This window comes from Capra hircus, chromosome 24 (genome assembly GCF_001704415.2).
Source record: "Capra hircus breed San Clemente chromosome 24, ASM170441v1, whole genome shotgun sequence".
Taxonomy (NCBI): Eukaryota; Metazoa; Chordata; class Mammalia; order Artiodactyla; family Bovidae; genus Capra; species Capra hircus.
Window position 1 is genome coordinate 54,404,939 of NC_030831.1, and position 288,358 is coordinate 54,693,296.

General features: G+C 41.2%; 2 protein-coding genes across 4 annotated transcripts; one reads left to right on the forward strand and one right to left on the reverse strand.

Annotated features, from left to right (window-relative positions):
• RAB27B (RAB27B, member RAS oncogene family) lies at positions 11,285–81,355 on the forward strand. 2 transcript variants are annotated; one of them, XM_018039704.1, is made up of 7 exons: positions 11,285–11,847; positions 60,268–60,343; positions 62,621–62,795; positions 64,513–64,598; positions 69,923–70,026; positions 73,376–73,499; positions 75,036–81,355. In XM_018039704.1, exons 3-7 carry the CDS (start codon positions 62,643–62,645, stop codon positions 75,223–75,225), a joined length of 657 nt encoding a protein of 218 aa, XP_017895193.1. In that variant the 5' UTR covers positions 11,285–11,847; positions 60,268–60,343; positions 62,621–62,642; the 3' UTR covers positions 75,226–81,355. The 2 variants fall into 2 exon arrangements, with proteins under 2 accessions (XP_017895193.1, XP_005697315.1); XM_005697258.3 differs by lacking the exon at positions 60,268–60,343.
• On the reverse strand, positions 91,272–151,774 carry CCDC68 (coiled-coil domain containing 68). Of its 2 annotated transcripts, XM_018039766.1 has the most exons (12): positions 151,681–151,774; positions 131,243–131,338; positions 127,518–127,646; positions 125,670–125,756; positions 123,697–123,837; positions 122,314–122,439; positions 120,415–120,543; positions 113,719–113,801; positions 103,082–103,187; positions 101,708–101,791; positions 94,291–94,367; positions 91,272–91,438 (listed from the first exon to the last, which is right to left on the reverse strand). In XM_018039766.1, exons 3-12 carry the CDS (start codon positions 127,635–127,637, stop codon positions 91,381–91,383), a joined length of 1,011 nt encoding a protein of 336 aa, XP_017895255.1. In that variant the 5' UTR covers positions 127,638–127,646; positions 131,243–131,338; positions 151,681–151,774; the 3' UTR covers positions 91,272–91,380. The 2 variants fall into 2 exon arrangements, with proteins under 2 accessions (XP_017895255.1, XP_017895256.1); XM_018039767.1 differs by lacking the exon at positions 131,243–131,338 and having other exon boundaries at positions 151,681–151,769.

Here is a 288,358-nt window from a genome sequence, read left to right on the forward strand (position 1 = left end):
AATAAATAGATGAGATAATTATTCTAGCTAGTGAAATCCAAAAGTATGAATTTTAATTTTCAAGGTTAAAACACATAAATGCTTGAGAGAATTTGATATTCTGCTTAGTATTTTTAATTTATCAGCTAAATAAATCTCATCCCTTTAAAAAATTAATTTATGTATTTTAATTGGAGGCTAATTACTTTATACTGTTATAGTGGGTTTTGCCATACATTGAGTGTTTGTATTTATTAAATTTGAATATATAATCCCTTGCTTTCTTCAACTGGTTTATTGACTATAATTAATTGTTTTTGTAAAAACAGAAACTCAGCAGTAGAAGTGAAACTATTCATAGTCTCTGTTAACAGTGTAAAATAAAGCATTATAATAACAGGCAGAGGTGTAAGCAGCAAGCCCTTTTGGAGTTACTGTGGAGAAGCAGATTTAGTAGTTACGTGTCTTAGCTAAAACCCATCAATTGTACCAGTAAGAGTACTGGGAGGTCATTGCTGCTGCTGCCGCTGCTGTTAAGTTGCATCAGTGTCCGACTTCAAATGCTTTATGGCTCCATAGGGGCATATTGAACGCAAGAAGCCAATCTCAAATCAAAATTAACTTGCATACAATAATAGTTGCAACTCCATAAATCGCGGGGTCATTGAGTTATGGGGTCAGGGACTATATTCAACTTTGAGATATTTTACAAATTTCCAGTGTTATCAAAAGCCTGTATCTTTGTTCTTTTTCTATCTGTAAATATATTTATCCCCAAATAACTGAGGAATGGCCATGTGTGGTTTTACATATTAAATTTTCCCTCTAACTTATTGGGTGGTTATTAACAATTAAATGAATTATTTAAGCAAATATTTCATTTTAATTCCTAACTGTAAAACAGAAGTATAAATGATAATAGTTTTGTCTTTACAGTGAAAGTCTCAAGGAGGAAGAAGAGATAGAAAACTTGTAACCACTTGCTCTGAGTTGGAGAGAGTAGATTGCAAAGGGTGATGACCAGTGTTAAAAGATCTTAGATAATGAAGTGCAAGTCGGGCGGTGCGTTTCTGATTGTTACAGATTAGTCACTAATGAGATGCGGCAAGGCTGAGGGTGCCCAGGAATAGCCAACGCATTTCTGTGACTTATTTATCTTGTGTTATATAGTAGGAGAGTTGCCAATATGTTTACTTTTACTTGTAGCATAGGTTGATGATAAGTAAAATGAGAGAATCAAAGTTTCTCTTTCTAATTTTCATTGAAAAAAAAATACACACATTTGTATCATGCTGCCTCGAGGAGTTTCCTTAATTTGCTGTGGTTGCTTTTATCTCAGATCACATTCATTTTGAGAGTCTGATATACAGCTCTTTGAATCATTTTTACAAATCTATTTTTTGAACTTTTAATTTTTCAGTTATGAAAAATAAGATTTGATGAAATTAAAATCAGAATGGAAAAGAGACTCTTCTCCATCCTACCACCCTCACTTTTTGAGAAAATTTCCTCGCTAAGGATGTCAAGGTAGTGAACAAATTCATTTATTTATTGATTCACTAAACTAAACATTCATTCTTTGGATACATATACTATTGTCAGACATATGAAATTTTTATAAGCAGAATGAATTATCTTAAATCCCTCTGTTTCTGACATGTTAAAATCAAAGAAGAATCACCACTAATGTCTTTTGGCCAACTACGGAGGGAAAGCCAAGCCTTTTGATTTAGAATGCTTGTTCACCTTACTGTATCCTGAACCTGGGAAGACTTTCCATTCTATGATTTTACACATAGAAGCTTCCAAAATGATTTCCCTTCTAGGAGATGCCAAAGGTTCATATAGCACACTACTACAGATAATCCTTTTATTATAAACCTCTTAGATTTAAAGTACAAGAAACAGAAATGCCTAAATCTGGATCAGTTGGAGAGACTTTCAGGTAATTCAGTAAATAAATGATTTAGAGTCATCTATCCAAGGATATTGGCTGCCCTGATGGCTCTAAAGAATCTGCCTGCAGTGCAGAAGACATGAGTTCAATCCCTGGGTTGGGAAGATTTCCTGGAAAAGAAAATGGCAATCCACTCTGGTATTCTTGCCTGAAGAATCTCAAGGACAGAGAAGTCTGGCGAGCTACAGTCCATGGGATCACAAAGAGTTGGACTTGACTGAGCAACTAATGCTTTCACATTTTCATCCAAGTATATCATGTAAGAAGCTATCTTAGAAACTGTGTCTATGTAATTGAATTACTTGCAGTTGAAATCATCTGATTAAGTGTAGAGATGTTTATTGACATTCTCGGAGACCCATTCACCTTCAACACAGGTCATTGTAGAGAATCAAGTGGAGATGTGATAGGAATCACCTTTTTTGCATCTTTCCTAGCAATGACATGAATATCTATAATTCTTTCAGAGAAAAACTATCCAATTGGAAGTATTCTCCATGGTTGCATTGCATAGTTTCAATATCTTCAAATTAGCTTTCTTCACATTTAACCCATTGGTTAGAGAAAAATGAGATGGATTTGAGTTCCTATTGAGCCCACTGTGAAGCTGAATTTGATTAAGGCATCAGCCCTGACTCCTGTCTTTGAATTGCAGTGACTTTCTTATTACTCAGACATTAGTGATATCTCAGGGCTGACTTTCTGCTGATCGGGAAAAGATCATGTTTCCCCAATATCACCTTGGGAAACTGTAATAGCAACATGATCTTTTGGGAAAATGTACAGAGAAGACATTCTGCGTGGCATTTGCAGAGTTGTTCAGTGTCCTTCCGAAAGATCAAGGGTGGGCCTTTGAATTAACACGACTGAAGCGACTTAGCAGCAGCAGCAGCAACAGGGCTTACTCTAGGCTTGAATTTCATCAAACTGAAAACAATTGCAAGCATTCTGAGCTAATCAAATTAGTATATTTTATCCTGAACATCCATATTAACCAGCCATCCTGTTCTAAAACTGTGTTCCTTCCTCCCTGGTATAAGCACCTTTCGAATCCATTCCCGTATGTATTTTTCACTTCTTTGCTTGTGTAAATTAACAAGTTTCATAATTCTTCTAGTTGTAAGATTCCTTTTTCCAGGTTTGATATTTTGCGGTCTCCACTCCAGGGCATGCTGGCATAGGGCTAGAGTTATAAGTCTAAAAGCGCTCGATCATGTAATTAGAGCAGCATCATTGGAACCACTCCACGGTACTGCCTTCTACCCACATTCACATTCTGCCATCACTGTCATGAGTGTCTCAGCCCTTTGGTTTTTATAGGGGGCTCTCACCAAGACATGAATCAAGACCCCACAAAAAAATGGGGTTTGAATGCTTTATAAGATGACTAATGCTTACCACATTTTACAGACAGTGGCTTCCCAGGCAGCTCAAACAGTAAAGAATCTGCCTGCAAGGCGGGAGACCTGTGTTCGATCCCTGGATCAGGAAGAGCTGCTGGAGAAGGGCATGGCACCCCACTCCAGTATTCTTGCCTGGAGAATCCCATGGACAGAGGAACCTGGTGGGCTACAGTCCATGAGTCGCAGAGTTGAACATGGCTGAACAACTAACACTTTACTTTCACAGGCAGTGTAATGCAAGAAAAGGAGAAGTTCTTATTAGCTGTGGGCTCTTCATTCTGATCATGTGTTCTTTCACCAGTTCTTTAAAAACATTGTCTCTCCTAAGACTTGCACTAAACATGACTATAAAAATAAATGACTTACCATTTCTTTAAAATAAGTTGAATAGTTCTAACAAAACACGTAGTTTATATGATACAGAGAATTTCTTCCATTCTCCCAATCTTCAGGAGTAATAAAATATGTATAGGAGTTACACAGAATCGGGACCTATTTAGTGGTTATGGCAGCAATGCATATTTCAGGAGGTATTATATGGGCTAAGGTACCTACAGTTTTCATGCTATTTTGGAAGCAAGAAATTTAAATATATCTTACAAATATGATAGAATTATTATAGGTATATAAACTGTTGCCATATTGATTATAAAATGGATTAAATGATATTTCATATAATTATAATTTAAAATCATTTAATGAAACAGCCTATTTCTTAAAAATGTAGTTTTAAAAAGTAATCATTTATGGATAGGAGGGAAGTTAGAGGGAGGGGATATATTCATTTATAGGCTTTTAGCTAAATGACATTGTTGTACAGCAGAAACCAGTGCAGCATTGTAAAACAATTACACTCCAATTAAACATAAATTTTTTAAAAGTAATTATTTAACATGAGATTCTTGGATATCACCAAATCTTCATTTGCTAATTGTTATTTTTGCAAATTATCTTCTAATATCATATATGATCAGACATAAGGCACATCATTTCCCAGATTATGCCTTTAAAAAGATGTTTATTTTATACTGGTGTCACCCTAGATCTTTTATAATGGAATATTAGTGAAAGAACTTTAATTTGATCAAAAAAGTATTTGGAGAAAAAGACATGTTTACCTGAAATTACATCAATCAATGTCAGTTTGGATGCTTGAACAGATTACCTGATAATTTACTAAAAGGCCAGCAAAGGAATCTAAAACAGATTAAATTATTCCTGGGTATGTGGCATCTCAGTTGAAATGTTTGCAGTTAAAAAGCAGCAAAAATTGTGAACAAGAACACTGTTTTTTGATATTTTGGGAAAATGACAGAATCACCCTATGGCTGTTTACATTTACATGGCAGGCTCATACGACATTTTATTTTTTATCTCACTGTAAAGCTAGCTTTAAGCATATATACCTACACACGTCACATGTGCTTTTAAATGACCGTACCAGCGTTCATATGTGCAATTACGTATGTTGATATTTGACTATTTATCTGTATGTATATGTGTCGTCACTGTATTCTTTCCTGTCTCCTTAGTTTTTATCAATATGAATCTATTTCTCCTTAATCAATTTGATAAATTGATAAAAGAGTTTTATCATTGTAATTTTGCCCATAATTATAGCATTTTTTTGTTTTTTGTCTATATGCAAACATTATTCATTGAAACCATTTGGTCCTTTCCCATAGAATGTTTCTTTAACATAGAGAGAATTAGGCTAAGTTACATAATTTGCATGTAAAGTTCCAGTGTATGTCCATTTCACATTTTAAGAAACTGAATCAAAGTGAAATTAGAAGTGGGGAAATTAAGACATCACCATAGAATAGATGCTATACATATAATGATGTGAACAGGTCCACTTTAATGCCTAAAATAGGTCTTGATGTGTTACACATTTAAAATAATTGGCAGTAAAAATTCATTCAGGTATATATATTCCTTGACATCATGTCTTTAAAAGTAGTTAGGAAAACTAGCATGACCTGGGAGTCCAGTCTTGTGAGTTTTAATCATACTGTGGGGCCTCCTCACCCTAGGGCGGGGTTGATTTTTATTTGTGATTAGAGAGACCTCATGGGGACTGCAGGTCAGCAGAGGGTGGAGGCAAGCCTGAGCATGACTACCTGGCAGAGGCTTCACTTCAGACCCAGAAGAGGCTGAGTTAGGAAACCTCTGACCTCATCAGTGTGGACCTTTTATAAGAGGATTTTGACGTACGAAAGGCAAGCTAAGTCAGTGGCTCATGTCACCTAGGACAAGAGAGAAGAAACCAAATACATGTTTTGTTTAAAACTGAAATGCTCCTTTTCTCAGTGTAAGTGGAAAGTGAAGTTGCTCAGTTGTGTCTGACTCTTTGTGACCCCATGGACCGTAACCTACCACGCTCCTCCGTCCATGGGATTTCCGAGGCAAGAGCACTGGAGTGGGTTGCCATTTCCTTCTCCAGGGGATCTTCCCGACCCAGCGATCAAACCCTTGTCTCCGGCATTGCAGGCAGACGCTTTGCCGTCTGACCACCAGGAAAGCCATATTTCAGTATACCTTTTCTCAGCGTACCTTATGTTTTTCCTTCAAGTTCGCCACTTCATCTCTAGTGCCTGATAGCCCTAAGGATCAGGCGCATGTTACTTAATAAATGTTTGCTGAGTCAATAAACGTCTGTGCAAACCTCTCAAATCTATCTTCAGTCTGCACCCCAAATTCACTTTCTCCACTGCTCTTAGGCTACTATGCAAAAATATATGAAAGTAATAATGAATTATAATGTTCTCTTTATTGAACAAGTATCTTTTGTTTTCCTCTGTATATTTTAAAACTACTTTAATATTATTTTTACTAAGGTAAAAACATCTCACAGTTTTTAAAAAAGGTGTTCAAATTCAGATTTCCTCTTAAGTCTTAGTCTCAATCCCTAGAGAAAAACTCTTGGCTTTGACTCTTTCAGTGGATTTTTATTATATTTACTTGCGTATTTCTAAAAGGTTTTCTTATCCTGTCTTTCTTTATTTAGCAATTTAACACACTGTTTATTGACTCTATGTATAATACTTGAGTATTTAGTTCTCTTGCATGTATGTATCTTTCCCTATACTCACGCTTCATATGCAGTTATATCATAGCTTATGTTTACTCTCTTCTTAGAGTTCCCATTATTCTGATTATATTCACAGCTGAATGAAATTCTATATTATTATTACTTTTCTTTAGTCATAACCTTTTGTTTCTCCTGGAGTTATTAATATCCTTTTTCAATTTGTTTAGTATACTTTGTACCTAGTATAAATTATTCATGCATGCATGCTAAGTTGCTTTAGTCAGGTCTAACTCTTTGCGACCCTGTGGACGGTAGCCTGCCAGGCTCCTCTCTCCATGGGATTCTCCAGGGAAGGATGCTGGGTGCCATGCCTTCCTCCAGGGCATCTTCCTGACCCAGGGATCAAACCTGTGTCTCCTGCATTGGCAGGCAGGTTCTTTACCACTAGCACCATCGGGAAGCCTGTAAACGACTCATAAATGCCTCCCAAATGGTCTTTCAAACTGTAACAGAACAGTCTAACTACTTTGACACACAACTCCAAAAGCTCTCAGTGGCTTATTTCAGTGTGAGTTTGCTTCTTGCTCAGGCCATGGCCCAGAGGGTGATGGTTAGGGTTTCTATGCCGCATGATCATTCAGAGCCTCAATTTCTTTCATCTCGGGGATTTAATGTCGTCTAGGGCTTCAGAGCTCTTCACTGAGTCTTTATGTCTGGATACCAATAAGGAAAGAGAGAAAGCATGGAGGATCTCACAGGTCATTTTATGGGAATGACCCAGAAGTGGTGTAGGTCACTACTGCCCACATGCCGTTGGCTGGAACTCAGTTACACGCCTCCCTACCGGCAAAGGGCTAAGAATTGAAATCCACGGGGACGCTCAGAAGAGAAAACCTGGAACTGGATGAACTCTTCAGTCTCTGCTACATGGACATTATCAAAAATGTTTTAAGTGTACATGTCCATGAAATAATTATTTCCAGGAGACTTCACCTCTGCCGTCCACTCTTCCGCTTCTATCTAGGCCTGTTGTTCTGGAGAATTCATTTCACTCTCTCCTGTGTTGGGCCTTCATTTCCTGGGTTCCATCTCCTCTTTCTTGATTTATAAGCCTATTTTGGGGATCCTTCCTTAAACACAATAAAGGCATTATGTTTTCGGTTCCTTACACGTATAAACACATTTTAATCATACTTAGCTAATATTTTGTATGGGTACACAATTCTCATTTCAAAATAGTTTCACTCATAAATTGTGAAGGCACTCAAAGAGTCTTCTGGATCCAAAACAATTTTTATTATTTTCCTTTGTATGTTATCTGCTTTATGTTTCTGGAAGATGTTTTTGTTCTTTTTATTCCTGGGCTGCTAATATCTCAGAATGACATATCTTGATGTGTTTAATTGCTTAACAAAAAATTATATTCCTGAACTGTCCATTTTATAATCCACCTATCCTTCAAATTTGTAAAATTTTGAGTGTATTTTGAATTTTGAATTTTTTTTTCACTATGGTGAAGTCCACTTGTTTTTAATTCATTTTCTACAGGAGCAGAGTAAAAATGCATGTGTTCAGTTCATCTTGTTAAACCACAAAATACTCTAGTTTACTTTCACCAGAAAATAAACCTCCAGTCTCCTGGAAGCTGAGTTGAGCAGATGGAGAAACTTATGTACAATTGGTTGATTGAATGGCTGTGGGGAAGTGAACTTTGGGTCCAGACATCCTGAATACAGACGTCTAACCGAATCCCCGTGTTCACCCCACCAGCTGGCCTCCTTCTCTGATGGTATTTCCGCCTCCCAGGCTTGAGCCTCTTAGGTTACACAAGGAGTTACTACACCCCTCCTACAGGCAAGCAGTATACGACTCCTCCTCTTCCTGATCAGTTACCAGCTTCCATCTGACTTAGATTTTTCCAAACTGTCTATTGCAGTTTATTTATCTCTTGATTTCTCTTCTCCTCTTTGTCTTTATGATTTCATAGCGTATCAAAATGTATTTTGGATGCAGGTCACTTTTAAAGTCTTTATTGAACTTGTTAAATATTGTTTCTGTTTTATGTTTTTTGGCTGCGAGGCATGTGGGATCTTAACTTCCCAACCAGGGATCGAATCCACACCTCCTGCATTGGAAGCCTTAACCCCTGGGCCTACAGGGAAGTCCTCCAAATGTGTTCATTCTTGTGTCAGAGGAGACTGGGGAGGGAGAGGTGTTTAACCATTTTTAACACCCAGGTACATTTATTTATCTCTTTACCTTCACGCTGTATTTATTCGATGATGAGCTTATTGAGAGAAACTATGTCTATTGAATTTGTGCTATGCAAGCACCAGGTGCAGAAAGGCTTTTTTGTTTTTACATCACAGGATGCTGTCGCCTTGTGTTCATGGTTTTCCAGCATTTTCTATTCTGCTCTGTCTTTGGTCAAAGTGGCCTTCATGAAGTGGCTGGGAACCATTTTGCTCATATTCTCCCACTGCCATCTCCTCCTTGGAACCCTCTCCCCACAGGGAAGGAAAGGTCCACCCTCTGGAGTAGCTGAAGAGCATGCCCGTGTAACACTAGCGCCTCTGAGCCTCGGAACTAGAAACACAGGACTTGTGCAGCAGGTGACTCCTAGAGAGTTGTCCCTGTAGGAGTTAGCCCTATGAGGCAGCTGACACACTTACCTTTTAGAGATGGTGGCAAAGAGAGCAGATGATAAATGAGAGGCACTTTCCCCTAAAACGGAAGGCAGGCAGCATGGTGTCCGACTACTGTGAGCTTTGCCTTCCGGATCAGCAGATCTGAATCCTACAATCCTGGACCTTTGGGATTCTGGGCACGTTGTTGGCACTTTCTCAACCTCAGTTTCTTCATTCTTAAAAATGGGGACAATAAAAAATAATAGATGCCTTGCCTCTTTCAAAGCAACATTGTGAAAGTCCAATGAGATGATATATGGATAAGGGCACCATCAATGCTGTTGAATATGGGAAATAACAGCTGGTTAGACTTCCCTGGTGGCTCAGATGGTAAAACATTTGTCTACAATGTGGGAGACCTGGGTTTGATCCCTGAGTCGGGAAGATTCCTTGGAGAGGGAAATGGCACCCCACTCCAGTACTCTTGCCTGGAAAACCCCATGGATGGAGGAGCTTGGGGCAGGCTACTGTCCGTGGGGTTGCAAAGAGTAGGGCACGACTGAGCAACTTCGCTCAGGATTAAGTAAGTAAGTGAACACATAAACTAAGTGAAGAATACGAATCGCCATTTTATATCATGTACAGAGAATCATTTTAAATTAACGTGCTATGAAAAGAAGAATAAAGTCAAGGCTGTTTATGTATTTCTTTTTTCTCTCTCAGGCCCCATAGACACACACAGCAGTACAGATATTGCTGATGCAAAATAGATTATACTATAAATATATATTCCCAGCATATATATTTGAAAACCTATAACCTGAACCTCCAATAATAGTTCCCAGTAGATCAGAATAGTATTTATAAATCAGAGCTTACTTTGGGAGAAAGAGTAGATAATTGCTACCAGAATAATGTGCAGGCAACAGAAGATGCTTACTCCTTAGAAGGAAACTTATGACCAACCTAGATAGCATATTCAAAAGCAGAGACATTACTTTGCCAACAAAGGTCCGTCTAGTCAAGGCTATGGTTTTTCCAGTAGTCATGTATGGATGTGAGAGTTGGACTGTGAAGAAAGCTGAGCGCCGAAGAATTGATGCTTTTGAACTGTGGTGTTGGAGAAGACTCTTGAGAGTCCCTTGGACTGCAAGGAGATCCAACCAGTCCATTCTAAAGGAGATCAGCCCTGGGATTTCTTTGGAAGGAATGATGCTAAAGCTGAAACTCCAGTACTTTGGCCACCTCATGCGAAGAGTTAACTCATTGGAAAAGACTGATGCTGGGAGGGATTGGAGGCAGGAGGAGAAGGGGATGATAGAGGATGAGACGGCTGGATGGCATCACGGACTCGATGGACGTGAGTTTGAGTGAACTCCGGAAGTTGGTGATGCACAGGGAGGCCTGGCGTGCTGCAATTCATGGTTGCAAAGAGTCGGACACAGCTGAGTGACCGAACTGAACTGAACTGAACTGAACACCCATAGAGACTTTACTATACCACTGGTTTATGTGCTTTGCTGATCTGAACTCATTTACTGACAATAACCCTACAAAGGCATTTTATTCTCCCCACTTTCAAGATAAGAACATTGAGGCACAGAAAATATACCTTCTCCCGAATTTTCTTAGTAGAATAGACAGATTCCTGTGAAACCACCTGTCTTCTCCAACACTCCTCTCCTCCACAGCTTTGCTATTGTTCGCTTGCATTTGGTTTGGGTTTTAGGTTCTTTTGTTTTAAACTCCTGCTGCAGCGCTTCTCCCACAGATGATTCATTGCTGATAATGTCAGTGCCTCTCCGGTTATCTCTAAGGTACTGTCAGAACTGGTCAAACAACGAACACTTAAGCAATCACCTCACTGTTCACCAACATGCACGCAAGCAACGCATTCGGGACCTTTTCATTTTCTTCACAGTGGAAAAAAAAAATCAATTGCTATTGTATGTCTTCAACCATGGGCTCTTATCATCAGTCTAAACACCAAAGATGTCTTAGTCTGTCCGAGATGTGATCTCAAGAGAGACAGCCAGGATCGTGGGTGTGGCCAGATAGTAGGTGCTTAATAAAGATGTGTTCAGTGATCTCACAGACACGACCCCTGTTGACTGAGCTGCAGATCTCCAAAACGACTGTAGGAGGCAAAGGTGACGGCGGCGCATGGATGGGTTGGATTGGATTGGTGAATCCAACTGGACTGGTGAATGGATTCCTATGAACAGACCCTAACTTTTAAAACACGGATTTCCTTCCGAGCCCTTTTATTTCGGGAGACTCCTCGCCTCTCTCCACTGGCAACTCCTTGGTCTCTAGTTAAAGAAGACCTCCCCTCCCGGAAGTGCCTTGGAAGCCGTTGTCACAGTGCCCAGGGGCTCTTTGGAAAAGAGAAATCCAAGAAAACAGCGAAAAATCAAGGACTCAAAATGAGCTGGCTGCTGGGGCTTGGAGACCCACAGAGCCGAGAACTCGGAGCAGAAACCGAGCGCCTTTGAGTCACCAGCAAGATTAGCCGGAGGTGCGCCCCGCACGTCCGCCTTAGGACTGGGAGACACGCCTTCGTCACACACGAGCCCTTGCAGATCCCGGGGCTCGGCGGACTTGGGGGTGGTGCTTCCAGTCCTGCCGCTTGCAGTCCCGACGGGCAGGGGCTGGGGACCCGCCGGCTGCTGGAGCGATCCAGAGCCACAGGTTGGGGGAAAAAAAAAATCGGAGCTGTGCCCGGGACCGTCGCCCTGGAAGGCAGACCCCGGGCCGCAGCTGGTGTCCAGGAGTTCCAGGGCTTGGGGAAGGGGAAGGAAACCTCTGAAACCCGACACCTCTCGCCAAGGAAAACTTCGCAGGCTGGTGAGTTGGGGCGGCCAGCCAGGCTGTTATTGCTGGAATGTGTTCCCACCCACTCGGGGGGTTTCCTGAGCGGCTCGCCTGCGAAAAGGAAGTGAGACGTGGATGGGGAGATGTAGGCCCGCGGCGAGGGACCCCGGGTCTGGAGCGGGGTTCGGGGTGTGAGCGCCCTGGATCGGCGGCTTCCACCCGGGATTCGTGCAGGCGTGGTGGGGGCGCGGATGTCGTCAGAAAACTGGCTGGTGTCTGTCTTTGTTTTGGTCCTCGCCGATCAAACAGCTGGTTGGGATTTTGAAAAAAAAGAACCTGCCTTAGCAATGTCAGTTTCCTTCCATCTGTATCTCAAAGACAACCGAAATAGCAGTTCTTCATCATCATCGTGTTTCGAGGTTCATTTAAGGAGAAGTCATTTCGTGAGGTGAGACAAGGGATTGTCCGTCCTCAGGTGAAATAGCCCCAGAGAAATCAAGTCTGTCTGATAGTTTTTTTTTTCTTCTTTTTTTCAAACCTGTTCTTTCAGAATTGTGATCCGGGTATTGCAGTCCTAGAAGGGTGTGTACACGTGTGTTTGTTCAACTGGTCACAATAAATGAGCTTCCAAGAGTTCCCAACTCCGTGCAACATTGTCTCATTATCTGAAAGCTATTGAATCCGGTGGAATGTCCCTAAGCAGAAGCTGGAGCCTCTATTTCTAGGAAAAGGCTGAGTTTGGTCAGTCATCACACTTGCTGCTAGCTGTTACACACTGGTTACCATTTTACTGCTTTTTATTTCGAGACCTAAAATTGTATGATTCCAGTTGTGTATCAGCACCTTATTAAGACAAAGTCAACAACATGCAGTTTCAGAGTTCTTAGCAACAAAATTATTATTGAACATAATAATAGTTATGGATTTTTAGTCTGTTTCAAAGATGTACTGTTCTCAATATTCAGTTACATGCATACATCTTCAGTAATATTATAGATAAATAAACATATATCTATATATATGTTTTACGTGCACAGTTATAGAGTTCTAAATTTGAAGTTAACAGAAAAGTTAACTTCAGCAGTATAGCCTCAGGCATTTCAGTTTATTGAATTTTCAAGCTACTGTAAAGTCCAAATTGTAGTAAGTGAGAGCCATACCTGCCTTGTGCTGTTCCCCCATATACTTATTTTTCACAGTTTCCCATCATTGATCCTCTACCTGGAGGGAATCAGTCCTTCTTGAAGGCAAGAGGGGATTTTAGGAATGACCGAAACAAGATGATCTTGGCAGATAGTTTAATGTTAAGGAGGCTTTTCTGCTTCAGAACTGACAGTGGCCTCCCATAAATGTTGCCATCTTTGCTTTCGAAAGAACAAAACCTTGCCAATGAAACTGGACAAGCCTGTTCTCAAAGATGCCAAGAAGGAATCAAAGGGTATCTGTCAAATGTAAGCAAACCACAACTCTCTCATAGGCCATTTCTGGAATAGGAATCTGACTACCTGATAGGGAAGGTAACTCTAATATAATTGATCTGCTCAGCTCCTTGGCACACCAGCTTATATTAAAATTATCTACTGGTTTCTGAACTGCTTTTCATTATATTTAACTGTACTTCTGGAAAGATAGAAGCCATCAAAAACCCCAGGTGGTTCAAAACAGAAATCTGCTATTTTCCCACCTTCAGCCTGGGAGATTTTTGGTTAGATTTTTGGTCTTCCAGATCAGGACAGCATGAAACATGGACCAACTATTCACATAAAGCTCAGCTCACAATTAACTCAGTTTCTTGAGTTGATTCATCAAGGTAGGTTAACCAACCTTGGTTCTGCTCTTAAGCAAGTAATTGCAGTTTTGAGAGACAGGAAGACAATTACTGTAAAAACAGGCTGGACAAACTAGGTGTTTCCCATGAAGGGTAAGTCACTTTTTGGAGTTGGTGGCTAAAGGGGCATAATTTTTCACTCATTATTAAGCGTATAATGGAGCTGACATTTATTCTCTAGTAGTAGGAAGTAGCTACACCATGAAGCATAATGAAAACCAATTGTAAACCCCATAAATGGAGTTGAGAGTATTACTAAACTTGTTTCACTCCCTTTGCAATCATTATTCATATTCTTTAAATATTAACCTTCTCTCATAAGCCCTCGTTAAATGAAGGAAACATGTCTGGATTATCAGTAATGAAAATAAAATGCTGTTTAACACATAGCCAAAAAATTTTAAATAACTTGTCTTTTCTAAGTAAACAACTGGTGAGTGTAGTTGAAAAAAAGAACGTACATTTCTTGTTTCACTTCTTAAACAAATATTTATTAATAGTGTCAATCCTTATTCTGGGCTCTGTGTGAACAGAAGTGGGCCAAATGCACAAAAGCGCCTGGACTCCAGAGAACTTGCCTTTTACTTTAGAGAATAAATGGATGTGCAAGTTAGATCTGTGATACATTGGAGATAAGTGCTAGACGAGAATGTAAAGTGGAGAAGGGACGAACAGTGCCAGTGACACGCCCAGTCAGTGTTGAAACTTTAGATCAGGTGCCCAGGGAAAGTCTAACTGAGAAGGTGACATTTGAATGTTGGTCTAATGGAAGCTCGGGAGTGAGCCATGTGGTTACAAGGAGGAAGAGCTGTCTAGACTGAAGGATCAACATGCAAGAGTTTGCCTGGCAACTTCCAGGAGTGGCAAGGAAGGCTGTCTGTGTCCCTGGGGGCAGGGTCGTACTGGGGCAGGTCACAGAAGGTTTTGAAAGCAAGCATGTTGGCTTTTGATTTTTATTCTGAGTGAAAGAAGGCAACACTATCGTTTAGATATTGTCTGTTGAAAAGAAGCTGAATTTCCAGTACTTTGGCCACCTGATGCGAAGAGCCAACTCATTGGAAAAGACCCTGATGCTGGGAAAGACAGAAGGCAGGAGAAGGGGGGCAACAGAGGATGAGATGGTTGGATGGCATCACCGACTTGATGGACATGAGTTTGAGCAAACTCTGGGAGATGGTGAAGGACAGGGAAGCCTGGCGTGCTGCAGCCCATGGGGTCGCAAAGAATCCGACACAGCCTAGGGACTGAAGAGACAGGAAAGCAGGCTGGAGAGGGGCACAGAGTGAGGCTGGAGAGACCACCTGGGTGAAGTGAGTATAAGTCACTCAGTTGTGGCCGACTCTGTGCAATCCCATGGACTATACAGTCCATGGAACTCTCCAGACCAGAATACTGGAGTGGGTAGCCTTTCCTTTCTCCAGGGGATCTTCCCAACCCAGGGATTGAACTCAGGTCTCCCGTGTTGCGGGTGGATTCTTTACCAGCTGAGCCACAAGGGAAGCCCACCTGGGAAGTCATTGCAAAGACGGGATAAGGTCTACCTGAGAAAACCAAGACGTCCACTCCATGACTTATTTGTTATAGAGAATTGTCTGTACTGAGAAGCTGAACTAAGTGACCTTCAACCTCTCTTTCAAAACTGTAATCCTACAAACCCAAGAAAGAACACAATTTGTTTGTTATTTGATAGATTTTATAGGTCACATATTAAGAGATAACAGTGAAAATTTAGTTTATACAGTTGTAGAACATAGCATCAAAGTAAAGTAAATAACATCATAGTATATGGCAGTTGCCTGGAGGAGGAAATGGCAACCCACTCCAGTATTCTTGCCTGGGAAATCCCATGGACAGAGGAGCCTGGCGGGCTGCAGTCCATGCGGTTGCAGAGGGTCAGACACGACTAAGCAGTTGAGCTTGCACACACGCATATATAGCAATTGTAGCTGCCATAGAAACCAAATGTCTAATATTCAGAAATGCAAGAGCAACCTTTTTTAGTAGGTAAAACTATATTCAAAGATATCAAGATTCACATAATTTGGGGGACAATTTTAGAAAAGGCAGATATAGGTATAAATTGGTGGGATTTAAATCAAACCTTTAAGAAGCCCATCATTAATCAAATTATACTGGTGCTGAGCTGTAAAGCTCTGAGTATGGCATTTTGTTTCCTTAAGGCACAGTTTTCTCTTGTACAACGAAAGGAATAGACTGATTAGTTTAATATCCCTATTGTCTAGCTCTAGACCTGGGTAACCTGCAACTCTTGCTTCCTGTTTAGTTCCTTACCTTCCTTTTTCCCTTGTTTCTTTCCTCTCTTTTATTTATGTACCTATGTATCCAGATAGATAGATATTCATAATTATAGATGTATTTATGTGTATGAGTTTAGATATTCATAGATATAGATGTGTATATATATATATATAAGTATATATGCACAATGTACACAGAGAGAAAAAGAAAAAGACATAAATTCTATAAAAGAGGGCAGATTTCTTTTTAAGAGGCTTAAGAAAATATTCAAGATTTTATTTTAGCTTTCTTTCTGTAACCCATAAATTTATTGTCAATTATAGTGAACTTGGGGTCAACCCGATTTGTTTTCTTGTTGCTCTCTTCTTAACTTGCTCAGAAAAGTGAAACTGTGTGTTAAATCTGACCTGAGGGATATACCAGAACAAAAATAATTAGAAGAGGCAAAATGGGTCTGTGTGACATTTGTCCGATCAAACGTAGGCAAGGTCCTCAGAGTCTGAGAAGCTTGTTAAAAGAGTTGCTCAGCTCTCATGGGCTGTGATTCAAAATATACCATTTTCATAAACAATGCCTTGTTGATATATGTTTCTGGATATGTGAAAATATTTTTTAAAAAAGTATAGAATGAAACTAGATTTTTCAAAGAAGGAACAGAAAACCTGGCCTCTCTTATTGCCTAAAATAGTAGAAGCCTTTTCCACGATTGGGAGCTTTCTTATATTCACCCAAGGTGCCTCCTTGAGCTGATGCCTCCTTGGATTTTCTGAAATCTTTTTTCCAAATGCTGGGAAGCATTGGAGCAATGCATCTAATTTGCTAATTTCTTAATTTTTTTTTTTTTTTGAGTGAACAAGACAACTAAACAGGCAGAAACTATCACACCCAGTCTTGGCCCCGTCCCTCCCTCATTCAAACTTTGATCTTAATCATTTCAAGGTTGGCAATGCCAGTTATCAAAGGCTGCCTCTCGGAGCTTGGAGGTGAATGATTCTATGAGAAACAATACAAAAAACACTGTAAAATGTATCCTAGGAAAAAATCACTTTAGTGAAAATATCCTGGTATTTACAACTAAGCGTTAAAAACATGTAGAAACAAATTCAAATAAATGCATGATATGACAAAGCCCTACTCTTCAATTTTATGTTAGAAATGAGATGCTAAGAAGATGTGGTACACACACACACACACACACACACACACACACTGGAATACTGTGCTCAGTCACTGCAGGTGTGTCCAGCTGTTTGTGACCCTATGGACTATAGCCCACCAGGATCCTCTGTCCATGAAATTCTCAAGGCAAGAATAGTGGAGTGGGTTGCCATGCCCTCCTCCAGGGATCTTCCCGACCCAGGGATAGAATTTGAGTCTCCTGATCTTCCTGTATTGCAGGCAGATTCTGTACTGCTGAACCACTGGGGAAGCCCACACTGAATACTACTCAGCCATAAAAAAGAACAAAATTTTGCCATCTGCACCAACATGGATGGACTTGAAGGCATTATACTAAGTAAAATAAGTCAAAGAAAGATAAATACTGTATCATATCACTTATATGTGAAATCTAAAATGCTGTTTCCCTAGTGGTAAAAACTTCCTGCAATGCAGGAGACCCAGGTTTGACCCCTGGTTTAGGAAGATGCCCTGGAGAAGGGAATGGCAACCCACTCCACTATTCTTGCCTGGGAAATTCCATGGACAGAGGTGCCTGGCGGGCTATAGTCCATGGGATTGCAAAGAGTCAGACACAACTGAACAACTAACTAATTAACCTGTCATGTCAAAGAAAACTAGTGAATAAAACAAAAAGAAGCAGACGCACAGTTATAGAGAACAAACCAGTGGTTATGCATTGGGGGAAGGGCAGTACAAGGATTGCAGAGTGGGAGGTACAAACTGCTGGCTGTAAGATGGTTTCAAGGATGTATCGTACAACATGGGGAATAGAGCCAATATTTTGCAATAACTCTAACTGGAAAATGACTTTAAAAAATCATATAAAAATTTAAAAATTTAAAAATATATTTAGGATGCTAGTTGACAAAGACTGCATAGTAGCAATAAAATGGAAGGAGCAACTTTGGGTTTGCTGTTTTCTCAGGACTGCGCTAAGCCATCTTCAGGTGCTAGTCATTTTGAAACTGACCTAAACACTGCAATTTCCCCACCCCCCCCTTGTTAGATTATAATTTTTTCACTTAGCTACTAGAAAAACCAAGGAGACAAAGGTAGAATATAGAACTCATTATTAGTACTGCTCCTGAATAGTCTCCTAATGGAGGTGCCCTCTTCCCACCCCAGAAGTTTACACATTTGGTGAGAACTCATCCCGTTTAAGATAGCAAAGAGTATGCTTAGACAAAAGTAAGAGCGAGATGAGAAATGGAAGGTGAGGCCCATGTCCTGCGTGTGTTTTGCCCTCTAACGGGGATGGTTTCACCCACTGCAGGCTTGCCCTACTCTGCAGACTTGGTAAGCCTGGCGAGCATCTGTTTCCGGTGCGAGGTAGGGGAGGTCTTTGAGTTTCATGGTGTGGTTTTCTCTGTGAAACGGCTCTGTGATAATAGCTGAGTTGTGATGAAGATGAATTTCCTTTGAGCTGTAATGCTCTTCTCTCTGGTCCCCAACATGCTTTGCAAATCAAGTGTGGTTTTCATGGCTCCGACTCCTTCTGGAATTTCACGCTCGCCAAGCACACTTTAACTTTTAAAGTCAGCTCATAAGTGAGGCCCATGGGACCTGAAACTCTTTTCCTATCCTTTACATTCTGGAAGGAGTTGGATTAGGATGATTTTAGTGGAATAAAGACTGAGATATGCTGCAATTCATCCAGAGTAGCAGATTCTTAAAATTAGTATAGTGAATATGCAGACACCTAAGGGGACGGAAATGGCAACCCACTCCAGTGTTCTTGCCTGGAGAATCCCAGGATCGGGGGAGCCTGGTGGGCTGCCATCTATGGGGTCGCACAGAGTCGGACATGACTGAAGCGACTTAGCAGCAGCAGCAGCAGCAAGGAAATAGGCTTGGCACCTTGAGAACACGAAGCTAATTTAAAAGAGTAAATTTCAAGGTTTCATAAATGTTAACTATATACTTAAAGAAAGACATGTATTCTGTTTCATCATGTTTTATTACCAGTAGAAACATTTTTGTCTTATTTTTCAGGAATTATGTTCTTTAAGTGTGTAGAAATTGAAATAAGAGGGTTAAAAAATAGTTCACTGCTTTTTAGTCTTTCCTTCCATAAACAGGTTATAGCGTACTGTCACTTGATCCAAAACATGAAAATAAAGATCCAAGAATTCTTGACATCCTTTGGAGAACACAAACTCTACCTGCAGAGTATAAACTTTAGAGAAAATGCCAAGTTGCTGGGAGGTGATTCATGGGGTCGCAAAGAGTCGGACACGACTGAGAGACTGAACTGAACTGAGTCATGTTAAAGTTGAAATTTAAAATTATTTATTATAATAAAGAGAGCTGCCTACCATGTTAAAACGAATAATTGCAACTTAGTTTCTGGTATAATTTTGACATATCTGAATTGTTTATTAGAAATACCATTATGTGCTGTTTTTGTGTCAGCAGCATATTTAGTCATTAGATCGAAAGGATGTGTAAGACATAGTTCCTGCTCTTGAAGAGCTTAGAATCTGTTGAGAAAGATCCATGAGCAGATAATTTGAGTATAACCTGGTTAAGTTTGTTAGTGGTTTGAACACAGTATTGTGGTAATAAAGAGGAAGATAAAACCTTAAGGGGGCTAAAGCTGTAGAGAGAGCAGTTAGAAGTGGGACAGACACTTTTGGACTCAGAGGGAGAGGGAGAGGGTGGGATGATTTGGGAGAATGGCATTGTAACATGTATACTATCATGTAAGAATCGAATCGCCAGTCCATGTCCGACGCAGGATACAGCATGCTTGGGGGCTGGTGCACGGTGATGACCCAGAGAGATGTTATGGGGAGGGAGGTGGGAGGGGGGTTCATGTTTGGGAACGCATGTACACCCGTGGTGGATTCATGTCAGTGTATGGCAAAACCAATACAGTATTGTAAAGTAAAATAAAGTAAAAAAAAAAAAAAAAAAAAAAAAAAGAAGTGGGACATACAAATGGTCTGAAATTAGCTCAAAAGATGGTTAAGGTTGGAGAAGAGAAGTCAGATCAGAGAAATAAGTAATGAATGGCATTGACCAGCTGTAGGAGAAAAGAGAAAGTTTTATGGTCTCAACCATTAGGAGGCATTAGATGAATGAACAGTTCCCAGAATTGAGATTAGGTGTAAAAAAAGTAAAGCACGTTGGAGAAGACGACCAGGTGCTTTCAGGCACCTATAGTGACTCAACTGGATTTATCAGGAAAACGCCTTCAGGAATCTAAACCTTCTAGGAGAGGTCAGGCTGATAATAGTAACTGGGAAGTGCTGGTCTGCAACTGATCACCAAAATGCCACCTCTGAAGGAGGCTCTGGGAAGAGGGAGGTTTAGTGGCCATAAGATAGGAGTCACAATTTTCTTCCTATTTCTGTCAGCACCAATCGGCTTTGGCTGATAAGGCTATTTACATTCTGGAAGGACTTAGGGGAAATGTAAGGTTATATATAATCATGTTAATTGCTATTATTATTAAATTGGGAGCATATATTAAATATGCCTTTAGCTCTTACTTATGAATCGGGCATCATTTATCCCTGTCTGTGGGACAACCACTTTAAATATTTCTGTGCCCTAGGATTCTGTTCACCCATATTCTCTCCCAGCCCCATTTGTGAAAACTGACATGTCATAGCTCGGATAGGAATGTGTTCTGGTACCATCAAACAAAAGACCGAGCAGAGTGCTCAAGTGATTGAATCTATTGATTTTGGCTCATTAATATCATGCTTCAATAACTGATGCCCAGCGCATGTTACTCGAAGAACAAATTAACTGCTGTTCCCTTTATTGCACTCAATAGCTTTGTTCCAGCTCCGCTGTGTCTGAATTTATGACACTTCTACTCTCAGGATCTGCTTACCAAAGCGTAACACAACGTATCTCGATGTTCTAAAAGAATTAAAGGATAATTATCTAGTAAGGATTACTTTTGAAATTTCCAACCCATGTAAGATACTGTTACCTAATTGACTTGTAAATGTGTGTCCACTGACCAAGTTTAAGGCGAGTTAGTCTGTCTCCCACTTCCTCTTCCCCAGGCCTTGTCCATCCCCATGTTAATACTCTTTCCATTTCATTGTTCAAAACAGTTTGGGAAATATGTTGCTACATTTAAGAACATTCCTTATACAACCATCTGACTGCCTGTCACTCTGCATCGCGACTATTTCTGATTATTAGATAATCAGCCTGAGAAGCTTCTGCATGACTACTTGTCCTATTGAGACATTCTCTCTGTTCTTTCTCTGCAGGTGTTGAAGGTTGTCTTTGTTACGGATGCATCATTTCAGGCATCTAGTTCAGAACAAATGTGTTTTTTTATAAAGCCTTCTCATAATATGCCAATAGCTCAGTTATCTGTGTTCTGATTATTATAGATAGAGAAAGAAGACTTCTAAACAACGTTTTCATGACTCATCTATGAGTTAGACACATAATCCATGTCTACACATACCCCAGTCAAGATTTCTAATTAAAACCATGTTGACTTTAGTCCTTTTTGTTCTCTAGCATTTGGTTACTTACATTATTTACAAGCTGTTACCCAACTGTGAATCTTCTAGATTATCCCCTTCTGTAAATTCATCAATATTTCATATATTCTCTTGGGAAATATCAGTGTCTTTCTTGTTTGAGCTTTCAGTTTAGGTAAGCTAGCATTAGGAACACAGATGTCTTGGTTTGGGCACTCCCACTTGCCTTCTCCACTTGTGTGGTAGTATAGCAATAAACATGAAGAAAAGACAAATATCACTGCAAAGAATGCTTTGTATAACTTATGATGAACATTTATAGATCATAAATTTTGACTTTTTGGCAGGATTGTCAAGGGTGAAAACTTGCATTGGTGTTTAATCTTGGATTAGAGACGGATAACAGGCATCCTTATTTTCAGCTTTGAAGCAGCAGCAGCTGCAGAATGTATCCACTGAAAGAACCAATTTTCAAGTTCAGGCCATTGTGGAAAAAAATGAGAAGCTTGATAATTTTGATTTTAATGGGTGCAGTTTTACAAATTCTGCATTCTCTTACAACTGCTTCCTATTTGGAATAATTTTTACATGTTACTTGTTGAGATTTCAGCCTGTATTAGTGAATATAGGCTATATGTCAGAGTATGAAGGGGATGAAAGAAGTTAAACAAACATTTTCCCATTCTAGCCATAATCTTTATAAACCTAGTTTCTTTTAACATGATTGCCAAAATTGGCCCCAGGCACAATTTAAAGACAAGCCTGAACTGAGTGACCCAAGCAATAGGAAAGTCAACTCTAAATCACAGAGTCCCAATGAAAGGGGTGTATATAGGCAAAAATAAAAGTTTTTTTTATCTATTTAGGGCCTTTCTCTTGGCCTGATGAATTTTTTAGCACTCCTAGATACTGAGAATATATTTTAAATACTGTACTAATTAAGAAAAGTCTGAATATACTAAATCTTAAATAATATATTCGTGTTTGTTTATTGCACTTAATAAACTTTTTTATATCACTTAACTCTGATTACTCAGAAAATATTCCTGTTTAACTGGATCTTAAATGAACTGGTGTTAGAATTAACGAGAGTGAATATTTTTATGATATCCATTCCAGGAGTGAGTTTTCAGAACTATGTTCATATGATAGCAATGGGGTCTATAAGTAAATCCATAACAATAGTAGGTTTTATCATGAACCTTTATTAAGGAAGAAACAGAGGTGCTTTCCTGTAAACTTTTGTAGACATGATATATCCTCAGCTTCTCTTGTGTAATTGGAAATAATGAAGTTTTTATAAGGCCAAATATTCCCTAAGGTGAGGTGAAGTCGCCCAGTTGTGGGCGACTCTTTGTGACCCCGTGGACTGTAACCTACTAGGCTTCTCTGTCCATGGGAGTCTCCAGGCAAGAACACTGGAGTGGATTGCCATTTCCTTCTCCAGGGGATCTTCCTGACCCAGGGATCAAACGCGGGTCTCCCGCATTGGAGGCAGATGCTTTAACCTCTGAGCCACATTCCCTACGGCCCCTAAAATTCTGTCTAGGCAAATAATTTTGTGTCTGTTTTATCAGGAAGGGAAGATTGTTTCCTTGTATCTTTTTTCCTTGTCATTTATTGAAGGTGGAACAAAGAATTTTCTTTTTAGTACAGGTCATGAGTAAAATGGATCTCTCTCAGAACTTTATCTCAGAGCCTGATTTTCTCTCAGAGCCCACTTTGATCTCTTTTGATACTTTTCTACAGGGCTAGTACCAGCGTGTTGCTTTCAAGCTGGGAAATCAATGGCTTACTAACCAATCATTTCGGGGAATTAATTTATGCTAAAGTAGCTATGACTGAAAACAGATAATGAATCACTCTTCCAAGTAACCATGGTTGCTTTTTCACATGTAGCAAAAATCCAAAGGCATGCCTACTGTTAGACATTCCAGACTTAAGAACAAAGTTATAGGGCAACAATTTGGAGCGAAGATAACTTTATCAGTAAAAGCTAATGTAGCCTATGTGGATGGTGACACCCTGGCCCAGAATTCCTGGAGCAGCCGCCATTTAAAACCTTCCATTACTAGGGCAGACTCTGGGTTAAACAGATATTCAAATCCCTAGTTTTGAAAATATGGTCCTTTTGAAGAAAGGATGCCTTTCTGTAGAGCCTCTTGGAAAGGAAGAGGCTCCACCCTTGGAAAGGAAATTAGCCCTTTCATAGAGTTTGAGGCTTGATCACCAAACTGTTTGAAACACTTCCCTGTGTATCCTTAACAGTAAGTTCTTAGTTTCCTGTCTTCTGGGTGAACCTGACAAGTAAATGTAAATAAACTCAATTGATAAACCGTCAGACACTGGTTAGTCTGCAGGTTAACAGTAACTGCCTTGAGTATTTTTCCAACAGGAACGGTGGCATTTTTTTCTTAGCTAATCTCAGCCAACTGCTAATATAAGAGGTGGGTTCATAAACCTGTAGTTTCTCTAAAGAGCTTCAGATCCACAAAGGCAAAATAAATAGCCAACCTTAAAGACAGCAAAAGATTTCTTGGTTGTTTGCATCTTGGTAATTTTAGAGTAATCCTTAATACCACTACTATCCTCTGATTTGCTGCCTTCAGAAATAAATACCCATCTACTATTCAGTTCACTTTCCAGCCTGCCAGCCTAAAAATATAGAGTGGTTCAAAACTGAGGATTTCGACAATTCACAGGTACCACAAGGAGATACCACAATGATAACACAACAGGACTTTCCAGGTGGCGCAGTGGTAAAGAATCCACCAGCCAATGTAGGAGACGCCAGTTTGATCCCTGGAAGATCCTACCCCAGGAAGATCCCCTGGAGTAGGAAATGGCAAACCATTCCAGCACTCTTGCCTGGAGAAGTTCGTGGATAGAGGAGCTTGGCAGGTGACGGTTCATGGGATCAAAAAGAGTCAAGTACGACTGGGCGCACACACACACACACACACACACACACACACACACAAAGAGATAACTGTTTGATTTTCTAAGAGACAGAAACACACCTTATGGATCATAGTAAGCAAAACTGCATCCAGTGTTTGCCACATAAAAATATTTGAAAGCACTGTCAAGTAACAAGAAAGATTAAATATCAGATTACAGAAGATTTTTATGGCAGAAATAGCCTTAAAGTAAAATTAATAAGTTCATCATGGGAAATTTTAGTCCTGGTTTTCTGTCTGTACTTGGCTTATTTCCCAAATAATTAAGTCAGTTTTAGAAAATTTAGAAAACTGCAATGAGACTGGTTTACTCTCTTATTTGTAAGCAGTAATACGTAAGCAGTTTCTTATTTATTCTACTATATGGAAAACCTGTGTCAGATAACTACTGACGTTTTTAGAAATATTCTATGGATTTTTCTTTGCAGAACTTTTAGAACATGTAAACAAATACATTGAAATAATTTCTAGTCTCTTCAATGAAGACTTGAGGTTTTTGAGTTTTGTTTTTTTTTCCCAGAAAAAGAATTCTATAAAGCTTTATGTTTCAAAGGAAATTTATATAGATATTTTCACATAATTTTTAGCATGACAGTATATCAGGGCACTATCAAGTCCATCAAAGCTTACACGATAATGTAAAAAAAAAAAAAAGTCCACTGAGAACATATCAATAGGCTAGGTTCAGTTCAGTTCTGTTGCTCAGTTGTGTCCGACTCTTTGTGACCCCATGGACCACAGTATGCCAGGCTTCCCTGTCCATCACCAATTCTCGGAGCTTGCTCAGACTCCGGCTAGGCTCAAACTCAAAATAGGCTAGGTAGAATTCCTTTTTCCTATGGGCTAAAGCAGAATTCAAAATATTGACTGTCATATATGTTAAAACACCCACTGCCATTAATTAAGTTTTATCTGTCTCTACTTGTAAGAGCAAAATGCTTATTTATTCTTAAGTTTGGAGGGCTGCTGCAACTAAAAATTTCACCTTAGATTTGCTAGTTTCAGGCAAAAATATCTTAAATCCATGCATTTGTATTGTTTTTTTCATGAGCAGAAACTGTAAACATCTATGGAGTCAGTCACTGTCCCTCAAATTTGCGTGTACCCTGTCACTGGACTTTCTGTCAGCAAGTAATCTAACCTGATGAGAGTTTGTGGTTAAACTTTTTCTGGTGATTGAGGTTCAGGAAGACATTTTCAAAAATTAGCACCATGTACCGTCGATATTTATTAAAGCTTTGTGGTAATAGTGAGGCTATAATTTTAGATTTTCAGTAAAATTCATGATTTTGTTTTAGCAGTGCCAAACTGCCTTATATTGAGAAGATGATTCTGAAGGGAGACCTTGGACTTGGGGTTAGAAAGAGCATCAGGGATGTATTTGCACTCATGTTTCCTGTTTCTGCTCCTGATTTCTCAAGGGACTGGGGGTTTGTATTAAACACATTAAACAACTGCCATGGCACCTGAGGACCAGTAAGAATAACAGGAACATTTGAGCCACACTGGTGTGTACCTGATGCATATCACTGGGCCAGGGGATAACGTCAAATCGTTACAAAAGAAAGCAAAGCCAACTGACTTATTTGGAAATTAGACGCATTTGAACTTTTAGCTCAGTCTACTTGATTCTATTCCTTGGAAGGAAAGTTATGACCAACCTAGACAGCATATTGTAAAGCAGAGACATTACTTTGTCAACAAAGGTCTGTTTAGTCAAGGCTATGGTTTTTCCAGTGGTCATGTTAGGATGTGAGAGTTGGACTATAAAGAAAGTTGAGCGCTAAAGAATTAATGCTTTTGAACTGTGGTGTTGGAGAAGACTCTTGAGAGTCCCTTGGACTGCAAGGAGATCCAACCAGTCCAACCTAAAGGAGATCAGTCCTGAATATTCATTGGAAGGACTAATGCTGAAGCTGAAACTCCAATACTTCGGCCACCTGATGAGTTAGCGAAGAACTAACTCATTTGAAAAGACCCCGATGCTGGGAAAAATTGAGGGCAGGAGGAGAAGGGGATGACAGAGGATGAGATGGTTGAATGGTGTCACTGACTCAATGGACATGGATTTGGGTGGACTCTGGGAGTTGGTGATGGACAGGGAGGGCTGGCATGCTGTGGTTCATGGGGTCACAAAGAGTCGAACATGACTGAATGACTGAACTGAACTGAACTTGATTCTAATGCTTTAAGTATCATATGAGAAAAAGATTATTTCCGTTCTGAAATATTAAAGGTGAGTGATGAAATCTTCTTTGAAAGATTACTTTGAATTCTATAAAGTTAGGCCAAAATCAAGCTATACATTTTCTCCCCTTTCAGATAATCAAGAATAAGCTAATTTTTAAAAACATGAATATTAAAGCAACGTCCTCCTCTGCTGGAATCTGTTTGCCAGTTGCTCATTCAAATAGCAGAAAAGGCAATGGCACCCCACTCCAGTACTCTGGCCTGGAAAATCCCATGAATGGAGGAGCCTGGTAGGCTACAGTCCAAGGGGTCGCGAAGAGTCGAACACAACTGAGCGACTTCACTTTCACTTTTCACTTCGAACACGACTGAGCAACTTCACTTTCACTTTTCACTTTCATGCATTGGAGAAGGAAATGGCAACCCACTCCAGTGTTCTTGCCTGGAGAATCCTAGGGACGGGGGAACCTAGTGGGCTGCCGTCTATGGGGTCGCACAGAGTTGGACATGACTGAAGCGACTTAGCAGCAGCAGCAGCATTAAAATAGATTTAAGACCATAGTCTGAATGAAGCCCAGGAAGTATAAGTGCTTCCAGAATCAGAAAGGCCCTTCCAGAGACTTCCCTGGTGGTCCAGGGTTAAGACTCTGCACTCCCAATATATGGGTCCTGGGTTTGACTCCTGATCAGGGAACTAGATCCCACATGGTGCAACTAAGACCCGACAAGGCCAAATAAATATATTTCTTAAAAATATTTCTTAAAAAAGAAAAGAAGCCATGTCTGTTACCCTGAGATGGCTTCAGTGAGCAGAGAAGTATCACAGTAATCAGGGTTGGGGGGCAGGGGGCAGGGCAGGGGGCGGTCCTGAAATAACAAGAGTATGATTTCAAGAACCAAGCCAAGTGCGTGAATAAAGCACAGTGCACAATTACAGGTTATCTCTATATCAATATCATCTACAGAAGATAATTTTGTGAAAAAAACATTGAATCAGCCATCAGCTATGACAAATAACCATGAGTTGAAATATCTGGGGAGCCCTGTGGTACTAGTAATCCCAATAATTTTCACTGAATGAAAGAGCCAAGAGGGTTAATTAGTGTTGGCCCCAAGTCAAGTTATAGGCAGAAAACCAGGCTGGATTTTCATTTCATGAGCTAATAAGTTTTCATTCAGAGCTACTTCTTACATAGTTGATCCCTGGAGGACTTAACTATGAAACATCCTACTTGAATGGACTGATCTGTTTTACTACTAGTCCTACAAAATTCACATGGATCTTTCCCAATCTGCCTTTCTGCCAGTTTTTGTGTTTACATTGGTGGCATTGTGAAAATAGAGGGGTTGGTGAGGGGAGTGTGCTATTCCTGGTTTAATTCTGTTTTTCATCATCAAAGCCAGAAACAGGAGTCCCCATTCTGAAGCTGGTACTACAACTTTCACTAATGATTTGGACAAAATTAACGAAGTATGTACCAAGCTACTTTTCCTTCAGACATATTAGCATGGCAATACCTGGTCATATAGCCTGATATGCATTTCTACCTTTAGGGTAGGAATCTACTGGGACAGGCAATATAATATAATATTATGTAATATATATTATGGATATAACAAAAGGGTCACTGCTATAGAAAAAAAGTAAACTTGTGAAGGCAATATAATATAATATTATATAACTATGAATATAATAAAAGGGTCACTGCTATAGGAAAGGAGAAGGCAATGGCACCCCACTCCAGTACTCTTGCCTAGAAAATCCCATGGATGGAGGAGCCTGGTGGGCTGCAGTCCATGGGGTCGCTAAGAGTTAGAACGACTGAAGCGCCTTAGCAGCAGCAGCAGCAGCAGCAGCAGCAGCAGCAGCAGTCATAGGGAAAAAGCCAACTTGTGAAATAGGTTAATGCGGGCTCCTTTGTAGGCTCATCTTGTTTCTTCTCTACTTTTCCCAGGGACATGAGTCTCCTGTGGGACTCTAGCTGCCCCCTCTGCCTCTGCTCTTCTTGACTTTACCTTTCTCACATTTCCACGAGGTCACCAAAAAGTACCTGCTCCTGTTTCCACACCTGGGGCTCTCCTCTCTTCTCAATCATTTGATATTCTGATTGTTGCTAATGTGCTGCTGCTGCTAAGTCACTTCAGTCGTGTCCGACTCTGTGCGACCCCATAGACGGCAGCCCACCAGGCTCCTCCGTCCATGGGATTCTCCAGGCAAGAACACTGGAATGGGTTGCCATTTCCTTCTCCAGTGCATCTAAGTGAAAAGTGAAAGTGAAGTTGCTCAGTCGTATCCGACTTAGCAACCCCGTGGACTGCAACCTACCAGGCTCCTCCGTCCATGGGATTTTCCAGGCAAGAGTACTGGAGTGGGGTGCCATTGCCTTCTCTGGCTAATGTGCTAATTGACCAAAATTTAATAAAACGTTCACCTTGGGAAAGCATACACTCCATCATCTCGATGTACGGATCAAGTATGTGTGACCTTGCCTACCAGCTAAGATGCCTTTGTAACTAACTCTGCAGTCAATATTCAGGGTGGTTTTTGCAGTCGTTGACTGCCATGCTTGGAGTGGGGAACATTCTGTGCAAGTTCCTGGATGAGGTCAAAGAAGTCGGCGCTATCCCTTCTTGTCTCAACTCCCGCACAGTAAACAAATATCCTTTGCATGGTTTATTTATGGCCACATTTTTTGCATTTTTGTGCATTTAGGTGGTACTTTTTCTGTTTAAAATAGCTCCCAAGCATATTGCTGAAGGGCCGTATGTCTCGTGTTCCTAAGCTCAAGAAAGCTGTGATGTGTCTTATGAAAAGAATATATGTGTGTTAAATGTCATTCAGGCATGAGTTAGGGCACTGTTAGCTGTGAGTTCAGGGTTGTTGAACTGACAATCTATATTAAATAAGGTCTCTTTAAACGGTTGCTTTTGTTAAGTTGCTTAGTCATGGCCGAATCTTTTGTGACCCCATGGACTGTAGCTTGCCAGGCTCCTCTGTCCCTGGGATTTTCCAGGCAAGAATCCTGGAGTGGGTTGCCATTTCCTACTCCAGGGGATCTGCCTGACCCGGGGATTGAACCCACATCTCCTGCTTGGCAAATGGGTTTTTTTAATCACTGAGCCACCTGGGAAGCCCCTCTTTAAACAGAAACACACATAAAACAAGATGATGTATTGATCACTTGGTGAAAATATTGTAACCAGAGGCTCACAGGAACCTCACTCTGTATTCTCCCTAAAAGTAGGAATAGTTCTTCACTGTTTGCTAATTCAGTGTTGGCAGTGACTTTATAGAATAAAACTACCATGAATGATAAGAATCGACTGTTTACTTCCTTCCATAAAAGGATTTGCAGCAGTTGAGGGCTAGTGATAAAAATGCAGTCAAGTAGATAAAAGAAGAATTAAAAACCAGCAAAAAGTGAGTCATATAGTTCAGAATTAAAGAGAAGTAAATAGTTTAAATAAGAGAAACTTGATGATTATTGTATTTAAGCAAAAAAATTGAACTCGGATCTTCCAGGCGAAAAGATAATGAGCACCATAGCTTTTCTTGTCAAATTTTAAAAAGTATACAATTTATTGAGAGAGACATCTTTTTCTATTCTGAGTTCTAAGAGTACCTTTATGGCACAAGCACAGAGGAGATAATGTTTCTAATGGTCGTTTTATAAGTGATGTAGAAAAGGACCTTATGTAATTGCTAGTGTATTGACAAGAAAGCCCAAGGCATAAATACCATTTTGTTGTTCTAGGAAGGATTTCTTAAGGGATCTGAATGTTCTGTATATTTCTGGGATGCTGAAATGAAATGCAGTACTATCACATGTATTATGCTGACATTTATGTTCTAAAGAACTTCAGATGAAATGATAGTGATGGTGGAGTTACTCAGCTCTCTGGTAAATTATAGGAGGAGATATATTTGAGGAGGTTACTGTTTTGGTGTCTTTGAAATCACTGTGGGGGAAGGAGAGGGTGGGCTGGACTGGGAGAGTAGCATTGACATATATCTGCAGAACAGATCGCTAGAGGGAAGCTGCTCCGTGGCCCAGGAAGCTTAGCTCGGCGCTCTGAGATGACCTGGGGTGAGATGGGAGTTGGGGCTGGGGTGGGAGTGGGCTCCCCAGGGAAGGGATGTATGTTTACACAGAGCTGATTCACTGTGATGTACAGCAAAAACTAGCAAGCACAACACTGTAAAACAACTACACTCCAATTACAAAAATAAAAATGTAATAAAATTTTTTATTTTTTATTAAATAAAATAAAATGTAGAGAGAGGCCATCTGTACTAGCCTGTGGATTAGAGAGTCAGCATGAGGTGGCCAGGGAATGAGGAAGGCCATGGCCTCCAACTGACGCCAGACAACTCCACTTAAGAACATGATGTTAATTAGAAATATCATGCTGCTTGTGAGGCTAAATATACCTCCAAGCTTTGACTCTTTTAAATAGCCATGCTCATTTTATTTATTAATTAATCCTACCACTGGCACTAAGAATTTTCTGGTAAGATATGGGGGAAGATATAGAGTATAGGCTCAAATAGTGAGTAAAGAAATGTTAAAAAAAAAAAAATCAACAGAAGCTTATAAACTCATTTAAAGCTTCCCACATATATTTCATGAGGTGACTTTAAAAAAAGTATATATTTATTCATTTATTTGGCGTAGGGTCTTAGTTGCAGAACGCAGGCTCTATCATTGAGCTGCTCAGACTTAGTTGCCCTATGGGATCCCATCATGTGGGATCTTAGTTCCCGGATCAGTGATTAAACCCTTGTCCCCTTCATTGGAAGGCAGATTCTTAACCACTGGACCACCTGGGAAGTCCCATGAATTGATTTTTGGTGCCCAAATTCTTGAGCTTAATTTGTCCTGATTTAAATATTAACCCAATTCTTGTCAGAATTTATGAAAATAAGTGTTTACAGCTGTTTCATAACTCTATATTATCAGCAGTTTTATATAGAGATTTTTATACTGAGTGTTGGGTCTTCATATTATTGAAATATTAAATGGGAAAAACTCATAGAACTTATTCAGAAATAACTGCACAAATTTTTCCCTGGACTCTATGTAAGGAGATGTTTATGTAGTAACAGGCTACCGACCTACAGAGAAAAATAAATAAATAAGGGCTTCAGAAAACTGAGGAAAAAACATTTTTTAACCATTATGATTTATGAAAGATATAAACAATTCAGTTTTTCTATCTTTAAAATAAGAGTAAACAAAAAACTTGATTCAATTAGATGTAACAAATACAATTGAATGGAGATGCAATTTGATTTGTTGAAAACTATTTGAGTTTTATGCAGATTAATTCCTGGTAATGCTTTACCAGAATGTGATAGATTCTGGAAAATATCTACTAAATCAAATATGTGTAAATATGTTTAAAAGTAAATAAATTTCATGGTGTGGGGAGGGGTGGAAAAAGTAGGGAGATGGAAGGGTATCTGTTTTGATGGAGTAAGAGTGATGTAAAATCCTCAGTGACATGGCCTTTTAGACACAGTGTTGATGTAGCTGTAGCCTTTTCTACAGATCCTTTAATTTTGTTCTTTCCAAGAGAATGCTCACTTTTTAAGGAATAAAGAAGAAAATAAATAAATATTTAGATAATGGCGCAAACATTGCTCTACAAAGATGGAGACCAACACTGACAAGTGGAGATGGCGACATAACCCAGCCAATAGCACCACTGGGGCATTGTTCTTTTTTTTTTTAAACGTGGACCTCTTTTGAAGTCTTTAATAAATTTGTTACGATTTTTTGTTTTTAATGTTTTGGTTATTTGGCTGCAAGGCCTGTAGGATCTTAGCTCCCCTGGTAGGGATCAAGCACACACCTGTTGCCTTGGAAGGCAAAGTCTTAACTGCTGGACCACCAGGGAGTTGACTTTTTAAAAGCCTGGATTGGGAGTTGTAGTACTGGCTGCTCGGAAGAGTCAATCAATGTGTGATGAGAGAAAGTACAAACGAAAAGTCAGACGTGGGGAACCATGGGGAAGGCAGTCTTGCCTTAACTTCAGCTGCCCTACTCTGGTTGCACTGGGTCTGCAGAGGGTGCTTCCGTGCCTCACCAGCACTCCCAACCCAGTATCTGCTAGAAATCCCAACAGCTGTTTAAGGAGTCTGTGGCTCGCCTCTCAATGGAATGATAGTTTCTGATCCACTGTTTTTAAAGCTATTAATTTTCGAAGACCAAACATGAGCTTTCACTTGTCATATCTAACAGATAAGCCCTTTAATCCTGCTCACCACAGCCTGCAGTGTCAAGTGGGCAGATCCTTGGTGATGCACAGAATGTGTAGACCAGAACAGATTTTGGAGAAATCTTTTAAAAACCATTCACATGAGAAAACGAAATATTCCTGTCTCTGATAAGCTGTGAAAATAGTACAGGTTTGAGAAGTGAAGTGGCATTCTGCTTCTCCCTGGCAAATATTTACTCCTACATTTTAAACACTAGATTAGCTAAAGGGAGACTCGATTAGAAACTTAAGTTAGCTAGTTAAACCATTTGTCGTTTAGCGAAGTAGCCCCTCTACACAGAGGCCATCAGTCATGTTTTGTATTAAAACCCCTAACTCCGAAGGGCGATCAGCAAACTCCTAGACTGTCTCATTTTGTTCCTCATCCAAAACCAACAGAATCTGGGTCAGCCATATTACAAAAATAGCTTCCCTTCTAAAATAGAATTTCACAGAGTTTATCTAAGAAGTGGAGTCCCAATTTTATTCTAAATACAATTATATTTGCATAAATGTCATAAACAACTGTCCTGGAACAGAAGGGCTGCATTATACTTTACCAAGTGAAGTATATACCTGCATTTTTACTTAGAAGGAAGCACAATACCAACCACAGTGTCCTGTTTCACAGCTCAGGGGCTGATGTTATTATATGAAAGTGCTCGTGTATTGTTCTTCCTTTTTGCGTCAATTTTCATGCCCAAATACAAATGCCCTGACTTTAGGCATTTATATTCTTGAAGACAGTACAGTGATGCCTTGTACTTAAAAACTATAGCCTATGGATATGGACAGACCTGAATTCAAATACCAGGCCTGCCAATCATTAAATGTGTGGTTCTGGGCAAGTTCACTAATGTTTCTTTGTTTCAGCATTTTCATTTGGGAAACTCCCGGAGCTTATTGTGAGGATTAAATTAAATTTCCATTAATGTGACTCAACAGGAGTTTGCTAATATTAATTCCAATTATATAGTCTGACAACTCAACAAATGGTTGTTAATTTTCTACTTATATCTAACTGCCAGAGTATAATAGAATAAAATATTGGGACAAATTTCAGTTAGTTTTGTTTTCCAAGTATATCATTTGTATTAGTTTTATCTCCTTATATAGCCTTCATTTCTATTAGAAATTATTTATTTTATAATTTTGTTTTAAAAATATGAAATTCATTCATATGGTTCAAAATTCCAAAGAGGCAAAAAGTTAACAATGGAAAGTATCTTTCCCTTCCTTGTCTCCTGGCTACTTTTTCTGCCCAGAAGCAAATCTTCCAAATCCATTTTATGAATATGTAATTAAACAATTGGATTCACGTATTCTATTGTCTCTTGTTTTATGTATGAAATTAGCATACTATTAGCTTTGCCGAAGCAATGCATGACATCCAGTTAAATGTCTAATATTTGGGACACACTTACACTAAAAGATTAACTGTTGTATCTGAAATTCAAATTTAACAGAGTCCTGAATTTTATTTGCTAGCTCTGGCATCCCGAAGTCACTGTTCACATTGCTCAGCATCTTGTTTGTCTGCTTTTGGTTTTTTATTTTTTTCATGTTTGAAAAAAATCTAACTGGGATAGTTTTAAAACTGCCCATACTCGAGTCACAGAATACAGACCAATTTCACTGAAATCCTTAATGGCTGTACTTGGGCAACAGAGTCTTCTTTCCGCAATTGTCTTTAATTGAGGAATACTTTACACACAAAAAATACACTCATTTTAAATGTACAGTTCAATGATCATTGATAAATACTCCTGTTTTTACTTAATAATATGTTTTGGCAATCACCCAAACATGATTTCTTAAGTGTGTAGGTGCTTTAGAGCAAGCATTGTATTTTATACTACTTTCTTACTAGCACTTGAGCCCTTCATATGTTGTATTTCAGATGAATGCAAGTTGATTAACCACAAAATCCTTTAATGCAGTCATTATTTAGGTTTAATGCACAAAATGAGCAATGTTATTAATGAGTGTTTGCAACACTGATTACAAAGACATGCAGAAATTGCAAAGAATAGTTGCCAGCACTGCTTTACACCAAGGGACCACCTCCACCTACTTGCTGTCTCCTCCTCGGCCAAGTGATGAGACCGGAGCTTTACCCACACTGTAGACCCCCCTCCCCTCTTACACAGGCAGGATCTGAGACCCAGGTTAAATAAAATAGAAGCCAGGGAGCTAGTAAGTAGAGGAGCTGGGTTTTGTTTTTTAACTAATTCATTTATTTTTAATTGGAGGATGCTCGCTTTATAATATTGTGCTGGTTTCTGCCGTACATCAACATGAGTCAGCCAGACGCACACATATGTCCCCTCCCTCCTGAACCTCCCTCCCACCTCGCATGTCTGACCTCAAAGTCTCCCTCAGGTCACCTCCCAATCTGGCTTAATTTTGAGACTCCAGTTGTCTTAACAGTATTCAAAACCTCCTATTTTTAACTTGGAGAAAGATCCAGAACAGCAGTTTCTGTTTCTCAGTGGGTGACTACCTCAGCTAAAATGCCTTCTTGAGAGAACCAGCCAAGATAAACCAAACAGGAAAAATTCCTCTGGGCTCAAGTTTCTTTCATGGCTGTTAAATCCTGTAAGGTCATTCTGGATTTTGTGCTTTTTTTTTTTTTGGTTCACCTGCTTTGTATCACCTGAGTGTGACGAGCTTATAAAATTAAAAGTTGAACAAACATAACGACCAGTTATGACTTAGCAGGAAAGGAAGCAGCGTCTCTTGCTAATGAACCGTATCTTCCTGCTCAAACTGGATGTATATCATATGCATGTCTTGATGTATGACTAAATGAAGTAATTGAATTAAAACACTAGAGGGTGGATAACTTGTCCTGCACATAACGAGCATGTTCTCTCTCTTTCTTTCTTTATGAAATGCATGGTGTCGAGGCAGACCAAAAACGATTTCTAGTTTCTGCAGCAGAGAACACAATGTGAATATCTGTTTCACGGTCATTTCCAGATAATGATGTCTTCCAGTTAAGACACAGATTCAGGGAGGAGAGAAGAAACTGAATTTTGTTTCTGGCTTAACTGCTTTCATCTGTCTCCCTATTTATGGCACTTTTGAAAGTCTTGCATGTAGCTGATGTTCAGTAAATGTTTATTGAACTGTCTTGACATTCTGGTTTACAACTGAGGGTATACAGTTTTCTGGGTATTTTGGCAAGGCGGAGACATCCATGGGGCTGAATCTGAAAGCATAGTTATCATGGAATCAGAGACCGTGGAGCTGCAGTGGGATCTTAAATTCTTTTAACTTTGACAACTTCAGTTCACGTAGAAGCGTCTTTAGAAGAGCAACTAAACTTGAAATCTTTTAACATTCAACAAAAAGTACATGAGAAAGAACTCTTTAAAACCCAGTGAATTTCAGGGAGAGCTTGATGCCTGGCAGTCTATGGCAATGCGGATTTACTTAAAAAAGAAAAAAGACATCCATGAAACCACAGTTTCAGTTATTCCAGCAGTTTGGAATTGGGTCTCAGCTGAGATTCCAAAGGATAATGCTGTGACAGCATCAGAGAAATTGTAAGTGGCTTTCTCTAAAGGCTATGAAAGAAGAAAAAAGTGGAAACCGATCACCTTCTTAATTTTCATTCATTTTCTTAGTGTTTTGTTTATTTTATGAACTGGCCTGAAGTCTCCTCATTCTTTTTCAGAAGTACCACGATGGGTGTTTTGCTATCAGTGGGCTGCTATCTCTTCATGTGTATTACTGCTAGTGTACCCTCTTTTCACTGAGAGATCAGTCTTTAGAAGCTCAGAATGATGTATTTCTCTTGCTGGGAGTTTATAAAGTCTCTTTGGTCCTGTCATTATCTCACACTATTTTCCACCTCATTTCATCCTGTGTCTTCGGGCCACCTGCATTTGAGTTTTCGGTAGCCTTTTGCCTATGGCTCCTTTCATTTGTAGAATCAGGTTATTCAAGTATGTCTTCGTAAATTCTAGCAGTGAGCAATTTGGTGTCTCCTCTTGACATCTCACCGTTTTACTGCATCTTGTTTCAACACACAGCTTGAGATTTAGTATATTAGTAAAAGTGCAAATTATTATAGATTTAATTAAATGCCACCAGTAAAGAGCAGAGCAGTTTCCCCAAGTTAATTATTTACAGTAGTTTTTAGAATCTTAAGTGAAAGTGAAGTCGCTCAGTCGTGTCCTACTCTTTGCAACCTTGTGGACTGTAACCTACCAGGCTCCTCCGTCCATGGGATTCTCCAGGCAAGAATACTGAAGTGGGTTGCCATTTCCTTCTCCAGGGGATCCTCCCAACCCAGGGATTGAACCCGGGTCTCCCGCATTGTAGACAGACACTTTAACCTCTGAGCCACCAGGGAAGCCTGCCACCAGGGAAGCCCCAGAATCTTAAAGAACTCAACAAATGTGGGCTGAGCCCATTTACAATACAAATATTTAGAACGTGTTATGACATCCTTATGGCTAACGAGGAACAAAATGCTAAGGGGAGGGGAATGATAAGGTTTGACTTTGTATCCTCCCCCCACCATCGTCTTCAGTGTCCCTCCATCTGCCCATGGACATTACTCTACTGTTTCTTCTCTACTTCCTTTGGTACAAGTATGTCCTCTTCTAATCTTGTCCCCTTTCTCATTATCCAGTCAACAAAATATCTTGCATTTCTTTTCACTAGGTGCACCACTAATGAAAATTCGCTTTGGTGACAGTGGGAGTCATGAGTTAACTTAAGCCTGGGAAAGATTGAGGGCAGGAGGAGAAGGGGTCAACAGAGGATGAGATGGGTGAATGACATCACTGACAAAATGGACATGAGTCTCAGCAAATTCTGGGAGATAGTGAAGGACAGGGAAGCCTCGTGTTCTGCAGTCCATGGGGTTGCAAAGAGTTGGACACAACTTAGTGACTAAACAACAACAATAATGAGGAAACTAATTAGTATATTATTAATACCTCCTTGGCTAATTCTTGCCCTAAGCCAGTTAAAATAATTTCTTTTACTAGACTCTTTATGAATGTCTATTTCATCACGACTTCATGAGAATTTAAGGCACTGTGACTTGGGCAGATGCTGGGGTCCAGGAAAGTCTCAATTAACCTCAAAATAACTGTCCACTGAGGCCACTTACTGAACAACTATGGGGAAAAAAGATATGAGAACACACAAGATACAGTTTGCATTGTATCACACAGGGAAGATCAACCATAACCCTTATTTTAAAAATATGTGGAGGTTGAAACATAAAATGGATAAATTAAGTAAAAAGTTTCCTAATCCCCTGTAAGAAGCCTATAATACAAGTTCTGAGAGTTTAGGATAGCTAAAATTTGTCCTCAAGCTGACCTGCCTCCAGAGTCTAATCCCTTACTAAGCAATTAAATTTATTCTCTTTCCAAGAATCAAGTCCAGAGTGAAAACAGTGGCTCAGTAGCAAACTTCATTCTTCAGTTTACATATAATGTGAATTCTTCATATGCTCTGGTGATAATGCTTTCTTGAATTTTCCTGAAATACTAGCCTTTTTTATACATTGAAAACATGATCTTGCTCTTATTTGAAGTACAGGTTACTTTTATCATGTATCCTCAATAGTGAATAGCCAATATAATGCATTGCTCCATTAAGAGCTTGCATTCTAGAGGAAACAGTGAGTGACAATAAACAGGAAGACAGATACCAGTGGGGCAGAAGAGCTAGTCAACAAATCAAAGTAGCGTGATGCCAAGGGCTTCCCTGGTGGCTCAGACAGTAAAGAATCTGCCTGTGACACAGGAGACCTGGGTTCAGCCCCTGGGTTAGGAAGATCCCCGGGAGAAGGGAATGGCCACCCAGTCCAGTACTCTTGCCTGGAGAATCCCATGGACAGAGGAGCCTGGCAGGCTACGGTCCTTGGGGTTGCAAAGAGTCAGACACGACTGAGTGACTAACATTTTCACCTTTCATGGAGAGTGAATGGGAGCCTTCTTTACATGTGGGTGCCCCCCAAGATCTCTCTGATGAAGAAATATTTAAACTGAGAACTGAATGATAATAAGGAGACAGCTTGTGAAAACTGGCAGGACAGGGAACTTCCCTGGCAGTCCAGTGGTTAAGACTCCACGCTTCTGTTGCAAGGAGTGGGGGTTTGATCCCCAATCAGGGAACTAAGATCACACGTGCCTCAGTGCAATCAAAAAAAGAAAAAAAAAAAAAAGAAGGCAGCAGTGGAGACCGTCAGTGCAAAAGTCCTGAGACGGAATGAAACTTGGCTCCTTCAGGAAAAGAGAGTTGGTAGAGGAGGGTCAGAGGAAGGTCATACGGCAATTTGTAAGGTAAAAGAAGAACTTTGGGTTTTATATTCAGTTTGATGGGATGGCATTGGAAAATATTAAGCAGAAGAGTGGCATGGTCTGACGTACATGTTTAAAAGATAGGTCTGCCTGTTCTGTGGAGGATGGATGGGGCAGAGGCAAAATTGGAGACCTGAAGACAAATTAGGAAACTCTAATTAATTTCAGTGAGCATACAGTTTGTGCAGATTAATGTCCTTCTGCGAGTGAAAGGGGAGGCTATTAATAGAATTGGAGGGGAAAACTGGGACTGGCTGAGCCTCCAGGATCTGTGGTTGCTTGCAGCTTTTACAGTTGTTTTGGAAGGAAGAGAGTAGCAGAACCTGTTAGGTCACTTCATTTAATCCCCACTAACAAACACCCAAAGTGCCCAGCACATAGTAGGTGTCCAATACATGCTTGCTGAATGAGTGAATGGGTAAATGAGGGAATGTGGGAGAAATCAGCCTCCTATCCTAATGAATGTTGCTGGGTCACAAGTACATCGCACAGTCTCATTTTGATTCTATTAATAAAACCCACACTCCTTCTTTCAATTTTTTTTACACAGTCTTTCATTGTTGCTGCTCTTTCCCTGTTTCTAAACCATCTCACACATACTTCCATTTTCTTCCTTCATCTCTTCCTCTCTCCTGGGGTGAGTGTCCTACATACAGACTTTCTGTAAATGTGTTTGCTGCACTAGTTTTTATCAAAGGCAGGAATCCGAGAGGCCACAGAGAGTCTAAGCATCCCCAGGCAACTTTTTGATCTTCTCTTTGAAGCATCCTGTGCCATTTTTAATGCCCAACCTTGGAAGGCTTCCACCTGGGCAATCTGTCAGGGTTCATTTAACAAGGCTGATGGTAAGCAGTGCCCTAACATTCCACTTGCTCCTTTGACAGGGGACTCTGTCCTTGGTCCTCTTCTGTCCCTCCAGGAAATTAGTACCACCTTTCTCCCAGGTAAAGAAAACTAGGAGTCATGTCCATAAGACCGCATCCCACTTTTTACAGGTAGAGATGTTTTTGCATGTTGTATGCGTGCATGCGTGCTAAGTCATTTCAGTTGTGTCCGACTCTGTGCAACCCTATGGACTGTAGCCCGCCAGGCTCCTCTGTCCATGGGATTCTCCAGGCAAGAGTTTCCTTGCCCTCCTCCAGGGGATCTTCCTGACCTAGGGACTGGATCTGTGTTTCTTACGTCTCCTACATTGGTTGTATAGATTTTGTCAAATTCTCAGCATAAATGACTATCTCAGTCTCCTACTTTGCATTATGGGCACAGAAAAAAATTCAAATTTGGTTATTTTTATCAAATTTGTATTAAAAAAGAATTGGCTGCTCTGGGTCTTCATTGTGCCATGCAGACTTCAGTAGTTGTGACACACGGACTCCAGAGCACACACAGGCTCTGTGGTTGTGGCATGTGGGCTCTTAGTTCCCCAACCAGGGATCAAATCTGCGTCCCCTGCACTAGAAGGGGGATTCTTAACCACTGGACCACCAGGAAAGTCCCAGATTTGTATCTTAGATCGTAGATATTTCCGGCTTATTTCATAGTTCAAAGCAGACATATCTTCCGACTAGATCAAGTTGAATATTAATAGAAGACTGGCTTTTAGGGAGTGTATACACAGGCCTAATGATCTTCCTTCCACGCCTGGTGAAACTGCATACATATGTTCTTGTGTGTGTGTATGTGCGTTGTCTATGCATGAGTGTCTGTGTGCATATATTCCAGCTTGCATTCTTATACTCATTCCCCATATTTTACCCTACACATTTATGTTGCTTAAGAGAAGGTAATTCTACCTGCCATGAGAGAGTGGAACATTTGCTGGCTTTTGTAGTCATTCAGTGATGACACATTTCCTGTACTTGGATTTGTGAAACTATTTCTGTTTAAGATTCTAGGGAAATTCAACTCTTTGAGATGATGTTGAAAGATTTCAAGGTATATGCTATCATTTGCTTCATTAGGGGAAAGGTAATGAACTTGTCATTATGTAAATATGAACTAGAAGATTAGCTGCTGAGTAACATTATCAGCGAAGAGCAGAACAAACTTTTTACTAAAATATAAACCTCCAAATAGACACTTCCCTGTGACTAGGGGCTTCCCTGGTGACTCAAGCAGTAAAGAATCTGCCTGTGGTGCAGGAGACCCCGGTTTGATCCCTGGGTCAGGAAGATCCCCTGGAGAAGAGAATGGTAACCCACTCCAGTATTCTTGCCTGGAGAATCCCATGGACAGAGGAGCCTGGAGGGCTGCAGTCCATGGGGTCACATACAGTCAGACATGACTAACACTTTCACAAAAAGTCACACACGATGGTGTGTATATTCAACAGACATGTGTAGAAAGAGCAAATGTCAGACTTCTGTCTTTGGTTATTCTGTGTAGCTAAAAGTTATACTCCTGGAATTTAATATGCAAGCTTTTCACTTTCATAATTTTGCCTCTTATTGTAATAATAAAATCTACCAAAATGGGCTTGAATTTCAGCCGGAAAACTTTTAGTTTGTCTATATGGTCAAAGTTACTGGAACCGTAAGAAGCAAGAGACTGAAAGAAATATATTTGAATTTTCCTTTTGAAAAACTTGGTGGAAACGATATAGGGAGAACATTCTTTGATGTTGCAGAAATTGATTTCCAAGAATTTCTTCAAGGCACAGACCTTCTATAAACTAGACAGTGTCAGATACAGCAAATATACTCTGCACGTCAGGGAGCTTATTGTGATTGTTCGCCTTAAAATGCTAGCATTTATCTTTCAGTGTTTTGACTTACCATAGTGAATTATGATATTTGTCCTTTTGTCCAAAAATGTGTGTGTGCTAAGTCACTTCAGTCATGTCTGATTCTGTGCAACCCTATGGACTGTAGCCTGCCAGGCTTCTCTGTCCATGGGATTCTTCAAGCTAGATTATTGGAGTGGGTTGCCGTGCCCTCCTCCAGGGGATATTCCGACTCAGAGATCAAACCCGCATCTCTTAAGTTTACCTGCATTGGCAGGTGAGTTTACCACTAGTACCACCCGGGAAGCCCTTTGTCCAAAATTACCAGAAAGTAAAATGTAAATCTTTAATGGAAAATACAATTATGTTTTCCCTCAGGCAGGAATGGGCACCAGGAAAGTGATTTTGCAGAGAAGAGACAAAATGGAAGCTGGTCTATGTTCCCACAGCGAACCATGAACTTTCCTATCATTTTAGGTCAAATCTGGAAAATACAGGCAAAGATAATTTCAGAAGAGCTGTCTTATCACAAGTGTTAGGTTATTAAAAATCCAACTCTCCACCTTCATTTCTTTGCTAAAACCGTGATTCTTACAGTGAGAACAGTTATTATGGATAGGAGCTGTCAAGAGAGTCAGTTTCCACATTGAAGTCTATTTTTCAGTTTAAGGAAAAATTGACCAAAGCATAATGCAAACTTTTGAGTAGCAACTTTTTCATAAGTGTCATTTCAGTAAACCGCTCATGCTTTTGCATGCTTCTTACCTTTTCTCAGCCCCGAATTGTTAACAACCAAAATATGCTCACTGCCTCTAAAGTTGAAGAATATGGTAGAAAGCAAGAAGCATGCTGCCCTCTTAGGACCCCCTCTGTTGTCAGAACCTTAATGGGCTCTGAGTGAGATACTAAATAGGCTGCCTTCTGCTCTGTTCTGCTTAGTCTATAAAAGCAGAAATGTGGTATGTATATACCAGGTTGTGGTTCATACATACAGTGGAATATTACTCAGCCATAAAAAGGAATGCAGTTGTGCCATTTGCAGAAATGTGGATGGACCTAAAGATTGTCAGTACAAAGTGAAGCAAGTAAGAAAGAGAGAAACAAATATCATATAAGATGGCTTATATGTAGAATAGAGAAAAATGGTACAGATGAACTTATTGGCTAAGCAGAAAACAAGTAACAGAAATGGAGAACAGACGTATGGTTATCAAGCAGGGGATGTGGGGAGTGGGATGAGTTAAAAGATTGGACTTGACACACGTACACTACTGTGCACATGTGTGTGCTCAGTCACTTCAGTTGTGTCCAACTCCTTGCAACTCTATGGACGGTGGCCCGCCAGGCTCCTCTGTCCATGGGATTCTTCCCAACCTAGGGATCGAACCCGTGGCTCCTTCATCATCTGTGCTGCAGGCAGATTCCTTACCCGCTGAGCCACCTAGGGAGTTCATACACCACTACGTATTAATATAAAATAGATAACAGACGAGACCCTACTGTAGAGCGCAGGAAACCCTACTTCGTGACCTGTGGTGACCTAAATGAGAAGAGAATCTTAAAAAGAGGGGATATAGGTATTTGCGTAGCTGATTCACTTTGCTGTATAGCAGAAACTAACAAAACCTTATAAAGCAACTATACTTCAATATAATTTTTTTAAAATATCTGATTAAAAAAAATCAAACACATCCAGCAGCAGGAAAAGGCAGAATAGGTATAAATGTCCTTGTGCTAATGATGACTTTTCTCTTCACGTCAGTAGCAGCTGGAGGTGAAAGTTGTCTAAGACAAATTATAAATGTTTGATATTGGAAAATGCTAGGTGAGGTTAAGATGTGGTTGGTTGGTTGATTAGGTTACTGCCAGGAAGTAAACAATAGGCTCATTAATGTTGTAATTAGTCACTGTGACATATTGTATTTTTTATCAGAGCTCCAGCAGGGATAAAGTGGCTGAATCAATCTAGTGCTTTGTTAAGAAGCAGTAAGACTTGGCTTTTAAAAGTGTAGCCTTGCCTTCTCCTTGGGACTTCTATACCACCTTTGTTCTGAGAAATTTGGTGACTTCATGTTAGACTATAAAGTGATCCGTGTCAGTTGATGATTCATTGTGTGTTTTTGTTACCTTGTGCCATTGATGAAAACATTTTTTATTGTTCTCTGTTTCTTGGCAAGTCTAGAGTAAAGGGGAATTCCTCTTGACTAAATGCTTTAAGTCAGGTATTTTTACCTATTTATAGCTTCAGATAAAGGTCCTGGAATAAAGAGTTAAATAATTTGCCTGTGGCCACATCATTTTATTTGTTGGTGGTGGTTAGTTGCTAAGTGGTGTCTGACTCTTTTGTGACCCCATGAACTGTAGCCCGCCAAGTTCCTCTGTCCATGGGATTTCTAGGTAAGAATACTAGAGTGGGTTGCCATTCCTTCTCCAGGGGATATTCCTGACCCAGGGATCGAACTCAGGTCTCCTGCATTGCATTGGCAGGCAGATTCTTTACCACTGAGCCACTGGTAAATAGCTATCACTGAACTTGCAAACAAGGGCTGTGGACTCCATCTTGTACTATTACACCGTTTACAGTCAACACTGGATCCTTCAGATCCAACCACATCAGCCAAGGGTCCCCAGAAAGCTGCTTCTGCTTCCATGCTTAGTTGCTCAGTCATGTCCGACTCTTTGCGACCCCATGGACAGTAGCCCATCAGGGTCCTCTGTCCATGGGGATCCTCCAGGCAAGAACACTGTAGTGGATTGCCATGTCCTCCTCCAGGGGATCTTCCCAACCCAGGGATCGAACCCAGGTCTCCTGCATTGCAGGCGGATTCTTTACCATCTGAGCCACCAGGGAAGGCCAAAGCCAAGTTTCCTGCAGCCAGTGCCCTGGGGTGCACGTGCTGCCTCCAAGACCAGTGAATGCCCTCATCCCAGTCCTTCTCTCTCTCCTTTCTCCATCAAACTCCAGCTCTCATCCCACCTCTTCTAGGAAGCCCTCCAATTATGTCTGCTTCCACTTGCATATCCCTCTTCACGAGTTTTTCTCTCTCCTCTCAACACCTGTCAGAGTTAGAGCCCTAGATTTTCCGATGTAGACCTCATTTCATTTAAGTTATCAGAGAAAGGGACTGGATATTTGTTGATTTTTCTCCCCAACCACATGAAGAACCACATGGAATAGCCTTTTAAAAATTTTCTGTTTGGCCTCAGATCATATCTATTGCAGAAATAAAATTCCAATTTAGACATTTCAGTTAACATAAGCATCTACATAATGTGGAAAGCGCCCTTGAGAGACAAATGAGCACTTTCTGCGGACCACGGGCTTCCCAGGTGGCTCTGTGGGTAAAGAATCTTCCTGCAATGTAGCAGATGCAGGAGACACAGGTTTGATCCCTGAGTCAGGAAGATCCCCTGTGGGAGGTCATGGCAACCCACTCCAGTATTCTTGCCTGGAGAATCCCACAGACAGAGGAGCTTGGCGGGCTACAGTCCATGGTGTTGCAAAGAGTTGGACATGACTGAAGCATCTGAGCACGCACATGGACCACTTCATTCTTTGTAGATATAATCTCTCTTTTTCCACATTTACCAAGGTAATAAAACCCATCTTGTTAAATATTGGCTTAAATAATGACCAGGCAACATTTTTTCCCATAATGAAGCATTGGACTTTTTAATCTTTCTTATTCTTGGAATTGTATGGCTCTGGGAGTTATCTAGAATTATGCTTAAGGGAAAAAAATTGTAATAATATGGCCCTCATTTTATTTCCATAGATATCTGCCTGTGAACGCCTAGATGCAATCTAATTTGGCTTCCTCACATGTCAGAGAGGAAGCCTTTGTGGGCAGATATTTTGAATAGTGTGTCCTTTCTCAGATAATGAAGCAAAGCAGTAGCGATTTGGCATGACTTTCTTAAAGCAGCAACCAGCTGGAAAATGAACCCAATTTGTAAGACTATGAGGCCAAATTCTGGAAACTTTGTGTGTGTGTGTTAGTTGCTCAGTCGTGTCCAACTCGCTGCAACCCCATAGACCGTAGCCCACCAGGCCCCTCCATCCATGGGACTCTCCAGGCAAGAACACTGGAGTGGGTTGCCATTTCCCTCTCCAAAGGAACTAAAGAAAGAAAGAAAGTGAAGTTGCTCAGTTGTGTCTGACTCTTTGTGACCCCATGGACTGTAGTGTACCAGGCTCCTCCATCCATGGAATTTTCCAGGCAAGAGTACAGGAGTGGGTTGCCATTTCCTTCTCCACTGGAAAGTTAGTAAAACATCTTATTCAACAAACTTCTCTTTAATTGGAAATCATATCTTTTTAAAATATGAAGACATGGTTTAAGAGTAGAAACTTTAATTTACATGTATATACTTAATGTACTTTCGTGCATCACATAACTCTGCAGAGAAAACAGATATATTGACTTCAGACATAGAGGATGACACGTCCTTGTCATGATAACGGAAAGAATCAGTTCTGTGACAGGTGCTGGCTGGCCTATTGAAGCAGAGACCTATAGTAGGAAAGGACCATCTTTCTACCCAGTCACTGTCTTAGGAAAAGAGATGTCTTTATGAAGGCGGTCCACTCTTCTGCTCACTATAGGATGAGGCTGAGGTTACTTCCAGATAGGAGTCATTCACTGGCTGTGGGGAGTCCCTGGGCTAGGAAGTAAAGCAGTGGGTCTCAAAGGAGGCTGCACATTGGAACCATTTGAGGAGCATCAAAAAATACTAACACGTTTGTCTCACCATCAGGATTCAGATTTATGTGGTTTGGGCTGTGGCCCAGGCAAAAGGGAATTTTAAAAGCAGCCAAGTTTGAGAACCATCAAGTTGGAAAACCCGATTTTCTGATCTTGCTGATAGATCTCAGGGAAAGCATTGGCCTCTTTATGTTTACTTCCTAAACTGATTTATTGCCTCACAAGATTTTCCTGCCTGGAAGAGATGTAATATGTCAAAGATTCTTTCCATGTAAGGCTTTGCAGAATTTCAGGGATTTATTTTTCTTTTTCTTGCTTCCTGGCTGAAGTCCTGTCTAAAAGCATCTGCTGCTGCTGCTAAGTCACTTCAGTCGTGTCCGACTCTGTGTGTAGGAGAGCATTAAAAAAAAAAAAGTATGACTTCTTTAAAGAAGTAAGTCATGTAGTCCGTTTATGGTGATAAATAGAAAAGGTTTTTAGGTCAAATATTAAATATTACAAAAAAGTCTTGAAGCTTAATTTATTTGATCCAAATATTTATGCAACATCTCAGTGATGTAGTGTTTAGAGTGAGTAAAGTAATGATTTGGGGCTGAAAATTTTCAGGGAAGCAAAATTTAGAATATGTAAGGGAATAAAAGTACACACAGCTCAGAAACCATATTAAGGGCATCGTGACAATGGGTTTCAGCCAGAGAAGGAATCTACTAGCTGCGTGCTAAGCTTTGCTGATAACGATCACCAAGAGGAAATTGCTGTCAACTGTAACAGGATCAGATTAGATAAACTGACTGCTTTCCTGACCATTAGGTTTTTCTATACTAGACTGGGTTGCTGAAAAGGATCGCAGGGTCTCAGGAATATAATTCCTGGAGTATATTGTACAGGCCCTTTTCCTAGGCTTTAGGAGGGTGTTACTGTCCAAAGAATGCTCAAACAACTGCACAAGTGCACTCATCTCACATGCTAGTGAAGTAATGCTCAAAATTCTCCAAGCCAGGCTTCAGCAATACATGAACCGTGAACTTCCAGATGTTCAAGCTGGTTTTAGAAAAGGCAGAGGAACTAGAGATCAAATTGCCAACATCCGCTGGATCATCGAAAAAGCAAGAGAGTTCCAGAAAAACATCCATTTTTGCTTTATTGACTATGCCAAAGCCTTTGATGGTGTGGATCACAATAAACTGTGGAAAATTCTGAAAGAGATGGGAATACCAACTACTTGACCTGCCTCTTGAGAAACCTATATGCAGGTCAGGTAGCAACAGTTAGAACTGGACGTGGAACAACAGACTAGTTTCAAATAGGAAAAGGAGTACATCAAGGCTGTATATTGTCACCCTGCTTATTTAACTTCTATGCAGAGTCCATCATGAGAAATGCTGGACTGGAAGAAGCACAAGCTGGAATCAAGATTGCCAGGAGAAATATCAATCACTTCAGATATGCAGATGACACCACCCTTATGGCAGAAAGTGAAGAGGAACTCAAAAGCCTCTTGATGAAAGTGAAAGAGGAGAGTGAAAAAGCTGGCTTAAAGCTCAACATTCAGAAAACGAAGATCATGGCATCTGGTCCCATCACTTCATGGGAAACAGATGGGGAAACAGTGGAAATAATGTCAGACTTTATTTTTGGGGGCTCCAAAATCACTTCAGATGGTGATTGCAGCCATGAAATTAAAAGACGCTTACTCCTTGGAAGAAAAGTTATGACCAACATAGATAGCATATTGAAAAGCAGAGACATTACTTTGCCAACAAAGGTCCCTCTAGTCAAGGCTATGGTTTTTCGCTGATCGCCAAAGAATTGATGCTTTTGAACTGTGGTGTTGGAGGAGACTCTTGAGAGTCCCTTGGACTACAAAGAGATCCAACCAGTCCATTCTAAAGGAGATCAGCCCTGGGATTTCTTTGGAAGGAATGATGCTAAAGCTGAAACTCCAGTACTTTGGCCACCTCATGCAAAGAGTTGACTCATTGGAAAAGACTCTGATGCTGGGAGGGATTGGGGGCAGGAGGAGAAGGGGATGACAGAGGATGAGATGGCTGGATGGCATCATGGACTCGATGGACGTGAGTCTGAGTGAACTCCGGGAGTTGGTGATGGACAGGGAGGCCTGGCGTGCTGCGATTCATGGGGTCGCAAACAGTCGGACATGACTGAGCAACTGAACTGAACTGAACTGTCTGAATACACAGGACATTTGCTAGGAAGTGGCTTCATTGTAAACAAATATCAATTATTACCTAGATGGTGGTACTGAAACTAGGCCCAACCAATAGTTTTTAATATAAAACATAGTTGTCTTACACTGTTGGGTTTTTAAAATAATAGCTTTATTGAGATATAATTCACATACCTGAAAGTCTCCCCTTTTAAAGTAATTCAGTGGATTTTTATATATTCAGGAAGAGGTGTCACCATTAATATCTAAATCCAGAGTTTTCATCATTTGTCCTCCAAGTCCTTATACCCATCAGCAGTAACTTCCCCATCCTTCTTCTCTGCATCCCCGGGCACGTGCAGATTTGCATTCTGTCTCTATGAGTTTGCCTATTATGGACACTTCATACAAATGAAACCATAAAATAGGTAGCATTTTGTTCCTGGCTCCTCTCACTTAGAAGACTGTTTCCGAGGTCCATCGGCGTTGTCACAGGCCTTTGTACTTCTTTTCTTTCTGTGGCTGAGTAATAACCCATTGTGTGGATAGGCCACATTGTGTATATGCATTCATCCTTAGGTGGACATTTGGCTTATTTTCCATTTTTTTGTGTGGATGTGCGTTTTCATTTCTTTGAATACAGACCTAGGAGTGGATTGATGGGTCTTAGGATCATTGTATGGAGAAGGAAATGGCAACTCACTCCAGTGCTCTTGCCTGGGAAATCCCACGGACGGAGGGGCCTGGTGGGCTGCAGTTCATGGGGTCTCGAAGAGTCGGACACGACTGAGCGACTTCACTTTCACTTTTCACTTTCACGCATTGGAGAAGGAAACGGCAACCCACTCCAGTGTTCTTGCCTGGAGAATCCCAGGGACGGGGAAGCCTGGTGGGCTGCCGTCTATGGGGCTGCACAGAGTCGAACACGACTGGAGCGACTTAGCAGCAGCAGCAGCAGCAGCAGCAGCAGCAGCAAGATCACTGTATGTTTAACTGTTTGAGAACGTGCCAAACTGCTTTCCAGTGTGGCTGTGGCGTCTCACATGCCCACCAGTGATATGGGAGCCCCATTTCTCCACATCTCCACCAGCACCTGATGCCGTCCCTAAATTTATGATAGCCATCCTAGTGGGTGGGAAGTGGCATTTGACTGTGGTTTTGACTTGTGCTTTTCTGGTAACTAATGCTGGTATTATTTGGTCAGTCACGTCTGACTCATTGTCACCCCATGGACTGTAGCCCTCTAGGGTCCTCTGTGCATGAAATTGTCCGGGCAAGAATACTGGAGTGAGTTGCCATTCCCTTCTCCAGGGAAACAAATGTTATCTTAGTATCTTTTCATGTGCTCATTGGCCATGTGAAAATAATATTTGGAGAAATATCTCTATTCAAATCCTTTGTCCATTTTTAAATTGGGTTGTCTTTTTATTATAGTTTGGATTAAAATTCCTTTTCAGAAATATGATTTGCAACTATTCTTGCCCAGTCTGGGAGTTGCATTTTAATTCATCTCATGGTGTCTCTTGAAGAAAAAAGTTTGCAATTGTGCTGAGATTCATTTATCTATTTTTTGTTACTGGTGCTTTTGGTATTATATCCAAGAAACCACTATCCAATTTAAGGTTATGAATAAGTACTCCTATGTTTTCTTTTAAGCATTTCACAATGTTAGGTCTTACATATAAGTCTATGATCCATTTTCTGTTAATTTTTGAGTATGGTATAAGGCAGCAGTCCAAATTCATTATTTTGAATGTGATTGACCAGTTGCCATGGCACCATTTGTTGAAATAAAACTATTCTTTCCCCATTGAATTGTCTTGGCCTTCTTACCACAAATGACCATAAATGTAAAAGTTTATTTCTAGACTCTCAATTCTATTCCATTGATCTATATGACTACTTTGAGGCCAGTGCCACATTATATTATTTACTATAATTTTGTAGTAAGTTTTGAAATTGGGAAGTATGAATCTTCCAACGTTTTCTCCTTTGGTTTAGATTATTTTGGCTGTTCTATGACTTTTGCATTTATGTATAAATTTTAGGGTAGTTTGTATTTTCTTCCAAAAGGCAGCTAGATTTTGGTAGAGATTGAGTTGAATCTGTAGTGTTAAATTGAGTTATGTTAAAAACTAAATGTGTTAAACCTTAGTACTTAGTTCTTAGTAAAATACCTGATATGTAAGGAGGTAATATAACTCTTGTTAGACATTATCATTTGAATTGTCTCAAATATTCCTTTTTTATTTGATATTTTTGTTATTTTTGCTGCAGTTGTCCTGTGTGTGGCATTTTTCTATTCATAGTCGCAAATCGTGTTCTTTGGTAAAAATTATATTTATGTGAAAATTCTGTTAATTGGTAAAATCCATTAGAAGTGCCCTAGTGTCATTCTTATCTATCTGAAGAAGCAATCATAAAATCCTACATTGTAATATTGTAGAAAACTATCTGTGAAGTTTCTCATTGCTATTTCTGAATTTCATGAAGTCTTAAACTCAAGACTAATATCTACAGAAGCTCTTATTCCAAGCCATAAAAGAATTATTCTCCCATTGGCTTAATATATTGAAAACTGGGCTAGAAGCCAACTTCTTCCTTTAAATCATCAATGTTGAGGTGAAGGCTAATGTGTACACTAGCTCACGTGTGTAAATTTTGGGGGGGAAATGGCCATAACCATAAGACTTGAAACTAACTTGCAGGAGATATAGAAATACTGCAATGAAATAAACAACAAACACTTTAGCTACTGGATGGTTCACTGAGAGACCCTCTCAGCTGCTTAGCAGGACATCCAAGCAGTCCTTAATGTGGGAATTACGTGGCTGTCTTTCAAAATTACAATTTATGAGTTTGTAGTAAGTTATATAGTGCTTCCCTGGAGGCTTAGATGGTAAAGAATCTGCCTGCAATGCAGGAGACCTGGGTTCGATCCCTGGGTTGGGAAGATCCCCTGGAGGAGGGCATTGCAACCCACTCCAGTGTTCTTGCCTGCAGAATCCCTGTGGACAGAGCAGCCTGGCAGGCTAGAGTGCATGGGGTCACAAAGATTCAGACACAACTGAGTGACTAAGCACAGCATATATAGGAGACCCAAGATGAAATAGGTTTACTTATCATGATACTATCTTAACTATAAGTGTGTCAATTATTCAATTTCCTAAACCTCAAAAAAAGGCATATACCTGAAGTGAGATTCTCAACATTCAAGCATTTGAATTGTTGTCGTTGTTCCGTCGCTCAGTCATGTCCGACTCTTTGTGACTCCATGGGCTGCAGCACGCCAGGCTTCCCTGTCCTTCACTATCTCCCGGAGTTTGCTCAAACTCAAGTACATTGAGTCGGTGATGCCATCCAACCATCTCATCCTGTCACTCCCTTCTCTTCTCGCCCCCAATTTTTCTCAGCATCAGGGTCTTTCCCAGTGAGTCAGCTCTTTGCCTCAGGTGGCCAAAGTATTGGAGTTTCAGCTTCAGCATCAGTCCTTCCAAAATATTCAGGACTGATTTCCTTTGGGATTGACTGGTTTGATCTCCTTGCAGTCCAAGCGACTCTCAAGATTCTTCTCTAGCATGATGGCATTTGAATGTTTTCATTCAAAAAAGTAGAATCACTGTAAGTGATACAGAACATGAGCTTTATTAATCAGATTGGATTTTACACAGTTGTGGGAGTTGGTTAGGCAGTCTGTGTAAGCCTATTGCTTTTCTTTGTTGCGTTGTACCCGAAGTCATCAGAACCAGGGTCAGGAAAGAGAGATGGACATGAGGTCAGAGCAAGATCAAACGGGGAAATCCACAAGGAATCCAGAAGGACGCCTGGAACGTGCCTGTGTCTTTCGCCACCTCTAAACTCAGAGATGCAGATGACCTGCTAAAGGGGCTACGCCTTCTCTGTGAAGCTGCACACACACTCAGTCTAGGATTTCAAGAAGCTAAATAAGGTGATTGTATGAGAGCTAGAGAAACTGTAGCCCAGTTCTTTCCTGTGCCAACAAGGTGAGGTGACAGGTCAATGACAACTTCCGTGAGCTTCAAAGCCTGTGCCCTAAGCGTGACCCTGCACACACTTTGGGACTGCAAACATTCAAGTTTCCAAGAAGGCTGTGAAGTTCCCTTTTTTAAGGGGGATTTCAGTTTATCAGCATTAAAAAATATAAGTACAAGCTTTCAGAGGTTTCTCGGAATCTGAAACAGCAGCTTTGTAAAGTACTATTTTATTCCTGTTGACCATTTAAAGCCAAAAGCCTGAATTGCTTTAATGACCCTGAGATTTGAGTCATGTTTTCTAAACAGTGTTTTTAACCACATATCAGTAAGGGGTTTGATTTCTACTCAGGGGTACATGTGAGCCCCAGGGATAATGCTAGGCCATTGTTCTCATCTCCTTTTCAGAAATATTCCATTTAGAACATATGTCAATATGATGCTACAACTGGGGACAAAATAGCTTTGTATTTGGGAGGCTCCAGCTGATCTGTAATGATCCAGTGTTAGGGAAACACACAAAAAGCATTGATCTAAATGGATCAATATTAGTAAACAGAATGATTTAAAAGCTCTTTCAATTCAGGTAAAAATGTTTTAGACCAGGAAGCAGCCGTATCCTGACCCTGATTGTGAGAATTATTGGCAAGCTGCAGGGTTTTAAGAATAGTCATTGAGAAAATTTGGGGTTTAGCAGTTTCAAGCCCAGAATTTCAAGCTCTGCTGGATCTTGACCCCAGAGTTCTATGCCCCTTATGGGCGCAGAGAAACCAGAACAAAGTTGGAGAAGTGTAGTAACTCAAGAGCAAGGAAAGTGTGGATATGATATGAGTTGAAAAGAAAGAGTAGGATTAGAGCTGGGCATTCTAAGAGAAATTTAATGACAGTAGAAAACAAGATTATGGCACAATGGGCTATAATATGAAAATTAAAATAAGCTCGAGGTAATAAGACTGGTACTTTCTTTCACTGATTTTCTAAAGCCTTACACAAATAAGTGCAATTATATAGAATTAGACATGTCAGGTGGAAAAATGACTATCAAAACAGAATATTTTAAAAATCATTATGAGAGTAGTTTGTACAACTCCATAAAGTACATTTGAATTTTTAGATGAAACGATTAATGTTCTACAAAATTATAACTTTGCAAAATGGATCCTACTGGAGAAGGATTAAATGGACCAATTATCAGAGAAGAAATAGAGACTAATTTAATCCTCTCCCCCTCCCCAAAAAAAACACCCAGATAAGATGGTTTCACATGGAAATTCTTTCAAACATTTAAAGATCAAATAACCTCCATAATATGTAACCTACTCTAGTGTACAGAAGAAGAAGGAAAACTTTCATATCCTGTCAATGAAATGATTACAATGTAAAGCTCAAAAGCAAAAATTATTACAAAAACAGGATAAATCTTACTTACTAAAACTGATAAAAAGTTAAAGTGTAAGTGATATAACCTAACAGCCCATTAAAAAATATTACACCCTGAATAAGTGAAATTTATTTCAGAAAGGTAAAGTATTGCTCTGTAGGGAAATTTATCAATAAAATTAAGCTAAGGAGAAAAAAACAGAAGATCATCTCAATAGAAAAAGAAAGAATAATTGACAAATTCAATATCCACTCATGTTAAAAACAGCCAGCATATTCCTTAATGGGAAAACACAAGAGACTTTCTAACTAAAATCAGAAATAAGGATGTCTACTATCTTTACTATTCTTTACCTTTATAGTAGAGGCATCAGCCAATGAAAAAAGATAAGAGAAAACATATAGACGCATAAAAATTTGAAAGGAAGGTATATCTGTTAATCAATGATATAATTGTACATCTGGAAAATTCAAAATGATGAATTGAAAAAACACTAAAATAATAAGGAGTTTTGGCAAGGCATTGGGTAATAAAACCAACATGAAGAAGTCAAGAATCTTCATAAAACAGGAAAACAATAATAGGCAGAAAGTAACAGATGAATCCCTTACAAAAGCAAATGAAAAAATAAAATACTTCATAGAAAACCCATGAAGTCATCCTGAAAGTCACAGTAGATGTCTTGACCACATGGAAGACATATGTTTGGGGATAAGAAAATTTAATATTGTAAAGATGTTGAGAAAAGAGGAACAATGAGAAAGGGATAACTTTTTCAGATATTAAACATTTTATGAATAATCATATTTAAACTGGTGCTGCATGAAGAGACAGTCAGACTATGGGAACAGAGAAGAATAATCTAGGAATACACTCAACTGGGTATGAAATTTTACTTCGTATCAAAAGTAGTACCTTAAATCAGTGATGAGAAGATGAATTTGTATGTAAGTTATATTTGGATAACAATAAAAATATGTTTGAATCACTTTTTATAACACATTTTTCGTAAATTCCAGGTGAGTTAGATATTTAAACATAAAATTAAAACCATGTAAGTAGCCAAAGAACACACGAGTGAATTGCTGTCGTTCAGAATTTGATTTCTCCTCCCCCAAACACCAACAGCAAAAATAAAAATCTTTTGGGTGGCATAAATATCACAAGCAAAGTAAAGAGACAAATGAGGGAAAGTATTTGCAACGTAAATAGCAAAGTTTTAATATCCCAAAGACATGAAGAACTTCTAAAAATAGGAGGAATAACCCATTTTAAAAATTGAACAAGATGTGAACTTTCCATTCACACACAAAAAGGAATACAAATAACCTTTAGCCATATGAAAAGACACTTGACCTTGATCATTGTAAAAGAAACACAGGCTAAAACAGTATAGGATATGGCTTCTGACTATCAAATGTGCACAAAGCCAAATGTTTGACAGTCTTCTCTATAGGTAAGCACAATCTCAATGTTTAGTTGAGACGTCTTCAGATTTATATTGAATTATTCATGAAAAAAATGTTATGATGCTCTGGAATTTGCTTCAAAGTAATCTGATAAAGGGAGAGTTTTGTAAACATGAAACAAAATTGGCCATGTACTGGTAATTTAGAAGCTGGGCAGTCAGTATATGGCGGTACACTACTCTTCTCTCAAACTTTGTATATGTTTGGAAATTCTCATACGAAAAAGTAAAAGGGAAATTCATACAGTTTTGAAAGATACCACAAAATTAAGCTAAAGGGGAAAATGTTACCTTACAGAAAAAAAGAATTTTAGACAAATAAAAGTATTCATTGGTTAGCAGTGTGCTTAGTTTGTGAGAATAATGATATATCAATGGAGGAAAAAAACAATTTAAGGCTGACCTGTGTTAGAATTTTTGCCCTTTATTTTTAGTGTGCATGAGCTCAATGAATTCTTGGTTTCTCTCTGTTATATTATATCCCTTGACCATAGAATGAAACAAAATGAACACACTTTTTAAAAATAGATTTGATTGCTCCAGGAGACACAGTGACCCCTGTCAACTTAAGTAAAAGTTGTTCAGTTAAGTTGATGTTGATTTATGATTGCAATTTGGTTTGAATCTTCCATATAGGTTCACATCCATTAATTCTAAATAGCCCTTAGAAATATGGAAGTAAAAATTATCTTTAATAAACCTTGCTAAAAGAACAAAATGTTATAGGATACACTACAGAGAATGTTTGTTTCTTTTTAATTTACACCCCTTCTCCTTCAGCTTCCTTCCTTCCAGAAAATGCCTTCTGTTGTACTGATGCAAGGCTGAGGGTCCCTAGAGTATCCCAGCCATCCATAATTTAACTCTACCGTCCTGGACATGCATGTGGTTATAGGAAGCTGTATTTCAAGGTCAGTTAATGAGAACCACCTTCAGGCTATCATTCAGATAATGAAGAGCTTGCTCGGAGAGTCCCAGACCTCAAATGCTCTTACTGCAGCCCAACACAAACCCATCAAATAAAGATAAATGAGAAAATATTCAACAGCTGTCCGTTTTATGCTTGCTAGTTTTATTTTATTGAAACCATCTACACTGAATGCAAGTCAATATCAGTGATATTTTGTCTACCATTTTAAGCTTTCCGAAGTACCTTAAGAATATTAAGTTGGTTTTTATGAATTTAATAAGTTCAGATCACAAGGTCGTAGCTTGTCAGGATGTTCTTAAAGTGGTTATTTATGGAACCAGCTAAGTTTGCATGGGTCCGTCTGTCTGTGTCGTAGTCATCCACACATATCTGTAGCATTGGTTAAGCTCCTTGATAGAGAAGTCAGAGTTTTATCCGCAGAACCATGCAAGCATCATGCAAAACAGAATGTGCCAGTGGGTGTTAGATGGACAAATGGGTGCTCTCCTGGAGCAGCCCCGTGCTCTGAGCTCTCAACTCTTCAGCAGACAAGTTTATGTATTCTCTGCCAACGCAAATCTCACTTTCAAAAATTATAGTTCCTTTGTCCTTTCCCTCTTCCCAGGTTATTTGAAACCGTTCCTCTAAAGATATTCTGTTTTGAGGAAGTTTTTATACTCTTGTGCAACTTAAAATAGAAAAATAAGCGCAGGAAACCAGACATGGAAATTAACAAGGTCATTATTTCATCTAAATATTCACTTTATAGGTGAGGAAGGAAGGAGAATCCATGTTCTGAACTTGGAGACACACCATTTCCACCAACTATTCAAAGATAAATATTGTTAATCATCACACTGGTGTGGCTCTGAGAAGCTTAAATAGATTTACACACCAGCACATATGTATTGGCCGTCTCCCAGGTGGCAGTAGTGGTGAAGAACCCACCTGCCAGTACAAGAGACTTAAAAGGACCCAGGTTTGATCCCTGGGTCGGGAAGATCCCCTGGAGAAGGAAATGGCAACCCATTCCAGTATTCCTGTCTGGGAAATTCCCTGGACAGAGGGGCCTGGCAGGCTACAGTCCATGGGGCCGTGAAGACAGACAGGACTGAAGTGACTTAGCGTGCACACACATGTGTATTGAGTTCCTCCTACATACCAACCACCGTACTGGACTCTGTGGTTCTAGCAGTGGTCAAGGAAGGTGAATTCCTGAGCTAATAGAATTGATGTTGAGCAAGAATGAAACATCAGAGGGTCAAAAGAGAGAGAGAAAGAACAAACGGGCAACCTCATTTGAGATAGTCTGACCACGAAAATCATGTTCCCAGAGAAAGCTCCTCTCCCCCATAAACTGAAAATATTTCTACTTTCTACCTTTGTAACTCACTTTCCATTCCAAATCATGAACAGCAGTCTTGGGGTTTCCTCTATTAGAAACTGTCACCCCATAAATTATGTAACTTCCCTACACATTATTTCTCATCTGTAAATTAAAGGCTGTGCACGTGTGCTCAGGCGCTTCACTTGTGTCCAACTCTACAACCCCGTGGGCTGTAGCCCACCAGGCTCCTCTGTCCATGGGCTTCTCCAGGCAAGAGCACTGGAGTGGGTTGCCATGCCCTTCTCCGGGGGATCTTCCCAACCCAGGGACTGAACCTTCGTCTCCTATGTCTCCTGCATTGCACTGCATTGCACTTTACTGGGGAAGCCCCAACTAAAGGCTAGACCACGTAATTACTTAGATTTCCTTCTACCTTTAAGATGCTTCATTGAACAGAACCTCATGGGTGTTTTGAACTCTTTGCCCTACTCCTCCCAGCCTCTCACTGTCCCACGAAAGGCTCTGAGGAAGACGCTGCTATTTCTGTGTCCAAAAGACCTTGTGGCTCTTGTGGTGTAGTCTGTGACACAGAGATAATGTAGGGAGGAGTCAGACCCATTTCCTGAAGCACGACAATCTTCTGGCTTTGTCTTCCCTTTTAGATTCATAGAAATACAAATACTTTCAGTCATCGTGCAGAAATAAACAATACTGCTAAACTTGTCAGCTTTTTGATCCTTCCCAGATCTTTTTATTTTTTTAGCCCAGTTTTTGGAAAAAGAAAGCTTATCAAGGCTTTTATTTTCCTTTGCAGTGTTATATTTGCTGCGCCAAGGATAGATTATTGAAATAAAATCATATATTTTAGGACTCAGGAAATCACATAATTGTAAAAGAGGAACCAAACTAAATACAAAAGAACTAAAAAAAAAAAAAATACAAGCTGAATGCAAAACAATTATATGTATATATGTATGAAGTGAGGGCTTCCCTGGTGGTTCAGATGGTAAAGAATCTGCCTGCAATGCGGCAGAGCTGGTTTCGATCCCTAGGTTGGAAAGATCCCCCGGAGAAGCAAACGGCTACCCACTGCAGTAAAAACTGACTCATAAAATTTATTTTTAAAAGAAACGTGGAGGCAAGCTATCTTATACCCAGCTCACTATGTCCGTTTCTTTAATAGTCTATTGAAGACACTGGATAAATTGTTTCCACGGTGCCAAGTTTCCCATTCATTTCAGGTGGAATTTATGCTCAGTGCCACAAAATCTCCACCTTCTTTCGCTTAAAGAAAAGATTCTGTGTGGGCTGCAATAGAACTGATCCACGTTAGCTAGGGGCATTGACTCTGAATAAGCATGTGATTGGGAGGCAACCCCAGGCCGTCTATGCACTACAGATTGGCGTCAGGGCAGAAGTACATGGTAGGTCAGGTAGCTGGCAAGGAGCGATAGTCCCATTCTGTAAGTGGCAATTAATATGGTCCTGAATCTCCTCTCATACCTCATTCCTCCCTATGCTGTAAGGTTAAATGCAAGTCCCTCTTCTTCCACAAAAGCTTCTCTGACATTTGTAGTCCATGAAAGCTATCGTTTTGTTGGAACTAAAAAGCACAACTGTTTGACTCATTTATCAACTAATCATGTTCCACCACGTAAAATTATATTGTATTGTCTTGCATCTTTGTTCAACTTCTAAGTGTGTGCATGCCATGTCAAAAGTTAGATTACAGAGTAATTTGTAATTAATTTTTGTAATTTTATACGGTATAGTTTGTGACACAGAGATAATGTAGGGAGGAGTCAGACCCATTTCCTGAAGCATGACAGTCTTCTGGCTTTTTCTTCCCTTTTAGATTCATAGAACTACAAATACTGTCAGTCATCGTGCAGGAATAAACAATACTGCTAAACTTGTCAGCTTTTTTATCCTTCCCAGATCTTTGTTTTTAGCCCAGTTCTTGGAAAAAGAAGGCTTTTCAAGGCTTTTATTTTTCTTTGCAGTGTTATATTTGCTGTGCCAAGGATAGATTATTGAAATAAAAGCATGTATTTTAGAACTCAGAAAATCACATAAATTGTAAAAGAATTTTATAACTTTTGTCTTTGGACCTGATACTATATGTTGAAGACATTTAACTAGATTTGCTCAAGGTGTAACCTTTTGTGACACTGTCACCAATAATATTGTGAAAAACATAAAAAAAATTAAAAATAAAAAATAAAAAAATATTGTGAAAAACATAGTAGACTTTAAGCAAAATTTTAAAATGTGCTGATGTATCTTCTTGACTCTGTTTTCATTTTTCCAGGAAACCACAGTATCCCTCAACTTTATCTTGTATTTAGGTAACCAGTAGCTTCAATTTCTTCCCTCTGATTATCAAGGTTTGTGTCTGGGGGAAAATTTTGCTTTAATTACTTAACTATCTAAGAATATTTTAATTTAATCTGTTTTTTTCCCCAAGAGAATTAACAGTTTTATCCCATTCTACTAGTCAGGCAGACTTGATCACCCTTGGAGGAGCTTCGCATGAGCAAGTTTGGAAGGGAAAGAGAGAATAAGATAGAGTGATGGTGGTGGTGAGAACCTTAAATGGGGCGGGGGGGGGGAACTATACAACTTTGGCATCAATCTCCTCTAGCAACACATTTTTCTGAAAGACTAGGAGCAGCAATATCTTCAACCAAAAAGTACTGATAAGACATTTAGTACCATCCAATGCAGAACTAGTCACTGCTACACAGTCCATCAGGGCAGACATTTTCTAAGAATTTCACATCAATGGTGGAGATACCTGTATCAGGGAAGGCTGGTTGTGGATGGTTGCTAGGCACCTCTTCCTGAGCAGTGATTATACTTTCTATAGATATTACAAAAGGAAAAGAGTACATTCGTAGTCAGCAAGCATCCACCCTGAGAGTCTCACTCAGTGTAGAAAGGATGATGTTATAAGAGGAAAGCTTTAGTGCAGAAATATAAGGCAGCTCTCAAAGTATCTGCACTCAAAAACCATTCACTAATTAAAGAATAGATATTCACCACCCATAATACATTTATTAGGATTTAGCATCAGTAGAGTTCAAATTTTAGAAAATTCTGGTGTAAAAACATTGTAAATCTTCCAAATGATGTAATAATTCTGGCTGGCTAACTACATGATAATGTTTTTTTCATCGTTATTTATCCAAAGGCTTGAAACCTTTTAGTTTTACCGTGTGCTAAAATGACAATATAAAATTTTAAAAGTTTTGTTTAAATTGCATCATTTTCTTACTTATAGAAAAGTGATTAGAAGTATGTAGCAATTTTTATGGAATAGCCTGTTGTTGACATTTGATGTGGATCACCTCAGAACTCCTGAAGAGTACAGTGTTTTCTGAACTGTAGAAGTGGAGGAATATTCCTCCCTATCACCTAATAGAAGAGAATGTTTCTAATCCAGGGACATCTTCATAAGCCTTTCTCTACATAGAATATGACAAATCCATTTCTATAACCCAGATCAGTTGTACCAAATGGCAAATCATTTTGCTACCCTGGAGAGCAGACACTGCACCAAGTGTTTGGTGGATGGTGGTGTAATTCAGAAGCATGTAGCAGGAGTTTCCATGTCACCACTGTATTTAACATTAACCCTTGGCATCTAGCGCCTGTGATTATTGTAACAACGGAAGAAATGAAGACTGAGACAGTTGTTTAGGGCAATGAGAGAAATGGCAAGAGATATTCCTTCAGGGGAAATGTTAGCAGAATTACCATAGCTATGCCTCTGAATAGCTCTTCCTCTTTTTCCAAGGCCTAGAAAATATTCAGCAGATTTGCCATTGAAGAACAGAGGGTTCAGTATTTCAAAACAGAAGATTTTAAAACATGGCTATTGAAATGATTTCAAATCAATGTTTTTAAAAGTTGTCATTCCGTTGTTAAATTTTTTAATTAAAGAGAGAATATTTTGTATTCACATAACAGAAAGTTCATCCTGCAGGATTAGATGCACAATATTCCCCTAGGTTTTTGTCTTCTATTACTCATATATAATTTCAGCCTCCCTCTACACACATGCATCGTCTTGGACATACTTCTCTGCTCCCTGTGACTCATCTTCCTAGCACCATACTCCTGATCCGAAGGGACACTGGTTTAAAAAAAAAAAAAAAAAAAAGCTGTAACTCTTTAAGTTCTACTATTGCCTTGACAATGGCCATCCATGGTGGGTATCGCATAGCTTTTTGCTCCATATTACCTGACATGAGAGCTTCCCTGGTGGTTCAAATGGTAAAGAATCTGCTTGCAATGCAGGAGACCCAGGTTCGGTCCCTGGGTTGGGAAGATCCCTTGGAGAAGGGAGTGGCAACCCACCCCAGCATTCTTGCCTAGAGAATTCCATGGACAGAGGAGCCTGGTACAGTCTATGGGGTCGCAAAAAGCCGGACACGACTGAGCAGCTAACCCTTTCACCTGACGTGACGTAAAAAGATAGGCACTAAGTGAAATCATGGGAGAGTTCTTAGTTCTGAGGCTGCTCTGAACTAGTTAACTCAGAATTTCACAGAATAGAGGCATTTCAATCTTATAACTTTGAAAGTTAAATTTACATTGTTTTGAAGGAAGCCAAAAGAAAACAGTGTTCATCATAAATGCTTATTTTTCCTTCAACACAGGCCCACCATCACGACCATCACTATGACCGATGGGGACTATGATTATCTGATCAAACTCCTGGCCCTTGGAGATTCAGGGGTAGGGAAGACAACATTTCTTTATCGATACACAGACAACAAATTCAATCCCAAGTTCATCACGACAGTAGGGATAGACTTTCGGGAAAAACGTGTGGTAAGTTTTTAACCATACTGTTAACCGGTTGCTGATCCTCCTATATATAAAATAAGAATTAAGAAAATATGTTTATTGCATTGCAAGGTGTCTTTTATCACATGAAATTCATAACCTGTCACTTTGATCCAATTTGAATATTATATTTCACTGTCTCAACTCTAAATAACGTTTTGCTTAGAAAAAATCCAGTGGCACTTGTCTCCAGAAGCACAGAGTGCAACTAAAATAAATTATTTATGGGTTTATATAGTGTGTTTTCTATGAATTCTTAAGGAATCTTTCAAAACAGGAATTCGTTATCTAAAACCATCAACTCTTGATCTAAGTTTCTCAATAAAAACAAAGTGTTCATTTCCCTGTGCTTAAGAAAGAGGCTAAAAGGATGATTGGCAAATAGCTGGAACATGAGCTTTGTGAGTTCCTGCTGCCTTTTTATTTATGTGTAGACTCAGCCATCAATCACTAGCTTCTTATGAACAGAATGTGAGACCAACCCATGCTATTTTTCAAGATAAGAGAGTTAAAGTGAGAATCACAACCACTTCCTTCCCCTGTGCTAGACGCTAATGACAGGAGTAAGGATATTGTGACATGTGAGACGTGGAGCATAGGCACAGAAGCGGAGCCAGAGTCGCTGCCGCCCAAGGTGATCTTGAGGCCAAGATGGCGGCAGCCCCGGTTCATGGCTGCAAATCCCCTCTTACCTCTACCGCCGATTCGCTTTGCTCTATTTGTTGTATTAGAAACTAATACAACGTTTTAAAGCAACTATACACCAATAAAATCTTTCTTAAAAAATAAATTCACTCATCCCTCAAGAATTGGGGAGAAAAAAAAAAAAAACAAAGAAAATGAGGATTGAGAAGTTAAATCATGATTTCTTAGAATGTCCTGTCCCTTATCTGAAACTTATCAATACTGTAGTCTTAGCAAATTTGCTCCCAATCCCTCCAGGGTATTTCTGGGCCTTCTCCCCTCCCATATGTCTCCACAGATCTAGGTATAAGTCCGTGCAAAGTTTTCCCTTTAAAATATTTTATTTTCACTAAACCGTAAGTAAGGGAGCTAGATAATATTACAATTGTTATACTTGGTTTAAATTAAGAACTCAAAAGGCCATCACCTATAAAATTTAAACTTTTCTAAAAAGAGCCTTTGAAGAAATGGGTAAAAAGGGAAGACTTGGAATAGCCTGTGTAAACTTATTGAGCAATCCTGTGTGCATTTCATGGCTAAGTCTTTTTGAAAGTCCCAATCCACAGTAGAAGATACTCAAATACTTGTAAAATATTTTACTGTTTTAAAAATTCCTTCAAATGTGTTATTTCACTTAAGTTTGCAGTAACTCTGTAAAATAGGAGATTATGGGTCTCAATTTGCCAGTAAGAAAGTAAAAATCTATGAAGTTAAATGAAGAGTTGATATTCGAACCTAGAACTTGGGTCCTTAGTTGACTGTTTGCTGCTTCCTTGAGGAAATGACAGAAGGTGTCTAATTTAAGTTTGCAGGATGCATAAATTGTGTTGAAAACCATACTTGACATTTAAAAGTGAGAGTATATGTGATAACTCCTAGGAGAAAAAAAGCAAATATTTATTCTCCACTGTGAACTTTGACTATAATAATTGAGAAAAAATACGCAGAGTGAACCCAGGGAATTTGAATGCTGACGAAATCAAAGCAGCATAAACTAATGACATTTGTATTCTTTCAGGTTTACAACACACAGGGACAAAATGGGTCAACAGGGAAAGCATTTAAGGTGCATCTTCAGCTTTGGGACACTGCAGGACAAGAGCGGTAATAGTGAATTATTTTGTTTCTAGCTACAAATAGCTTAGAAAAATTTACTTTAATGTCAATGTGTGTTTGTACAGTGTGTGTGTGTGTGTGTTAAGTTGCTTTAGTCACGTCCGACTCTTTGTGACCCTGTGGACTGTAGCAGGCCAGACTCCTCTGACTATGGGATTCTCCAGCCAGGAATACTAGAGTGGGTTGCTGTTTCCTCGGGTAGGGGCTCTTCCCAACCCAGGGATCGAACCCATGTCTCTTATGTCTCCCGCACTGGCAGATGAATTCTTTACCACTAGTGCCACCTGGGAAGTGGTATTGTATGTGCCACTTTAGTGCGACTACTGTATGTGAACTTGAAAAATGTAAGGAAATGTAGCTCTCCTCCTGGTTTCAGAATAGACATCTGTATCAACAAATAAAAATAAATTATCTGTAGTGAATTAACCATAACTAGCAATTGTGTATTTGGTGCAGATTGCAAAAATCAAATTTTCAGAAATCTCTGTGAAGATTCTTATGCACTGTCTTTGTACTTTGTGATCATTAAAAAAAAAAATCCAGAATTTAATTGAACTGGGGTGGGAAATTAACATTGTTACAAGTGCTACTTGAAGAGTGAGTTGAAGGAAAGGGTATTAATATATTGTTCATCTCTTTCTGTGTTCACACAGCCACGCATCCTGTACCATTTGACTGACTTTACTATGATTTCGGTCACATCATCACCCTCCAGTTGGATTTTCAATAGGCCTGGCTCACATTACACGTGCCTGGTGGGGCTTTTCCAAACTCCCCAGCTGAAGCAAACTCCCTGTTTCTTAAACTCTTACAATGTCTATTCTTCCATGCCTTGGGAGGCTGCATGCATGCTAAGTCGCTTCAGTCATGTCCAACTCTTAGCGACCCTATGGACTGTAGCCCACCAGGCTCCTCTGTTCATGGGATTTTCCAGGCAAGAGTCCTGGAATGGACTGCCATCCACTGCAATCCAGAGGATTTTCCCTGCCCAGGGATGGAACCCAGTCTCCTGTGTCTCTTGCATTGGCAGGTGGGTTCTTTTCCACTAGTGCCACCCGGGAAGCCCATCCATGCTTTAAGTTACTTTAACTAAATAAGTTAATTAATTATATACCACCCTGTAATAAGACTTCCCTGGTGGCTCAGTGATAAAAATTTGCCTGCCAATGCAGGAGACATGGGTTCAATACCTGGGTCAGAAAGATTCCCCTGGAAAAGGAAGTAGCAAACCACTCCAGTATTCTTGCCTGGGAAAACCCGTGGGCAAAGGAGCCTGGCAGACAACAGTCCATGGGATCGCAAGAGAGTTGGACACGACTTAGTGATTGAACAACAACATCTTGTGATAAGGCGCGTCTTTTATTTTTGTCTCTAACGGCTGTTCTTCAATCCACTTGTGGCCTTCTCACCCCAACACAATTGTGAGCTTCATAAGAACAGAGACCATGATTGTTTTCTCAGCCTTGTCTCTGGTGCAGCAACCCAGACAAGAGACACACGGTAGACGGTAGTGTTGATTGTTTACAGCTGGTGCTGCTATGCCATGATTTGAAGAAAATACATTTCTTTGAGATCCAAGCTTTCAAAGCACAGAAGACCCCAAGCTAGTGCAGCTTTTCAATATTAGATGAAACAAAAATTGGCAATAGGTTGTCAGAGAAGATACATAGAAGGCACATACCTCCAAATTCTGCATCACATGTCTCGCAATGTTTATGCTTGTAAACACTTCAGTCTTTGAAATGAGTCCAAAACATTCTCACTTTCAGTGAGTGTAAACGCCAGGAGAGGTGCCGGGCCCTCTCTGTGAGCTCTTTTGACTGTGAATTCCATTTACACGCATCCTTCAACGCGGCTGGTTCCTCTGAAGTCGTTCCTCACAGGAATCTCTGTTCATATGTCAGTTTTGTTGTCACAAAGATGTATGTTTTATAGACCAATTTAATTCATTTTTGAAGAAGTAATATGAGAAAATGTGGTTCCCATATGTCTTCGCACACGATATGCCAGCCTAGCGTGATGGCAGGCTTCTCTCATCTGTCCCCTTAAGACAGCTGCTCTAGGAGAGAAATGGAAATACTAGGGATTGTCTTAGTAACACCAAGGTTATTCATCCCTTGAGAATTTTGCGTTCTGTATATTAAAGTGTAGCTAAGCAACAAGATAAACAATGCCTCACACCTCAAGCCTGTGCCCGAGGACGTCTGGCACTGTAACCCATGTAAGATAGTGGTTATTGATAAAAGTCACATTATGGGAAGGAGGAGAAAGATTATACCCCTTATGTAAACTAAAAGGATGCAGGGCACAGACTTCGTTCTCAGTGAGGAAACAAGAGCTATCACGTGCCCCTGGGATCTGTTTATTCATGGGGTCCTGGCATTCCACATTCTGGGGACAGAATGAGGTTGGCGGGTGGAGCTAGAAATAAATAAGATTACTCATGGAGTAAACCCTGGAAAGGCTTCCCTGGTGGCGCAGTGGTGAAGAATCTGCCTGCCACTGTGGGAGACACAGGAGACATGGTTTCGATCCCTGGGTCGGGAATATCCCCTGGAGGAGGAAATGGCAGCCCACCCGTGTTCTTGTCTGGGAAATCCCATGGACAGAGGTGCTTGGTGGGCTACAGTCCATGGGGTCACAAAAAATTGGACAGGACTGAGCGACTAAGCACGGGCACAAAGCCCTGGAAACTCCGGGGGCTCACAAGGGTCCTGGGGTTGAGTGGTCCAGGGTATGAGCCTGGCTTAGAGCAGAAGTGTCCTGTCCCTGTTGCTATGGATGCAAAAGTGTTTGCTCCAATGTGATCTATCCAACAAGCATGTTTTAAAGTAACTGTCATGGGCTGTGGTAATGAGAGGGGAGTAAGGCACAGTAGGTTGTCCTCAGAAGAGAAACACACACACACACACACACACACACACACACACTTAAAGAGAGGCCAGAGAACAGACTATTGTGGCTGACTTGGCCACACTCTTCTGGTTTGAGCAGGAGACAGTTTTGTGAGTACAGATAGTCCCCAAAGAGAGAGAAACAACCATTCAATAAAAGGACTATAATCTCGGAGCTTCTAGTGACTGGTAGGGACAAATCCACAAGGATAAAATTGAGTAAGATTTTTGGTATTTCATAATCATCATGATTATATCCTACTCAAGAATCTAATTTTGGAAATAGTCTTAACTAAAATATCTCTTTTCTGTGTCTCCATATTAATAGTATTGTTTCTATTGAAGTAATTTAACTCCTTAATAATTTCATATCCTTTGCTATTTTCTGTCTTTGTTTCTTTCCCTAAATCTGGCAAACACTTAATCATCAAAAAAATATTTCAGAGTCATGAAAACGCAATGAATAGCGAGTTACGAACACAGCTTCTTTTCTCTTGGAGGTGCCTATCTAGGGTGGAATCTGGACAAATCAACAATTGCAATAAAGCTTCAGGCTAGTAACAGGAAAACAAAGAGTGGCTGGGGGCTGTCCGGTACACCAGGAGGAGTCCATAACCCGGATGGCGGTATTGGGAAGTCTAAAGAAGTGATACTTATATATATAAATATATATACTCATACACAATGTATGAGTGAATCTTTTCCTGGCTAAGGGGGTAGGAGGTAAAGGAAGCCTGAAGGCAAGGTCACCCACAGGAATAACAGCATGAGTGCAAGCCCAGGGGAGAGAGTGAACTTTCTAAGAACTTAAAGAAGCTCAGCATGCCTGTGGGTAGTCAGGAGATAAAGCTGGATAGAGGAGCAAGGGTCAGTTCATGCAGAGCCTTGGCGGATTATTGAAAAGTTCAGTCATTATCTTTAGAGCCAGGTATCATCATCTAACATTTTTTAGCAGAGGATTTATAGAATCAATAGGAAGAAATCGGGGAACAAGAGGACCCAAACAACACTGGAGACAGGAAGCCTGTTGAGAACACTGCCGAAATTATCCTGGTGGAAGATAATGGCCTCGAAACTGGAGTAGTGGCAGGGTACGTGGAGAGAAATGAGAGGGTCAGGAGATATTTGTTGACTGCTTGTATATAATAGGTGGAGGAGAAGGAGGCTGTGGCACCCAAGGAGGATGGTGATGCCATAGATAGAAAAATCATAGAGAGGGTGAGTTTGCTTTCAAACATGTGAAGTTGCCGGTACCTTAGTTTCCTCCAAGTGGAAATACCCAACAAGTAATTGGGCATACAAGTAGCAAGGCAGAAAAGATCTAGACCTATAAACTTGGGGTTCAACATATACACCAGGATAACTGAACCAGCAAAGTAGACGAAATAACCCAGTGAATGTACGTAGAGGATGAAGGGATCAAGAATAGAACCCAGAGGAAACCCAAGAATCTACCAATAGGCCAAAATAGGTGACCAAAAAATTAGGAGGACATTTAGGATAGGATCTGCTTCTCTCTTTAGTTATGTGTCTTTCTTAAAACCAGTTGCCAACTTCACTTCTTTATCAGTATAACCCAGAGCTTCTCTGGACCCTGTGTGTCATCTCTGGTTTTGCCCATTGCATGCATTGAAGTGGATCTCAGAGCATCTTCATGTTCCCTGAGGATGTTGGGGTGAGGAAGGTTGGAGCAAGAGAGAGCAAGTACTTACACTGCCCATGATGAAGTGTATGCTTCAAAGTCCTCCCTTAGAAATGAGTGTTCTGACTTTCCCTCCTCAACTAGTAAGTCTCTCTGCCCTTGCCTCCGCATCCCTAATCATAAAGTTTCCTTCTTCCTTTCTTCTCTGTCTTTCTTCCTTCTCCTTAAGAGACATGCATGTTTTATCCCCAAAGAGTGTGAATAAAAGCGTTCTTTCGCTAACGTTGTTTTTCCCTACAAAAGAACCCTACTTCCAACTGCTGACAAGTTGCGGTTCTCTGCACATAATCACAGGCACTTATTTTCGGCCTGCCATGTGCTAAGCTTCCTTCTGGCCACAGACAGGAAAATTGAAAAGTAGAAGTTAAAGTCTCAGTCCTGAAGTGCCTTATATTTTAACCGTGGGCCACAAGATGCCTGTGAGCCAAAGAGAGAAGGATTCCAAGAGGCTGTGTAAGCAAGCGTGTGATTGAAGGTTACAGACTTGCATGCGTGCCTGCTGTGGAACTTAAAGCCTCAACGGGATCTTAAACCTACAACCAGATTGTCTCCTCTGACCCCTCAGCAGTCTTTCCACCCACCCGCCCGCTCGGGAGGATGATCCAGAGGGATGCCATGGAGAGTTCATATCTGAAAGGGACATAGTGTCGTTTGTATTGTCATCAGAGTATCCGGCCGACTGACTTTCCGAACTGTCCACTGTGTTTTCTTGGCAGATTCCGGAGCCTCACTACAGCATTCTTCAGAGACGCCATGGGTTTCTTATTAATGTTTGACCTCACCAGTCAACAGAGCTTCTTAAATGTCAGAAACTGGATGAGTAAGTGGGACTGAATAACTTCTGTTGGCCGCTTTGGGACCCAGCGGCTCTATGTGCTTCTGGGCCTCACAAGATGAAACCAGAAAAAGTCACAGGTTTCGAGTTGCCTGTGTCACCTTCAAAGTGGTGGCTCATGTGTGGTTCACCCAGAGTGGCTTGGAATTGGTTTTTCCTTTGAGACCTTAGATGAACCGCCATCTATGCGTAAGGCCTTTATGATTGCAATGGACGGGCTCTTCATTCCACTTGGGCAGTAAGTCTCAAAGGACTTCTTGCAACTCAGCCAGCAGTCACTTCTACTTTGTCTAGCCTGGAGTGGACACAGAGAAAGCACGGCATTTTCCGAGTAGGCACACTGGCACCTACAGTGTGTGCCCTTGCACATGGGTTAACTAAATAGTTAATTAACTCAGGGGTCGGTCAGTTAACTGAGAAATTGTTTCAGAGCAGAGCAGCCTCATGAAGATACCATACAGTGTGTCTGTCAATAAGCTCACGTTGAAATTTTACAATAAGCTCACATTGAAATTTTACTTTTTTTGGACAAGCGTTCGGATGTTAGAAAGACTGGTATAGAAAAATCTCCAGCTTTCATGGCAATTTAAACACAATAAAGCTTCAAATTAACCTAATCAGTTATTAAAGCCAGATTGATGTATGTCAGGGCAGAAAGTGGTATTTCATTTTTCCTTTCTTTACAATGGATGTAGCACTAAAGACCATATTTAAGATTACAAATGCCAGTTTTGAACGCACTGGGACACACTAGCAATCCCATGGGGCTGGTGCTACTTATTTCTAGAGTTGTCGGGGCTGTCTGTGGCCAGAGGGCTATTTTTAGAAAGATCTGATCATGTTATCCCCCTGCTCCAAGTCCTTCTGGGGTTTCCCACTTCACTTGGAATAAAATCCAGAGTCCTTTGCTGACCTCTAAGGCCATCATGGAGGCCTGGTGTGCTGCAGGCCGTGGGGTCCCAAAAGGTCAGACGCGACCTAGCAGCTAAACAACAGCAAAGACCATCATCGTCGCTTCCTCTGTAGTTGACTCTCACTCCGCCCCCATCACTGGCCTCCAGCCGAAGGTCTCTCCTGAAAAGCGCAGTCCTGCCTTGGGGCCTTTGGTCTCTATTTCCTCCTGCCTTGATTTCTGTTTTCCCATTTACACCGCTGTTAGTTCTTTCACCTCCTTCAAGTTCTTGTTCGGACCTCATTTATCTCTTGGGAGAAGCTTTCCTGACCACTCCATCTAAAACCGTTCTTCATCACTCTGTGTGCTCTGAGGACACTTTCTGCTTCATTTGGTCACTGCCCCCACCTGACATCATATATATTATATTATATTATATCATATCATATCATATATTTTTTTGTTTTGTGGTTGTTGTCCAGTCACTAAGTTGTATACAACTCTTTGTGATCTCATGGACTGCAGCATGCCAGGCTTCCCTGTCCTTCATTATGTCCAGGAGCTAGTGCTCAGTTTCACGTCCACTGAGTCGGTGGTGCCATCCAACCATCTCATCCTCTGCTGCCCCCTTCTTCTTTCTTTGCTTACTTGTGGTTTTGATTCTTTCCTCCTCTAGAATGTGAGCTCTAAAAAGGTTCAAACTTGTTCTGCTTGTTCTATTGAGATACCCCAGAGCACCTGGCTGAGTATCTGTCTGTCTAGATTCTCAAATATATGCATATCTTATTATTTCATATTACATGTAATTAATACTTTTATATATATACACACCTATATATATATAATGGCTTTAAATGTAAGCTCGCTAACACAGTTGTGCTACTGGAGAAAAATACCAACAAATTCTGACTTTCTTATTTGCTTCTCCAAATGAGTGTTCATCCTAGGATCTGTCTCCATTTTCTTTCATTATTACATTTCTTTATCTAAAGTGTTATTATTAGATAACAGATAATGTTTTGTTTTTATTTTTAGATAATATTATTAGATAACACACCAAATGTTATTATTAGATTCTGGGAGATAAGGCGATAATAAGGTTATTCAGTTCTTTCAGAGTGATTTATTCATCATTTTTCAAGGTAGATGAGATGCGATGCTCCCTTGATTGTAAAATTTTCCAGGATACTGTTGGAATTTAAGATAATTAATTGCCATTTCTAATAAGGCTTTAATTTCTAATATCCAAATAACCGGTGTTACAGAGTCAGTTCCTCCTCTGGCCTCAACAAGGTTGCACTCAGCATGCCTTGAGGTGGACAGTGAAATAGTCCCATAACCTTGAAAATATCGGTTGGCAAGGTTTTTCTTTTTTAATCATTTCTTTCCTTCCTCCCTCCCTTCCTTCTCCTCCCCACCACCTTCTTTTGGAAAATAGAGAAAAACAAATAACCTGTCCTAATATTGTTTCTACATGAATTTGTGGTGGTTCAAACACGCTCTGCCCTTATGAATCATTACCTTGGCTTTCAGGAAGGAAAAATGTAGCAGCCTCCTGAAGGAAAGAGCAGACAGCCCCTCTACTTGAAGGGGCTCCCCAGGTGCCATTAGTGGCGAAGAAACCGCCTGCTAATACAGGAGACACAGGAGACACGGGTGTCTGACCCCTGGGAGGGGGGCAAGATCCCCTAAAGAAGAGGTGGCAGCCCACTCCAGTCTTCTTGCCTGGAGAATCCCATGGACAGAGGAGCCTGGCAGGCTGCAGTCCAGAGGGTCGCAGAGAGTCAGACACAACTGAAGTGCCTTAGCACACACGCACATATACTTTAAGACCATGTTCTCTTATATTTGAAGAATAAATGACTGAAAAGCAGTATATTCAACTCAGGTGAACATTCCCGGGTGTTCATTTCCACGGGGTGTGGTAAGAATCCGCCTGCCAATGCAGGAGACATAGGAGACACAGGTTCAATCCCTGGGATGAGACGATCCCCTGGAGAAGGAAGTGGCACCCCACTCCAGTATGCTTGCCTGGAGAATCCCATGGACAGAGGAGCCTGGCAGGCTATAGTCTGTGGGGTCTTGAAGGGTTGGACATGGCTGAGCACACATCACCTCATCTGTGATGGCTGATCACACTGCACCTCATCTGTGCTCATCTCAGAGGACATCTCCCCAGATGCAGAAGATCACGGACAGGTATTCACACAGGTGCTTCATATACACTCTTGCTAGTCTTCACAGCCTGCTGCCTGCGAGGCAGTATCTCCACTTTCTAGATGAGGAAACTGTGGCTGGGAAGAGTTAAGCACCTGGGCTAATTTAACTCGTAAATAGTCAAGCTGGAGATGAACAATTCAATTAGGACCCTGAAGTATGAGCAGTCTTTTGACATCACTTGTTTATAACTAACTTGCTGGTTCCATCTGTTTTCTTTCCAAGGCCAACTGCAAGCAAATGCTTATTGTGAAAACCCAGATATAGTATTAATTGGCAACAAGGCGGACCTGCCAGACCAGAGGGAAGTCAATGAACGGCAAGCCCGGGACCTGGCTGAAAAATACAGGTAAGTCAGCTATGTGGAAATATCCTCTGACCTCACACACTGCTGCTTAGTTAGGGGGCAAGGTCATGAGACTGATATTCGGAGGGATCCCCTTGATTAAGGAGTGACAGATGAATGAAAAAGGTCTCCCAGAGGAATATATGTGATGCTTTTAATGAAACTATTCAACGTTAATAACCACTCACATTTACTGAATGCTTATTGTGTGTTAGCAACTATTCCTAGACTTTAATTTATCTAACCCCTGTAATTATATATATGAGATTTAGAGTTATTCCGTTTGATATATGAGGAATTGAGACACAGAGAAGCTGAGTAACTTATGGAAGGCCACATAGCTGGTGAGTAGTAGAGCTTGAATTCAATCCAGGCTGTCTGAAATCAGAGCCCATTCTTTTGAATATTGTATTCTACAGCCTCTCAATCGCTACAAAACTCTAAGGAATAATACCTGACCTGGATGTAATACTGCAATTTTTATCCTGAAAGTGAAAGTGTGAATCACTCAGTCTTATCTGACTCTTTGGGACCCCATGAACTGTGGCCCGCCAGGCTCCTTTGTCCATGGAATTCTCCAGGCAAGAATACTGGAGTGGGTTGCCATTCCCTTCTCCAGGAGGTCTTTCTGACCCAGGGATTGAACCTAGGTCTCATGCATTGCAGGCAGATTCTTTACCATTTGAGCCACCAGGGAAGCCCAATTATTATTATCCTAGCTAGCTTAAATGTCAGAGTAAAAAACGTTTTTAAACACCCCAAGTAGTTAAAAACTGACTCCCAAGGCAGAAATTGTCATTCTTTTTCAAATTTAAGTACTTTGCCAAATGTGACAGTTCTGTACCTCGTTGAGAGTTTTACAAATAAATGTACATGTCTTCTTGAAACTTTGGATTCTAAATAAATGTAGATTGTATTCACATGAATATCCTATGCAATGCCTGCCTAATTTCTAAATCAGACTTCTAGATAATTGATTGGAGGGAAGTAATTGTTTAATAGGCTTCCCTGGTGGCTCAGATGGTAAAGAACCTGCCCTGCAATGCGGGAGACCTGGGTTCGATCTCTGGGTCAGGAAATCCCCTGGAGAAGGGCATGGCAACCCACTCCAGTATTCTTGCCTGGAGAATCCCAGACAGAGGAGGCTGGTGGGTTATAGTTCATGGGGTTGCAAAGAGTCAGACACGACTGAGGGACTAACACATTAATAGTTTAATGGCAACATTGAGCACTAGTCTGGCATATTTGCCCTCTTCATTTTTAAAAAGTCAGTGATGAGGCTTGGCTTCAAGTACCTGAGCACCTCTTGTAGCAGTTTCCTTGCCCATAATGCTGGTTACACCCACATGAAAAAGCAACTCACCAGTTTTCACTCACTGAGGAAAACCAAGGATGTTTCCCAACTCAGCCAGCAAAATCGTGATTATTTCACAATCTCTCAGCCAGCCATGTTTTCGCACGTGTGACTCACTGGCACATCTTGTTGTATCTTTTCTGGTTCCTTCCTTGCAAAAATATTTGTCATCTCTTCCATGCTAGCATACCATATTTTGAAACAAGTGCAGCGACTGGCCAGGATGTAGAAAAAGCTGTGGAAACCCTTCTGGACTTAATAATGAAACGGATGGAGCAGTGTGTAGAGAAGACCCACATCCCCGACACGGTCAATGGGAGCAGCTCTGGAAAGCTGGATGGGGAGAAGTCAGCAGAGAAGAAATGTGCCTGTTAGACTTTACCCCAGCCTCTGATCATCCAGAACCCCAGGCAAACGTCACTTCCAAAAAGAGCGACAAACCCCACCATTGTTGTTGAGTAAACCGTGTATAACAGCGTGTCTTTCTTTTCCTGCCAGAAATTTTAAAAAACCTGACTAGTCAGCAGTGTTCAGAAGAGCTGACCAGTAATCCCTGAAGCCCCTCCAAACAAGATCAAAGATTTCCCAGGGTCATCATACCGTCATGGGTACTCAATTTGTTTTTTCATAAAGAAGATGAACATATAAAAGAGTGTAGAAGAACAGATATCAGTGGGTTTTCCATCAGAACCAAAATTACCTTGTCACACTGGGGACAAGAATAGGTTTCTGAAGGGAGAACACAGAAGGATGACTTTTTTTTAAAGGTTGAATTTACTTGTTATATAGAATCTGATTTGGACTTTTAGGTTTGCATTGAGGGGGACATATTAGCTAAAAGTGCATACACAAAAAGAATTCTAAGTGGTTCATTTAGAGTGACATCACTATGTATATCCTATAAGCTGTGCTAGAATGACAACATTGCTGATAAGGTTACGAGAGGATGAATGTCAGACATCTGAGAATATGTAGGAAACTGTGTAATCATGCCATTTGTATATTCTTAATAAATGGAAGATAGACAAGAATAGGACTGAATGACAGAGGACAAGAAAAAGGCCCAGAGAGAGAGATGAAGGTATGGGAAAAGGCATTTGGGCAGCTGAAATTAAACGTGTCTCTTACAGATGTCTGGGAAAGTTACTTAGCCAAATTTCAGTCAAGCCAATTGGAAGCTGACGTTATCGGTTGGCATTAAGAGAGTGCCCAGAGGTTTCCATTTCCAGCACAGTTTTAGAAATTGGTCTAATGTTCAGCTTCTGGTGTAGCGTTCAGCTTCACATTTCACATTTCTTAGCAAATCATGATAAATAGTCACAAGGAGAAATTAAAAGATTGCTGTTTATTAAATATCTCTCTATGAACTCAAGAAAAACTATTTAGCCTTAATTTTTTAGATAAAATATGCTGGTGATATGAAATAAAAAGTGACTACTAATTCTAAGTTTCTAATTTACGAAGTACTAGAAACTCTATATCACATTGCTCCCCTCCAGCCTACACCCACCCCTGGCTTTGATTCAACTGTAAAAACACAGGTGTGTCACTTTGTAGATCAACAACTTCAGAATAATGATGGATCAATTTTATGGTCACTGAATTTTCATGTCATTCATCACAAAAAAGTTGATGATACCTCATGCCATATTGCAGTGTATTTAGCATCTGTTTTTATTTTGCCAGAGGCAAAATGCCTATGGGTGAACTATATTTGGGGGTTGGCAGAGATGAATCTCTGTATCCTGTCTCACCAAAATTTGGTTAATGGCTTTATTTTTCCCATAATGCTGTCTTTTCTTTCTAAAAATGATCACAAAAGCATTTTCCATTGCCTATTCATATGACCGTGTCTAATATTACATTGGTGTTTTATTTTAGCTTCTGATAAACATAAGCCATTCCTTTTAAATTTAAGTGTTTCGATCAAGTTTATCAATAACAAAGTCATCATACTCTGTTTTCTCTGTTTATTATGAGTATATGATTTTTCTAAAGGGTAGTTCCTCTTTGTAGAGAATTTTGCCAATTAAACTGCACTTATCTAGACTCTGTATATTTTCTGTTAAGTTACAAATGTAGGAAACTCCAAATCCCAGTCCCCCACCTTTAACCTCCTCTATCAACCTCCATCTGGTACGAATCAGTTTTTGGAACACAGATCAAAGGGAGTATCCAGCTGTGAGACCTAGAAATGTGCCATGAATCAGGTAATTTGGAAGCTTTCAAGTCAGTCCCTTAACAGACTAAAGAATCTCAGTGTTGACTGCCCAGGTCTTATGATTTCTGCATGATGCCAACTTCTAAAATTGGTCATGGATGGGGTATTCCCTCCCATGATGCATTTCTCTTTGATGCTCTTCGTGACCTCAGTGCCTGTGCTGAAAGGATATTAGATATTAGCTAACATCAAAGATGTTTCCTCTGGAAGGAATATGAGCAAAACCAATGTAACCATTGATGTGGCAAATTTTGGTGAATTCTTGTGGTCATTAGATCAATTCTCCTTTGGATTCAAATTGTGATGTCCCCTGCATTTCCATAATAGGAAATATTTAGACTTTCTAAAATCCAAGAAGCATTCTATTTTGGATATTTATTTTTTCTATTTATTTTCCAGTTATATGATTGATTTGCTTATGCCAAGATTCTGTCACTGTCAGTTACTTAACAAGCTTTTTATTTAGGAACTATTTTAAGATTATTATTTGATAGCCATAGCATGAAGTAGAGGGTGATGATGCCTATAATTATAGAACTATTCCTATAAAAATAACAATTATTGGGTAATAATATCAAGAGGAACAAAATTAAAAACAGTCAAGAAAATTATTTTAAAATAGTATTCTACTTATAAATACTTGACCTAAAATATTTTATTCTCTGTTGAGTTTGACTTAAGACCCCAAAGTCTATGTAACCATTACTCTTTCATTATTTCAGAATTATTTATTCCATATAATTCATTTTATAATTTTAAATTGATCTGGAGCCATGAAGTATAAGACTGCTTTTGAAGAATTGCATTGTTAACACACAGCAACATGTGTTACTTATTATCTCCCAAATGCTTTAGTAAGCCATATTTTATTTTGGAGAATTATTTAAAATGTACATGAAGTTCTTTCTGATATAGAAACCATTTCTGAAGTGTTTACACTGGTTTGATGTTTACATTGTCCTAATACAGTGCCTCGGATACCTCCATGACCAAATTTGTCTATAGCCACATAGCTCATTTCCTATAATCCCATGGTATAGGAAGGGCTCACAGAGACATTAGTGCAGCTAAAGTTATTTTGATGTCTTCAGCAAAGGGTATAAAGATATTATTCAAATCTGAAGATTATTACCACCATCTCTTGGTCACTTTTTGGGAAATGGACATTTCTTGAGACTAACTGTGATTAGGTACAAGATTAGCTTTTAATTTAAAAAAATAATCCTTTGGAAAATGTATCAGAGGTTAGTTGAGAGAACATGTCTGTCTTGTTGTGATGAGGATAAGAAGTCACAGATTGGCAGAAAAAAATGGTGAATACTGGAAATTTAACGTGTGGGTCTTGACATAAGACTTTTAAAACTCTGCCCAGTGACCACTCTAGCCAAGTTGCCATCATTTCCATATTAGCAGCTATCATGCTACAGATAATTCAAAACCAGCATTTTACTAAAGTAAATATTTTCCCTGTTGTTTTTAACCAGATAGGACCTTCTGTGTATCAGTGAGTGCTTTTGTTATGTTGCTAGTACAAGATATTCTCTGCCAACCCATTCTGATAAGAATTGGGCAAGGGTTTTTACCAGCCCTTTCTTGTCTCCTTTATAAGAGAGAGAAGCTTTGACCATAGAGAACAACTGACTCCATTAAAAAACATTTTAATAACAGCTGAAGTATTCTTTAAAGTGTAAATTTTGTGCACTGCAAATCAACAAATTTGATGAAGCTCATACAATTCTCACCAATGGAGCACTGGCTAGAAGGAGAAGCAATATGTGTAAAGAGATATAACTAGGTGAGGTATATAACCTGGAACTACAAATATGAGGGAGAATCCTCACCCATAAAGAATTTTAGAGCTTAAAACTCAAATTGTAAAGAGATCATATTGAAGTTTCTAGTTTCCTAAGGTACCTAATAATTTTTTTAAAGGAATATCTGTGAGCTATGTTAGCCAAAGCAATAGAAAAGTTATCCTTTACCTTCTACTCCTAAGCTTTAAAGCATTAAAAGATATCTAATGTTTTTTAATATTTTAGGGAAAGCTTTATCATTTTTAAAGATACCAAGATGCTGTCTATATTTAAAACTATTGCCTAGGAATTCGCCAAAAGCTATATTTTCTTCTTCATCTTTGACCAGAATGGTATAAGCTTATTTCTGGGAAGAGTGCTGAGCTCTTAAACATGGAAAGTAGAAAATATGCTCGGAGTTGAGTGTTGTCTCAATGTTGTATAAATCTATAGAGAAACTTGCCTCATAAAGTAGAACTGTTAGATGAATAGGGAATTTTATGAACTTATTGCCTTGGAGTTCTTGGGTAGAGACTCAACCATGACAACACTGTTGAGTAAGAACTATAAAGAAAGATTAGAAATTCAAGTTGTCTAAATAGAGTTTCTAACTATGGGGGAACATGAAGAAGACCATACTTAAAAGGCTGATTTTTATGTAGGGAAAAAAAAAAAAAACAGAGAAAGAGTTATATATTTGGGGCTTCCCTTTTAGCTCAGTCGGTAAAGAATCTGCCTGCAAGGCAGGAGACCTGGGTTTGAATCCTGGGTTGGGAAGATCCCCTCTAGAAGGAAATGGCAACTCACTCCAGTATTCTTGCCTGGAGAATCCCATGGACAGAGGAGCCTGGCTGGCTACAGTCTATGGGGTTGCCAAGAGTCAGACACGACTTAGTGACTAAACCAGCACTATGGCAAATATTTACCTATTATTTTTATGTTCCAAGTAGAAGTTCAGGCCCTTGGAACTAAGCTAATAAAAATATTTAAATACCAAATATTTCATGATTGGCATCAAAATTTGAGATGCTTAGAACCATTTTATTTATCCTATCTGAATCTAATTTCCTCATAAATTCACTTTAATTTTTTAAGAAGTGGCATCACAAAGTCCTTTCTGTAGAGCTGCTTTTACCAACAGTCTATGTTTAAGATACTTTCTAATCCATATTTAGTGAGAATAACAGGCAAACAAACAAAAAGATGAGTACCAAAATAACATGGTTATTTAAAAGCATGTCATCTTTCGAAGAAAAAAAAATACGAAGAACTCATCTTTGAATTGAGTTATTTAAATTTGTTCCCCAGTTCCTTTTCTTTCCAACAGGTCTTGGAAGTCATGGCTTTTATCCCTCAGTAGACCCAGTCATTGGCAAATACTGTCGGAGCTGCACGTCTGTTCTTATCCTAATGGATCCCTTATTTAACCAATGGCTATTATTGACACATCAAAATATTTGCTCCTAGCAAAGCAATAACATATGCTTATCCTTACTCTTCTTTTCTCCAGGTTATTTTTTCAAACACTCTTTAAGAGGAAGGCTAGTATTATAGAAAGGAAAGTAGCCAGATAGAACAATTTGGGAGCTGTGGGTATGTCATTAAATATGGCTTCTCCTCGTATGAGGCTTATAAATCCTGTGTAACTCACAAGGTTCATTTCAGGCTCCAAAGAGAACATATGTAGAAACTGGTTTATAAATTATGTTCCATTTCACAAACTGACACTATTATCCCAAGCTAAGAATAATAAAAATATCACAGCCATACTTTCACAGCCGTATGTTCACAAGTGTTATAGCAGGCACAAAACACTAAATTCTAGTAGAGATATCGGAAACCTGAAATGGGTAGTCAGCTCTGGTCATTGTCTTTGATTGAAAATGTTTAATATATTTCAAGTTATTGAAAAAACAAACATGAGTTCTATTTCATTCTGTAGGTCATCTTGTATTTCTTTCAAGGAATCCAGTTACATTCTACATAGGATATTAGAATTTGGTCTAAATCCTCCTTGTATAAACAGGGCTTTGTGTCCACAACCTTGTAAGAGATACTGACTGTATCTGAAATTATTTGGGGAAAGTAAGTTATCCTGCTTAATGTGTTAAAAGTAGACAACATTTTGGCCTAACACTGAAGTGCTTCACTGTATCTCAACAGTCTACATTTAAGTGATATTATCCTCATTTTTAAGCTAAGCACGTTCGATTGTTTTGTCTGTCATCTACTCAGATCTCTGTTTTGTCTAGTGCTATGAATGTAAATTAAAACCTTAAACATGGAGTTTTTATTCTCTGTGCCCTTGAATAGACTGTGGTGCCTGACAGACACTGTCCAGTCATGATTTTGTTGTACCAAAGTTCTAGTAGCTTCAGAAATCAGAGCATCCAATGATTTTGTGGTGTGTGGGTTTAAATATTACAGTCGAGAACTGTGTTCGGTGATTGTTTCCGCACACTTTTCAAATAAAAATGCATTTTTATCCTTATTTTGTATACTCAAGGCAATCTTATTTCTGTGCTGTAGTCAAATGTATGGAGGATGGGGAACATTAAGTGAATACCAGTATGGAAACCATATCACGTTTGTCCATTAGGAATTAGGAAAGAAATGATTTAGATTTCGCCAAGTGATTTTTATCCATCTCTCTAAACTTTCTAAAATGTGAAAGTGAAAGTGTTAGTCACTCAATCGTGTTCAACTTTGCAACCCCATGAACTGTAGCTGTCCAGGCTCCTCTGTCCAGGGGATTCTCCAGGCAAGAATACTAGAGTGGGTTGCCATTCACTTCTCCAGGGGATCTTCCTGACCCAGGGATCGAACCCAGGGCTCCCACATTGCAGGCAGATTCTTTACCCTTTGAGCCACCAGGGAAGGCCACATATTATTTGTTTGAAGACTGAGATTTTCAAGGGAACTTTTCTAATAATTTTGAAGTATGCAGTTATAAAATTGGCAGTTAACATGTTGAAGTTATGTCAAGGTTCATCAATACTTCAATGTGTGATAACCTATTTCTTTCCCATAAGAAAATGCTGAAGATGGTCATATCTCCTTTAGTCACAGACTGGGAACAGGACTGATGTTCAAGGCCAGTTCAGGACCACAACCATACATCTTACTTTTTAATGTTCATTTGCAAAGTTGTTCCCAGAGTTGTTCTTCCTCCATATGTTACATAGATAAGCTTTGCCAAGATAATGATGAGTTTTTAACTTGAAGATAAACAGCTCTCACACAGTAAGCAAATAAATCCTTGGCACCATTCTCTCAACTTTACTCCCTGGTAGCAGTAATGCCTGGAGAAGGAAATGGCAATCCACTGTAGTATGCCTGCCTGGAGAAGCCCATGGACAGAGGAGCCTGGAAGGCTATGGTTCATGGGGTCACAAAGAGTCAAACACAGCTGAGTGACTCACCGCAGCAGTAATGCCACGTCACACAGGCAGAGCTTTTTTTCCTGGGTTCACCTTAAATAATTCAAGGTAAGTCATTAGAGATTTGCTTTTCCTAATGGGCTTATGGGGTGTAAAAATAGTCATAGCGTCCCCCATACTGATGAAAAAGTAAGACCACCGAGACATTCAACTGCCGTGGTAGGACTTCTCTTTAAAACTGTATGCAAGGTATTTGTATGATCACAGTTCATGATACCAAGGAAAATTTTGTTTCTAATATGGATTGTTAGCTGTGGTGAAAGAATCACTATAATAAGAGTGTGAGCATTACTCTTCTGTTAGAAACTCATGTAGGGGGCTTGCATTATGATACAGGAAGCCAACATACTAATTATAATTTGACTAAGGCTTTATTGTAAGTACTAGAAAGATTTTCTGATACATGTCAGATTTCTGAAATCATCATCGCTTTGGACCATTTTTGGAGGTTTCTGAGAGAAAGATTTTTTTTTTAGCCAAAAGTTTCAAAAAAAGCAGCAAACTTCAATCTCTTCAATTTCCTAGAGATATTTACATCATAAGCGCATTCACTCTCGTGAAAAGTGAACCCAAAGGAGCGATTTGGCATCATGTTAGTTAAGACACTGGATTATGAACCCATATTACCCAGCTTCATGGGCCCCCTTCTTGTCCCTTGAATTCCAAGAACAGTTCTGCCTGAGTTCTCTAGGCCAACAGGGTAGGTCAAAACAAGACCTCAGCTGAGCCTTTTAAGGGCAGTTTTCTCATCACTGACCTTTCCACAGAACCTGGGCTTGCTTCATAGTCAGGGAAATGTAGGCATAGGAGGGAATTGAGACACAGATTCCTGAAAATCATTAGCTTACCACTGCTAGGAAGTCAAAACTGAACTTGAAGGCTAACCTACTAAACAAATAAAAGGGATGACTTCTACAACATAAATGTGAAGGAATACATTACACGAAAAGCAATTCAGATACTATTGGGGCTTATTCTTCACCTTCCCGTCCAGCTGATGTCCTGCCTATTTCAGAATACACCTGGCCTGCGGGACTCACGCATCTGTGCCCCGCTCTGTCTGGACCCCTCTTCCACCCAAGAATATCTCCTTCCACTCACTTCCCTAGCTTTCCTCCTATCTTTGCTTAAATATTACCATCAAAGAGAGAGGTCTTATTTAAAATCAGCATCCTATGTGACTGACATCTATTCACAGTAATAGTTGCAAAGATCAGTCAATTAAAAATTGGAACTACAGCTCTTCACCCCTGGTTACTCCCCATGCCTATCTTCTGCTTCACTTTTCTTCACAGTCCATGGGACTTCCCTGAGTGTATTATCTATGTTCCTCATCATTAGAAGATATTTCCATGAAGACTGAGATTTTCCCCTTTTCTTTCTTCCCTACCCCGCGCACCCTCTCCCCTCTCCCCACTGCCATTGCCTTGGCATCCAGAAGGGGCCTGGCAAATAAGGAGCCTCAATAAATATTTAGTGGAATAAGAAATGAATGACTCTTAAAGACATGGTGCTCTACTGAAATAGAGCCACAGATACAGATCACAAACCTGGTCACAAGGGGATAAGGAAGGGAGGGATAAAATGGGGGATTGGGATTTAAACAGACCCTGCGATATATAAAATAAAACTAGCAGAAACCTACTGTATAGCACAGGGAACTCTTCTCAATATTCTGTAATGGCCAATACAGGAAGATAATCTAAAAAGAGTAGATATATGTATACGTATAACTGATTCACTTTGCTGTACACCTGAAATTAATACAACACTATAAATCAACTATATTCCAATAAAAAATTTAAAATATTGGCTAGAACAAAATTTAAGATACAAACACTACTATTTCCCAATGTTTCTCTGTACTTCTTCACACTCTCTCCCTCTATGCCTATCCTCAAATACTGATTTACACCTTGTCCCCAAAAATCATATGGTATTGAATATGTCCTCTTTTCTGGATTTTTTTTTCAGGTATCATAGTTTTATATTTATCCATAGTTGCCATATTTGTGGTTTATTTTTATTGTTGAGTTATATTCCAATATGAAGGAAGGCAGAAAGGAAGGAAAGGAATTATAATGATTTTATTTGTTTAAAGAATTTACTTACTGAAAGATTGGGTCCCTACTTTGATATTGATAAAGATCCTATAATTATTTTCAGATCAAGTCAAGTAAGAATTTTCAAAGCAAAACAATATGAAAGAATCTGATAAGTGTCTGTCCATTCTTAATTTTATAATGCTACCATTTTCTCAAATTTAGAATAAAAATTTAATAAATTAGTTTTGCTATTAATTTGGATTCAGAGAAAATTAGGAGAAAAATTCAAGGTGCTATCTAAATATCTGGTCACTGACAAAAATTATGGATTATATTGTTATGAACAGTCAGGTAATAACTGCTTGATTAATTTATGCATAATAATTTTAACATAAAAAGAAACAAAACCCACAAAATGATATCAGCTTTCTTTATTTTAAGGCATATCATAAGCAATTATTCAAATGGTATACATTATACCAATTTTTTAAACACTTCTTAATGATAATTTATAACAATATATGTAATCAAAGTAAAATGAAACTTCGTTTCTCATCTTCATGTATTTATTTAAAAGCCCACCTCAGACCTTCTTATCCAATACATTGATTAGTATAATTATGAGTACAAATATTTTGACTACCATTCAGTTAATGGTTTGGCTTTTTGTGTTTTTTGTGTGGCACTACTTTTAGACTATTAAATTTCATTCTCCATTGTAATGACTTGTTTTGTCACTCAGAAATGTTTAAAGAAATAATTCAAATGATAAAGCTGAAATGATGAGGATATAGGAAATAATCCACACATGACAAATAAATAATCTACTTATGTTAGTAAAAACAATACTTTTGTACTTGAAGAGCAGATCTTTTTAGGCTTCTGAAGCTGAATGCAGAATGAAGCAGGGCAAAGACCAATAGAGTTTTGCCAAGAAAATGCACTGGTCATAGCAAACACCCTCTCCAACAACACAAGAGAAGACTCTACACATGGACATCACCAGGTGGTCAACACCGAAGTCAGATTGATTCTATTCTTTGCAGCAAAAGATGGAGAAGCTCTATACAGTCAGCGAAAACAAGACCGGGAGCTGACTGTGGCTCAGATCACGAACTCCTTATTGCCAAATTCAGACTTCAATTGAAGAAAGTAGGGAAAACCGCTAGACCATTTAGGTATGACCTAAATCAAATCCCTTATGATTATACAGTGGAAGTGAGGAATAGATTTAAGGGACTAGATCTGATAGATAAAATGCCTGATGAACTATGGAATGAGGTTCGTGACTTTGTACAGGAGACCGGGATCAAGACCATCCCCATGGAAAAGAAATGCAAAAAAGCAAAATGGCTGTCTGGGGAGGCCTTACAAATAGCTATGAAAAGAAGAGAGGCGAAAAGCAAAGGAGAAAGGGAAAGATATAAGCATCTGAATGCAGAGTTCCAAAGAATAGCAAGAAGAGATAAGAAGCCTTCTTCAGCGATCAATGCAAAGAACCAGCAATCCCACTGCTGGGCATATACACCGAGGAAACTAGAATTGAAAGAGACACATGTACCCCAATGTTCATCACAGCACTGTTTATAATAGCCAGGACATGGAAACAACCTAGATGTCCATCAGCAAATGAATGGATAAGAAAGCTGTGGTACATATACACAATGGAGTATTACTCAGCCATTAAAAAGAATACATTTGAATCAGTTCTAATGAGATGGATGAAACTGGAGCTGATTATACAGAGTGAAGTAAGCCAGAAAGAAAAACACCAATACAGTATATTAACACATATATATGGAATTTAGAAAGATGGCAATGATGACCCTGTATGCAAGACAGCAAAAGAGACACAGATGTGTAGAGCGGACTTTTGGGAGGGAGGGAGAGGGAGAGGGTGGGATGATTTGGGAGAATGGCATTGAAACATGTATACTATCATGTAAGAAATGAATCGCCAGTCTATGTCCGATGCAGGATACAGGATACTTGGGGCTGGTGCATGGGGATGACCCAGAGAGATGTTATGGGGAGGGAGGTGGGAGGGGGGTTCATGTTTGGGAATGCATGTACACCCGTGGTGGATTCATGTCAATGTATGGCAAAACCAATACAGTATTGTAGAGAAAAATAAAGTAAAAATTAAAATTAAAAAAAAAATAGAGGAAAACAACAGAATGGGAAAGACTAGAGATCTCTTCAAGAAAATTAGAGATACCAAGGGAACATTTCATGCAAAGATGGGCTCGATAAAGGACAGAAATGGTCTGGACCTAACAGAAGCAGAAGATATTAAGAAGAGGTGGCAAGAATACATGGAAGAACTGTACAAAAAAGATCTTCATGACCCAGATAATCATGATGATGTGATCACTAATCTAGAGCCAGACACCTGGAATGTGAAGTCAAGTGGGCCTTAGAAAGCATCACTATGAACAAAGCTAGTGGAGGTGATGGAATTCCAGTTGAGCTGTTTCAAATCCTGGAAGACGATGCTGTGAAAGTGCTGCACTCAATATGCCAACAAGTTTGGAAAACTCAGCAGTGGCCACAGGACTGCAAAAGATCAGTTTTCATTCCGATTCCAAAGAAAGGCAATGCCAAAGAATGCTCAAACTACCGCACAATTGCACTCATCTCACATGCTAGTAAAGTAATGCTCAAAATTCTCCAAGCCAGACTTCAGCAGTATGTGAACCCTGAACTCCCTGATGTTCAAGCTGGTTTTAGAAAAGGCAGAGGAACCAGAGATCAAATTGCCAACATCCGCTGGATCATGGAAAAAGCGAGAGTTCCAGAAAAACATCTATTTCTGCTTTATTGACTATGCCAAAGCCTTTGACTGTGTGGATCACAATCAACTGTGGAAAATTCTGAAAGAGATGGGAATACCAGACCACCTGACCTGCCTCTTGAGAAATCTGTATGCAGGCCAGGAAGCAACAGTTAGAACTGGACATGGAACAACAGACTGGTTCCAAATAGGAAAAGGAGTGTGTCAAGGTTGTATATTGTCACCCTGCTTATTTAACTTCTACGCAGAGTACATCATGAGAAATGCTGGACTGGAAGAAACACAAGCTGGAATCAAGATTGCCAGGAGAAATATCAATCACCTCATATATGCAGATGACACCACCCTTATGGCAGAAAGTGAAGAGGAGCTAAAAAGCCTCTTGATGAAAGTGAAAGAGGAGAGTGAAAAAGTTGGCTTAAAGCTCAACATTCAGAAAATGAAGATCATGGCATCTGGTCCCATCACTTCATGGGAAATAGATGGGGAAACAGTAGAAACAGTGTCAGACTTTATTTTTTGGGGCTCCAAAATCACTGCAGATGGCGACTGCAGCCATGAAATTAAAAGACGCTTACTCCTTGGAAGAAAAGTTATGACCAACCTAGATAGTATATTCAAAAGCAGAGACATTACTTTGTCGACTAAGGTCCGTCTAGTCAAGACTATGGTTTTTCCTGTGGTCATGTATGCATGTGAGAGTTGGACTGTGAAGAAGGCTGAGCGCCAAAGAATTGATGCTTTTGAACTGTGGTGTTGGAGAAGACTCTTGAGGGTCCCTTGGACTGCAAGGAGATCCAACCAGTCCATTCTGAAGGAGATCAGCCCTGGGATTTCTTTGGAAGGAATGATGCTAAAGCTGAAACTCCAGTACTTTGGCCACCTCATGCAAAGAGTTGACTCATTGGAAAAGACTCTGATTCTGGGAGAGATTGGTGGCAGGAGGAGAAGGGGATGACCGAGGATGAGATGGCTGGATGGCATCACGGACTCGATGGACGTGGGTCTGAGTGAACTCCGGGAGTTGGTGGTGGACAGGGAGGCCTGGCGTGCTGCGATTCATGGGGTCACAAAGAGTCGGACACGACTGAGCGACTGAACTGAACTGAACTGAAGCTGTTTATTCTTATTCTCAAGAGATCCAAATACCATTCCAAAGTGGAGATGAAGATCGTGTGAGCAGATCCTACCTTTATTTTATTGAACTATACTTCCATGTTCAAAAATGAGTATGGTGGAACTCAAATAAAACTCAACAATATCTTTTCATTTTTGAGTTTAGCATACATTAATTTCATGTAAATCATCAAGGTTGTTAGGTCAGTTAAATGGATCCATTTTAAAAACACATTTATTACAACCCAGATTTATTGCAACCCAGCATAATGGTTGGGGTCTAAGAGGAACCTAAGTGATGTCCAAGTGAAAAGTGAAATTTCCTACCACTCTGCAGATGCTTAAAGCAGAATTCATGATCCCAATATCCCTACACATGTGCCAGGAAATATATGACCAAAAATCCTCAATGTGGCATAAAGGCGGGAATAATAAAGTTAAAATAGGCAGTTTTAGCAGGGAAGTTTTTCAGAACTAAGTCCTCGCAAGGTAGACCAACAGGTAAAAGACCAATTCTTCTCAGCAAAATATTTACTCGATGTACTGTTTCTCAGTGTCATCCACAGGGTGGCGAAGAAAGCCAACAGAAGATGTGTGTTGGTTTAAATAGCAAGAAGAGAGACATTTCTATGGTGGCAAGTATCAGATGTATCAGAAGCCAAATCAAAAGGTTCAAATGCTTACTCCATTGTCAGCCGTTAGAAAAATTATTTGCTCACTCACAGTATCCTCCTCTGAATTGTGGGGATAATAATATGACCTATTTCAGAGGCTTGTTGGGAGGATTAAAGCAATTAATATAGGTGAAATACTTAGAATTGTTCCTGGCATAAGGTGACTGGGCTTCCGCGGTGGCTCAGATGGCAAAGAATCTGCTTGCAATGCAGGAGACCCGGGTTTGATCCCAAGTTGGGACGATCCCCTGGAAGAGGTCTTGGCAACTCACTCCAGTATTCTTGCCTGGAGAATCCCATGGACAGAGGAGCCTGACAGGCTACAGTCCACGGGGTCGCCAAGAGTCGGACACAACTGGAGCGAATAACAGAGGGTGACTGTGTCCCAAATGTTATGGATAACTACACCTTAAAAACTAGAAAGCAGTCAAAACAAGAAGTTATGAAACTCACACATAGAGTGTGAGAAATATCAATAACCTCAGATATGCAGACGACACCACCCTTATGGCAGAAAGTGAAGAGGAGCTAAAAAGCCTCTTGATGAAAGTAACACATAGAGTTAGGCAGCACTGCAAGGATTACAGTACTTTGCTGAACTTACAAAGACATTAGATGTTTCACATTCTACTTTGAAAGGCATGAAGCATCTTTTCTGAGAAAATGCTCAGAGTTATACACCAAAGAGAGGGATCAAAAAGCCTGCAGGTGATTCACCTTTGAGGATTATGAAGTTCTCCCATTATGCCTTTAGCTGAAGTGTTTTCTGCTTTCCTGAGTGTCAGTGTGTTTGCATTAAGTTAGACTTTTGTTTTACTTATATAACCACAAATTCCACCTGTAATGAATGCATGTATTGAAATACACTTTCACTAAAGCAGTAGACACATCATTCCAAGTTCATGAATTCAGATTCTTCCTCACTGCAGACAACAACCACTGTTCCTTTGAATCCATAGTATTAATAAATACCTTTTTATGGAGGTTTGAACTCAGAGCATTATGTTCTATTCATCCCCCTAAACATTTACTTAGATAATATTAATGAAGATCGAAAAGAAAATTAGTCACAAAGGCAGAACCACAAAGTGCATTTCTTTGTGCTGATATGTGAGTTGCCTCTAGTAACCAAAGATCAATCCCAAGTGAAGAACAATAACCTAAACTGTGGTGAAGCAGCCAGGATTCTCAGCTTTGGAGGGTTGCATGGGTGGGGGAATTAGTTAAAAAAACTTACTCCTTCTCCTACCCTTAATCCAGTAGAAAATAACTCTCCCAACTAACCATGGGTTAGGAGATGAATTTACATCATGGTAAGATATTACTTATTATCCAAAAGTCAACTTTAAAGTATATCATTTATTCACACACACACACACACATACACACACACACACCCCCAGAGACATTGCAGCTGTGATTCCAGAGCACCAAAACAATAAGAATATCACAATAAAGTGAGTCACATGAAATTTCTGCTTTCCCAGTGCATGTGAAAGTTATATATTACATTATACCATAGCCTGTTAAGTGTGCAATAGTATTATGTCTAAAAAATATATACATACCTTAACTTAAAAACACTGTATTGTCAAAAAATGCTAACCATCATCTGACAATGCAGAGTTGCCATGAACCTTCAATTTGTCAGGAAGAAAAAAATGCAGAGTGTCTGTGGAGCACAATAAAAGGAAGCATGCCTGTACACTCCTCCTTACGTTTACACACAGTCAGCCCTCTATACCTGCAGGACCCACACCAATGACTGATTGAGTCCACAGGCGTGGAAACTGTGGCACAGAGGGCACACTGTGCTTAAGCATCTTACATACAGGACTTGACCAGCCACATCCACATGGGTTTTGGTACCTCGTGGGGCTCCTGGAACCAACCCCCATGGATACCAAGGGATGCTGCTGCTGCTAAGTCGCTTCAGTCGTGTCCAACTCTGTGCCACCCCATAAACGGCAGCCCACCAGGCTTCCCCATCCCTGGGATTCTCCAGGCAAGAACATTGGAGTGGGTTGCCATTTCCTTCTCCGATCAAGGGATGATGACTGTACATAGAAACCACTATCAAAGGGTCAAAGTAGGCAACCTTAACCGGTCCCTTTAGCAAATATTTGCAAAAAATAAAAAAAAAAAAAAGATTCAGTTTTTTTTTTTTAAGTGTAAGCAAAATTCATCTTCCATCATGGGAGGGCATCCAGTCTCTTCATCCATTTAATAAGTTTTGAAGAAAGAGTTCCTTTCCTTGAATATACATTTCCTTTGTTTGATTTTATGAAACATCTTCCTGCAAAGCTATTGATGTATACATTGAATACAATACAACAAATTCCATTAAATACTGGCATTGAACCATTTTAATATGTGTTTAGACTGTTTCAAGGAACAAATAAGACCCAAGTAGTAGTCTTTCCCATTCAGATCTCCAGCCAGCCAGTTCATTTCCGTAGTTTCACCAACATCAAATATGGGGTTGTGCCTTCAGTCTTCAGTTCACTGTAGAAAAGACCACACAATTACCAAAACCGGGCACATAAAACTGTATTGTTATAGTTGGAGTATCACCACCATTACCATCAGCACTGCTGCTGTACTGCCAAGGCTCTGTTAATTGCTTCAGCCTGAGAAATGATGGTTAATTGATTGATTCTAGTTCCCCATGAGACACAGCAGAGAGCATGTTATGGAAGCCTTTGTTGTTGTTTAGTTGCTGACTTGTGTCTGTCTCTTTGTGACTCCACAGACTGCAGCCCGCCAGGCTCCTCTGTCCATGGGATTTCCCAGGCAAGAGTATTGGAGTGGGGTGCCATGCCCTCCTCCAGGGAATCTCCCAACCCAGGGACCAACCCACATCTCCTGCATTGCAGGCGGATTTTTCACGACTGATCCACTAGGGAAGCCCTGCGGAGGCATTACCTTATGTAAATGCATCCAGCTGTAAGAGGACAGGGCGAGGAAGAGGGAGAGTGTATTTGTGCTTCTACTCAGTGAAGACGCGCACAGAGTGACTCGAGCTGGCACGCATAAATCAACTGTTCCCTCAGAATGTTTTAGTTCTGTGGGTTTATCATAGCTTAAACTTCTCAGTGTGTGAATCTAGTTTAATATATATATATACAAATATATGTACCTATTTATATGCACACACATTGATATCTGTGTGCACACATATACATATATATACATATTCATGCATATTTTATTGTTGCTCTTTTGCTATTTTCAAACAACCTGATCGTTAATATCCAGAAGACCATTCCTCTGGTGTTCAGTCCGAGAAACATCTATATGTTTTAATGCTTGAAAAAAAATTCCTTGTTTTTTGTGCTTATTGAAAAATAACACAGAACTCTATTTCATAAGTGATTTAAAAGATTTGCCAAGATACATTTTAAATGTATGTGATTCTTTTTTTCCTTGCAAGAATGGCCACTTTTATATTCCAGTTCCTCCCTAAAGTTATGATTCCATTTTATTTTGGTGACTCTAGATTTACCAAACCATACTACCACTTACATTCTCAAATAACCAATTGGTCAGATTTCATTTTGCAAATATGAGAGCTACTATTATAGATATATCATTACTATTGGAACTTTATAAAAAATCATAAACCAAAGGACATATTCAGTCCAATTTCCCTGCTTCAATTTGGAGATTTTCCCATTTCGCCTTTCCAAAGTCATAAGAGGAAAAAAGTCTTTAAAACTACCTTTATTAATTAACTGAAGCTAAAGAATTGGCCATAAGAAGTCATTGTCTCAAATTCATCCTCCTTGTACCAGCCCGAGTCTCAACACTCAATACAGTCAATACAGAGACCACCTGTTGCTCCCTCCTCTGTTCCACTCTTGGTTCCATTCTCTGCAGGGTCAGAACAGCTGAGACTGGCATGATGCTTCACGACTCCAAGGTGCCCAGTAAGGGAGCTAAAGTTGACCAACCTCCCTTCCCTTGCAAAGCCTGGCTTGCTGTTTTCTTTAAGATTTTTTTTATATGGACCATTTAAAAAGTCTTTATTGAATTTGTTCCAATATTGCTTCTCTCCTTTTTTGTTTTGGTTTTTTGGCCATGATGTATACAGTATCTTAGCTCCTCAAGCAGGGATAGAACCTGCATCCCCTCTGTTGGAAGGTGAAGTCTTAACCACAAAACCAGCAGGGAAGTCACCACGTTTGCCTTTCTAGTCTAAACTCTTCATCTCTTCCCCTCATGAAGTGACTCTATTTTTTTTTTCCGTTGCTTCTAAAATGTAGGCATTTCACCTAATATTACACTTCTTAGGCTTAATTTTTCTTTATTAGATGTTGCAGGGCTACTGGCCAAAAAAGTTAATAACTTAGCATCTAGGGGCCCAGAGATTTTAGAAAGCTTGATCCCTAACGGCTCCATCTCTAGTCCCTAATTACATACATCATTAGCAAAGTGAAGCATGGTTGCAGGGTGTTTTGAAAAGGGCGATAGATCTGCCTGAATTCCTAGACTGATGCTAATCATAGGGGACCTGATTTCTTCATGTCAGGCACTGTGCAGAAGAGAGTTTCAGAAAATGGGTTTCTGCCCTAGAGAGACCAGACGGGGAAATTTAAAAGCTGCCAGAACAGGAAGTTTTTAATCACTTTCAAAATGATTCATGTAATTACAGACTATGTTTTCTTTTAAGTGATAATTTCATGGAGTATTATGGAAATGAGATTTGAACTCAGAAGCCTTTTTTTTCCACCGACCTGTCACTTCAGATTGTGTCAACCTTAGAAAGTGATTTGATGGTTTCAGCTATCATTTCCATTGCGTTAGGGGTCATTATCACGGCTTCATTCACTCATTACTAGGTAGTTATTAAAGACACTTGTCCTTAACAATACAGGAAATAAAGTGGAAAATAAAGAACTATTCTTGCCCTCTTGACATTTACAATCTCTTTGATTTGAGATACGGACATGGAAATTTAACTAAATATACACTTTTTATGATTAAAATGCCTATCAATGGCACAGAAAATACAAGCAATGGAGGGACAAGAATGGTAGAGGGGGTAATCTGTACTGTTTGGAGTAAGTGTTGAAGCCAAGACTGGGCTTGCTTTATACCAAAGAGGAAGGAAAAGACACCTAAACTTATTCATTCATTTACTCTTAACATAAGTATTCATGCATCAGATTTCAGGGATTCAGTCAGTGCTAAGCAAGATCAATACAGTTTCCATTCTCAAAGAACTGGGAGACAGACAGGAAACACAGGATTACATAAGTATTCACGGATTGGATTCTTACTCAAGTGGGATGAATGTCAAACATGTTCAACAGGGGTCACAAAGTCAGAAGGTGGTGGGGGAAGAAAGGCCTTACCTTGTAGAGACAGCCTTAGATACCTTCGTCCTAGGAGTTTCGGGCCAGAACGCCACCTTGGTTTTTAGTTCTTTGTTCTAAAAATTGAAAAAAAAAAAAAAAAAGATCACACGGGCAGCACCTTTGCTGGCCCCACGCTCAGTAATCCTGGTTGACCCACCACCTACATCCCTCCTTAGCAGTCAATTTGCTGTTCCAGTCATTCTGTTAGAACACAGAACATAAGCTAGTTGAGAGTCCCTAAATATCACTTCCAAAACCACACACCTCGAAAAATGCCTAATTTACCAAGGGATTCAAATTTAGTATTTTGGCTTAGCTTCTGAAATTCAACAGCTGAACTCTGTTTCATTTTTCAGTTTCTTTTATATGGACAGATGCAAAGAACTTCATGAAAGAACTTTATTAAAGAACCTTTTGAAAGATATTCATAATATTGATTACATATTTGTCTTTCTGGTGCAATCTCTTGATTAGAAACTCCATGAACACAGACAGGCACCATCTGTTCTTTCAGTTCATGGAATCCTTAGTCTCAATTTTCTCATCGAAGCCTCTGTTTCTTCCTCTCTATACTAGTGCTAAATGATACACAGCCTGTCTATCTTATATAAGGTGGAAGAAACGTAGCATATGATCATATTTCAAATCTGGATGCACCCTTGGGCTTCCTTGGGTTTATCTGGACCTATAAGACAAGGTGAAATGGGCGAGGTGGAAAAAAGGGATAGAAAAAGGATGGAGGTACAGTTTTGAAAGCATAAGCCTGAGATCAACAGTTTTAACATCCCCTGGGAACCTATTAGGACTGCACATCCTCAATTCCCAACCAAGCCATTGAATCTGAAACCCAGGGTGGCCAAGTGATAGGTTTTAAGATATCTGCTCACATAGGAGAGCCTACTGGACTGAAGGAGTGGTTTTCAGTGTTGGTTGTATATTGGGATTACCTGGGAGATTTACAACCTACTGATGCCTGGGTCCTACACCCAAAGTTTCTGTTTCATTTGGTTCCAGTCAGTGTTCTGGAGGTCTCAAAACTCCACAGGTGATACTAATGTGCAGTTAAGATGAAGACCCACTTAAAGGAAAGCCAAGACAAGATATGAACTTGGCACATTCTCATCCCTCAGCATCTATATGGAATAACAATGAAAAGATGGAGCAAAATTCTTCCTACATGAATCATTTCACTGTGATATTTCAAGAGTTAAGTGCCTAAATCTCACCCAGGAAAGGTATTTCGAATTTGACAAACTGATGATAAAGGTGTTCCTTGTATAATGGAGATAAATTGAATATACATTCCAAACAAGTGCCTGCATTTATCAGGGCCAAGTACAAGACTGAGAAAAACTCCTTTCTGTACAATACTTTATAAGTCATGAAGTACAACTTGAAACTCAATATCATGATGACAACAAGCACTGGAATAAAAATATTGCTGTGGCTGGACAAGTATGTAGAAATTATTGGGTGTTTTCCCAAACAAACTCCTACTTTCTCAAGTTGTTAGGTTCCAAAAAATACACAAGTGTAAGTGTTATCAATTTAGACTGTCTTTATTTTCACGTATTTCAACTTCTGTGGTGATTTATTTCATCAAATAGAATTAGGTCTTTAATTTTTATTCATGGGCTTTCATATGCTTTAATTATATCCTTAGTTTACAAAATTATAAATTAATGGCCAGAGTAAGTCCACCATTATTGAGTCTACCCAAGGATAGTTCACTGAAACAATTTTCCAGAAGAACTGAATTTTTGCATACTTAAACTGCTAGCAAAACAGTCTTGGAAGTAAATTAAATTTTAGGGATGGTGGTGATTACATAAAGTAGGATACTCTTCAAAGTCTAGAAAATGGAGTAATTTCTTAAGATGCATCTCCGTATGAGCAGGTCATTAGTGAAGATGTTAGAAATGCATGAAATGTAAGATAAACTTCAGAGCTGTAAATTAAGATGATGAAGACATGCCAAGTAGAAAGAAAAGTAAATAATTTTGGCAGAGTTAAGCAGAAATTTCCTGTTGAGACTTAAAAGAGGTTTAAAATCCTCAAAGACTGAAATGAAAAAAGAGAGCAGATTTAGATGAGTGAATTTTTATTCCCCTTGTGGAGGGAGAAAAAAAATCCTTGCTAGGTTAGAAAAAAATATTTGTTTTCATGATTCAAAACTCTATAAAATATGAAAAATATTAATGTAATAGCTGTGACAATGGCTCAAATACATATAAATGACCCTGAAAACTTAACATTATTACTATTCATTTCTAAGCATATATGCTAAGTGTATAGAAATAAATATTTCTAAATTCATATACCTATGTGTATATTGACACACATGCCTATTTGCACACACACACACACTTATTTGATCACCCAGATAAGTAGATAGTGGGGGAAGAAAAGCATGTGCTTCAAGCCAGGAAGACTTGAATGCAGCTGAGTCATTTTGAACAAGTGTCTTAATTTCTCTGAATCTCAGTTTATTCCCTTAGGGAATGTAGTAATTAATAACTTTCACCCAAAGTAGCTTTGAGGATTAAACAAAATGAAATATGCAGCATGCCTTCAAAGAGACACGTGTGTTGATTATGGATAAGAAAAAGATGCTGTCTCTATGGTTTAGAAAGTTGACATCTTTAAAAGGATTGTTCAGCTCTGGTGATCAATTTTTCATAAACAGAATCAGCTCACACTGTTATTTCAAAATAGGTCATGATCTCAAGTTTGTAATGCAAGACAGGACATCCCTTCACATGTCACCCCAGTTTAAGACCTTCATAACAAAGTACTGACCAGGGCTAGGCTAGAAACAGGCTCACTCCAGCTCAAGCACTCACTCTATTCAGGTACCTAGATCAAGACCACAGACTCAGAGACGCCCTTCCTGACGCCCATCACTTTGTAACTGCCGCATTGTTTTGCTCTTCTTGGAGCAGTTAGCCCTCCCTAATTAAGCTGTGCTTTATTTGCTCATGTATTTATTGTACACATCTTCAATTAAAATAAAGCTAGATGAGATCAGGACAGTCTGTCCTGTTTATCCCATATATCTACCTCTTGGAACATTTCCTGGTACATCATAAACACACAAAACTACTTGCTGAATAAATAAATTAATGTGGCTTGGATGAGTTTTATTAAAGCTGAAATGGGCATTATAACATTCCCCGCAGGGCAGGAAACTATTTACCTGCTGAAGATAATACATTTCAAAATCACAAAGACATTCATCAATACCGCTATAATTTGAAGACTTTTTATGTAAAAAAGTGTTAAAAAATAGTAGTTTGACTCAGCTTCATACAGAGAATCTTAGGCAGTACTGAGAGATGCTGTCTCATCACTGTGGAGTTTTCTTAGAGAAGAGGCTATAGGAATGGCAGCCTTGTATAGACGGACTGCACGCAACCAAGAAGTTTCATGAAGGGAATGCAATCTGTTGCTTCCTCCTATTACACTGAATGACTAGTCAGCAATTATTTGCTAAATTTGAGGATATGGAAGCAATACAATGGGAACAATACATTTTTCTGGTTTGACTATTACACCAAAAGGCCAATTGGCCTTAGTAGTGTATGGATTGCCAGGTTACTTAGGACAATAAAATTAGCTTTGGGGATGATGCAAATAGAGACACAACTAAAGAACATAAGACTGACTTAGAAGCAGTAGCACCACTGATGCCCTGACTCTGTGAAGAGGGCTGGCACTTCATTAGGGATGACCAGAGCCTAACACCATAATGAAAGATCAAAGAAAGACAACAACCTCTCCAGCTGAAAGGTACTACAGATTATGATGGGATTCCCAGGTAGCTGAAATGGTAAAAGTCTACCTGCAATGCAGGAGACCCAGCTTTGATCCCTGAGTTGGGAAGATACCCTGGAGAAGGAAATGGCCACCCACTCCAGTATTCTTGCCTGGAAAATCCCATGGATGGAAGAGCCTGGCAGGCTACAGTCCACGGGGTCGCAAAGAGTCAGACACGACTGAGTCATCGCTGAGTGACAGATTATGATAATTAAAGCAGAAGGAGCCAAACAGGCAGATACACCACTGGAACGGATTCCCAGCATAGAAATTTAGCCTAGGATACACAGGCGTTTCACTTAATGAAGGAAGGCCAGACTGCTCAATAGGGAAACGACTAAAACGTTAGATCCCTACCTCACACCTGACCGCTTTGAAGTACAGGTAAACTTGGATCGGAGGGAGAATCCCAGCTCAAAATGGGAAACTGAACACTTGTGTTTTTCATCTCAATTTTCTTAGATTTCATTAAAACAACAGCAAAGGATTTTTAAATATTGAAATCCCTTAAAAATAAAGAGGATAAAAAAGAGGGCTATTAGCAGGTCAGAAATGTCAGAACTGAAAGACTGAAAGCGTGCTGAAAGTGCAGCTGTGGCCGCTGAAGGAGATGTCTGATCCAGCAGACACAGAAAATTGGAGCACGTATCAACAATCTTCAAGATGGATCTGGTCTTTGAGTTACCAATTCTGTTTCTAAAACTTTATCTTCAGGAAGGAAGCAATTATACAAATAATCAGTAAAATACTCGTACAAGTACGTTGAGTTCATTGCTGTTTACAAAAGCTATCCTGGAAAGCAATCCAACAGTAGGGATGAATTAGATTATTTCATAACAGTACAGTGGAAACTTTGGTACAGTGGAAACATTAAAAGGATAATGTTAATTTAATTTGACTGGTAAGCAAAGACCTTCTTGTTATACCTTAGAATGGCCTAAAGGCCTTTTATGATCTAACCCCTTAGATTAGAAGCACCCACAATGGCCTCCTGTCTGGTTACCTGACATGCCCTACCACCCAATTTCCACAAAGTTCACACTGAAATTCATTTTTCTAAGAGAGTCTTCCTACCCACCAATCTAAATGGTCCACATATACTCCTCCACCCCGGTGTCATTGCCCAGAGCATCTTATCCTTTTCCTGCAGAACCTTTCCATGATACTGTTAGTTACATGTTAATGTATTTCTATCTGTCTCCTTCACTAGATAGTACGTTCCAGAGAGCAAGGCTCATGTCTATTTTGTTTAACACTGTTTTCCCAAACTTAGTGCCAACACCACAGTACCCACTCAATAAGAATTTACAGACTTAATTACAGAATTAACAACATGGAAAAAGTTGATGAAACAAAAGTTTACAATAAAATGGTGTCATATATAGTCTGTATCTTTAATATATGCACACAAGTATGTAACAGGCACAAAATTCCGACAGAAATAGAGATATACATAACCGTGCTGAATAACTGCCCGTGGGCAGTATATTTGAGTGATTTCTTGTTATATTTGCTTATCTGTCTTTCCTACTTTGTACAGGATGAATGAACATATGTTAATTACGTAAAAAGAGAAAAATAGTTATTAAAATAGGTTAAGAGAAAATATTTATAAATAACATTTGCCAAAGGCTACTATGTAAGAAAAGCTGTGAGGAAATGCCTTCAGAGACATTTCTTCGGAGGAAGAGGCTCTAATGTGACCTGAATCACATCACCGGATGTAAACCGACAAGCGGTTACGGGTGCTTGAGTGGACATCGATCTGAGCCAACTATCCCACAATCACTACATTTTTCAGCTCCACAGAGCTATGAGCCTCAAGCAAACAGTCCCCGATAACCTAGATTAGGTGAGAATCTAAGGAAAACCCAAGATTCCATGAGCTTACCCTCTAGAATAAAGACAACGGTGGTCCTCTAGGAAGGCAGAAATGGCAAGACAGGGCGATGGCTACAAGACTTAAGGTGCAAAATATTTACCGCCTCTCTATGTTACGATGACTTTTTTCCTTCTGTTTGAGAAAGCAGAAAGGATGTGAAGGTGGGAGGAATGGTGAGGCGTGTGCTGGGAGTCAGATCACCGCGCTCCTCTCTGGCCTGTCCGGGGGAGCAGCACAGCTCCAAAAGACGAGGACATTTCCCCGGAAGGCAGAGCAGCTCTGTTTTCCACAGAATAGCACAGCATGACACACAGAGGGTCCACAATACTGAGGGACGAAGTAGAAAAGGTGAGTAGGCCCAGGCGGCCCGTGAAGAGTCACTCAACAGAGACAGGAGGGGTGACACTGCGCACCAAGCAAAGCTGGGAGGGAGGCACAGGCGTCCTCAAGCGCTCCAACGACCACGAGGCTTTGCTGTGCTTCCTGCGAGCGGAGGGGCAGCAGGGGAACACCACCAGCCTAGGGCTGCAGCTGAAAGCCTAAAAAGGGCTTCCCCATCAAGAGGGGACGCAGTGAAGTTGCTCAGTCGTGTCCGACTCTTTGCGATCCCATGGACTGTAGCCTACCAGGCTCCTCCATCCATGGGATTTACCGGGCTAGAATACTGGAGTGGGTTGCCATTTCCTTCTCCAGGGGATCTTCCTGACTCAGGGATCAGACCCGGGTCTCCCGCACTGCAGGCAGACGCTTTACCGTCTGAGCCACCAGGGAAGCCAGCCCAAGATGGGATGAGGGCAGAAAATCACGGTGTATCACAGTCAATTATAGATTCATGATAAGTTTTAAAACACTGAAACATAAGTAAATTTCTATTAGGTTCTTGAAGTCAGTGAGCCCTGAGGCAAAGCTTGCATGCCCTGATGGATGTGGACGAAGAAAGAGGAGGAGAGAAGACATCTCAGGATGTGGGGAAAGAAGAAGACAGCAAACCTGACTCTCTGGCTGAGCTGATCTCACACAAGAGGGTCCTGGACCAAGCTTCTAATTCAAGTCTACATGGAGAGATAGTACCACTGATTTCCCCAAGAGAGAAAGGATTTCTGAAAATTTGAATGAACCTTTAGCAATGACTTAATATTGATGTGTGTGCAATCACTCAGTCGTGTCCAACTCTGCAACCCCAGGGACTGTAGCCGGCCAGGCTCGTCTGTCCATGGGATTCTCCAGGCAAGAATACTGGAGTGGGTTGCCATTTCCTTCTCCAGAGGATCTCCCCAACCTAGGGACTGAACCTGGGTCTCCTGCATTGCAGGCAGATTCCTTACCATCTGAGCCACCAGGAAAGCCCAAAGTATTGATAATAAATAATTATTAAGAATACATCCCCAGCAAAGCTCTGATTCTTATGCATAGAAGATGAACACACATTCACAAAAAGACACTCATAGACAGACACAGACACCTGCATTCACACAAAGACACAGACAATCACAGTCACACAGACAATCACACAGTCACACACAATCACACAGACACACACATTCACATACAGACATACTTGGACATAGTGTCACACCGGTACACCATCACACAAGGAACTCACACACAGGCATGTCACATACACACAGAGGACACAGTCATATACAGACTCACAGGTACACTGAACATACACACACTCACATTCACACTGAAACATACAATAGAGGCCCTCCTTACCTGGGCTTCCAGTATGTTAACTTTTTCTTGCAGATCTTCAATTCTCTTATCTTGTTCTTTTAAGTTATTTTTTAAGGCCTCTATCTAAGAATTGAGAAATAGAAATGAAAAAATCTTGCCAGACAATGAAGAATAGTTCCTTAAGTTAGAAATTGTGCCGGTTTCTGTGGTCAAATAATGTTTATCAAATAAACAAAATTAAATCCCGAGCATTAGCAGACTCAGCAGGCTACAGAAAATAGCAGGACAAATTGGCACCTGGGGACAAGAAAGCACACAGCTGGTGCGATTAAACATTTTAATCTTTAGAAAACCCGTTTAAGCCAAGCTCAGCAGGATGCATCCTGTAGGAAGCAACCCGGGTCCTTGTCTGTGACTCGGTCCCATAATGCTTTCCTCCTGCAGAAGCAGAGGCCAGTGGACATGGCGGAAAGCCACAGCCTGGCACAGGGCGACTCCCTGCAGCAGAGATCTGGTCAACCAGAAGCATGTTATGGTAAGCCTGCTTTGCTCTGGAGGAACATCAGCTAAGAGGCAACGTGGGGGTGATGGGGAGGTGGGGTGATGAAGTCCAGGATGATGCCGTGAGAGAGGAAACATGTGGATTCCAAGGCCACTTCTGCCATTTAACTACTGTGGACCTCAGCCTTCTCATCTGTAAAATAGGATGCCCCCTCCATCCTCCCTGGCTCTCAAATTGCCACGACTCAACTCTCTGGCCTTTTGGTGAGATCTAGCCAACCAAGTACAAATGCTGCAATTGTGTTAGAAAGGCATTTGCGTTATTTGGAAGGACTCCATTTAGAAACAAATATTATATAGCAAACAAAAATGAAGGTCTGGTTTTAAGTCTAAAGCAAATTCCCAAATCAGATCAATATAAATATTGACATAAATTGACTGTGCAATTCACCATCCATCTGGCTGCCATCACAATGACCTCTCTCACTTGCTGAGATGTTTCCAGTGAAGAAGGGCCAGACACATCCCTGTGCTACCCCCTATGTAAATTAACCGTTTTTCATGAAATAATGAAAACAGATCATTTCTTCCCTAAGAAGGCTGAATCTCAATCTAAAAAATCTTCTAAAGAACAGTGTACATTACCTGGCTCAGAACACTGTAAAAAAAAAAAAATCACTGAAACCTCTAAAGAGTAAATATAATTTCCCAAGTATGTTCACTGAGAACATCACAGGTGTGGGCAAAGGGACAAAAGAGGACACTGAAAAGAGAGCCATGTCTCATGGGAATAAAAAGGAAATGTCAGTGGGGAGAAGGATCTCAGTTGCAGAGTCCAGACAAGGCGCGTGTATTTGGTCTTCTCACTGTAAACATAGCATCTGCCAGAGAAACACACTTGATTAACCTGACCTCCTGGATGACACTGCGCAGGTTCTGATGCTGGGAGTGAATCACAAACTGCAGATGTGAGATCTGCTCCTGGAGGAGGGAAATCTCCTTTTGAAGATCCTGGCAACTGGAAATGCAAAGGAAAAAAGAAAGATTTGCTAATGCATTATACCGCTATTTTTACAGCTGTGCCACCTAGCTCTCCTCCTACACTGCTCTCCTACTGGGCAACGTGCGTGTAGGATGCCTTACGCCAAACAAGACACATGAAGACAAACAGCCACGAAGCAGCCTCTGGTTAGCTCAGACATGAACTTGAATGTGAAGATCAGTTCATGTCAAAAGCTCCTCTGGGGCCACCTGTGACTTCCCTCCTTCCAGCAGGTAGCTGAGTCAAGTTGGACTGAGCCAGATGAAGCACTTACGTAACTAATCTATCTCACCTGTGAGAGCACCCGTAGGCCTAGCAGCCATAACAGACAGATAATTACTGGGATAGTAGGATTAGAACACAGGGCCAGGAATTTTCATATATATCAGAAACCAGTTTTCAGGGATACAGGGTTTAATATATGTAGTGAATTGCCTGTGTTTGCCTTTTAGGGGAGGAGGAGGAGTTACTTGTTTTTGTTAGTTTAACTACCTGTAAATAAGGCAAGAAAAAAAATTAAATTCTGGCTAATATTTTGAGTGCATATCAACCTTGGTGAAGAAAGATGAGTGAAGTTTGAATTTAGATTATTCCTCCTTTCCCAAAGCTCCATTTAGGTAGCTGGTATTGATTATACAGCTTTGACTATTTCTCTTCTTTTCAATATTATGAGAGTTTGAGGCAAAACGCCTTGTGGCAAGACCACCAAACTTGGGAGCATTGTGACTTTGGAATCACACTATCTTTCTAAGCCTCAGTACAACAGATATAATAATCCTTACCTTTACAGCACTACAAGATTGCATGGTACACTTTAAGAGGTAAAATGAATGTACTTTTGGAAAATGAGTTTTTACAAAGTACTATTTTATTTCAGCTTATTATGGCTTTACAATTAGTAGCCAAGATCCAAGGCAATCACAATTCTGACTTTTTATAGTCTACAAATATCACAAAGGTCATGGAAATTCATGTGACAGTACAGAACTCGTTCTTATTTTTAAAAAAGAGTTTCCATTGTTTTACATCCTGTGCTAAAACACTGCTTCTCAAACTTAATATGTATTGGAAGATCTTATTAAATTGTCAAGAATCTTACTAAATGCATACTTTGATCCAACAAGCTGGAGTAGGGTCTGAGAGTCTGCAGTTCCAACATGCTCTAGGTGTTCCAATGATTTTGATGGTCCCTGAGCCAGCCTTTGAGTGCTCTGAGTAGGATAGTACTAAAAACTATGGTTCACCCAATAATGTTTAATATATAATAAAGTTGCTTAAAACCAAGTAGCTTTCATGCAACTTGCAATATTTAAGACAATCTTAATTTTCCCCTTGTTCAGTCTTGTTTAAGAGAGTTTTAAAAAGAGTTTGTTTTACTGTAGAAAAAATTGCTATAGAAAAAACTATAGTAAAGTTTGCACAAGTACAAATGATGTATAAAGATAGCCATCATTATTTATCCTAAGGAATGAAATAATTTCTATTAAAAGTTCTGTATAATTACATACCATATATATGTCATAAAATATACATAAAATATAGTTTATTATTGTCCACAACTTTAAAAATGGAAACAATCTAAATGTTCATCTACAGAAGACTGATAAAACTAATTATGCTATAATCACACCACTTTTATTTTACATTTACATATATACAGCAGAGATAGACCAACAGACAAATTATATCAAAGATGATGTTACAGAATATTATTTTAAAAAGATGGTATTTTCAACAAATGATATGATAACTGGACACTCACAGGAAAAAAAGAAAAAGATTAATCCTAACCTCACCTCATCAGAAAGTGAAGAAGAACTAAAGAGCCTCTTGATGAAAGTGAAAGAGGAGAGTGAAAAAGTTGGCTTAAAGCTCAACATTCAGAAAACGAAGATCATGGCATCCGGTCCCATCACTTCATGGCAAATAGATGGGGAAACAGTGGAAACAGTGCCTGACTTTATTTTGGGGGGATCCAAAATCACTGCAGATGGTGATTGCAGCCATGAAATTAAAAGACGCTTACTCCTTGGAAGGAAAGTTATGACCAACCTAGAGAGCATATTCAAAAGCAGAGACATTACTTTGTCAACAAAGGTCTATCTAGTCAAGGCTACGGTTTTTCCAGTGGTCATGTATGGATGTGAGAGTTGGACTATAAAGAAAGCTGAGGGCCGAAGAATTGATGCTTTTGAACTTTGGTGTTGGAGAAGACTCTTGAGAGTCCCTTGGACTGCAAGGAGATCCAACCAGTCCATCCTAAAGGAAATCATTCCTGGGTGTTCACTGGAAGGACTGATGTTGAAGCTGAAACTCCAATATTTTGGCCACCTGATGCGAAGAGCTGACTCATTGGAAAAGACCCTGATGTTGGGAAAGATTGAAGGCAGGAGAAGAGGACGACAGAGGACGAGATGGTTGGATGGCATCACCAACTCAATGGACATGAGTTTGGGTAAACTCTGAGAGTTGGTGATAGACAGGGAGGCCTGGTGTGCTGCAGGTCATGGGGTTGCAAAGAGTCGGACACGACTGAGTGACTGAACTGAACACCTCATCAAAAAAAAAGTTCTATGTAAGATAAAACTGGGGACCGCAAAAATTTAAGAAGATAATATAGAAGAGTATTTTAATGAATTTGGAATAGAGAAAGATTGTTAAAATCCTGGATTGGCAAAAAAGTTCATTTGGGTTTTTTCATATGAACTTTTTGGCCAACCCAACAGGACTCAGAACAGCATTAACTGCAAAGGAAAAGACTAATAAGTTTGACTAGACAAAAACTTAAAACCACTGATCATCAAATGAAAGCTAATCAGATAGCCTCAGAATCTCAGTAACGTAAATGACTAATGAAGGCACTGTATCCAGAATATATAAAGAGCATCCATAAATCAAGGGCACGGGAACTCAGCAGAAAAATTAGGAAGTGACTTGAAGCACTTCACAAAAAGGATGAGGTGTGGATTTATGGACCAAAGAGGCACAGAAGGCAAACAGAAATCTGGCCAATAGCTGGTGCTAAGGTTCAAAACTGCTCCAGAGAGAAGAGGGAAAAAGAGAAAAGAAGAGGGAAAGAGCAGTCAGACTCAGGACTTTCCTGGGGGACAACGAGAAAGAACTTGGATGCTTTGCACAGCCAGGCTGGCTTTAAAAATTCATAAAATATGAAAATACTGTATATTAGTAAAGGTAAGTATTCAAAATGGTCTGATTTTGTCTTATGATGACCCAGAACTTGAGGACCAAATGCGAAAAGTGTTTAGAAGGATGGGGGTAGGTAGATATGCTCCCAAAAATATAAAACTCGGGGACTTTCCCTGTGTATTTCACAAGAATATTACTATTAAGCTCATCATAGATAAATAAAAATCAAAAATGGGTCTTAAGATGGAGAAAAGTGTTTCTGGAAGCACTCTTGAAACCGTAGGGCTTTCAGAATTATCTGCATCACACACTAGAACAGTGATTAAAGGACGTCACAGAAAAAAATCTCCCTTAAGCTTCTTCAATAAATATAAAACCCAGTCATCCATTTAAGGTCTTTAAATGTGAGAATATACTAAATAAGCCACCATTTGAGCTCCCTTTAATCACTGTTATTTATCTTTCAGTTGAAGCACTCAGTCTTAATATTAAGATGTACTAAAGCAAAATATCAAGAAGAAATCTAACATAGACCAGGCCTAGGAAAGGAGGACAAATGTCTGTATCCAGGATTTATGCTGCCTCCCAATGACTCAATATAAATACAAACTCAGTATTGAAATTATTGAAAAACTTCCAGGAAGATTCAAAAGATATGGTTTTCCCCCATTCTTCCCAGTAAGTACAATCCCAAACCTGAACATTATATATGAACAAAAGCAAGAAGAAAGATAGGGCTTCCCAGGTGGCTCAGTGGTAAAGAATCTGCCAGCAGGATACAGAATGCCTGGGGCTGGTGCACTGGGATGACCCAGAGGGATGGTATGGGGAGGGAGGTAGGAGGGGGGTTCAGGACTAGGAACACATGTACACCTGTGGAAGATTCCTGTTGATGTATGGCAAAACCAATACAATATTGTAAAGTAAAAAAAAAATTTTTAAAAACTGAAATTTATAAAAAGAGAAAAAGAAAAAAAAAGGAATGGGCATCCTGCAGGCTGGCCTCTTACTCCTCAGGCTCCTATCCCTTTCCAGATCCTGCCTCCTCCTTCTCCAATGGTGCTTTAATAAACATAGTTTCTGAAAAAAATAAAGTAAAACAAAAAAAAAACCTAGTGGAAACTTTCTATGTATCTACATAAACTTGTACAGCTTAATCAGAGTATCATGCTCCTTGGTCTTCGCCTGGAATTAAACAAAATCAAGCTGTTAATACTGAAAAAAGAAAAAGAATCTGCCTGCAATGCAGGAGCCAGAGGAGACACACGTTCAATTCCTGGGTCAGGAAGATCCCCTGGAGGAGGAAATGACAACCCACTCCAGCATTCTTGCTGGGACAATCCCATGGACAGAGCAGCCTGGCGGGCTACAGTCCATGGAGTTGCATACAGCTGGACACAACTGAGCACGTGTGTATGTAAGAAAGATGGAGAGAAAAGGGAAGACCGGTGCGGGACCCTGGGATCCAGGGAACAACGTGAGGATGAGTTCCCAAGGCTTTCTCTTTGAAGATCCCAGACTTGGAGCTGAGAAAGTCCACAGCCTGGGAATGGCAATGGCAGCAGACTAAAAAGCCCCAATTAAAAGAGAGGAAAATCTTGGCTCTATCCTGATGAAGAAGGGAACTGAGGATGCTCCCTCAATTCACCATGGAGAGAGGGTGAGCAAAGCGCCATTTCTGGTCTTCTTCATGATAGATTCCTTACTGTGCAAGAAAGGAAGTTAACCCTCTCTTTAACCTGCAGAAACGTGAAAACACACAGTTTTGTCTTTAGTAACATGGGATGACCGTACAATAAGCACCAGGCGAGAAGCAAACCCTCAGTCTCCCTGTCAGCCGATGTCTGCCACAGATTTGGTCAAAGGAAATTGAGTTTATGGAGGACGGTCTCTCCATCCAATTGTCAGAATACTTTAAATCTATTCAGGAGTTAACTTCCACCATCTGAGGTAGCATTATTGAACCTTCTCATAGACTTCTCCCTGTGAGTATGGCTTTGATCGAATTATTCTCTGCCATCATGCTATCTGTTTTAAAAGCATTTTGTGAGGTACAGCATCTGTGTTTACTGTAAGGATTCAGTTGAACACATTGTTCATGGTGCTTTCTATGAGCTAATTCTAGAAATTGTTCTCTCTTCTCTTATAGACATATTTGTTTAAAAAGAGACTTCTCCCAAAGAACTGGTTGGTTTTAGTCACATGGACATGGTGAATCACAAAACTAATCACAGTTTCCTCACTGGGTTGGCTGCTAGAAAGTTTAAACTTTGTGAGGAGGTTTATAGCGCTTGACGGTACACATTTTGTGGACTAACCCCATTATCTCCTGCTCTTCTCTCTCCCTGATTTCCTCATCTAATTTACTTTCAGTTAAAGGATTGTTATGTTATGTAGTTTTTGTACACAGTCTTACATTTCTTAGAATTCAGGGGACATAAATATATAATTACAAAGAGTATGAAGAGCATGATAGTGGCCACATTTACACAGGCTCAGAATATAACGCTTTTAAATCCTCGTACAGCACGTAAAGGTCCGTCTAGTCAAAGGGATGGTTTCTCCAGGGGTCATGTATGGATGTGAGAGTTGGACTATAAAGAAAGCTGAGTGCCGAAGAATTGATGCTTTTGAACTGTGATGTTGGAAAAGATTCTAAAGAGTCCCTTGGACTTCAAGGAGATCCAACCAGTCTAGTCTGAAGGAAATCAGTCCTGAATATTCACTGGAAGGGCAGATGCTGAAGCTGAAACTCCAATACTTTGTCCACCTCATGCAAAGAACCAATTCACTGGAAAAGACCCTGATGCTGGGAAAGATTAAAGGTGGGAGGAGAAGGGTCAGAGGATGAGATGGTTGGATGGCATTACTGACTCAGTGGACATGAGTTTGGGCAAACTCCAGGAAATGGTGATGGATGAGGAAGCCTGACGTGCTACAGTCCATGGGGGTCACAAAGAGTTGGACATGACTGAGCAACTGAACTGAAAGAACATTTATTACCAGAGATTAATCCATTATGATATTTAGAGGAATGAAAATTCCAGAGGACATATAAAGAGCTGGGTGCTAAGATACAAGCAGAATGCAGGGAAAGTGGCAACTGAAATTACGTTGCATATATCAAGATGCTGCTGCTTCTGGGCACCTGTCACATATGCAAACATTGGGAACATGAATAATCCAACATGGAGTTCCCACTGGAGAGAGAAGATGGTGAGATCGGTGGCATCCTGGAGCTTCTCTGAAACTGTGAAAGAATCACACTAGAATCTACAGGGATTCAGGTTTCCTGCTGTTTAGGATCTGATGTTTCTTCGGACCTTTATGGAGGCCATCACGAAATGAGAATCCTCAATAGAAGAGAGGATCACAACTGGAAGAACAGGAGAGGCCAGGTCCTTACCTTTCCCAGGTCAGATCACGGCAAAAGAATGAGCTAAGATGTGGGTATAGCTCTGCTCACATTTCAACCAAACTCAGGAATTTCTATTGCTGGTCAAAATCTTCCCTGTTGTCATTTTCCGTGATGGCATTAAGTGGGGTGGGGAGGCTTAAAAGAACCCTCAAAACTACTGTTAGAAACAAAAGTATGCTTTAACACTCAACCACGGGACTTCCCTGATGATCCAGCGTTTAAGACTCTGCCTTGCAAGGCATGGGATGCGTATTCAATCTCTGGTCTGGAAATTAACATCCCACATGCGTCTAACCAAGCCTGTGCGCCCCCAGTGAAAGGTCTGGCATGATGCAACGAAGATTCTGGGTGCTGCCACCAAGACCCAAGTAAATAAATTCGCTTAAAAAATATGTAACCACATCTTCAAGATACCCTGTTTCCTCCTCTAACAAATGTGCTGTCCCTGAGCAGCTTCTGTAGATACGGAGAAGCCAACACACTCTTTATCTTTACAAACTCCAAACATATTTCCCTGAAGGATAACTCTAAAATGGGCCTGTGTGCTTGTCTGAGATGTCACAGGGCAGAGAGAGAAGCTGGAAAACTGTCTTCTGCTTACAGCCACACAGAGGACCCAGGAAACCAGTCTGAGAGAAGGTCTCTGGAGATTCCTGAGAAAGTCAGTTCTCCTCTATGGAAGAAGGAGCCACAGGGTTTGCTATGGCAATACCAGAGCCTAACTCCCAGCCCTACAAGTTCTGGAAGGCGGAGTGATCTTGACACATCAAGCAACCAACTGGAAGCTCTGTTTATTTCTGGAAGGAAAATGGAAAGATTAAATAAGTGACTGAGGCTACTCTAAAAACTGAAAGGCACACCCACGTGTCAGTGAGTACTGACAGTAGTAGAAATATGGGGTCAACCTTGTTTTTAAGATGCTTCTGCTAAATCTTTTACCTCTTGTAAAAAGTAATTGTGAGGATTAGCTTAATATAATGATATATACATGTCCACATAAGGCTTAGCGCCAAAGAATTGATGCTTTTGCATTGCACTGCTGGAGAAGACTCTTGAGAGTCCCTTGGACCAAGGAGATCAAATCAGTCAATCCTAAAGGAAATCAGTCCTGAATATTCATTGGAAGGACTGATACTGAAGCTGAAGCTTCAGTACTTCGGGCCACCTGATATGAAGAACTGACTCACTGGAAAAGACCCTGATGTTGGAAAGATTCAAGGCAGGAGGAGAAGGGGGCAACAGAAGATGAGATAGTTGGATGGCATCACTAGCTCAATGCACATGAATTTGAGCAAACTCCGGGAGGTAGTGAAGGACAGGGAAGTCTGGTGTGCAGCAATCCATGGGGTTGCAGAGAGTCAGACATGACTTCTTTCTTTTTCTAAAAAGAAAAAGCTTTTTCTTCTGAATTATAAAAGCTTAAAAGTTATCATCCTCTGAGATGCTTTCTAACATTAGAAATGCCAAGTTACCATATATTATGTCTTTTATCTCTTTATCAAAATGATAGAATGAAGCTCACTGCAATTCAAGAAAGTCATGGCACCTATCTAACTCACTATGTTTAAGATAGTTATTAATCACCCACCCACCCAGTGATAATTAAATCACCCAAGCCACCAAATCAAATTTGGTGATTTGATTAAATCACCAAATCGCCCGCAGTGGCTTCCCTGCCCCATAGGGAAGCAGGCCTTGAATAAGCAGAGATCACCCACAAGATTGGGAGGGGGCACCTGCCACAGACCACTGGTTGGATGTCCATGTAGGTGTTGGTCAGTGTGTTCGATCTAACCAAAACAGGAAGTAGTATTAGGCCAATCAGAATCTTTTCTCTGGAATTTGAAAGGAAGAGATGGTGGGAAAAGGTAACGAATTATCCCGGAAGAACAAAGAACAACAAAAGAATGAAACTGCATAAACAGCACCTTGCTAAGCAGGGTCAACAAAATAACTCTGATTTTTCAAATCACGTTAGGTGCTAAAGTGTGGTCCTCCTATCTTCCCATGAGTACATCTTCTTTACAGCCATATCTATCCAGTCTTAATCTTGAACAGAAATCCTTTATGCTAGCTTAACCAAGTCTCTGTTGCTTTAACCAAAAGAATCTGACTCATACTGATTTCATTTTCTTGTCACTTAGCAAAGTGAATGCCTCCACACACAGCTCGAAGTAACAAGTAAAACAAATATTTGTGATACCTACCATTTATGAAAACTGCACAAGCCAGGACATTCAAATACCTTTCTGGAAACACAAAACATCCATTTCCCTCAAGATATTTTTAAAACGTCGAGAGCTTTTTGAGAGTTCTTCATCATGACAGCTCATATATAACAGAACTGAAAGAACAGATCAGTTTGGTTTCTAAAATGGTTACATTTTTGGCTCAAACACTGACAAAACCTATTATCCAGAAAAACAAAACAAAACTATTTTTAAAGGGAAAAAATCAAACAAATTGTCTATACTTTTCATGGAAGGCACATTGCACCAACTGTAGTTTTACAGCATGGAAAAGCTCTCTTTAGAAAAAAAAAGAAGTAAGCCAAAAATTTACTTAAATTATGAGTAAATACAAGTAATTTCAAAGGTTTATGGATATTTTCCATAGTATTTTCTTATCTACAGAGATGTGTGTAGGTTGCTGTGTTGTGCTCAGTCATGTCTGACTCTCTGCAACCCCATGGACTGTAGCCCACCAGGCTCCTCTGTCCAGGGGATTTCCCAGGCAACATACTGGAGTGAGTTGCCATCTCCTATTCTAGGGGATCTTCCCAACCCAGGGACTGAACCCATATCTCTTGCACCTTCTGCACTGGCAGGCAGAGTTTTTATCACTGCGCCGCCTGGGGAAGACCTACCTATAAGTTAGAGATGTGCAGTGCTACAAAAGTTAGAAACCCACCTTCTGGGGCTGTATGCCTGTTCACAAGCATTCAGGGAAATTAATATTAGTGGTATCCCTGTGTGTTTCAAACATGTAGGTACAGGGCCAGTCCGAAATTGTCAGGGTCAGTCCAGTTCTAGACTTTGGCTTCTGTGGGCCAATGACGAGAAAGAGATAGCAGGGAAACAAAAGCAAATAGGAAAAAATCAAAGGACCAAGAGAAACTGATGTTTGAGTGTAAGTTATTCAATGAGAATAAGAATGTGCACATTTTGAGGTTATAATAGTGCCCAGAGCAATAGTTCTGGATGGATGAACTAAGATCTTGAAACAGATTGAACTTTGAATGTTATATCAGAATATATGATGATTGTGGAAGGCTTAGAATTAAAAGAAAAGAAAGGAAAGGAAAAGAAAAAGTTCAGGAAATTTCATATAATACCACTTATTCTATCATATTTCAGAGAATTTTTCAAACTGCAGCCGAGCAGTCAAGCCATTTGATATCCATAAACTCATAAATCCACCCCCACCTCTAGCACACCAAGGACCAGCACACCAAATGAGTATTTGTAAGTAAGTCCCAAGAACTAAGGATGCTTTTCACAGTATTTCCTTCATTCTCTACAAAGTTGGGAGCACAACAAAACTGTCTTATAATTCCATTTGTGGGCTAACTAATTTAATGCCAGCTGAAGCAGAGATCCATTAACCAAATCAGAAGCATCGGGTGAACGGAGACCTCATCAGCACCCTGTTCAGCACCAGGGGAGGGGACAGGCTCATTTACTCTTCAAAAGGGTTTACTGCCCCCTTCCCACACACACAGCTGTCTCCCTGTACCCGCAGTGACCTTTGCTTCCTTCCTGATCCCTCGGTAGCTAGAAAGGAAGAGACACATGGCAGTTAATACGAAGAAATCTCCCTTCCTCACGCACTTTCAGGCTTCCTTTCTCTTGTGGGATAGAAGCCTTCTATCCTCTGCTCAGTGGACCAGAGGAGGGCAAATACACCAGGAACTGCTTTTACTTCGGAGGTAGATTTGCAAACCTTTTAGCATTTGTAGTGTTGGGTTTGAGATGCAGAAGCTTGTTTTCCAAAGACAGTTTTTTTTCTAGCAGTGTTCTCTTTTCCTAGGAGAAAATAAGAGACAAATTTTGCTTATTTCTTGTCCTCGGTGTGTGGGTGTGTTTCGCAAGGCGTTCTTGCAAACTGTTCACTGAAGATGCTTCTTGTAATACCAGAAATACGTTTTGAGCTCAAGAGTTAGCTGTTACAGTCCATCCCAATGGCCCAGACAGGCATTCTCCTGCATGGTTTCAGCTCAGTACAGTTCAGTCACTCAGTTGTGTCCAACTCTTTGCAACCCCATGGACTGCAGCACGCCAGGCCTCCCTGTCCTTCACCAACTCCTGGAGCTTGCACAAACTCATGCCCATTGAGTCAGTGATGCCATCCAACCATCTCATCCTCTGCCGTCCCTTTACAAGTAGCTGAATGACAGGTCAAGACTAGGTGCCTTCACCGCCTTCCCTTGTCTAGAGACCTTGGCTCCTTCCCTAGCCCACTTCTTGGTCAAACTTCTGCGGCTCTCCATCCCATCCCAAATGCTTACTGCTCATCTCTCTCTAGGCACTGGTTCTCCCATCATTCCACCTGCTTCTCCTACATTAGTCTCAGTTATTGGTATCCAAGGATACTGTTGCCCTGGTCTTGATACCTACCTCTCACACGGCAACTGTCAGAAGGTAGAAAAGTAGTAAGTGTATTTTTAGTGAAGGCTCAAAGCCACAAGTGATAAAGTCACTTCCTAATTAGGATGGAACAGAAATTTTGACATTTTGAAAGAATACCTAAAGAAACGTCTTAATGTCATTATTAAACGAAACTCTTTCCATCCAAGAGGAAAACAGACACATCCATGAAAAACTAAGCTGTCATGATTGTACTCTTTTTTATATTTGATGGAAATAGATGTTTTGACACTATTTGCAATGCTGGTTAAAATCATACCTTCTGCAGAATTTATATGGTAAAATACAAGACAGTGCCATTGTAGCAAAATATCAGAACGTCTTGGGACATGGACTGACCTGGTTTTGAAACTTGGTGACTGTGTAGTTTTTGCCAAGGCTTTAACCTCTCTAGCTCTTATCACTGTTAAAAAAAAAAACTAACCAAAACTTATGATTCAAAATACATGATTTTAATGTCATATTGGGTCATTGTTTAATAACCTGACCCAAGGAATTTTTTAAATTCTCTTGGAGAATTTCTTTGTGTTTGACTTTATTTTTTATTATTTGATTAGAGCCCTGATTTTGTGCAGTTGCTTGTTAATTTGTGGGTTTCTGCCTGGTAGAAAAGTAATCCCAAAGATTATGGTTTCTTGACTTGAAGAATATTAACTACCTTTGTATCTAACCCAGTAATCTATCCTATGTTCCTTTTTTCAAAATGCAGGTCAACAGCCAATTTCAAAAAATATTTTATTTAAATCAGCTTTACCATTTTGTTGGCTCCTTCATTAGTTAAGGAGTTGAATAAAACATCTGACATGTATTCATTAAATATATCAGAGTCATTTTTTTGACTTTTTGAACATCCCTAAAATGGGGATAATACTACCTACATTGAAATGTTGGGATGATTGGGGATATATGTGAAAGGTCGACATGCTTTTCTAGAACGTGTTAGAACCTCAACATATAATAATTTTAAGATGCCATGCATGTCATATGTGTGCTGTTAATTTTAAAATTTATACTAAATTTTTCAAAACGTTTCTGTGGCACTCTGGTTTTATATACGTATACATCACATATATTTTTCTGCTGTAGTCCTAGTTGATCTGAGGGAACAAGATACTCTGAAAGTTTATTATGATATTTGGATCACCAACGAAACATATCACTTATAATATATTTTGAATTTACAGAAAAAAAAAATGGTGTTTTAACAAACATTCTTCCTAATGGACTTACTCTCTGTTCATGGATCTTTATAACAAGGATTTAAGGAGACCACACAGCGGGACAAGCAAATAGTCTGCCTTGGCCAAGGCTCCAGTATTTAGCTTGAACTTTTTAAAATTTAATTTTTAGTTTATATTTGAGTATAGTTGATTTACAATGTTGCGTCAGTTTTGTGTAAAGTGGTTCAGTTATACATATATCCATTCTTCTTCATATTCTTTTCCTGGGTAGGTTATTATGGAATATTGAGTAGAATTCCATGTGCTATACAGCAGGTCCTTGAAGCTTGGACTGTTAATGTTTCCTCTCTGACAACAGGGAAGATCACACTACGCCAGTTGGCACTTTTCACTTTTCAGGAACAGTATCTTCTGGAAAGGAAAAAGCATTCACAGCGCCACCCAGTAGACAATACACTCCTGCCCAAACCACACTTCTGAAGAGCATCTTGTTCCCTCACCCTATTTTCGGAAGATGGCTTCCCTGATAGCTCAGTTGGTAAAGAATCCACCTGCAATGTAAGAGACCCTGGTTCAATTCCTGGGTCAGGAAGATCCCCTGGAGAAGGGATAGACTACCCACTTCAGTATTCTTGGGCTTCCCTTGTGGCTCAGCTGGTAAAGAATCCGCCTACAATGTGGGAGACCTGGGTTCCATCCCTGGGTTGGGAAGATCCGCTGGAGAATGGAAAGGCTACCCACTCTATTCTGGCCTGGAGAATTCCATGGACTATACAGTCCATGGGATCACAAAGAGTCAGACATGGCTGAGCGACTCTCACTTCACCACTTCATTTACTGATCAAGGTGAAGTGGACACCAGTGTAAATCATTGCCGTATGTTAACATCTAGATGGTTCAGGAATCACGGGCATCCTTTTTATCCCACAGCAGAGAAGCTGGGGGCATAACAGAAAGGACTGTAAACTGCTAACTGGAGGACTGTGGAATAGTTCCTTGTTCACACGGTCCTCGTTTATAAAATGATGATGAGGAATTAGCTGGTCTCAAAAGTGCCTCTGAGCTCTAAAATTCTACTAGCGCTAAATCAACGACACTGGAAAACAAATACGACGCAACCATAGTGCACTGTTAGCCAAAGGAACATATGCCGTATTAAAATGCTCTTATTGGGCGCTTTTGCTGGCTTATCACTGTGTTTATGGGATTCATTCTCACTGCATTCCTGATTAAAGTGGGACAGATGGTGAAGGTTTTAAGTAATGTGTTCATTACCAGACCTCATACCACTAATGGCTATTTACTGGAGCAGCGGCTTGTGCAAGTGAGTAGAAAATGAATCCTTCTCCAGGGGGGTGCTCACCACCAGGGCAGTATTTATCAACCTTTGTTGGGGATGTTCATTTTTAATTGTCATTTCTTTTTGAACTCGTGTCTTTTTTCTTATTAATACTAAGGTATTAACAGTAACCCCTCCTCATTCTGACACACACTCCGCTCCTGAGAAACCCTTCATCATGGCCTGTATGCTCAGTACCTCCTTAAAACAAGATGCTACCAAGCTTTGCTTCTTATATTTGTTTGATTATTTTACAAATATAATGTATCCTTAACTATGTTAAAAAAAATTCCTTCACATTTTCTTTCCACTGCGTCCCCATCTACCTCCACTTCCCAGAGATCCCCAAAGACTCCGCTTCAGGAAGTCACTGAACTAGAATGTTCTGGAAGGGTCCTGCATGGCCTTGCTGAACCTTGGGCATCCAGTCCACTCACTGTCACAAAGCTCCTCATGAGAACTCTCCATTAAAGGTCAATATCAAGAAGAATGCAGGCCATCACTTCTCAAAATCTGCCAGGATCTAAGCTGCTTAACCTCATTCTGGGGTCCGTTCCCCTGCCTTCAGTGGGATGTCAGCTTCCCTGAAGACCCCTGTGAGAATGCATGAAAAGAGGGCTGGGAAGTTCCTGGAGTCTCACACGACCCAGATACATTATATTGCAATCTCCACAAAGACTATATCTGGTCCACTCCAAATAGATATCTAGCCTCTAGCTCTGCCTGGTAAATGGTAGAAGCTCAAATATTTGTTGAATATATAGTCCAGTGAATATACCCCAGAATTCTGAGATGAACTCACATCCAGGGCAGATTTCCTCGGGTTTCTAGAAGATAGAAATTACATTCCATTATTTGTTGTTAATTTTCACGGACTGACAACTGGCCACTAAACGTGACCCAGTGTTACTGGGTTTGAGGTGATTGCAAACCTAAATTTAAATGTCAAGCTGGTTAATCAAGTAATTTAATTAAGCAACTCTGTTTGAATTGAAGGACTTCCCCAGTGGCTCAGACGGTAAAGCATCTGTCTACAATGTGGGGGACCCAGGTTCGATCCCTGGGTCGGGAAGATCCCCTAGAGAAGGAAATGGCAACCCACTCCAGTACTATTGCCTGGAAAATCCCATGGACAGAGGAGCCTGGTAGGCTACAGTCCATGGGGTCGCAAAGAGTCGGGCAAGGAACTGTCTTCCTTCCCTCGATGCAAATGTCCCTTGTGCTATCTGAGTTTGCCAAACAATTTCGTTGCTGTTGTTTAGTTGCTAAGTCATGTCCAACTCTCTGTGACCCCACGGATTGTAGACTGTCAGGCTCCTCTGTCCATGGGATTTTATCACAGGATAAATATTCTTTTTTAAAAAAAACTTTTTACTTTGTATTGCACTACAGCCAATTAACAATGCTGTGATAGTTTTGGGTGGATAGTAAAGGGAATCAGCCATGTATATACATGTATCCCTTCTCCCCAAAAATCCCTTCCCATCAGGCTGCCACATAACATTGAGCAGAGTTCCTTATGCTTTACCCGAAGTCCTTGTTAGTTTTCCATTTTAAATATATAGCAATGTGTATATGTCGATTCCAAACCCCCTAATTATCTCTTCCCCATCCTCTCTCCCTCCTGCAACCATAAGTTCATTCTTAAAGTCTATGAGTCTGTTTCTGTTTTGTGAATAAGCTCACTTGTATCATTTCTTTTTAGGTTCTGCATATAAGGGATGCTATATGATATTTCTCCTTCTCTGTCTGACTTACTTCTCTCAGTATGACAATCTCTAGGTCCATCCATGTTGCTGCAAATGGTTTATTTCATTCATTTTAAAGTCTGAGTAATACTCCATTGTATATATATATCACCTCTCCTTTATCTATTTGCAGGATAAATACTCTCACAGCAAAGTATTCATCCAAATGTTACAGTTTGTCCAACACATCTAACTTACAAACTGCTACACGTGGGCAAACCAGCTACTTGAGGGCATTCTAGCCCTGTGATTTTGGCCAAAGTAAAACACTGAACATCACCCACCATACAACACAGTTGTAGCTGTAGATTATTATTACTAAGTTCAGTTAAGTTTAGGCTTCTTTAACTTTCATGATTTCTTCATAGGACCTTCATTAAGATCACAAATTCAGCCAAACTCACAGTTATAAATTAAATTCTTAGGAAATATGTAAAAAAAATTGATCAAACTTTTCTCAGGCAAATATCCTGAATGTTGACATGTGATGCTTTGGAAGTGACATTTCTAGGAAAGGGAAAGTCGCTCAGTCACATCCAACTCTTTGTAACCCCGTGGACTGTAACCCGCCAGGCTTCTCTGTCCATGGAATTCTCCAGGCCAGAACACTGGAGTGGGCAGCCATTCCCTTCTCCAGGGGATCTTCCCGACCCAGGGATCAAACACAGGTCTTCCATATTGCAGGTGGATTCTTTACCAAGCCCCCAGGGAAGCCCTGACATTTCTAAAATAGCCTCAGTTCAAGCAGATTCATAAAAGAAAATAAGGCTGAGAAGACTGGAGGCAAATCGGCAAATTCATATAATAAATATAAAAATGCATTGAGAAGAGGGCAGCAGAGGATGAGATGGTGAGACAGTACCACCGATGAGGGACGTGAATCTGCAAATTCCAAGAGAGCGTGAAGGACAGAGACTCAGTGGACATAGATTTGAGCACTTTGGATGAAGGACGGAGGAGCATGGCACGCTGCAGTCCGTGGGGTCTGAGTCGCGACTGGAAAACAACGACAACACTGGGCAATATTTACGAGAAGTTAAAAGAGTCTGTATTATCTACTCCGACTCAGTTTCAAAGATGCCAACTGTCCATTTATTATTAACAAATATTCCTTGGTTTGTCTGAATTCTAAGGCATGCCAAATGAACTGTGTTCATTTTTTGTGTGTATTTGGAGGGCCGGCTACTTAAAGGAGTACTGCATGAAACTTTTCAATAATTTTTGTTCTATTATTATTCTTCCCTAAATTGTCTCTTTTGAAAGTTACAATTTGTGAATGTCTTTTCTTATTTGTGAACTATGTCTGTCCTATGGCAGGCATAGGTTTTTATAAACCTAAAGGGAACACGGTTGGCCAAAAATAAACACTCCATTGACTAGTACACAGTGCTACGACTGCAGGGATCCACTGCACTATTATAGTAGCAGGTGGACTTTGTGATCCTTTCCATCCTTTCTACTCATTGCCTCACCTAGTTCCCCTTTCTCAGCCACACCTTTACTAGGGAAAAAAAGTGACATAATATGACTGCAGTGTTTGTAAAAAGGTAAATCAGTAACCACAACACACATCATATAAATGTGTGAGGCAAGAAACGAACATTATTGAGCGCATTCTAACATCTTCAGCTACAAAGAGCACTTTCACTTAATGCTACTTATTTTCATACATTCTCATCCTAACCATATCAGGAAAAAGTGCCTTTAATTCTCCAAGGACCTACCTTTTCCATTCTTTGTACAAGATTCTCCAACTCGGTGATTTGCTTATGTTTTTCTTCAAGCTTTTCAGCAATTTGATCCAGATTTTCAACATGTTGTTTCAATTTCTGTTCTTTTTCAAGTTTGTCAACCTTTGGTTAGAAAAGCAGTTGTCAGACCATTGTTTTAGCTAAACTTATACAGATATTATCTCTTGCTATAATTTATATATCTATATAAATTAATAATTTACACATATTTAGAATTACTTCTGTGAATTCAGTCTTCCTTTAAAATAAACCTGATGGACTACAGCAACACTAAATCAATGGAGAATTAATAATACATAAATATTATTTCTAGAAGTTGATATCTGTTACTAAAAAGCATCTTCTCTGAAAGAGGGACAGAAAGAAAAGACAGTAATTCTAAAAAAGCAAAACTTTTGAATTTTTCTCAACAAAACTTACATAGAACAAAACCAAGATCTTATGCCTTCAAGTAAAAAAATGTTTTATTTTTAATCAGAAAATGTCATAAAAGCAGAACACTTATCTCCACGCTGTCAGGGGGTTATCTCTGAGCCACTGAACCTAGGAGTTACACTAACAGGAGAGAAGTCTTTAGCAGGCAGGCCCCAGGCCACACATGGGAGAGCTTCTACTGACTTGTACTTGACATGAGCAGGCACATCTGCTTCTGTATTTAATAGGACTTGAGATTTTTTGGTTTAAAAAAAAAGTATCTGATTTCCCTTGAACACACTAGGTGGGCATTCCTGCCCTGGAACCCCAGGCTGGGCAGAGTCCCTTTTGCAGGGACACGGGCACTTCCGTCCACCTGCTCACTCGCTCACTTGGGTACTTCACCTGCGTCCTCATGCCTACGAGTCTGTGACCATCACCCCCAGAGCAAGCTTGAGGGCGTGTCACCTAGGCAGTGGGTTTCCTACCGTGCTCCCCAGGGACCCTCCTAGGGCCGGAGCTGGCAGGGACCAGATGCCCCACCCAAGCCTGAATGAGCCTTCCTGTTTTGAGTTTTGACAAACACACATACACACATTTCCCCTCTTCCCTAGTTCTGGATACATTTTCCAGATACAGTTTTATTGGTCTTAGGATACATAGTTCAGGTTTAAAAATAAATGAAAAAAAAAGTTTATGTGTATGATATACAGGCATTCATATAATATTATATGATTTTAATGATTTTAAATATAGAAATATAAAATATAATTTAATATGAAATATATATGTACATATACATGATTTTTGTTTGTTTCCTCTATAGAATCGTTACAGGACCAAAACAATTTTGAACCTATTTATCAAGCCCAACTTTATCATTTAAAAAAAATTGTAATATTTATTTTTAAACTAATTAATTAATTTGGCTGTGCCAGGTCTTAGTTGTGACATGCAAGATCTTTAGTTGTGGCACGTGGACTCTCAGCTGCATGTGAGCATGTGGGATCCGTTCCTAACCAGGGATCGAACCTGGGGCCCTTGTATTGGAAGTGCAGAGTCTTAGCCACTGGACCCTCAGGGAAGTTCCCCAACTTTTTCATTTTAGAGTCAAGTCCAGAGAGACAGAATGACTCAAACGGGGTCACCTAGTTAGTCAAAGGCAGAGCCAGAAGAGAAGCCACTGGCTAGTGTCATGGGGCCATCCCTGATTTCTAGGCTGAGTGGCATGTCCTCTCTCCCACCAGCGCTCTGCAGGGCTCTGGGCATGGTGGCAACAGAGCAGCTTGGTAACATCCAGGTACCATGTACCAGGGCTAGGGGGAGATCAGGGCAGAAGACAGGCAGACTGCCCTTCCCGGGGCCTGCCTGGTCACGTGGCCATTGCCTGTTTCACATCTAACTCCTCCCTAAAAGGGAGACTTGGACAGCTTGGAGGTTAGTTCACCAGCTCAGTACCTGGAGGAGGTGCCGCCTGTCCTCATGCTTCTTTCTAACTTCTTCAGACCGTGTTTGATAGTTTTCCAATAATCTCTGGGCCACATTTCTTAGAGCCGCTGCTCCTGCTTCTCTGGAGGCTTCGAGCTAGAAATAAAAGGTCACTGTGCACACTCTGACATGTACAATAAAGAAGGGTTAAAGACAGGGCAGTTTGATGGGCAATCAAAAGCACAGTCTGTAACCAAACTTATGCACCTTCATAGACAATGGCTAGGAGGAAAGACGCTGTTACCTGGTAGGAAGAAAACATAAAATGAGAAGGCCTTGTTTATCAGGGCTGTCATGAAAGTGATTAGCACTGGGCAGCCAAGCAAGAGCCAAGAACAACACCCTGCATTAAAGACCACACCTTGCAAAGTGTTCCCTGGTGCCCCATTGGCTTAGACACGAATTTGCAAGCGTTTTATCATCAGTGGCGACGACAGTACTAAAAATGTATTTCCTGAAATAGAAGCTGGACAAGATTGAAGTACTAGGGGCAATAAAGATAAAGTGTCATGAATCTTTCAAGGATTATCACCTAAGAAATAATCAAGGATGACTACAAAGATTTACCTACTAAGTCACTATAAGACTGTAAATGTGTCAAGTCGCTTCAATCGTGTCCAACTCTTTGTGACCCTATGGACTGTATGTAGCCTGTCAGGCTCTTCTGTCCATGGGATTCTCCAGGCAAGAATACTAGAGTGGATTGCCATGGCCTCCTTCAGGGGATCAAATCCCAACCTGGGGATCAAATCCCGACTGGGGGATCGAACCTGTGTTTCCTATGTCTCCTGCATTGGCAGGTGGGTTCTTTACCAGTAGCACCACCTGGGAAGCCCCATAAAACTGTATATAAAATAAGCCAAAAAAAGGAAACTATAAGGCACCAACAAGTAATTAGCTAAACAAAACAATGAGACATTTCACTATGAGTGCTCTAATTTATATGCAATTATTAATATTTAATTATTGTATATGTAAATATTTTTAAATTTTATTGCAATAAAAACACTTAACATGAGACTTGCCCCATTAACAGATTTTTAAGTGTACAATACAGTATTAACTATAGGTACAATATTACACAGTAAATCTCTAGAATTCACTCATCTTGTACATCTTGAAACTATACCCATTGAACTTTTGTATAATCATTTTAATAATAAAAATTATCTTCAAAATAAAACAGTGAGATTAAATTTATCAAGTGTAAAACTGCTTCACTAAATTTGAGAGCACATTGTGTGGATTTATGGATATACGTGGATGTCTGTCTGCTCTCACAGAAGCATGAATCTATCTTATAGGCTCAAAGGCTCAAAGTACAAAAGGAGAACTTCCTCCTACTAGTCACACCTTGATTTTCAACACTTCATTCTCTTTGTTCATTTCTAAGAGCTGTAGGTCTTTCTCTTTTATCCTTTCCATGAGCGGATCCAAACTGCCACAAGAGGAATCCACCGCAGAGTCAGAGCCATTTTGAATGTTTCCACAGCGCTGAAATGAACAAACGAGAAAATCACACACCTGACTTTTCTTTTACTTTACTAACTTTGATAACAATAATTATCGCTCAGTATTACTTCTGTCAATGGAGTAGTAAATAGCAACCCACCCCCAGTATTCTTGCCTGGAAAATCCCATGGGCAGAGTAGTCTGGCGGGCTACTGCCCATGGGGTCACAAAGGGTCAGACACCGCTGAGCATAGCACAGCACATGATATATATCAAGGAAGATTCAGGTCAACACAAATAAATCTTTTGACTCTAAAATATCAATGAGAAATTCTAGATGAAGCAGCTGGCCTCTATATTTGCACAAATTTGAATAGATTCTTATATTGAAAGGAGAGAAGTACATCTTTCATGCCTTTTAATTCTCTACAGTTTCACATGTACTATTAAGACCTTTGAAGAGATTGATGATATCCACAAAGCCAGTTGGCTTGTTTTTTTGTATCTATGTTGTTTGCTGACCTCCTGCGGTTTGAGATGCCCGAGGCAGACCCACTGGAAACACAGCTCATCTACATCCCCAAGAAGCTATTCCTATTAAGAATAGCTCCAACAACCTTCCCACTGTTCTAGCCAATGGTTGATACTGGAGTGGGTTCCATTTCTTCCTCCAGGGGATCTTCCCGACCCAGGGATTGAAGCGGCATCTCTTGGGTCTCCTGCATTGGCTGGCAGATTCTTTATCACTGAGCCACCTAGGAAGCCCTAGGGGTTGATAACCAGCCCTCGATTCACTCAACCCGTGAACAGTATATGACGCGACAGTTCCTGCTCGCTTTCTGAAACCCTTTTTTGCTCATCTTCAATGGCCCTATTCTCTCCCACCTTTCCTTTTTATTCACTAGCTTCACTTCTTTCCCTCCTGTGATGATTCCTCTTCTTCTTCCCAGGATCTAAATATTGGAAATCTCAGGACTCCGTGCTTAGGTTTTCTCTCACTTCTATCCACACTCATGTGTTTGGTCATTTCCTCCACTTTCAGAACTTTAAATACCATCCTTACTCTCCAAATCTCTACCCCATAGTCTGAGCCTTCTAGCACAGACCTCTGCCCTTAACTCCAGAATCAGCTATCCAACCATCCATTAGAACCTTCACATGGAGGTCTACAAAGCAACTCAGCATAGTCAGAACTGAATGTTTGATCTTTACTGTCATTCACAACATTAATCATTTTTCCAGTTTTAGAGCACTTAAGAAAATAATTGGAGCTGGCTGGGTTAGTTTAGGAGATAAGAATGATGAAGACTATGGTTATGCATCATCGTATGGTACTTTCTAGTATGCTCTGTGGCCATTCTACAGAGCAGATGACACTGTCATTGATGAGGTACATGTGGTTCAGATGAGGTTTAACCTGGCATAACCCAGACTAGGGTAAGTGCAGAGTGCTTAAAATTATGAATAAAAGGCTGGTCACGGGGGAAGGACTGTCTGATCACTTAGCCTAATGGCTCCAACTGGGTGTCAACTGGTGTGACCCAGGCAAATGTAAAAGTCTGTACCTTTGTCTATCACTGTAACATGTTGCTTCCACTTACTGGGCCAAAATCTTCCCATATACTTTAGATGAGTAAGTCAGGTTTAAAATATTCAAGTAAGATCTGGCCACTCCAGTCTAATCCTACTAATGACATCTGTGGTTAAATATTTCATACATATGCTCATTAATATCTTTAGATACCAATGAAAGATTTAATACTTCACATGCAAAGAATAATTTAATAATATCAAAGTTATTTAAATGAAGTCTATACGGCTTTATGGTCACTTACTGAAGGAATAAAAGTGGTACATTTAGATAAATTCATTACCTTTGCATCTAGTTTGTGATTTGTACTGCTATGTCTTACTTCATCTCTAAATATTTGATTTCGGATCTTTTCCAGAGTAGTTCGAATCTAAAAGAAAAAAAGAATATTTTTTTCAAAGGCATTTAATCCCCAAAACTTTCTTTTTCTATACCAGTTACAGGGTACCAAATTTATCTGAAAGTAGTACATATATACTGATATCATATTTAAACAACTGCCATCAACTTAACTTACATTTATGCTAATATTGTTTAGATTGCAGAAAATGAGCATTTTTGTCTTTAAAACTATTCCTTAGGCAAACCCAAAATATAACCCAAATGAATGTTATACCACAAAGTAATTGCTATTTAGTAATTAGTGTTTAATACTATTTAGTCCTATTTTTTTATATAGTAATTTCCTACTAATTTGCTATTTGGTAATGGCTATAAAACAATTACTATTGGTAATCACTACAAAATAATTACTATTCAGTAATTCTACAAAATAATTACTATCCAATAATTACTACAAAATAATTACTGTCTAGTAATTACTAGAGAATAACTACTATTTAGCAATTACTAGAGAATAATTACTCAGAGGAGATCATACAAATTTATACATGAAATATAAGCTTCATGTCTTGGTGATCTATGGAACTGCAAGACACTCAAAGATGAATTACTTGACCTGAATAATTTATAAACTGCTGCTGCTGCTAGTAAATCACTTCAGTCGTATCAAACACTGTGCGACCCCAGAGACGGCAGCCCACCAGGCTCCCCGGTCCCTGAGATTCTCCAGGCAAGAACACTGGAGTGGGTTGCCATTTCCTTCTCCAATACATGAAAGTGAAAAGTGAAAGGGAAGTTGCTCAGTCTTGTCTGACTCCTAGTGACCCCATGGACTGCAGCCCACCAGGCTCCTCCATCCATGGGATTTGCCAGGCAAGGGTACTGGAGTTATAAACTAGCTATGCCCAAATTCTTCCGTCTGTTCTAAAACACATTTTATGAGAATATATACTTTTGTCAGCCATTATCACTGGATTCTCAGTAAGAGTTCACATTTTCAATCATGTGCAACATGTAGTCATTGGCAATAGTTACTCCGAACAGCTTCAGCAGGAAAGGTAAACATCTAGCTGGCAACACAGTCTCCACGCTTATGAAAGAACTAAGAAATGTATGAAACAGCAGGATAGGACGCCCCTGGTGGTGCACTGGATAAGAATCCACCTGCCAATGTGGGGGAGACGGGTTTGATCCCTGATCCAGGAAGATTCCACATTCCGCAGAGCAACTAAGTCCGTGCTCCACAACTACTGAGCCCGAGCCCTAGAGCCCACGGGCCACGACTACTGAGCCCGCAACTACTGCAGACCCAGCGCTCTGGGGCCTGTGCTCCGCAACCAAAGACGCCAACCCAAGGAGAAGACCGCACACCACAGTGAAGAGAAGCGCCCGCTTGCCGGGCCCGCATCTAGAGGAAGTCCACGCACAGCAATGGAGACCCAGAGCAGCCCAAACCAACCAACAACCACAGCGACAAAAATCCCAGGAGGATGCAGGGGTGAACAGCAGGGGACAAATTAAGCGCTGACAGGTGTCCCAAATCCTCCTGGTCCTTTACTCAGTTTTATTCCAAGTGAAGAACAGAGGCTCATACCCTCAAAAGAAACGGTTACACACTCAAGAGAAATGCACCCATGTTTGCATGTCAGCTATCAAGGCTGTCCTTTGCCAAACTAGGTTTGCGCTTCCTCACATATTCTAGGGAGGGAGAAACAAAGCCCGCTAATTTGCAGCAGACTTTACTGTAAAAACTCATAGCGTGCTAACATGATTTCCAGCACCCACATACCTTTTTCACGTATTCGGTCTCTTCAATAATGTGAGCTGATGGGGACTCGTACAAGGCAGAATCATCTTCCGTCTTCCCCCTCTGGGGCACTGTCGAGGTCCCCGTTACTGTTGTCATCATGACATCCAGCTTTAGGAAAACATAAATCAGTTGGACAAAACTAATTCCTTTGATGTTGTAATTCTGTGGTTGTAAACTGAACAGAGTTCTGTACTGGCACTGTAATCAAATATAGTAATACTAGAAAATAATATAAATTATTGAAATCTGCATATATCTAAGATCTAGGAATTAACTTAATATTAAAACACCAGCAGTTGAAACAATCATTGATTAGAAATTTAAAAATTAAACTGAGATAGAAAAATATGGAATTTTTCTTCTTATTCCATATTAATTAGACTATAACACCTCAAAGTAGAGACTATGCCTTATTCATATTCATATTCTAGCACATTGTAAGAGAAGGCTATGGCACCCCACTCCAGTACTCTCGCCTGGAAAATCCCATGGACGGAGGAGCTTGGTAGGCTGCAGTCCATGGGGTCGCTAAGAGTCAGGCACGACTGAGTGACTTCACTTTCACTTTTCACTTTCATGCATTGGAGAAGGAAATGGCAACCCACTCCAGTGTTGCCTGGAGAATCCCAGGGACAGACAAGCTTAGTGGGCTGCTGTCTATGGGGTGGCACAGAGTTGGAGACGACTGAAGTGACTTAGCAGCAGCAGCAGCACACTGTAAGTGCTTAATAAATGTCTATGGAGCTAAAATGAGATAAAATCATATGTCTATAAAAATGCACACACATATATATAACTTACAATAAGGGCTTCCCAGATGACACAAGTGGTAAAGAATCCACCTGCCAGGATACGCAAGAGATTCAATCCCTGGATTCAATCCCTGGGCCAGGGCAGCTGTCCTGAAGAAAGAAATGACAACCCACTCCAGTATCCTTGCCTGGGAAATCCTATGGACAGAGAAACCTGGCGGGCTACAGTCCACGGGGTCCCAGAGTCGGACATGGCTGAGAACACAGGACATGTATAACTTACAAACATGTAAGTATATCATTTTACATGTCACAGAGACCTTTAATATTCTGCATTTTATTTAACTCTCAAAAGCCTGTAAAGGCCATTTACCAAAGAACTATTTGTAATAAGAAAATATCGAGAAATGTGCAGATGCCCACAAAAAGAGGACTGATTACATGAACTACCTACATCTTCCCTAGGATATATTTCTTCAATGAAAAAGCATGGGGCAGAAAAGGATACATAGCATCATAATTTCTCTAAGAAAGGTGAGAAGGATGGAAGGAGAAAATCTGTGATTTATAGTTTTGACACTGAACAGTGTAATTATTTTACCTTATTATAAAATATAACTAAATTAAAAGGAAAAATATCTTCCAAAATAAAAAACAAGAAGCAAATACATCTGCCTACCAAACTGGTGGCATATCCACATGAACTATTTGAAGTGACACACGTGTGCTCACTCAGTCATGTCCAGCTCTTTGCAACCCCATGGACTATAGCCCGCCAGCCTCCTCTGTCCGTGGGATTTCCCAGGGAAGAATACTGGAGTGGGTTGCCATTTCCTACTCCAGGGGATCTTCCTGACCCAGGGATCGAACCCGAGTCTCTGGTGTCTCTTGCGTTGGCAGGTGGATTCTTTACCACTGAGTCACCTGAGAATCCTAGGACTGATTTTCCCAGGTGTGCTATGTCCTAAGAACAAAAAGAGTCACAAAGCAATCTTAAGCTGTACTCACTAATAATACTGTCAGTGGAAACATTGCTATTTTGAAACCATTATATGTGTGTGCATGCATGCATGCGAGACACCCACATGACAGAAAACGTAGAATGAAGAAGTCACTGCCTCAATGTCTTAAGAGCCAAAATTTTTATCATAAAAGAAAAAATTCTAAATTAGAACCAAAAATGTTCTGTAAAAATCTTATAATCCAAACTGAAACCATGAGTATAAAATATTTATCTTCATTTAAAAATGTATATTCCAAGTCTATCCACTGAAAATTTAGAAATAGAAGCAATTAACACTCCCAGTGCTTAGACTGTGGTATTAGTACACGATTTTCTATGAATAAAAAAATGCCACCAGGGCTTCTTGACTGATTTAGATCTGAAGTAAGAAGTGCAGCAGGTAAGATTGAGATATCTTGTTGTATCAGAAAGCGGAAAAGTGATCAAATACTACTTGCATAAGACACAAAGAGCCCACCTGAAGAGGAATGACTGTGACTGATTAAAACATATCAAAAATTTTTAATTCTTGAAATTTTGTTAACAAGAGAAAAACCACCACTATCACCAACAATCCTCAAACTCACCAGAGACAGGCCACCATTACACTAAAAATTAGCCCAGAAAAGAGAGCAAGGGGGAATGCAAACAGACATTTATTTTGTCTTTATGATACAAATTTACCATATATTTCTTAACCATATAGTTAACCATATAGTAACCATATAGTTGATTATGAAAATTATACTAAAGAATTCCTGCCAATAAATCCAAAAGGACTGGTAGAATTAGAAAACCTACTTTTTGCAACCCCTTATGAAGTGATAGATCTAAGCAACAGTCATCAACCAGTGCTAAAAACACTAGGCAAGAGGTTGATGAAAAACGCATCAATCCCAGGGACTCCACTAACTAATCATAACAGAAAAGTGGAAAAGAGGCAACCAGGCATTATGTTCTCTAGATGTGGTACAATCACAAGTAGAAACACCACGTGTGAAGTGTGAGGTCCCTTTATCTACCAGTGGGAAATATCTGAAAAAGAAGAAACTGTTCAATGACTCTACAAGGGTGAAGGTTGCAAACAGCCAAATCCAGATCACATAAAATTCTACAAGACAAATTATTATTCCTTCCACAAAATAATTACATGAAGAAAGATGAGAAGAGAAACGTCCATAAATTTTGAATTTTAAGAAACATATGACTAGATACAAAACATGAATCTTTGTGCGAGTGTGTGCTCAGTTACTCAGTTGTGTCCTACACTTTGTGACCCCGTGGACTGCAGCCTGCCAGGCTCCCCTGTCCAGGGAATTTCCCAGGCAGGAATACGTGAGTGAGGTGTCATTTCCACTCCAAGGGATCTTCCCCACCCAGGGATCCAAGCCACGAATTTGGCGTCTCCTGCATTTGCAGGTGGATTCTTTACCACAGAGCCACCAGTGAAGCCCTGGGTCTTCTTTGACTCCTGATTAAAATAAACCAGGTATATAGACATTTTTTTAAAAACTAGGGGAATTTTAACACTGACTGGATAACAGATGCTGTTAAAGAATTAATGCAATTTTGCAAAGCATTATTTGCAATTATTGCCATTTTAGGTGTGATGATGGAATTATGATATTCCTTTAAAAGATCTTATCTGTTGGTCATACATACTGAAATATTTGAAGGTTAAATAATACTATACTTGGAATTTTAAAGAGAATATTTTACTCTAGTGTTTAAAGAGAGGGAAAAATGGGGTGAGATAAAGATGAAAGAAGTTTGATAAAATGCAGTGTATTGTACAGTGGGGTTCTCTATAGTTCTCTACCATTGTGCTCCTGTTTGAAATAGTTAAGAGCTAAAAAAAATGAGATAAAAGCCCAGTGAGGTAGTATTATTAATTTCATATTACTAATAAAGAAGTTAAGATTCTTTTAGGTGATGTTATGTTAACTTACCCAAGATCACAGTAAAACTAACAGAGCTGAAATTCAAACCTTTGTCTTTTGGACACCAAGATCAAGAGTCTTTCTATCACATTAAGGCCAGATTCCCTGGTGAGAAAAAAATTAAAATTTAGCAATGACCCATGCTGTTAAAACCCACAAAGAATTTTCATATTTGCTAGCATCAATTTAGAACTAAATAGCTTCTGTGGATGATTCAAAGTCCTGCATTTATCCTTTAATCTTCAATGAAATTAACAGAGTATGCCAAGAATCTTCCATCGTATGTTAAATCCTCTTAGACAGCCACTGTGGCTTCTACTTGTTTCAGGAACTTGATTTGGCTGTAGCAGCTCTGCAAATTCTGCTTTTTATTTCCCCCAGAATCTGAGCAGAGCTACGTCTGTTATTTGGTCCTCTGAAGTCTCTTCCGGGATAAAGTTCTTAGCCTAAAACAACATTTAAATGGTGGAAGTAAAAGAAACGCCCAGAGAGACAATAAACAATGTTTCTGGAAATGAGAGAGGAGTGGTCAGGCTGGGGTGGTGGTCATCCATTCACGGCCAGGATCCCAGGCTGCCTTCCCACCTGTTAAGACAGTCTATGAATGGTCCTTACCTCTTTTAATGGTTCCAAAAAAATTCGAAAGAAAAATAACATTTCATGACACATGAAAATTATATGAAGTTCAAATTTAGTGTCCACAGATGAAGCTATAGTCGAAAATAACCATGGCCAAGCACTTACGTGTCGTTACGCTGCTTTTGCACTGTAACAGCTCTGCTGAGTAGATTTGAGGCAGAAAATACATGGCAAACAATGTCTAAGATACGGACTATCTGTTTGGTCCTCTACAGGGAAATGTTTGCCCTCCCGTGGGGTAAAGAATGGCAGCAGATGGGAGCAAAAGAAGGAGGCAAACAGAGGCAGACAAAGCCTCGGTCTGAGTTTTTCGTTGCTGTTTTTCTTCAGTTCACTCTCCCTTGGTCTACCCTCCCATTTTGGAGATTTCCCTTCTGTTTTCTTTTCAGTGGGTTATACACTGTGAACATTACCAAGTGATAAGGGACACTCATCATAGGAATTAATCACTCTTTAGAATGAACCTCACTGCATTCTGTCTTTCATTATTTGAAAATCACATCAGGCCTCTCATTATATATCCTAAAATGTAGAAAACAAACCTGTGGTTACCAAAAGAGACAGTTGTGGGGATGGGGAGGGGGGGGTAGATAAATTCGGAGTTTGGGATTAGCATACACACGCTACTGGGTCATCCCTGGTGGTGCAGAGGGTAAAGCGTCTGCCGGCAACACGGGAGACCTGGGTTCGATCCCGGGTTGAGAAGATCCCCTGGAGAAGGAAATGGCAACCCACTCCAGACCGCATGCCTGGAAAATTCCATGGATGGAGGAGCCAGCTAGGCTATACAGTCCATGGGATCGCAAAGAGTTGCAACACGACTGAGCAACCTGGCTTCTCATGAATATACTCTACTATGTAAAAAAACAGACAAACAACAAAGACGGGAGCCATATTCAACATCTCATGATAATCTAGAAAAGAATCTGAAAAAGAATAGGTATGTGTATATAGTTGAACGGTTCTATGAAGACCTACAAGGCCTTTTAGAACTAACACCCAAAAGTGATGTCCTTTTCATTACAGGGGACTGGAATGCAAAATTAGGAAGGGAGTCAAGAAACACCTGGAGTAACCGGCAAATTTGGCCCTGGAATACGGAATGAAGCAGGGCAAAAGCTAATAGAGTTTTGCCAAGAGAACGCACTGCTCATAGCAAACACCCTCTTCCAACAACACGAGAGAAGACTCCACACATGGACATCACCAGATGGTCAACACTGAAATCAGACTGATTATACTCTTTGCAGCCAAAGATGGAGAAGCTCTACACAGGCAGCAAAAACGAGACAAGGAGCTGACTGTGGCTCTGATCATGAACTCCTTATTGCTAAATTTAGACTTAAATTGAAGAAAGTAGGGAAATCACTAGACCATTCAGGTATGACCTAAATCAAATCCCTTATGATTATACAGTGGAAGTGAGAAATAGATTTAACGGACTAGACCTGATAAACAGAGTGCCTGATGAGGTTCCTGATATCGTACAGGACACAGGGATCAAGACCATGCCCGTGGAAAAGAAATGCAAAAAAGCAAAATGGCTGTCTGGGGAGGCCTTACATACCTGTGAAACGAAGAAAGCGAAAAGCAAAGGAGAAAAGGAAAGATATAAGCATCTGAATGCAGAGTTCCAAAGAATAATAAGAAGAGATAAGAAAGCCTTCCTCAGCGATCAATGCAAAAAAATGGAGGAAAAGAACAGAATGGGAAAGACTAGAGATCTCTTCAAGAAAATTAGAGATAACAAGGGAATATTTCATGCAAAGATGGGCTCAATAAAGGAAAGAAATGGTATGGACCTAACAGAAGCAGAAGATATTAAGAAGAGGTGGCAAGAATACACAGAAGAACTGTACAAAAAAGATCTTCATGACCAAGATAATCACAATGGTACAATCACTCACCTAGAGCCAGACATCCTGGAATGTGAAGTCAAGTGGGCCTGAGAAAGCATCACTATGAACAAAGCTAGTGAAGGTGATGGAATTCCAGTTGAGCTGTTTCAAATCCTGAAAGATGATGCTGTGAAAGTGCTGCACTCAATATGCTAGCAAGTTTGGAAAACTCAGCAGTGGCCACAGGACTGCAAAAGGTCAGTTTTCATTCCAATCCCAAAGAAAGGCAATGGCAAAGAATGCTCAAACTACCGCACAGTTGAACTCATCTCACACGCTAGGAAAGTAATGCTCAAAATTCTCCAAGCCAGGCTTCAGCAATACGTGAACTGTGAACTTCCTGATGTTCAAGCTGGTTTTAGAAAAAGCAGAGGAACCAGAGATCAAATTGCCAACATCCTCTGGATCAACAAAAAAGCAGGAGAGTTCCAGAAAAACATCTATTTCTGCTTTATTGACTATGCCAAAGCCTTTGACTGTGTGGATCACAAGAAACTGTGGAAAATTCTGAAAGAGGTGGGAATACCAGACCACCTGACCTGCCTCTTGAGAAACCTGTATGCAGGTCAGGAAGCAACATTTAGAAATGGACATGGAACAACAGACTGGTTCCAAATAGGAAAAGGAGTACGTCAAGGCTGTATATTGTCATCCTGCTTATTTAACTTTTATGCAGAGTACATCATGAGAAACGCTGGGCTGGAAGAAGCACAAGCTGGAATCAAGATTGCCGGGAGAAATATCAATAACCTCAGATATGCAGATGACACCACCCTTATGGCAGAAAGTGAAGAGGAACTCAAAAGCCTCTTGATGAAAGTAAAAGAGGAGAGTGAAAAAGTTGGCTTAAAGCTCAACATTCAGAAAATGAAGATCATGGCATCTGGTCCATCACTTCATGGGAAATAGATGGGGAAACAGTAGAAACAGTGTCAGACTTTATTTTTGGGGGCTCCAAAATCACTGCAGATGATGATTGCAGCCATGAAATTAAAAGATGCTTACTCCTTGAAAGAAAAGTTATGACCAATCTAGATAGCATATTCAAAAGCAGAGACGTTACTTTGCCAACAAAGGTCCATCTAGTCAAGGCTATGGTTTTTCCTGTGGTCATGTATGGATGTGACAGTTGGACTGTGAAGAAGGCTGAGCGCCAAAGAATTGATGCTTTTGAACTGTGGTGCTGGAGAAGGCTCTTGAGAGTTCCTTGGACTGCAAGGAGATCCAACCAGTCCATTCTAAAGGAGATCAGTCCCGGGTCTTCTTTGGAAGAAATGATGCTAAAGCTGAAACTTCAGTACTTTGGCCACCTCATTTGAAGAGTTGACTCATTGGAAAAGACTCTGATGCTGGGAGGGATTGGGGGCAGGAAGAGAAGGGGATGACTGAGGATGCGATGGCTGGATGGCATCACGGACTCGATGGATGTGAGTTTGAGTGAACTCCGGGAATGGTGATGGACAGGGAGGCCTGGCGTGCTGTGATTCATGGGTCGAAAACAGTCGGACACACCTGAGCGACTGATCTGATCTGATCTGATATACATATGAAGAATATGTATACATATATATAGAGAGAGAGAGAGGGAGAGAGAAAACTAGGCAGGAGAATTTTTTTTACCACTGGGCTACCCCCGGAGAAGGAAATGGCAACTCATCCCAGTATTCTTGCCTGGAAAATTCTCTGGACAGAGGATCTTGGCAGGCTACAGTCCATGGGGTCACAGAGTTTGGTGTGACTGAGAACACACACGCACACGTATATATGTATACCTGAATCACTTTGCCGTATACTTGAAAGTAACACAACATTGTAAATTAACTATACTCCAAAAAAAAAAAAAAAGTTCTGCTCTACTGATACTTCTCAAAACATCATACTACCTCCCCTCACTGGTTGGGTCATCCTAAACAAGTTCCATAAAATCTTAACCTCAACTTACATATCTGTAAAATAGGGGTGATAACCCCTAGAGTTGTAAAAATGAGCGATTTTTAAAACCTCCGGTTGTGGAAGGCGCTCAAGGGACAGCAACTGCTAATACTGTTGCTTCGATGATTTTATATTATGAAGGACCACAGAAAATGAGCAGTCCATAAGAGAGGGGGCGATCATACATATCTGGTTGCAAAGTTTATATGCGTCTCTATTTGCATGAAATCAAATCCCATCTTTCTCTTGGTTCAGGAAATGTCCACGGCCACAGTCCTTCGTTTGTATAAAGAAACCCAAGAGGAACTTAAGCCAGCAAAGTGCAAATTGCCATATGGCATTACCGTCCAGGGGAAAAAAATCCATCTTAGCATTTTATTTCTGCCAGAAGTAGATTAGGCAGATAAAATTTTCAAAATAAAACACAATCAGCTAATTAAAGTGAGAAAAGAATTTTATTTGTTTTATGCTAGAGTGGACTGAAGACAGCTTACGAGTGGCATCACGCCAAGAGGTATTATTTCCTAGATCTGGGCTTTTCAAACAGGGCTCCCAAGGGAAGGGGCGGTGCTGGGCAGACAGGGCTTTGCTGTCTGGACTTGAACCAAAGAAGTTCTGCTTTGTTCTGTCTCACACTGAATTCTTCCATGAGACTTTCTGTGGAGAAAGAAGTTTCTACAACGAAAAGACCCAGAGGCAGACTGCCTTGTTTCATGGCCTGACTCTTCCACTCAGTAGCTGTGTGACCCTGAGCAATTCCTTAACCTCTCTGTGCCTCAGTTTCTCTATCAGTAAAATTCAGATAATATTATAATTAATGATTAATGACAGTATAAATAACGAATAACATGGGGTTGTTTGTGAGTTAACATTTGTCAAGCAGGGATAATGGTGCTTGCTGTTCAGTCGCTCAGTCATGTCCAAGTCTTTGGGACCTCATGAACTGTAGCACCCCAGGCTTCCCTGTTCTCCACCATCTCTTTGAGTGTTTGCTCAAATTCATGTCCATTGAGTTGGTGATGCCATCCAACCATCTCACCCTCTGTCACCCCCTTCTTCTGCACTCAATCTCTCCCATCATCAGGCTCTTTGCAACAGGTGGCCAAAGTATCGGAGCTTCAGCTTCAGCATCAGTCCTTCCAGTGAATATTCAGGACTGATAGCGCCTAGCACATAAAAAAATGACTTGTACATGTTTGTCAAATAAGTAAATAAAATCAAGCCATTTTCCACAATTACTGCTGACAAGTATTCTGAGTGGTAGGAAAGAAGTCAGTAATACTTGAAACAGTTTGCAGATCGAGCTGGGCTATAGAGCAAAATCTGCTTTGGGCAATTTGCAAAGACCAGCAAATCCATAGTATTGATTCTTTCTTGATAACGCATCAATGATTTGTCAGTATCCCCAGCTGATTATGCTAACATACAATGAATAGTTTACTATTTACAAAGCAATTCACACACATTTTTTGAATTATAATCTATGTGACAAACCAACACATCACTGGGTGTCCAGGATTATGTAACTAAACCTACTTCTCTGATTAATAACATACAAATGGCTCAGCTATTATACAATAAGCACATATAAGGCACTATGTGGGCTGAATTTTGTCCTCCCTTCCATTTATATGTTGAAGCCATGATACCCAGTACTTCAGAATGTGACCTTACTTGGAAATAGAATCCTTGCAAACCTGAATCTTCCTGGTGGGGCTAGCGATAAAGAATCCACCTGCCAACACAGGAAATCCAACATATGTGTGTTCAATCCCTGGGTTGGTTAGATCCTCTGGAGGAGGAAATGGCAACCTGCTCCAATATTCTTGCCTGGAAAATTCCATGGACAGAAGAGCCTGGCGGGCTACAGTCCATGGGGTCGAAAAAGAGTCAGACACAAATGAGCACTCATCATTTTGCAAACATACTTAGGTGCTCTGTGACGACCTAAAGGGGTGGGATGGTGGAAGAGGAGAGAGGCTCATAAGGGAGGGGATATATGTATAATAATGGCTGATTCGAGTTCTTGTATGGCAGAAATAAACACAACACAGTAAAAAATAAATTAGAAAAATAAATAAAAGAACAACAAAAGAAAGATAAGGTCATAGCAGAATGAAAGTGAAAGTTGTTCAGTCGTGTCCAACTCTTTGCGACCCAGTGGACTATATAGTCCATGGAATTTTCCAGGCAAGAATACTGGAGTGGGTAGCCTTTCCCTTCTCCAGGGGACCTTCTGAACCCAGGGATTGAACCCAGGTCTCCCACATTGCAGGCGGATTCTTTACCAGCTGAGCCAGTGGACCCCTAATCCAATCTGACGTCTTCATAAATGGGGGAAATTGGGACCCAAATGCACACAAGGAAAAGTCCACGTTCAGCTGAAGGCAGAGACCAAGGTGATGTTTCGACATGACAAGGAATACCAAAAATTGCCAGAAAACCACCAGAAGCTGGAGGTGAAGCAGGGCACAGATTCGTCTTTACAATTTTCAGAAGGAAACAACCCTGCCAACACCTTGATCTTTGATCTTGAACTTCCAGCCTCTGGAACTGATAGACGAGAAAGTATTATGTTTAAGCCACTCTGTGGTACTGTATTTTAGCAACCTTAGAAAATGATTACAGGAACTGTCTACAGACTAGAGATTTTAACAAAAGAGTGTCCTTCCTTTATTTAACCCTTGGTTCATTCATTCGTGTATTAAATATTTATTGAATATAGCTGTTTTAGAAATTTGTAACTGCAGAACCAAGTTCAAGACCCCGCTTTCATGGGACTCTCAGTACAGAAGGGGAGACAGACATGAAACAAAATGGCTACACAGAGAACATAATCAGAGGTGGTTTCATGAAGAAGAGCAGAACAGGGTAAAAGGATGAAAAGCGGTGCTGCTTTGGATGGGTAGAGAGAGACAGGCAACCTGAAGAGGTGGCATTAAAGCAAAAGACTTGAATAAAGGAGGTGCAGCCATGTGGCCATCTGGGAGAAGAGGATTCCAGGCTAATGGCGAGCAAGATCACAGGCTGGAACTTGCATGAAGTCCTTTTCTAAGAACAAGGTACAAAGGGTCGCCTACCATTTTTTTTTTCTTTTCTTTTTCTTTAAACGGGTAGGAAAATAATTTTTTTTAATAGACTGAAATATAAGCCTTTCAATTTGCCTCTTGAGAAACCTATATGCAGGTCAGAAAGCAACAGTTAGAACTGGACATGGAACAACACACTGGTTCCAAATAGGAAAAGGCTGTATATTGTCACCCTGCTTATTTAACTTTTATGCAGAGTACATCATGAGAAACGCTGGGCTGGAAGAAGCACAAGCTGGAATCAAGATTGCCAGGAGAAATATCAATAACCTCAGATATGCAGATGACACCACCCTTACGGCAGAAAGTGAAGAGGAACTCAAAACCCTCTTGATGAAAGTAAAAGAGGAGAGTGAAAAAGTTGGCTTAAAGCTCAACATTCAGAAAACAAAATCATGGCATCCGGTCCCATCATTTCATGGAAAATAGATGGGGAAACAGTGGAAACAGTGTCAGACTTTATTTTTTGGGGCTCCAAAATCACTGCAGATGGTGATTGCAGCCATGAAATTAAAAGATACTTACTCCATGGAAGGAAAGTTATGACCAACCTAGATAGTATATTCAAAAGCAGAGACATTACTTTGCCAACAAAGGTTCATCTAGTCAAGGCTATGGTTTTCCCAAGTGGTCATGTATGGATGTGAGAGTTGGACTGTGAAGAAAGCTGAGCGCTGAAGAATTGATGCTTTTGAACTGTGGTGTTGAAGAAGACTCTTGAGAGTCCCTTGGACTGCAAGGAGGTCCAATCAGTCCATCCTAAAGGAGATCAGTCCTGGGTGTTCGTTGGAAGGACTGATGCTGAAGCTGAAACTCCAGTACTTTGGCCACCTCATGCGAAGAGTTGACTCATTGGAAAAGACTCTGATGCTGGGAGGGATTGGGGGCAGGAGGAGAAGGGGACGACAGAGGATGAGATGGCTGGATGGCATCACCAACTCAATGGACATGGGTTTGAGTGAACTCTGGGAGATGGTGATGGACAGGGAGGCCTGGCGTGCTGTGATTCATGGGGTCGCAAAGAGTCAGACACGACTGAGCGACTGAACTGAACTGGACTGAAGGAATCTTCTCCTTAGCCCACTTTAAACAGGTCTTATCATGCCCAGTAGTGTCCAGCTCTTTGCATCCCCATGAAATGCAGCCCTCCAGGCTCTCCTGTCTACGGGATTTCCCAGGCAAGAATACTGGAGTGGGTTGCCGTGCTGCCCTCTAGGGGAACTTCCCAACCAGGGATCGAACCCATGTCTCCCACACTGAAAGCTGATTCTTTACCTGCTGAGCCCTCTGGGAAGCCCTAGACTATTGTAAACAGCGCTGCAAGGAACATTGGGGTGCATGGACGGGAGAGGAGTTTGGGGGGAGAATGGATACAGGTGTGCGTGCGGCTGAGTCACTCTGCGGTGCACATCATTGTTAGTTGGCTATATTCCAATATAAAATCTAATGTGAAAAGCAAGCAAAAGCAGGTCTAGCCCTGGCTGGTGAGGCTCCCTGAGGGTTGACAGCAGGGACAGTGATGTCTGGGGTGCTGTCAGCTGCCACACGGCATATGCAACTGAGTCTAGGCCCCCCGGTGGAAGGGGCACTTGGGTAAGAGCAGCTGGGTGCCCAGCAGCACAGCGGGTGCCCAGCTTGACTCTCTCTCCCAGGTGTGTGGTGTCACCGTCTGCAGGAGCCTCTGCAGCGAAGACCTCTTCCTTCCTCATCACTCCCCAGTGCTAGAGTGCATGTACAACTCCTAGACTCCATCAGCTGAGTGCTTCTGCCCAGAAAGGTCATCAGAGGATTGGCCCTCCGGCTTGTTGTGCTAGACGCAGTGAAAATCCCCTTCTTTCTCTGGCAGAGAGGGACTCTGGCACAGAGAAGTGCTTTAGATCCAGCAGCAGGAACACTTGGTATCTAGTGCCCAGGGGCAATGCCCAGAGGATTGAATCCCTGCCCGTTACTGATCTTGGCCGGGGCACCAGCACTGGACTCTCCCATTTCCATATCTAGTTTTCCCATCAATTCTGAGTGCCGAGTTTACTTCCAGGAAATTCTTTTCCTGCGGCTTCCCAGGTGGCTCAGTGGTAAAGAATCCACCTGCCAATACAGGAGACACGGGTTCGACCCCTGGGTGGGGAAGATCCCCTGGAGAAGGGAATCGCTACCCACTCCAGTATTCTTGCCTGGAGAATCCCATGGACAGAGGAGCCTGGGGGGCTGCAGTCCATGGGGTCACAAAGAGTAGGACACGACTGAGTAACTGAGCACGCCCATGCACAAACTCCTTTCCTACCTAGGTGAGCCAGACTCAGTGCTTAGGAAGCGAGAGCCCCGCTCTGGCACACTGTCTGAATTTTCAGCTTCTCAGTTCTGAGCTAAGGATATTGACAGTTGTCTCATCATTCTGAGTCACTGTGATAGAGAGCTTAGATATTAGAAGCTGAGAGAGTTAAGTTACAATAAGACGCTACAAAGATAATGAGGTTATATGAGGGGTAAAGTAAAGCTAACGGGTCTCCAGACCCTTAAAGAGACTGGCCGTGTCCCGAATACTGAATAGCACACCTGTTCTGCAGTGATATTACACGGCACAATGGTGACATCCAGTGTCAGCTGGCTAAACCTCAGGTGACCATGCAGTTTACCTGAAAATGACGCACAGAGCATCAAAAGACATGCATGTCAGCACTGAGCCCAATGCTGTTTGCAAGCAATAACCTAAGATTGTCGAAGTAGAATTAATTTCTATTCATTTCTAAATGCTACTCATTTGTAAACACATGTGTTCATATCATAGCCAGTGATATAGAAAGCTCTTAGATATGTAATACAGGCAAATTCATTCAGGGGGATAAAAGGATTAAAATACTAGTCCAAACACTATAGAAAATACATACTATTGACAGAGCACTGTGCCATTTGCCAAGGAATTATTTCCCATGTGTTGTCAAAATTAATCATCAAAACACAGTGTGCAATAATTGTGACCTCTATACTTATATCTATCTATATGTATGTATAAGGCAGCCAGGTCACAGAGAAGTGATATGTTTTTCAAAATCATAAGTTAATCTCATCACCTGAACCCAGAAAGTTATTTTTTTTCAATTCTTTATCACCATTTATTTAAATTATTCTTTTTTTACACATGGAATTACACTTTTATCTTTGTCAAAAATCAAGTGGTTTGGAAATCTTCAATTGATTGTGTGTTTGGAGAACATTTCTGGATTCTCTTCTAATCTATCTCGATGTCTGTTCATTTTTTTAAATTTAATTTTGATTTTATATTGGAGTGTAGTTGATTGGCAATGGTTGTGCTCACTTCAGGTGTGCAGCACAATTGTTCACCGATACACATAAATGGATCTATTCCTTTTGAGTGTTTTCCCATACAGTTCATGACAGAATATTGACTGAAGCTCCTTGTATTGTACAGTAGGTCTCTGTTGATAATCTGTTTTATGTATAGTAAGTAGTGTGTATCTGTTAATCCCAAACCCCTCCTTGGAAAAGTTTTAATCTCCCTTAGGCTTTAGCTTCCTCAACTGAAAAACCCAAATGAAGCTGTTAACTTCCTCACAGAGTTGCTGCTAAGTCACTCAGTCATGTCCGACTCTTTGCGACCCCTTAGACTGTAGCCCACCAGGCTCCTCTGTCCATGGGATTTCCCAGGCAAGAACACTGGAGTGGGTTGCCATTCCCTTCTCCAGGGGATATTCCCGACCCCTGCATCTCCTCCTGTTGTCTCCTGCATTGCAGGCGGGTTCCTTATTGCTGGAGCCATTGAGTTATATGATGATTAAATAGGATAATGCAGAAAAAGTGCTTAATGGGGTATCTGACTATAATCCACCCTCAGAGAATATTAAATAATCGTGTTTAGGCTCACAGCTTATAATGAACATTTGCTTAAAGAGCATCATTTGAAAGTATCAAGGCCTAAACCCAGTTGTCCCCTTTCTATTCCCACGCCCCCAGCTCCATCAGTCAGTTACACCTGCTGCTCTGACCTTCTCATCGATGGATCTATTTTAAAGCCACTTATGAGAAAAAGAAATTAAGGAAACAATTCCATTCACCATTGCAACGAAAAGAATAAAATACTTAGGAATATATCTACCTAAAGAAACTAAAGACCTATATATAGAAAACTATAAAACACTGATGAAAGAAATCAAAGAGGACACTAATAGATGGAGAAATATACCATGTTCATGGATCGGAAGAATCAATATAGTGAAAATGAGTATACTACCCAAAGCAATTTACAAATTCAATGCAATCCCTATCAAGCTACCAGCCACATTTTTCACAGAACTAGAACAAATAATTTCAAGATTTGTATGGAAATACAAAAAACCTCAAATAGCCAAAGCAATCTTGAGAAATAAGAATGGAACTGGCGGAATCAACTTGCCTGACTTCAGGCTCTACTACAAAGCCACAGTCATCAAGACAGTATGGTACTGGCACAAAGACAGACATATAGATCAATGGAACAAAATAGAAAGCCCAGAGATAAATCCACACACATATGGACACCTTATCTTTGACAAAGGAGGCAAGAATATACAATGGAGTAAAGACAATCTCTTTAACAAGTGGTGCTGGGAAAACTGGTCAACCACTTGTAAAAGAATGAAACTAGATCACTTTCTAACACCGCACACAAAAATCAACTCAAAATGGATTAAAGATCTAAATGTAAGATCAGAAACTATAAAACTCCTAGAGGAGAACATAGGCAAAACACTCTCAGACATAAATCACAGCAGGATCCTCTATGATCCACCTCCCAGAATTCTGGAAATAAAAGCAAAAATAAACAAATGGGATCTAATTAAAATTAAAAGCTTCTGCACAACAAAGGAAACTATAAGCAAGGTGAAAAGACAGCCTTCTGAATGGGAGAAAATAATAGCAAATGAAGCAACTGACAAACAACTAATCTCAAAAATATACAAGCAACTCCTGCAGCTCAATTCCAGAAAAATAAAAGACCCAATCAAAAAATGGGCCAAAGAACTAAATAGACATTTCTCCAAAGAAGACATACGGATGGCTAACAAACACATGAAAAGATGCTCAACATCACTCATTATTAGAGAAATGCAAATGAAAACCACAATGAGGTACCACTTCACACCAGTCAGAATGGCTGCGATCCAAAAATCTGCAAGCAATAAATGCTGGAGAGGGTGTGGAGAAAAGGGAACCCTCCTACACTGTTGGTGGGAATGCAAACTAGTACAGCCACTATGGAGAACAGTGTGGAGATTCCTTAAAAAATTGCAAATAGAACTACCTTATGACCCAGCAATCCCACTGCTGGGCATACACACCGAGGAAACCAGAATTGAAAGAGACACATGTACCCCAATGTTCATCGCAGCACTGTTTATAATAGCCAGGACATGGAAACAACCTAGATGTCCATCAGCAGATGAATGGATAAGAAAGCTGTGGTACATATACACAATGGAGTATTAGTCAGCCGTAAAAAAGAATTCATTTGAATCAGTTCTGACGAGATGGATGAAACTGGAGCCGATTATACAGAGTGAAGTAAGCCAGAAAGAAAAACACCAATACAGTATACTAACACATATATATGGAATTTAGGAAGATGGCAATGACGACCCTGTATGCAAGACAGGAAAAAAGACACAGATGTGTATAACGGACTTTTGGACTCAGAGGGAGAGGGAGAGGGTGGGATGATTTGGGAGAATGGGAATTCTAACATGTATACTATCATGTAAGAATTGAATCGCCAGTCTATGTCTGACGCAGGATACAGCATGCTTGGGGCTGGTGCATGGGGATGACCCAGAGAGATGTTATGGGGAGGGAGGTGGGAGGGGGGTTCATGTTTGGGAACGCATGTAAGAATTAAAGATTTTAAAATTTAAAAAATAAAAAACTAAAAAATAATAATAATAAAAATAAAAAATAAAAACAACAAAAAAATAAAATTAAAAAAAAAAGCCATTTATGACTCATCAATGAAAGAATATGAAAAGAACTAGTTGTCACTGATATTTATCTCAGTCATTTGCAACATTGATAAGAAAGGTGCCTTTTTGGAAAATTTCTTCTGTGGCTTCCTGAAATATTTTAAGAATAAAAGGCTCAGGGATTTACAAAGTAGCTATAGCTTCCCAAACTGGTCTTGGGATATCTGAGCTTCAACATCACCTACATCATTTTAAAAATTATCTAGAGAAGGAGGGAAAAACAGACAATCCCACTTGTGGGTGAGGATGGGGAGAAGCAACAACTCCTGAGTGCTGCTGGTGGGAAAGCCAAACTCACAGCCACACGAGACATCAACACTTAGGCAGCTTCCTATAAAGTTAAGCATGGACTGTACAACCCAGCAGTCCCTCTCCTAGGGGATTTTGTATGTCCATAAAACACATTTATAGTGGCCAAAGTCTGGAAAAAATTAAAATATTCATCAACAGGTGAATCCTATTCATCAATACAAAAGAATGATCAACTGATATGATCTGAAGAGCTGACTCATTGGAAAAGACTCTGATGCTGGGAGAGATTGAAGACCGGGGAGAAAGAGCAACAGAGGATGAGATGGTTGGATGGCATCACCGACTCAACAGACATGAGTTTGAGCAAGCTCTGGGAGATGGTGAAGGACAGGGAAGCCTGGTGTGCTGCAGTCCATGGGGGTCGCAAAGAGTTGGATACAAGTGAGCCACTGAACAACGCTGATACAATATAGATGAATCTCAGATGCATTACGCTGACTGAAAACAGCCAGATCCCAAAGGCTACATATGCCATAGTTCCATTTATATGATATTCTAGAAAATTTGAAACTATAGGGTCAGAAAACTGAACTGGAATTGACTACAAAAGAGACACTTGGGACTATTTTAGGGGATTATGGCTGGATGGCATCACTGACTCGGTGGACGTGAGTCTGAGCGAACTCCCGGAGTTGGTGATGGACAGGGAGGCCTGGCGTGCTGCGATTCATGGGGTCACAAAGAGTTGGACATGACTGAGCGACTGAACTGAACTGAACTGAGGGAGTGATGATGAAACTGTTCTCTATCTTGATGGTGACGGTGGTTCCATGACTCAGAACTCTATACTAACAAAGATGGATGGATATACTTTTATTTTCTAAATAGTAAGTAAATAGTACCCTAGTAAAAGCTAAGTACAGTGGAGATTTCAAAATACAATTAACTGCAAGCTACAATTAACTACATTTATTTCCTAATTCAAACTGTTGAGCCCTCCAAAAGTGTAAATGACCGAAAAAAAAAAAAAGCAATAGGGTCAGAATTGTGTGAGTTGCTGACAGGCAGGGAAAGCTATTGCTCTTACAAGAATAGTCCATGGAGCCTGACATTCAATAAGGCGACAAAAGCAAGGGAAATCTTAAACATCTTACTAAAGTTAATCATAATTATTACTTACTGAGGTGGAAAAGTAGGAAGAAATATATAAAAATATATAAGAAATATGCAAGAAAACTTGCAACAAGAAGATTTAAATCTAATTCTGAAATAGAATTTATTTCACCTACCCATTCTTTTTTTTTTTTTTTTTGCAATCTTTTCTTAATTGGAGTACAGTTGCTTTCCAATGTTACAGCTATCTGTTTCAAACCTGCCAGTGTATAGATGTCAATCCAGTTCTCCCAGTTCATCTCAGCCTCGCCTTCCCCTCATCCCACTGTCCACAAGTCAGTTCTCTACGTCTGCATCTCTGTTCCCGCCCTATAAATAGGCTCTTGTACCATTTTTCTAGATTCCACATGTATGTATTACTATACAATTATACTGTGTGTTTTTCCCTCTCTGACTTATTATGCTTCACTCGGTATGACAGACTCCAGGTCCACCAGTGTCTCTACAACTGACCGTCCTCTTTCTGATCATCTTCTAAATGCATGTTTCCCTTCTTCACAGTAGAACATAAGCACATGGACGACTGGGGCAGTGACGGCAAAGTCTGTGAAGGTTGCCCACCCCTGAAGCAGTGGGGACCCTGTGCCCCCCTCCCCCCTCTCCCTCCCCCTGCAGCCCCGTACCAGGAAGAGGTCAGACTGATTTCAGCATCCTACCCAAACCCAGGGGATAACAGAAAGATACAAGGGCGAGAAGCACCTCCTGGTTCTGGATGAAACCAAGCTCCTTATATCAAATCCCATGAACATGAGTGATGAGTGAGTGAAGTTTCCCAAAATAATTAGGAGAAGCTTATAGCTCAATGCTGAGCAAGCCTTTTTCCTGTTGGTGAACAGACACGAGAGGGGGAACATGTCTACTTCAATTTCCAGAAAGTGAAAAAGATGAAGATAGATTCCTATAATTGGCATTTCACTCTCAAGAGACATTTGATATGAAATGACCGGTTTAAGACTAGAAAATGAAACTGTTCTGGAAATTTTTAAATCAATACCAAGTTAAAAAAAGACTTACCAACAGAGACTTATCAATTCATCCAACCACAGATCAGTAAAACAGCAGTGGTCTGAGCCAAGAGTTCTGGCAAGTTGTTTTGATAGTAGCAGACAAACTGAGCTCCAAATGAACATACCCAGCTTTGGAAAACTGTACTATTCAACTTAGACTGCTTTAGTTTCAAACATGAAATTCTTTGCACTCCACATTGTCAATAAAATAGACTTTCAAGTTATCTGAATGCTTTTTTTCCCCATAGGAACTTGCAATTTCAGCAGTAACTTACAGGCATTCAGAAACAGTGTCTTCTCTTTAGCTGCACAGAATTGGCCGACATTTTATAGAAGAGTTTCCACTCAACTGGAGAAATCTCCCTAAGCGGATCTTTAAGCATAAGTTGTCAAACGTAAACCACTAAAAATGCATTTGCCATAAGAATTGACACAAAACAGGGAGAATGCGGGTATAGAAGAAAACATCTCCCCTAAATGAACACCTAAGAAAGGTATATACCAAAATGCTTTTGTAGTGTTGGAGAGTTCTTTGTTCACAGAAAACATCACTATTTAATAGAAACCTGGAATAATTTATCATTTGGTCTAGCTCCTCTAAATGTCCCAGAGGAAAAAAAGAGTGGTATTTCTTCTGTTTTAGATTTTCAGAATTCAAACTAGTGCCTGATTTGGTAAGTCAACATCAGTTGCATCAGTTTAGTGATCATCAGCACAGTGATAGAAACGACAAAATAATAAAATGAAAAGCGTGCAAATTCAGATGCACTCCCTTCTACTTTTTGGCTTACGGCTACAGATGACTCTTGCTTTCTGTTAAGTGTGCCACTAAAGTATGTTATTAAGAAGGGCTCATATTTTTAAGAGTAATTCAGTTATCACTGTTGGATGAAACATGCATCAAAATTCCCCCATTTAAATGCATATTATTTGCGAAGAAAACACACAAAGGAGATGTGTGTGTGTGTTTAGACACTCAGTCGTGTCCAAATCTTTGCGGCCCCATGAACTGTAACCCACTAGGCTCCTATGCCCATGGAATTTTTCAGGCAAGAATACTGGAGTGGGTTGCCACTCCCTCCTCCAGGGGACCTTCCCAACCCAAGGATCAAACCCAGGTTTGATTCACATTGCAGGTGGATTCTTTACCATCTGAGCCATCAGGGAAGCCTGGCCTCTTTCCAAATGTTAACATTAAGAGTTAGTGTCTTCCAAGTCCAACCTAGAATATGAAATGACTGATGCTTTCTGCTACTGGCTTGGGATTTACTATTTACTATTTTCATGGAGTATCACAGAAAGATCACAGTTATGACATTTGGTAAGTATCAGTATTGCATGTCAGAAATATATTTTTTCATAAATATAAATAAGTGTTTGGCTCCTATCAGTTATTTTCAAATTATGGAAGTTGGACCAAAATATCTGTCTTACCACTTCAATTGCAGCAATATCCATCAAGGTAAGCAAAATTTGGCATAGCATCCAATGGAAGGAACATTAGTAGCAATAAAAAGGAACCACCATGCTACAACCTGAATGCACCTCAAAAACATTACTCCAGGTGAAAGAAGTCAGATGCTAAATACCATATATTCTATTATCTCATCGTGCAAAATGCCCAGAAAGTCAAATTTAAAGAGACAGAAAACAGATTAGTGCTTGCCTGGGTCTGAGGGTGAGAATGGTGAGTGCTACAAACAGGCACTCGAGATTTGGGAGAGGGGGCGGGGATGAAAATGTTCTAAAATTGGATTGTGATAATGATTGCATAACTCCATAAGTTTACTAAAAATCATTAAATTGTAGAGTGTGATGTATTTGATAGTTTATAAATTATATCTCCAATAGAGCTGGTTTTAAAATAAATAGCCAAAAAAAAGCAAGAATGTCTTACATAAAGTCATTTTTTCCCCCCTCTGAGGTTAAAAAATAATTGTAGTCATGTTTTTTTAAATTTACAAGAAAAAAAAATAACTTGATGCATATAATTTTCTCAGTTAAAATTTTTCAACCCCTAAATTACTGGCATCTACTTACTACTACTACAAATTTAAATTTTATTGAATTTGCATGAAATTGAACTTTTAAGCTATTTCAGGCTTAAGATCTTAATATTTCATAATATTAAACTCAGAATACAGGATTCCTAAATTCTTTCCCAGCCTAAGTAAAAGAGGAAACTGACCTAAATAACATATAAATTTCTTTACAATTTTTTAATTTGACCATTTAAATCAGTGGAAAAGAGTCTGTGATTTGAAACTAATCTAGTTTCGGTCAGTATAAATGATAGATGATGACTGATATGGCTTCTGGTTATGGCCTCAGGGTGTTCTGGAGGATTCCAAAGCTGTCTAAATTCCAGAGGACAGGAATGTGTCTCATTTACACCAACTTTTATCCCCCTGTGTCTCCAAGAGAGACCATGGTGCCCTATACAATAAATGTTGGTTCAGTGGTTCAGTTAATATATGAACAGGCCTGAAAATCCCCAGGTGCACCAAATATTTTCTAAAACTGAGCACACACACACACACATATTTTTGTTTTCCAAGCTCGTGACTGTTTCCATGTTTAGATGCTTAGTAAAATGTAAATTCACTTAAACATGCTACTAAATTGATAGTAACATGTTGCCATTTTGAAATGCTTTTCCATCAATAAATGGCCATCTAATTTTAATGTAAAAATCTCAAAGATTCAAGCCCACTACTGTAAAAGACTTTGACATTCCTCCAAGGAACTTTCCAGGCAAGAATATTGGAGTGGGTAGCCATTCCTTTCTCCAGGAGAACAGAGAGATCTTCCCAACCCAGGGATCAAACTCTGATCTCCTGCATTACAAGCAGATTCTTTACCATCAAAGCCATCTGGGAAGCCCTCAGATGTCTTAGTTGTTTCCTTTTTCAGTCATCATTCCAAACAAATAAATATATGCCTCATTTTTCAATTTTGACCAAATCTAGCTTAGATTTTTCCAACTTCGTCCAGAATCTGGATTACAACTCAAGCCCACTTTGCAACACATTATAAATCACTACGCTAACAAATATATTAACATGCTTGCTAATATCTTCTGAAATCATAAACGTGAAAAATACCACTGAAATAGTTTTCAAAAGCCTCTCTTTAGTTAGTGCAGGTTTGGTTACTAAATTTATTTAGCAAATTAAAAGGTGACGACCTTGTGAAGCTTGGGAGGTCGCAGAAAGTGTAAGCCATTTTCATTCTTTCGTAGTGAGTTGGGAAGTCCCTGCCTTAGGCACAAATTCCTCTGTGTCAGGGACCTTCACACTCAAAGGGTCAGCGTAGGGTGGGAGGGAGGGGGACGGCCCAGCAGCAGGAAACAATCGCACCTGTTGTGTCTGCAGGAGTACCTGAGACTGCAGCTCAGATCACATTTCTGAAAAGCCAGATTTCTGCAGAGCTGAATATTTAATACCATCAGGTACATAAAAGGACACACAGGATCTCTCCCCAGTTGCAAGTGAGAAATAATTCCCTATTAACACTTTATCTAGCCTATGTATAGCAATAAGAAAAAAAAAGGTTTTTATTTCTTAAAAATAAAACTAGAGTGAAAATGGCAGACCGAGTTTCAGGCACCTTTGGAACTAACTGCTTCTTCTATATATGTAAATAAATGTATTTGCTCTCCCAGAAGGTTAAAAGTTTGCAGCCATGCCATTCATGCTATCTAAATCTCCCCTCTCACGGTCCCGCGCTATTCCTTCCGTAAGATGACACTGCCCCTTTGCACACCTGCCGGGGGGATAAGTAACTTTCAGCTCTAGAATCCCATGACAGCCGAAAACTGTCATGCAACAGGTCCCTCTTCCTTCATTAGAAGCTAACAGAAGCCAGCAAGGATGACCGTCTGCGCTCTTAAGAATTCGGGGCACAGGGAACCGTCAAAGTCGTCCCGCGGGGGTCCATAGGTGACAGCCAAGTTTTCCAGAAGGCTTTCTCCACCGCCTCTGAAGAGGGGGACCCCCCAGCCAAGGGACTGCCAAAGAGCAACCTAAATAAACAATCGGGCGTGCGCAGGGCGAAGGAGGGGGTATCCTTTCTCGGGAAAGGCAACTCTGTTCCTCGTCGTTCAGTTCCCAAGTCGTATCAGACTCTCTGCGACCCCACGGACTGCAGCACGCCAGGCTTCCCTGTCCTTCACTATCTCCTCCGAGAGTGTGCCCAAGTTCGTGCCCACCGAGTGGGTGATGCCACCCTGGAGGCGCACAAACTTCTAGCCCAGGGAATCCGAGTCCAGAAGAACGGTTTACAGGGAGAATGCCGTCCTCACCCAGGACCTGTGTGCAGGGAAATGCCCTTGGTGCTCCAGGCGGGACGAGGGGAGGGTGGAGGAGACCCGCTCCAAGGGCGCCTGGACCCCCGCTCGCCCGGGAGACAGTGGGGTGACCCGGGCGAAGATCGCTGAGGCTCGCCTACCTTGGAGGGCGCTCAGCGAGCGCCGGGTCCGGGCGCCGCTCCTCCCCTGGCTCGGCACCTCGGGCGGGTAGAGCGGGTAGGCTCCGCAGGGCTCGGTGGCTCCACCTCCGCTCCAAGGAGCTCCGCCCCGCACGGCAGGGCGCGCCCGGGGCAGAGTCGGGCGCCGGAGAGGCTCCGGGGCGGGGCCCGGGCTTCCCAGGGCCCGGAATCGCGCGCCCGGCTCCAGGCGCCCCGGGGTGCCTTGTGTGCACCCCGACACTCAAGTCCCCAACCCTGCGCACCGCTCAGTAATTGGGTTATTCTGTTGGGGGTGAGGGGTAGATAGTTCCTGCTGCTTTTTTTAAAAAAAGGTCCTGTTTAATCTCCAAGCTCATATACTTTTTGTTTTTTATACTTTGGCCACCTGATGCGAAGAACTGACTCCTTGGAAAAGACCCTGATGCTGGGAAAGATTGAAGGCCGGAGAAGAAGGGGGACAACAGAGGATGAGATCGGTGGATTGCATCACCGACTCAGTGGACATGAGTTTGAGCAAGCTCTGGGAGTTGGTGATGGACGGGGAGGCCTGGCGTGCTGCAGTCCATGGGGTCGCAGAGTCGGACACCACCGAGTGACTGAACTGAAGACTATTTTGGAGTAAATTTAGATTTACCACATTTGGAGGAGGAAATGGCAACCACTCCAGTATTCTTGCCTGATTAGTCCCATGGACAGAGGAACCTGGCGGGCTACAGTCCATAAGGTCACAAAGAGTCAGACAGGACTGAGCAACTGACACACGTTAGATTTACGAAAAAGTTGCAGAGAGTACAAGATTCCCTAAACCTCCCTTGCGGTGTCCCCTAGCAGTCATGTCTTACATCATGGTACAGCTGTCAAAACTAAGAAATGAACATTGATCCATCTCTATTAACTAAACTCGACCTAGCATAGATTTCACTAGTTTTCTGCTGATCTAGTTTTCTTTCTGATCTTTCTGTTCCAGGATTGCCTTCAGGATTCCACACTCCATTTCAGTGTTGTCTCTCTTTAATCTCCTCTTATCTGTGATAGTTTCTTGGTCTTCTCTGTTTTTTCTTAACTTTGACAGTCTCCAAAGATTTTGCTAAGCTGTTTTGTGGATATCTATCATTTGGTCTCATGTGATGCTTTTCTCACGATTAGGCTGTGGTCTGCCTGCAATGAGGGAGATCTCTGGGTCAGGAAGATCCCCAGGAGGCGGGCATGGCAACCCATTCCAGTATTCTTGCCTGGAGAATCCTATGGACAGAGGAGCCTGGCAGACTACAGTCCATGAGGTCACAAGGGGTCTGACAGGACTGAGTGACTAAACACAGTACATGGATTTGAGAGAGGCGACCACACAGGCAAAGTGCCCTGTCTGGGGCTACATGATAGCAACAGGACTTATTACTGATGAGGTTGACCTTCATCGCTTGGTTAGAGAGCTGTCTGTCCCGTTTCTCCCAGGCAGTTACTATTTCTCTTTCATACTCTTTTTTTGGGTGAAAGTCACTAAGTTCAACCCACACTCAAGGGGAGGGTGGGGGAGGGGGAATGAAACTCCATCCTGGATGGGAGAGTATCTGCTTTATTATTTGGAATTATTCTGGAAGGAAGATGTATCCCTTCCCTCTTAAATATTTATCAATTCAGTCATTCATTTACATCAGTATGGATTCATACGTGTTTATTTTATGTGCTTTTGTGCTCAGTTGTGTCTGATTCTTTGCAACCCAGGGGATTGTAGCCTGCTGGGCTTCTCTGTCTATAGAATTCTCCGGACAAGAATACTGGAGTGGGTTGCCATTCCCTTCTCCAGGGGACCTTCTGACCCAGGGATTGAACCCAGGTCCCCTGTGTTTCCTGCATTACAGGCGGATTCTTTACCTGCTGAGCCATCAGGGAAGCCCCTGATGAATTGAGTTATATCTCTCTGAGCTATAAATACATTATGTTTTGTTTCACAAATAGTTACAGCTTTGGCTGAAACGCTTTCAGACTGGCTCCTGTATCCCTTTGAAAGTTCATAAACTTTTAGAGCTGCTGCTGCTGCTACTGCTAAGTCGCGTCAGTCGTGACTCTGTGCGACCCCATAGACGGAAGCCCACCAGATTCCTCTGTCCCTGGGATTTTCCAGGCAAGAACACTGGAGTGGGTTGCCATTTCCTTCTCCAATGCATGAAAGTGAAAAGTGAAAGGGAAGTCGCTCAGTCGTGTGGACTCTTCGCGACCCCATGGACTGCAGCCTACCAGGCTCCTCTGTCCATGGAATTTTCCAGGCAAGAGTACTGAAGTGGGGTGCCATTGGGAAGACAAAAAAAAAAAACTCACTAATTATTTGTTCTCCTTCTTTTCATGTAACAGAAAACTGCAGCCCAAATCCCCGCAAATCTGAGGGCTTTTCAGGGTCTTCCTTGAAACCCTACAACTGCTGATTCTTACTCCAGTAATAGGAAATTAAAATTAAAAAAAATTCCCATCAGATTAATTTATGGGTTGGGACCCAATTAGAGAAGTGGAAGTTGAGAGTGCTTAGGTAAGTTTTGGTTAAGCAATCCATACAGTTCTATGAAACAGGTATATGTATATGTATAAGTAGAGATAAAACATGTTCCAAAGATAGTCATGGATGTTTATTACTGCCTTAAACATCGAAGAAATCCAGCTGTTGAGATCCTTTGTTATATTGCTTTGGCTGACTCATGTTTGCATTTGCAAGTTGATCCCATAAACACGACACTTCCTTCTTCTGCGCTTGCGTCTGGCTCAGAATCTGATGCTGCCTGGCGTCCTGAGACCCTCTCACCTCTGCTCCTTTCCTTAACTCTTCTTGGGGAAGGAAATCTACTCCATTAGTCCAAGATTTTCCTGGTAAATACAGGACGGGTGGCTCAGTGTCCAGCAGGACAGAGCGAACTGATTTTCTCAAAGTGACTAAACGTAATAATGGCTAAGGGAAAACATTTTACATCTCGGTCCCACTGTGTTGCTCTTGCTGTTCAGTCTCACAGGCGTGTCCAACTCTTCCCACTGTATCTCAGAAGAAACGGACAAGATCAGAGGAGAAGGCGTGCTTTCTGTGCACTCTGTTGGGGGAGACGTTACTAGAAAGTAACAATTGTTACTAGACAATTCCAACTGGTATGAAACACGGACTGTATCTCACAGCTCTTCAAGTGTACTAGTCACTAGGTAATTTTAATTTATCTTGCATAGAGGGGAACGGGCAACTACTCCTTAACAAGAGTGTGGAGTTAGAAAATATTGGCAACCTACATAATGTAGTTCAGGAGAATCTATAAATCACCCATAAATATAAAATGCCATTGGTGTGTCTTAGAGGTTGGAAATTGGGGAAAGACAGATCAAATGTGTATAGATTTCATTTATCGCTTTAGCATTTGGCTGCTATTTTTATGACCGAGTAAATACAAACCATTTTAAGCAGCCAAATAGGGACTTCCTCCATGGTCTAGTGGTTGGGAATCCTAGTGGTTGGGATCGCACATGCCACAACTTAGCCCCTGCGCCCCAACTACTGAGCCGGCTCTCTTAAGCCCAGACTCTCCAACAAGAGAAGCCGTGGCAAGAGAAGTCAGCACACCGCAGCTTCGCGGCCCCTGGAGAACGCCCGCATGCGGCACTGTCCATGTCGTTTGTTATTTATTTATTTATGAGACGTTTATTTATGTCTCAGTGCAGACATAAATAAATACATTTTCAAACCAATCGATAAATAGCCAAATATTCTAAAGCTTGTTTTCTTCACACTTTTCCTAAGATTACCTATTTCTCTTTTGGGGAGGGAGAGAGGGGAGAGGTGTCAACTGGCTTCACTTTGCATTTATCATCATTAACCTCAAGCGGGCCGTGAGGCTTCCCAGTGATCGCAGGAACATCCCATACCTGTTTCTCTCCTCCCACATAACTGTTTCAAGTTTCCGCCTCTCTTGCCAGATTTCTAGCAACAACTCCCCTCCAGCAGGCTCAGCTGATAACCTTCTCTGCTGAGCTGATAAGAGCAAAGCATCTGAAGACAAACTCTATCTTCTCTAACCTGTTAGAAGTTTATTCCTCCAACTCCAAACTTCTAAATTGTTTTCAGACTTGTTTTTCTCCATGGCACTAATTCTTACCTGCACCTTAGTTAGAAAAGAGAATTTTGTCGTTTTAGATTTTCTACCTCCATTGCCTAAAGCAGTTCCAGACTCACAGTAGTTTCACACTAACTGGAGTGAAGGAGGGCAATGGTGGTAGTTTACTGACTATGATGGAAGAATCCGTAGGGGCTGCGTGAGGGTGCCCCGGGCCGAGGCAGAAAGCTGAGCAGAAGGCAGTCTGGCCTCCACACCCCCTCCAAGCAGAGCAGCTCCACACCTATCAGCTTGATAAGATTGCCCATATTTTTATAAATGTATTAGTGTCGTGTATTATTTTGGAATGGCTTGGGTTGGTCTGATGGAGATAGCGTAGGAACCAAAGCGTCTCCAAACCTGCATCAGCGCCCTCCCTGAATGGGGACCACGAGGAAGAGGGGCGTGGGGCCAGGAGGAGGAGGGGCGTGGGGCCAGAAGAAAGTGCAGCCTCCTCACCCAGCACAGAGCACATTGTGGCCCAGAAGGAAAGAGGGTCTGACTGTGATTCAAGCACCCGCATTCAGAGACTGTGTCGTGCGACACTCAGCCACCAGGGTTTATTTTGGAAATCACTGTTGTTTATTTTTGTTTGGAAGTTGTTTGCTAACAGGAAGAATTACATATACACATATATATTATATGTATGTGTATGTGGTGGTTTAGTCTGCAAGTCCTGTCTGACTCTTGTGACACCATGGATTGTATGTAGCCTGTCAGTCTGCTCTCTCCATGGGACCTCCCAGGCAGGAATACTGGAGTGGGTTGCCATTTCCTTCCCCGTGTATGTGTGTATGTGTGTATGTATATATGTATATATATATACACACAGCCATATGTACATATCTATGTGTGTCTGTATATATACATGGGGAGATCCCCTGGAGGAGGAAATGGCAACCCACTCCAGTACTCTTGCCTAGGAAATCCCATGGATGGAGGAGCCTGGTGGGCTACAGTCCGTGGGGTCACAAAGGGTCAGACACAACTGAGCAACTTCACTTTCACTTTCATGTATGTGTACTCAGCTGTGTCTGATTCTTCGCAGCCCCATGGACTGTAGCCCCCAGACTCCTCTGTCCATGGAATTTTCCAGGCACAAATGCTGGAGTTGGTTGCCACTTCCCAACCCAGGGATTGAAACCTCACCTCTTACGCCTCCTGCACTGACAGGCGGATTCTTTAGCACTAGCACCCCCTGAGCAGCCCCATATGTGTGTATATATGATATGTAAGATATATTTTTCATGCAAATTTTTACTATGTCATTCCAACCCCCCAATACGCTCACATACTGCAATTCATTAAAAGAGGTAAAAGAGTTCATTCCCTCCACATGGCCCCCGATGACAGCCTAAATCCCTCTCCAGCACAGAGGAGTCCTCTCCACACTCTCACCCCATCCTTCTTGCTGCGTCTCTTCCCATGTTGCTTGCTAGCAAGGTGCGGCAGCTTGTAGAGTTCCAAATTCCCTCTCATTTTTCACCCTCTTCCCTTCTGCTCTTGTTCCCTCAACACACATTTTGACCGTAGAGACTACAAAGCCCTTTCCCCTTCTCTTAGTCTTGAAACTTCCTTCTCCCTTTATTTGCTGCACACAGGGAAACCTTCCCTGAACTCTCCAGCTTATCTTGGCCTTCCCAGTTAGGTCATCCCATAAAATGCTTGATATATTGCTTTTGCTACTGTGTCAGTTTCTTTGGCTACTGTGACAAATTACCACAAACTTGATTGCTTTAAAAAAATACACATATATTATTTTACAGTTCTGTAAATTAGAAGCCTGACAAAGTCCTCACTGGGCTGAAATCAGTATATCAACAGGGCTGTGTTCTTTCCGGAAGTTCTTGGGGACCATCTCTTCCTTTGCCTTTTCCACTGTTTTCAAAAAGCTGCCTGCCTTTCTCGGCTTCTGGGCCCTTTCTTCATCTTCAAGACCAGCCCCATCTCTGGCTCTCAGTCTGAATTTCCCTCTTCCACTTATAAGGACCCTTGAGATTCCATTTAGCTTAATTAGATAGTTCAGGATAATCTCCCCATCTTAAGATCCTTAACTTTAAAACATCTACAAAGTAAAATAACGTATTTATCAGTCCCAGAGATCAGATATGGGCATTTTTTTTGAGGTCATGATTCTACTAATCACAGCCATGCTCCTAAATAACCTTATAATTCAAAGATTAATTAGATTTCAGCATTAAATGTTTCAGTTTCTAAAGGTATAAAATCAACAAGGCTTGGCACAGTCATGAAGGAGGCATGCTCCCGTCTCCTCTTTAGTGATGCCTCTGCCTGCCCTTCTCTCCGCTCCCTTTGCCACCCCTACCCCCACCATGCCGCTCTGAGGAGGACCTGAAGTTGGCAGATTTTCTAAGCTCTTCCCCTTACCCCATACCTAAGTCTTCCCGGGCTTTCTAGGACTTGTTCGATGGGGAAGGGAATGCAAATGTGGAAATGAAGGCATTTGATCTTAACAAGCTTGAAATCTCTGGGCCCCTTGAGTCTTGCAGACTAAACTCTGAGCGAGGGAAAGTGAGTGTCTACATGTCTCTCACCAGCTTGGGACAACAATCCTTCTTCTCCTTGCAAGCTGCCGGGCTGTTTGCTTTTGCTAGTGTTTGTTCTCACTCAGTCGTGTCTGACTCTGCAACCCCATGGACTGTAGTCTGCCAGGCTCTTCTGTCCATGGGATTTTCCAGGCAAGAATACTGGAGTCGGTTGCCATTTCCTCTTCTAGAGGCTCTTCCCTGCCCAGGGATCTAACCCACGTCTCCTGCGTTGGCAGGCGGGTTCTTTACCACTGTGCCACATGGGAAGTCCTGCTATGCTGAGTGCTGGGGTCAGTTTTTATAATTTTAAATTTCAGTGAGTTTACACTTGACATGGATAAGTCACACATGGAATTACATAATAAATTAATATCGCCCCAAGCAAATTATCACTGGGTCGCAGGAGAGCTAGTAAGTACTAGAAGACTAAGAGAGAAAAAAATGATTTTAGTTAGTGGCCAAGGAAAACCCTCAGAAGGAGGCAGGATTGGAAGTGGATGTTGAGTGTGGGTACTCTGTTACACTGGGACAGCAGAGGAGTCTTCTGAGATGAGACAAAGCAAGGAAATATTCAGGCAGATTTGGGACCTACCCAGTAGACCAGTCCAGCTGAACCATGGGACACTGTTGGGAGGTAAATCAGAGAAGTGGAATCACATTGTGTGAAACAAACAAAAGGTCCAGGTAATGTATTTTTCTTGCTCATCTCTGCTAAGAGAGAAAAGAAAAAGTCACCATAGGAAATGAAACTCTGGTTGTTTTGAGTTCATGAATAAAACACTTCGCAAATATTTATGAACAATGTATGACTGCCTGCTTGTATATACATGTCTATCTAAACAGGTAGATCTTTTTCTAAGACTCCTTTTGTATAAAAGATACAGAAACCATGACATAACCAGGCTGATATTCCAAATGAGTGTCTACTGGTTGAGCCATGGCACCAACCAGTCAGAAAAGCTGTCGGCGGTGATGAGCTGGTATGGACGAACCAGTGCAGACCAGTGGTAGATCAGCTCTCGACATCACTGTTTAAAACTACTGCCGCTTATTTAGCCAAACTAGTGTCCTTTCATTTTCTTGTAAAAAATATACCATTTCAAAGAATACAGTTTGGTATATTTTTTGGACTTCACACGCCATGATTTTTATAACCTTTTTTGCCATGATTATCACAATTCACTCTGCCTTAACAGTACTTAGAGTAATCAGTGTCACTTCCCTCTGTATTGTAAGGACAAGAAAACCACCTGCATCTCTAGAGAAGACCAGCTGAACTTCAGGAGATGTTTTCATACGCTGGGTTGATCATCTAGAGTCTATTATAAGAACAGATGGTCAATTTGACTTTGGTAACCACTGGGGCTGCAGTTGGTGGATGTTATCTTTCCCTGATTATTAAATGCTACTGCACAGCCATGGAGAAGGGAATGACAACCCAGTATTCTTGCCGGGAGAATTTCATGGACAGAAGAGCCTGGAGAGCTATGGTCTGTGGGGTCGCAAAGAGTTGGACACAACTGAGCAACTCATGGACACACACATAGACACTGCACAGTTCTTGTGATATCAGAGGCTGGGATAACTCGCAACAAAGAGAGCAGGGAACACAAGCCCTCCCCCAGCGACAGACAACATATTCTGGACAAGCTCCTGATCAGTAAATTCATAGCAATGGTAAGAAGCTGCATAGCCTAGATCAGTGCATAACATTACTTGCCTTTAGCCAGAAGTGGGGACCAAAAAGAGAAATGCAGACCCTGATAGCCAAGAAATAGCATGATATCATCAACTGACCTTGGCATCACTAGTGACCTGGTGCTCATAGCAGGACCACTGGACAGCGTAACAAGACCACTACAAGAAAGGAAAATGACAAGCCACTGTCCTTCATGATCACATACATCATGTGCTCAAATGTTATCAAATCGAATCCAGGAAGTTACAAAAAAAGTCATATATCCTAACCAAGTCAGGCTTATTCCAGAGTTATAAGACTGGCCCATCTGTTAAAATCCATCAATAAAATTCACCACATTAAGAAGAAAAATATCTGATAATTTTTTTTAATGGAGAAAAATAATTTGTTAAAGTTCAACCCCTGTTCATGACTTAAAAACAAGCAAAATGCTTAGAAAACTAAGAAAGTAACTTCCTTAATTTGATCAATGAATATCCACAAAATTTATAGAAAGTGTCATATTTAATGGTGAGAAACTGAGAGCATCTGATCTGAGATCAGAAATGAGGTAAGGATGTTTTCATGACAGTTTTGTGCAATGTTATATTGGAGATATTAGCCAGTGAAAAGGGCAAAAAAAGGAACTAAATTATATGAAGATTGAAAAGGAAAAATTATGTCCTTATTTACAGATAATGTGATTGTGTATGTGAAATGTGCACAAAAATCTATAAACTCTTACAACTAAGAAGTGAATTCATCAATGTTGCTAGATATATGGCTAATACATGAAGAAAATCAGTTAATTCCATTTCTATATAAAACCGACAATTATCATAGAAAATGATGAATGTTAGAAAGATAGCACCACTGAACATAAATAAAACAAAAATGAAAGACCTCTACAGAGAAAGCAGCGAAACAGACTCAGCCAAACTGAAGCGTACTGTGATAAGAGTTTGGGAGACTAATTAGTAAATTGGAAGATATATTAGAAAGATGTCAGCTGTACTCCTATTGATCTTTCTAGTTTTAATGAAATAAAAATCAAAATGGTATTTTAAAATTTAAGTTGACAAGTTATTTATCAATTTATATAGGAACTTAAAGGTCCAAAGATAGTCAACACAAACTTGAACAAAGATAAGCTGAGCTGGAGGATTTATACAATCAGATATCAAGACTGGGTAAAAAGCTATGGTAATTAGTTTTGCAAGTGGCCCAAAGATGGACACTAACCCAAACTGGATAGAATAGAAAGTCCAGAGACACACTGCATAGATGCGGTAAAAGTCAACATTCAAAAAACGAAGATCATGGCATCCAGCCCCATCATTTCATGGCAAATAGATGGGGAAACAATGGAAACAGTGACAGACTTTATTTTGGGGGGATCCAAAATCATTGCAGATGGTGACTGCAGCCATGAAATTAAAAGACACTTGCTCCTTGGAAGAAAAGCTATGACCAAACTAGATAGCTTATTAAAAAGCAGAGACATTACTTTGCCAACAAAGGTCCGTCTAGTCAAAGCTATGGTTTTTCCAGCACTCATGTATGGATGTGAGAGTTGGACTATAAAGAAAGCTGAGCACCAAAGGATTGATGCTTTTGAACTGTGGTGTTGGAGAAGACTCTTGAGAGTCCCTTGGACTGCAAGGAGATCCAACCAGTCCATCCTAAAGGAAATCAGTCCTGAACATTCATTGGAAAGACTGATGCTGAAGCTGAAACTCCAATACTTTGGCCACCTGATGTAAAGAACAGGCTCATTTTAAAAGACCCTGATGCTGGGAAAGATTGAAGGCGGGAGGAGAAGGGGACAATAGAAGATGAGGTGGTTGGATGGCATCACTGACTCAATGGACATGAGTTTGAGCAAGCTCCAGCAGTTGGTGATGGACAAGGAAGCCTGGTGTGCTGCAGTCCATGGGTCACAGAGTCGGACACAACTGAGCAACTAAACTGAATTTATGAAATGAAAAAATTGGAAAAGATGTCTTTAATAACAATAATCAATGATGAATCTTGTACTCTACCTCACATGTCACGTAAAATTAATCCCAGATGGGTTTTATTTTATTGGTGTCTTTTAAACTTTATGTATTTATTGCTTGTTGGCTGCACTGGGTCTGGGTTGATGTGCACAGGTGTTCTCTAACTGCGGTGAGCAGGGGTTGCTCTTTGTTAGGATACTTGGGCTCCTCACTGTGGTGCCGCTTTTCATTGTGGAGCACAGCCTGCGGGCGAAAGGGCTCAGTAGCTGTGGTGCATGAGCTTAGATGCTTCACAGCACCTGAAATCCTCCTGAGTCAAGGGTCGAGCCGTACTCCCTGCTTTGGCAGGTAGATTCTTACCCACCACATCACCAGGAAAGTCTCCCAGGTGGATTTTAGACCTAAATTTTTAAAAAGTAAACAAAGCTCTAGAATTTAACATAGGAGAATATCTTTATAACTTTGGCAAAGGCAAACTTTTTTACACAGAACACAAAAACTGCACACTCTAAGGAATAAAATTAATACATCTCATTACACTAAATTATTAGCTTTAATAATTTATTAAATTATTCAATTTAATAAATTAAAATTGATAAATTATTTTCATCACAGTTAAGTCTGTACAGTTAAACACTATACAGAAATGAGAATAAATGCCTTCTGCCTGCATGCAACAGCATGGATAAATCTCACAAACATAATTTAAGGAAAGAAGCCCATCACAAAAGTGTACACACTGAATCATTCCACTTACGTAAAGCTCAAAAACTGGAAAAAGATAGTTGTGGAATCGGAAGTCAATGCAATGGTAACCTTTGGGTGCCTAGTGCCTGGGTTGAGTGCAAAGGTATCTTCAGAGTGCTGACACTATCCTATTTTCTGATTTAGTGTTCACCTTATCAGTTCAGTCGCTCAGTCGTGTCTGACTCTTTTCAACCCAATGGACTGCAGCACGCCAGGCTTCCCTGTCCATTACCAACTTCCGGAGCTTGTTCAAACTCATGTCCGTCAAGTCTGTGATGCCATCCAACCATCTCATTCTCTGTCATTCACCTTATATGGATTGCCGTTCCCTTCTCCAGGGGATCTTCCTGACCCAGGGATCGAACCCAGGTCTCCTGTACTACAGGCTGATTCTTTACCATCTGAGCTACCAGGGAAGCCCTTATGAAAATTCTTCACAATCTACACTTAAAATTTTTGCACATTCTATGTTTTTGTATTTCTGTTGAAATTTTAATAAAAGCAAAGGAAAAACATGGTCTTGATTCCATTTGCTCTGCCAGTTAGATCTTCATTCCTTAGAACCAACACATAGAGGAACCCCTAAAAACTGTTATTATCTCAGTGTCTCTTTTCTTATCCCTCTTAAACCAGTTCCCAATGCTGAACTCCCTCGCCAGTTTCAAGTCCCAATGCCACCTCGGTGTTGTCCGCTTGACCATCTTATTTAACGATCCTCGCCTTTTCCCACTGCACCCCAATCTCATTTTCTTTAAAATTTTTTTACAAATCGCTCTGACACACTAGGTAATTTAGTTGTTTTATTTGTTGCTTATTTTCTCCCTCCTTTTTTATTCCCTGATGAATCTTGAGCAATATCTGACATTATATTATCAATAATATCTGTTGAATAAAGTAAGTTTGAGATTGGAGAAACAGAAGAAAGGACAAGTTTTAGAGAAAATTGAGCATTTTGTTTTCAAACTTGAAGGACTGACATGCATTTTGGATAGGCAATGAAGACAGATAACACTGAAGTAGTTGAATAAATGAGTCTGGAATTTAAAAATGAATGTAAATATATAAAAGTAAATATAAAGTATTAAAGGCATGGGAAAATGTAAAACTGGATGAAGGAATTAAGAGAATGAGTACAGAGAGGGAATATTGAGATGACAGAAATAGGAGGATGCTGCACCAAAAACTGACTTAAAAAAAAAAATGAATTGGGAGAAAAGCTGGATTTACATAGCTTTGAAGACTTAGATTTCTTTGTAAATTTCATGCCATAAAAATAGGGTTCAATTACAAATCCAGTTAATGAATTAAAATGACGTGTAGGCAACCACTTAAAGCTTATGTATGTATGTTTTCATGATGATAAACTGTGAAATTAAAATTTTATTCAAAATAAAATAAGAAGCTATTTAGGACTGTTGAGTCAGTTTAAAATCTGTAAAGAAAAATAATTTGTGTCTTATTCCTGAAAACAGAGTGGCCAGAGATCATTGCTTATCTTTACTAGCAAATAAATGTCCCCTCTGTGCACATGATTTGTACACATGGTATCAAGCAGTCACAGACGCCTGGGGAGGAGCCTGGCTTTGGTAACAAGCAGGAATTCAGGACCCAAGTGTCCACAGATGACCCTCAAATTATCTGGTACCTCATCTCCACCTGTCCCACATCACTGCTTCTCTCTTGGTTTTTAGGCTCAGACATCCCACACTTGAGTTGGTGTCACTGCTTCCCTCTCTACAACCTTAAAGAGACCCCAACGAGTGATGTTTACTTAAAAATTTAGTTAAACCAAGTAACTGGGCTTCCCAGGTGACTCAGATGGTAAAGAATCTGCCTGCCCATGCAGGAGACGTGGATCTGATCCCTGGGTCAGAAGATCCCCTGGAGGAGGAAATGGCAAGCCACTCCAGTATTCTTGCCTGCAGAATCCCATGGACGGAGGAGCCTGGAGGGCTACAGCCCATGGGGTCTCAAAGAGTTGGACACAACTGAGTGTCCAAACACACACAAACCAAATAACTACTACACTGCTTGGAGACTCAATGGTAAAGAATCCACCTGTCAATGCAGGAGATGCGAGTTCGATCCCTGGATTGGGAGGATTCCCTGGAGAAGAAAATGGCAACCCACTCCAGTATTCTTGCCTAGAAAATCCCATGGACAGAGGAGCCAGGCAAACTACAGTCCATGGAGTCACAAAGAGCTGCACACAACTCAACAACTAAACACCACCGTTCAGGGGTCATCCATGTTGTAGCAGTTGTTAGAATTTCTCTTTTTTAAGGCTGGATGATATTCCATTGGGGTTCCCTGGTGACTCAGACGGTAAAGCATCTGCCTGCAATGCAGGAGACCTGGGTTCAATTCCTGGGTCGGGAAGATTCCCCTGGAGAAGGAAATGGCAACCCAGTCCAGCTCTCTTGCCTGGAAAATCCCATGGACAGAGGAGCCTGATAGGCTACAGTCCATGGGGTTGCAAAGAGTCAGGCACGACTGAGCGACAGACCCCATTCTGCTTATCCAGTCATCTGCTGGTGGACATTTGGGTTACTTTCTGTGTTTCAGCTACTGTGAATAATGTTGCTACAGAATATTGATGTACAAATACCTATTTGAGATCCTGCTTCTAACTCTTCTGAGTGTATGGATCATACAGTGATTCTATTCTTAACTTTTTGAGGCAGTTACGGTGTTTTCTGCGTTGCATTTCCACAGGCAGTGTACAGGCTGGGATTGTTTCCTGATCATCTCTTCCCGCAGTCCTCTCTGGCCTTTTGGAGCAGAGTCGTTCCCTGTCTGCTCTCTTCACCCTCCTCTTCCAGGGATCCTCAAGCTTTGCTCTGGCTCTTGGTTTAGCTGAAGGAAAAAAAAGAAAGGCCCCCACCCCCACACCTCTGAGCCTTCCCTGGGCTTCTAGGCTTCTAGAAGATTTCACATTCCCTCTATAGGAATGCCTGGAGAGCCTCTACTCTGGAGGGCCACCCCTGCCTCATCCCACCTCCCTCCCAGTCTCTGCCTTGCACCGCGGGTCAACCCCGCATTCACCACTGTCTTCCTCAGGCAAGAGAGCATCTTTATTTGTTCAGAGCCCAGCTTCAGATGGTCCAAGTGACCACCTGGTATCTCAGTCTTCATTTTGTGCTACTTGGCAGGCATCATCCCTCTTTCCCAGCCAGAGGAAGGATCCAGCCCTTCCAATTCCCAACCCTTGAACAATTTTTGGCTTCTCCCAGCACATTACTTTTCCAGGCTGAAGAAAATCCCCTATTCTCCATTTTTCTGCAGAATGAAAATTATTGTTAAGTCATATGCCAAGGGAATAGTCTCCTTTCTGTGGAGCACCTGAGACTTACTCCAGTATGTAAGAAAATAATTCTGTAGACTTTGACAGTGGCAAAAAAACTTAAATGTGAGTTAAGCACAGCATTAAGATAATTCCGACCAAAGCCAGGGCTAGAATGGGGAGAGATTTTCCACAATTTATTTCTATACACTTCTTTACATTTAACAATGTAGTTTAGCATCGTGATGAGTACAATAATAAAAATATGCTTTTGAAATTGAAACTAGGATTTTAAAATGTATTTATCCACACTTTACATCTTTCCCAAAATAGCTTGAGGTAGAATATCATAAATATTCCCAATTATCTTAATAGTTGGAAGCACATAACATTTACTAAGAACTGGGAATTTAAAGTGAGCTAAATATCTGAGTGAAATTGACTCAGAGAAAGGGCTCCAAGTATTCAAATATTGATTTTCACTGCAAGGCAATACTGTTCCTTGACTTACAAAATTAATTAAGCTCCGTGTTAATTAATCACTACGCCTCTATAATGAGAGGCTGCCAATCACCCTGTCAGATTGTTTACAGTTGAAATCCTAGCCGAAAATTCATCTGGTTAATCATCTAAGTTAAATTTAACCTGTGTCTCAGGACCTCACACCTAATTCTAGATAGTATCTGTGATCCTAGCTTGCAAACCTCCTGTGTGACTTTTTGCTTCTGTATGAAGGTAACCAAGTTCCAAATCTCACAGAACCTCAGGCTAAAACTTCTCTGAACCTTCCAAGGCTATGGCAATATAACTAATACACAGAAAATCTGTGCGTTTGTCTTTTCTGTCTCATAGAGCAGTAGTTTGATAAATAACTTCATCTGACTTTTAACCATAAATGACTAAATTCTCTGACAACTTTGCAACTTAAAGAGCCTGAAATATGAAATCAATATGTCACTAATCTGTGAAAAAAAATACAAACAGTAATTTCAATTACAACACTATGCATATTTTATGTAAGACTTACATAAGGAACGTAAGACTTTTGGCCTATCACCTTTGGCTGGTCTTTATTCTCTTTCTCTTGTGTGTTGTGTGTTAGTCTTTCAGTCCTGTCCGACTCTTTGTGACCCCATGTACTGTATATTCCACCAGGCTCCTCTGTCCATGGGATTTCCCAGGCAGGAATAGGGAGTGGGCTGCCATTCTCTTCTCCAGGGGATCTTCCTGACCCACAGATGGAACCTGAGTCTCCCACATTGCAGGCAGTCTTTACAGTCCGAGCCAACACGGAGCCAACTTCCTTGAGGGGGTTTCGTAGGTGGCTCAATGGTAAAGAATCCACTTGCCAATCAGGAGACACAGATTCCATCCCTGGGTCGGGAAGATCCCCTGGAGAAAGAAATGGCAACCCACTCTAGTATTCTTGCCTGGGAAATCCCAAGGACAGAGGAGCCTGGTGGGCTACAGTCCATGAGGTCATAAAAGAGTCAGACAGGGCTGAGCAACTAAGCAACAACAGCAACAGTTTCCTTGAAAAGGAAAGCTTTAGGACACTTTCCCTGCTATCCCAGGTCAATGTCACTCTCTCTGGCACTTATGATGTTTAAAACCAGATTAAACAAGGTCTTGTTAAGCCTCCTGGGTAATGAAAAATCCTGTCCAAAGCAAAGATACAATGGACTCACGCCGTGTTTCAGCCACCTAACATGACCCAGGATGGACAGCAAAGTCCCTTTAAGCCCCCACTAGCTATTTTTGCGGAGAAGGCAATGGCAACCCACTCTAGTACTCTTGCCTGGAAAATCCCATGGATGGAGGAGCCTGGTATGCTGCAGTCCATGGGGTCTCGAAGTTGGGCACGACTGAGCAACTTCACTTTCACTTTTCACTTTCATGCATTGGAGAAGGAAGTGGCAACCCACTCCAGTGTTCTTGCCTGGAGAATCCCAGGGACGGGGGAGCCTGGTGGGCTACCTTCTATGGGGTCACACAGAGTCGGACAAGACTGAAGCGACTTAGCAGCAGCAACAGCAGCTATTTTTGACACTGGAATTTTCTTTCATGCAGTTTCCCCTCAAGCAAAGGCACAGGAGTGAGGAGGGGAAGGACAGGGGTAAGAATTTGGAAAAAGGAAAAATCACAGGGTACATCTGGCCTGGGAACCAGCCCAAGTCTGTGGTCAGAGAAGAATACAGTGGCAGGACCACTGATCTGTCCAAGGTCAGTCATGTCCTGCAGTTCAGGGTCAGGCAGTAAATTTCAAGTTACACTTTTCGTTAAGGCAGGCACGAGCCACATATGTGACCATTGAACATTTGGGATGTAGCTGGTCTTAATTTGGATACAAGTTAAGTGTAAATATACACCAGATTTCAAAGACTTAGTATGAAAAAAAGAATGTCAGTGATTTCACTAATTGTTGATAATGATTACAGATTAAGATGATGGATATACTAGGTTCAATACAATCTGTTATTAAAATTAATTACATCTGTGCCTTTAATTATTGCATGTAGCTACTAGCATTTTAAAAATTATATCTGTGGCTCACATGGTGTTTCTATGGGTCGGCTCTGGTTGACAGCCATCTTCTCGGGGATAAGCTAAGCTTCTCACAGCCCTGGTGCAAGGGAGCCTGTCTGCACTGAAACTCACTGTGTCCAGTAGGGGACTGATTTTATTAACCACACACTTGATCTTTATATAATCCTGTATAAACATATTTTCATGTTCAGCATTGCTGATGATGATAACTGTGGTATCTACCCAGAGGTTTTTCTGCAATCACCGATTTGTATACATTTGGCATCACCGACTTGATGGACATGAGTCTGAGTGAACTCCGGGAGTTCGTGATGGACAGGGAGGCCTGGCATGCTGCGATTTATGGGGTCGCAAAGAGTCGGACATGACTGAGCAACTGAACTGAACTGAACTGAAAGCATCCATTGAGACAAATCTCATGATAGACCAATGGTTCCTTTTTTTTTTTTAATGTGGTTTAAAAAAACAAACAAAAAAACCCATTATTTATTTGGCTGCTCCAGGTTTTAGTGGCAGTGTGCAGCATCCACGTCTCTGACCAGGGATTGAACCTGGGTCCCCAGCACTGGGCGTGCGGAGTCTTAGGCACTGCACCACCAGGGAAGTCCTAGACCAATGGCTCTTAAATATGGTTTCCAGAGCAAGAGTTTTCCCTGGAAACTTGTGAGAAATACAATTTCTTCTTCCTCATCCCAAATCCAGTGAATCAGAAACTCTGAAGATTAAAGCTTAGGACTCTGTTGATAAATCTTTCCAGGGGGTTCTATTGCAGTCTAATATTTGAGCCGGCTCATTGGAAAATACCCTGATGCTAAGAAAGATTGAAGGCAAAAGGAGAAGGGAGTGGCAGAGGATGAGATGGTTGGATGGCATCATTGACTCAATGGCTATGAGTCTGAGTAAACTCCAGGGGAAAGTGAAAGACAGGGAAGCCTGGTGTGCTACAGCCCATGAGGTCGTAACACAACAGAGTGACTGGACAACGATTTGAAAATCATTTGGCGCTCTGGAATAAACATTAGACTAGGGACAGAGGAGCCTGGTGGGCTGCCGTCTATGGGGTCACACAGAGTCGGACACGACTGAAGCAACTTAGCAGCAGCAGCAGGGCTGCCAGACAAAACTTGCTGCTGCTGCTGCTGCTGCTAAGTCGCTTCAGTTGTGTCCGACTCTCTGTGACCCCAGAGACGGCAGCCCACCAGGCTCCCCCGTCCCTGGGATTCTCCAGTCAAGAACGCTGGAGTGCGTTGCCATTTCCTTCTCCAATGCAGGAAAGTGAAAAGTGAAAGTGAAGTTGCTCAGTCGTGTCTGACTCCTAGTGACCCCATGGACTGCAGATAAAACTTAGATGCTCCATTACTTTTGAATTTCAAACCAACTGAAAAGAATTTTTTAGTGTAAGTATGTCCTATGCAATATTAGAGACAAACTTATACTAAAAAAAAAAGAAAAGCTTTACTGGCTTTACTGTTGTTCTAAAATTCAAATGTAACTGGATATTTCTGCATTTTATTTGCTAAGCCTGGCAATTCTACTTTAAAATAGTGGGTATCAACTGAGACTATAAATTAATTTAACTCATCTAGTATGGTCCCCAGGCATTGGGATAGATTTTTGTCTTTTTAATCCCAAGTTATTCTAATGCTCAGCTGCATGCTCCTACATTAAAGTAATGCTTTCAAGCTTTAATATGCATTCAAGTCATCTGGAGGTCTTGGTAAAACAGATTCTGGTGCAGTATTTGGGGCCTGAGATCTGGCCTTCCTGACAGACTCCCAAGTGAAGTCACTGCTCCTGGTCTGGGGACCACATTCTGAGAAGCAGAGCAGGAGGAGTGCAGAGACCAGTGCTTTGACATCTGGTCAAGGCCACCCAAGAGGCTACCTGGAAGACAACCACGCGTCAGGGAAGAGGTTCCAAGTACCCAGACTGCGAGAGTCTCAAAAGGGAGAAGCCACATCTATCCCAGGGGGAAAGGCTTTATGGAAGAAGTGGCATTTTTTAAATGCTGTAGTACATTAAAGAAACAAAAACAAAAACAAAACATGGCTGCAGTAATTTGCAAGAGATAAAAACTGGTCCTGCAGATGCTGCCATGAAAATAAATGAAAATTTGTAAAACACATGCTCTCCACTTTCCAACCAGAGAGCAGGCAGAGGCTGGAGCAGCAGTAAGGGCGATGTTGCTGTTGTTCGGTTGTTAAATCACATGGATTCTTTCGCGACCCCATGGACTGTTGCCCACCAGGCTCTTCTGTTGGAATATAAAAAAGTAACAGAAAACAATTTTTAAAATGTGTCTAGTGAACTATGGCTCTGATTAAGGAGATGGGAATAATTATCTATTGCTATGTAAAAACTATGCTAGCATTTAGTAGTTTTAAATAGCCATCATTTATCAAGTCTTAGAATTGGATTTCTATGAGTTGCTCACTCAGGAGGCTTCAGCAGGAGGATTGATGGGGGTCAGAACTGCCTGCCCTTTCACCCTCAAGAAGGCTAGACCGGATTTCATCACCTGGTGGCAGCAGTGTTCTAAGAGGACAAATCCCAGTGCACAGGGCTTTCTTTATAAGCCTCAGCTTCTGTGCGTTTACTAACATCCCATTGGCCAAAGTAAGCCACACGGCCAAATCCAGGGTTAATGTACGAGGAACTCCCCAAAAGGCATGGACACTGGGGCTGTGTTCCACTGTCAATCTTTATTGTTACAGTTTACCCCAGATGGCTAATGTCAGGCAATTTATTGATTAGAGAGCAGAGAATAAATAGGAAAAATTGTAGGAAATAAAACTTGAGAAATAGATCATTATTTGAAAGTCATGCAATATGAATGAATGAATGCAATATGCCAGATCAGAGGGAATCGGTGATTGTTTGGACATTAAAGCCCCATAGGCGCAGGCCGGGATAGTCTTTTTTTTTTTTTTTTTTTTAACTCTGGTGGGTCTTTGTTGTTACACGCCGGCTTTCCCTAGTTGTGCTAAGCGGGGGCTACTCTTGGACGCAGTGGGCTGGCTTCTCATTGCAGTGGCTTCTCCTGGAGCACAGGCTCTAGGCGCTCAGGGTTCAGTGGTTGCAGCTCCTGGGCTCCAGAGCACAGTCTCAGTAGTGGTGGCACACGGGCTTAGTTGCTCCCAGGCATGTGGTATCATCCTGGACCAGGGATCAAACCAGCGGCCCCTGCATTTCAAGGCGGATTCCTAACCGCTGGACCACCAGGGAAGCCCCAGGATAGTCTTTTAATCCGAAGAACCAGTCGGTGCTCTCAGGCAGCCTGCAACAGAATTAACTGAATTAACACTTCCAATAGGAAGTGTTTCCAAGACACTGTTAAAATGAATCAGGACCCAAGACTCTCTCCATCCAAGACTCAAATTTCCAAGACAGAGAACCCTAAGGTTCTCTATGAGTCGTTGCTCCCTGTCCGGCTAAAGTTGGGAACAGCATGCTGGTCAACAATCCCAACAAGAATGCAAGCAGTGGGGACTGATAATTTAGCAAGGAATTTCCAAAAGTAGGCAAACAGCTGAAAAGGCATTAAGAGGCACAGGAAAAGATGCTCAACATCACTCGTTGTTAGAGGAAACACAAATCAAAACTACAATGAAGTATCACCTCACAGGGCTCAGACGGGCCATCAAAGACAACAACAACAAAATCTGCAAACAGGGATCGCTGGAGAGGGTGCGGAGAAAAGGGAAACTCTCTACCCTGTTGACAGGAGTGTGAAAATCCCTTGGACAGAGGAGCCTGGCGGGCTACAGTCCCTGGGATTGAAAGAGTCAGATCCAACTCAGCAACTAAACCACAGCCGCCAAGGAGAAGAGTTTGGAAGTTCCTTAAAAAAACTAAAAATAGAGCTACCAGGTGACCCAACCCCAATTCCAGGATTGCTCAACAACTCAAATACCAAATAGCTCAAAGAAAGCCAACCCCATACTCCTTATCTCATAGCCTTCTTGTCACTTGGGCCACATTCCGGTCCTGCAACCCTATTTCCCTTCATGGCTTTCCCCCTCAATGCAACCCTTCAGCCCTCACATTTGGCACTGTTTTTTCCTGGCTCTTCCTCAACCACAGTTTTTGTTTGTTTGTTTGTTTCTGTAAACTCTTCTGATTTGGTTTACACGGTCCATTCAACTTGCCTCTGGACCCCCTCCATGCACCCCCATTCCAGTCCTCCTCTCCTGCCCCTATCTGCCCCCTCACCCAATATCAAACCTACTCCTGCCCAGCCACACAGACCTTCCAAGAAGGACCTGGGCAACTGAACAGAACTGTATTTTAGGGAGATGAATCTGACCACCATGTGTAGGGCAGGCTGGAGGCAGCAGGCTAGCTGGGAGCCTTCTACTAAATGTGAGAATCTGAACATGGAATGAACAGGGAATGGAAAGTGAATAAAAATGAAATGAAAGACACGGGCCTTGGATTTGTATTGGGCTGTCAGGGGAACCATTTGATATCACTGAAGTCTTGATTTGAGGGTTTAAGGAGGAAGAAGCTTTCAAAAGTGGGAGTGGTGGGTATTGGACTATCATTAAAGAATTTTCGGTGAAAAAAATTACAGTGGGATGCAAAAAGTGGGTTAAAGTAGAATCATAAAAAATGATTTGTAAGTACTTTAAACATCTTACTTTAACTCGGAGAAGGCAATGACACCCCACTCCAGTACTCTTGCCTGGAGAATCCCAGGGACTGAGGTTCCTGGTAGGCTGCAGTCCATGGGGTCGCTAAGAGTCAGACACGACTGAGTGACTTCACTTTCACTTTTCACTTTCATGCATGGAGAAGGAAACAGCAACCCACTCCAGTGTTCTTGCCTGGAGAATACCAGGGACGGGGGAGCCTGGTGGGCTGCTGTCTCTGGGGTCGCACAGAGTCAGACCGACTGAAGAGACTTAGCAGCAAAACGTAAGTATACTTTTATTCATCAGTATTTTGAGTCAGAGTCCAAGTCTTTGAGTAAGGGACTGAATTCTGTTGAATCATCACAGGGCATCTTGATTCTAAATTTTGTTGTTCTTTAGTCACTAAGTCGTGTCCCACTCTTTACAACCCTAAGGACTACAGCACGCCACGCTCCTCTCTCCTCTGCTATTACCCAGTGATTACTCAAACTCATGTCCATTGAGTCAGTGATGCCACCCAACCATCTCACCCTCTGTCATCCCCTTCTCCTCCTGCCTTCAATCTTTCCCAGCATCAGGGTCTTTTCCAATAAGTCAGCTTTTCCCATCATGTGTTCAAAGTATTGGAGCTTCAGCTTCAGCATCGGTGTTTCCAATGAATATTCAGGACTGATCTCCTTTAGGATGGACTAGTTGGATCTCCTTGCAGTCCAAGGGACTCTCAAGAGTCTTCCCCAGCACCACAGTTCAAAAGCATCAATTCTTCTGCACTCAGCTTTCTTTACAGTCCAACTCTCACATCCATACATGACTACTGGAAAACCCACAGCTTTGACTATACAGACCTTTGTTGGCAAAGTTATGTCTCTGCTTTTTAATATGCTGTCCAGGTTGGTCATAGCTTTTCTTCCAAGGAGGAAGTGTCTTTTAATTTCACGGCAGCAGTCACCACCCACAGTGATTTTGGAGCCCCAAAAAATAAAGGCTGTCACCGTTTCTACATTTTCCCCATCTTTTGCCATGAAGTGATGGAATCAGATGCCATTATTTTAGTCTTTTTTAAATGCTGAGTTTCAAGCCAGCTTTTTTACTCTCCTCTTTGACTCTCATCAAGAGGCTCTTAAGTTCCTCTTCACTTTCTGCCATTAGAGTGGTATTGTCTGCATATCTGAGGTCATTATTTCTCCTGGCAATCTTGTCCAAGCTTGTGATTCATCCAGCCCAGCATTTCCCGTGATGTACTGTGCAGATAAGTTAAGCAGGCAGGGTGACCATACACAGGCTTGTCGTACTCCTTCCTAATTTTGAACCAGTTTGTTGTTCCATGTCTAGTTCTAGCTGTTGCTTGTTGATCCCATACAGGTTTCTCAGGAGACAGGTAAGGTGGTCTGGTACTCATATCTCTCTAAAAATTTTCCACAGTTGGTTGTGATCCGCACAGTCAAAGGTTTTAGTGTAGTCAGTGAAACAAAGTAGATGTTTTCCTGGAACTCCCTTGCTTTCTCCATGATCCAACAAATGTTGGCAATTTGATCTCTGGTTCCTCTGCCTTTTCAAAGCCCAGCTTGTACAACTGGAAGCTCTCGGTTCACATACTGCTGAAGCCTGGCTTGAGTGATTTTGAGCATAACCCTGCTAGTATTGAAATGAGTACAGTTGTATGACAGTTTGAACATTCTTTGGAGTTGCCCTTCTTTGGGATTGGAATGAACACTGACTTTTTCCAGCCCTGTGGCCCTGCTGAATTTTCAGAATTTGATGACATGTTGAAAGCAGCACTTTCACATCATCCTCTCTTAAGATTTTTAGCAGCTCAGCTGGAATTCCATCACCTCCACTGGCTTTGTTTGCAGTGATGCTTCCCAAGGCCCGCTTGACTTCACACCCCGGCATGTCCAGCTCTAGGTCAGTGACCACAGCATCGTGGTTATCCAGGTGATTAAGACTGCTTCCATGTCGTTCTTCTGCATGTTCTTGCCACTCCTTCCTGACTCTAAATACATACGCTCAAAAGGTCATGTCCTAGAATGTCCAAATTCAGTTCCTCTAAAAACAGCAGAGACTTAAACATGCTTACGAAGCAATCTAAGGATAGGACCCTTCTAGATTTTTACTATTTCTCCTGACCCATTAGTTTTCTTACCTGTACTTATCTTAAGAGCTCTTTTTTTAATGCTATTTTATCAGTTTACATACTATTTAAATACATTTTAAAAATAAAATGTAGTGTAGAACTGGCATAAACAGGTTTGGGGAAAATGTAATTGTTACTTAATAAGCATATAATTCACTGGTATAAGTGGAAGTGTTTGGGGGTTCTAGAGACATGCCTCACCAGCTGCCAGTATCCAGAGTCGGGGGTAATACTCATAGATTTTATCAATGGGATGGACACCAGAAATTAAATCCAATGAGTCAGCAGTCTGGGTATCAGATAGAGTCTTGGTTTTTTGTTTTGTAGATTCTGCGCTAGCTTGAAGGATATCAGCAAATTAGTAATGTGACGTCCTTACTGATTATTTGAAAGATCATAATTATATTAAACAGCATGGGGTTTGTGAGGGGCTGTTTGTTTTACGTGTGTGAGTCATTGATTTAGTGGGCTTGCCGATGTCGTTTAGTCACCGAGTGGTGTCCGAGTCTTTGCGACCCCGTGGACTGCAGCTGCCAGGCCTCCCTGACCCTCACCATCTACCGGAATTTGCCTAAGTTCATGTCTGTTGAATCGGTGATGCCATCCATAAGCAGACTTATGTTCTTTTTTTTTTTTAAGTGGGATACAGTTGCTTAACAATATTGCGTTAGTCTCTGTCGCACAGCAAAGTGGAGCAGCTCTGCGCACACATACACAGCCTCACTCTTGGACCTTGCTCCCGCTCTCCGCCTCTCCACCCTCTAGGTCATCATGCAGGGCGAGCTGAGTTCCCTGGGCTGTAACTGCGGCTTCCACCAGGATCTAGTTTAAACGCCGTAGCGCGCACACGTCCATCCTGATCTTCCAGTTCACCTTTCCTCCCCTGCCCCCGCCTGTTTGCTCTCTACATCTGCATCTCTAGTCCTGCCTTGAAAATGGGTCCATCTGCACCTTTTTTCTAGGTTCCACATGCACGCGTTAATACATGATTCTCGTTTTTCTCTTTCTGACTTCCTTCCCTCTGTATAACAGTCTCTCTAGGTCCGTCCACATCTCTACAGGTCTATACTCTGAGCAAACGTTCCTCCTTAATTTCAGATCTCCACTAGTCTGCCTTCCCACCATTGCGACATGTATTACAAATGTTTACTTATGGCCTGTTTCCCTGTTAAAATCAGTGAGTAATTGTGAGGCAGAGGCTATGGCTGTTTGGACTCACCTAAGTCAGGAAGTCAGTAAATATTTGTTGAAGGAACAATGATATTCTTTGTTCCTACTAAGGCTAAGCTTCCTTCTCTCAGCAATTACAAGGATCAATAGTTCTGAACCGCTCATTACTGACAGTGCATTCTTTACAAAGCAAATGGGTGAAACCCCGCTATGCAACACTGAGATGCATTACCATCTTAAGACCTGTATCACAGAGTTAATATTTGTTTAATCAACAATGATATATTGGGTTGACAAAAAAATTCGTGCAGGTTTTTCCATAAGATGCTTTTGAAAAACCCAAATGAACTTTTTGGCCAACCGTTTACAAGGCTAAGTTTCCAATGCTCAGCAACTATGGCTTTAGATAATTCTAAGCCATTCAGGTACTGACTGGGTGTTCTGTAAGAAACAAATAAGATAAAACCCTACCACACAGCATTTGCAAATATGTATATATATTACCACAGGATGACTTTCAATATAATTGGAAGTTTATGCTAGCTAATCCTTCCTCAATAATACACATTGTAATCAATAAACCTCCCTTTCCACTATGGCCCCTGTACTGTCAGTAATAAAGGCAAAAGTAATTTTGAAAGTCTGCTTAAAAATCTGAGTTTGAGAACGACAATTTTAAACAGGCCAAGAGGTTCATTTTCAAGCAATAGTTGGATCATGAATGACTTTTAATGAAAAAGTAAAGACTTGGAGAAGGAAATGGCAACCCACTCCAGTGTTCTTGCCTGGAGAATCCCAGGGACAGAGGAGCCTGGTGGGCTTGCCGTCTATGGGGTCGCACAGAGTTGGACACGACTGAAGCGGCTTAGCAGCAGCAGCAGCAGCAGCAGCGAAGACTTGGCATGTGTGTTGATCAAGAACGTATTACTCTTTTATTCCAGGCTCTGAGATTTCAGAAGCAATGCCTACAGACAGCACTTGTTCTGGAACTTCATTCGTTAATATCAACTACTCCTCATCCACTTAATGCTTTACAGTAAATATAAGTAAGCAATCAAATGTGTCACGGCACTTGCAAAGCATTCTCAACAATGTCCTCAAATGTACATTATGTAAAGGACCAGTTTCATCATGCAAACATTTTCCAATCCTCCTTATAATTTCCATCCTTACAATGGTTTTGTTATATAATTATGCTTTCCTTATCAACCTGAGCCCTTCCTCTGGATATAAATTTTTAATGCCAGTTGGAATCACTAGAAATGTTTTCCATCTCATCCACAAACATTTTTGTTTAATCTTTGTTCTCATATTGATAGCTGCTTCCCAAAGCTTCTTGTCAGATTCATCTATTTCTTCTCCCTTGTGTCTTTTCCGTGCCTCTCCACATAAACACACTAAAAGTGAAAGTTGCTGAGTCGTGTCAGACTCTTTGCGACCCCATGGACTACGCAGTCCACGGAACTCTCCAGGCCAGAATACTGGAGTGGGTATCCTTTCCCTTTTCCAAGGGATCTTCCCGACCCAGGAATCGACCTGGGGTCTCTGACATTGCAGGCGGATTCTTTACCAGCTGAGTCACCAGGGAAGCCCAAAGGGATTGCAAAGAACATAAAGCAGAAGTTCGCTTCGGAAAATTACTTTGATATTTCTGGGGGGCAAGTGCCACCCTTGTTTTACCACCACACAATCAAACCCGGGTGCTGTTTCTGACTTTTTTTGGTCTGTATCAATATTTTCATCAAAGATCATAAAATCCATGAGAAGAGGAAATTTTTTTATCCTTTGCCCCTCTAAGTTCTTGATATCATGGCAAATAAAAGGAAGGGCAGGCAATGAACTTTTTTGAATCATGCATATGAACATCTCTTAAATTCTTTATCCTTTGTCAGGAAACCAGCAAGTTAAAGAGAAGGCGATGGCAACCCACTCCAGTACTCTTGCCTGGAAATCCCATGGACAGAGCAGCCTGGTAGGCTGCAGTCCATGGAGTCGCGAAGAGTTTGACACGACTGAGCGACTTCACTTTCCACTTTCATGCATTGGAGAAGGAAATGGCAACCCACTCCAGCGTTCTTGCCTGGAGAATTCCAGGGACAGAGGAGCCAGGTGGGCTGCTGTCTATGGGGTTGCACACAGTTGGACACGACTGAAGTGACCTAGCAGCAGCAGCAGCAAGTTAAAATAGAACATTCAAAATTTAAATAAATAAGAGCCCAAGACTAGGAAATAGACAATCCTAGAGTGTAATAGTTAACACTGTTTTGCTCTTATTGAAACAAAGATAACTAATTCAAACATGTGAATAAAAAAATATTATTTTTAAACAAGAAGTCTTTAATTTGAGATTTTTTTTTCTTTTAATGATGACTGTAGCCAGTGCATTTTTTAATAACAAGATTCTTAATTATCAGTGGAGGAGAATGTACAAATCTCAGGATTCCTGCTTCAAATTTAGACAGTGAGCACAGTAACTATGACAGCATGTCGCCACCTAGTGGACATTTCAGAAAGTGCCTAGACATCCAGGTTTCTGTTGTCAGGATTATACTTAGGATCACAAAACCCAGGACTCAGGGGAAATTTTCACGCTGCCCTAAACAGTGCTCTTGTTTCACGGGATGGTCATAGGCGCTAGAATCATCCACATTTGGATTGTAAAATCAAATGTCAACTCTAGAAGACAGAAATGAGAAACGCCTAATATTTATTGAGCGTCTACTTTGTCCCAAGTTTACCTAGATTTTTTTATATGAGACCCTTGGACTGCAAGGAGATCCAACCAGTCCATTCTGAAGGAGATCAGCCCTGGGATTTCTTTGGAAGGAATGATGCTAAAGCTGAAACTCCAGTACTTTGGCCACCTCATGCGAAGAGTTGACTCATTGGAAAAGACTGTGATGCTGGGAGGGATTGGGGGCAGGAGGAGAAGGGGACGACAGAGGATGAGATGGCTGGATGGCATCACTGACTCAATGGACGTGAGTCTGAGTGAACTCTGGGGGTTGGTGATGGACAGGGAGGCCTGGGGTGCTGTGATTCATGGGGTTGCAGAGTCGGACACGACTGAGCGACTGAACTGAACTGATAAGACCATCTGACATACTTATCTCCATATTTTACAAATTAAGAAACCAAAGCATAGGACAGTTAAGTAACTCACCCAAGTCACTTGGTCCCAAGCTGTGCAGCTGAGGTTTGAACGTAGAGCCCATGCTCTTAACTGAACAGGGATCACTTGCTCTCCCAGTTTATCCTGTGCAAAAAATAGGGAATGGCCTTCAGTAAAATACAGCACTGGGGGTGAGGTGATTTCATGCTTTTTATTGAATGTGTATGACTCTTTTGAACTGTGGTGCTGGAGAAGACTCTGGAGAGTCCCTGGGACTTCAAGGAGATCAAACGAGTCCATCCTAAAGGAAATCAACCCTGAACATTCATTGGAAGGACTGATGCTGAAGCTGAAGCTCCAATATTTTGACCACCTGATGCGAAGAGCCTACTCACTGGAAAAGACCCTGATGCTGGGAAAGATTGAAGGCAGGAGGAGAAGGGGATGACAGCGGGATGAGACGGTTGGACGGCATCACTGACTCAGTGGACATTAGTTTGAGTTAAAGCTGGGAGATAGTGGAGGACAGGGAAGCCTGGTGTGCTGCAGTTTGTGGGGTTGCAAAGGGTCAGACACAACCGAGTGACTGAAAAACAGCAACAATGTGATACTTGGAGTAGCTCTAGGCTTCCAAGAAAGAAACCCAGAAGCCCTCAAGCAGTGGTTCCTTGGGCTGGCTGGAGCAGAGAAGGCGGCCCCACTGGAGTCGGATCGCCATAGCCTCACCCTCCTCACCGCTTTGCGGCAGCACCTCCCGAATTCAAACTGTGGCTGTCCAGTCGCTGAGCGGTCACTTTTTAGGGGCCAAGACATTATCTGGGAAGCTAACCCAGAATCTGTGACTATGTGATCGAGTTAACCCAGTTTTGCCTGTTTTTCTAAGCTCCACCGGCCCCTCTTGGTGCAGTACAAGAGAGGAAACTTTGAATCTAAGAACTAAGAAGTCAAGGGATTGTCTGCCTACTGGGGCTGGAATTTGCGTGTGGAATGAAGGAGAGACAGTGTTTCCCTCCAACACACAGCAATTTGTGTGAGCCTTTTCTCTAGCACTTGGTTCTGTTCTAATGAATATTTCCATCACCTGTACCTTTGCCTCACACAGGATCCTAAGTGCAGGAAACAAACCAAAAAAAAAAAAAGATGCTAATCTCTGTACCCTCTGGTATCCACCCAGACTGGATGCCAGCCCTCTGGCATCCACAATGCCAGACTTGTGGTATTTATTTAATACATTTTTTTGGTATGAATAAATTAAAATTGCCCAGTTAGTCGCTTAGTTGTGTCTGACTTGACTCTTTGCAACCCCATGGACTGTAACCCACCAGGCTCCTCTGTCCATGGGATTATCCAGGCAAGAATACTGGAGTGGGTTGCTGTTCCCTTCTCCTGACTCAAGGATCAAACCCACGCTTCCTGCATCGCAGGCAGATTCTTTACCCTCTGAGCCACCGGGGAAGCCCCATAAAATAAATTTAGGTATATCTGAGAGTCAATAACTAAATTTATTAAATTTTATATAAATTTAGATATATCTAAAATTAAAACACTTGATAGGCAATTTGGTGGTGTGCTGGTTTTCTCAGCTCAGTTGTTACTTTGCCCTGAAAATGACGTAGGGGATCCTTCAAGAGATTTTTTTTTTATATTGATTGGTAATTTATGTCAACCAAACAAAATTCATAATTTGGAAATAACGTAGCTGGGTCTATGCTGATGAGGAATAATTAAATTGTGTATGCAAATGTTTAGGTCAATAAAATGGCAATGCAATTTAAGAGTCAAACTAAAGCAAACAAATTAATAATCACTGCACTTCCAGAAAATCAGAAATTTAAGAATTTCTAGGCCTACATGTGTGATTTTAAAAGAAACATTCCTATATCACAGCTTCTAGCAGGCTCCCCCAAGTATGTTCTCATCAACGTCGCAGGGGACAAAGGGCAGGACAGGGGGAAACACGCCTGGGCCCCTGTGGCCTGGACTTGGACCCATCCCACTGTGACTTCTGCCGTCGTCAGTTTACCAAAGCAAGTTACAAGTTTGGCCCAAACCCAAGGTGGGTGGGCAGGAACAGAGTTCACCTCTTGACTACAAGCGCAGCTTCCCATGGCAGAGGGCACAAGTTCAGGAAGGAATCAGAAATACTTCAAAGTGTTTGTTGCTCAGTCCTGTCTGACTCTTTGCAACCCCATGGACAGCAGCACACCAGGCTTTCCTGTCTTTCGCCATCTCCCAGAGCTTGCTCAAACTCATGTCCATCGAGTCAGTGATGCCATCCAGCCATCTCCTCTGTTGTCCCCTTCTCCTCCTGCCCATCATCTTTCCCAGCATCAGGGTCTTTTCCAATGAGCTGGCTCTTCTCAACAGGTGGCCAAAGTACTGGAGTTTCAGCTTCAACAGGAGGGGTTTAATAGCTGGTGTTAATGGCTCCAAGTTTGTTTTTTGTTCAATCACAGAAAACTTGGGGCTATTAACACAATCCACTACACCTCTCCTGGCCCATGCTCCACATAGAAACTACACATACTCTAACTCAAGTACCCTAAACCATCATGTCTCAAATTTCTATACTATTCGGGCAGGTCTAGGTTCAAGGGAGCTTCTGGCTTTAGCCAACTGCTGTGCCAGAATTAGCCATGCGCTGAAATTTGACTCTACAGTAATTTAATGAAGCAAAGAACATTTCGATTACCTAAGGAAAATCAAATATAAGGGATAAATAAATAGATGAAGAAACTGATATCCTTATAAAGCATCACTCTATGCCCAGCTCCATACTGGAGGCTGGGGAAGGGATATTGACACAGTCTTCACAAGACAACAATTCCCTAAGGACCTCAGCATAATGTATCCAAATTATATAGTGCGAAGGAAGGATTTTAAAAGACAGCAGGCAGGATCGAAGAGAGCAGAACTAACCACAAACAACATAAGCCAAATAACCAAAAACCTTGAGGCCCATATTCTCCAACCCATGGCCTCAAAAGGGTGGTGCGTGTTTGTGTATATATGCACTTCTTGTGGTGTGTATATACCAGACAAGGCTTCCCAGGTGGCACTGGTGATAAAGAACCCGCCTGCCAGCACAGGAGACGTAAGAGACACAGGTTTGATCCCTGGGTCGGGAAGATTCCCTGGAGATGGGCATGGCAACCCCCTCCAGCATTCTTGCCTGATGAATGTCATGGACAAGGAGCCTGGCAGGCTGCAGTCCATGGGGTGGCCTAGAGTCAGACACGACTGAAGGGAATAGCATGCCCACACGCAACACCAGACAGGCATCTACACCCACACACCCTTCTCTCCAGGCTCCCGGGCTTTCCTTGAATGATTTCTTTCCCTTTGAAACATGCCTTTATCATACACTTTAAACTTATTTTAAAACCGTGAGAAGAGTTTGGAAAGGGCTATGACTTAACAAGTATGGGTTTTACTTTGGTGTTGAACCACAGAATCAGTGAATCTGGATACAGAAAAGTAGAAACTCGACCAGGCTCTCAAAGGCCTCACAGCAGAGTTGAACTAGCATGCATGAGTCCACAGTAAACAGGACAAGATAGACTGGATTTGGAGCTAAATCCAATGGTGTAGACCGGGAGCTCTCGGGAGAAGTGCAACCATTAGGAAGACACACTTCCTGCCCAGAAAATGTGCCACTGCCCCAGTGGATTTTGGAATTACAGTGCTAACAAGTCATGCCTAAGACCCAGAGGATGCTACCACTTCGCCATGAACCTTGACTTGCTTCTGCAACCTCAGAGATGACTGTGCGCCCAATCCTTAGAATATCCAGAATTTGTACCACATAACTGGATACCTAATTGTATTTTTTTTTGTCCTAGCAATCTTTGCTGTGTTTTCAGGATGGTTAGTCTTCCACTTTTACCAGATTGCAAACCCACTAAGGCCTGCAAACATATGTGTCTGCATAGAATTGAATGAGACCTTCGAGATCTTTCTGTATAATCTTTCCATTTCTACAGCTGGGAACATCAAAGACTAACAAGTTGTGACTCACCCAAAGCTCCTACGGACCCTTCAAGTTTAGAAGACTCCTTAAGATTATTTTCTTTTCTCTCCCTTTCATTTATGAATCAAAGGGAAGAAGAATGAGTGACGCTATTTCTAGGGACTTTGTTAGAGTATATTGCTTGCTTAGGATTTCCTCACCTGGAGATTTAGGAGTCGGAAAACACAGCCCGTAGCTTGGTTATAGATTTTTGCTTTAGGAACATGGGTTAAGATTTCCTTGGTGGTCCAGTGGTTAAGAATCCACCTGCCAATGCAGGGGACATGGCTTCGATCCCTGATCTGGGAATTTCCCACATGCTGCGGAGCAACTCCACAGCAAGAGAGACCAAGGCAGTGAGAAGCCCCTCTTCTCAAGAAAGAGTACCACCACTCGCTGCAACTAAGTAAAGGCCATGTGCAGAAACAAAGATGCAGCACAGCCGTAAATAAATAAAGTAAAATAAAGTTAAAATTTTAAAAATGAAAAAAATAAAAATAAAAAGAATGTGGGTTAGCTATCAATCTGAGCTGGTCAGCAAGACCTGAATATAGCAGTGATGAGATTCTACACCCTGACCCTGATTAAATTCTTTCTCCCAACACAGGGTAAGCAACTAGAACCTGTAAGTTTTCTATGAGGAAGTCAGTCGAGGACCTAAGCCCTGAGCATGGGTAGGAAGGGACAGTTCAGAGTGACCTGCGTTGGCAGGACCAGAGAGACAAACAGGAGCATTGTAAGGAGTTGGGTCTGGGTCTGGAAGTGAGAGGACTGTGCTGTCCCTTTAAAGATCTAGAATGAGAGATGCTGTCTTCCCATCTGGAGTCTTGAAGGTCCAAGACTAGCCATCGCCAGTCACGTCCATTCTGAGCTGGGGATGCCTGGAAGTCCATTGCCTTCAGCCCGGAGAGCATCAGTGGGGAAAGCCCAGGTAGATCCGGACATCTGCCTTTCTCTCCACTATTGCTAATAAGTAGCTCGTTTGCATTTTTTATTTAAAAAATGATCAGTGTTGTTTGATCTCTTAGCCGAGTTAGACAGGATTAACATGTGCATGCTCGGTCGCTAAGTTCTGTTTGACTCTTAGCAACCCTGTGGACTGTAGCCTGCCAGGCTCCTCTGTCCTTGGGATTCTCTCGGCAAGAATACTGGAGTGGGCTGCCATGCCCTCCTCCAGGGGATCTTCCGAATCCAGGGGTCAAATCCAAGTCTCCTACATGCCCTGCACTGGCAACTGGCAGGCAGATTCTTTACCAGTGAGTCACCGTATAGTCCATCTCTAACCTCTGATCAGTTTAGAAACCATTCTTGAATACTAATACTCTTCCCTTGCATGAAACTGAACTATCCATCCCGTTGGATTCTCTCCAAAGGATTGAACTAGTCTATAAAGCTGATGATTTTTATTTTGGGATGTTATAGCAACCTTATAACACCCCAAAGCCTTATAACCTTATAACACCTCAACCTTGTTTGAGTAAGCTCCGGGAGTTGGTGATGGACAGGGAAGCCTGGTGTGCCACGAAGTCCATGAGGTCGAAAAGAGTGGGATGCAACTGAGGGACTGAATTCAACTGATAACAGCCTTATGGAGGTACAACTAACATTCAGTGAGCGGCAGATATTTAAAACGTAAACTTGCTCCATCTTGACACACAAATGAAAGTGAAAGTCGCTCAGTCGTGTCCTACTCTTTGCGACCCCATGGACTGTAGCCCACCAAGCTCCTCTATTCATAGAATTCTCCAGGCAAGAATACTGAAGTGCGTAGCTGGTCCCTTTTCCAGGGGATCTTCGCAACCCAGGGATCGAGCCCAGGTCTCCCACATTGCAGGCAGATTCTTCACAGTCTGAGCCTCCAGGGAAGCCCTGAGTGTGACTGCAGTGGTGAAATACTGAAGTTTCGGTGCACTTCTTGTAACCTCTATTATATCCGGCCCCGAGGCCCCCAGGCAACCATGCATCTGTTTCGGTCACCCTAGGTTAGTTTACATCTTCTAGAATTTTATGTAAATGGAGTCATTCATTCTATACTCTCTTTGCCTTGCTTCTTTCACTCAGCAAAACCATTTTAAAAGTCCTCCATGTCCATCACGGAGTTCATTCTTTTTTGTTACTGACTAGCACCCCACTGTGTGGATATAATGCAGGTGAAGGTTTATCCATCCACCTTTTGACAGACATCTCCGTTGCTTGCAGTATTTGGCTATGATAAATAAAGCTGCTTTGCACATTCATATAAACAAGGCTTTGTATGGATATTTAATTTCTCTTAGGTAAATACCTAGGAGCCCAATGGTTGAATCATATGATGTGTGTGTGTTTAACTTTTTAACAAATTGCCAAAGAGTGGCACTGTTTCATATTCCCACCAAGAAGTCGCTTCCAGCTGCTCCCGACCCCTGGCGTGGTGAGACTTCTTCATTTTAGCCGCCTTATTCGGTGTGTAGTCTTGTCTATGGTTCCAGTTCGAGCTTCATTCACGGTTTAGGCTGTTGAGCATATTTCCATGAGTTCATTGCCATTGGTATGTCTTCTTTGGTAAAAAAGTGTGTTCAAATCTGTTTCCCATGTTTAAAATGAGGGTTTTTGTTTCCTATAATTAATTTTCAAGAGTTCTTTGTATGTTCTAGATTTAAAACTCCATTATCAAATGCATGACGCACAAATATTTTGTCCCAGTCTCTCGTTAGATTTTCATTCTCTGAACCAGCGTCTTTCTAGAGCAGAAGTCTTTATGTGTGATGAAGTCCGTTTTATCAACTTGTTCCTTTATGGATTATGTTTTTAGACTCATACGTAAAAATTCCTAAAGTCACAGGTTTTCTCTTGTTATTTTTTTCAAGTAGCTGTATACTCCTGGGTTTTGCATTTAAGTCCATGATCCATTTAGAGTTAGATTTGCATAGGCATTTCTTGTTGAGATTACAGGGTTTTTCTGGTTTGGTGTGATAATATGATAGATTATATTGATTGTGGTTTTGTGTGTGTGTGTGTGTGTTTTTAATGAATGTTTTTATGAAGAAAATATGGCACCATTGTAGGAAAAGATTCTGAAGCCTCATTCAGACTCAGCAGGTCACAACAGAGCAATTGATGAGTGATGTCTGAACTGGGCACAGGAAGTGGAAGGGCTGCTTCTGAGCCATGAAGTTGCCATTTGGTCCCTCCATGGTGACACACTCTCTAAGTGATGCTTTCACTCACCTCCTTGCAGTCAGCTTGCTGGTCGCTTCTGCTGATGACAGTCTTACGTGCAAATGCAACAGTGACGGTAGAGAAGCTTATGAGCCCCCGATACTATGCAAGTTGCCTGTTGTTACATCTTAAAGTTATTCCCAAAAAACTCACGCTTTTCTCAGTGAAAATAAAAAAGAATCTGATAGACAAAGACCAGGCCAATGAATATATTGAAGACTAGAGCTTCCTTTTTTTTTTTTTTTTTTTTCTGGATAAATGTATCCTTTTTTCCCTCCGCTTGGATCCCCCTGGGGTGTGATTTATCCAGAGAAATGTGTTTCCTTTTGAAGCTGTAGAGTGTTAACAAGATATTGGCATAGGGATTACTTTCGCCTCTGTCACGCAATCCACCCTAGCCCCGCATGCCAGTTCTTCCGTCCCCTGCAGAGAAACCACTGAATGGGGAGTGATGTGTTTCTGCTCTGTGTTACTGGAATTCAGAATGAATTTCTCATCATCACAGTGGCTTGGTGCCATTAAAATATTGCTGAAAGTGTTTTAAACCGATGCATTATGGTTTAAATTATTTTTTTGTGTGTTTTTCTTGGACCCTATCCTTTAAGGCTACCGCTGTTTCTCTGGGGAGATGTGTGCGTGCACGTGTGTGTGTGATCAGTCGATTCAGTTGTGTCCGACTGTTTGTGACCCCGTGGACTGTAGCCCACCAGTCTCCTCTGCCCATGAAATTTTCCAGACAAGAATACAGGAGTGGATTGCCATTCCCTTCTGCAGGGGATCTTCCCCACCCAGGGATCAAACTCACAGTCTTCTGCGTCCCCTGCATTGCAGGCAGATTTTTGCCACTGAGCCAGCAGGGTAAAGATGTGTAACATGCTTTAAATGATTGATTAAAGGGGTTTTAGAACTTAACCAATTTGGGAGTTGGAGACAGTTTGAATATTGTCCTTATTCCATAATGCTAATACTTATACCTCCTATGTAAATTTAATGATACGTGAGAGCATTTGAGAAGGCAAGGAAAAAGGAAACAGGTTTCTTATGCAGCAAAATGAAAATAGTAGGGGGAAAAAATCTCAGACTGCTACTGAACTCTTTGAGACAGCTAAAGTTGAAATTGATTCTGGCAAGGCCATTACGGGGGTAATTGTCCAAGAGAATGTTTTCTTGCACAGGAAATTAGAGACAGGGAAAACATTATTAAAAGTAAAAATTTGTAGATTTTTGAATCCGCCAGCATGTGTAGCAGTTATTGTATTCCCTTATGGGATTAACAACCGAATTAAATTTTAGTTAGACTCCAATTTGGAGCTGAATTCCAAGCTTGAAGAGCCTTCGAGGAGGAAGGGAAAAAAAGACAGAGGGATTCAAGATGCTTTTTGACACAGTGAAACAGCCCCCAGCCCCCCTCCCCCACCACCCAAATCACATGCTTTACAAAGTTACAAAAAAAGGTAAAGTGAAGGGGTTTATTGCTTATATTAAAAGAAAGATCAAAATGTTTTGATTTGCGCTTTAGAAAAAAATCTGGTCATGACTCTGTACCAAAATTCACCATATGTACGTGATTCTACAAGTTTAGATATGACAAGATATGAAAAATATCTGTCACTAAATCTTATGATTAAACTCGACAGCAAAACGGAGACTTGGTTGGCTAATCCAGGAATATGAGAGTGTTTTTGTGAGCAAGTGTGTGTGTTTGTCGTGTGTGCTTGTGTGCTTGTGTGTTGTGTGTTGTGTCAGATGAGTGTATGTATTTTGAAGACGGAGGAAGTGGCAAGATTGAAAATGTTTATCTGAAAAAGAAGCTGTTGGATGTCTAAATTGCAGTAATTATTCATATAAATGTGCTTTAACAAGTAATCACTTCATTTTTTGTTTGACTTATGTATCCATAGTTCTTGGATTTTCATTTAAAAATACACCTGTATTGAGACACAGATTCTACTGCTCTGCATTGGTTTAAAGGAATAGAGATTATATTCTGTCATGTAGATAGACATTTTTGGACCAGACATGATATGCATTCATTAACAGCTCATTCATTTACCATTATGAGTTTGGCATAAGTGAATTTTCCAGATAACCAACATTAAACCCATAAAGTTTTTATTTTTATCATTTTAAGGGAAAGGTCCCAATGTTCCTCACATCTTAAATAAATCATTCTGATGAGGAATCCAAGTGAGTGCCAGATAATTGTGAGAAGGAAATCCTGTTACCTGGTGAAGAGGAATTAGAAGGTCCAATTTAAATGATACTTTTGCATGCCATTTATTGATATGGTGAAGTGTAGTGAAAGTCTCTCAGTTGTGTCTGACTCTTTGTGACTTCATGGACTGTACAAGTCCATGGACTTATTCAGGCCGGAATACTGGAGCGCCTTTCCCTTCTCCAGGGGGTCTTCCCAACCCAGGAATCGAACCCAGGTCTCCCCAGGTCTCCAGCATGGCAGGCAGAGTCTTTCCCAGCTGAGCCATTGATATGGTAAGTGCTCACTTTATAACGGTGAATGGCAGGAAAGAGGCGAGGCTATATTCTGCACTATCTCAACAATGATCTACAGATGGGGTGGGTACAGGGAAGGTTAGATCTTTAGCTCTGCTTTTTAAAAATGACCTGCATGTAGACTATGCCCAGAAAAGTAGGAAACACTAGACATTGGTCCACGGTTCTCTTTGATTGGGCAATTGAAGAGGATTTTAATTTTTTTCCTCTTTCCTTTTTTGTTCTTCAGCTTTTTTGTGTGTGATCAGATTTTTTTTAAGGTTGTTAGGCTTTTTAAAACTGTATCATAGATAAACTACTTACTGCCTACTCAACTATACCTATATTAGGTGATGAATACATATTTTTATGTGATAGATGCTCAGAGAAAATTCATTCTTTTATTTATTTTTACATAAAGACACTAATATTCTGAGGACCTTTCCCTACACAAGCTGCTTTTAAACTATTTCACTTAAGATAAAGCTTTAGGAGACACTTCTCTGGCAGTCCAATGGTTAAGACTTTGCCTCCTAATGCAGAGGGTACAGGTTCGATCCCTGGTCAAGGAGCTAAGAACCTACATGCCTCTAAGCCAAAACATCGAAACATAATATAGAAGCAATATTGTAACAAATTCAATAGAGACTTTAAAAAGATGGCCCATATTTTAAAAAATCTAAAAAGAAAAAAGGAGAAAGCTTTTTGGTAGCTTCTTTATATAGACAAAGATTTTTAAAAAATATATCTACACTCATTTATTACAGAGGCTAAGTGACGTAGCCAGACATTCAGTTCAGTTCAGTTCAGTTCAATTCAGTCGCTCAGTCAGACTCTTTTGACCTCATGAACCAAACCACGCCAGGCCTCCTTGTCCATCACAAACTCCCTGAGTCCTCCAAAATCCATGTCCATTGTGTCAGTGATGCCGTCCAATCATCTCATCCTCTGTCGTCCCCTTCTCCTGCCTTCAGTCTTTCCCAGCATCAGGGTCTTTTCCAATGAGTCGGCACTTTGCACCAGGGGGCCAAAGTATTGGAGTTTCAGCTTCTGCATCAGTCCTTCCAATGAATATTCAGGACTGCTTTCATTTAGGATGGACTGGTTGGATCTCCTTACAGTCCAAGGGACTCTCAAGAGTCTTCTCCAACACCACAGTTCAAAAGCATCAATTCTTCGGCACTCAACTTTCTTTATAGTCCAGCTCTCACATCCATACATGACAACTGGAAAAACCATAGCCACACATTATAACACGGCTAACTGACCCTCACCTTGTATCTGCACTCGACAAAGCTGAGTAAGGACTTGCTGTTTACAGGCTTCAGTCAGAGCAAACCCTTGAGGATGTGTTCCTCCAACCCCAAATTTCTGCCAAAATTTAAAAGTTATCTGACCTGAGGCTGATGTTAATCACGTGACTGGAAATCCAGGTGATGTCAGTGCACCATAGAATAAAGAGGTTCTCCACCAACGAGCACCTCTCCCCTCGGATTCTCTGTGGAGAATCAAAAGACAGCAAGAAAAAGCAGTTACCTTTGGCTAAAGTACTTCAGAGTGGTTTCTGAGGTCATGATGCTCAGCTTTTAACATCACCCAAGAACGGGGGGGGGGGGGGGGGGGGGTCACCGATGGCAATATTGTTACTTCTTTGGATACAGTTGACTCAAACATACCAGACCAGCCGTTGTCCCTGTGATGTCATTGGATTTATAGTCTCTCACCTGGAGTCACGTGTTCAGATATCCGGGAGGCAGCCCTGAGCAGTGGTGACCAGCATGGGGTCTGGAGGTCAACAACTGAAATCCTTTCAGCAGGTAATTTTGAGCAAGATATTCAACCTCTCTGTGCCTCAACTTCCCCATCAAAAAAATTAGACTCATATTAAAATCGACCGCATGAGGTCATGGTGCTAATTAAATGAGGCAATTTACCTCCTATGCTTAACATGGTGCCTAAGACATACTGAGTGTCCAAAAATGTGTCATTATTATGATTATTAGATTTTCAATGGCTAATAATTAACATAACTGTGCTTGTAAATATTTATAACTTCTTAATGTGCCAAAAGTGGGATAGGAGACCAGCCAACCTGACCTGACAGGTGATAGCCCAGAACAGAGGTGGGCCAACTGTGACCCACAGGCTAAATCTGCTCTGCTGCCTCTTTTTGTAAATAATGTATTATTAGACCATGGCTACAGCCATTTGTCTAAATCTTGTCTGCAGTGCTTTTGTGCTGCAGTGGCAGAGTTGGGTGGTTGCTACGGAGACAGCTTCATCAGAAAACCCTAAAACATTTACTACATGGCCCTCCACAGAAAAAAATTATCATTCCCTTATCCAGACTAAAAAGGAAATACAAGGAATTTGGGAAGAATGTTTTGGAGCTAAAGAAAATCCAGTATTTAGAGAAATACCAAAGGAAGTGACTGTCTGACAATGACCCCGGTTCACTAGTTAGCAAGCAAAACAGTAGCAGTAACCATGCGAGAAGCAATGATTCCTGAGCAGAATAACCGCAAGGAATAAGCAGAAGCTGGCTTGTTTGAGGGCCAGAGTAAGGATCGCATTGAAGGAACAGGGAACAAATGAGGGAGAGAGAGTACAATAAAGTTTAGTGTTATCAACCAAGGCAAACAAGGAATACCATCTTCATGCTGAATAGTTCTGTATCCCAAGGCAATAATAAAACACAGAAATGAATCAGTGATGTACACAATTTCTAAAAAGGTGTGTGTGTGCACATTAACAGTATTGACACTAACTTAGGCAGAGCAAATAGAACGTAGAGTATTCCCCCAAATCTAGTCCTCTGATTCGGTAAAAGCAGGTGTCGACCTCTTGGAAAGCATGTGAAGATAACACAAGAGCAGCCTGCCAGAGATAACAGTTGTATGATGTTCGGGGCTGAGTTACTAGTCTTCAGAAGGATTAAGACAATAGTGCCTTCCTGAGACAAAAATTCATAGAAAAGGTCAGATCAGAACTACTTTCCCGAGGAAGAAACCACTGGTTCCAGGACAAAGTTGCCAAATTTTCTCTTAGGTAGAGTTGGCTACTCATGTATGAAGGCTCCCAAGCATACGTAATTTGAGTCTGTAACGGTTAAGTCTGTAAACCACATCGGTGATAATTAACGTCAAATCTGCATTGGCAAATTTAGAACAACTTCTCTTGTGCCTCCACTCGGGACAATAGAATAAAGGTCAGTCGGCTGAGTGGCCAGTGGTTGGAGCTGAGCTTCCGAGGTCTCCTGAATCCTCACGCAGGCAGACACACAGCACAGCGTCCAAGTGGGGTGAGTGTGAACGTGCATCGTTAGAGGCAAAGTCTGCTCCTAAAACCTGAACTTCCCACGGAATGATCCACACCTCCCTTCACTCGGAAGACGTAGACTGCTTTCGCATCAATCTTTGGTAAAAGACTAAGCCATGCAAAGAGCAACTTACACTTTAAACTAATGGGATTAAAACAGACCTATTACTGGCTAACATCTCCTGGGAAGAAAATTCTTACCATGTATTATGTTCCAATTTTGGAACCCTTGGATGCCTCCTGAGACATTCAGCTCATTAGATTTATTCTGCACTGACGCTCTGAACGGTACGAGTCCTTCACTGCCGCTGCTTTCGTGGTTCCATCCTTATTACGAGGCACTGGGGAGAGAGGCTTGGGAACAGTATACGGAGGCTCTGCTCTGTGGCACATATGGTTGGATACATCAAAAGCAGTGAGGGATGCAAGGCTGAAATTAACTCAGTGTAGAATAAAGCATCATTTCTTTAGGCCTCGGAGCAAGATGCCTGAATGTTTCGTTGTTTCCTTTCGATCTGCGAGAAAATAGTAAGAATGTAGCTAATCATTATTAAACTCCGGATATTTTAGCGGTTTGCAAAACTGCTGATTTAAGCCTTTAAGTGGTTATAGGGGGGAAAAAAAGACTGGAGGGAAGGAAATTCACTAAAATGTTAAGATTTGTTCCCTCTGGGTGGTGAGAATAATGAATTTTTTCCCTCGATTTTTCTATATTTCAGAGTTTTCTAACAAGGATGTAAATTCTTATACAGTAGAAAAAAATATATAATAAACTACATTACATTAGTTTATCTAATTTCTTCTAGTATATTTGGGGAAAAAAAGGAAAGAGAAAATTAGCTTATTTCCTGATATGACAGATGGAAGTCTGGGAACTACATTTAAAAACGATTTTAATAAATGAGAGTAGGCAAAATAATAACATTTTTCTGGCATTTGAGCCTAATATAAATGAGTGAAAAAGGCACAACCCTACCTTAATGAAATATTTCTGCCAAAAAATCATTCATTTTTATTTGTCATATGGATAAATAACTGTTATTTCCCCAAACTCCCACCATTATTCTATTTCTGCTTCCTTCCTTTCTATTTTTCTTTCTCCTAGTTTCCACCTTTATGGTTCAGATCTAACAACAAGCTCAGTTGTTCAAATACAATAAAATAAAGGTGTTTGTCTTTTGAGGTAAAGGATGTACCATTTTGTACATATTTTTTTTTTCCCATCTTGCTTCCTACTCATAAATTATATATGTGTGAATTGCTCTGTATTGGTCATCAAAATGAGGTAGGCATTATTCTAGTTCAAGAGATAGAGAGTAACTGAGATGTATTTGCAATTAATGAGACTGTTTGATATGTCTATATCACAAGTCAACATTTAAAAAGACATTTCTCAGCACTTATACACTAAAATGGGCATTTTGGGCGGTTATAAGCACTCTAACTACAAAAATTGCTCATGTCTAAAACAATTTGTACTTGTGCACTTGCAATTTTCTTGGTCTATTATAAACAACGCGCGTTCTGCAGAGCACATTTAAATGCATTATTTCCGTGCTTAAAAATGTACTCTTTTAAAGAGAGCATTGAAAGAAATGTTAATGTAGCCATTTTACTAATTTCACGCGGGCAAAAGGTGAATCAGTTGAAGGTCGGGAATTCAGATCAAATACCCTGTACCAGATCCGTCATCCTGTACTTTCAGTACCATGGTGAATCCACCAGGCTGACCCTCCATCTAACAAATATTACCAGACCAAGAAGACATTCTACAGCCTCCAGTGCCAGAAGATTCCAAGCCAGACAAATCGATGTGCAAGCTATACTGCTTAAAATGGTAAACAGTACCCGTCTCAAAGGGTTCAGTACTTGCAAAACATTTCACATAATGGGTGTTGGCACGGCCCTGCTTCAGTCCACGACCCCGCTACTTTATCCCACAAAGCAAAGCCGAGCTCTCTCTGGACCAGAACTGGCTCCAGTTGCTTAGCCACAAGACCAGCTTCCCTGATTTCCTGTGATGCCTCCAGTCCAGCAACGTGCATTAATAAGGCTCCCACTGTATGCCCAAGGCCAGGACAGATAAACTACATAGAGGATAGAAATGGCTTGGGGTGTGAAGTAAACATTAACAGAGCCTTTAACATCAAGAATCTTGGTGCTATGATTCTTCCAGTGCACACTGGGCTTCTGAGTCCTCCTACCCTCCCCGTCTTCCCTTGCCTACTAATTCCCAGTTTGGTCTTTTCCATTGGGAAAGGTTAATCAACTTTGACTTGAAAGTCCCATTTTAAAAACACATGCACATCCACTACCAGGCATTGAAGTTAGTAAAATATTCTTAAATTTTCAATTTTAACTACAAAGTGTTAATCACTCAGTCGTGTCCGACTCTTTGCAACCCCATGGACTGTAGCCCACCAGGCTCCTCTGTCCATGGGATTCTCCAGGCAAGAATACTGGAGTGGGTTGCCATGCCTGCCTCCAGGAGATCTTCCCAACCCAGGGATCGAACCCAGGTCTCTTGCATTGCAGGCATTCTTTACCATCTGAGTCATCGAACTTGACCACATTACTACTATATGGATTTGTCTTTAGTCCAGCTGGACACTCTCTCTCTGTCATTTCTGTTTCTCTCTCTCTCTTCAGCGGATGTAGCTGTCTGGAGGTGTAAGACTGATCCTATATTTAGCAGGGACCTGAGAAGGGTCCAGAACCCCAGACGTGCAGAGGGGGCCTCAGGTGGACCTCTCTGCGGAGCTGCCCTACTCGTCCTCAGCGCTGGGTCTGCTACTGTCTTTGGGAGCCATCTCTCCTGGGTTCTGACTTGTTTCTCCTGAGCCTAGGTCCACGCTTCAATGACTGTCCGGTTCTGCGTTCAAGAGGGATGGAGATCTTATTCCATCCCTTATATTATTCCATCCTTCATATTATTAGAGAAGTCGTGTGGCTTATTCCTGCCAAGGACCCAGGGATGGGGGCTGCACCGAGTTCCCCTGGGAAACTCCCCTTTGGAGTCACTCACTTTCTAAACTCTCTCACCCTGATCTGGGCCCCAGCAGTCCGGATTCCCCTGCAGCAGCGCCTGCTCCCCAGTCTCGGGGATGTTGGTACCCACTAATCAACTCTCTTTGCTCCCACTCGCTCCTTGCCAGTCCACTCAGCCACTAACTGGCTGCCTGTCTTCTGTTATCCTGTGTTATACCAATCACCACACCCCCATCCTTAACATTGCGCCCCCTGCCCCAGGCTCAGTCACTTCACCCGCCTCTTCCCACTGTCTGCAGGCTTTGGGCTCCTTCTCTGACCTGGAGGGTGAAAGAACAGGCTTGTAGTTACAGCTTTTGAGGCCAGGGTGTCACACCGGAGGAAGGGGTAGAAACATAGCTCTCATTGTGAAGGCTTCGAGTTATATGGATTTTTTTTTCCTCCCTCCATTAATTTCGTTCTGACTCTGTAAATGCCATCTGGGATTCTTTAAAAGTTTTCTCAATCAGTGTTTGTTGCTTGAAAAATACCCCAACTTGCTTCACGGCTGGCTGTTGAGAGAATTGATGCTCTGTTCTGCTGTGCGTCACCTCAGAGGTGTCTTCTCTGTTTAAGAATACACCAAGAGCAGTATTTTTAACAGATGAGAGGGTTGGGAAAGTAGTCTTGAAACAGACCCAAATCAAATGGAAAAAGGATAGTATTAAGGCTGCTTGAGACAGAAATGTTCACATTCCTTTAATACAAATCTATCTGTCTATATGATCAAGGAAGATATATAGACAGACATATCTATATATATATGTATCTGCCAGGATTTGTAAGCGAGACCTCTCTACCTTCCCATAAGAGAGGGAACTGGAGCCTCAGCAGGGGTAAATGAGCTTCCTGCAGGTTTAAGAAGCCGTTCCCTGATCCAAACCGGGGTGCCTGAACAGTTCCAATAATGAAATGAAATGAATTTTCAACTGCTCTAGAAATGCTGTTCAACCGACCCAGACAGGCATCTCCATGGGTGCTCACACAGAAAATGAGTTTATCGCAGATGTTCCATCTCTTTAAAGTCTTCCTCTCATTTTATTTTAAGTAACTCGCTCTCTGACGGGGTTCTTCGCAAGGTTATCCACCTCCGAGCAGCAGGAAGGGCACATAGCCTGTGCCTTCCCCGGGAGCGGTGGCAGGGAACACGACTGTAATCTGGCCACCCTGCCAGCGTCAGAGGGCTGGGGCTGGACTGACGACGGCCTGCAGCCACCTGCATCCGCAAACATACCCGTCCCCATTTCCGAGCTCTTTTAGGAAGGTCCTGCTTAGATTTATTTACTTATGCATTCGAATTTGTCATTCTTTCCAAGTCCCTGAGATTTGAGCACAGGAGAATATTACATTTCTGTGACCAAGAAAGCCAAATAACAGACCGAGAAAGATATTGACGATAAATGACAGACAGTTTATTATTATTTAACAGAAATAGGTCTTACCAACTAGAGAGCAGCCAATAAAACCTCCAATTCACCCTCCCCTTCAAACTTCATAAAGGTCAGGATCAAGTAATGTCCAAAAGATAATATATACTTGGTTTCCCCAGGTGGCTCAGTGGTAAAAATTCTAAATGCCAACGCAGGAGACACAGGAGATGCAGGTTCAATCCCTGTGTTGAGAAGATCCCCGGAGGTAAAAACGATAATCCACTCAGTCTTCATGCTGAGAAAATCCCATGGAGAGAGGAGTCTGGCAGGCTACAGTCCATAGGGTCACAAAGAGTTAGATACAATTGAGCAACTGAGTACACATGTAATATATAATTAGCCAATAAATGCATGGAAAAATGTTCAATCTCCACTAATCAAATAAATATTTTCTAGGAATTAAGCTGGTACAAATTTTTATTTGTTTAAAATGAAATATTTAGTGCTTACAGGTTTACAAATGGTGAATACACTTTAACGTTTCAAGTGGAACTATGAATTGGTTCCCTTGCTCTAGTAGTCAGTTTATTTAGACTGCATGTTGATTGATGCAATTGGTAAAAAGTATTTAATAATACAATAAAATGTTCATTTTATTATGATAGCCATTGTACACACTTCTTAGAAATAAATAGTGTAATTGCTTATATATATATATAACTAATTAATAAATTTTTCTATTATAGACTTTTGGATGCCTTCTTTCTTTCCTATATTTTCCACCTTTTCTAAAACACCATTTTTTTCATATTAGAGAAAAGATAAACATTATATACGAAACTTTAAAAATTAGCCACCTACCAAATACCCTGATAGCTACCAAATACGGGGATTGCCTCGTAGCTCAAACGGTAAAGAGTTCGCTTGTAATGTTCGATCCCTGGGTGGGGAAGATCCCCTGCAGAAGGAAATGGCAACCCACTCCAGTATTCTTGCCTGGAAAATCCCATGGACTGAGGAGCCTGGCGGGCTACAGTCCACGGAGCTGCGAACAGTCAGACATGACTCAGTCGTCCCTGACTTACTTCACCAGATACCTCAGTTTTCTTGCTAAGTAGTTTTAATATCTAGCTCTTTGAACAGTTTTACAACCATCCTTATATGTAAACAGTTGGTAGTCAAGAAAGGTTTTCTGGCGGTGGAAAGTCAAGTCTATGTGTGAGTTATGGAGACTGGGAGACACAGGTGGCCCGTCAGTCTCACTACTCTATGATCATATTTAATGTTGTAAATCCCACTTTTCAGTTTGCTCCTTGCATACCTTTTGTTTAAAAAGAAATCGCTAACACATCTTATTATATGACCATCGTCAGTCTACTTTCTTAGAAAATGAACTGAATTTTGAAGCCTGGGTTTTCATTTTAGTTTTGTGGCCTGAGTTAGTGATGCCCTGGGCACGGCTTGCACTTCACTGCTGAGTCCCCGGTGTGGTTTAAGCAGGGTCTTTGCTTATGCCTGCATTTTATAGAACCCTGCAGTCTACAGTCCGCTGCATAACTCCAAGTTTGAGGGTTTGCACCTGGCCCAGATGAGCTGGCCCTGCATTGGGAAGATCCTCTGCAGAAGGTAACGGCAACCTACCCCAATATTCTCGCCTGGGTAATCCCACAGAGGAGCCTGGCGAGCTACAATCCATGGGGTCACAAAGAGTCAGACACGACTGAGCTACTAACACTTTCGCTTTTCATACTCTTGCTGCTCAGTTACACTTTTATTCATTAATCCATTCATTCGACAGATATTGACTGTTATACAGCAGAAACTCTTCCAGGTGCAGGGAATATAGTGATGAACTGAATCAAGTCCCCAAACAACTGGGAATGATATTCCACCTCCAGGAAACTCAGACTCTGCCATGGACATCTCCACAAAAGCCTGCTCTTCATCCGAGAGGCGCGATTTTGTGAAATCCACTGATTCCCAACATAGAGAGGAACTTGACTAGGGAGTCCATTTTGAGGGATTATCTCATTTCACCCACTAAGCTGGAGGGTTCTCAAAGAAAGAGAACGTGGTATGCTTCTTTCACGCCCTCACTTTTTCACTTGGTATCTTATCATGAAGTCCTGTTCGTTGACTTGTTTCTTGGCCAAAGAGGGGAAATTATAAATTTTGCCAAAAATACCTTTCCAGCAGCCTCTCCCTCACTTTCAACCACCGTTTTGTGTCCTTCCAAGCAGGTTAGAAACCCGAGCCAGGCCACTAACATTTCTGTCCTCTCTGCTCGCACTCTGGTTTATTCAGCCTGTACACGTTAGATTTATCTGTTTACATTGTTCTTGGTTGACGTTTAGTTCCTACGGTTTCTGCTTTGGGTAGATTCCTGCACATTTCCTCACATTTCATGCCATTCCTTTAAGCTACATTTCGGCACAGAGCTCTCTTTGTTCACAAGAATTCTGAGAGCATCTCACCGCAGCTGCACACAGCTATAGGAATGTGTCCATCACTGCTTCAGGAAGAGAGATACAGGCATGGCTTCCGAAATACCGTGGCACAATGGAAGTATAGAGGAAAACTTGGGTCAACAAAATTGCGTTCCCTAATGCCAAGACAGCTGTAAGCTCGAAAGAGAAAAAAAAAAAAAAAAAACAGAAAATGCAAGTCTGAAATGGAATGCCCTTGCTTTGAGCAAGCAAAGTGGCTCGGCTCAGTGAAGGAAAGTATCCTGTTCCGCATTGATTGACTATTAGCATATTGTAATTTAACCTCCTAGTGCAAAGATTCTTCATGCAAATGGTTTGGGAAAATCTGTAGGCAATTGTTGTTAATATCAAGCAATTGACAGTATATAGGGATCCCAAAGCCTGTTTTGAACTAGTAAACAGCATCATTTCAAGCTCACCATTGTAAAAAAGAAGCTCGGAGAGGTTAAATAACTTTCAAAGATCCCACAGCCAGTCACAGGGAACAGCGAAGCTACAAGAAACTGGGAGTCAATGGACCTGATCCCTGAAGCACCATTTTCTCCCTAAGTCACTTGCACCATAGCAATCCCACCAATACTGTGGTCCTCTTCTCGCTAGTACTCCCATCTCATCCATTCATCACATTCTTCTCCATGGTTTATTAACTTGGCAAGAGTTGAGCAAATATAGTCAAAGACATCACCATGGATATATGGATGCAATCGAATTTGAACACCTGCATGGGAGTAACAGGCAAAAAACCCGACAGAAACCAATTATTCCCCCAAGTAACAGATCGTTTTAATCAGTATATAGGTGACTAGATGTAGTTCATTTGGGCCCAGATAATTCTTCATCTTTCTCCCTTATTCTCCCTGACAGAGATCTCTTCTGTAACGAGTCCCAGGTTAGAGAAACAATCATAGTGGCAATAAAACTCAAACAGGGGCTCTGTATCAACCTAGAGGGGCGGGATGGGCGGGATGGAGCGGGAGATGGGAGGGAGGTTCCAAAGGGAGGAGATGCGTGTAGACCTATGGCTGATTCACACTGAGGTTTTACAGAAGACAACAAAATTCTGTTAAGCAATTATCCTTCAATAAATAAATTTAAAATTTAAAAAAAATCAAAAACAACTTTAAATCCACAGAAAGCAAGGCAAGATGTTCCTACCTTTCAGAGAAAATGAAAAAACCCTATAAGGCAGATACACGTGTGGAGAATGCATGAGGGTCAGTCAGATGTACAGTATCTTTTTCAGGATGCAAGGTGAAGCTTTAAGATTGACAAGATTGATGGTTACGAAAGTGGATGCTGAGGATAGTATTTATTTGAGGGAGAGAGAAAAATAGCTGTGTGTTAGCTTTCCCACCATTCTGCGCAAGGGAATTTATTTGTTGGATTCTAGCCCTGGCTTAAGCTCATTTGCCGAACGCCGAGCCCTCACAAGGTTGAGCTTGGAGATCGCCTATGATTTCTTCTGAGATTCCTCCTTGCTCTTGTGCCAGTTCTTTTTGCCGTGAGGCTGCTCCTATAACCTAAATGGAGGAAAGCCTTTTGAGCCCATAATCACAAGATCTTCAGATGAGAATGTTCTCAAGCCCACTGTCCCCCATGAAGTTCTCTTCGACCATTCAAATGAACCAATGCAGCTCAGTGCAACTCCATAAAGTTTTGAGGATGAGTAAAGGAATGAGAAAGAAACTGTCTCATTCTCCAGGAGCGTGCAAAACCCTTCTTCTCTAACTATCCAGGGTCCAAAATATCTTTATCATGCATGTGACATTTAAACAGATAGTGATCTTTACTTTTGAGGGAGGGGACATATGGATACCTACGGTTAATTCATGTTGATGTTTGCAGAAACCACAATTCTGTAAAGCAATTATCCTTTAGTTAAAAGATAAATACATTTGAAAAAGAAAAAAGATTTTTAAAAAGCACAATAAACCAAAGCAAAGCAGAGAAGTGGGACTATGTTAGAGTGAAAAAAATAAATAAATAGACATGATCTTTATTTGTATTTAACTTTTGAAGGTGAGCTGGCAGTCTGATCTTTCCAATTATGTTGTCAATTTTTAAAAGTCAGAAATCTTGTCCTTTATGTTTTCCAAAGCACCCAGTAAAACTCAAGGCCTAAAGCAATTGCCATACCTCAGACATGTTTAGCCAACCAATTGATAAAATTGCATTAATTGCTCCTTTATAGGAAGGATTATATTAGGCTCCCAACTCTTCACTCTAAAACTCCATCTTAGGGATTTCCATCTAAGTGAGCAAATGTGATATTCACAAGAGATCAAAATTATATAGCCATATGCTGGAGATTAGAAATTACTTCTGTATGTATATGAAATTAGCTAAGAAAACTTCCCACTAGTCTTTTCATCTCTCTAAAATTATCTGTAATCTTTAACACAGTGAACATAACAAAGCTGCAAACAACAAATAGAAATCACAGATATTTGAAAATATAAAAATCACCCCTCTGTTATACAAAAGCTTGATCAGAAGCCCTTTGTTTTTCAAAAGTGTTGTACAGGATGTTAATAGTTTACCAGTGTGAGAAATAGGAGTAAATAGGGCTCTAACCATCACAGGATATCTCAGCATATTCACTTGATTAGAGTGCATTGTGAATCTTGATAAGGAACATATATTCTGCACTATTTCCCAAATACACTTGAAAAGGGGACATGTGTTTTCAGAAGTAAACTTGTGGGACTAGGTTTCCAGCAAAACACGATTTGAACAACCTGTGAAGTTTCTAGGACATTAGATCTATCCTTCAAAGAATATGTAGAACACGACTCAAGTTCTTTCTCAATCTGAGCATCTTTAGAAAATATGACTAGAAATTTGCAATAACTTATAGCTCTACATCGATTTTTTTTAAATCTCTACTCTTATTACAAACTGATGTTGGACGTTTCACGTCTCTAAACGTGCTCTTAAACCATCCTCCTTCTCGGATTCTGCAGCAGTGTGTAAATAGCACTCTCTTGTATCTGGGCTTTCAGAGTATCTAGCCGTGGTAGCCTGTATCTACCATTCTTGAGACAATGATCAAGGATTAGATAATTTCTCTGACATGAGAAAGCACATTTGGACGCAAATGTCTAGTCCTGGTATAGTAACCTCAAACCCAGTACATGGGAGAATAAGTTAAATGGCGAATGTACAGAAAATCCTCATGGCCTCCCTAGGGAGAATTCCTTGTTTCTGTGGTTTGCATTGTATTCTGCAACCTCCTTGATCTTCATCATGCCTAAGTCCCCACTTTTGTCGAAGAATTCACATCAAAGCAAAATATCTGACAAGGTTTCTGTGTTTAACAAATTTCTTAATTAAACCCAAGAGTTCCTTTCCTTTCTTACATAGAAGATTTATGTGCTTACAGAAAGGCACCATATGCCCCTGAGTTTTTGAATCTTCAAAACCACCAGCCCTGATCTTATTGTTTTAAAAACAGAATACACTCACACCTGAAATAACTGCAAAGTCTCCTTCCCCCAAACATTCACCGATCAGACAACACCTGGCCTGGCCACCACTAATTGATCCCGTGCGCTGCACACACAGAAATATGCGCATTGCTGTACTGAGTCTCTTAACGACTCCTAGAACCCAGAATGTCATGAGTCTCTGCAGGCATGTGTCAAAGTTTTGATTGGGAGGTTGTGCCTCTCGTTATTTGTTTTTAATAAGCACTCCTCAGGAAGGAACATTTTCTGAGATCTTTGCTACCCAAAGAGCAGCCCTCAGACCAACAGTACGGGCATCTTGTGGGATCTTGTTAGAAATGGTAAACAAAGGCTCCAGCCAAACCAACTGAATCCGAATCTCCAATTGAATGAGAACCTCGGGTGATCCTTATACACGTTAAATTTGAGAAGCTATGAAGTCTGGGGGAGGTTTCATCAAATTTCCCTTTGCAGACTTGAAGCTCATGCACACTCGCAGTCATTGTACAGCTAATGATTTTTTCCCTCTCTTATAGAAATAAAATATAATTAACAAATCATGGTATATTATGAAGTGATGCTAAAAAATTTGATAGTTTTCTAGAAGAGAAGAATCAGATGTTGCAGAAAAACAGGGTGTGTAATGATTGTAAAGTTCCTTTAAGAAATCTTTTCTAACCAAAATGGTGCTAAATAATTTTAATATTGCCACTAAGTTATAAAGGGGACTGTGGGCCTCCTGTCATATAGGGTAATGGGTTTATGACTGACTTTCATGAAAGTCAATCATTTTTGTCTTATAAAATTAACTATATTCTAATATACACTATTAATCAACTATACTCCTATATAAAATAAAAAGTGGGGGGAAAAAAAGCTATGTCATAGTACAATACTATAATCAGGGGAAGAAAGGTCAGAAAAACCATGTCCCTTTAAAGCAGCTTGCTTCATATCTTCTTCCCCACCAAATGGCTTAGATTTTGGGGAAAAGATTATTTTAAGCCAGGGACTTGGCCTAAATTAGGCTTAGACTGTAAAGAATCTGCTTGCAATGCAGGATACCCAGGTTCATTCCCTGGGTCAGAAAGATCCCCTGGAGAAGTGAATGGCAACCCACTCCAGTATTCCTGCCTGGAGAATCCCATGGACAGAGGAGCCTGGCAGGCCCCAGTCCATGGGGTTGCAAAGAGTCAGACACAGCTAAGCAACAGACACTCCAATATAAAATAAAAAGTTAAGAAAAAAGGCTATATCATAGTACAATATTATAACCAGAGGGAAAAGTTCAGAAAGCCATGTTCTTTTAAATCAGCTTGACTTGTATCTGCTTCCCTACCAAATGGCTTGGATTTTTGGGAAAAGACGATTTTAAGCCAGAGACTTGAACCAGAATGGTGTTTAACACTCTGGAGAGAAAGCAAAACAGCAGAGTACATGTTCTCCATCTCTTGGTGTAATATCCCTGTTCTGTTGCCACTTTTAAAAAGTCCCCACATTAAGTCTCTCCAGAAAAGAGAGTCATTCACTGATTTGAAAAATCAAAGAAGTATTAAGAGAACAAAGCACATCTCTAAAGAAGAGCTGTCAGTTTTTAACAAACTTCAGATTTTGTATATTCGGGTTTGTTTGATCCCCTTCAAATGAAATATTCTAAAAGACTCACATACTTTTATTCCCGCAGTGACACCATCACCAGCGACATATTTTTCTAACTCATCTTTGAACACTGACCTCAAAATAATCTGGTGAGCATCACAGAAAAACGACATGATTTTGTCCTCCCTGGTTATTTTTAATTTTAAATACTACTATCCATCCTGGTCTATTACTCTGTCTCCCAAAGTTACCTCCCAGAGATCTCAAACAATTTCTCTAAAATTGAGAAATCAACTTTAAAATGCACTCTTTGATTCACTAAAAGTTTGTGTCCCAGCTTTGTGATTCGAGTAAAGAATTTCTAAGCAGTTTCGGGCAACAGCAAAATGATAGCAGCATATATTCCCCCAGTTTCTCTCTGTGAAGATAGAAATTACTCAGATGAAGATAAAATGCTCAAAGAGTTTTGTAGACCACCAAGGAGGATTAGAGTCCTGCAGACTCAGGGATGCCTGTAGGCATTCTGGTCGGTTTTGGCAACGGTCATTCAGCTCAGTCTCCAGGCATGTATCATCCTGTGTAACAGCCATTTATGACATATATGTGTGTTACACAACCAGTGAACTCTAAAGATTTCTCCATTTCTCAAAACCCTTACTCCCGACTCCTCTGCCCTAGCTCCCTAGAGAGTGAGACAGAAATAAAGGCAGTGAGATGTCGCAGAGGGATCCACTGTGTGCATACGTGAGTGTGTCTGTGTGTCTGCACATTCACAACACTATCACATAATTTTTAGTCTGTTTTTCCTGCACACACCAAGTCAGTTGTAATATTTTCAATGAATATGTGTGCTTCCCTGAATAGCATGGATAGTTGAGAAATAATAGAAGTAATAATAATAGCAGTACATTTTAGGTCCCAGTCCGTGGGGCAGAAACTGGCTAGACCAGCCTGCCCCCATCATGGGGACCAGCAGGCATCGCCACATGGGCACTATCGATAGCGCGTTGGCAGAGCCAGGGTCAGGGCAGCAACTGTGACTCTCAGCAGTGCAGGGCAGCGTGTGCTAGACCCCACGAGTGTCCCAGTGTGCCAGAGAAAACGCAGACCTGCAGTGGGGGGCCCGCGCCACCTCTCACTTCCAAGGGTCAAAGGGTGGGTCAAGTTGAAGCGGCTTAGTCTGGTGTTCGGAATCCGTCAGCACATACAGCTGATCAGGAGATACCATGGATGAGCTGCCAATCCCAGTGAAGCCCAACAAGCATCCACAGAGACAGAACTCTTGAGAGTCCTTGGGGGTCCCTGCGTGCTACTGTGTAAGAGCTTCAGCGGTCTGCAGAAGAGAGTGGCGATTACTTGTAGGAAGTCTGGAATCAGACCACCTGGGTTCAAATTCCAGCCCTGTCATTTCTAAACTGTATGATCTTATCATTGCCAGTCATCATACACAACCAAAAGATAAATATGTTCACAACTACCGCCCAACTAATATTTAGGATTCAGGAGACATAGCAATATGGAAAAGTCCCTATCTTTGATAACTGCACTAAAAGGTGATTGTTGCTCAGTCGCTCAGTCGTATCCAACTCTTCTCGACCCTGTGGACTGCAGCACACCAGGCTTCTCTGTCCTCCACCATCTCCTGGAGCTTGCTCAAACTCATGTCCATTGAGTCAGTGATGCCATGCAACCATCCCATCCTCTGCCGCTCCCTTCTCCTTTTGCCTTCAATCTTTTCCAGCATCCGGGTCTTTTCCAATGAGTCTGCTCTTCTCATCAGGAGGCCAAAGTATTGGAGCTTCAGCTTCAGCATAGCATTCATTTATTAGGCTCTTGCTGTAAAGCTGGGTTGATGCTTTATACGCATCATCTTAATTAATTCTTCAAACAGTCCCATGAAACAGGTATTAATTATATCTACTTAACAGTTGAGGAAATTGAGGCTTAAGAAGTTAAATTACTGAAGTTTACAGAGTTAGCAAGTGTCAGATCGGGAGTTTGAACTCAATTGTTTTCTGCTCACAAAGCCTGAGTGCTTTATCCCTATACCAGCCAATAGATCATAGGGAAAAGCCATGATAGGATCATAAAAAGTCACATGACAGGTACAAATACATCCTGCAAGGGTCAGGAACCACATGAGCATTACAGAAGGAAGAAGCACATTTACACATAACCAGGGGATATCAGTGAAGTCATCCTGAAAGATGGATGGCACAGGTGGATTGGAAGAGCTTTCTAGGTAGAGAAAAACATATAGATTAATAATAATGGTCTTCCCTGTAGGAATTAATAAGAAATTGCTTATATCTTTCTCTACAGAGCTGAAATAATTGCCCCAGCTTTATACTAATTAGCTTCTTCCCTTGTGAGGAAAGAAATAGGGTATAATTTCGGTCTCTCATTTGCAGAAGCGGAAAATGACATTCACAGAGCTTAAATAAATCTTTCAAGATCACGCAAAACACCAGTAAAACAAAAACAACAACTACAAGCTGAGACCTGGCACTCCGTTGCAGTCTAGAGTCTGTTCACATAATCAGTCTTTTATTTAAACACAGGCCTGAGCATGGCCTATGATACGTGCTATTATTATTTTCTCTGCAAATACTTTGCAAATCCACGCACATCTTTTTCTTTTTTGCACATATCGAGCTTTCTCAAGAAGACTGTGGGAACATGTTCAATTTTTGAGAACAAAGTGGAGAATTCATCTCTGCACAGTTTTCTTGGTAAACCTGGAGATCACAGTATATTGTTTGAAAAAGGCTTATCTGAGGTCATTTCACTAGTCCTTCTCACCTGGAACTCTAGTGCACTTGATTGACGCTTACAAACGTGAAGAGAAGTAAACACAGGGTTAATGGTAACTGAGCTCCATCAAGCCATTTAGTCACCCAACCAGGGCAAGAAAAAGCTGATGGTAGGAGTGAAAATGACCAGAGTTTCCCTCCATTTTTCTTACCTTTAAATCTTTTCAGGATGTGGACTGGCCTGTCAAAAAGTATAGGAGCTGGTGCCCATAAATGGTGATTTAGGAGCAGTCTGGCAGAAACTGACAGTTGTCTTCTCCACTTCCCTCAATAACAGAGATGTTTTTATCTGATCATTTAGCCATCCAGGAAAAAAAAAAAAAGAGACAGACTATTTCTCAGCCTCTTGTAATCAGTTGAGTCGGGCAACTAATGTCTGTCCTGGAAGACAAGAGGAAGATCCTCCTCCCTCTCCCTCTCTTATGCATTCTCATGGTTGGAATATGGACTTAATAGCTGGCGCTCCAGCAGCCACTGTGAACCATAAGGATCACTGCAAATGAAAGCCACAGATAAAAGAACAAGAAGGAAATGATGCCTTGTCCTACCAGAGCAGCTCTGGACCTCACGGTTTTCTGAAGTGACAAAGAAATAACTCCTAACTTGCTTAAGTCACTCTTACTTGGAGTTATTCTATTACTCATATCTGAATTGAGGAGAGGGTGGAACAACCTCTTGGGTTTTGTAGTGTGCTCATTAATTAGGGAGGAGGAGGAACTCTCTTGATTTTTCTAAATAGTGACTAGTATAATATTTATTAGCTAGAATACTTAATTTGCAATTTATCAAGAACTTTTGATGCTTTGTTGACATTGTTTTAAACTCATATTTAAAGCATGAATTGCAATTCAACTTGTTGTGTATTTCCATGGATTAAGCCTGTTTTCTCAGTTAAATCGGGAGCTTCTTCCATTGTTGAGTTTCACCCATGAATTCCAGATTTTCAAGTCTCAGTTAGGGATACATTTACCACCTGTGTTAAAATTGGAAATGCTCTTTTTTTTTTTTTTCAGAGAGGGTCTGTGCATTTATATATACAAGAGTTTGTTCCTGGAAAGCAAAATAGCATGGAGTTTAAGAACTTGGTTTAAATCCCAGGCATATTACCAGGTGAGTTACTTATCTTTCTTGTCCTTCAGTTTTCTCATCTAGAAGATGAAAATAATTATGGTTAAAAAAATAATATTACATAAAATACTAATTTAGCAAGTAGATACTATAATTAGTTTCATTTGCGGATGAGTAAACTGAGACACAAAGAAAATGGATTGCTCAGTCGTGATATTAGCAAGGGATGCCAGCAGGATTCACAGGTCGGCATCCTGTGTTTTCAACAAGTACCGCTTCTCTGAGGATGTGATGAAAGTAAAATTGATATTTCTGCCCCAAATCTACTAAAAGCCACCGTAAGCTTCCATCATTCATCTTACACTGCCATAAGCAATCTCTCTCTCTCTCTTTTTAATTTTTTTACCTTGTTAGGATGCTTTCCCAAACTTAATAAAAAAGAATGTTAAGGGACAGAACCCCACATAGTATATTATACCTTTGTCCTCCAAACACTTTCCAAACAGTCAAAAGATAGTGTTTCTATTCACGATGGTTTTTGTCAGAGAGCTTTGCAAACAATGGATGACAACAACAAAAAAGGGCATTGATGCTGACAGTGTTTTTATTTCCCATAGTCCAGGTTTCTTGGGCTCCCCTGGCAGCTCAGCAGTAAACAATCTGCCTTCAGTGTAGGAGGCGTGGGTTCAATCCCTGGGTCAAGAAGATCTGCTGGAGAAGAAAATGGCAACTCACTCTAGTACTCTTGCCTGGGAAATCCCATGGACAGAGGAGCCTGCTGGGCTATAGACCATGGGGTCACAAAGAGTTAAACATGACTTAGCAACTAAACCACAATGACAACACCACCCAGCCCTTCTTAGGATAAGAGAAAAATGGCACAAATAATTTGGAACCCAAATATAAATCCTACAAGCCTACATTGACCAATGTAATTTGTCACAGACATTCTAAACATTAAAACAATTATTCACATAATCATCAAGATGTTCATTGCCTATATTTCTCTTTTAACAAATGGTGGTTCATTTTGTACATTAACACACAACTACTTATTAGTCACTTTTTATAAAGACCACAGTGTAGTCTCAGCCTCTAGTAAAACCAAATTGGCGGGAAAAAAATGAATAGTTAATAATGTGACTGCTAAGATCTATCAAAGACTTACTGCTAAATATGTGTATTACTTTAGAAATAAAATTATCAATATGAAAAACCAAATTTAGAGAGCAGTTAAGTTAGGAGATCATAATTTATGTTTATAAAATAGTCTTCACTAATCAAATATATACCATAGATTTACTCTGGAAAAAATGTACTTTGAGTATTTATTCATAGATGTAAGCATTCTACAAAATGGAAGTTGCATGAAAGTTAGTTCCATTTTTAACTGAAGGCAAGGATAGAATAATTGTAACAGAATCTTGTAGCTGTTTTGGACTTTATAGTTTGTAAATCACTTTGACCTCTACTGTCTCATTTAATTCTCATTTGAATTCAGAGGGAATCAGTATTAGTACCTTCTTTTTTAAGTCTTTATTGAATTTGTTATAATATTGCTTCTGTTTTGATTTCATGTTTTGGTTTTTTGGCTGCAAGGCATATAGGGTCTTAGCTCCCCAACCAGGGATTTAACTCCCACCCTCTGTGTTGGAAGGCGAAGTCTTAACCACTGGACCACCAGGGAAGTCCCAGCAGGTATTACTGTGCTCAACAGATCAGTCTTGTCCGACTTTTTGCCACCCCGTGGCCTGTAGCCCACCAGGCTCCTCTGCCCATGGAATTTCCCAGGTAAGGATATTGAAGCTGAAACTCCAATACTTTGGCCACCTCATGCAAAGAGTTGACTCATTGGAAAAGACCCTAATGCCGGGAAGGAATGGGGGCAGGAGGAGAAGGGGACGACAGAGGATGAGATGGCTGGATGGCATCACTGACTCGATGGACGTGAGTCTGAGTGAACTCTGGGAGTTGGTGATGGACAGGGAGGCCTGGCGTGCTGCGATTCATGGGGTCGCAAAGAGTCGGACACGACTGAGCGACTGGACTGAACTGAACTGAAGGATATTGGAGTGGGTTGCCATTTCCTACATCAGGGGGTCTTCCCAGCAGGTATTATTATCTATCCCCATTTTACAAAATAGGAAGCCAAGGATCAGAGGAGTAAAGTCTCTGTCTTTACATAGTAAGTAACTGACCAATTTATTTCAGATCCAAATCTGACACTCTTCCTAAGGCAGCATGCTTCAAAATCCTAGCACAGTTCAGAAACAAACTTCAAGTCCAAAAATCTGACTTTTTAACTAAGCTTAACAGGAAAGGTGAAATGAAGAAGGATAAAGGAACATTGCACGAATATGTTAAAACACATTTGTCGGCAGTCTAGCGGAAAAAAAATAAAAGACCGCGTAAGAACGGATCCATTAACTCTACTCTCAATGCATGAATATTACCTATGGGGGTGGGTAAGCATCAAGTCTACATTTATCTTAGGAGGCACAAAAAGAAATCGTTTGAATTAATCAAAACAACAACAATAACCAGAGTCAAAAATCCTTGATGTTTTCCCCAATCAATAGAACAAGCCAGGACTACTAAAGTCTTCCTTCCCTCAGTACTGAGGTGTGCATACCCTTTCATTAATTCTCCCAGCAGTTGCTTTTGCAGAATTAAACCCTGAGTGTGGAGCCTGTGGCCATCTAGGGACTGGGTACCCGCGGGAACTGTACCAGATGATGCGGGCCCAGGTGCAGAATAAACAAATGTTCTTCCTAAAATCTTCTTCATTTTAATAATAATAATAAAGTTATAATTACTTTGTCAATAAATTTCTCTGCATTTGGAAGAGCACAGTCCGTGAGTGTGGCTCTCTATGGTCCAAAGCATACTGTTCGTGCTTGTTAATGATCAACCCCCATAGTTGACTCATCTCAAGCTCATCTTGCTTTAGTGGGTTCATATTGGCACTCAGATCACTTATAAAGATGATTTATTATCAGTTTTTCAGATTAGCAGTTGATTAGCATTCAGCATAACTTCTTTGGAGGGACAGTGTCTTTGTATACAACCAATTAAACTAAGAAGCTCATCTGTTCAAAGTTGCAAGAATTAGGATTGTGAAAAAATAACACTTTTTGCCTCAAAATTGCTATACTCATATGTACAAAGTTTCTATATAATGTGATGAAATAATTATTGTAATTAGCATCTTAATTTGAATTTAGATGCAATTTGTTTTTTTTTTCTTTTTAGAAATCTAAATTAATTCCCTGGGAAACTGATGAGAATTTTTCAAAGTAGAAATAAATGCCTGTAATAAATCAAGAGATAAGGGAACAGGCAGAGATTATTCTGCAATTAAAGTTTACTAAATTAATTCCACTTAAACTCCTTGGAGTTTAATGTGAAAAAACTAGGAAGTATGTATCTTCTTGAATTAAAAAACTCACACACTGAAATTTAAAGGCAAAGAAGAGAAAAGAACCATGTAATCAATATTTCCCTAAGCACTAATCGGGAAATAAGTGTTAATATTCCTCTCACAGGTTGATATTAAAAATATAAATAAAAGGCACCAAACTTGAGAAAATTAAATGAAAGCATGGACAGGTGATTGGAAGTTGAATGTGAATATTTGTTTTACCCCAATGAATGTAAATTTCATTAGTTGATAATTAAAAGGAAATTATACAGACATTACAATTACTGCCAATGGCATAAATTATAAAGCTGTATGGCAAAACAATTTAGGAACTCACATTGCCATTACTATTGTCAAACTGGTTACCAGAGAAACCCAGGATAAATAATTTACTCTGTGACTATGGAAATGAGGTCTTGATGTGTTGCCAGGCGGTTAAGGCTAATGTCATTGTATAAAACAATAATGTTAAACATTATTAGTTTTTTAATTATGTCAGTTAATTAGAATTGTTCCTGTTAATTGCCTATGATTCATCTCCAGATGAAAAATGCTCAAGTAAGAGCTTTGGTGTTTTCTCTCCCAACACATCATCTAAGATCAGGCCTGAGTTTTGCACAGTTGGATTTTACAGAAACCATTAGCCTGAGCAACAACAATAATGTTGATCAAATTTGTCCATAATAAAAGGTACTTTAATAAAGATGTGTTGTTAAGGAAGCTACTCAAGAATAAAAGGCCATCCTATTATTACTATGGACTCAAAGATAGACCCCTCAGTTCCCAAGTTTGGTTTTATGTCAAAGATTTTCACCAACAAATTAAAAAATTAAAAGCATGAGATAAGGTTAAACTAAAGACTGTCTGACATTTGCCCAGGTCAGATAGGGTACAAAGACCAAAACAATGAACTTCTAAGAACCCTCAGCTTCTTACCTTATGCTCCATGACCTCAGGAAATATGTTTGTGTTACTCATATTGTTCAGTACTTACAGGGCACCTTAAAGTATAGTAAAGTGAAAATGAAAGTGAAGTCACTCAGTCATGTCCGACTCTTTGTGACCCCATGGACTGTAGCCTACCAGGCTCCTTCTTCCATGGGATTCTCCAGGCAAGAATACTGGAGTGGGTTGCCATTTCCTTCTCCAGGGGATCTTCCCAACCCAGGGATCGAACCAGGGTCTCCTGCATTGCGGGCAGACTCTTCAACCTCTGAGCCACCAGGGAAGCCTAAAGTATAGTAAGCACCATGTTAAACATGGTTGCACCTCTGGCCATGGGCTCACCACCAGGGTCCCAGCCCAAATCTCTAGCTCTTCCCAAGTATAGCAATAATACAATTGAGTGATTGTGTCCGTGTTTGGTGAGATTTTTTTAAGTCTGGTAAGGTAGAGAATGGGGCTTCCCAGGTGACTCAGTGGTAAAGAATCCTCGTGACACAGGTTTGATCCCTGGGTTGGGAAGATTCTCTGGAGAAGGAAATGGAAACCCACTCCAGTATTCTTGCCTGAAAAATACCATGGACAGAGGAACCTGGTGGGCTACAGTCCATGAGGTCGCAAAGAGTCAGACACAACTAACTGATACAGCTGAGCAAAAGAGCACACACATGTGTTGAACCCAGGGCAGAATGCGCCTGGAGAATCCCCATGGGCAGAAGAGCCTGGTGGGCTACACCCAGTTCGTGGGGTCGCAAAGAGTCGGACATGACTGAGTGACTAAGCACAGCACGGCATCCAGTTGTAGGAGAATCGCAGGAGCCTCCCCTTGCAGACCTTAGAATTTAAAACTACAAAACAGCAGTAAACCATTTACTGCCATTGAGACCATCAAAACTTTAAAACTGTGCTACAGCTTCACAGAGAAAATACTAACAAATTCTAACTTTCCGTTTTCCTCCATCTCAAATAAGAACACAAATGCTTGTCCATGAACTTTTGTCCATTATTGCATTCCTAGTGGCCCAACAGTGGTTCACAACAAGGGTTTAATTAATATTTGTTGAATGGATGAGTTATCCGTTACAGAAAATGCAAACAATATCAAATAAGCCCTTCAAGATAGAGCTTTCCATTGATATGAAACATTCGTAAAATTGATAGATGTCTGAGTCAGTTTACACTGAAGAAAAAACATTTTTTGAAAAATAAGTTAATTTTTCAGTGGTCTTACTTTAGGATTAAGTATACGAAAAAAAAGCTAGAGAATTTAGTTTATGTTTTGATGAGAATCCTGGTTTTAAAACTATTTAAAGTTTTTAGCACAAGAAGAGACTCCAAAAAGCAATTTCTCATACCACAATAAAATGACATCTGTGATACAATTGCTTTGATCTCTGACAGTGTGTAATAGCAAGGAAGACTCATTTTATAGATGAACAAAAGAATCAGAACAGGACTGGCCATCAGCCATCCACCAGCCATCTGCAAGACATACCATTCAAAGAATCTTTCAAAAGTGTTTACCATCATCTGTGTGGTAGCCTGATTAAGGCAAGACTCTGGTTCACCCATCCTTGCTGAGGTTCTAAAACAAAGCTGGTATTTTAAGTTTTATATTTCCATTTGGGTTTTAATGAGAAGGGGAATTTTCTGCTCCTAAATCACTTGAATTGGTTGCAGTGATTTCAGTTTGGTGGCAGGAGGGACAGACAAGGACAACGAAAAGATGCTTTAACATCTACCCATTTCTAGAAACCTCCACATGTCATATCCCATATTTAGCATCTGGACCAATAGCTTGGGATAGATATGTCATAGAAACTCACTGTTCCTGGATTCCAAAGGAAGCGTTAAGACTACTTGTTTAACAATAAACAAAGGACTAGATGATGTTAACACACAGAATATATAGTAGGGTACATGGGTACCTTTCTAGAAAATTTCCCAGCTTGTTGCACATGCTATTCAGTAGTCAATCTGCCAAGCAGACTTTTTGTCCTTCCAAAGATGGTCTCATTCCTTGAAGTTTCAGTTTTTGTAATTTGGTTGATTGGAGAACTTGGCTGAGCGAAGCATCATCAGAGATGATTTCTCTTGTTGTGAATTCAAAAGGCTTCAGCATACAGCATAAATGATCCATTAGCGTGCATTGTCAGAAGTTCAGGAAAATACCTTCTGCAGCATTGTCACTACTGTGCATGGGTTTTTTCTTCCTCTTTCTTCTCCTTCTATGGCAAAAGCATGCCTCTCGACCTATAGAATCGCTGGGTTTTCAGTATGTGAGTGCTTTATGTATGATTAACTAAAGTTGGGGGAAACTGTCACACTTCAGAAATTCTCAAAGCATTCTGGCAAATGGGAAGAACAAGTTCCAAAGAGACTGGGGAAGACTGCCATATATCTAAGTTTACTGAAAAAGCATGTCAAATAAAATTGCTAGACATAAAAAAAAAAAACCCTATTAAGTTCTTAACGTGCATGGTAAAATATTTTTGGGTGGCCAAGACAGAATAAAATATTGCCAGCTCTTTCAGCTTTCAGTTCTGTTGTAAAAACAAGGGGGTAAAATAATATACTGGGGAAAACAGTGACCAAAATAACTTTGATACAGAACAACATTGGATAACAAGCACTATCTGATTTAAAGACTTATTATAAAGTCTTATATATATATAATCAAGAAAAAGTGGCAATTGGTACAAAGATAAATGAATGGATCAATGGAAGAGAATAGAGTCAAGAAATAGACTAAGATACATATACATATATGTATATATATGTGGACCAATGATTTTCAACAGAGATGCAAAAGCATTAGATGGAAAAAGGGTAGTCTTTTCAACAAATGATGCCAAACAATTGCATTTCTGAATACAAAATAAGATTTACTTTGATTTCAGTTTAGTTCAGTCGCTCAGTCGTGTCTGACTCCTTGTGACCCCACGAATCACAGCACGCCAGGCCTCCCTGTCCATCACCAACTCCCGGAGTTCACTCAGACTCACGTCCATCGAGTCAGTGATGCCATCCAGCCATCTCATCCTCTGTCGTCCCCTTCTCCTCCTGCCCCCAATCCCTCCCAGCATCAGAGTCTTTTCCAATGAGTCAACTCTGTGCATGAGGTGGCCAAAGTACTGGAGCTTCAGCTTTAGCATCACTCCTTTCAAAGAAATCCCAGGGCTGATCTCCTTCAGAATGGACTGGTTGGATCTCCTTGCAGTCCAAGGGACTCTCGAGTCTTCTCCAACCACAGTTCAAAAGCACCAATTCTTCGGCACTCAGCCTTCTTCACAGTCCAATTCTCACATCCATACATGACTACTGGAAAAACCATAGCCTTGACTAGACGGACCTTAGTCAGCAAAGTAATGTCTCTGCTTTTGAACCATTGTAAATATTAATTCAAAAATTCATCACAGATCTAAATGTAAGATCTAGTATTTTATTTTTTATGTAAATTTATTTTAATTGGAGGCTAATTACTTTACAATATTAAAAGAAAATAGAGAAATAAATCTTTGTGACCTTGGGATAGATAAAAATATCTTAAATTCAGTATCAAAAGCATGGTCCATAAAGGAATAAATTGATGAATCACACTCTGTCAAAATTAAAATTTTCTGTCATTAAAAATCGCTGCTAAGGAAATGAAAAGGCAAATTACCAAATGGGAAAAAATATTTGCAAATCATATATCAGCTGAAAGATTTGCATCCAAAATATATAAAGAATTCTCAAAACTCAAAATATGAAAACAAAATTTTTTAAAGTGGGAAAAACACTTGTACTGACTTCACCAAAGATACACATATAGCAAAAAAGCATATTAAAAAGATACTTGATACTATTCTTCCTTAGGAAATGCAGATTAAAATCACAATGAAATATCATTACACACCTATTTTAATGGCTAAAATTAAACACTTACCACCCCAAGGGTTAACAAAGGTGTGGATCAACTGAAGTTCCCACACACTGAAGATGGGAATATTAGCTTATACAACTATTCTGGAAAAGGGGCTTCTCTGGTGCTCAGAGAGTAACGAATCTGCCTGCAGTGCAGGAGACATGGGTTCAATCCCTGGATCGGGAAGATCCCCTGAAGAAGAGAATGACAACCCACTCCAGTATTCTTGTCTGGGAAATCACATGGACAGAATGGCCTGGCAGTGGCCTGACTATCTCAAAGAGTCAGACAGGACTGAGCACACACATTCTAGAAACAACTTGTACGTTTCTTAAGAAGCTAAAAATACACCTACAATGATATGATTCAGCCATTCAATTACTATGCAGTTATATAAGAGAAATGAAAACTTGTCCATACAAAGACTTATATTATTATATAACTGCTCATAGTAGCTTTCTTTGTAATAGCTAACTCAATGTCTATCAATTGCTGAATGAATAAACAAATTGTGATGTATCTGTACAACGGAATACTACTTGGCAATAAAAAGGATTGAATTAGTGGTAACCCAACAGCATGGATGGACTCAAACTATGCTTAGTGAAAGATGGCAGACAAAAGGAAAGAGTACATATTTATGACTCGGCTTGTATAAAGTTCTAGAAAATACAAATGAATCTGTAGTGACAAAAAGGCAATCAGTGATTGGGGAAGGGAATACAGTGAGAGACAAAAGGAGCACAAGAAAACAATTAGAAGTTACGGATGATGTATTAATTGTATAGTTATGTCAGTTCAGTTCAGTTCAGTCGCTCAGTTGTGTCTGACTCTTTGCGACCCCATGGACTGCAGCACTCCAGGCCTCCCTGTCCATCAGCAACTCCCGGAGTTTACTCAAACTCATGTCCATTAAGTCTGTGATGCCATCCAACCATCTCATTCTCTGTCATCCCTTTCTCCTCCTGCCTGCAATCTTTCCCAGCATCAGGGTCTTTTCCAATGAGTCAGTTCTCCGCATCAGGTGGCCAAAATACTGGAGTTTCAGCTTCAGCATCAATCCTTCTGAGGAATATTCAGGACTGATTTCCTTTAGGATGGACTGGTTGGATCTCCTTGCAGTCCAAGGGACTCTCAAGAGTCTTCTCCAACACCACAGTTCAAAAGCATCAGTTCTTCAGCACTCAGCTTTCTTTATACTTCAACTCTCACATCCATACATGACTGCTGGAAAAACCATAGCCTTGACTAGATGGACCTTTGTTGGCAAAGTAATGTCTCTGCTTTTTAATATGCTGTCTAGGTTGGCCATAACTTTTCTTTCAAGGAGCAAGTATCTTTTAATTTCATGGTGGCAGTCACCACCTACAGTGATTTTGAAGCCCAAAAAATAAAGTCTGTCACTGTTTCCATTGTTTCCCCATCTATTTGCCATGAAGTGATGGGACCAGATGCCATGATCTTAGTTTTCTCAATGTTGAGTTTTAAACCAACTTTTTCATTTCTCTTTCACTTTCTTCAAGAGGCTCTTTAGTTCTTCTTCATTTTCTGCCATAAATGTGGTGTTGTCTGCATATCTGAGGTGATTGATATTTCTCCTGATAATCTTGATTACAGCTTATGCTTCATCCATCCCAGTGTTTCTCATGACCTACTCTACATAGAAGTTAAATAAGCAGGGTGACAATATACAGCTTTGATGTACTCCTTTCCCAATTTGGAAACAGTCTGTTGTTCCATGTCCAGTTCTAACTGTTGCTTCCTGAACCACATACAGGTTTCTCAGGAGGCAGGTCAGGTGGTCTGGCAATCTCCTCTCTTTAAGAATTTTCCACAGTTTGTTGTGATCCACACCATCAAAGGCTTTGGCATAGGCAATAAAGGAGAAGTAGATGTTTTTCTGGAACTCTCTTGCTTTTTCAATGATCCAATGGATGTTGGCAATTTGATCTCTGGTTCCTCTGTCTTTTTTAAATCCAGCTTGAACATCTGGAAGTTCATGGTTCATGTACTATTGAAGCCTGGCTTGGAGAATTTGAGGATTACTTTGTTAGTGTGTGAGATGAGTGTAATTGTTTGGTAGTATGAACATTCCTTGGCATTACCTTTGGGATTGGAATGAAAACTGGCATTTTCCAGTCCTGTGGTCACTGCTGAGTTTTCCAAATTTGCTGGCATATTGAGTGTGGCACTTTCACAGCATCGTCTTTCAGGATTTAAAATAACTCAGCTGGAATTCCATCACCTCCACTAGTTTTGTTCGTAGTGATGCTTCCTATGGCCCTCTTAACTTCACATTCCAGAATGTTTGGCTCTAAGTGAGTGATCACAACATCATGGTTATCTGGGTCATGAAGATCTTTTTTGTATAGTTCTATGTATTCTTGCCACCTCTTCCTAATATCTTCTGCTTCTATTAGGTCCATGGACTTCCCTGGTGGCTCAGACAGTAAAGCATCTGTCTACAATGCGGGAGACCTGGGTTCAAGCCCTGGGTTGGGAAGATCCCCTGGAGAAGGAAATGGCATTCCACTCCAGTACTCTTACCTGGAGAATCCCATGGACACAGGAGCCTGGTAGCTACAGTCTATGGGGTCACAAAGAGTCAGACACAACTGAGCGACTTCACTTTCACTTTCTATTAGGTCCATACCATTTCTGTTCTTTATTGAGCCCATCTTTGCATGAAATGTTCCCTCTCTCTAATTTTCTTGAAGAGATCTCTAGTCTTTCCCAGTCTATTGTTTTCCTCTGTTTCTTTGCATTGATCGCTGAGGAAGGCTTTCTGATCTCTCCTTGCTATTCTTTGGGACTCTGCTTTCAAATGGGTATATCTTTCCTTTTCTCCTTTGCCTTTCGCATCTCTTCTTTTCACAGCTATTTGAAAGGCCTCCTCAGACAATCATTTTGCCTTTTTGCATTTCTTTTTCTGGGGGAGGGTCTTGATCCCTGCTTCCTGTAAAATATCACTAACCTCCATCCATAATTTTTCAGGCACTCTGTCTATCAGATCTAATCCCTTGAATCTATTTGTCACTTCCACTGTATAATCATAAGGGATTTGATTTAGGTCATACCTGAATGGTCTAGTGGTTTTCCCTACTTTCTTCAATTTAGGTCTGAGTTTGGCAATAAGGAGTTCATGATCTGAGCCACAGTCAGCTCCTGGTCTTGTTTTATGCTGACTGTATAGAGCTTCTCCATCTTTGGCTGCAAGGAATATAATCAGTCTGATTTCAGGGTTGGCCATCTGGTGATGTCCATGTGTAGAGTCTTCTCTTGTGTTGTTGGAAAAGGGTGTTTGCTGTGAGCAGTGCAATCTCTTGGCAAAACTCCATTAGCCTTTGCCCTGCTTCATTCTGTACTCCAAGGCCAAATTTGCCTGTTACTCCAGGTGTTTCTTGACTTCCTACTTTTGCATTCCAGTCCCCTATAATGAAAAAGACATTATTTTGGGTGTTAGTTCTAGAAGGTCTTGTAGGTCTTCATAGACCCATTCAACTTTAGCTTCTTCAGCATTACTCGTTGGGGCATAGACTTGGATTACTGTGATATTGAATGGTTTGCCTTGGAAATGAACAGAGATCATTCTGTCGTTTTTGAGATTGCATCCAAGTACTGCATTTCAGACTCTCTTGTTGACTATGATGGCTACTCCATTTTTTTCTAAGGGATTCTTGCCCACAGTAGTAGATATAATGGTCATCTGCATTAAATTCACCCATTCCAGTCCATCTTAGTTCACTGATTCCTAAAATGTCAATATTCATTCTTGCCATCTCCTGTTTGACCACTTCCGATTTACCTTGATTCATGGGCCTAACATTCCAGGTTCCTATGCAATGTTGCTCTTTACAGCATCGGACCTTGCTTCTATCACTAGTCATATCCACAACTGAGTGTTGTTTTTTCTTTGGCTCCATCTCTTCATTCTTTCTGGAGTTATTTCTCCACTGATCTCCAGAAGCATATTGGGAACCTACCGACCTGCGGAGTTCATCTTTCAGTGTCCTATCTTTTTGTCTTTTCATACTGTTATGTCAAATCTTATCAAATTATACTCTTTAGATGTGCACAGCTTACTGTATGTCAGTCATACCTTATTGGAGCTGTTAAAACAAAAACAAACAGAAGGCTTCCCTGGTGGTCCAGGGGTACAGTCTGCCTTGCAGTGCAGGGGACACTAGTTCGATGTCTGGTCCAGGAAGATCCCACATGCCTCGGAGTAACTAAGCCTACGCATTGCAAATACTGAAGCCTGCTCAACAGAGAGCCGGTTCTCCGAAACAAGAGAAGCCACAGTGCCGAGATGCCCATGCACCACAACTGGAGAAAGCTACGTGCAGTAGTGAAGACCCAGCATAGCCCAAAGAAATACATAAAATGATTAAAAAATAAAATAGGCAAATGAGACCCAGTGAAACTTACAAGCTTAAAAAAAAAAGGAGTACGTGGTCAGTTCGCATGAGGTGAATGAACCCAGAGCCTATTATACAGAATGAAGTAAGTCAGAAAGAGAAAGATAAATATCATATTCTAACACATATATAGGAGAAGGCAATGGCATTCCACTCCAGTACTCTTGCCTGAAAAATCCCATGGATGGAGGAGACTGGTGGGCTGTAGTCCATGGGGTCACTAAGAGTTGGGCACAACTGAGCGACTTCCCTTTCACTTTTCACTTTCATGCATTGGAGAAGGAAATGGCAACCCACTCCAGTGTTCTTGCCTGGAGAATCCCAGGGATGAGGGAGCCTGGTGGGCTGCCGTCTATGGGATCGCACAGAGTCAGACACGACTGAAGCGACTTAACAGTAGCAGCGGCAACACGTATGTATGGAATCTAGAAAAATGGTACTGAAGAATTCATTCACAGGGCAGCAGTGGAGAAACAGTCATGGAGAACAGACTTATGGACATGGGGAGAGCATAGGAGAGGGTGAGGTTTATGGAAAGAGTAACATGGAAACTTACATTACCATATGTAAAATAGATAGCCAACGGGAATTTGCTGTACGGCTCAGGAAACTCAAACAGGGGCTCTGAATCAACCTAGAGGGGTGGGATGGGCCGGAGATGGGACGGAGGTTCAAAAGGGACGGGATGTATATATGCCTATGGCTGATTCATGTTGAGGTTTGACAGAAAGCAACAAAATTCTGTAAAGCAATTACCCTTCAATTAAAAAATAAATAAAGCTTTTTTAAAAAGGCGTGTGTGAGGAAGTTGGAAGAAGATGACTTAGGGATGATGAATTGTAGGAATTCTAAGGGGATCAATATACCCAACGGTCAATTGGAAAGCTTTCACGGACGAAGTGAGACCTGGCACTGTCCCAGGTGAATGAGGAAATCTGAGATCATGCAGATCCATTCACTGAATAGCTTTTGAGCACCTACTGGGTGCTAGGTGTGTTTCTAAGGAGCTTATTGTGTAATGGGACAGACAGAGCCGTAAAGGCTGCATTTCAAGATAATTTGGAGTCGGGGGTAGAAGTTTGCACAGAGTGTTCTGAAAGCACAAAAGAAGGTGGATTAGTCTCACCTAGGGGTTCAGGGAGTGCTTCATAAAAAACACTTTCTGAGCTAATTCTTACAGATGAACTTGATTACCCAGGAAAAGAAAGGTGTGAGCAAAGATATTAAGGTGTGGAGCAAAGAACAGATGGTGAATTCTGAGAAATCAATCCGATTGATACTACTAGGTAATAAAAATGAGGCAGGAGTGACACTCATGTATTCGTCCACTCCATTGGTTATCCAACAAATATTGACAAAGTGGTTTCTAGGGACCAGGCAACAGCAGGACGAAACAGGTGAAGTTCTGAACCTTATAAAACTTTCAGTATGGACAGGGAACTCACGCTGAAGGGTGCCCTTGATTCAAAAACACATAAAGGTCAATGAAGACCAAATGATGAAAAGTCTCAGATAGCATCCCAAGGTGCTCAGGCTTTATTCTGGAGGCAAAGGGGATCCATGAAGAATTTTAAAAGAATAGTGTGATCAGGTTTGAAGATCATGCAGATTTAGAGGGAGGGCTGATCTGATGAGAACAAGACTAGGGAAGGGGTAACTTGGTGGTTCAGTGTTATAAGAACCAGGATTGGAAACAGGAGAATAAAAGGTTCGGGGTGGAACCATGATGAGTTTGGAGAAGGAAATGGCAACCCACTTCAGTATTCTTACCTGGAGAATCCCATGGGTGGAGAAGCCTGGTAGGCTCCAGTCCACGGTGTGGCAAAGAGTCGGACACAACTGAGTGACTTCACTTCACTTCACTTCATTTCATGATGAGTTTAGTTAGAGACATGTAGCTTTGAGGCATCCTGGAAGCAACAGAAGGTATTTGCCTGGGGCTCCTGGCAAAGGTGAGACTTAGAGATGGAGCCCAAGTGCTGAGGATCTGAATCAAGAGAAGGAAGGAAGCCTGAAGGGACAGATTTCCCAATGGCGTATCTGTTAAATATTGGATGCTCACCTAATTTTGCTTAAGGCTTCCTTTGTCTTGGCATTTTCCTCTTATTTACTGTTCTTACATGGCTACCCTCAGCATCATATACTGCCCTGAGGAGGTACCAGTCTGTGGTAGCAGACTCAACACTATCAAATCAAGCAATATTGGATTCAGAAGACACCTAAGAGATCATCTCACCCATTCTCTTCCACTTACAATATTATCATTCAAAAATACTATTTTGATACTCTACCATCTCTTAACATATACACTGTCCAAAGTGATAATCTGCCTGCACGCTCAACTGCTCAGTCGTGTGAGACTCTTGCGACTCTGTGGACTGTAGCGGGCCAGGCTCCTCTGTCCATGGGATTCCCCAGGCAAGAATACTGGAGGGGGTTGCAAGCAAAGTGGATTGCTTTTACAAAGATGGGAAAGCAAAACTCAAAATGTTTGAGTTGCAGTGAAGTTTATTGTTTTAATGATGGTCATGGTGGTGTAGCCCCTCCTCTCCCTCCCCCTCTCCCCCTCCCCCGTCCTCCCTCCTTCCCCTCTCCTCCCTCCTCTCCCCCCTCCCTCCTCCCCCTCCTCCTCTCCCTCCTCCTCCTCTTTCCTCTCCCTCCTCCTCTCCCCCCTCCCCCTGTCCTCCCTCCTCCTCCCCTCTCTTCTCTCCCTCCTCCTCTCCCTCCTCTTTCCTCTCCCTCCTCCCCCTCTCCCTTCTCTTCCTCTCCCTCCTCCTCCTCTCTCTCCTCCTCTTCTTCCTCCTTCTTCTTCCTTTCCTCCTCCTCCTCCTATGCCTCCTTATGACTCATTCAAGTGAAAACAGTTCACCCCACCTGATTCCAGTGACCCTAAGTGAACTGTATAACTCCTGAAGCTAAGAACAACATAGACACCATGCGAATACTGATTGGTTTCTCTCTTGCACAGCCAGTTATGCTTTTCGGGACTTGGTTTGATCTGCCTGGTGACACTTTGGTTCTCTGTACCCTTCCAATGGCTGTGAGTGGGACTGGTTTATGAGACACCCAGCTCAGCAGCCTAGTCACAAAGGTCCCAGCTGACAGACAATGTGGAAACTCTAGGTCAGAAGATTGCTACCTAAATTCAGTATTTTTTTCTAATATCTGTGGAACTCCCTTCATCCTGTGCTTTAGCACTAACGTTGCAATGAGACTCTAGCCTTCATCTTCTCTCTAATAAGAGGCTTCCTTATTTAGCCAAGGTATTGTCTCACTTCTTTTGAATATTTTACAAACATAATTTGCATCAAGTTTAGATAACTGACACATATTCCCCTTTGACATTTGTTAGAAGTCTCTGACAAAATAGTCACAATTCATTTCTTAGCTCAGAGTTCTGTAGTAGAGAATGTTTCTGTGTACTGCTCGGGGCAGTCTCTTTGTCTGGAGAGCTGGGGTATCGTTATAACATTTAAATCCAGAAATTATATGCAGTAATTCTTCTCAAAGTGTATATTACTTCTAAATGAAGGGATCTTAGGAAATATTTTGTTATAACCCTCAGTTCATAGAAAAGTCCAATCACCATTCTAAAAAGAGGGTCTTGAAACTTCGCTAGTCAGAGTGTTTGCGCCTTTATCTGAACAAGGGTCAAAGACCTGAACTCCAGGGAGCCTATAAGTTAGTTTTGCTTGACACGGCAAAGGTAACACATAGCACCTCCCAAGTAAGTTTATTAAACTCCCTAAGTCCAAGATCTGGGTCCTGCAGTGGTTATAAGTGAAGACGGTATACATTTCCAACATCTTCTCTGGACCGACATTAAAAGAAATGGGCTTTCATTGTTTCTCTCTCATAGTTCACTAATACAGCCCGGCAATTTAGGAAGAAAATGAAAGACAAAATAACTAAATGGAGTTACGATTCCCATACTTCGATCTTGCTGCTCACTGCGGGATGGGGCTCTTTAATATTCTACAACGCCCGTGACAGCTACTTCTCCAAGTGTGGGATATGCAATTTCGATCTCTTATTCTCTGAGTCTTTGTACCTTTTAGTGTAACAACAAAGAGGAACAAAGATCCTAATTATACCCATAATCATTATTATCTGAAGAAGTTCCCAGTAATTAAATTTTAAAGAAAATTTATTTAATGAGCTTTCTACAGTCACATCCCAGCAATACACATTCAAGTAGATGGTGATTAGTATGAAATAGCACTAATTTGAATGACTTGATAAAAGCTCCTACTTCACTACTATGTTTTTAATAATTGTGTAATTACATAGAGAATTATTCCTGTAAATATCGCTTGTTTTATATAGAATAGAGGACATGAAGATGTGTTCTATCCAGAGCAAATTTCCAATATTCTGAAGCTGTAGCTCCTTGTGTCAGCTAAAAAGTTAATATGTACGTCTTAATTACACAAACACACACACACTCTCTTGCATCGAATATACACCTTTCATTTGCATGAGTTCAGAATAAGTGCTTAGCTTGGTAGAAGCGGAGGTGGAGAGAAAATAAATCTTCTCTGAAGGAGTGCATGGTCATTACCAGTGAATGGAAATGAAAAGCATATTTCAGCGAACATCTCCTAATTATCCCATAAGAGAGGCGCGATAATTGGCATAGACTATATCGATGTTGTCGCGTCTATATCATTTCCAGTGATTCATGGAGCTTTAGAAATGCTAGCATGTAATATTCAGTATTTGTTCTTTTCATTTCAGGGCAAAATAAAGTGCTGATCTTAAATACAACTATAGAAAGAAGAACTACAGCTCAAAGCAGACCTCTTTCATTTGAGTATTTTTTCATAGCGGGGGACAAAGGTACTGAAGGATTTCACATATCCTCAAATAACTATTATAAGGAACAACAAGATGAAGGGGACACATACTGGCCAAGGACACAGGAGACCTGGGACCAAATTCCTGCTCTACTGCTGATTAGATGGGGTGGTTTTTAAATTTATTTTTTTAATATTAGAGTACAGCCAATTAACAATGTTGTGACAGTTTCAGGTGGACAGCGAAGGAACTCAGCCAAACATATACACATATCCATTCATTAGATGAGGTGACTTTTAATGAGTGACTTGCCCTCCCTGGGTTTCAGTTTCTTCATCGATAAAATAAGATGAGCGATCTAATTTCTAAGGAGGCTCCCAATTTTCAACTGCAGTTTTTCTCAACACCACTAGCTCTGTGATAACAGTGTTTAATTTTACAAACAGAAACAATTTGCTCTTCCTACAATTCAAAACGAAAGGCAATATTTATTACCCTCGAAAGGAAACATCTGCATATAAAGCATCTGATGTAACTCTGGGTACCCCAGATATTTATTCAATATTTTACTTCATACGCCAATGACATGACGCTACACTGACTTATTCAATGGGCAACAAAAAGAGAAAACAAGGTTAAAATGGGAAAGTAAATAAGATAGATTTGACATAAACTTTTAATGTCATGCACATAAAACAAATTGTCCTGCTTTTCTATCTCCTACCAAACCTTTCAACCACACACAATTTTATCCTTGGGGAATGGGACTTGACATAGAAGGCAAAAATGCTAAAAGCATCCAAAGTCATTGGAATCTAGCTCCTTCTTTGCTGTCACCTCATCAGTAAAAATCGATTGCACCAATTTCATCCTTGGTGTCATTTATTACCTGCAAAGAACAATGAGCAGTTGTGGTCCTGCTGGAATGGAATAAAGAGAAGCTGAGTAACTCAAACGGCAATGCCTTGGGATGCCACTCCCAAAACAAAATTAATATGGTTCTGGCTGGTATGACCGGGCTCAGAGACCCTTGAACTGCAGAAGAAAATGTGACTGATCTTGACCTGATCAAGTCTGACTCTGCAGTGTTAAGGATCCCTCTTCTGGTCGACCTAAACATTATCATCCCAGGACCACCAGGACACAAATTAAGTATGCACAGACCTTGGAAAGTCTGTAGTTTTCCTAAACTGAAACAGGTTTGGAAAGAGCAGCTTTATCACCATTTATGTGCAGAAGTAAATTTGAATGCAGAGTATCCCAACTGAAGTTCAGCTGTTTACATAATTCATTTAGACTTTCAGGAATCCAGGACTTGGTCATTCACATAGGGAATAATTCCAGGTTCCCCAGGGGCTCTGGGATAAAGAATCTGCCTGCCACGCAGGAGATGCAGGAGGCTCAAGTTCTATCCCTGAGTCAGGAAGATCCCCTGGAGGCTGGCACAGCAACCCACTCCAGTATTCTTGCCTGGAGAGAAGAGCCGGGTGGGCTGTAGTCTATAGGACTGCAAAGAGTCAGACACAACCAAAGCAACTGAGCTTGCATGCAGGCTACTAGAAACACAACTAAATTTGTGCTGGGTATTTATTGAAGGTTAGAAGAATTAAGGAGCTAGTGTTGGGTGTTGTCAACTTGTCCTCTTTCTTATGGTTCTCACTAAATAAAAATTCCTTAAAAAAAAAAAGCACAGCAGGGACTTCCCTGGTGGTCCAGAGGTTGACTCCATGCTTCCAATGCAGGAGGCGCAGGTTCCATCCCTGGTCAGGGAATGAGACCCCATATGCTGCATGGTATGGCCAAAAATACAGTACAAATTTTAAAAAATTTTTTTAAATTAAAAGCACTGCAATTTTTGAAGCCAGTTCAGCCACCATTTAAGATTCTAGAGATACGTATTACTCAAGTCAGCCTCAGTGATCAGAGTAGGGCCAGTTGACCACATGATAGGAACACAGTTAAACTGTTCCCAGACATCTAGATTTCATGAAAAAGGAATCTTTATATAAGCTTTCCAATTTGGTGTGATCCTTCTGTGGAAGCTTTTCCAAGATGTATAGAGAATAGAACATAGCTAGACAAAAGGACAAAAATTAAAACCTCAAAAATTATAGATATTAAGAATTCTGTCAAGTATCTGCCACTTAGGGTTTTCTGCTTCAAGCCAGCTTTCAAAGTTACGGTTGAAAAAGATATTAGCTACTTTCAATCCGAAATTGTATTTACATTTGTTTTAACTTCAATGACGACCACATTTCACATAACTGCATTCTAGTCAGTGCACTAATCTTCATTTTAAAGTGTTTTGTGAGCCCTTAAGATGCAAAAAAAATTAACATATCATGAAAAGGGCAATTCATTTGAGGATGAAATTTGGATAGGAGAAATTTCTTCAGTAAATACATATGTGAGCATGCTGGATAAAATATACACCAACTTCAGGTTTTCCTGTTTCATTTCAAAGACAAAGCGGGCAAATTTACAAACAAGAAGAAACCTGAAAGGAAACGCAAGTTTGATAGCAACTCCTTGGTTCTGCGGAGAAGCCGCCACTTTCCTGGTTGATTTTATTTTCTATGCTCATGATGTGAGAGAAAAATGCCAGCGAAGAAAGAATAAAAAGCTGAAAAAATGGATTTTGATTAGTAAGGAAATGGTCCTGATTGTGAGTTTCTAGTTGGTCTCATTCTTCTGGCTTTCCTTTCAAAAGTCTTTTTTCATGTTTTACGCTCCCAGGCTGTTAATGTACCCTGATTTGTCGGTTCTTCTTTCAAATCAAGCATTCAGTACCTATACCTGTGCTTTTCCATCTCTTTTATCGCTCTGCATCTTTTGATGCTGGCAGTTATTTAGGTATGCTTTTATCAAGTCCCCAAGATTCCCTGAAAAGACGTCTTTCTTCCAGCTCTTTGGGACAGAGCATTCAGCTTCATTTGCTTCAATTCCGCAAACCTTTGCTGAGCAACCTACTACGTGCTAGGCAGCTGGTCCGCAAAAGCAGAGAATCTGTGGTCTCCATTTATGGGCAAGCTCTTTCTTAATGTTTCTTCCAGCAGGATATGTTTACTTCTGATGTCTCACATCTCTTAATCCCAACACATGCACGTGTTCTCAGTCGCTCAGTCATGTCTGACTCTTTGCACCCCTACGGACTGTGGCCCGCCAGGTTCCTCTGTCCATGGGATTTCCCAGGCAAGAAGACTGGAGTGGGTTGCCACTTCCTCCTCCAGGGGATCTTCCCGACCCAGGGATCCAGCCTGCGTCTTCTGCATGGGCAGGCTGGGTCTTTAGTGCTGAGCCACCTGGGAGGCCCCAGTTCCATCACACACCTCATACTTTGGATAAATGACAGCCCAGGTCATAAGCAATAAGTTAAGATTCAGAGTTGGGTGGAGACTGAACTTCCTGTCCTGAAGCCATACCCAGCAACCAGAACGGTCTGTTGTCACCATTTCTGTGTCTGAATTCAGTGACTCAGTCAGTCGGCATTTAATTAGTTAATAAACAGACCGTTTCATGGAGAGCATGCATTAGCATCTGACACCGGCTGGCAGATGAGCTTTCTTGATTGATTAAAATATACATTTAAATATATTCCCTTAATTTATATCAGTTGCAAGTGAGGCAGTTATCTTTATAACTGAGAGCATTAGCGTAAATTATTTAGTATCTTCATTCTAATTTGCACCATATTATAATATCTATCTTGATCTCAGAACTAAATAAATCATCTGTCCCAAATTCTAAGCACACTGACTCCTAAGATTTTTATATCTCTTTCCCATCTTTGCCTCGACATTCTTCCAAAGGAGACTAGAACTTCCAGGAATAGCTGTAGATTACTAAAAATAATGTTGTGGTCATTTTCAGAAGAACTTTGAGCTTGGATTCTGATTTATGTTTATTTAAATACATGATCATACTTTGAAAATAGAGACTAGTCTGAACTTTCTCAAGGTGTCACGGGTTTTTATTTTGTCATTGTTGCTGTTTCGGAGGTTTTGTTTCTAATCTGGATTTAAAAAATCCTTCTATTATCAATCACCACTGAGAGCTGATTATGTGGCTGGTTTTGCCCTAGGCTCCCTAGGTAGGATGGCACAAAAAGAAAGAAGAGATTTAACCATAGTTCTGAAGAATGAGGCATGCGAGAGATAAACAGAGAAAAAGTAAAATATTGCACAGTGAGTTTTTTACAAATATATGTAAAATACTTTTTAAAAATAATTTTTACTGGTAGTAAATGCATTTTAATTACAAAAGATTTAGAAAATAGAGGAAAGGACCAACAAAAATTAAATTCCCTATAATCCCATTATTCAAAAATAACTATTATAGACATTTTGATGCTTAGCCTCCCACACTTATCTGGCTGTATTTTTCTTCCTAAATTATTATTATACTAATCCAACCAATCCATTCTGAAGGAGATCGCCCCTGGGATTTCTTTGGAAGGAATGATGCTAAAGCTGAAACTCCAGTACTTTGGCCACCTCATGGGAAGAGTTGACTCATTGGAAAAGACTCTGATGCTGGGAGGGATTGGGGGCAGGAGGAGAAGGGGACGACAGAGGATGAGATAGCTGGATGGCTTCACGGACTTGATGGACGTGAGTCTGAGTGAACTCCGGGAGTTGGGGATGGACAGGGAGGCCTGGTGGGCTGCGATTCATGGGGTTACAAAGAGTCGGACACGACTGAGTGACTGAATTGAACTGAACTGAAGCTTACTATTCTATAGTCTTCTTTTCCACTTAATATTAAAACATGAACATATTCCCATGTTGCTAAATATTATTCTAGGATGTCCTTTAATGACTGCAAAGTATTTCATCATGCAGATACAATGTAACTAAAGTTAGCTAATTCTCATTGCTGAATACTTTTACTGTTCATATTATGGGAATATTTAAAGTAATACTTGAATATTCTAAATAAGCCTTTGCACATAGGGTTTCTTGTGGCAGACCTTACTAGTGCTAACTTACATCCAATTTCCTCTGTTGCGTGAGCAATTAGAAGAGAGAGAGATTTATGGGACAGGAGACCACTGAGGACCTTTGGAGGACATTTTAGAAAAGTTTGGGGTCAGATACCAAATTAATCATGGTGGTGATGGGGAATAACAGATATTTGTTATTAGATGGAAACTAAAAAATGAGATCACAGGGACTCCCTGGTGGTCCAGTGGTTAGGGCTAAGTACTTTCACTGGGTAGCCCAGCTTCAATCCTTGACTAGGGCACTAAGATTCCACAAGCCACTTGGTGTGGCCAAAAAAAAAAAAAGAAAAAGAAAATGAGATCACAGATGCAGGAAATGGTAATACAGATAAGCTTCTGATTCATTTAGGGGATAATACCCAACACGCAGGAAAAAAATCACATGACAGTAAAAAATTTCAGTAAGTTTCAAGACAAAAATTCAGACACAGTGAAGGAGTGAATGATTGTCAGAGGTTTTTCTAGACCAGAAAATTCAAATATTTTGTTTATGTTACTGCTAAAGTTTTTTTAAATTATATATCCCCTTAAGCAACTTAAATGTACATATATACATTGTATTGTATAATTCCAAAACTGTGTTTTGAAATATATTGTAAAATCTCTAAGTGCTCTTAATTAATGTATTTTGAGCTATGAATATATGTGAAAGTATAGATTTAGCTCACTCAATTTGTAGAAAATATTTGCCATATAACCAAATAGTCTGTAAGTCCTCATTCTCAAAAAAAAAAAAAAAAAAAAAAAAAAATCAGCCAATCAGATTGCTATAAGCTAGACAAAGAAAACTGACTTTATTTTTCTAATTCAAATAAAATGTTAATGGATGTCCCCATGGCAATCTTTTTATTTCTGAATTTTCTCTTTAATTATATCTGAGATAGGCAGATAGTTTGGTTGATAGATAGGTGGATAGATAGATGACAGAGAGAGCATGTTTTGCCCTGAGTTTTTCACCTTGATGAGAAAAGGTACAGCATTCTTCAAGATTTCTTACAGTAGCTTTTCGCTTGGATCTCAAAGAACTGTCTCCTAGGAGTGACACATTCATAAGGGCATTATTGTTTTACGCTACATGTGTGTGTACATCCTTTGCAATGCTTTTTGTGACCCAGAGGCTTTCACAATGGGCCAAGAAGATTCAGTTCAGTTCAGTCGCTCAGTTGTCTCCAACTCTTTGCGACCCCATGAATTGCAGCACGCCAGGCCTCCCTTGTCCATCACCAACTCCCAGAGTTCACTCAAACTCACGTCCATCAAGTCCGTGATGCCATCCAGCCATCTCATCCTCTGTCATCCCCTTCTCCTCCTGCCCCCAATCCCTCCCAGCATCAGAGTCTTTTCCAATGAGTCAATTGTTCGCATGAGGTGGCCGAAGTACTGGAGTTTCAGCTTTAGCATCATTCCTTCTAAAGAAATCCCAGGGCTGATCTCCTTCAGAATGGCTTGGTTGGATCTCCTTGCAGTCCAAGGGACTCTCAAGAGTCTTCTCCAACACCACAGTTCAAAAGCATCAGTTCTTCAGCGCTCAGCTTTCTTCACAGTCCAACTCTCACATCCGTACATGACCACTGGAAAAACCATAGCCTTGACTAGACAGACCTTTGTTGGCAAAGTAATATCTCTGCTTTTGAATATGCTATCTAGGTTGGTCATAACTTTCCTTCCAAGGAATAAGCGTCTTTTAATTTCAGGGCTGCAGTCACCATCTGCAGTGATTTTGGAGCCAAAAAAAAATAAAGTCTGACACTATTTCCACTCTTTCCCCATCTATTTCCCATGAAATGATGGGACCAGATGCCATGATCTTTGTTTTCTGAATGTTGAGCTTTAAGCCAACTTTTTCACTCTCCTCATTTACTTTCATCAAGAGGCTTTTGAGTTCCTCTTCACTTTCTGCCATAAGGGCGGTGTCATCTGCATATCTGAGGTGATTGATATTTCTCCTGGCAATCTTGATTCCAGCTTGTGCTTCTTCCATACCAGCGTTTCTCATGATCTACTCTGCATAGAAGTTAAATAAGCAGGGTGACAATATACAGCCTTTTCCTATTTGGAACCAGTGTGTTGTTCCATGTCCAGTTCTAACTGTTGCTTCCTGACCTGCATATAGGTTTCTCAAGAGGCGGGTCAGGTGGTCTGGTATTCCCATCTCTTTCAGAATTTTCCACAGTTGATTGTGATCCACACAGTCAAAGGCTTTGGCATAGTCAATAAAGCAGAAATAGATGTTTTTCTGGAACTCTCTTGCTTTTTCCATGATCCAGCGGATATTGGCTTCTCTTCTCTTCCAAGCTATTTGTAAGGCCTCCCCAGACAGCCATTTTGCTTTTTTGCATTTCTTTTCCATGGGGATGGTCTTGATCCCTGTCTCCTGTACAATGTCACGAACCTCAGTCCATAGTTCATCAGGCACTCTATCTATCAGATCTAGTCCCTTAAACCTATTTCTCACTTCCACTGTATAATCATAAGGGATTTGATTTAGGTCATACATGAATGGTCTAGTGGTTTTCCCTACTTTCTTCAATTTCAGTCTGAATTTGACAATAAGGAGTTCATGATCTGAGCCACAGTCAGCTCCTGGTCTTGTTTTTGTTGACTGAATGGTTTGAATGGTTTGCCTTGGAAAGGAACAGAGATCATTCTGTTGTTTTTGAGACTGCATCCAAGTACTGCATTTCAGACTCTTTTGTTGACCATGATGAAGATTAGAATGGATGAAATTTGTAAAGTGGAACAATTTTGTAAAGGGGAACAATTTCTAAAGAGGAGGCAGGAAAGGAGTGTTGCCCCACCACAGACCTCAGGTAGATTAACTGCAGGGGACAATGGGGTTGAAGTTCATGATCAGAAGAGCAATTCCCTGAAAGTCTCCATCCCCAGACACTCTCTGGAAAGCCTTTCTTAGGTCCCAAGTTGAAGACTCTAAACAAGGGACCAGCAAACTGTAGCCTATGGGCCAAATCTGACCTGCTGCCTGCTTGTGTCAAAAAGATGTTATTGGAATACAGCCGCAGTGATTCATTTACGTGTTGTTGACGGCTGCATTTACACCACAAATTCATGGCTGAATAGTTGTAACAGAGACTGAACAGTGCTCAAAGCTTAACATTCTCACTATCGGGCCTTCACAGAAAAGTCTGCTGCCTCTTTCTAGAAATTATACAGTTGCATAAGTAGATTAGAGAGAGAGTCCTTAAGGTTGGGCTGGGCAGCCTAAACTGTGCTACTTAGCTGGAAAAGATTTGGAAAGGTGAAGAGAAAATAAATAAATAAATAAACAGAAAGCATGCTATTGTTGTATCAAAGATGAAAAGTCCACATCATAAATAAGCAAGCCCATGCTTGATTTTATAGGCAAGAGAATTACACATGAAGAAGAAAGGTCCATGAACAGTGCTTTAGCCAAAACAGAATGAGCCATTACAAACACATGGTATCAGCCAAACCAATATAAGGGTAAATTATTCCCAATCACATGGGCATCTCCCCTGGAAGTCTCAGAGTAGCAGTTGGCAGTGAATGAGATCCTTAAGCAGGTTTTAATAATGGCGGATGTCTTCACTAATGCCACTAATTGATTCAGATATGAAACCCAAGCTCAGTAATGTAATCTAAATGATATTTAGTTTTCTAATGTGACTCTGATTTCTCAGAAGAGGCTATAGTGTATAGGTTAACTCCCACTGATTTTTTTCTTCTATCTGCTATTTCAGTAAAATTTATATTCATTCAATGCATTCTTAAAATTAGCATAGACAAACTGTAAAGAATATCAACAATGACGAAAGAACAAACACCAATACAACACCAGCTTGAAGTTACTATGGTTGAGATTATTTGATAAATATTAGGAATGTGACTTTTGTGTAGATGCAGTAAATCCAGCGAGGAAGACTATGTGTATCTTAGAAGAAGGTCCTAGAAAAACTGCCTTAATGAACTGAAAGATTTGCTTGTATTCATCCCATCCGCTGTAGTATCATCAGCATGCCTTAAGATACTGGCTCTATCTGAATGTAAGATGGCGGTTTTTAAAACAGCAGATGTGATCATGCTGTCCACTTATAATAATTAGAAGAAATTTTTTTCATAAGGAGATTTTTGAATTATTAGAAATTTAAATTTGAGAGTGTCTAAATTCATTATTTTTTTTCTCTCTAGTTTCCAAGTGTGATCAGAGACTACTTCCAAATTCAGCATTTACTATTTAGTAGGATAAACATTAAATGTCTCATGCAGAGATAGATACACATCTGGCGGTGGGGCTGCTCAGTCGCTCCCTCAGTTTCACCTCTACAGCCCCATGGACTGCAGCCCTCCAGGCTCCTCTGTCCATGGAACTCTCCAGACAAGAATACTGGAGAGGGTTGCCATTTCCTCCTCCAGGGGGATCTTCCTCACCAAGGGATCAAATCAAACCCACATCTCCTCACTAGCAGGTGGATTCTTTACCACTCTGCCACCTGGGAAGCCCCAGATAAACCCATAGACTTCGCTGTACCTTGACACTGGTTCCAAAGTTCTAAAATAAAAAAAAAAATTTCTTCACGCCTGTGTTTAGCCATTGGTGTATTAATCACAACCCAAGCAGGAGATAAAAACCACACGGTAATAGTTTTTCGTCATACATATATTTTATTGAAGTATAATTGACTTAGTGTTTCAAGGGCACAACAAGGTGGTTCAGTGATACATATACGCAAGTATTATTTTTTTAATTATTTTCCGTTATAGGTCGTTATAAGATATTGACTCTAGTTCCCTGTGCCATGCAGTAAACCTTTGCAGGCAGTGTAATATATAAAACGACTCACAGAGAGATGGAGTAACGCGGGCTTGGTTAGAAGGAGCCAAACAACAGAGATTACAGGGGTAACAGAGACAGGAGTAGCCAGGGTGCCCACAACAAAGGTGGAGCTCCAAGAAAGACCCCTCCCCAAACCCGGCTGAGATGCAGACCCCACGGAAGAGGGTCTGGCTGGAACTCAAGGAGTAAGAAGTACCGGAGGCGCCACCCTGGCAGGACTTGCTGGAAATCTGTCCTCTTGAGGTGCTGGGGAAAGCAAGCCTCCGGCTGTTGCCAAGGCTCGGAAATCACTGTCAAGTCACCCAGGAAAAAGCGGCGCGAGAGGATATGCGTGTGCGCGCCTTGCCAGCAGCCCTCCACCCAGAAGCCGTCGGCGGAGGCTCTCCCGGAGCTGCTGGCTGCGTCACTCGGGCAACGGAGCTCTAGATTAGCCCTCCGCTCCAGGACCCAAGTACTGGGGACACTGTGCCTGGAAAAACCTGGTGAGCCCCCCCCCCCAAAAAAAAGCGGACTTTCTCTGGTAACCCAGTGGCTAAGACTCTGCTCTCCCAATGCAGAGGGTCCGGGTCAGATCCCTGGGCAGGAAACTAGATCCCACATGCCACCACTAAGACCCGACGCAGCCAAATAAATAAACAAATAAAAACAAATAAATGTTTTTAAAAAGTCTGGTGAGCAAAGCACACCAGATCGTGGACGCAAAACCCATTTTCCCTTCACTGGCCTGCCAGCATCCTCTTTAATGACAAACTCTTCATGCTTTTCCAGTTGGGACAGGAGAAACATTTACAAATCCCACCTCGATTACTACAGAGCAGCAGATAAAGAAGAGCATATTTTGAGCTAAAAGGTAATATACATCAATACCTGTCACGCTTGGCTTTCGTATTATGTCTTCAATATGCTGTGATGGTCATCACTGCTGAGAATTCCGTAATTGTCCCTTTTTCTGCATAACATTTGGGAGCTTCTGGGCAACCATTCATGCTTGCTGACTCTGGAATGTTTCCAAAAGTCAGGAGTCAAAGATGAAAATTGCTAATTCAGGCCATTGTGTACACTTGCGTAGAAGAAGTACATGCATTGCCAGTTGGACTCAACGAGCTGGGGACACGAGCAGAGGGGTAAACACCTGAAGACCGTGAACCTCAGAGGAGAATAGCTAAGGCTGCCTCTGCAGAGAGAAAGGCCAGGGTGCACAACCTCCTGAAGAGATGCGTCTTATTTGCATCTTGAAGGATGACTAAGAGTTTTGCAGAAACACAAGGGGCCTCTTCTGAGGGTGCAAAACATGCAAAGGCCCAAGATGCTACAGATAATGAGTTACTGACTACAGGGCCAGTCGTCCCAGGAGGCTGGATATACCTAAGTATTTAGCAGCCAGATGGGACGACCCATTCTGATAGAAAAATTACAACTTGACTTTAAAGGTTATCCTTTCTCCTGAACCATTTTTTTTTTTGTAGAGAAATATGCTCTTTTCATTTGTCTTCCTGGGGAGCTGAAGATGGTAAAATTAAATACTTAGATCTGTACTTGCTTAAAAGAATCAAATTGAATGCAAAAGAGAACAAACAGTATTTAAAAAGAATTGACTTGCTCTGGTTTTTGCTTTGCTCTTTTTTAATTCAAATGTGACTCTGGACAGCCACCAACATAATATACTGGAGGATCAGAACATCTGAGCCACATCACTGATTAGCCTGCTTTCTCACCCAAACTGAAGGAAAAAATATTGATGAATGAAATAAATGACTCATTGAAAATGACTGAAGGTGCAACATTTCAGCAACTCTACTGAGCTGTATTTTGATTTTGAACCACAGCAGAGGGCAATATGATTTCCTGGTCTTCAGTTTAGAATTTTAGAAACACTAATAAGGGTTTAACATTATATTATGGAGATCTGAAGAGCTGCCCAGAGTGAAAGAGAAGGGGAGATTGTGGGGGAAGATTCCATTTTCCTGCTTTCTCCATTGTAGGGAATATGTGTGCCGTAGGCATGGAGAGGTTCTTGCTTTCAGAACTCTTGTTGGACATGGAATTCACATCCTGTAACAAATCCTGTTCCGATTCAGGGTAGAAGTCAAATGTGAGCTCTAACACTTCCACACGGCTCTGGAGAGGCTCACTGCAAAACTTGGTTAGGGCTCATGGCTACTTTGATCCATGGGTAGAGCAAGTAATCATGTACATAAACCTCTTCACCCAAGCAATGCCCCAAATGACTCGAACGTCCTGCTCTGAGGCCTGGCATTTGACTATGTTGCGTAATTCTTTGTGAATGTTGTAAATATTGAGTAAGTGACGGAGTTAAGCTACTGCTTTTTCAAAAAATCTTCTACTAACTATGTGTACCTCTAGGATAGATAATAATGTGTGTGTGTGTGTGCATAAGTGTGTGTGCGCATGCATGCACACACGCACACTCAGTTGTGTCCAACTGTGTGCAATCCCATGGACTGTAGTCTGCCAGGCTTCTCTATCCGTGGAATTTTCCAGGCAAGAATACTGGAGTGGGTTGCCGTTTCCTCTTCGAAGGGATCTTCCCAACTCAGGGATCCAACCTGCATCTCCTGCCTCTCCCACGTTGGCAGGATGGCTCTTTACCACTTGAGCCATCGGGGAAGCCCAGAGATAATAATAGCTAACGTTTATGTGGCATTTGCTAATTCATCCTATGTCTACATTATTAAAAATAATGTACCCATTTAACCCTCACTGTAAAACAGTTTCTTTGAGTAATCCTATTTTCCAGATGTGGAGACTGAAGCACAGAGAAATTAAGTAATTAGTCCAAGGTCCTGCAACTAGTACACACTAACGCTGATACTTGAAGACAGGTGGATAAACATCTTAAATTGACTCATCACTTGCCGCTAGGACCTTAATTAGAATTACATTGTAGTACAAATCCTGATGAAAGTGAAAGAGGAGAGTGAAAAAGTTGGCTTAAAGTTCAACATTCAGAAAATGAAGATCATGGCATCTGGTCCCATCATTTCATGGGAAATAGATGGGGAAACAGTAGAAACAGTGTCAGACTTTAATTTTGGGGGCTCCAAAATCACTGCAGATGGTGACTGCAGCCATGAAATTAAAAGATGCTTACTCCTTGGAAGAAAAGTTATGACCAACCTAGATAGCATATTCAAAAGTAGAGACATTACTTTGCCGACTAAGATCCATCTAGTTAAGGCTATGGTTTTTCCTGTGGTCATGTATGGATGTGAGAGTTGGACTGTGAAGAAGACTGAGCGCTGAAGAATTGATGCTTTTGAACTGTGGTGTTGGAGAAGACTCGAGAGTCCCTTGGACTGCAAGGAGATCCAACCAATCCATTCTGAAGGAGATCAGCCCTGGGATTTCTTTGGAAGGAATGATGCTAAAGCTGAAACTCCAGTACTTTGGCTACCTCATGCGAATAGTTGACTCATTGGAAAAGACTCTGATGCTGGGAGGGATTGGGGGCAGGAGGAGAAGGGGACAACAGAGGATGAGATGGCTGGATGGCATCACTGACTCGATGGACGTGAGTCTGAGTGAACTCTGGGAGTTGGGGATGGACAGGGATGCCTGGCGTGCTGCGATTCATGGGGTCACAAAGAGTCGGACACGACTGAGCGACTGAACTGAACTGAACAAATCCTGATGAGGGCTTACATGAAGAAAGAATTGTTTTAAACATTTTATATATACATTATTTCAAGTCCTCTGTAAATGTAATATTCCTCAGTTCAGTTCTGAGTTGGCAAAGTAATGTCTCTGCTTTTGAATATACTATCTAGGGTGGTCATAACTTTTCTGCCAAGGAATAGCGTCTTTTAATTTCATGGCTGCAGTCACCATCTGCAGTGATTTTGGAGCCCAAAAAATTAAAGTCTGACACTGTTTCTACTGTTTCCCCATCTATTTCCCATGAAATGATGAGACCAGATGCCATGATCTTCGTTTTCTGAATGTTGAGCTTTAAGCCAACTTTTTCACTCTCCTCTTTCACTTTCATCAAGAGGCTTTTGAGTTCCTCTTCACTTTCTGCCATAAGGGTGGTGTCATCTGCATATCTGAGGTGATTGATATTTCTCCCGGCAATCTTGATTCCAGCTTGTGTTTCTTCCAGTCCAGCGTTTCTCATAATGTACTCTGCATAGAAGTTAAATAAGCAGGGTGACAATATGCAACCTTGACATACTCCTTTTCCTATTTGGAACCAGTCTGTTGTTCCATGTGCAGTTCTAACTGTTGCTTCCTGACCTCCATACAGATTTCTTAAGAGGTAGGTCAGGTGGTCTGGTATCCCCATCTCTTGAAGAATTTTCCACAGTTGATTGTGATCCACACAGTCAAAGGCTTTGGCATAGTCAATAAAGCAGAAATAAATGTTTTTCTGGAACTCTCTTGCTTTTTCCATGATCCAGCAGATGTTGGCAATTTGATCTCTGGTTCCTCCGCCTTTTCTAAAACCAGCTTGAACATCAGGAAGTTCACGGTTCACGTGTTGCTGAAGCCTGGCTTGGAGAATTTTGAGCATTATTTTGCTAGCATGTGAGATGAGAGCAATTTAGCGGTAGTTTGAGCGTTTTTTGCCATTGCCTTTCTTTGGAATTGGAATGAACACTGACCTTTTGCAGTCCTGTGGCCACTGCTGAGTTTTCCAAATTTGCTGGCATATTGAGTGCAGCACTTTCGCAGCATCATCTTTCAGGATTTGAAACAGCTCAACTGGAATTCCATCACCTCCACTAGCTTTGTTCGTAGTGATGCTTTCTAAGGCCCACTTGACTTCACTTTCCAAGATGTCTGGCTCCTATTCATAGGTAAATACTGAATCAAAAAGGAAACTGAGGTGCAGAAAGATAAAGAGATGTTCCCAAAACCACATCGTTATTAAGGACTCAAGCCAAGGTCATCCTGATTCCCAACCCCACAACCCAAGTAGATTTCTCAGTTCTCCCAATGTCTATCCAGTCACACCAAAACATTGTATACATTTTTTGCCATGGATATGATTTCTGCAAATTCTGATAGAATCTCAAGAGTTAGAGTTGGCAATATAGTTGGAAGAGGGCATTAAGCATTTGCATTTTTTGAAGTTGATTCACATAGCAAGATGAGAAGTGGAATCTGTCCTGCCATGTCAATAAATAAAGGATGTCACAGTCATCAGCAGTTGCTGCCACTGTGGAAGGTTAGCAGGTGAGCCCCGAGAGAAATCAGGAAGGAAAGTACTAGTGTTAGTCGCTCAGTCAAGTCCGACTCTTTACAACCCCATGGACTGTAGCCCGCCAGGTTCCTGTGTCCATGGAATTCTCCAGGCAAGAATACTGGAGTGGGTGGCCATTCCCTTCTCCAGGAGATCTTCCTGACCCAGGAATCAAACTCCCGTCTCCTGCACGGCACACAGATTCTTTACCATCTGAGCCACCAGGGAAGCCCCTCAGAAGGAAAGAATACCTGCCTTCTAGCAACGGTCAGACTGCAGCCACTTCCTACAGTGAGCCCTGAGGAAGCTCAGGACTGCAAAAGACAGCTGAGGCCCCAGACCCTGAGGAGCTTATCAAAGGAATGATTTCAGGGATTCCAGACTCTTGCATCTCCCCATATATAGAAATGAGCCAGATTCCTTGACTTGGGATGTCTGATTTTCTTCAATTTACAAACAAACTTTTGACATTCAGACTATCTGCCCTCTGTTGCAAAACTATATAACCTGGCTTCTCCACTGCCTCCTGGGAGCAGTTCTCTTGGGGTTATACTTGAGATGAGCTCAAGCCCAGATGCCTCCTGGGCTTAAGTCCTAACGATTTCCACCAAATAAAGCAAACTCTCAACTTTTAGGTTGCATGTAATTTTTCAGTCAGCAAAGCTCCCTGGACTCTGCAGCAGACTGTAGTTGTGAGGAGGAGGTTAGTACCACTGAATCAATCTCTAAGCGCCACTGTTGTTCCAGTATCTCTCTGCTTATCCTTTCCCTTCAGCTGAGGGCAACTGTTCCATGCAGCAATTTGGATCAGTTTCAAGACACTTACTCCTCCTCTGAACACACAATCTTTTTTAGCAATGTCACCAATTTGATGGCTATTGTGTATGAAAAAAAGAAGAGGAAAGAACCATTATTTTAAAACCATAGTGGTGTAAAATCTGCCTGCCAATGAAGGAGACATTGAATCCCTGAGTCCAGAAGATCCCCTGGAGGATGACATGGCGAACCACTCTAGTAGGCTTGCCTGGAGACTCCCATGAACAGAGGAGTCTGGCGGGCTGCAGTCCATAGGATTGCACAGAGTTGGACATGACTGAAGCGACTTAGCACGCACACATGCAGTATTGGGTACGTACAAGCTGTACTGTGTAGATCTGTATCTTGTGGATTCTAAAAGATACAGTATTTTTTACATCTTAATGCCTCTGGAATCAGGATGCTCCTTCCAATCTACTGGGTCTGGCCATCACTGCTGACCAGCCAGTAGTCATGACGTCATTATCATTGTCCAGTTATTTTTCTTGGTAGAATGACTGGACAATGCCAGAGCTTGGCATTTCAGTAAACAAAACACGTAAGGACAATTTAAAGAAGGAATGAAAGCTCTGGTTGATATTTGAAAACCTCTATTGACATCCCAGCATCAAAACCTGTTCCATAAGTGTGAGCATCCTGGGAGAAATCCCAGACGTAAGAACAGAACATTCTTTTAGGAAACACTGCATCACCATCGATAGTACAGGGTGAAGTTGTAGAAAAAGCAGAGACCTCAAGAACTCTGGTTCAAAAGCTGATACAAAATACCAGATGAAAAATCTAGGAATTCTTGACTTGTTCATCTGTCTTATACTTCTGATTTCATGTATGCCCAAGGTCAGATTTGAATTTTAAAATACCTGTGTCTAAATAAGTCTATAAGAGTTCTCTGAATAAGTAACAAATAAAAATTCTAAGTAATAAGAAGATTCTATTGGGAAATTAACTGGCCTTTTTCTCTTCTTGAAACAAAATACCGATGCCACTTACAGTAGATGATATCTTAAATTTGGGGAAGCACAATGTACCTCATTTTTTCTCACAGTTACCCTGCAAAGTAGGTCTTGCCATTTTCAGCTTATAGACACAGCAGATTGCTTAGCTAGAAAGAATTAGCATGTAAGTTAAGTCATGTCAGACCACAGACTTGATTTTTTATAACCCCATGTGGTCTCTACATGGCTTGGAGGGGCTGTCTCTTACCAGTTTGGGAGTCTTGGTCAAGTGATTTGATTTGCCTGAGTTTCAGTTTCTGCTTCCATAAAACAGAGATTAGTTAGTGTTGGTCGCTCAGTCATGTCTGACTCTTTGTGGCCCCATAGACCATAGCCCTGGAGAAGGCAATGGCACCCCACTCCAGTACTCTTGCCTGGAAAATCCCATGGACAGAGGAGCCTGGTAGGCTGCAGTCCATGGGGTCTCTAAGAGTCGAACATGACTGAGTGACTTCACCTTCACTTTTCACTTTCATGCATTGGAGAAGGAAATGGCAACCCACTCCAGTGTTCTTGCCTGGAGAATCCCAGGGACAGCGGAGCCTGGTGGGCTGCCATCTATGGGGTCGCACAGAGTCGGACATGACTGAAGCAACTTAGCAGCAGCAGACCATAGCCCTGCCAGGCTCCTCTGTCCAGGGGATTTTCCAGGCAAGAATCCTGGAGTGAGTAGCCATTCCCTTCTCCAGGGGTTCTTCCTGACCTAGGAAGCAAACCGGGTCTCCTGTATTGCAGGCGTTTTCTTAACTGTCTGAGCCACCAGGGAAGCTCTAAAGCAGAGATGCAAACACTTATATCACAGACATGCTGGCAGAATTAAATGTGGCCAGACTGCAACGCCTTCCAACCCTGTAAAGACGGCAGGAACTCTCCTAGTCAGGAATCAGCCTGAGTCCCAGGGCAGTTTCTTGAAATGCCTGCCTTTTGTTCGAGTATGGTTAGAAATGCCTTCCTGCGAATGTCCAGTCACAACTAGACGGTCAGCGCTTTGACGACAAGGATCTATTATTAAAAATCACGTCGTACATCTCTAGCACGCTATGCACAGAACTGGTGCTGAATGGATATTTGTCTACACGGAGAAAATCACATTTGAAAACTTGTGAAGCTTCCATGCTACTGATGTTATTCCCTGTGAACCTGTTGGAACAGAGGACAGGCTGGGAACAGCATATGTTGGTGATGATTTGGCTGCAAAAAGCGTGAGACTTTTTAATAAAACTGTACTAGACCGCATTCTCTCCCATAATGATATTTATGACATTTTAGGTAGCAGAAGACTCTGGAGAGACAGAATAACAGGAGAGAGAAGAAAGAGTTGGAAACACTGATTTTTTTTTTTTTTTTTTAAGGATGCGTGGCCACAAAGGAGTCTCACTTACTGGGTGACACATGACTTTCATCGTGTACTAAGTCATAGGAGACTCAATGGAAGAGCTTCTGTCCTTTGAAAGCCATTTTCCGTCAACTTCCAAGATAATGTCAAATAATTATCTCTTTCAGTGCATGTTTATGTATTGTAATCAACTTTAAAATCAGCCTTTCTAATTCCCAGCGCCAAAGACATTCCCTGGTTGTAAGTTAGTTATTGAGGGACGGGCATCCATCCCGGGCCTGTAAATCTTGTTTAAAATTGAGCAGTCTTCCTGCTGTTTGTTTAACAGTCCCTGTGTTGTCTGCAGACAAGTAATGCATCTCCCTAAATGCACCTAACTCTCTATCAGCGAATGGGTTGGACACAGGGCCCTCGATGTGTAATACAAGGAGGAAATCTGTATGAAACACATGCTGACAATCCAGTGTTTTTTTGTTTGCTTGTTTTTAAATAGCCAAGATGTATGTGATTTTGCCTTCTGGAGCTTCTCAGCCCATTTTGACACTGATTCCATAGAGGGTTGCCTGAAGCCCGCATGTGGGGGTGTTAATTCGAGTGATTCCACAACCGTTCTCCGTTGTGGAAGATTCAAAAGCAAATTAAGAAGCACAGAGCCGGGGACTAAGGGTGTGTTTAATCGTTCTGATGTATTGCGAGACCAAGGCTACATGCAGAAGAAAAGGGAAGCTGAGTATGAAATCTGATTTGAGGGGTGCTGCCAAGTCCTGGGACTCCAAATTCTTCAACTACTCTCTTGCCATAGCTTCCCAATTTTCTGCTGTGAGCATCATTTCTTAATTTTGATTTTTTAAAATTTTATTGGAGTCTGGTTGATTTACCATGTCATGTTATTTTCAGATGTACAGCAAAGTGATTCCATTATACATATACATATATCCACTCTTATTTCAGATTCTTTTCTCAGGTAGGTTATCACAGAATAGTGAGTAAGGCCATTTATTGGTGGCTCACACGGTAAAGAATTTGCCTGTCAACGCAGGAGATGCTGGTTTGATCCCAGGGTCAGGAAGATCCCCTGGAGAAGGGATAGGCTACCCACTCCAGTGTTCTTGCCAAGGACTGAGGAGCCTGGCGGGCTACAGTCCACTAGGTCACAAAGAGTCAGACACAACTGAACAACTAAGCACGCTCTCCAAAGTAAAAGTGATACAAAGGGCTAAGCGTAAATCATTCATCACACAGTCCTGAATTATCCTGAATCTCTTTCCCTTATATCAGACATCAGGCTCTTTGAAACTAGCCTATGATACACTTTAACATTAAAGTTTAGAATTTAAAATAGCCTGGGAGGAGGTCTCCAGCTCCACTAAAGATCACACCAGCTAAAGAGGTCTGATTCAGTTGGGGATGGCATTCCATCCTGGGAAACATATGCCTAGGAGGGGAGCAGGTACAGAGGGAGAAAGTCAAAGCAACAAAGATCAGTTCCACATCTTTCATGACTGTAACGAGCTTGGCGGTTTTAAAATAATATGTCGTTTGATGACGGCTGTATCTTTTTTCTATTGGAGTATAATTGCTTTACACGGTTGCGTTCATGTCTGCTGTAGAAACAAGTGGATCAGCTGCATGCATACGTATCTCCCCTCCCTCTTGGACCCCCTCATCACTCCCATCCCACCCCACTGGATCAGCACAGAGCACCGAGCTGAGCTCCCTGTGCTCCGGCCGCTTTCCTCTAGCGGGCTATTTTACACTGGAAGTGTGCGTCTGTCAATCCTGATCTCCCAGGCTGTCCCACCCGCCTCTCCCCTCCCTGTGTCTATATGTCCATTCTCTAATGTCCGAGTCTCTATTCCTGCCCTGCAGTTAGGCTCTTCAGTACCATTTTCCTAGATTCCACATACGTGCGTTAATATACTAGATTTGTCCATCAACAGATGAATGATAATGCAGAGGTCTGCCATATCTTGAGAGACCTTGCAACATATTACTAACATAAGGCAATGGGAATTTATATCACATTTTAGCAAGAGGGTTGGCCAGGACCAGAAGGTTCACCTGCAGAAAACCCAGCCTACCTTCCTGGATGGTCAAAGAGCTCACAAAAACCCGTGACAGCGGGCTGCACCACATTACAGAATTCAAAAGCTATAACCAATTGTTATAAAAAGACAATGGAGACACATGCTACAGCTTTTTCCCCCCCTTTCCATTAAATCACAACAGAGTATCTCTGGCCTAATGTCCCCTGTGAGACGGATTGGGGTGATTTGTGCAGAAACTCTCCCCTGACAAGCAGCTGTGAGAGCAGGCTGGCTGGGTTGACAAGCAGAGCAGAACACCCTCCACCCAAGAACTCAGGAACAAAAAGCAAATCAATAGACATAATATTGCAAAACACTGCAGCAGGATCAACAGAGCTCTCACATCTATTTGATTTTTTTTTCCCTCCCTCATCTGTCAACACAATTGAGAAGTCGAGCTTGCTAATTGTCTTCAATTGGCAGACTCCACGGACTCTGGAGCTGCGACACTTGGATGTCACACTCTCTGCGACTCATGGTCGCCAGCCTGGCAGCCTTGGAAGCGGCCTTCCTTTCGGGCGGGCTGCATGTATTCACCCCACTTCTCTGGGTCTGGATGAGGCTCACTCCCCATTATGCAGCTCTTCTCATCATTAGCACCAACGGAAGAATCTGTGCCATGTTCTCTGTATCCAAAATATTTGAGGGAGGCAAAGAATCCCAGGAAGTCAATGAAAATGCGCTTCTATTGCCAGCTAGCATTTGCAACTGCCAGACTGCCTTGCATTCAAATTAGATTACCCAGCCAAGGAAGGACAGAGAGGGGCTGATTGCAAAGTCGGCTTGCTTTTGTGACTAAATGGCTACCTTTATAAAAGGTACGCTGGATTCTCTTTCGAAGAGGTTTTGCTCTGTTGGCCCCCTTGCTCACGCCCTGAGAGATCGTGAAGTCATCAACAAACCTTGAAACTCCCCCAGTGTCATGAATGGTGAGCTCACTGTCCTCCTCACACCCAGCCTGGTGCTCAGCAAACAGTTGGGGGCTGATAAATACTGGCCATATTTGAGCCAACGGTGCTAAAATCACGGGAGAACAAAGGTGCGTTGACCCAAGAGCTCACGGCCCTGAAAATTTCTCAGAGAAGGCAGGATGATTGCATCCTTCTCTAAAGCTCTGGAGAGGTCCAGATAATCTGTCCAGGATGCTTGGCAGTGGTGGTCCAAGCTGCCCTTGCCAGACCCTAGGAAGTAGGTCTCTGAGAACTTGACAATCAAAGTACAATAAGCTTTACAAGGTGAACCTGAGTGAGCAGGTCTGGTTGGCTTGGTGAGTAACCTAGTTGAACTCCCCATGTTCAGCCTGGAAAGACCTTTCACTAATTGCCAGAAGTAAAGCTGGGAGCCTTTCCCTGCTTGTGGGTCTGCCTTCTTCACATTCCTGGGGTCACCGAGCAAAAACTGACCTTCTTTCTGCAAACTGGTGCCTTGAAACACATTGTTGTTTCTGAGCTGTTCCACTGTCCCCAGGTACCTTTGCCTGGCTTTATAATCTCAATCTCTCACTCTCTTTCTATCTCTATCAACCTAATATCAACTCAGGGCTGACTGATTTCATTCATTTTCCTTCTCTTGCCGTGATATCATTGAGATGCAAACCTCAGGTAGCCTATCACATCATTTGCCAGTATTTCAATACAGAACTCTAGAAGGAAATGATCGTCTCCAAGAAACCTCGGAGCCCTCCGCTTTGTGGATCCCTCCTTTGCATATCCATGACTCTTTTTCTTGCTCCCAACTAGAACAAATTTGGTAGCCAGATTGTCTCCCTTGCTGGAGGGTAAAATCGTGGAAACAAGAGAGCCTAGCCTCACAAACAGAAGCTGGCAGAGTTCATTGTATTCAATGGATCAGCACACCTTTCACCCCTGACTGGTTACCCCGCCAGCCCCCAACTCACAGAGACACAGAGGGGAAGGAGTCACTCCGTTTGCTGTTTCCCTTTCAGATAAACCATTGAGATGATGTCAAATGTGGTTTGTAGACTTTGATTCCTAAGGTTTTTGTTTGTTTGCTTGTTTAGTGTTTGTGTGTGTGTATGTGTGTGTGTGTGTTTTTGGAGGGGGTGTCTCATCTTTCTTCTTTGAATGGTTCTTAAGCACTTTTCTTTTTAATTCTTTAAATTTTTATTATTTGGCTGCTCCACGAGGTATGTGGGTTTTGTGGCTCAGCTGGTAAAGAATCTGCCTGCAATACGGGAGACCTGGGTTTGATCCCCGTGTTGGGAAGATCCCCTGAAGAAGGGAAAGGCTACACATTCCAGTATTCCAGCCTGGAGAATTCCATAGACTGTACAATCCATGGGGTCACAAAGAGTCGGACACGACTGAGCGACTTTCACCACCGTGAGGGATGTGGGATCTTAGTTCCCCAATCAGGAATCAGACCCTTGCCCCCTGCTTTGGAAGCACAGGATCTTAACCACCAGACTAACAGGGGAGTCCCTTATCTTTGTTTTTAAATTTTAAACTAGCCACTGTTTCAGTGTCTGTTCTCAAAGGCTCTGAGAATCACCAGCCCAGTTTCCTAGCATCCTACAGACAGCCTCACGTCTTCACACTCCTGAGCCAGGGTCTGAATTTTCCTGCCAGAAAACACAGCTTTAGGTTATAAAATCACAGCCACTGAAATAAACTGCCATCCATTTCCATCTAGATTTTTCAGCTGCAAAAATCATTGTCTTTTTCAGTGTTTGTACAGTTCATCAGTAAGTAACCACCCTCTACTTTTTATTTTGGATGGTGAAAAAATGGTGAGGGGGAAAAATATGGATTTTATGAGAGTGTTCAAAGTTTTACATTGCAAGTCCAATCTCTAATTGAAATTTCCCTGTTCATCAATCTCCTTACTTGGAGATTACTCATCAATCTCATATTACTTGGCTATAAAGTCAAAGAGTGAAGAAGAATTGTGATGTTGCAAGTTAGAATAAGTACTTTAATGAATAATCAGGAGAGCCATGTGTGGCTTTTATGCTGATTGTTAACAGCATCATTTTATGGACTAGAAAACCTCTTGGGACATGAGATATCTGAAAAATGAAAGAAAAATATTTTCATTTTTAAATCCACTGAGTAAAGATGTTTGTCCATAGAATTATGAAGGGCAACATGTCATAGAATAGAAATAATACGATTTTATGAGACCCAGGTTCTCGTGGTGAATGTGCCATAAAGTAGCTCTGTGACCTTGAACCAGTCATTCAAGTTCCTTGGATCTAGGGATGCCAGATAGAATATAAGATGCCCAGTTAAATTTGAATTTCAGATAAATGAGGACTACTTTCCAGGATAAAAGTATCTGTAATATTGTACTGGGCAAACTCATCCCAAATTTTTAAAAAATTTTTTACTTACCTGAAATTTAAAGGTTAATTGAGAGCTCTATATTTTGATTTAGAATTCATCCTGGGTCTCATCTTCAGAGGCTCATAATTCCTTTCTTAGCTCTTCCTTTTGCCTTAACAATTTTCAAGAGATATTCAACTCACTTGTACATTAAGTTGTTAGAGGAATAATTGTTCTATTTCCTCATTAATTTTGCAAAGGCATTTTGGATTTACCCTATTCCCTATGAATATGTAATCATTTCTGGATACATTCTTAGAATATAGAATTTATCCAGTTCAAACATTAAAAATGTTCCTAAGTTATTTCCAAGCTTGTAGAACTGAAAACAAAGAAAGAAATAAACACAAGGTGTCTTTCCTTTTATAACTATTTTTCCTTAAGTAAACACAGCATTGTAAGGCATGGCCTCCCTCCTCCTGTATGGCCAAGAGCAGAAAGGAGATTCAAATCCAGTAATTCTTAGTAAACATCACAGTTATAAGAGAACATACATTCATGGCAAGAGTGTTAAAAAAAAAAAAGCTTGGTACAACATGAACTCTTCCTTATTTACTGTTTAAATCTGTAAGCTAATCACTCTTTGTTTACCTAAGCATTTTACACTTGAACAAAAAGGGCAATCAGTTAAAAAACAATACCAAAAACTGTATTGACTTTCAACAATCTTGAATTTCACAGGTCATATATTCCATTCTGAGCAGTCTGTAGATCTGCCTGAGATCAAAGTATAAATTGTGCCTCTGTATAATGTCCTCAGAAAGAATAAAAAGAAAACTATTTCCCTAAGACCTGATTCATGTTTCTTCTTCCAGCCCCCATGTTAAATATATTCCTTATGTTACTGTTTAGCTAAAACTTATATCTTTAGTGTTTGAGCTTCTAATGAATTATAGAACAGGTTTTTTTTCCCCTTTGAAATCTATGTTGCTCACAAAGCTAATGAAAACCATATGTTATTGCTCTAATTCTAATCAAAAATAAAATATGGTTTTTGTTTGTTTGGTCTTATTGAAGAGAATGTTATTGAGACATCCTTAATCTTGTATTCCAGAGATTCAAAATGGAAATTTAAGCCTCATCAGGACAGGTGGCAACTAACAGAGTCTTTCCTGAATTCTTGGTTTTAATGATATTTTAAATTCTGTCGGTACCTCAGGCAGAGAAGGATAAAAAAACAAGCACAGTACCGATGGTGTATGAGTTAATGGGAGGATAACTGATAAAATTAAACCTTTGTAACCTGCTGAGCTAACCCAAACTTGCTAAGCTACTAGAACATTAATGAGTAAGAGATCTTAATTAAATTGTTTGTAATTAACTCTCCCAAGAGGAAAAAGTGTAGTAGTATTGCAAACTAAATACCTGTGGCATTTACTTGCAACAAAGTCATTACCAGGCAAATGATATGCATAGATACCCAGAAAATATAGGTGTGCATTGGGTAGATCAGTGCCATACAAACCATTGTGATTTCTCTTCTCCTGAAATTCCACCAAGTGATAGTTTTAGAATATTAATAATAGTATCTACCTGCTATTTTATGAAAATGATACAGTCTTATCTATAACAGCTCAGTCTTAAAATGAACTAGGGATTTTCAATTAAAGGTATAACATTTTCTATCTAAATTTAAATGAGATTTAGGTCATCTGTAGACTATAAGACAAATTTGTGTATCAGAAGGCCTGGTTAGGAAGGAGCCATTGAGCAGCAAGTTTACTGGTGTATCAAAAGTCACCTCTGGGGGCTTCCTTGGCAGGCCAGTAGCTAAGACTCCATGCTTCCAAGGCAAGGGATGCGGGTTCAATCCCTGGTTGGGGAAATAAGAGCCCACATGCCATGTGACATGGCCAAAACATCTCTGACTTTTCCAGGGGATTAGCACCACCATTCTAGTGACAGTTATGCAGTCCCCCTCTGGGGCTACCTGCAATGGCAGTGAGCTCACTGGACCATAACCCAGCAAGTCAGACAAACTTACAGCATACCTGTGTCGTGCGTGGCTAACACACAAGCTCAGGCACTGCATTAGGGGTGGAAATGCAAAATGAGAAAGTGCAAAAGACACAGCCCTTGACTTACACACCTTGCAATCCAAGAGCCCTGGCACAGAGAGTTAAAAGTTTTGGCAAAGTGAGTTCAGTGTCCTAAAGCTTATTTGCAGTTAGTTGTTTTTTTTTTTTTACACATTCTTTTAGAAGCATCATTGGTTATTACCTGAAACTTCTAAATTAGGATACATTAACATAAATGATAGTATATATGAGTATATTTTGTGAGACTTGCAATGACTTCTGCCATTATCAACCATTCATGCATTTTACTCATAGTAACTCATCAGTCTTCTCCTGCCTTTGGTTGGCCTTCAGACTCAGACCGGAAGATGCCATCAGCTTTCCCAGGTCTGAACTTGGCCTCCATAACTGCATGAACCAGCTCTTTATTGCTGGAAATACATCTTTCAGGTTGTTGCCTGACTTTTTATATTATTATTTTTTTGTTTTCACATAACAAGTTTAACATTTTTATGTAGTTACATACAATTTCTCAAGACTTCCTCTTGGTATCTGTGGAAAGAAATAAAGCAACTTCGCTACTTTTCTAATAACTTCTCTAGTTTATCTTCCTATACTTTGCTTCTAAATGAGAGCTTTACCCAGAGACTTGCCCAGTGATTTCTTTCTGCAAGTATTATCATAGTATCATATATATACATATGTAAGTCTTAAGTGTTCACCTCAAAACAATTCTAAGTAAATATACTCATATAACAAGCACTCAGATCAAGAAAAAAATATAGGGCTTCCCTGGTGGTTCAGTGGTAAACACTATGCCTGCCATTGCAGGAGAGATGGGTTCAGTCCCTGATCTGGGAGGATCACAAGTGCTATCGAACAACTAAGCCCGTGAGCCACAACTATTGACCCTGTGCTCTCGACCCCGGGAGCTGCAACTAGTGAGCCCACGTGCCACAACGACTGAAGCCTCATGCCCTAGAACCTCTGCTCAGCAAAAGAGAAGCCACTGCGATGAGAAGCCTGAGACCACAGCTAGAGAAAAGCCCTCAGAGCAACAAAGACCCAGCACAGCCAAAGATAAATAATGTTAAAAGAAAAAAATAGCCATAATCCCAGAAGCCTCCTGTGTTCCTGCTTTGAAGGTAACCAGTCCCCTGACTTCTATCAGCATAGATAACTTCTCCTGATCTTCAGCTTCATATGGATGTAATCATAGGCTATGTCCTCCTTTGAGTCTGGCCTCTTCCACTCGGCATTTTGCCTGTGAGATTCAGCCATGCTGGTTGTGGTTCAGTTCAGTCACCCAGTTGTGTCCGACTCTTTCTCGGACTCTTTGTCGGGCCCCATGGACTGCAGCACGCCAGGCCTCCCTGTCCATCGCCAACTCCCAGAGCTTGCTCAAACTCATGCCCTTTGAGGTGGTGATGCCATCCAACCATCTCATCCTCTGTCATTCCCTTCTCCTCCTGCCTTCAGTCTTTCCCAGCGTTGTGGTCTTTTCCAATGAGTCAGTTCTTCACATCAGGTGGACAGAGTATTGGAGTTTCAGCTTCAGCGTCAGTCCTTCCTGTGAACACTCAGGACTGATTTCCTTTAGGATGGACTGGTTTGATCTCCTTGCAGTCCAAGGGACTCTCAAGAGTCTTCTCCAACACCACAGTTCAAAAGCACGAATTCTTTGGCACTCAGCTTTCTTTATGGTCCAGCTCTCATATCCATATATGACTACTGGAAAAACCATAGCCTTGACTAGATGGACCTTTGTCGGCAAAGTTGGCTGGTGTATTGTCTGTTAATTCTCGTTGCCAAATAATATTCTCTTGACTGAAGAAACCGTGATTCATTATCCACTTGACAGCAGATTCCATTTTCTGCTGTTATGTATTATGAGCATTCTCCTAGATGACTTTTGTGAATGGATGTGCCCTCTGTTGTTGGGTAACAGTCTAGGAGTGGAATTGCAGGGTTGTAATAAGATACTTCTGCTTTTTCTTGTCTTTTCTTTCAACATATTTTCCTTCACAAATTTCGTCAACAATTTATTCTGGATCATCCTCGAATATGTGAATGATTTGCTATTTTACATTCCCCATCTCTCTGCTCTCTTAAGCACCAGCAAAACTATACATAGTCATTAAAAAAAAAAGTCCAAGTTCAAGTTCTTGACTGTCATCCCCTCTGAGATTGTGGACTCACCCTCCTGCTGCATCTCCAGGTGAAGAAGGATTACTTCCCATTGGAAGTCTGGACTCAGACATCTACCTGGTCTGCTACCTATGGGACCACATATGAAATATGAAAATTAATTTTGTCCATTTAATTTAAGGCCTAGGAAGAAAAAAACATGTCAGGATGAGACATTCCCCACCCCCTCTTTCTAGAAGGCCCCACCCTGGTTCCCCTCTGGGCTTCTAAGTTGACAGGGTTTAAAGATAGAAGGGGATGCCTCCATAGTGGGGAAAGTTCCAACGCCCGCCTGACCACACCAGCTGCATGAGAGGCAGTTCTAAGATGGAGACAATTCAAAGAGGAAACGGTCCTTGCGTGCAGAAGAGAAAGAACTAACCACCTCGCTCCTGCCTGGTGCCTTTACCCCCACTGCCTGGCTCTGCTTACGATTTGGACCATATCAGAAGGAGGAGAGGAGAACTCAAATTTCATGTGGACCAGGAACCCTCATCCACTGTGTCATAGTTCTTATCCAGAAAGCCTCCAATTTAGCAAGTCAGAAACCAAACCTTATCTTTTCCCCAAACCAAATCCCCTTTCAGACTTCTCAGTTTCTGTCAGCTGGAGCAGCATAATCTTGCAGCCCGAAACCTTCAAAACCATCAGATTCCTTTCCGTTATCTAGTCGGCCCTTCTGCAAAACTGTGTAGTCTTCAAAATGCCCTTTGAGTCCATATCGGCTCTGATTACCTCTCAAGCTTCCTGACTATCTCCCCAATCTGTCTACTGTCCCATTCAGCTTGGCCACCACCTTGACATTAAGCTTTCTAAAACAGTAATGCTCTGATTTTCCTCGTCCAACTACAAAGCCTCCCAGGCCTCTACCAGAGCAACAGGAACTGCTGTGTCGACTAATGGACTTCAGAGTTGATAACAAGCCACTCTAATTTGCATAGTGAAATTGCACTTTTTTTTTTTTTTCAAAAAAAGTATAGATAGGGTACTATTGAATGGTGAAGTCTAGAAGAATGAAAACCAAGAAGACTTCACCCATTTGGGAATCCAGGTTTATCAGCTCACTGTAGAGAACTGTTCCGGTTGAATGTTGGGCCTGAAGGCATGTTGGCAGATGGTAGGGAGGAAAAACTCACTTGTGGGTGGCTGAATGCAGGCCTGTGTAGGACACCTAGGCAATGAGTTTTGAATAATCCACAGAAGTCAGCATTTTCCTTTGTGAGAAACACAAGATGGACGGACTATCACTTCATCTCATCAAAGAACACTTGAGCTTGAGCACTTGATAAAATTTCTTCATGCTTGAAATGGGCCATCAATCTAGTTCCCCTTTCTAACCCCGTCACTACCCCCATCAGTCTTGGTCTAGTTCAAGGGCTCCAGCTTCAACACCGACACCTCTCCCCTGCTCCACTCCTGTTCTGCCATATACTTACGCATGCGTACAAGCTTCCACGGGACCCAGAAGGGAATGGAAAAAGTAGACTTGGCTTGACTGGTCTCTCTTCTCTCCCATCTATCTTCCTACAAACAGTGGTGAGTATCTGCTGTGAACCAAACACACTACTTCTGATGTGCTGAAGACATTACTATGGGGTTTTGCAAAGACAAAAGTACAAATCATATAGTTCCTATCTTCACGGAATTTACTTCCTAGATGGGGATGTAAGACTCTCTTTTTTCTCCCTTTCTCTAACTCACTCACACACAAGATAATAATATTATGGTTAAATAACAATAGCATATGGTCTGGGTTTTTTATTGTGCCTTGTCTTAGAAAGTGAAACTATTAGTTGCTTGCTCAGTCCTGTCTGACTCTTTGCAACCCCATGGACTGTAGCCAGTCTCATCTGTCCACGGAATTCTCCAGGCAAGAATGCTGGGGTGGGTTGCCATTTCCTTCTCCAGAGGATCTTCCCAACCCAGGGATCAAACCCCAGTCTCCTACATCTCAGGCAGATTCTTTACTGTCTGAGCCACCAGGGAGTCTCTAAGGGTCCTAGAGGGTCAAGTCAGTGGTAGAATGCTCTGAATCTAATGGGCTTCTTTAGCTTTAGCCTTCTATAGGTAGCATTGGGGTTCCCTCATAGCTCAGTGGGTAAAAAATCTGCCTGCAAGGCAGGACACCCAGGTTTGATTCCTGGGTTGGGAAGATCCCATGGAGAAGGACATGGTGACCCACTCCAGTATTCTTGCCTGGAGAATCCCACGGACAGAGGAGACTGGTAGGCTGTAGTCCATGGGGTTGCAAGAATTGGACATGACTTAGGGATACCCTCCAGGGTAATCCAGACAACCTGGGGACCATGAGCAAGGCAGAGCAAGGTGGAAGTGGAGAGAGGTTAGAACAACATATAGACGTGCCAGAGGAGGTCAACAGGAAGTCCAGCCCCTACTTCCGAGTCTCTTTTGTTTGTAGAGCTGAGGTTTTAAGAGAGGTATGCTCTGAAGGGCACAGGTTGGTGGTATGGCCTCCACTTCTTCTGGGAGCTTTACTCTCCTGGATATTCAGTCTGGCATCAGACCCCCAGCAGACAGTAAATAGCCCAGGTGAAGGCTGTTTTTTGTTTTCGTTTTTTAATTATTAACGTAGCTGCTTTGAGTCTTCGCTTCAGAAAGTGAAACCTTCGTTGCATCACGCAGGATCTTTTGGCTGTGGTATGCAGCTCTCTAGCTGCGCTGTGCAGACTCTGGAGCGCTTGGAATCAGCAGTTATATCCCAAGGACTCAGTTGCTCTATTGCATGTGGGATTTTAGTTCCCTGATCAGGGATCAAACTCGTATCTGCTGCATTGGATATGTGAAGTCTTACCCACAGGACTGCCAGGAAAGTCCCCTCATTCATGGCTATTCATAAGAGATACTGAAGGAAAGAGTCCTTGGGAGGATAATTACTAATTCTTTAAGCATGAAGATGACGAGTTAGACACTAAGTATCCTAGAGCTTGCTTATTTGTGAGCTGGTCTTGTTAATCCCTTTTCACTTCCATTTGGGCTTCCCTAAGAATGGCACCCCACTCCAGTGCTCTTGCCTGGAGACCCCACGGACGGAGGAGCCTGGTGGGCTGCAGTCCATGGGGCCGCTAAGAGTCGGACACGACTGAGCGACTTCACTTTCACTTTTCACTTTCATGCACTGGAGAAGGAAATGGCAACCCACTCCAGTGTTCTTGCCTGGAGAATCCCACAGACGGAGGAGCCTGGTGGGCTGCAGTCCATGGGGCCGCTAAGAGTCGGACACGACTGAGCGACTTCATTTTCGCTTTTCACCTACATGCATTGGAGAAGGAAATGGCAACCCACACCAATGTTCTTGCCTGGAGAATCCCAGGGACGGAGGAGCCTGGTGGGCTGCCGTCCATGGGGTCGCACAGAGTCGGACACGACTGAAGTGACTTAGCAGCAGCAGCAGCAAGAGGTTCCTAGCCTGAAACTGTACCCTACACAAGGGCTCAGACTTTCATCTCCAAGAGGTCCAGCTATAAAATATGCAAATAACCAGCTGTGAGTGTGTCTTGGGGTAATATCCCACACCCACCATCTCTGTCTGAACCCTGGGAACACCAGAGTAAAGACTAGGAATAAAAGAGATTTTTCTCACTTTCTTTGCTACTCAAGAGATGGGAAGGTAGAGTGTGGTTATTGTTAAGTGACTGCATGTTATTTTATTCTCCTTCTATCAAGAGATGAGATCTTTGAATCCTGCCCTAAGTGGGCCTCTGGAACTGTTTTGACCAATGGACTGTGTGGAAATGATATTTGTGTCTTTCAAGATTAGGTCTTTAAAGGCCATGCACTCTACCTGGCTTTCTTGGGACACTTCTGGGGAAAGCCAGTGCCCACATAAGTCCTAGTAGCCTGAAACCACCGTGCTCAGATGCTATGTGAAAGGACTTCAGGGATTTCCCTGGTGTCTAGTGGTTAAGACTTTGCCATTCAATGCGGGAGGTGCAGGTTCAAACCCTAGTGGGAGAGCTTAAACCCCACATGCCTTGTGGTCAATAAAGCAAAACATAAAACAGAAAGAATATTTTAACACATTCAATAAAGAATTTAAAAACGGTCCATGTTTAAAAAAAAGTTGTTTTTTAAACTTGAAAAAAAAAAACACAAACAACTTCAATCACCAGAGCCCCACTTCCCACTCACTCCCACCAAGGCACCAGATGTGGGTGAGTTCATCCTGGTTTCTCCAGACCAACCCTTCCTCCAGCAGAGGATGTCTTATGGATATTGGACAATGCCCAGAGGAGAAAAGGGATCACCGAAATGAGTCTGCCTGAACCCCTGAATAGAAGTAGAGTAGAAGAATCCATGAGAAGTAGTAAAAAGGTAATTTGTATTAAATTTCTGGGTTTAGGTATGGTTTGCTAGGGTAGCAATACTATATACAGCTGAGACTAAGTCTCCAAAGCCCTGCTGAAGGACATTTGGGGTGTGGAAAGGAATAATTGCTTATCAGTGATGTTGCTAATGGGGGGCTGGGGAGATAAAAATCCTTCCTCATTGGCTTTTAAAATGTTAACGTTGCCTGGGACCTCACATCCGCAACTCCTCTTTGGTACAACAAGCCTGGAGCACGAGTAGCGAAGGATCCAGAAAGTCTGTTTTGTTTTCCCAAACTGTTGCTTATGGGCTGTCTTAGTTTGGTAGGGCTGCTATAACAACTGGGTAACTTAACTGAACTGTATGGTCTCACAGCTCTGGCAACTAGAAATACAAGGTTAAGGTGTCAAGGCAGAGTTGGTTCCTCCTAAAGAAGAATCTGTCGCACGGGTCCCTCCAGCTTCGTGTGCTCTGCTGGCGATCTTCGGCATTCTTGGGCTCACCGAAGCCTCACTGTGATCTCTGCCTTCATCTTCAAAGGGTGTTTTCCCTGCTCCTGTGTGTGCTCAGCCGCTCAGTCGTGCTTGGCTCTTTGTGATCCTATGGACTGTAGCCCTCCAAGCTCTTCTTTCCATGGGATTTTTCAGGCAAGGAGGCTGGGGCGGGTTGCCATTTCCTTCACCAGGGAATCTTCCAACCCAGCCATGTCTCCTGTGTCTTCTTCCTTATGGCGGGATTCTTTACTTTCTGAGATATTGGGAAGCCTTCCCTGTCTGTGTGTCTATGTCCAAATTTCTCTGCTCTATACGGACACCAGTCTTTGAACTGGGGCCCATCCTAATAACCTCATCTTTGAAAATGACTCCTGAAATGAGCGTATGTCCAAATGAGGTCACATTCTGAGAAAGTCGAACTTTGACATGTGAATTTGTGGGAAGGGGGATACAACTCAACCCATAACATGGGCCGTGTAATCTTTCCTATGAGGGAAAATAATGCCTTGACGACCGCTTCACAGAGATGCTTGCTGCAAGCGTTCAGTAACGCGGTGAACTGGAAGGCTGTGCGTCGGGCGCCAATGCTTCGGTCTCCCGGCTCCCGTCCAAGCCAGAAGGCACAGGAGGTGTGCAAGGCGATGTCCCCCGCCCCAGGTGCTCCGCTAAGTAAGGCTGCGGGCTGAGTGGGAGTCTCGGTGGCATTTTGCGAGGGGATTTTTTGGGGCTGCCGTTTCCGTGGTGCGTGGGATGGAGCATGTCGACGTTGTTTTCACTTCCTACATGAGCAATGGCAGGTGCATGGTTATGGAGAACTTCATCTCCCCCTGGTCTGCTTCGGGGGTTTGTGTGTGGTCAAGTCGCTACGATTAAAAACAGTGCAGTGAACAGAAGAGGGCACAAAGGAGCAAAGAATTCGACCTGGGTTACTTCCCACCCGGGCTCAGCTGCGGCTGGACAAGACACGATGGAAAAGGGGCAGTCGCCTCTATGTGGAGTCCTGAGACAGGGGTCTCCATGCCCAGCAGACAAAGGTGCCTGCCGAAATTCTCTGCCCACAGTCCCTGCCATCCTGCCTCCATGGCGTCCAGAGGATGCTTGATCCATGGCTCCAGGGAGCCCAGAAGCAGAGGCAGACCGTGACATTGTGTCCATGACTGCCCGGCTGGTGGGAGATGCCCTGGAAGCCCTCCCAGAAAAGCCTAAGTTTACCAAAAAAGGCCCAGTTTGGCCTGGAAATGGAAACAGACACATGACTGACACATTTTACCGGAGCCAAGTTGATTCTGAACCAGTGCCCACCAATGGCCTGAACAGAGGTCAGGACTGTGTTGCAAATCTGGGCACATTTCCTTTCAAGCATTTGCACCTTATATATCTGCAAGCCAACTCTGAGTCCAGGGACAAAATCAGCCCTAGTGAGGGCGTCTGGGTGTCCTGGGATGAGCTGATACAAGGAAGCACACTGCCTTCACTGGGATAAGTGGGCAATTGCATGACAGAAGCTAATGTTCACCGAGCAAGGGACCTTTCAAGGAGTGGTGTGTTGAGGGACATTCTCAGTGGCTACTATCTTGAAGTCTACAGCAAAGAAATGGGGAAAGGCCAGTGTTTCTCCTGCCAGGAAAGTCTTCTCATTGGTGAGAATTACATTTCAGTTGCAGAATATGCACTTGATACAAAATCCACCCCCTTCCTCCATGAATTCCCCCACAGCTTCATCCTATGCCTTCCCAGACATTTGTGCTCCTCCATGTACTTGAAGGAAAGAAAATTTCAGGCATAAGAGCTGGGTTTCTCAAAGTGAGTTCTGAGGTCAACTTCCATCAGAATTACCTTTCAAGGTACAAAAGGTCATCAAAACGCAAAGTTGTGTCTTACCCCTGTGGAAAGAGAGTCTTTTGCAATGGGGTCTGTGGCAGTCTTTAGGATTCAAAATGAGGTCTCAGGACCAGCAGCATGTGGAGATTTGTTAGAATTTCAGACTCTTGGGCCACACCCAAGACAGACTGAATCAGTGACTGCATTTTAACAAGATCCCCATTTCATGCACATTCAAGGATCCATTAATTGATCCACCTCTCCAGACCCAGAACTCATTTCCCACTTTGGGACAAGGACTGAAGAGGTTCTTGGGCCAACTGCCCTGGATTTCCATCTTCATCTTGTTGAATATCTGATAAAGATATCAGAAGCTACAAGGAAGGTTTTCTAACCCCTGAATTATCTGTAGCCTATTTTTCCCTCTCTCCATCCTGAACGTGCATTTGAATTTCACATTGCCTGACTTTCAAAGCACAGATCGTCTTTCCTCAGGGCACAAATAGAATCTTTGCCTGGAACGGGAGATCTGGCTTCACCTGCTAACATGCTATATATTGTTTCCTTTTGAAAGCATCTGATACTCTTCTTTGGTGTCTAATGTTAACCTTCCATTATAACACTAATATATATATAACGTATCTGTGAAATTGTAAAGAGAAACTCATGATTACCAAAGAGGAGAGGAAGTGGGTGACTTTGGAAACAAAAGTGGGTGACATGTCTCCCTGTGTTCCTATTTGTAACCATTAAAGTATGATCTTACAAATTAAAAATAGATTTAAAGTGAAAATTAAATTGAATACAACATTGTAAATCAACTATACTCCAATAAAACTTTTAAAATGCTAAGCTGAAAAGTCATTCTGTCTTTTAAGTATCCCACTCAAAGACATTTGCCAGCTTATATCCTAGCTACATTACTGTGGCAGTTTCTGATGGTAAACCAACCGTGCCATTTCTCAGCCAAAGGTTTGTGTGTCAATCAACGAGTACCCTCTTGGAGGTGAAAAGATATTTGAGAGTCATGAAGGAGGAGAGAAGGAAAGAAGAACAAATAACATCTATCTCAGCACACAGCTTTAGCCTAGAAAAAGAACCCTAAGTTTTAGAGAAAATGGAATTTGTGTGATGTGCGTTTATCCTTGTCCCATTCTAGCCTGTGTTCGCTTTCTTCGAAAATCTCTCCATGATGCTAACAGAAGCCAAAATGTCCATCTTCCTTGCATGGCTTCCCAAATGTTGTGCCAAAATCCCTGGTAGACATCCTGGGATTCACTGAAATGACCATGAGACCTCTAACTAGAGTCTCAGAGAGGTATCTGTTGAGATGGGATTAAGACAGGAAAAAGGTGAAAATAAATTACTTTCTGAACCTCCTTGGAAGAGGTCCCAAGCTCACGACTTCGTTATGAAATGGCAGGAAAAACAAAACACATTGAAACAGGGCTTCGGTAGCAGCCCCAACTCAAACGGATGCAGAGAAGTGCTGAAGTATTCAAAATACTGCCAACTGGCACTTACATATGCAAATGAGTTACAAATGTGAGGGTCCAAATTTTGGGTTGTGTGTGCCAGGCCGGAGGGGATGGAGGGAGCACATGTCTATTTCTAGACGGCACCTTTTTTAGAAACTGATTTCTATATTATCAGCTCCCCCGAAACCATTAGTTCACATTTTAAATGATAAACGTATGTTTAACTCCACAGCCTGATACACATTTCAGAGAGACTATTTATTATGTGTATCTGGAGGTGGTAACTGGTATCAAGTACCGTGATGTTGAACAACATCATTCTCAGCCATAGCATCACGTTTTCAAGGATCATCAAGATCTGATCTCCTGGCAAAATGCAGATGCTGAAAAGTGTAAAACGTCAGTACAGCCGGGATTTAATGAGGATGCACCAAGAAAGACGCCTACCTTTTCATTCTCCTCCAAGAAAATCTGTTATAGTGTTGCAAAAATAAGATGTCATCCTCAAAGCAGCTTTTCACGTGCCTGCGTTAACCCAGGGTTACCTTGCGGAGCACTTACTTAGTCTCCTCTGAGTCCTGCCCCTTGACGGACTCTGCCGGGGGAAGGACCATCCTGATGGGGGGTTCTCATCTCAGTGACCAAGGTCCTTCCTAACTCTTGAGTTCTGCTCCCCTTGCCCTGAACCTCCCTTGCCCATCCATGTGCCCTGGTTCTCGGCTTCTTACAAAGCTCTAGGTTGGCATCTAGACTAACAACGCAGCATTTGGGTCCTGATTCATATCTGTATACCTGACCTCTGACCTGCCTCTTCTTTAATCATCATACTCCCTGGTGCTTCCTCTGGCCTGCTGAACCCTAAGTGACTCACTGCTCTTTGAATGCTCTATTAAGATAATTTCTTGCATCAGCAAGGCTGTTTCTGAGCCGTGCAGCTGCACCCAATGGGTTGGCATCCATGCCCTTGTGTGTTTTGTTGTTATTTAATCACTAATTTGTGTCCAATTCCTTTGCCACCCCACAGACTGTAACCTGCCAGGCTTCTCTGTCCATTGGATTCTCCAGGCAAGAATACTGGAGTGGGTTGCCACTTCCTCCTCCAGGGGATCTTCCCAATCCAGGGATTGAACCTGAATCTCCTGTGGCTCCTGCATTGGCAGGTGGATTCTTTAATGCTGAACCACCTGGAAAGCCCACCACTAGGGAATACCCCTAGGTAATTCACCCTAGAATTACCAAAAAGAAGACTTAACTAAGACAAGTACCTTTCTGCCAGTTACTATCCTAAACCCACAAACAGTAGAGGAACAGAGAGCAAGACCATCTTCAGATAAACAGACATCTCACTCAAAATTACAAATAAGAAATGTTTGCCATCACACTTGAACTGTAAATAAAATGGTTTCCTGTGGATAAAAAAGGAAGTGAGGAACAACATGGCCACCTTCTTAAGACTCCACAGCAGACTGCTTACGAGAGTTAAATGTGCTCTAAAGGTTCTTCTTGCCAGAAGTCAGTCTGCCTTCCCGACCTGAACTACCAGTCCTTATCAAGAACTGTGCAGGCTCTGGGAATTTTTCCTATTATAAGCTAATGAACTAGCTTAATATCATTTCACAGACACTCACAGAAAAATCCAGGATCAGAGAGAAAGATCCTTATCACTCCTGGTAAAAGCAGTGTGCAAGTCTTCATGTTCTCGTGGGTTCCCCGTGTGCCCCAAGTTCCAGGCAGGCGAAGCAAGGGCTTGTAGTGGATGCCTCCACAGGCAGGGGGCGCATTATAGGAAAAGAACGCTGAGCTTGGAGCTTCACCACTTTTACAGCAAGCTGAGGCAAGCTGGCTCTTTGGGGAAAGACCTGATCTCAGCCCTTAAGTTTGAACATTTGGAGACAGAGAGCTGCTTAGATGTCTGGTTCAGAAGAAGGCAGACCTTCTTGGCAAGAACATACAGGGTTTTCAGAATCATAGGGAATGGTGTCTCCCACCACTCCTGCCCCAAACGACTCCGGATACGTGGGACTCCAGGCTCTGTCCTACAGATGCTCTGCACGCTCCTGTGTCCTGCCCTTGGTCATGCTCAGCTTGCTCTACTGCCGTAAAACACTTTCCCCCAAGGAAAGCAGCTTTCTTCATTGATCTCTGTAGAGACCCTTTCCCCCGTGAAGCCTTCCTATTCCTTCCTATTCCTCCCTCCAGAAGATGCTTCTCCTGCATCTTGAAGTGGGCACGGAATTCCCACATCCTTTCTCTTCTGGGAGTGTATGTCTGATTCTCCTCAAGCTGGGGGTTGGGCTGGGGTCTGTGTGCACCTCCAGGTGTAGGACAAGGTCATGCACGTCAGGTAAACAAAACTGACCAAGACACACAGAAGAGAAAAATGTTGAAATTCAAAGAAAAAAAATTAGTTTATAAACATATATTAAAATCAATTACCTCTTGTTCAGTTTTTGGTTTCCAAACACCATTCCCTAATCAAAGGAACCAGGACTGCTTGTAAAAGTGGTTGATTTCAGGGCTGGAGCAGAAAAAAACGTAAGATGCACCTGGAACGTCTAATCATGTCAGGAAATATGGAAGGGTTCAGAACGGATGGGGTCAGGTTGAAGGGAATTGGGAGCCAACCTGGAGCATCAAAAAAGTGAAGGAGAAACAGAATTCTGGCATCTTCTTGAAGAAGTGTCCCCTAAACATTTATTACTTACAAAGGGAAAATGATGTATGGTGGAAAAACATAGCAGACATTCTGCCTCATCCATGTGGTCAATGACAGTCACCAGTGGTAAGACATGAGGACATCATGTGTCCATGATAGAAGGCCCTGAGAAGGGGCATGCCATCTCCTCGGTATTCCCCCACATACATCACTTAAATCTATGCATGAGGAAAATATCAGATAAACCCAAGCTGAGGAAGATTCTATGAAATACCTGACGCGTTTTCTTAAAAAATGTCATGGTTGGAACTTCCTTGGTGGCCCAGTGGTTAAGGCTCTTCCCTTCCAATGCAAGGGGGCTTGGATTCGATCTCTGATCATGGAGAAAGATCTTACATGCCGTGCAGCACCACCAAAAAGTTTTTTAAAAGAAAAATGTCAAGGTCAATAAAGGATGAAAAAGATGGAGGAACTTTCACAGATTGGAGACTAGTCAGAAGTGACAAGTATGCACAACGAGATTTCGGATCAAATCTTTTGGATTAAATACAGGAACAAAAGAAAGAAAGTGAAAAAAAAACTGGTGAAATTCTAGTACGATCTATCATTAGCTCATAGTTTTGTACCAATATCATTGTCAGTCTGAATAACTGCACCATGATTATATAAAATGTTAGCATTAGGGGAAACTGAAGGAAGGGTGTGTGGGAAGTCTCTGTAACATACTTACAACTCCTTTTAAAACCTAAAATTATTTCCAAACTTAAAAAAAGTTTTAGGAAAAATAAGGAGAACTCAAAGATAATAATAGGTAATTATTATAATAATAGGTAAGTACTTTGCATGGATCACAACAAAATGGGGAAAATTCTTTTTTAAATTATTTACTTATTTTGGCTGTGTTGGGTCTTTGTAGCTGTGCAGGGTTTTTCTGTTGTGGCGAGTATGGGCTACTCTCTAGTTGCAATGCACAGGCTTCCCATTGGAGTAGCTTCTCTTGTTGCGGAGTATGGACTTCAGAGGACGTGGACTTCACTAGGTGCAGCCCCCAGAGGACGTGGACTTCAACAGGTGCAGCCCCCAGAGGACATGGACTTCACTAGGTGCAGCCCCCAGAGGACGTGGACTTCAACAGGTGCAGCCCCCAGAGGACGTGGACTTCAACAGGTGCAGCCCCCAGGCTCTAGAGCACAGACTCAATAGTTGTTGCGCATGGGCTTAGCTGCTCCGTGGCGTGTGGGATCTTCCCTGACCAGGGGTCGAATCTGTGTCTCCCACATTGGCAGGCAGACTCTTTACCACTGAGCCACCAGGGAAGCCACCAGGGAAGAATATTAAAGAATATTCTTTAAGAAAAGGGAACACTGATCATCTTCCCAGCCTCCGGAGAAGCCTATTGTATGCAGGTCAAGAAGCAATGGTTATAAACAGACATGGAACAACAAGCTGGTCTATAATTGGAAAAGAAGTACGTCAAGGCTATACATTGTCATCCTGCTTATTTAACTTTATATATACAATACATCACATGAAATGCTGGGCTGGATGAAACACAAGTTGGAATCAAGAGTGCTAGAAGAAATATCAGCAACCTCAGATATGCAGATGATATACTCTAATGGCAGCAAGTGAAGAGGAACTAAAGAACCTGTTGATGAGGGTGAAAGAGGAGAGTGAAAAATCTGGCTTAAAACTCGACATTCAGAGAACTAAGATCATGGCACCTGATTCCATCACTTCATGACTAATAGATGGGGAAAAAGTGGAAACGGTGACAGATTTTATTTTCTTGGGCTCCAAAATCACTGCAGATGGTGACTGCAGCCATGAAATTGAAAGACACTTGGTCCTTGAAAGAAAAGCTATGACCAACCTAGACAGTGTATTAAAAAGTAGAGACATCACTTTGCTGACAAAAGTCCATACAATAAAAGCTTTGGTTTTCCCAATAGTCATGTATGGATGTGAGAGTCAGACCATAAAGAAGGCTGAGTGCCAAAGAATTGATACTTTCGAATGGTGGGGCTGGAGAAGACTCTTGAGAGTCCCTTGGACAGCAAGGAGATCAAACCAGTCAATCCTAAAGGAAATCAACCTTGAATATTCATTGGAAGGACTGATACTGAAGCTGAAACTCCAATACTTTGGCCACCTGATGTGGAGAACTGACTCATTGGTAAAGATCCTGATGCTGGGAAAAATTAAAGGCCAGAGGAAAATGGGGTAACAGAGGAGTAGATGGATGGCATCACCGGCTCAATGGACATGAGTTTGAGCAAATTCCGGGAGATAGCAAAGGACAGGGAATCCTGGCATCGCTAAGAGTTGGACACAAATTAATGATTGAACAGCAAGGACTTTTCATAGATTAACTGCCTAATTTACACAATGGTTTCCTTCAAGGAAGTGATCTCTATGATACCCATTGTATTGTAACTGATAAAACTGAGGCAGAAGGAAGTTAACTAGTCTAACAAGATCCATTTTAAGTAGTGAGGCCAGGCTCAAAATCTAGCTCCAGATTCTATGCTCTTAGCCATGTTACCTTACTGGTCAAGATCACTGTGATTCTTAAGAAGTTGTCACTGTTTCCGTAGTGCCTCAAAGTCTAGAGTAGATGCTATCGATCACAATTACTGAGAATCTGCTTTGTTCCAAGCATATATTAAATCTCTGCAAATATTGATCACCTCACTAGTCTCATCCTTGCTTTACAACTGAAGCAAGTGAGACCCAGAGAGGTACACCAGATACTGTGTTTGATATTCTGGTCCTTGCTTTTCTAGGCCAACCCCCAGGAGCCAGGATCACAAAGTCTGAAAACTCAATTTTCCAGAATCCTGGGCCAGCAAGTTGCTGGTTGGATTCCACCCAGGAGAAGTGCCGTTGCAGGTTTGGAAGGTAGAAGAGAAGCAGAAACCAGTGTCCTCTAGCCCCTTTCTAGCTACAGCCAAGCAGAGGCACCGTCTTTGGGCTGTCAATGGGAGGTTTCCCCTATGACTTCTAGGTGGCTCCTAAAGGATCATCGCCTTCAGCTGTCAGCTGGACTCACCTTTCCCAGAAACCTTGTATTTCCAGACTTTCTAATATTCTCTTTCCTAGCCTCTATTCCCTGAATGGAACCTTTTCTAAATACCTAAGTTGAACTTTGTTTTCCCTGACCAAACACTAACCAAGACTTTCAGTAACTTTCCCAAGATCACATGGCTAGCTGGTAAGTGGCCGGGCTAGATTTATTAGCCCATGCTTGTAACAAATGTTTACTGAATGGACCTAAAATTTGCATTTCTACACTCGGACTGGAGCCTTTTTCTGACCCCCAAGACCAATTGGTTGGGAGTCTGTCCACCTTCCTAGATTTCTGCATCCCTATCTACCTCAGTCCTCCGTGGATTCATGTTTCAAACCAAGTGGACATTTCCCCATGGAGGATGCTAAGTTCCATTTGCCTATAAGCATCATCATAGCTGAAACCCATCAGCCATCTTTGACAACATTCATCGCCTCACCCTGAATTCAGCTTAATTTTGCTACCCACCCCCTCACAGGACACTGTGATTCTCCTGCCCCCTTCAAGGAACAGTATTATAATCAGATCACTCCACAGTCCCACCCTCAACCCCCTTTGGTCATTGCTGAGGTTCCGACACACAACATTGCCAAAGCGAAGTTGATGATGCACAATCCTCATGTCAAGGAACTTTGCAAACTGTGAGTGCTAATAAAAATTCACTCTTTTCTTTTATTGGATCAACCACTATCCAATTCTGTCACTAGAGACCTGGCTCACAAAGTGTAGTTTAAAAGGAAATATTTGTTATTAATTAGGGTTCAGAAAGCGTCAACCACAAGCTCAAAGTATTTATAGGAGTGGGTCTCTAGTGATGCTAATTAGGCAATACTAATGTTGCAGATTTCTGTTGATTCTGCCAAATATGACAAAGGCAGCCCTTTCTGGCTAAAGTTACTAATACTCACTTAATGCAAACATTTACCAGTTTTTCTTTCCATCAAGAAGAGTGTTAGAAGGAATTTGATGGTTACAAAGCTATGTGGAAAATAATGTGAAGGCAGGGAAGAGGAAGCAGACAAAAACCACCCCCTGCTATTCTTGAGGCTTCTGTCCCTGGCCAGAGTTTTGTGATGTCTAGAGAAAAACACACGCAATCGGGCCATGGCAGGAAGCACTATCCAAAGCAGCGACTTCTGCTAAACCTCAGCCAGAAGAGACTGGTGTTCCAGATGCTCCAATTTTCTTCAGAAAAGTTGGAATTGGAAATCCACTTTTTAAATTATATAATCTCACTCTTTTAAAAATGAAAGTGAAAGTGTTAGTCACTCAGTCGTGTCCAACTCTTGGCAATCCCATGGACAAAGCCTGCCAGTTTTCTCTGTCAATGGGATTCTCCAGGCAAGAACACTGGAGTGGGTTGCCATTCCCTTCTCCAGGGTATCTTCCCCACCCAGGGATTGAACCCAGGTCTCCTACATTGCAGGTAGAGTCTTTACCATCTGAGTCACCAGGGAATTGAATTCCATTACACAAATAAAATTAAGACTACAACCTCTGATTTTATGAATATCTTGAGGCTTAGGGCACATATATTCCCAAAGATATGATAAAAGGACCATTAAGGGATATAGTCAGCATAGTCAAAGCTATGGTTTTTCCAGTGGTCATGTATGGATGTGAGAGTTGGACTATAAAGAAAGCTGAGTGCCGAAGAATTGATGCTTTTGAATTTTGGTGTTAGAGAAGACCCTTGAGAGTCCCTTGGATTGCAAGGAGATATACCCTGAAGATACTTCCTGAAGGAAATCAGTCCTGAATATTCATTGGAAGGACTGATGCTGAAGCTGAAGCTCCAATACTTTGTCCACCTGATGTGAAGAACTGACTCATTTGAAACGACCCTGATGCTGGGAAAGATTGAAGGCAGGAGGAGAAGGGGACAACAGAGGATGAGATGGTTGGATGGCATCACTGACTCAATGGACATGAGTTGAAGTAAGCTCTGGGAGTTGGCAGTGGACAGGGAGGCCGGGCATGCTGCAGTCCATGGGGTCGCAAAAAGTCGGACACAAGTGAGCAACTGAACTGAACTGAAGGGACAGGAAATTGAACTAAAAGAATGACCATTTCTTACGTATCTATTCGCTAAACATCACATTAGTATTAAGACATGCATTGTCTCATTTGTAGGAAGAAGCTATTAAGAATTGGAGTGGAAAAGAAAAGAGGGAAGAGAGGAAGAAAGTAAGGGGCTTTGACACAGAATTTGGATTGTCTTGTTCATCATCGCAAGGGTCAGCCTATCGGAGAATCGAAGGCTTTATTTACTGAGGAAGCAAGATTTCTAAGGCAGGAAAACAGCAGTCTGCACACGAAAACTTGGCTATTTTGTTAATTTATTTCCTTCACATGTCTACATTTATTTTTAGAATAACTGGTATACTTGGAATCCTAGTATATCATCCCATAGGGAATTAAAACCTTCAGCTTCCTGTCTTCAGTTCTCCGGTGACATTTAAAGAGAGTCAGTCATCTCGTCTCATCTGTGTGTGTGTGACCTGGAGATCTTGCTCTCTTGGTCTCTCTCCCATCACTGCTACCCTGCAGGGCTGAGACAGCATGCCGGATAAAGAGGGTGCTTGGAAGGAACAGTCCAGGGCAGTGGAGGGGTCACGTCCATGGAGAGTCGGACACATGCCAGCTTCTCAAACCTCTCCATCACAGCCCCACTGTCGAACGCTGCTCCCAAGATCTGCTTCACTGCCCACCAACCCATTCCCAGCCCATGTCTGATTTCATGCTTAATAAGGGGGCCTGCACTGATATCCTAGGCTGCTGGAACAAGCGCCACAAACTATGTGGCTTAAGCCAGGGAGTGATCATCTCATAGTTCTAGAAGCAAGAAGTCCAAATTCAAGGTGTCAGCTTGAATTCTGAACTTGAATACCTACTAAGGGCTGTGAGAGAGTCCCTTCCATATCTCTCTCATGGTTTCTAGTGATGTGCTGGCAATCACTGGTGTTTCTTGATTTACAGAATCATCACCTCAATTTCTGCCGCTTCATCTATACAGGGACTTCTCCCTCTGTACATGTCTCTGTGTCCAAATGTTCCATCTTTATTAAGACATCTTTTGGCTCAGACAGTGAAAGAATCTGCCTGCAATGCAGGAGAGCCAGGTTGGATCCCTGGGTTGGGAAGATCCCCTGGAGAAGGGAATGGCAACCCACTCCAGTCTTCTTGCCTGGAGAATTCCATGGACAGAGAGCCTGGCCAGCTAAAGTCTTTTGGGGTTGCAAAGAGTCAAACACAACTGAGTGACTACTACTTTTGCTTTCAGATACTGGATTGGGACTCACCTGAATGACTTCATCTAAATCTAACTAATTATATCGCAACAATCCTATTTGCAAACAATACCATTTTCTGAAGTATCGAGGCCTCAACATACAAATTTTAGGGGAAACATTCAACCCTTTGCAGAGAAGGAGTCTCTTTCAGAGACAAAATAGAAATCACCAACCTAAGAAGAGTGAGGGCCTCCCTGGTGGCTCAGTGGTAAAGAATCTGCCTGCCAAGTAGGAGATGCAGGTTCAATCCCCAGGTCGGAAAGATCCCCGAAGTAGAACATGGCAACCCACCCCAGTATTCTTGCCCCAGAAATCCCACAGAGGAGCTTGGCAGGTTACAGCCACGGAGTTGCAAAAAAGTCAGCAAGTGACCAAACAACAACACGACAACAGGAAGAGTGAGTAAGGGTGAGGTCCAAGCCTGTTCCATGTGGCTGCGCAAGAAAAATACCAAAGCCTAGGATTTGGAAACCATCCAGAAGCCCCCCAGAGCCCCCAGACACCCCCAGAGCACAGGCAGAAGCTCTGAGGCTTAGCACTGCCTGACCATGCGATGCCAAAACTGTCTCTGTTAATGAAATGTCCTGGCCTCTCCAACTTGCCCTTGGGCGTGGACAGCTCTTGCATCCAGCGCAAATGCAGGGAGGGAGGGTGAGCTCTTCTTTTGGGAATTGATGTGTCAATTTCTCCACTCCCCACACTAGTCAGCTGGAAGGAGGCAGAGCCAACAGCCTGCATTCTGTTTATTTTGTCAACTCTGTTACAGGCCCGTCTCTGACTTCAGGCTGTGAGTCTTATGGGAAGGGATAAGATCTTCCACATCCGGTTGCAAAAGACAGGCCTCTAGTCGGTACGTATTTATTTTCGCCATTTTGGAGTGAACTCTGTTCCTCATGAGACACCCTCTGATTAGTCAGAAATTGTCTGAGTCCCCACCTGCATGCTGTGAAATCCTTTCGGAGCCTTCCTCTTGACTATTTACAAGCAGAGCTGGGGGAGGTGCCTGAACAGTAAGAAAAATAAACTTGGATGGGCTCCAAGCCCCCTGGCAAGGCTCCCCCCACCCTCCCCTGCTTTCCAAGCATCACAATAGGCTTCCAAAATCCTCCCCAGCCTGCTGTCACAACACAAACACGGCTCACTACTCCCTCAAAAGTACAGCATCTTCATGCCCAGAGGTTCTGTGGCTGCCAGGAGGACCAGAAGGGATGTTCCCACATTTTACTTTGGTCTTTGGGCCAGACTGCATATATTACTATTTCTACTGCTTCGTGCCATTGTTTTACTACACATCTACAGCTGTACCCCATACAGGGAGGGTTGGACCTATTCCCCTAATTTATGGCTTCTCATTGACATTGAAGGCAGGAGGAGAAGGGGACGACAGAGGATGAGATGGTTGGATGGCATCACCGACTGGATGGACATGAGTGTGAGTAAACTCCGGGAGTTGGTGATGGACAGGGAGGCCTGGCGTGCTGCAGTCCATGGGGTCACAAAGAGACGGACACAACTGAGCGACTGATCTGAACCGATTGACATTTGTGGGCTTCCCAGGTGGTGCCAGTGGTAAGTAACCCGTCTGCCAATGCAGGAGATGTAAGAGATTTGGGTTGGATCCCTGGGCTGGGGAAGGTCCCCTGGAGGAGGTCACGGCAACCCACTCCAGTATTCTTGCCTGGAGAATCCCATGGATAGAGGAGCCTAGAGGGCTACAGTCCATGGGGTCACAGAGTCAGAAATGACTGAAGTGACTTAGCGCGCACACATATTGACATTTGTAAACCAGCCTCTCTTGATTTTGCATTTGGGACCACTCAACAGAGAAGAGGACCAAAGTTTATCTTTAGAGTTGACCCAAAAAGTGTTCATTACACAAATGGATAATGACCAAGATTTCCAAGGAGAACTCTGAGACTGTATTCATTTCCCAGGGCTGCCGTGAACAAAGGACCGCAAACTTAGTGGCTGAAAGCAATCGCAATTCCTTCTCTCACAGCTCTGGAGGCTGGACGTCTGAAATCGAGCTGTTGGTCCTGCTCCCTCTTTGACCTGCAGTGGAGAATCCTCCCTTGTTTCTTCCCCGCCCTGATGGTCGCCCTCCGACCTCAGCATCCCTTGGCTTGCAGCTCCATCACCCTAACTTCTATCTCTGTGGCCATGAGGCTTTCACGACCCTCCCAGCCCCTATCTCTGTGTCCAAATGTCTCTCTTTATATAACACCATCAGTCGGCCCTATTGGGTTGGGGTCTATCTTAATTACCTCATCTTGAGTGGATTTTGTCTGCAAGGACCTCATTTCCAAATAAGTTCACATTTAAGGTATCTGGGGATTAAGACGTAATTATATCTTCTGTGGGGGTGATACCATTTAACCTATAACGTCACTTAACACTGAAATTCTGTTCCTGCGTGTGTGCGTGCTGTTGCCTCAGTCATGTCTCTTTGTGACCCGGTGGACTGTTGTCCCCCAGGCTCTTCTGTCCATGGGATTCTCCAGGCAAGAATACTGGAGTGGGTTGCCATGCCCTCTTCCAGAGGCTCCTCCCAGCCTAGGGATAGAACCGATCCCTCCTGCACTGGCAGGGGGTTCTTTACCACTAGCACCACCTTGAAAGCCCCAAAATTCTGCTCAGATACTTTTAAACCACACATTTAAACACAGACAATAGACATATTAGCTGAAAACAACTTGTTGTGGAAAATCTCAGCGGATCCTGCTACTTGCGTAATGCTGAAGTACGTGCTACAGACCCAGCTCCGTTATCGCCACTGCCGTCTTCTTGACCTCGCTGTGAGAGAGCTTGTCATTTTTGTGAGCACTTCTTCTACCTCTAATAGATACTTCTTGGAATACTTCCCCATACATCAACATCTTTCAATATCTCTCCTATGAAATATTATCCAGTTGCTCACATGTCCATTTATAACTATTTGTTTATACTACATGCTATACTACATACCATCTGCCAGGCAGCGTGGAAGCAGATGAAAGGCATACACCCTTCTTTCAAGGTGCCCTGGTCTTCAGGGATTTCTACAATTGTCCTAAATTGTGATGCTAAAAACAAGCTACTAGGCTCATGGAGGTAAACTGCACGTACTGAGTCCATTGAGTGCGAGTATTCTCGGTCGTGTCTGACTCTGCGTGACCCCAGGGACTATAGCCCGCCAGGCTCCTCAGTCCATAGAGTTCTGAAGGCAAGAATACTGGCGTGGGTTGCCGTTTCCTTCTCCAGGGGATCTTCCCGACCCAGGGATTGAACCTGAATCTCTCATGTCTCCTGCATTGGCAGGCGGGTTCTTTACCACTGTGCCACCTGGGAATGCAATGAGCCCATTAGTGACAGACTTATCATGTCTGTTATCTTGCCTGATCCTCACATACAGACTCTGGATGGTGTTTTTAACCCCATCTTACATATTAAATAACTGAAGCTAAGAGAGGGTCAGTATTTGCTCTTAGTTATGTCATCAGCAGATGAAGTATAATTAGGTCATGGTCACATATACACCTCATTCCAATATCCTTGCTGTTAATGTTAAACATGTTGAGACTTCCTTGGTGATCCAGTGGCTAAGACTGCACAGTCCCAATACAGGAGGCCCAGGTTCAATCCCTGGTCAGAGAAGTAAATTCTACATGCCACAACTAAAAAAAAAAAAAGTCCACCATATGGTGCAACAAATGCTGAAGATCCCTCAGACTTCAAGGAAGATGGGAGAGCCCTCTGGCCTCATCTAAGGCATGATGCAGCCAAATAAATACAATTTTTTATTTTAAATGTTTAAAGCTGAATGATGGCAATGTGGGATGTTTTTATAGTTCTCTCTCTAATAGTGTATATGCTTGAAAATGCCCATGTTAAAAGCCCATAATAAAACTCTTTCTGAAACAAAGAATGAAACCCTTGCTATGAACCACTGGATGCCTGGGGTCAAATGAGCAGCGTCTTGCGTGTCTGCAGCCAGGACTGTCTCTTCTGAATTCGCATTGCTCTGGTTTGGACCATTCATGATATTTGTATGTGTATTATATTGACCAACAATATCCACCTCCAACACATGTGTGCACACACGTACACACAGTCAAATCCAAAGAAAAGATAGAGAAATTTTATATTTATTGTATAATAAATATAATAAATATATTAAAATATTTATTTAGCATGGTGATTTGGATATATTACCTGGGAATAAATACTGATTAAATAAGTAAGAAATCAATGAAATTACTTGGAATTCTTATCTTTTTATTGTTTTTCAGTTGCTCAGTCATGACCACCTCTTTGTGACCCCATGGACTGCAGCACACCAGGCTTCCCTGTCCTTCACCATCTACCAGAGCTTGCTCAAACTCACATCCTTTGAGACGCTGATGCCATCCAACCATCTTAACCTCTGTCATCCCCTTCTCCTCCTACCTTCAATCTTTCCCAGCATCAGGATCTTTTTCAGTGAGCTGGCTCTTCACATCTTTTTAAGCCCCTGAAAATAGAAAAATTGTTTTATTTACAAATACATGATTTAGACCTTTTATTTTATTACTATATTATTTTATTACATAGATATAGCTCATTTATATTATCTTATATATCTTTAACTAACTCAATGCGAATTAATATATGCTTACCCATTCCTGACACATGAGTACATATTTATTGCCCTCATGAGTGTAGTCTAAGCCTCACAAGGGGTGATTTTTGTCTGCTTTTACTCACAAAAGAGTCCCAAGCATCTGTAGTGGTACCACGCACAAGGTAGGTGTTTAATAGCTATCTGTTAAGTGAATTGATGATTGAACCAATACATGTAAGTCATATTGACTACCTTATAAAAGAGAAAGAGAGGAAAATGATTCAGTAATTTTGTATCAGTCTCTTAAAAATGTCCACATAATTTCAGTGATGATATATTCTGAGTTGGGTTGAAACAGTATTTCAGCTTAAGTGATCTGTTTTGTTTGTCTGTTTGTTTGTTTTTTAACTTGTGACAGTCCAATTATCTGAATACCACTAACAGGGTCCTCCTAACTCCCTAGAGCACAGCTCAGAACAAAATGCAAGAAAAAGATCACTGAGTTACCACAGCAAGTACTGCAACAGCTCTATCTCTATGAGCTATTCTGATAAGTTTGGCTCTCTGTTTTTCTGTATCTCAACAGAATAAAGAAATATAGAAAATTAAGAGAGCCATGGTGATATTAAGACAAATGGACATCCATATGCAGAAAAAAATCTCAAACTACAACCTCACAACTTACACAAAACTCAAAATAAATCATCGTCCTAAAGGTAAAACGGGCTTCCCAGGTGGCTCAGACAGTAAAGAATCTGCCTATTATTGTAGAGCTGGATTTGATCCCTGGATTGGGAAGAACTCGCAGAAGGGAATGGCAATCCATTCCAGTACTCTAGTCTTGCCTGGAGAATCCCTCGGAGAGAGGAGCCTGGTGGGCCACAGTCCATGGGGTCGCAGGGTGTTGGATGTGACTAAGGGAGATACACTTCAACCGAGGTAAAACACGAGACGGTAAACATCTGAGGACCCCCGGCAGTACAGTGGATAAGAACCCTTCTGCCAGTGCAGGAGACACTGGTTCGATCTCTGGTTTGGGAAGATGCTACAGAGCAGCTGAGCCCGTGAGCCCCCACACTGAGGCCTGAGCGCTGCAGTCACACTCCTGAAGCCCACACACCTGGAGGCTGTGCCCCCCAACAGGAGAAGCCGCCTCTGGGAAAAGCCCGCACGCCGAAACTAGAGAGGAGCCCCTGCTCGCCAAAACTAGAACACCCAGGGCAGCCAAAAATAAATAGCTAGAAATAAATTACCTGCTTTTTTTTAAAAAAATAAACATTTTAGTAGCAAACAAGGAAGATTTTTTAATGACATTGGATTAGTCAAACATTTCTCAGATACAACACCAAAAGTATAATCTAAAAAGAAGAAAGCTATAAATTGGAATAGCACAAAATTAAAAGCTTTTGCTCTGTGAAGGACATTATAAACAGAATGAAAAAACAAGCCTCAGACTGAGAGAAAATATTTGCATGTCACATATCCACAAAGGACTTGTATCCAGAATATACAAGGAAACTTAAAACTCAGCAGTAATTAAAGATGCAACACTATTTTTGAAACGGAAGAATGATTTAAAGGGACACTTCACCAAAGATGGCATATGGGTGGCAAATAAACACTTGAGAAGATATTCATCATCGTTAGTCACATGGGAAATGCAAAGTGAAACCACGATGGGGTGCCATGCCACACTCATCCAAAAGGCTAAAACTAAAGAGAATCAGCAATATCAAGTGATGGCGAGGATGCGGAGGAACTAATCTCTCCCGCACTAAGGGTGGAAACGCAAAATGGAATTGACCTTCTGGAAAACAAGCCGTTCCTTTTAAAGACATTTTCCATATGACCAAGCAATTCCAGGACACCTGGGAATTTACTACACATACAGATGAACCTAATTCCAGGGCAGGAATCGAGATGCAGACGTAGGAACCTGGCATGCAGACACGGGAGGAAAGGGAGAGTGGACCAAGTTGGGAGAATGGGATCAGCATCTATACGCCACCATGTGTGAAATACACAGCTAATGGGAACCTGCTATAAAGCCCAAGAAGCTCATCCAGGTGCTCTGTAACGATCTCCATTGGTGAGAGGGAGGGGACGTGTGCATGCATGTAGCTGGTTCGCTTCATCGTACAGCAAAAACTAACACAACACTGGAAAGCAATTATGCTCCAATAAAAAATTTCCACAGATGTTTCTAGTAGCTCTATTCATTAGAGAAGGAAATGGCAACCCACTCCAATGTTCTTGCCTGGAGAATCCCAGGGACAGAGGAGCCTGGTGGGTGGCTGTCTACGGGGTCATGCAGAGTCGGACACGACTGAAGTGACTTAGCTGCAGCAGCTCTCTTCATAGTCACTCCAAACAGGGGGAAAACTCAAACGTCCTTCAAAGGAGGAATGAATAAACAAGCGGATGTCCGTCCTATGGTGGAATATAATTCAGCAATAGAAAAGAATGGCTTCCGGGTGCACGCGACAACTTCCCAAGGTATCAAGCTTGGGGAAGGAGAAGACCCTAAAAGGCAACTGCTTGTATGACACCGTTTATACACCAGGCCCCAAACGACAAAACTATGGGGAGAGAGAACACATCTGGGAGTGTCAGACTTCAGGGGTAGGAAGATACCAGTCAGGGATACAGGAAGCCTTGAGTCAAAGACAGCTCTTGTTCAGCGACAAAAGACTCTCAGGCAACCCAACGAACCAAGATGGATGACCTAGACACAGGGGCACAGCGCAGGCTAGGCAGCAGGGAAAGAGGGGTCCCCAGCCAGAGCACATGGGGGTAAGGGGGCGCACTGCCGGGGGCCAGCCAATCCCAGAGCAATTCTTGTCTTCTTTCCTTAACCTCCTGGTTTCCTCTCATCAGTCTGAGAATGGGATTTTAAGTGGCAGTCTCCTGTTAGACTAGCCTGGAAGTAGGCAATGATTTTTTTTTTAAGTAGATTTCTATGCTAAATGATTAATACTAATATTTTTAATTCATAATAGGATACACTTCATTTCTTGACAAAACCACTTACAAAGAAGAGCTCACTTTCTGACAAAGTCGGATAATCGATGCGCTACTATCTCTGCCTTATGATTTCTCTAATGGCGAAATAATGAAGTATTATTTAGTTTAATACAATCACTGAAGCTTCTCGGTGATCTTGGAAGGAAGAGACATAAGCTAGGAACCTTTGAAAGGTACAATCAATTTCTTATACAAGACTTTGTATAAATAAAAAGTAGAATTAATTTAAATGACAAGTGGTTCATTGTAGATCTTTATTATGTTCTAGGATTAGTGGTACCAGGGAAATTAGTCAACCAAGACCATTTTGTGATTATAGAGGCCACAAGAATCTAGATCTGCATTAAACAACCTCTTAAATAAGATTAGGGTTAAAGTACATTATGAGTTTTTATGTTTCATAAGACAGCAAAATTCAGTTAAGTGGGAGACAAAAATAAAAGTAAATAACATTTAAAGGGACAAGAATACCAGGTCAAAGTGGACTTTTCATTGACTCATATTAGGTCTCTACCAATCTCCACCATCTGGCATTTTGCATTTGTCTGTCAGCAACATAATTTCTAAACAAACTGACTGATTTTTAACCAAATTCAATACCGTAACAAAGAGTAATAAGATATGACTTAAATCCCTTTTGGAGCTTAGTTCTTTTCTTGCAACGGCTGAGGGAAGTCTGTAAAACAATCCTACCAAGAAATTGTATCAAATTGTTTTGCAAATAATTGCTTAATATTAACAAAAACACGTGTGGAAAAAAATACATGTATGACCATGGCTCTTTTGTGAATGTGGTTTACTTCTGTATCCCTGAACTAGGCCTCGCCTTTGGGATAAACACATGCCATAGCTCACAGCTTTTCCCACATGAAATCTGTTGAAAATGAGATACAACAATGTGAAAACTTGCCACACAATTAAGGGACTGTAGATTTGAGCTGTGGCACAGGAGTCCCCCAAAGTTAGTGATTTCTCCATAACCCAATGATTCATTATAACCACTGCTCTGATTGGGAAAACCAATGGAAACTGAAGCTAAAAACTTGAGTTGCACAAATTGAAAAGCTCCAGAAGGTAAGTCAATTAATCTGTTTCAATGACAATAAAGCAACTGATAATGAATATTTTAGAGTCTCCGTGGTCAAGTTCTCAGACACAATCTTCATCCAGGAGGTCACTTAGGATGGAGTCTTCTGTTGTTCAGTGGAATTCCTGAGTAGGAGCTGTACCTTTTACGGGAGACAGAAAGTAATCATGCTCTTCCAGTTCAGGGACTACTCTGGTTTCAACAGAAACTTGGAGAAGGCAATGGCAACCCACTCCAGTACTCTTGCCTGGAAAATCCCATGGACGAAGGAGCCTGGTGGGCTGCAGTCCATGGGGTCGTGAAGAGTCGGACATGACTGAGCAACTTCACTTTCACTTTTCACTTTCATGCATTGGAGAAGGAAATGGCAACCCACTCCAGTGTTCTTGCCTGGAGAATCTCAGGGATAGCGGAGTCTTGTGGGCAGTTGTCGATGGGGTCACACAGAGTCGGACATGACTGAAGTGACTTAGCAGCAGCAGCAGCAGTTTAGGGTCATAGCAAAGGAAAGATATTCATCCAACATGCCTTTGAAATAGAGGTAGATTCCAGGGACGTGTAGACTACAAACTGTGGGGCTTGGAACTGCAGAGAAAATATAAGAATCAAGGAGGAAGAAATGTGTCAGTTGTTAGAGACTGTAACTGCGATGCAGTCATGTTAATTAAGGAGTCCCACTAAATTTTCCAGGACTTTCCTGGTAGCTGAGCTGGTAAAGAACCCACCTGCAATGCAGGAGACCCAGGATTGATCCCTGGGTGGGGAAGATTCTGCTGGAGAAGGGAACAGCTTACCCACTCCAGTATTTTGGCCTGGAGAATTCCATGGACTAAATTTTCCAGGTCCTTTTCGAAATGTGTAAGTGTGACATGGTATACCAGTTGGATCTTTTAAACCAAATCCCAGAATTAGAATAGGAAACTTGATGAACACAATGCATCTGAATTTAATAAAACACCCAAAACTAAAGGGTTTTCCTAAAGCGTAGTTTGAAGAATTGGGTTGAACTAGGTCAGATGGAGGCCAGCCACAGAAGCAGAAAGTTGGCCGGCAGTCCACGCACACAATGGGGAACATCATCTACCAGCTGTGAGGATGGGGACCAAGGAAAAGGGGGCGAAGCCCTACTGATGCCAAAAATCTCATGCAGGTTTCAAAAGGCTCTGAGAGTATACATGTAAAATAATTAACCTTAGAATATAGAGTGGAGAAAGAAAACTGTTGGTTCCTTAGAGATGGCAGCAAATTCACACTTTGGTTTTGGACAAGACTATGGAAAAAACACAGACTCCACTCCTCAGCTTAATCCACCCTCAACTGCATAACCCCATTCTGTGTTCTTTGAACACCTTTGATCTCGTATTCTAATATGTACACTTTGAACCACGCCAACTTTTCATATTATTACGTCATATGTATTGAAAGCTTTCACTACAGGGCATTTAAAACGTATTTAATTATCATAGCCCTATAAGGTAGAGATTATTATACTTTTTTTAATAGATGAGAAGCAGAGGCTTCAAGAAATGAATTGTCCATGATCACAAAACAGGCACTCCCCAGACCCCAGCTGTCGGTCTGCAGAGCCCAGGGTCCTAAACCCCAAACTACCCCTTATTTAATGGTCTCTTTTATTATTCCAAGCATTTAATAAGTCTTTTTGAAAATCTAGATAGGAATAAACACTTTATCTACTTGGTCCTGATTCTCTTTCATGTTGGGCAAGCCATAGATATTTCAAAAGAACCCAGAACTGACAGGGAGCCCTCAGGCAAAATGAGAAATGCATTCCCTTAATGTAAGGTGGGAAACTGCCGACTTGTAACCATGGTTCTTGCGGGGGAGGAAGCAGGCTCGGAGAAGCACCTAATGCCTTCCTAAGCACTGTTGGACTCATTTCTGAAGGGCAAATACCTTCCAGGGATGTTGGAAATCCCATGGGACTGAAGAGCCAAACAAGCAAAAGAAAGGGTTAGGGCTTAAAAGAGCCTTTGGAATAAACCTCCTCTCTGCAATAAAATCAACATGACATAAATTGGGTCTTTGGATCAAACTTCAAAATGGAGCATTCAGCAATGTCTCTGATCTTTGCAACACGTTTTAGTTTTCAGCTGTCACTCTGTGCTCAGCTGCTGAGGTCTCCAAATGTGATTGGTTCTTTGCCAGAAAATAATTGTACAGGTCCATTCTTAGCCTCTTTCCGAGGGAGATCTGTGTTCACAGGAAGGCATGTTGTTTCTAAATAAAGGCCCCATCTTATTAAATTCTTCAGCCTATATTTTTTTCTGAGTGAAAAAAGATTTTCAAGAGTCTTATTTTTCCTAGGGAAAAAAAAAACCACACACACACACACACACACACACACACAAAACCTCCTCACTCCTGTCCTGGCTATTCGTGGCTCTGTGGCCAAGTTTTTTTGGTTTAAGACATGAACGGGAGTTGAAGCACCCAGATCAGGCTGTTCTGTAACTGCATTGAGCAACTTATTAGCTTCCATTTCCTTCTGGGACCTCTCCTCCGTTTAACTTTCCAAGAATAGGTTGGCCTATATTCCCAGAGTTAGAGAATATAATATTTCACCCAATTTTAAACAAGGATCCCATAAAAGCCAACATGGCAATAGGCTCTCCAAATGGTTTCCTGACCTCTGTGGCCTTGAAATCAGTCAAAAGCTCCAGGAGGCAGTTAAGTACTGAGTGGAGAAGAATAAAGTGACGAGATTCAAGGGACAATGCAAACTGCCTCCACATTCTCAAGGGATTTCCTTTATGTCAGTCTTGTATGCCTGGAGTTTTATTTCTTTGCAGAAAACAGTTTCCTAAGTGCAACCTTTTTCAGTTGTTAATAACTTAATGTGAATTAATTGAGGACGTTGGAGAAATTTAGGCATCAGAAAGGTAAAGTTACCCACAAGCCATTGTCCCAGCAATGGCGGGGAGCAGACTGTTGGTCTCTTGGAGCATGCATTTAAATGGTGTTTGGGTGAGGGATAGAGTTAGATACCTACAACTCCAGGAGAAGCACAAGTCAGGAGAAAGTAAGAGGGCCTTCCCTGGTGGTCCAGTGGTTAGGATTCCTTGCTTCCACTCCTGGGGACATGGGTTCGATCACTGGTCAGGGAACTGGATTCTCCATGCCACGTGGCATGGTCAAGGAAAAAAGTAGGCAATTTGCCTATTGCACAATTTTAGGTCACCCCTGAATAAGACCATTGATATCATCCATTTAACTCCCAGGAAAACTGCATAAGCCTGTGATCGGATGATGATGACTGAGCAGTTTGAAAGCAACCAAAGAACTTAGTCTTTGTTTTCTGGCTCTTCTGCAACACTTGAGTGACTCCAAAATACAGATTCCAAAAACAGGTCAGAGGCCCCAAAGTCAAAGCCCTAAGTAGCCTTCCAGCTGCCTGGGCAGCACTAACCTGGAGTTTATCTCCTAAGCAAGGAAGCTGAACAGGGAGAGGGTACGCTAGCACTTGGCCAGGTTAGAAGCAGATAAACGTTACGATACTCCCTACCTCATGGAAAACCTTACTGAATTCATGAGGGACAAGCAGAGGAATTACCAGTAATATCTTCCCTTCCTTACAAATCCATCATTAATCTCCAATTCTATTTGCAGGGAAGGGTGGAGTTTCTGGGTCAAGGGTAAAGAATGCAATTACAGAAGGGTTCCAGGTTCTGAAACATCCAGGAGGGAAAAAAAAAAAAATCTAAAATGTCATTTGTTGATGATGTATTTTCTATTTCAATCTTTCTCACATCTCCTGCTGCTAGCTCACTCCCTGCCGCTTTAGTGTGGTTATCAAAAGCAGAGTTTGCAGGATTTAAGCTCAGCCAAAGCAAACAGACCCAAAATTGGGGGAAATGATTTATCTCAATCCAAGGGTAGTAATCCAATTTATTTGACTTGAATGCTTAAGTTTCATCAGCTAAACTAGCAATGTTAGGGTTTGGCCAAATGACATCTAGCAAAAGCAGTCCTTGTAGTGTTGACTGCTTATGAGCATAATGATTCTCCTCTTAGAAACGCACATGTTGTTCTATCTTTTCATGTTTGTGGCTGGCTGGGGCAGTTGGTAATAGGTTGAAACCACCTGGGAGGGCTGTCTTTGACTGTGAGGTCTGGTATCCCCAGACTGACCAGTCATTGCATAAAGGTAGTTATTTGATAACAAGAGAGTGAAGAATGGTTGGTGCATTAGTGTGTGTGTCTTCACAAGTGGAGAACTCCTGGGCCAGTGTGCAATCTACTTTCCATGAAACTAATTTGAATGGAAGAAAAGGTTACTTGGTCAATGTCCCAGATATTAAGCAAGACTGAATCTCTCCTACTTCTTATCCACAATACAGAAGGAATAGAGATTGCATCCAGATCTTATGGGATCATTGATCTTTCTTGCATTTAATTAAAAATATTTTCAAGACTTTGAAAAGTAGCAACATAAATTGAGTAGCATCAAATGGGACAAAAGAACTCTAACTTAGGAAGCTCTTGACCTGAGTTCCGGTAACGCTCTGTCCCTGATTATAAATAATATCTGCGATTAAAACTAGGTCTCCAGTCTTATGAAATAGATTCAAGTCTTTATAATGACAATTTTAGAGTTAATTGAATTAACTTATGGTGACCATTTTAAATTGCTATATTCCTATTATTATCATGTTTAAAGTGTGTATATGTGTGTGGGCTCAGTTGTGTCCAACTCTTTGCAACCCCGTGGACTGTAGCCCACCAGACACCTCTCTCCATGAGATTTTCCAGACAAGAATCCTGGAATGGGTTGCTATTTCCTTCTCTGGAAGATCTACCTGATCCAGAGATCAAACTTTTGCTTCTTGTGTCTTCTGCTTTGGCAAGTGGTTTCCACGGTAGTCAAAAGTACAGAACCTAGCATGCCCTAGCCCAACAATGGTGGGGAGTCAATTCTTGGTCTCTTGGAAGATGCATGTAAGCAGTACTTAGAATGGGAGTTAGTGGGAAGTACCCACTAAAAAAGAGCACAAATAAGGAGAAAGTAGACATTTTGCCTGTTGCATAATCTTAGGTTATCCCTAAACAAGATCATTGCCATCATTCACTTAACACCAGGAATCCTGTATAAGGATATAATTTCAATGAAAACCACAGTTTGGGGGCCATTACAGGGAGGCCTGGTGTGCCTCCCTCATGGGGTCGCAAAGAGTCAGACACGACTGAGCGACTAAACTGATATCATTCCAAGGCCAACAGTGCTAGAACTTTGGTGAATCAATTTGGCTTGATTATTTCCTCTCTTGTTTACCTTTGGTGTGTGGGCCAAATCAGTCTGATTCCTGTTTTCATCAATAAAGTTTTATTGGAACACAGCCACACTCTCTCCTTATGAATTGTCTATGGCTGCTTTCCTGCAACTATAAGAAAGTTGAAGGGTTGTGATTGGGACTATATGGCCTGCAAAGCCAAAAATACTTACCATCTGGTCCTTTGCAGAAAAAGTTTGCCAGCCCTGCTCGACACATTTAAATCTATATTCACTGTCTTTTCATTGCAATATATACTGGCTTTTCTTGTTTTTCCTTGGACTTTTGACTTCACATCTAACCAACATCTTCAACCTCATTAATGTCTCCACTCTTCTTGGTATTTTTATCCTGGTCTTCCTGTTCATTCTAGGGTTATGCTTTGTTCATGCAATCTTTTATTTCCCTCTAGATTTTTTTGCAAGCTTAATATCAGCTAACAGTCTTCTCTTTAAAACCCTTTTGGAAAATTGGTCCCAGAGGAGGATTTCAGTGACAATGCCTGATAGTAATGTCCCCTTAGTCGTTTGTTCTGAGTTCTTCGGGCATTTGTAGCAATAAAGTACAACCTAAAAATTGCTCAGGTCAGAGACTAGGTACATCATTTGTTAATTACATATACAGAACTGCCTAGAGTCACCAATGTTTACAATGGTATGCAAATTACTTTTTATTTTCTATTCTTCTCTTACTGATCCCCAAAGCTGGCTTATCCAAAAGCATTTCTATTTCTAAACAAACACAGTTTTAATATATATTTGAATTTGTTGCTTCAAAAACTTGGTAGGTATATTTCTCTTGATGGTTGTACATAAGACCATCATAGAGCCTTGTTTCCATTTGACAAACAAGGAAATTTAAGCTTGGGAGCTAGCTCGTGGTCCTAATTAGAAAACTTGAAACGTCTATTACCATTTGTAATTGCATAATAAATCATGCCTCACAGTAGCTTTAAATATGGTGAAAGGAAAACAACCAAAATTTGTTTAACACAGTGTAGAAGAGTACAAATGTAGTACGCAGTGTAATTTGCCACTACTTTGTTTTCCATTGTTAGCCTGGTCTGACTGTCTGATGTCAAAGATAAATAAATAATAAACTATTTGCTTTACCCAACATTACTGAATTTTGTCCTTATAAAATTAGCTCTGATGCTGGAGACACTTGAAATTTCACAAATATTAGTAAAAATATATACACACACACAAATACCATTGACTCACCATCTAGTTGGAGTCTCATTTCCTTTTTCAAAGGTACCTACTTTCTCATCTAGTATGAGAAAGGCATCTTAGAATGACAATTCTCTGTGGGAACATAACTGATCGATATGAGGACGGACTGTAACTTTGACCACTGTGCCAGAAAGAGCTTAAACAAATGGCATGACCAGCCTGACACATAAGTTTAATGATCAAAAATAAGAACTGTCTGGTATTTTTAATTTTCTCTCACAGAGGTTCTTAAAAGGACAAGTAATAGTAAATAGTAAACACACATTTATTTTTTCACTTTTGGAATGTTCACTCATTTTCGGTTGTGTTAGGCCTTCTGTGCTGCACGCTGGCTTTCTCTAGTTACGGCACGTGGGGGGCTACTCTGTAATTGCCGTGTGTGGGCTTCTCATTGCAGTGGCTTCTCTTGTTGCTGAGCAAGGTCTCTAGGTGCTCAGACTTCAGTAATTGCAGCAAGCGGGCTCAGTGGTTGTGGCGCACAGGCTTGGGTGACCCACAGCAGATGGAATCTTCCCACACCAGAGATCGAACCCCTATTCCCTGCATTGGCAGGTGGATTCTCCAGGGAAATCCTATAGGTGTATTTTTAAAATATGGAAAGGAGTATGTGGTGATAAAAAGGACAGGGACTGCTGGTGCTGAGGTCATGTCACAGATTCTATTATTTGTGACATAATTTTACTGTATCTTATCCACCAAGGGATCGATATACAGGCTTAGGTATAAGAAATTTAAGAGGGCATTCAATCCCCATGCAGATTCTCACTTTATGGGCGGTAACTAAACTCTGTTTGAACACTTCCTGAGACAGCATGGGAAGTTATAAGTTTTTTTGCTTTCTCCTTGGTCCTAGCTCTACCATTTGCAACTAAACAGAAAAACAAAATGTGCCCTTTCAGTATGCCTGAGTCAAGAGTTCTGGTAAACCCTTAACTTTGTACTTAGGATAATCATAAAGCGTTGTGTCATTTCATTCTTTGAGCTAGGGATTTTGGTAGCTGTTGAGGATATGAAGCAGGATATAGGATAATACTAGACTTCCAAGAGTTCACAGCTAACTGTCAAGAAGGCAAATAACTAATTGCAATCAATGTAATTATGTGAGACGTACTGTGGGGGCCACAGGGAGTAGAGAAGATTTCTTGGAAGAAGAATCAGATAAGCTGCACCTTGAAAGACAGTTAGGAATTTGGGGGTAAAGATTTAGGGGAAGGTATTTTTGAACCTAATAAACATCAAGGGAAAGAATGTGGAGACCTAAAAGAGAATAGACAGTAGGGGGAAGGAGGGGGCGGGGTGAACTGGGAAGGTAGGATTGACATATACACACTGCCAGGTGTAAAATGGCTGGTGGGGACCTAGTGTATAGCACAGGTCACTCGGCTCTGCACAACTTAGATGGCTGGAATGGGGGGAGGGGGGGAAGGCGGAGGTGAAGGAGGAAACAGACAGAACAGGCTCCATCTTGAAAGCACGACTCCATCTTGGGCTGGACTGTGGACTTTGAGCTCTATGCCCAGTATCTATGGAAATGACATACCAACTGGGAAACCAGGCCCCCAGAAGGAAGAGCCCCAGGGCTCGTATCTAAACTCTCCCATCACCTAAAAGAAAATCCTAATTATCTGTGTAACTGAATAGAAGCATGCATTCTATTATGCTTATTGGGGTATGACCACAAGCCTATTGATAATTGTCCACCATTAATGACCTTAGATATGCAGATGACACCACCCTTATGGCAGAAAGTGAAGAGGAACTCAAAAGCCTCTTGATGAAAATGAAAGAGGAGAGTGAAAAAGTTGGCTTAAAGCTCAACATTCAGAAAATAAAGATCATGGCATCTGGTCCCATCACTTCATGGGAAATAGATTGGGAAACAGTGTCAGACTTTATTTTTTGGGGCTCCAAAATCACTGCAGATGGTGACTGCAGCCATGAAATTGAAAGACCCTTACTCCTTGGAAGGAAAGTTATGACCAACCTAGATAGCATATTGAAAAGCAGAGACACTACTTTGCCAACAAAGGTCCATCTAGTTAAGGCTATGGTTTTTCCGGTGGTCCTTGTATGGATGTGAGAGTTAGACTGTGAAGAAAGCTGAGTGCAGAAGAATTGATGCTTTTGAACTGTGGTGTTGGAGAAGACTCTTGAGAGCCCCTTGGACTGCAAGGAGATCCAACTTGTCCATTCTGAAGATCAGCCCTGGGATTTCTTTGGAAGGAAT

What these genes read in the sequence shown, in the direction of transcription:
- RAB27B (XM_018039704.1), top strand. Translation starts at nt 62,643, where the DNA reads ATGACCGATGGGGACTATGATTATCTGATCAAACTCCTGGCCCTTGGA. An exon ending in GACACTGCAGGACAAGAGCG is followed by an intron (nt 64,599 to 69,922) that starts GTAATAGTGAAT and finishes TTTTCTTGGCAG; the next exon opens with ATTCCGGAGCCTCACTACAG. An exon ending in GACCTGGCTGAAAAATACAG is followed by an intron (nt 73,500 to 75,035) that starts GTAAGTCAGCTA and finishes CTTCCATGCTAG; the next exon opens with CATACCATATTTTGAAACAA.
- CCDC68 (XM_018039766.1), bottom strand. Translation starts at nt 127,637, where the DNA reads ATGATGACAACAGTAACGGGGACCTCGACAGTGCCCCAGAGGGGGAAG. An exon ending in AGACCGAATACGTGAAAAAG is followed by an intron (nt 125,757 to 127,517) that starts GTATGTGGGTGC and finishes TTTTTCTTTTAG; the next exon opens with ATTCGAACTACTCTGGAAAA. An exon ending in TGCGCAGTGTCATCCAGGAG is followed by an intron (nt 101,792 to 103,081) that starts GTCAGGTTAATC and finishes CTCAATTCTTAG; the next exon opens with ATAGAGGCCTTAAAAAATAA.